At 47.0% G+C, this 241,179-nt stretch overlaps 1 protein-coding gene across 5 annotated transcripts; it reads left to right on the forward strand.

The window, feature by feature from the left end:
• The first annotated feature begins 27,866 nt into the window (after positions 1–27,866).
• On the forward strand, positions 27,867–193,731 carry znf512b (zinc finger protein 512B). 5 transcript variants are annotated; one of them, XM_038803292.1, is made up of 17 exons: positions 27,867–28,191; positions 57,430–57,555; positions 110,007–110,086; positions 112,302–112,430; positions 123,414–123,586; positions 126,080–126,294; positions 146,285–146,356; positions 147,117–147,245; positions 154,775–154,899; positions 162,153–162,245; positions 162,504–162,602; positions 162,986–163,153; positions 165,139–165,333; positions 173,523–173,624; positions 177,134–177,196; positions 184,943–185,041; positions 186,159–193,731. In XM_038803292.1, the coding sequence occupies exons 2-17, from the start codon at positions 57,432–57,434 to the stop codon at positions 186,426–186,428; spliced, it is 2,136 nt and encodes a 711-aa protein (XP_038659220.1). In that variant the 5' UTR covers positions 27,867–28,191; positions 57,430–57,431; the 3' UTR covers positions 186,429–193,731. The 5 variants fall into 5 exon arrangements, with proteins under 5 accessions (XP_038659220.1, XP_038659223.1, XP_038659225.1 ...); XM_038803295.1 differs by having other exon boundaries at positions 28,011–28,191; positions 185,162–186,369; XM_038803297.1 differs by having other exon boundaries at positions 28,011–28,191; positions 186,076–186,369.
• The last annotated feature ends 47,448 nt before the right edge of the window (positions 193,732–241,179 follow it).

Consider the following 241,179-nt stretch of genomic DNA (forward strand, 5'->3'; position numbering starts at 1 on the left):
TACTTTATCTTCTCTAACCGCAGGAAGTCATACAGGTCACCCAACCATGCTGCTACCCCCGGTGGCGATGCCGACCGCCACTCCAGCAAAATCCGTTGCCGTGAAATCAGAGAGGCTGAGGTCAAGACATCGGCCTTCCTCCTCTCCATGAGCTCCGGCTTCTCTGAAACCCCAAATATTGCCACCAAATGGTCCGAGTCCACTCCCTCCTCCACTATCCTGGCTAAGACCGCGAACACTCCCGCCCAGAATCTTCCCAATTATTCACAACCGCAAAACATGTGCGCATGATTCGCTGGCCCCCACCCACACCTCTCACACTCATCTGCTATCCCCTGAAATAACCCATTCATTCTCGCCCGAGTCATATGCACCCTGTGCACCACCTTAAACTATATCAGGCTCATCCTTGCACAAGAGGAGGTCCCCTTTACCCTTCGCAGAGCCTCACTCCATACTCCCCAATTGATCTCCATTCCCGACTCCGCTTCCCATTTCTCCTTGATCTTCACCACCCACTCGCCTCCTTGCTCCTCCAGCCACTTATATATATATATATATATATATATCCCCAATTCATCCCTCCCCTGCCACATCCGGAAGCAGCAGTCGCTCCAGTAGGGTGTATCCCGGCAATCTAGGGAACCCCTTCCAGACCTTTCGTGCAAAGTCCCTAACCTGTAGATAGCTGAATTTACTACCCCTCGGCAGCTCTACCCTCTCCCTTAGCTCCTCCAGACTGGCGAACCCTTCCTCCAAATACAAATCCCTCACGTTGACCAACCCCACTTCCCTCCACTTCCTGTATACACTATCCATCCCCCCCCCGGCTCAAACCCATGAATCTCGCACAGTGGTGTTAGCACCGCCATCCCTTCCACCCTAAAATGCCTCTTCAGCTGATTCCATATCTTCACCGTGAACTGCACCACTTGGCTCCCTGAATACCTACTCGGAGCCATTGGCAATGCTGCTGTCACCATAGCCCTCAAACTAGACCCATTACAAGATTCCTCCTCCATCCTAACCCAGTCTACCCTTTCTCCTTCCCACCACTGCTGCACCTTGTCCACATTCACCGCCCAATAATAATGAAGCAAGTTTGGCAACACCAACCCCCCCTGCTGCCTCTGCCTCTGTAGCAGGGTCCTCCCCACCCTCGGCACCTTCCCCGCCTATACAAAGTCAAAGTGATTGTGTCCACTTTCTGAGAAAAGGCCTTTGGTATAAAGATTGGGAGAGCCTGGAAGATAAACAAGAACCACGGCAGAATATTCATTTTCACCACTTCCCGCTAACGTTAACTGCAGTGTATCGCACCTCTTAAGATCCTCCCTGGCCTCCTCCACCAGCTTCGTTAAGTTCCACTTATGGAACCCCATCCATTACCTCACTACCTGAATCCCCAAGTACCTAAACCTATCCCTCGGTACCGTAAATAGCATCCCCTAAATTAGCCAGCTGTGCCAGCTCATTCACCGGGAATAACTCGCTTTTCCCTACATTCAGCTTGTATCCCGAGAACCCTCCAAACTTCCCCAACAGGCCCATAATCCTTCCCATACTCTCCAATGGATCCGAAATATACAGCAAGAGGTCATCGGCATAGAGAGACACCCGATGCTCCCTCTGTCCCCTCATTATCCCCTACCACTCTGCCGACCCCCTGAGAGCCATCATTAATGGCTCTATGGCCAGCGCAAACAGCAGTGGCAACAGTGGGCACCACTGCCTCGTACCCCTGTGTAACTCAAAGCTTCGTGAGCTCATATCATTCGTCCTCGCCCTCGCTCTTAGCGCCACATACAGCAACCGCACACATGCCATAAATCGCGGCCCAAACCCAAACCTTCCCAAAACTTTGAACAAGTACGGCCACTCCATCCGATCAAATGTTTTCTCCGCGTTCATGGACACCACCATCTCCGGTACCAGAGCTCTCGACAGATTCATCACCACATTCAACAGCCATCTTATATTACTCGTGGGCTGCCTGTCCTTCACGACGCCTGTCCCCGGCACACAACCAACAGATGTGGTGCCAGGTCCAACGCAAATTCCTTATAAAATTCTGCCGGGCACCCATCAGGCCCAGGGGCCTTCCCTGACTTCATACCCCTGATACTATCCAGCACTTCCCTCAGCCCCAGGGGCTCCTCCAACGCCTGCCTCTTTGCTTCCTCCACCTGGAGAAATTCCAGCTCGTCCAGAAACCGCCCCATGTCCCCCTCCTTTCCTCCTGGGTCTGCCTCATAAAGTCCCTGGTAATACTCTCTAAATGCCTCATTTATCTTCCCTGGCTCTGACAACACATCCCCAGCCCCAGAACGGATCTTCAATATTTCCCTGGACGCAGCCTGCCTCCGCAGCTGGTGCGCCAGCATGCGGCTCGCCTTCTCCCCACACTCGTATTGCACCCCTCTTGCCCTACGGAGTTGCCCTACCCCCGTCCCCGTTGTCAGCCTGTCAAATTGCCCCTGCAACTTTTTCCTCCTCGCCAATCCCTCCACGGTGGGCACCCTCAAATATTCCGTGTCCACCTCCACTATCTCGCTCACTAGACGGTCATGTTCCGCCCTCCTTTCCTTATTCGCACGAACCGTAAATGAGAATTTCTCCCCGGACCACTGCCTTCAGTGCCTCCCAAAAAATGCCCGCCGGCACCTCCCCATTCTGATTGAACTCCACATAATCCCTACATTATCACAAAAACCTCCCTCCAACAACCCCGAGTCAAACCTCCACCCCGTCCTCTGCTCTCGTCCCGTACTGAACCGAATATCCAGCCAATGGGGTGCATGGTCTGAGATAACTATTCCCGCATACTCTGTTCCCTCCACCCCAACCAAAATCTCCCGACTCACTACAAAGTAATCAATCCTCAAATACACCTTATAGACATGTGAAAAGAAGGAATACTCCCTTCCCCCTGGGTTCTGAAAGCGCTATGGATCCACCATACCCATCCTGTCCATAAACCCTTCCAGCACTCTTGCATTCGTACCCGACCCATCGACCTGGGGCTCGATCTATCCACCCTCGGCTCCAGGACACATCCTCCCATGATCAACTGGTACCTGGCCAAATCCGGGATTGCTGCCAGCAAACCCCTCATAAAACCCACATCATTCCAATTTGGGGCATACACATTTACCAATACGACTGTTGCCCCTTCCAATACCCCACTCACAATCACATATCTCCCACCTGGATCCCTCACCTCCTTCGCACTCATGAAGACCATTTTTTTGCTCATTAAAATCGCCACACCCCTCGACTTCGAATCAAACCCCGAATGAAAAACCTGCCCAACCCACCCCTTCCTTAACCTAACCTGGTCCTTCACATGGAGGTGTGTCTCCTGCAAAATGACCACCCCCGCTTTCAAGCACCTGAGGTGCACAAACACCCGCAACCTTTTAACCGGCCCATTCAGTCCCCAGATGTTCCACCCTTACCGGAGGCATGCGCCTCTAATCCCCTCTACCATCCGTCATCTTCCCCACTTAACTCCTGCCCCTTTAATTCCACTCTGTACCTAGCCCATTCCAGATGGCCCCTTTCTTCGTCCGTGACCATGTCATCTTTCACCCCCGTCGCATCGCAGAAACCACCCCCCCCCGCTTTTCCCCTTCCCCTTCTTCCCCTCCCACTTCCCCAGCCACCCCTCTCGGCCTTCTCCCCCACCACCTCACTTCCGTTCACCAGCATAACCTGCTAGCACGGCTGCCCCTGCCCAAAGGCACATCCTAATGACCTCCTCCTCCCTCTCTCTCTCCCTCTCTCTCTCTCTCTCTCTCTCCAACCCCCCCCCCCCCCCCCCACTCGTCGGCTCAAAGAAGGCGGCCTTACCCTCCCCCACCCAAACAAGGACTTCTCCTGAACTCCAGGTAGCCTTCTCCAAAAGCAAACAAACAGATGTTAAACACAAACACTCCCATAAAACAGGAGGGGGGATGGGAACATCCATCCCCACATAAACTTTTCACCCCTACAACTCCTTACAAATCTCAACATTGAACAGAAACCCCCCTCCAAAAAAAGGTGAAAATCCTCCAATCTCTATACGCTCTTCAAACATGCTCCCCGACCATTACATAATGCCAGAACCCTGGTTCCCAAGCATTGTCCACTCAGTTCTCTCCCAGCTTATGCTCCTTAATGAAATCTTCGGCCGCTTCTAGGGTCTCAAAATAATACTCCCGGCCTCCGAACGTCACCCATAATTTTGTCATGTAGAGCACCCAAAACCTGATCTGCCGCCGGTACAGCACCGCCTTGGCCTTGTTGAAACCTGCGAGTTTTGCCAACTCGGCTCTGATGTCCTGATAAATCCAGACGTTATTTTCCTCCCAGTCGCAGCTACGCTTCTCCCTGACCCACCATAGAATTTTCTCTTTCTCCACAAATTTATGGAGTCTCACGATCACCGCCCGCGGCGACTCCCCAGCTCTAGGCTTTTGCCTCAGAGACCTATGCGCTTGGCCCACTGCAGGTGCCTTATCTAGCACCCCTTCTGCCACCAGCCCTGCCAGCATCCTCGAGACGTACCTCGTGGCACTCACACCTTCCACTCCTTCAGGCAGGCCCACTATTCGCTGGTTCTGTCTTCTCGAGGTATTTTCCTGCTCCTCAACCTTTGCCCTCAACATCATACAAACGTCTCCCAGGAGTCCCACCTCCGCCTCCAGGGCCACCACATGATCGCTGTGGTCCGAGATCACTCCTTCAATCTCCCGAATCTGTGACCCCTGCACCTCCAAACACCTCTCCATCCACTCCAAACTACTCTTCAGGGGTGCCACAGCTTCTGTGATGGCCTCTGCATGATCCTCATGTATTTCTTTCCTCTGTTTATGGAATTCCTCCTTGATAAAAGTCATCAGTTTCTGTATCTGGGGCCTTACAGCTTGCCCCTCCCCCGCCTGCATGCTGGAAGAGACTGTCTGTGAAGCACAAGACTGTTTCACTTTCCAGCCAAACCTCTCACTGTTTTCTGCCGCGCCCGGTGATCAGAAGACATACCATTCCAGGGGTAAACTACTCCTCTAACATTCACCTACACCTTTTCATTAAAATTCCACCCGGATCTGGGTAAAAAGAGCCCTTTTCTGTGACTTTGGACAGGAACAGCCCTTTATGTGACCAATCATCACAAGTGGAAGTCCCTGTTCCGATTGTTAGTAATATACTCATTAATGGCCTGTGATGTTTTCTTGCAGAAGACCTTTGGCCAGGATCATTAATATATAATGTGAACAGTTGGGTCCTCGCACAGGGCCCTGCACTACCCTACAAGTCACTGTTTGCTAATCAGAAAAAGACCCATTTATTCCAACTCTTTGTTTCCTGTCTGCTAACCAGCTTTCGATTTATCTCACAATGCTAACCACAATCCCATGTGCGTTAACTTTACCTAATAATCTGCTATGTGAGACCATGTCTAAATGGACCACATTCATTGGTCCCTGGTCAACTCTACTAGTTACATCTTCAAAGAATCCTCGTCGATTTATCAAACATGATTTCCCTTTCATAAATCCATGCTGACTTTGCCTGATTTTGCCACGGCTTTCCAAATGCTACGCTCTGAAATCCTTGATAATGGACTCTAGAAGCCTCCCTATTGCCAACATTAGGCTCACTGGTCTATAGTTCCCTGCGTTCTCTCCACCTCTCTTTTTGAATTTCAGGGTTATATTTGCTACTCCCCAATCTGTAGGAACAATTCCAGAGTCCAAAGCAGTTTGGAAAATGACGATCAATGGATCTACTATTTCTATGTCTACTCTGAGATGAAGGTTATCAGGCCTTGGAGACTTATCTGCCTTCAATTCCATTAATTTCCCTCAAAACATTTCTTTGCTAATACTAACTTCCTTCAGCTCCTCACTTAAACTTGTGTTTCTCAGAACTTCCCGTGCAGTATTCATGTCTTCCTTTGTGAAAACAGAAGCAAAGTATGAATTTAGTTCCTGAGACATTGCTTTGTTCCCCATTAAGAATTCCCCATTTCTTACTGTAAGTGACTGACATTCATTTTTATCCATCTTTTTCTCTTTACATACCTATGGAAACTTTTACAGTCAGTTTTTATGTTCCCCACTAGCTTACTTTCATATTTTATTTTTCCCTTCTTAATCAATCCTTTGGTCCACTTTTGTTGAATTTTAACCTGCCCCCAATTCTCAGGTTAATTGCTTTTTCTTGCTAATTTGTATTCCTCTTTTTTGAATCTAATACTATTTTTAATTTTCCTCATAAGCCATGGTTTGGCCACAGTTTCCTTTCTTCACTTGTGGCAAATAGGAATAAATAACTTTTGGAGTTTGTCTATTCGTTCCTTGAATGCCGGCCATTGCCTGTCCGCTGTCCTTCCTTTCAGTAATATTTCCCAGTCCAACATGGCCACTCATGCCTCATACCATCATAGTTACCTTTATTGAGTTTCAGAACCCGGGTCTCAGAATCAACTACCTCACTATCCACTTTGATATGAATTCTATAATACTATGGTCACTCATCCCCAAATGTTCTCTCAAAACGAGACTGCCAACTAATCCTTGCTCATTACGCAAACCCAGTCCAAGATGTCCTGTTCATTTGTAGTTTCCTCAACATACTGGTTCAGAAATCCATCTCGTATACACTCCAGAAATTCCTCCTCTATTGTCCTGTGATTCACCCAATCGATATGAAAATTAATGTCACCCATAATCACAGATGTTCCTTTGTCACGTGCATCGCCAATTTCTTGTCTAATCCTCCAATTTCTTGTTTAATGCTATTCCCAACATTATTAGCTCCCATTGCCTCCACAGGAGAAGGCAGTTTGTTTCTGTATGGCTTTCATTATTTTGATGTATCCTTGTCGCTCTCTGAGTAGCGCCCACCAACAATTTGGTCAGTGACTGAATTTACATCCTCAACCACCTTTGGCTTTTATGTTTATTTCTGAAATTACAGGTCTTACTTAAAAGTTTTGGATGCCCATGCATAATTCAGGGTTTTTCCTCCATCATCATGATGTTGTATACAGCAAATACACAGGACATTCATCAAGAGGATACACTGAGAAGAGAATGTTAGACGTACATCAATGATTTACTTGTGAATCATAAGTTGCCAAAACTATAATTATCCAAGTGTCCATATATCTTCTTTGAAGAAGAGTCATATTGGTCTCAAAACATTGGGCACAATTCAGCGGCCTCGTCGCACCTGACTTGGTGTCCAATGTCACACAGGATCAATCAGAATCTCTTGAGATGCCGCGATCTGTATCTCACCCTCACTGGGTGTGACCCACATCATTATATGTAAATGAGCCATATGGCTCATTTAAACAGACATCCTCTGGATTCGCCCGGTGCCCGGGACTCAACGGCCATGCCTGAGAGAATTTGCCAGGGTGGCGTTTAGTACTGATGCACACAAAGGCACCTGGGAGGTCTCCCAGCCCACTCGCAGTGCCAGGCTGGCTGGGGAACTGCCAGGGTGTCAGCCTGGTGACATCAGCATGCCTGAGTGCCAGGTTGGCACTGCCAGAGATCGGGCCTGGGAGGTCTTCCAAGGTGGGGGGATGAGTTGAAAATGGGGGGGGGGGGGAGATGATCGGGACATCCTTCCAAAATGGCGCCCCAATCATGAGGAGCCTTTGCTGCTGGTGAGAGAATCTCCTTGAGGCCAAAAAACCCCAGAAAGTGCCATTGAAGAGTGAGACGTTTTTTGGGGCTGTAGCCACCAAGAAACACCCTGCAAAACGTACCCAAAACCGGACATAGAAATTTTCGGGTGAATCGTACCCATCAACTCTTGTTTCTCTCTCTACAGATGCTGCCACACCTGCTGAGTTTTTCCAGCTTTTCCTGTCTTTATTTCAGATCTCCAGCATTCACAGTATAGAATCGTAAAATCCCAACAGTGCAGAAGGAGACCATTCGGCCCATCGGATCTACACCAAACCTCCGAGAGAACACCCTACCTGGGCCCCACCCCGAGTTCTATCCCTGTAATCTCACCTAACCTGCACATCTTTGGACTGTGGGTGGAAACCGCCGCACCGGGGGGGAAACGCATGCAGACATGAGGAGAACATACAAGCTCCACACAGACAAGCCTGGAATTGGACTTCTGGTGGAGGCTATATGCTGAAATGTTGCACATGAGGTGGCTCCCACCTTGGTACTTTGATTTTGGCCCTTTTTGCTCAGTTTATTGATGATTCTTTGCCAGTTTAGATGAGTTTTTAGAGACGCTCCAGCTTCCAAGAGTGAACATATTCAGGTATTTTCAGGTTTGTGACTTTCTACGTACTTTCTGCACACCGAGAAGTTTGAACACTGATGTGGTTTTTCTACAGGAGACCCATTTGAGAAGCAAGGTTTAAACAAGATTGTGGAAGGGCTGGATGGGGCAGGTATATCATTCTGGTTTTGATTGTAGGGCGTGGGGGGGGGGGCGTGGGGAACCACTTAGTTGATTAATAAGAGGGTGTTGATTGTCGTAAAACCCATCTGGTTCACTAATGTTCTTTAGTGACTTTCATTTCCTCGGTACCGTCGCCCTCGCTCTTGAACAGGGTCTTGTCCTTGGCCAAGTTAGGAAACGGTAAGATTTTGGATATTTATGAGCAGATGTTGTCGTCGGAGCAGGCTTTGTCGGAAAAAGAAAAGGGTAAACCGGAGGGTGAGCTGGGTTTGATTTTTGAGGAGCGGGGTGTGGAGTGAGTCTCTTTGCAGGGTCAACACCACCTCTTCATGTGCTAGGTTAAGCCCGATCCAGTTCAAGGTGGTGCATAGGACGCACTTGGCCAGAGTGCGTATGAGTGGGTTCTTCTCGGGGGTGGAGGATAGATGTGAGCGGTGCTCTATGGGGCTGGCAAATCATTCGCACATGTTTTGTCCATGCCCCAAGCTTGTTATCTTCTGGGTCTCCTTTCTTGACACTTTGTCAGGGATTCTGCATGTTCAGCCATGCCCTTTGGTGGCCATGTTGGGAGTTTAAGACTCGCCGGTGCTGCAGATGAGGACAAAGATAGGTGTCCTAACCTTTGCCTTCTTAATAGCCTGGAAGCGAGTTCTGCTTGGGTGGAGGTCCCCGGTGCCACCTAGGGCCACAGCCTGGTTGGGGGACCTGATGGAAGTTTTGTACCTTGAAATGATCAAGTATACCACGAGGGGGGTGGTGGAAGGGTTATACTCGAGGTGGCAACCTTTTATCATCTTTTTCATAGAACTGGTTACTGTCAGCTGTTGGGGGGGAGGGCGGTGGGGTGTGCCTTTTTGTTAAGGTTCTGCTCTCTGTATAGGTGGCTGGCGAGAGGTGGGGTCAAATGAACTGTGTTCAAGTGCATGTAGTTGTGTTGGGGTTTGCTGTATTATTGTTATTTTGTTATATTGAAAATCATTTTTGAATATAAATATATTTTTTTAAAGGCCAGAATTGAACCCGGGTCCCTGACACTGTTAGGCAGCCATGCGAACCACTGTGCCACCGAGTACTTTGCTTTTATTTTGGTGTTCATTCACGTGTTGACAAAACGTTATGCTGTTAAATCATTTTGTTTTGTGATGCCATATAAAATTTATTGATCAGCACCACTTTCACATCCTCACCATTGTTACATCCCAAGGGCCAGCTTGCACTTGTTTCATGATGAATGTCAATACATGATGGTACTCAGATGGACGTGGAATGGATGGATGAACAACTAGTTAGTGCTAAGGATGTGACATGGGGCAAGGTGGTGGGGGGGCTCTAGCAGGGTTAGTACTTGTGATCGAATCTGTGATGGGATTTCATTTGTTCTGTTTTACACTATATTAAGGCGGTCGGTCTGGTGATGGATCGCCATATTTGTCCTCCTCCTCCACCTCTATGTTCTCCTCATCACATAATTGTTACAGTGCAGACGGAGGTTATTTAGCCCGTTCTTTCTGCACCGCCTCTTCAAATGAGCACCATGACTTAATGCCATTCGACTACCTTTTCCCCCCTACCCCTGCATATTGTTTCTGTTCAAATAATCATCTAATGCCCTCTTGAATGTCTCGACTGAACGAGCCTCCATCACACTTCCAGGAAGCATATTCCAGATCCGAACCACTCATTGTGTGAAAAAGATTTTTCTCACATAGCGCATGCTTTTTCGAAAATCACTTTAAATCTGTACCCTCTCACTCTCAATCCTTTACGGGGCGTGGGGGGGGGGGGGGGGGGGGGGGGGAGGAGACAGATTCTCTCTCCCTACTCTGTCCAGCCCCCTCGTGGTTTTGAACATCTCTATTAAATATCCTCGCGACCTTCGAATCTCCAAGGAGAACAGTCATCTGCGGATGAGCCCCCTTCGACCTCCTCCCGTTACAAACCTCACAAACTGATTCCATCACAGCATGTTGTCTCTGCCACGGATGGTGATGTCTTCATTTTCTGATGCGCTGTCATATGCATCCTAGGTGCCTCTCATCCTGAACCTGTCAAATTGACATCCTCAAAGGTTGGAAAAAGCTCTATCCAGACAAGTCCTCTCTGCCGGAGGGAACTGAGACAGCATCCGTAATGTGGGTTTTATTCCGCTGAGGCTATGACAAGTTTAAAGTCCAAGCTGATATTCAAATACACCTGTTTCCCTGGCCATTTTCCTGAACCCGGTGAACCCCTATGTTGCTCAAGCCAAATTTGGAGCCAAGCTAAAAACAATTGAAAAATACCTCCTTAATGTCTCCTCAGAACTTTAATTACAGCCAAAAGTACTTTCCACCATCCAGTTTGGAAATCCCTGACTTTGGCAAGTAGGATTCTTGCTGACATCCTTATGCTGACATCTAATTTTTTTAAATTCATTCACGGGATGTGGATGTTGCTGGCTGGGCCAGTATTTATTGCCCATCCCTAATTGCCCTTGAACTGAGTGACTTGCTCAGCCATTTCAGAGGGAAATAAAAAGTAAATCACATTGCTCTGGAACTGGAGTCACGTGTATGCCACATCGGGTAAGAAGAGCAGATTTCCTTCCCTAAAGGGCATTAGTGAATCAGATGGGTTTTATACGACAATGGTTTAATGGTCAGCATTGGACTTTTAGTTCCCGATTTCACCATCTGCCGTGGGTTTCAAACCCGGGTTCGCAGCGCATCACCCTGGGTCCCTTATTACTAGTCCAGTGATAATACCACTATGCCATCAACTCCCCAGAAGTGAATCCAAGTTATGCTACTGCTCAAAAAACAAATTCTGAGTTGTTTACCCTCACCCACTGCGAGCTCATCTGTTTTTCGGGGTTAAAATCCACCTGCAGCTCCACCAAGCATGCGGCAGTTTTTCTCCAAATCGCCCATCAACCTCACCCAGTACTTCAGTCCCTTCCCACACTCTCTTAGTTTGACTTTTTCAAATAACCACATATTTCTCTTTTAAAATTATTCATAATTTATCAACTCTGCTTGAATAATAACTTGTGACAGAGAACATGGATCATATTAAAAATGTCTAGAAATGGGTGTTGGTAGGCTGGAAATTGGAGATGGTTCAGTACACCTGAGTAAATGAATCATGAAGCTATTTTATGCCATGACACAAGAATGGCAGCACCTGAGGCTGGCACAGTGTGCTTGTAATCCAGAGAGCGGGCAATTAATCTGACAGTGGTTGTTGCGATTCTCAAACTCTGGGTGAATTCTTCACATTATGAGTTATTTATGTTTGGTGTACAATTGTGCATCAGCAGTTTTAATGCTATTATGATAACTGATATGTAAACCTTTCAATTGTCTCTAAAAGATGATTTCTAGTCAAATGTACAGTAAATATATTGAAACTATTATCAAGGAGAAGGTTAATTTTGGCTCTAAAAGTAAATTAGCAAAATAATAGTTCTGATGTGAGGTCACAAACCTGAAACATTGGGTAGGATTTTCCATGCCCCCCTCCTCAACCCCCACCGCAGTGTATTTTCCAGTGGTGGAAGCACCACCATCGCGCCCTTCCACACCACCCCCTCCCCCTCCCCCGGGCTGGTGGCAGGATCTCCGGTCCCGTTGATGTTTGTGGGGTTTTGCGTGCTCTGCACTCTGCCACCAGGGAACATGCTGTGGGAAGGGATTGGCCGGGTTTCACCATTGGAAGGACCAATAGATCCCTCCGTGGGGGGGAGAAGAGATGGAAAGTTTAGACCATTGACTCTGCTTCTTTCTCCACAAATGCTGTCAGACCTGCTGAATACTTCCATAATTATCTCTTTTTATGCCAGTACATCTTGTGGTTTACCATTAAATAGTTAGTTGCTGCTGGCCTTAAATTCATGTGGATAAGTACTTACAGATCAACGAGTTAGACATCTTGCATTTACACTCAATATTTTGAAAAATGCTTTCCAAGTAATAGTCAAAGGTGGACATTATTGCTAAACCATGCTTTGAATTTGGGAGCGCACTGCCTGTTAAAGTGGTCCATAGAATTAATGACCAAATATAGCATAACAGAAAAGACAACCACAATTTTCAACTTCAAGTCAAATAGTAGCAGTTGGGAAATTTCCTGCTTGGTGTGCCTGCCTCTGGGGGAAGTGGCTACAAAATGTGATTTTCATTCCGAGGGTCATGAGATAATTGGAGTTGTACATGCCGCCCCTAAGAAGAGTTTGCAGATAACTACTGGGGTTCTCGGGTGCCAAGGTGAGCTACTTAAATGGCCTGCCTCAGTGCTCTGGAACTTGCCCAGTTACAATAAAATTTAAAAATGCTCTCTAACCTTCCTCGCTCTCCCCCCAGCCCCCAACATTCTACTTGCCGCATCCATGTCCATACAGCCAAGAATGCATATTGAGATTTAGTTGAGAGCCCAGACATCCATTACTCTCTTGAGACAGTTGCGTCCATGGGAAAACATTGCTTGAATAACAGCTCCTTTTCTCTGGTCTATTCTGCCAATTGCACACTGTTTATTGACACAAGGTACAGAGGTTTCAAATGCGTGCTGTTTCTGATAATGACACTTTAAAGGTCTGGATGATTGACACATTTATAAGGCTGTAGTAAAGGCATTTTTCACTTGCTATTGTTCAGCTGTAGGGTTCAGTTGTTCTGTACAGAGTGTATATTGGTTGATTGGCATGGTATATAATGATCCATGGGGATGAATGGAGGGACATCTAGTAGCAGGGAGGGTAAGATATACCAGGGGGAGTGTGTGGGGCATAGGTTGGCAAGAGAGCATGGATAAGATATTTTGAAATTGCCTTTCAAAAGTGCCCTCATCCAAACTATGCTTCATGCCACCTTTGAAGGGCTATTAACCACGAGCCTTAGAAAAGCTGGTCTGACTCGTCAAAATTATAGAGCACTGGGAGATGACTATTTCCACAATGGAGCCAGCCAGGTCAGGAGTGCAGGATGTGGGTTCATGACCCAGAGGTGCCGGCACCCTGATCCTGTATTGGTTAAAATCGGAGGTGCCAAGAATCTTGGAATCAGGTACCAGGCACCATTTGTAAAGGTCTGTGGAGTCAGGAGATTGCTAATTTGGACTTGTGTTCTGTTTTTTTTCTTGATTTACCATGGCTGGTGCTCAGAAGTTGGTGGTAGAAATCTATCACTGGGATTTATTTTTCAACTTGCTGAATAAGTAACCTGCTTAGTTGCATTCTTGTAAAGTGTTTCCTTATATATAAGGGATGACGTTTTTGTTACATACCAGCCTCAGTTTATTGGGGTCAAAAAGCAAACAGGTTGACCATTTTAGGGACGGTACATTTTCAATTCGGAAGAGTGAGTAAGCCGGGTGGGAGGGGTCTTTGATTATGCTGCCTGCTTACTCAAGGCAGCAGGGGGTGTAGATGGAGTCAACGGATGGGAGACAGGTTTGTGTGATGGACTGGGCTGTGTTCATGACTATCTGAAGTTTCTTGCGGTCTTGGGCCGAGTAGTTGCCATACCAGGCTGTGATGCAGCCAGATAAGATGCTTTCTATGGTGCATCTGTGAATGTTGCTAAGAGTTAATGTGGACATGCCGAATTTCCTTAGTTTCCTGAGGATGTATAGGCACTGTTGTGCTTTCATGGTGGTAGTGTCATAGACATAGACATAGAACAGTACAGCACAGAACAGGCCCTTCGGCCCTCAATGTTGTGCCGAGCCATGATCACCCTACACAAACCCACGTATCCACCCTATACCCGTAACCCAACAACCCCCCCTTAACCTTACTTTTTATTAGGACACTACGGGCAATTTAGCATGGCCAATCCACCTAACCCGCACATCTTTGGACTGTGGGAGGAAACCGGAGCACCCGGAGGAAACCCACGCACACAGGGGGAGGACTTGCAGACTCCACACAGACAGTGACCCAGCCGGGAATTGAACCTGGGACCCTGGAGCTGTGAAGCATTTATGCTAACCACCATGCTACCCTGCTGCCCCGGCTGCCTGGGCTGTCGACGTGGGTGGACCAGGCCAGATTTTTGGCAATGTGCACCCCGAGGAATTTGAAGCTGTCAACCATCTCCACCTCGGCCCCTTTGATGCTGACAGGGATGTGCACAGTACTTTGCTTCCTGAAGTCAATGACCAGCTCTTTAGTTCTGCTGGCATTGAGGGTTAGATTGTTGTCATTGCACCACTTCACTACGTTCTCTATCTCCCTCCTGTATTCTGACTCGTCGTTCTTCGAGATCCGGCCCACTATGGTTGCATTGCCAGTAAACTTGCAGATGGAGTTGGAACCAAATTTTGCCATGCATTCGTGTGTGTACAGGAAGTATTGTAGGGGGCTAAGTACGCAGCCTTGTGGGGCCCCAGTATTGAGGACTATTGTCGAGGAAGCGTTGTTGTTTATTCTTACTGATTGTGGTCTGTGGGTTAGAAAGTCGAGGATCCAGTTGCAGAGTAAGGAGGCAAGTCCTAGGTTTTGGAACTTTGGTATGAGCTTGGCTGGGGTTGTGGTTCTGAAGGTGGAGCTGTAGTCAGTAAATAGGAATTGTGATATTTCTCCTCCACTGCTTTGTTTTGCTCCTCCACAACACAGGACAGCATTCAGATAGCTGCCTGGGCTAATTTTAAACCCTCTTCTGGGTAACCATTGCACCAGGTGCTGCCAGGCTCCCAGTCCCACTGGCAGCACCATTCCAGTGTTCTGCTGTGTTTCACACTGGCCAGACCTTACTTGACCAATCAGGATGAAATCGGGTGGTTCCTTCGTTCACTGGCCAGAAGAAGACACCACGGCTGCTTCGAGGTCTGCCGATCACAGTTGTACGACAAGCGCAAAATTCATCCTTGTTCTTCCAGGTGGTAAAGGTTGATGATTTGGAAGGTGCTGTTGAAGGAGCCTTGGTGAGTTGCTGCAGTGCATCTGCCACTGTGTGACAGAGGGACTGCGTGTTTAAGGTGCTGATCATTTTGGCTCCTTTTCTGTTATATGCTGTTGAGCCTCCTGAGTGTTACTATAGCTGCAGTTATCCAGACAAGTAGAGAGTATTCCATCACACTCCTGGCGTGTGCCTTGTGAATGGTGCAAAGGCTTTGAGTGTTGTGGTGAACGTATTGTATTAACCATTCACCATGTATTTCATTGTATCATGCTGTTGCCCATGTGGGCTCCACCTATGGACCATTGTACGATATTACATGGAATGTATCATGTTGGTGCCCTTGTGGGCTCCGCCCCTGGCTCCTCCCCTTGAGGGGAGGTATAAAGAGCAGCAGCCCTGTAGGCGACTCTCACCAGCAGAGCAGTCACAGGCAGGCACTGTTCTAGTCGGTTAAAGCCACAGTTTACATTCACTCTCTTTTTGCATGAATTGATGGTCACATCAATTTAATCGACTACAATGCCACAATGGAATCGGCCCTCAAACCTGACCGACAGGAACTCAACCCACAGACAGCGGAGGCCAAAGGAATTTTTTTCGCACTGGCTCCGCTGTTTTGAGGCCAACCTAGCCGCCTCCTCCTCGCCTTCCATCTCCGACGATCAGAAGCTGAGCGTCCTCCACGCCCGGGTGAGCCATCGAATCTCTGTACAACTCGAGGAAGCCTCCACATACACAGACCCTCTCGCTATGCTGAAGCACCTATACGTAAGGCCAGTGAATGAAGCGTACGCGCGGCATCTCCTCACCACTCGCTGCCAACGCCCCAGAGAATCGCTGGAGGAGTACCTACGCAACCTCAAAGTCCTCGCGCGAAGTTGCAACTATCAGGTCATTACGGCCTCTCAACATATGGACCTCGCCGTCCGGGACGTCTACGTGGTTGGAGTCAGGTCCAACTACGTGGGACAGCGCCTACTCGAGAAAGGGCCCTCGACTTGGAAGAGACGGTAAAGCTAGCCTCCTCCCTAGAAGTAGCGCTCCAAAGCCTCAAAGCATTCCCGTCTGATCACACGACCCCCTCATGGACCCCTGACCTGAGAGTACCCCAGGCCTGTGCCGCGTGGCTGCCCGCCCAACCCGGGGGGGCTACCCTGCTATTTCTGCGGCCAGCATCAGCATCCCAGGCAGCGATGCCCGGCCCGGAATGCGAACTGCAGCGACTGCGGCACAAAGTGACACTTCGCTGAAGTTTGCCTGCAAAGGTCCAAATCCTCAAAATCACAGGCCTGACTCTCAGACTCACAGGCCCGCAGACCCAGCAGTGTGGCTGCGTGCCTGCCGGCTCCGCCCCCCCCCCTCCCCGGACGCGTCATCTGCCTCGTGTTGTCCGTGGGGGGAGCCATCTGCAAGCCCACACAACATGTGCAACTCACGGGGACCGCCATCTTGGCCATCATCTCCCACGCGGCCCGCCACATGCGACTCATGGGGGGCCGCCATCTTGGACGCCACCTTCCTCACCACCCGACACGTGTGACCGACGGGGGCTGCCATCTTGCCCGCCATTTGCAACGCCATCCGACACATACAATCGACGGGGTCAGCCATCTTGGGACCACCCCAGCACCTCCGACCACGATGGCTACCCGCAACTCAACGCGGTCACCCTCGACCAGTCGTGACCAAAACACCTCCGGAGCTCCGTCAATGGACATGAAACGCCTTGTCTGTTCGACTCCGGGAGCACGGAGTGCTTCATTCACCTAGACATGGTAAGGCGCTGCTCGCTCCCAATCTTCCCTGCACGTCAAACCATCTCCCTCTCTTCTGGGTCGCATTCAGTGCAGATCCGGGGGTGCACTACCGCAACCCTAGTAATACAGGGCGTCGAGTATGCCAATTTCAAACTATATGTTCTCCCTGACCTCTGCGTTCCTCTCCTGTTGGGACTGGACTTCCAGTGCAACCTCAGGAGCCTTACCCTGAAGTTCAGCGGGTCCCTACCCCCACTCACCGTATGTAGCCTCGCGACCCTGAAGATCGACCCTCCCCAGCTCTTCGCAAATCTCACCGCCGACTGTAAGCCAGTCGCCACCAGAATCAGGCGGTACAGCATTCAGGACAGGACTTTTATCAGGTCCGAGGTACAGCGACTCTTGTGGGAGGGGATCATAGAGGCCAGCAATATCCCCTGGAGAGCTCAGGTGGTGGTTGTCAGGACTGGGGAAAAGAACCGGATGGTTGTAGACTACAGCCAAACCATAAACCGGTACACGCACCTCGATGCATACCCCCTTCCCCAGATCGCAGACATGGTTAACCAGATCGCACACTACCAGGTGTTCTCCATGGTGGATCTGAAGTCTGCATACCACCAGCTCCCAATCCGCCCGGAGGACCGCCACTACACGGCCTTTGAGGCAGACGGCCGCCTCTTCCACTTCCTCCGGGTCTCCTTCGGCATCACAAACGGGGTCTCGGTCTTCCAAAGAACGATGGACCAAATGGTGGACCAGTACAGGCTGCGGGCCACATTTCCGTACTTGGACAATGTCACCATTTGTGGCCACGACCAGCAGGACCATGACGCCAACCTCCAGAAATTTCTCCAAACCGCCCAACCCTCAACCTCACTTATAACAAGGAGAAATGCGTTTTCTGCACAACCAGACTAGCCATCCTCGGCTATGTCGTGGGAAAACGAAGTTCTAGGACCCGACCCCGACTGTATGCGTCCTTTCCTGCAACTCCCCCTCCCCCACTGCCCCAAGACCCTGAAAAGGTGCCTCAGGTTCTTTTCCTATTAAGCCCAGTGGGTTCCCAATTATGTGGACAAAGCCTACCCACTGATCAAGGCCACCATCTTCCCACTGGCCCCTGAGACCCATCAGGCCTTCAGCCACATCAAGGCAGATATTGCCAAAGCTGCGATGCACGCGGTGGACGAGTCCGTCCCCTTCCAGGTGGAGAGCGACGTGTCAGAAGACGCCCTTGCCGCTACGCTTAACCAGGCGGGCAGGCCAGTAGCATTTTTTTCCCGTACCCTCAACGCCTCCGAAATTCGGCACTCTTCGGTCGAAAAAGAAGCCCAAGCCATCGTGGAAGCTGTGCGGCACTGGAGGCACTACCTCGCTGGTAGGAGGTTTACCCTCGTCACCGACCAACGGTCGGAAGCCTTCATTTTTGACAATACACAGCGGGGCAAGATGAAGAATGATAAGATCTTGAGGTGGTGGATCGAACTTTCCACCTATAATTACGATATAGTGTATCGCCCTGGGAAACTCAATGAGCCCCCAGATGCCCTGTCCCGCGGCACGTGTGCCAGCTCGCAAGATGACCGACTCCGGGCTATCCACGATGACTTCTGCCACCCGGGTGTCACCCGGCTTCTCCACTACATCAAGGCCCCAACCTGCCCTACTCCACCGAGGTCAGGGCCATGACCAGGGACTGCCAAATCTGCGTGGAGTGCAAGCCGCCCTTCTATCGACCGGATAAGGCCCACCTGGTGAAGGCATCCCGGCCCTTTGAGCGCCTCAGTATCGACTTCAAAGGGCCCCTCCCCTCTACCAACCGCAACACGTATTTCCTCAACGTTGTTGACGAGTTCTCCCGCTTCCCCTTTGCAATCCCCTGCCCCAACATGACCGCGGCCACTGTCATTAAGGCCCTACATAGTGCCATCACCCTGTTTAGTTTCCCCACGTACGTCCACAGTGACCGGGGCTCGTCGTTTATGAGCGACGAACTGCGTCAGTACCTGCTCGGTAAGGGCATCGCCTCGAGCAGGACTACCAGTTATTACCACTGGGGAAACGGGCAGGTGGAGAGGGAGAACGCGACGGACTGGAAGGCCGTCCTCCTGGCCCTACGCTCCAGGAATCTCCCAGTTTCCCACTGGCAGGTGGTCCTCCCCGACACGCTACACTCCATTAGGTCCCTCCTTTGCACGGCCACGAATGAGACCCCTCACGGTCGCCTGTTTGTTTCCCCCCGGAAATCCACCTCCGGAGTCTCGCTTCCATCCTGGCTGAAGACACCGGGGCCCGTCTTACTCCGCAAACATGTCAGGAGCCTCAAGTCTGACCCCCTGATTGAGAAGGTCCAGCTCCTTCACACCAACCCCCAGTACGCATACATCGAACACCCCGACGGCCGACAGGATATGGTTTCCCTCCGAGACCTGGCACCCACAGGTTCCACTACTACTGCCACCCCAAATTACCCCCCCCAACCTACGCTGACCAGCGCCCCCGCCCCTACATGGCACCCGCACCCCCTCCTGCCCCCCTCCCCCCTTCACCGACCCACAGGAACGAAGCTCCAGGAGACACGCTCCCGGAGTCCACGCCTGTGCCCGCACCAGTGACTTCACTACCCATGCCTGCACGGATTAATTCGACACCCAGGCCAGCTGTGATACCAGAGCTTCGGTGATTACAGCGCACGATCAGGGCGTCGGACAGGCTGAACCTGTGAACCCTTCACCCCTGCCGTACTTCAATTTTTTAACAGGGGATGAATGTGGTGAACGTATTGTATTAACCATTCACCATGTATTTCACTGTATCATGCTGTTGCCCATGTGGGCTCCACCTATGGATCATTGTACGATATTACATGGAATGTATCATGTCGGTGCCCTTGAGGGCTCCGCCTCTGGCTCCGTCCCTTGAGGGGAGGTATAAAGAGCAGCAGCCCTGTAGGCGACTCTCACCAGCAGAGCAGTCACAGGCAGGCACTGTTCTAGTCGATTAAAGCCACAGTTTACATCTACTCTCTGTTTTGCGTGAATTGATGGTCGCATCAAGTGTTAAATGCAAAATTAAGTGTAAGGACTTTCATTGTTTGAGCACAGAAAAGGGACATTTATTGACATTGAGTAGGGTTAGTTTCCATACACTTGCCCTGTTTCACATTGTAAATGAAACTAAATTAAGTAAAGGTTGACTTCTGGTCTCCTCCTTCAACAACTGGCTGTTTAACGTGGTAACAGAGAATGGTTGCTTAAAAGTGAAGATTGGAAACTTATATTAAGAAAAACTTAAGCAGAAGATTACAATCTGAGAAACCTTTGTCAAAAATGACTGAAAGCAAGTGTAAATTGTCAGGGTATGATTACCTAGCAACGTTCTCAGAGTCTGATCCGCAATGACCAATGGCAGACTGAAGTGGATATCCGGATGCGGGTCACATCCCTAAGAGGAAACAAGTTATGGCCTTGGCATTGTTGCTTCCTCCAAAAAAAGTAAGATCAGAAACAAAGTATAACGTGAGCTGATTGCCCGTCAGTTGGATATTGAGGAAGGCTCAGCTTTTCTATTAGATTTCATGGATGAAACTTACCTGAGAGATGCTCTATAGAATGCTGAGGAGGCATGGTCAGGCCAATAGATTTCAAAAGATAGATAGTCATTCTATTAAGGAATGGAACTTTAACAGATTGTATTTCAAAATATGAACTTCAGTTTGGAGATTCTTTGTTCAATGCTTACATTTATATTGCTAGACGGTGGTAATTTCCCGAGGCACCCTTAATGCCACACTTGGTCAATTTTGCTTTGATGTGAAGGGCAGTGACTTTCACCTCACTTCTTTAGTTGAACCCTTTTGACATGTTTAGGACCAAGGCTGTAATGAGATCTAGAGCTGAGTGGCCCTGGTGGAACCCAAACTCAAGCATCAGTAAGCCAGTTATTGCTGAGAGGCAGATATGAAGTAGATGAAATGGGAGGAGATTCATGTGGAGTGTAAACACCAAGACAAACTATTTGGTCCAAATAACCACTGGGAGGGATTCTCCGGCGTCCCAGCCATGTGTTCCTAGGCAGCGGGGTATGGTGCGCCGTTCGCTGGCAGCGGGATTCTCTGCCACACCACTGAAGTCACCCTACACCACCAGGAAACCCGTGAGAGGGGATGTGCTGCCGGCAGGACCAGAGACACCTATTAGCACAAACAACCAGAGAATTCCGGCATTTATCTTTTTCTTACTGCTGTTTTTCTATCTGAAAGTACATAGTCGTGTTTTTTACCAAGTCACTACACATTGATGGCACTGATTGCTTACCCGGTGTCCTATAAAATGTGGCAAGCAACAGATATCAAGCAAGGTACCCATATAGGATACTTTCTTTTTGTTCATTAACAGGATGTTGGCGTCACTGGCATCTATTGCCCATCCCTAATTCCAATTGAGTAGGTGGTGGTTACCTGTCTTCTTAAACCACTGTAGTTCAAGTACACGTAGTGTTGTTAGGAATGGAGTATACCTTCATATACTCGAATAATTTACAACATGATTGGTTGAGCTTCAATTGGCCATTACTCATTCAGAGTTTCTGACTTTCATGTTTGCGATTCTTTTGCTACTTGCAGATCAAAAGCTACCTTCACGTTTAATATAATATGTTCTTGTTCTGACATTTTGACCAATTTGTTGAATGAGTGTCTCAAAATTTGTATTTAGAAAGAGTAATAGAGAAAATGTCTGTAACTGCAGTTTTTACATCTGGCTAAAAGGTTAGATTTAATGGACCGAATTTAGAGGGCCTGTTCACTGCGGTGCAAATCCCGTTATGGCCACTAAATCTCGTGAGAGGGCCATAATGAGATTTGCGCTGACGAGATCTTGGTTTGAGATCTTCCGCCAGTGATATGATCAGGTTCACAACCAGAAAGGGTGTGAACTTGATTTCCAAAAATTTAAATAAATTTAAATATACTTAATGGCTTTATGCCGCAGCATCTGGATCCTCCCACATGGTGTCATGGCGTCATACTGGTGCGAATCACTACTGGCTTTCAGAAGTGAAAACCAGCCATGATGCCCACACTGTGGGCACAGAGGTAAGTATGGTCTCTGGGTGGTGAGGGTCATGGCTGGATAGTGCCCTGGCACAGCACTCCGACACTGCAGGGTTCAGTGTCAGGATGCCAGGGGGCAGGCCCTTTGGGGACAGGGAGTTGATGGTTATTTGGGGGGATGGGGTTACGCATACATTGGGGTGGGGGGAGTGGAGGTGCCCTGATGCCAGCAGTGTGTGAGGTGTGGGGTGTGGGGTTTGGATCACGCTGATGCTTGCATGATGTGCGGGGGAGGGGGCTGCCCTGATCTTTGCGTGATGTGGGGTGAGGTGGTTGCCCTTCTGTGTGTGGGGTTGGGGGAATGTTCCTTTTGTCTGCTGGGGTTTCTGATCTCCTTGAGGAGGGGGTAGTCCCAATCTCCTGTGGCGAGGGGGGGGGTGAGTGTGCCAATGCCAGGCGCCCCAATGTCAGAATCCCGGCATTGCCAGCGTGTTTAGGCCCCCCCACAAACTGGCTGTGTGATCCTTGCCAGTGCGTTGAAATTGCACAAAGTGCTGTTAAATCAGGCAAGAAAAGGCATCTGTGAAGCCAATGGGTTTCACACAGCTATTCTCGCCTGATCCAGCACTCTGTGCAATTTTGGGAAAATTCCACCTGATATCTTTTGGATAGAAGAGGGAACTACTAATAATGGCTTTGTTTTTACAAAAGGTAATACTGTCCATGTTGCCAACACATGCCAGTGTTCGCACTGAATGATTATCACTGCATTACAACCATTGGTAAATTTATCAAGCGGCAGTTAATTACTAGAAAATATTATGGCTGGCATAATACTGAAATTCAGTGAAAAATTGAAAGGCTGCCAAAAGCTGCTTTAAAATGCAGTGTTGTCTCAAAATTATCTGTAAAGCTGACAATACTGATGATTTGAAACAAAAAATAAAGATACTTGGCACATAGCAGCACAGAGCTTTACAGTAAAGACAGAGGTTCAGATAGGTGTTTTCTACAAGGTGGGAGAGAAAATGGGAACAAAGGAAAAGCCATCGTGAACCTTACATTTTATAGCACTTTGCGGTAACAACCAGATGTTTCAAAGCACTTTATGGTACTTTTGAAGCGTATTTATTTACTGTTGTAATGTTGGAAACGTAACAGTCATTGTGTGCACAGCAAACTTCCGCAAACAGCAATGATAATGACCAGAGAATCTGTTTTGGTGATGTTGATTTAGAGGGATAAATATTGGATACAGGTGATAACTCCTCTGCTGTCCTTCAAATCTGTGGTCAAGGAATCTTTGACATCCATCTGAGCAGAGAGAATGGATAAGAGAGCTCCACTTTTTTTTTGGAATATGCCTTTACAAAGAATATTTGGAAAGAGATGAGGTGTTTTTTGACAATGTTCACCCCAAGCAGCTCTGTAATGCTGTGCTCTATGGGATGTTCACAGCGATGCACGTCAAAATGAACATTCACTATTAATGGAGGGTTATCAACTTCAGTCTGCCTGGATATTGTTGGTCTTTCAGTGCAAAGAGCTGTCCAAGACAGAGTGTTGCAGACTGGCACATTCCATGTTTCAGGACTATGTGCTGAAGGACACATGAAAGCTTGGGCTTCAGCAAAGGTTCAGTAAGGAAAGGCCTCAATCTAGGCCCTCCCACCATAGTACTCCCAGGGACTGGAAACTGCAAAACCCGTGGAACTGTCTGCACCAGAAAATGTTTGAATGAGTTATAAATTGTTAATGACCTGTAATTATAAGTGTAACAAGGCACCTCAGAGTGCCAGGTGCTGTACTGAAAGAAATTGAACCACATTGTATTATATGAAACAATTTAAATGTGGCATTACATCATGTTCTTTTGCAAATTTTATTAATAAGGTGTTTTTTAAACATAAAATACAGGAATTACGGAGCTGAATTTTCCTGTTTACATTTTGACTGGTGTGAACTTGCCTCTCATAATGGTCAGTACAGTATAATTTTCAAGTCAAATCTCCCCAAAGTGATAAAAGCAAATTACTGCGAATGCTGGAATCTGAAACAAAAACAGAAAATGCTGGCCAATCTGAGCAGGTCTGACAGCATCTGTGGAGAGAAGGGAGCTAATGTTTCGAGTCTGGATGAGGAAGGGAACATTCCCCAACCCTACACACAGAAGGGCAACCACCTGCCAACACGCAAAGATCGGCGCAGCCCCCCCCCCCCACATACCATGCAAGCATCAGGGTGACCCGACCCCCACAGTGCATCGGATGCCACTTTCATTGGCAGCGCCCCCTCCAGTCTCCATCCCCCACCTCAATGCATGCATAACACCTCACCCCCCAACAATCATCACCACCGCTTCCCCAGGGGACCTGCCCTCTGGCATCATGACACCTAACCTGGCAGTGCCAGAGAGCTGTGCCAGGGCACTGCCTGGCCATATCCCTCACCAACCGGAGGCTATACTTACCTCCACACCCCCGGTGTGGTCATCATGACTGATTTTCACTTTTGAAAGCTAGTAGTGATTCAGGTCACCGTGACATCATGCTGCTGGGGGATTGGAATCCAGCGTGGGCAGACACTTAAAGCCGTTTAAGTGTATTTATATTCATTAAAATTTCTGGAAATCAGGTTCGTGCCCTTTCTGGGTGTGAACCTGATCATGCCACTGGTGGGGTATGGAGAGGATCTCAAATCAAGATCTCGTCGGCGCAAATCCCGTAATGGCCCTCTCACGAGATTTAGTGGCCATAACGGGATTTGCACCTGTGGCTTAGACAAAGGGTCATCCAGACTCAAAACGTCAGCCCACTTCTCACTCCACAGATACTGTCAGACCTGCTGAGATAGTTCAGTATTTTCTGTTTTTCTTCCGCAGCGTGAACATGATTCACAGTGTCATCAAAATGCATATCCCTCAGGAAACTAAAAAATTTTCATAAATTATTGTTTAATGGGATTCTAAAAAATATTTTTGCTCATCATGCTAAAGGATATTATGATGGGCAATGGAAATTTTTTAATTTTGCATGTCTTTACAGTCGAACACATACAGTAAAGTTAGATGTAGAACAAAGTTCCCAATATTCTGTTGCAATGACGTGCCACACTCCCAACCTGGACTGAGCATCCAGCAGAGTAACAATATTATATTTTTTCTGTCCCATACAAGCATCCATCACAAGATTATTAATTTAGCGCCAAGTTGTGGGCCATTGCTAATATGAACTGGATTATTCTGAGATTTATCATGATTAATTTTCAGACCAGTCACCTGATGTTTGCATTTGGCTTGCAGCCAGCTGCCTGGAGTAGCTTGGCTTCAGACTCCTGATGTGCATGGGAGAGTTGATTGAATTTTAATTGGTTGTTTTGACATTACTACTCTATAAGGCAGGTTTGGTCAGCACCTGGTAACTGTAGCGGTCCAAGCTAACTGGACTGATTGACAGGCCACACAAGTGAGAAGGAGATAAGCCAATTGCAGAGCAGCTGGCTATGTTCCTTGGCTTTGAGCTCCTTGCACGACTGGGTCTCTCACTGCCAAAGTCAGGTGGATCTCACATTTGGTAACAAAAAAGAAAAAAATCTGCTTGATTGGAGGAATGGGTTTCACTATGAAAGTGAAGTTAACCTCAGGTGAGCGGAAAGGTGACTCAATAAAGGGGCCAATTTGAGATCAGCAGTTTTCATGCTAGGTGAGAATAGATAATCCTGTTTTGTAGAGACCATTGACAGTTATGAGTGTCACTCATAGGGAAAATGGAATAATAATCATTATTGGACCATTGGTGGAGTCAGGCTTTGATGGTGTAAGTATAGTGTGAATCAGTCATGCTCGACCAATTTTGCAAGATGGCACCCATGTGTAAATTCATTCCCATCTGTATTTGATATATGGTGTTAAAATATTGAGTTTATTTGCATTTCATATTAATCTCACCCTTCATAAAGTTCTATGATCACACTTATAATACAATCTATGCCTTATACGTTTGTATTGCATATACATATTTCGTCCAGTGGTCAGGCTACAGAACCACTAACCGGAAAAGGGTATAGTTATAACATGAAAGTTTGCAGTTTCAATCATAAATTGGACCCAAGAATTAATTATAGAAAGAACAAAATATCAGGACTTAGTGTGTGACTTTAAAATTAGAGATGGGATAGATTGGTGCATTCTTGCTTAAATACCCCCATGGCTCCAAGCTCACTTCATCTGAATACTACACTTGTTTTTGATTCCATGTGTACAATGCCACAATAACTTGTACAGAGATGCTAACACCCATGATTTTCTTTCATTCTCTTATTTTTATTATTTCACTTTGTGTTGGGTGTCATATAGGTGATGAACGAATTGTACTCGTTCTCAGCAGGGACCAAAGGCCATCAGTCTGAAACGTTAACTCCCCCCCCCCCACCTCTCCCTCTCCACAGGTGCTGGCAGACTTGTTGAATCGTCCCAGCATGTTCTAGTCTTTATTTCCGATTTCTAGCATCTATATTACTCTTTTTGTTTGCATTAGTGTTTAGCAGTGACTTGCTTATCTGCCCACTTTCGGTCCTTGGTCATTTTTAAACACCCGTTTTACAGATTTTAAAAAAATCGTATTGCCAGGAACAGTCACCACATCTACTACATTCCCGGACAGCTCGTACAAGTCTCAGCGAGTGCTGAGTTTGCCAACACCCGTTATCTTGGAAAGATGGCCAAGAGAAGTAATTTGTACTTGTCCAACGCATGCGCTACAAGTGTCCAACTGTGCTTTGAAAGTACCGTGAGCAGACAATTTCTTCAGCGACTGAAATCACTGTCACTTTCACCTCACCAGCCTGAGCTCAAGTGATGCTTAACTTAATGCCTTCAGATTTTGCTCTTTTCTTCCCCGTGTTTTTGTTTTATACCAACTGTTCCTTCTATTATCGTCCCGATTGCCCTTCTGCCACTTCAGAACTCTCCATTCAGTTTATTCGCCTATTGCTTGTTTCCTTTTCTATGCATCTTATCCTTGAAAATTACTTTGGGTATATTATTTTCCACGTGAATTCGGCCTCAATTGAGCTGTTTTGCTGTGTTGAAGGTCTTTTATTATTGCAAGTTGTTGTTTTCCACTGACTGGGTTGTTGGTGATGCGTCGTATCCACCTTTGCGGACCAATTCTCAGTAATTCCAAGTCGGCAGCAACACTGTTTTCGACAGGCCACAAAAATAAACCACAAGTTAGTTAAAGGACAGTCATCTCCTTCAGTACACAGGTCCCAAAGTCTAAATATAATTGTAATATTTGACTAGATGGAAAGCACGGTCTTCAGGCAGGGGTTACAATTTATGGCTTACATCACCTGGAGTGTAATACAATTGTCATATTTTGTATAAAGTTGATGCCACTTTAAATTTCAAATTACTGACAAGTCTTTTGTCATTATTTTCTCTTTCAGAACAAAACATGCCTTTTAAAGTCTTCCCTCAGACCTGCTGCATCAAGCAAGCAAACACGAAGCCACACAGAACTTTTTATTGCCTGAACAGATTTCCCCCACCCCACATTTTACTTTTGTACACAAATTGGGCCGTCCTAGCTAATAAAATAGGCGTTGACAAATCTTGGCATATGTTTTACTGGGAAACGTGAAACATGTAGAGATACTTGGGGCCGTGATCTCCAAGCAATTTTGGAAAGAAAGTAAGTTTCAGCCGAGTGAGTGAAATATTTAAAATAAAAACAGCTGCGGGTAAGCCTCGCATAAACGTGAAGATAAATATTTTTGAAGTGTGGAGTTTTACTTGAGCGTTCCCGCAATAATGCCGAGGTGAAACTCTGTAATCTGTTGTCTATTTCGGCGAGGCGACAAGAAGCCCAGACATCGGCGGCGTTGCAAATGCAGATTTGCTGCTTGTGCTGGAACTTGAAATTCGTGCAGCATTAAATAGTAACGCGAGAGTTGAAACTTACCTCCTCACTGTACAACTGTCAAAGGACAAGTGGAATCGCGCATGACCCAGGAATAGAGTCTACTGTAAAGGCCCTGAAGATAATAATCTAAACAGAAATTTAAGGTAAGACGCCCGTCTCGTCGGCGGCGGGGCCGGGCAGCTTTCCCCCCCACTCCCCACTCCTTTTCCCTCTCCTCCCGGGCGCCGCCTCGCCTTTCCCCTCATTTTCTTGGCTTTTACTCTTGCGATTGTCGATCGGCAGGGGCAACTTGAGGCGGCGCAAAGTGCCCCTCTGCCTCTTTTCCCCCCTCTCCAGCCGCTTGCGAGCTTTTAGTTCGCCTGATTCTTTAAAATGTCGCCATTTTGCCTGAGCGCTGTTGCAAGCTCATCCTGCTGCCCCGGGGGTGGGGGAAGCTGGAGAAACAATGTATCCGCAGTGGGATTGTTACATTGTGTCTGCCAGCCAGGCGGGGGAGGAAGTTGGCGCTTTGTATGTTAATGAAGGAAGGTGAGAGGTTCGAGCCCGGGGGAGAATGTCGGAACTTCTTGGGCTTTTTCTCTTTTGCCGGGAGCGCGCGCTTTTGCTGGCCGGGCGCGCGGATTCCATGTTGAGGGGCCCGTGCGCGCGCGCCTGCCTGCGAGTTGGGCGCGCGTGCCCAGTCTTTCCATCTTCCCACGCACAGTGTGTGAGGGCAATGCACCGCCCAGTGTGTGAGGGCAATAGGCATCGAGCTCGCTTCAGTTCGAGTGACGGGCCACCCCGAGGTTTTCCTCCTCGTGTCTCCACGGCGCCTGAAGTGTTGGATTTTGTTTTGACAGGCTGTGTGGTGTCGGGCTGGAGGAGGGAGAAGCCCACCACTTTTTTCTTGGTTGTGTGTGTTGACTTTGTGGTTTTGTTTTATTGGCCTGGTCAGCATGGCACACCTGTGGACTTGGAGTGTGTCACTTGTATGGTCGCAGCCAAGCGTGGCTGTGTTTATTTTGAAAAGATGGGATTCTGGTCACTCAGGCTAAGGGGAGATTTCATTGAGGTGTTCAAAAGCAATGGATGGTTTTGATGGAGCACAGGCGGAGATACTGGGCCGGATTCTCTGCCCCCCCTCCCCCCCTGGGGTTCTCGGCGCCGCACCGTTTGCTGACGGCGGGATTTAATCTTCCCGCCGCTTGTCAATGGGATTTCTCATTGTAACCACCCCCCCCCCCCCCCCCCGTTGCCGGGAAACCCGCGTGCAAGGGTGTGCGGCCGGCGGGAAAAGTGAATCGCAACGACCGGAGAATTCTGGCCACTGTTTCCTCTCCACAAAAGAACTAAAGGGAAGGTTAGGAGACTTTTTCACACGGAGGATCATTAAGATTTGGAATGCACTAAAGAAAGGGTGGGGGAAGCAGAGTCAGTAGAAATGTTTAGAAGCAATTAGACATGTCCTTGAAGAGGACTAATTTGCAGCGTTCTGGAAAAAAAGCTGGGACGTGGGATTACATTGGACAACTCTTTCAAATAGCTGGCACAGGCATTACAGAATCAATGACCTATGATGTAAGGTTACATGTGGATTTGCCATGGCAGTAAATTACAGGATACATTATTTTAAAAGGCAGGAGCATATTAGAGTGGATAAAGTGTAGAGCTGGTGGGAAGTTTTAAAAAATAACGGAGGGTGGGCTGCAAAGGTACATTGAAGTGAAGGTCTCAAAGCAGGTCGGTAAATGACAAGGTTAAAGGTGTTGAGATGGGAGTTCCACAAAGTTGAGCATATTGGATCAAGGAGCTAGAGGTACTTGGGTGTTTGTGAGAACATAAGTGGATTATGTAAATTTTGTTAAAGAGGTTGTGGCTCAGCATCACACATGAGGTTGGAGAAAGTGGCAACAGCTTTGAGTTGATGAGTGAAGCTTGGAAACAACTAGTTTGTTGGAGTAAGAATGAAAAACAGAACTTGCATTTATTTAGTGCCTTTCACAGCAGGACAGGGGGAGGCAAAAGTGTATTGTCACAGTCTTGTAATCCAGACACCCCTAATAATGGCCTGGAGGCTAGCGCTCAAATCCCACTGTGGCAGATGATAGAATTTGAATTCAATAAAAAATCTGCAATTAGAATGTCTTTTTTCAATAAATTGAGAGTACCCAATTATTTTTTTTCCAATTAAGGGGCAATTTAGTGTAGCCAATCCACCGACCCTGTACATCTTTGGGTTGTGGGGGCGAAACCCACGCAGACACGGGGAGAATGTGCAAACTCCACACGGACAGTGACCCAGTTGCGATTCAAACCTGGGTCCTCAGCGCTGTAGATAGCAATGCTAACCACTACGCCCCTGTGCCACCCCAATTAGAATGTCTTTAATGATATTATGAAACATTGTCGATTGTTGTAGAAACTCATCTGGTTCACCAAATATAGAAGGGAAGGAAATCTGGTGTCCTCACCTGATCTAGCCATGGCAATGTGCTTGACTCTTAACTGCCCACTGAAACGTTGTATCATACTGCTACAAATTCAATAAAAAGGAATTAAACCAGACAGACCACCCGGCATCAACCTAGGCACCAGAAACAATGGCAAAGGCAGCCCTGTGACCCTACAAAGTCCTCCTTACTAAAATCTGGGGGGGGGGGGCTTGTGCCAAAATTGTCTCACGGACAAATCAAGCACCAGCCTGCAATAGTCATACTCATGGAAGCATAGAACATAGAACAGTACAGCACAGAACAGGCCCTTTGGCCCTCGATGTTGTGCCGAGCAATGATCACCCTACTCAAACCCACGTATCCACCCTATACCCGTAACCCAACAACCTCCCCCCCTTAACCTTACTTTTTTTTAGGACACTACGGGCAATTTAGCATGGCCAATCCACCTAACCCACACATCTTTGGACTGTGGGAGGAAACCGGAGCACCCGGAGGAAACCCACGCACACACGGGGAGGATGTGCAGACTCCACACAGACAGTGACCCAGCCGGGAATCGAACCTGGGACCCTGGAGCTGTGAAGCATTTATGCTAACCACCATGCTACCATGCATACCTTGCAGATAATGTCCCAGACACCACCATCACCATCTCGGGGTGTGGCGCACCAGCAGCACAGACCCAGCAGAGGTGGCTGCACAGGGGTATACAGTCAGGAGGGGGTGACCTGGGACCGCACAAAGTATATGGCATCAGATCCAACATGGTTAAGGAGATCAGCTGATTACCACATACTGCCAGCTTCCACCGAACTCCACACTCAGCTGATAAATCAGTGCTCCTCCATACTGTACACCACTCGGAGGAAGCACCGTGGGTGACAAGAGCGCAAAATATACTCTGGGTGGGGATCTGCAATGTTTCTCACCAAGAGTGGTTTGGTAGAATCACCACAGACCAAGCTGGCTGAGCCCTAAAGGACATAGCTGTTAGACTGAATCTGCAGCAATCAACAAGAGGGAAAAACATACTTGACCTCATCCTCACCACCCTGTCTGCCACAGTGCATCTGTCCAGACAGTATTGGTAGGAATGACAACCACGCAGTCCTGGTGGAGATGAAGTCCTGACTTCACTTTGAGGATGCTTTTCATTGTGTTGTGTGGGAATACCACTGTACTAAATGGAATCGACTTTTAATAGTTCTAACAACTCAAGTTGAGGTGCTGTGGGCCATCAACAGAAGCAGAAATGTACTCAACCACAATCTGTAACCTTGTGGTCTGGCATATCCCCAACCCTGCCATTACCACCAAGCCAAGGAATCAATCCTGGTTCACTGAAGGGCGCAGGAGCCATGCCAGGAGCAAAACCAGGCATACATAAAAATGAGATGTCAACCTGGTGAAGTTACAATACAGGACTACTTGCATGCCAAACAGCATAATCAGCAAGTAATAGACAGATCTAAGCAATTCCACTGGATTAGATCTAAACTCTAGTCCTGCCACATCCCACATGAAAGGTGGTGGAGAATTCAATCAACTCACTGGAGGAAGAGGCTGCACAAATACCTCCATTCTTAATGACGGAGGAGCCCGGCACATTGGTGTCAGGGATGAGGCTGAAGCATTCGCAGTCTTCAGCTAATTCGATTCACTCCATGTGATATCAAAAAACAGCAAATTGCACTAAATACTGCAAAGGCTGTGGGCCCTGACAACATTCCAGCAGTAGTCCTGAAGACTTTTGTTCCAGAACTTGCTGCGCCCCTAGCTAAGCTGTTCCAGTACAGCTACAACACTGGCATCTTACCCGGCTATGTGGAAAATTGCCCAGGTGTCCTGAACATAAACAGCAGGCCAAATTCAACCTGGCCAATCATTGCCACATTAGTCTACTCTAAATCATCAGTATGGTGATTGAAGGGCAACCAACTGTGCAGTCAAGCGACATTTGCTTAACAATAACCAGTTCACTGATGCTCCATTTGGAATCTGCAAAGGTCACTCTGCTCCTGACCTCATTGCAACCTTGCTTCCAACGTGGACAAAAAAGCTGAATTCCAAAGGGTGAGGTGAAAGTGACTGTGCTTGAAATCAAAGCAGCATTTGACCTACTGTCAAAGGCAGCCCACAGGATAAGCACCCCTTCCGCAAACATTCACTCCACCACCGTGGCAGTAGTGTTTTTAAAACAATATTTTTTATTCATTTACAGGCTGTGGGTTTCGCTGGTAGGCAAGTATTTAATGCCCAACCCTAGTTGCCCTCCAGAAGGTGGTGGTGAGTTGCTTTCTTGAACCACTGCAGTCCTTGAGGTGTAGGTACCCCCACTGTGCTGTTAGGGTCAGATTTCTAGGATTTTGCCCCAGCGACAGTGAAGGAATGGTGATATATTTGCAAGTCAGGATGGTGAGTGACTTGGAAGGGAACCTCCAGGTGGTGGAGTTCCCAGCTATCTGCTGCTCTTGTCGTTCTAGATGGGTTTGGACGGTGCTGTCAAGGAACCTTAGTGAGTTACTGCAGTGCATTTTGTTCGTCAGTGGAGGGTGTGGATGTTTGTGGAAGAAGGAGCAATCAAGCGGGGCTGTTTTATTCTGGATGGTGCCCAGCTTATTGAGTATTGTTGGAGCCGCACTCATCTAGGCAAGTGGAGAGTATTCCATTACACTCCTGACTTGTGCCTTGTAGTCAGCGGACATGCTTTGAGGGGTCTGCATGTAAGTTACTCACCAGAGGATTCCCAGCCTGTGACCTGCCCTGGTAGCCACATTATTAATATGGCTAGCCAGGTTCAGTTTATGATCAATGTTAAACCGCAGGATGTTGATTGTGGGGGATTCAGCAATGGCAATGCCATTGAATGTCAAGAGGCGATGGTTAAATCTTCTCTTTTAGGAGATGGTCGTTACCTGGCACTTGTGTGGCGCAAATGAAACTTGCCACTTGTCAGCCCAAGCCTGGATTGGATTGGATTTGTTTATTGTCACGTGTACTGAGGTACAGTGAAAAGTATTTTTCTGCGAGCAGCTCAACAGATCATTAAGTACATGGGAAGAAAAGGGAATAAAAGAAAATACATAATAGGGCAACACAAGATATACAATGTAACCACATAAGCACTGGCTTCGGATGAAGCATACAGGATGTAGTGTTAATGAGGTCAGTCAATAAGAGGATCATTTAGGAGTCTGGTGACAGTGGGGAAGAAGCTGTTTTTGAGTCTGTTCGTGCGTGTTCTCAGACTTCTGTATCTCCTGCCCGATGGAAGAGTGAGTAAGCCGGGTGGGAGGGATCTTTGATTATGCTGCCCGCTTTCCCCAGGCAGCGGGAGGTGTAGATGGAATATTGTCCAGGAAATTGTCCAGGTCTTGCTGCATTTGGACATGGACTGCTTCATTATCTGAGGAATCGCAAATGGTGCTGAACATTGTGCATTCATCCACAAGATCCCCACTTCTGACCTTATGATGGAAGGGAGGTCATTGTTCAAGCATCTAAAGATAATTGGGCCAGGGCAGCACGGTGGCGCAGTGGTTAGCATTGCTGCCTCACGGCACTGAGGTCCCAGGTTCGATCCCGGCTCTGGGTCACTGTCCATGTGGAGTTTGCACATTCTCCCCGTGTTTGCGTGGGTTTTGCCCCCATAACCCAAAGATGTGCAGGCTAGGTGGATTAGCCACGCTAAATTGCCCCTTAATTGGAAAAAATGAATTGGGTACTCTAAATGTATTTTAAAAAAAGATAGTTGGGCCTAGGACACTACCCCGAGGAACTCCTGCAGTGATGTCCTGGAGCTGAGATGATTGCCCTCCAACCACCACAACCATTTTCCTTTGTGCCAGGTAGGACTCCAACCAGGGGAGAGATTTCCCCCTGATTCCCATTGACTTCAGTTTAGCTCGGGCTCCTTAATGCCATACTTGGTCAAATGCTGCCTTGATGACACGCTCACCTCATCTCTGGCATTCAACTTTTTTGTCCATGTTTTTTTTTTAATTTAGTGTATCGAATTAATTTTTTTTCCAATTAAGGGGCAATTTAGCATGGCCAATCTACCTACCCTGCACACCTTTGGGTTGTGGGGGCGAAACCCACGCAAACACGGGGAGAATGTGCAAACTCCACACGGACAGTGACTCAGAGCCGGGATCGAACCTGGGATCTCGGCGCCGTGAGGCAACAGGGCTAACCCACTGCACCACCGTGCTGCCCCTTTGTCCATGTTTGAATGAGATCAGGAGCTGAGTGACCCTGGCAGAACCCAAACTGAGCATTCGTGAGCAGGTTATTGCTGAATAAGTGCTGCTTGATAGCACTGTTGATGACTCCTTCAAACACTTTGCTGATGATGGAGAGTAGACTGATAGGGTGATAATTGGCTGGGTTGAATTTGTCCTGTTTCTTGTGTACAGGATATACCTAGGCAATTTTCCACATTGCCGGGTAGATGCCAGTGTTGTAGCTGTACTGGAACAGCTTGGCTGGTGGTCGGCAATTCTGGAGCACAAGTCTTCAGTACTATTGCCGGACGATTGTCAGGGCACATAGCCATTGCAGTATCCAGTAGCTTTAGCCATTTCTTGACATCACGTGGAGTGACACATATTGGCTGAAGACTGACATCTGTGATGCTGGGACCTCCAGAGGAGACCGAGATGCAGTATCCACTCGGCCTTTTTGGCTGAAGATCGTTGCGAATGCCTCAGCCTGGTCTTTTGCACATATAGATCATAGATCATAGAATTTACAGTGCTGAAGGAGGCCATTTGGCCCATCGAGTCTGCACCAGCCCTTATAGAGAGCACCCTACTCAGCCCACGTATCAACCCTATCTCCATAACCCCCACTTAACATTTTTGGATACGAAGGGCAATTCATCATGGCCAATCCACCTAGCCCGCACATCTTTGGATTGTGGGAGGAAACCGGAGCAACTGGAGGAAACCCAGGCAGACACGGGGAGAACGTGCCGACTCCGCACAGTGACCCAGCTGGGAATCGAACCTGGGACCCTGGAGCTGTGAAACAACTGTGCTAACCACTGTGCAGGGCTCCTCCAGCCTTGAGGTTAGGGATATTTGTGGAGCCTCCTCCTCCAGTGAGTTGTTTAATTGTCCACCACCATTCACGGCTGGATGTGGCAGGACTGCAGAGTTTAGATCTGATGCGTGTGTTGCGGGATTGCTTAGCTCTGTCTAATACTTGCTACTTGTGTTGTTTGACACACGAGAAGTCCTGTGCTGTAACTTCGCCAGGTTGACACCTCATTTTTCGGTATGCCTAATGATGCTGCACCTGGCATGTTCTCCTGCACTCTTCATTGAACTAGGGTTGATCCCCTGGCTTGGTAGTAATGGTAGAGTGGGGGAATATGCCATGCCATGAGGTTGCAGATTGTGATTGAATACAATTCTGCTGCTGCTGATGGCCCACAATGCCTCGTGGACGCCCAGACTTGAGATACTAGACCTGTTTAAAGTCGATCCCATTTAGCATGGTGGTAGTACCACACAACACGATGGAGGGTATCCTCAGTATAAAGAGGAGAATTAATCTCCACAAGGATTGTGCGGTGGTCACTTCTGCCGATACTGTCATGGACAGATGCATTTGCAGCAGGCAGATTGGTGAGGATGAGGTCAGGTATGGTTTTCCCTCTTGTTGGTTCCCTCACACCCTGTTGCAGTCCCAGTCTAGCAGCTATGTCCTTCAGGACCCGGCCAGCTCGGTCTGTGGTGGTACTACTGAGCCACTCTTGGTGATGGACATTGAAGTCCTCCACCCAGAGCCTATTCTGCGCCTTTGCCACCCGCAGTGTTTCTTCTAAATGGTGTTCAACATGGAGGGGTACTAATTCATGAACTGATGGTGGCCGGTACGTGGTAACTAGCAGGAGGTTTCCTTACCCATGTTTAACCAAAACCAAGGGCAGCACGGTGGCACAGTGGTTAGCACTGCTGCCTTATGGCGCTGATGACCCAGGTTCGTCCCAGGCTTGGGTCACTGTCCATGTGGAGTTGCACATTCTCCCCGTGTCTGCGTGGGTCTCACCCCCACAAACCAAAAGATGTGCAGGGTAGGTGGATTGGCCACACTAAATTACCCCTTAATTGCAAAAAAATTATTGGATACCCTAAATTTATAAAAGAAAACCTGAAGCAATGAGACTTCATGGGGTCTTGAGTTAATGTTGAGGACTCCCTACCGACTGTATACCACTGTGCCGCCACCTCTGCTGGGTCTGCCCTACTGGTGACAAAGGATATACCCAGGAATGGTGATAGTGGTGTCTGGGACGTTATATGTAAGGTATGATTCTGTGAGCATGACTGTGAGGCTGTTGCTTAACTAGTCGGTTTATCCTCTCCCAACTTTGGCACAATCCCCCAGATGTTAGTACGGAATACTTTGCAGGGCTGACAGGGCTGGGTTTGCTGTTGGCGTTTCCAGTGCTGGGTGTTCTGCCTGGTTTAATTCCTTTTTTGTGTCTTTGTAACGATTGAATACAACTGAGTGGCTTGCTAGGCCTATTCAGAGGGCATTTAAGAGTCAACTACATTGCTGTGCGTCTGGTATACCAGGAATTCAACAAGGTTCCTTCTGCGCACTTTCCAAATCCACAACTGCTACCATGTAGAAGGACAAGTGAAGCAGACACATGGAAACACCACCACCTGGAGGTTCCCCTCCAAGTCACTCATCCTGAGTTTGAAATATATTGCCTTTCCTTCACTGTCACTGGGTTAAAATCCTAACAGCACTGTTGATGTACCTACACCACAGGGACAGCAGGAGTTCAAGAAAGCAGCTTACCATCACCTTCTCGAGGGCAATTAGTGATGGACAATAAATGCTAACCTGGCCAGTGATGCCCACACCCTGGTATACATAATTGAATAAAGTTATTATTTATTTGAGCAAACAGAAGCATTGTTTGGAGTCTCTGTGTATTCCAATTTCTCTTTATGCATTTACATTCTTCAAATCTTCGCCACCCCTTCTAATATCCAATGCTTCACTCTACCCCACTATATATTCTCAGTCCTCCTCTCCTTCAGCTAACTTTCTCAACTCTGCCACAACCGAAATGCTATTCCCAGCCAATTATAATTTCTGCCTACCATCTTCACTGTAAAAGATAGCAGGGAAAGAACAGGGTACGTTAAAAGGACTAGCCTTAAGGCATTGTACCTGAATGCGTGGAGCATTCAAAATAAAATGGATGAATTAGCTGCACAGATAGATGGCAAGGGATACGATATAGTTGGGATCATGGAGACATGGCTCCAAGGTGACCAAGGATGGGAACTAAACATTGGGGGCTGTTCAGTTTTTAGGAAGGACAGACAGAAAGGAAAAGGTGGTGGAGTTGCATTGTTGATTAAAGAAGATATTGATACAATATTGAGGAAAAATATTGGTACAGATGATGTGGAATCTGTCTGGGTAGAGTTAAGAAACATCAAGGGGCAAAAAATGTTTGTAGGGATGGTATACAGACCAAACTGCACTGGTAATGTTGGGAATAGCATTAAACAGGAAATCAGAGATGCATGTGATAAAGGAACATCTGTGATTACGGGTGACTTTAATCTGCATGTAGATTGGGTGAGTCAAATTAGACACAGTACAATATAGGAGCAATGTCTGGAATGTATACGGGGTTATTTTCTGAACCAGTATGTTGAGGAACCAACAAGGGAACAGGCCATCTTGGGCTGGGTGTTGTGCAATCAGAAAGGATGAGTTGGCATGTTAAGGAATGAGTAAAGAAACATTCCAATTAGATGTCTCATTGATCCAATAATTGGCACTGACATGTAAAGAGGCTTTGTAAAGGTGGCCTTGGGGGAATGTGATGTGATGATGGAATTTGGTGCTGAGTATGTTCAAAGTAAAATAAAGGTGTTTGGGAAAAGGAGCAGAACTCTTGACTCTTTACTCAACAGCAGCCGGAAGCTAACATTGGTAGCAGAGAATGGTTACAATCCATTGACCTCTGGGTTATGGGCCCAGCATGCCTCCCGTGCGCAACTCTACTATGTGTGGAATTGACTGGTTAAAATTTTACCTGGACTCTTTGAATGCTGAAAATTGTAAGAAGGTTAAGGAATTTGAAAGTTCCACAAGTTTCAGGTTTGGGGATGATAATACTCTAAAGTCGCTGAAAAGAGTGGTGATCCCTTGAAATATTGCCGGAGTGAATCATTTCATTAGAACAGATCTTGTATCTAGCAAGATACCTTTGCTTCTGAGCATACCGTCGATGAAGAAAGCACACATGAACTGGATTTGGAACAGGATAAGGCAACAGGCGGGATAGGGGACGTAGTTTGTCAAGGTCTCAGAAAGCAGATCCAGCAATGTTTTACTGGCACCATAAGGAAAATCTTTCTGCCACCTTTATGATGCATATCGATGATTTTTGTGGGGTGGGACTTGTGATTTCGAAGCTACTGTAATCTCTGGGTTGAGGAAAGAATTCAGGGTTGAAAGTCAGGCTTCTATGCATTTAAATATATTGGACTGGAAATCGGACAGACTAAGTTCGGGTCAACTTTACGTCAACAATCTTATTTGGAGAGCATCAGTGAGTCGTAGTCAGGTTTCACAAAAGGACGCACTGGTTTCAAAGATGGAAAAAGAGCAACTGCGAAGTTTAATTGGGCAACTGAATTGGTTAGGTAATTTTTTTTTAATAAATGTTTTTTATTGGGTTTTTGAACAAAGTATATTTGCCGTTATGTACACAGGATATGATATATATATATATATATATATATATATAAGAGAAGGGCACACACACAAATCACAAAGGGGGGAAAAAAAATAAGAAAAAAAAATAACAACACGAGAGAAATACAAAATCAAATAAAGTAGGGCATTATGCACCCGCTCAGCAGCAGCAACTCTGCACACTTGGCAACATTATTTACACAAATAAGTAGGCATTTGTTTGTGGGGGCGCAGGGAGGGGGCGGAGACTAGGGGGGTAGATTTACATTTGGGTGCCGGAGAGACAATTACGGAGGGCAATACTCAAATGGGTCTGGTGCTGGTGTTGTCCCTTGCTTCTCCCGGACGGATTTCGCTGCCGTTGTCGTCTCGTGCTCACTTCCGCTTCAGCCGGCCCTCCGGTCTTCTGCCTGTATTCTCCTTTTCCTCTGTTCCTGTGGATGCCAAGTTTGTTAACGTTTCCCTGCCTCGCCTCGCTCGCCCCCCCCCCCCCTCCCCCAACCTCTCTGGCACTCCTCTATTGTTCCCTGTCTCTTCCCTCTTCCCCCCACATTCATTGATCCAATAATTGGCACTGACTTGTAAAGAGGCTACAGGTGGCCTTGGGGGAATGTGATGTGATGATAGAGTTTGGTGCTGAGTGTGTTCAAAGAAAAATAAAGGTGTTTGGGAAAAGGAGCAGAACCCTTGACTCTTTACTCAACAGCAGCCGGAAGCTAACATGGCAATCTAGTTGTGAGAGAACTCTTGGGGATGAGTGACCATAATATGGTAGAATTCTTTGTCAAGGTGAATAGTGAGGTAGTTGATTCTGAAACCAAGGTCCTGAACCTCAATAAAGGTAACTATGATGGTATGAGGCATGTGTTGACTATGACGGACTGGGAAACCGTCAGTAATACTGAAAGGTGGGACAGGCAATGGCAGGCATTCAAGGAATGAGTAAGTGAACTCCAAAAGTTATTTATTCCCATTTGGCGCAAGGGTAGAAAGGGAACTGTGGCCAAACCGTGGCTTACAATGGAAATTATTGATAGTATTAAATTCAAAGAAGTGGCATACCCCCCAAATTAGCAAGAAAAAGCAATAGACCTGAGGATTGGGAACAGTTTAAAATTCAGCAAAGGCAGACCAAGGCATTTGAAAGTAAATTAGCGGGGAACATAAAAAATGACTGTAAAAGTTTCTATAGGTATGTAAAGAGAAAAAGATTGATAAAAACTAATGTAGGCCCCTTACAGTCAGAAAAGGGGGAATTTATAACAGGGAACAAAAAAATGGCACTAAATTAATACTTTGCTTCTGTTTTCACAAAGGAAGACATTAATGTACCAGATGTGCTGAGAAGCACAAGTTTTAATGAAGAGCTGAAGGAAATTAGTATTTGTAAAGAAATGGTTTTGGGGAAATTAATGGGGTTGAAGGCAGACGCATCTTCAGAATCTGATAATCTGCATCCCAAAGTATTTAAGGAAATGGCCCTAGAAATAGTAGAAATAGGTGGTCATTTTCCAAAATACTTTGGACACTGGAATGGTTCCTACAGTTTGGAGGATAGCGAATGTAACCACACTATTTAAAAAGGGAGGTAGAGAGAAAACAGGGAATTATAGACCAGTGAGCCTAACGGCGATAGTAGGGAAGTTGTTGGAGTCTCTTATCAAGGACTTCATAGCACAGCATTTGAAAAGCAGTGATGTAATCAGACAAAGTCAGCATGGAATTATAGAACATTGCAGCGCAGTACAGGCCCTTCGGCCCTCGATGTTGCGCCGACCTGTGAAACCCCTCTAAAGCCCATCTACATTATTCCCTTATCGTCCATATGCCTATCCAATGACCATTTGAATGCGTTTAGTGTTAGCGAGTCTACTACTGTTGCAGGCAGGGCATTCCACGCCCTTACTACTCTCTGAGTAAAGAATCTACCTCTGACATCTGTTCTATATCTATTTCCCCTCAATTTAAAGCTATGCCCCCTCGTGCTGGACATCACCATCCGAGGAAAAAGGCTCTCAATGTCCACCCTATCTAATCCTCTGATCATCCTGTATGCCTCAATTAAATCATACTTGACAAATCTACTAGAATTCTTTGAAGATGTAACTAGTAGAGTTGACCAGGGAGAACCAGTGGAGGTGGTCTATTTAGACTTTCAAAGGTTTTTACAAGGTCTTACATAGCAGATTTATATGTAAAGTTAAAGAGCATTGGATTACGGGTAGTGGCTTGAGATGGATCAAAAGCTGGTAAGCAGACGGGAGCAGAAATTTGGAATAAATGGGTCTTTTTCTGATTGGCAGGCAGTGACTACTGGGGTATCACAGGGATCTGTGCGGGTACCCCAACTGTTCACATTATATATTAATGATTTTGTCGTGGGAACTAAATGTATTATCTCCAAATTTGCAGATGATACAAGGTTGGGTGGGACGGTGAGCTGTGAAGAGCATGCAGAGATGCTTCAGCGGGATTTGGACAGGCTGAGTGAGTGGGCACATGCATGGCTGATGCAGTATAATGTGGATAAATGTGAAGTTATCCAGTTCGGTAGCAAAAATAGGAAGGCTGATTATTATTTGATTGAATGTAAATTGAGAGAGGTGGATACTCATCGACACCTTGACGTCCTCGTGCAGTAGTCGCTGAAAGTAAGCACACAGTTACAGCAGGCAGTAAAGAAGGTAAATGGTATGGTGGCCTTCAAAGCAAAAGGATTTGAGTATAGGAATAGAGATGCTTTACTACAATTGTATAGGGCATTGGTGAGGCCTCAACTACAGTTTTGGTGTCCTTATCTGAGGAATGATGTTCTCGCTATGGAGGGAGTGCAGCGGAGATTTACCAGGCTGATTCCTGCGATGGCAGAACTGTCAGATGAGGAGAGAATCAATCGGTTGGGGATTATATTCATTGGAGTTTACAAGAGTGAGAGGGGATCTCACAGAAACTTATAAAATTCTGACAGAATTAGACAGGGTAGATTCATAAAGAATGTTCCTGATGATGGGGGAGTCCAGAACCCGGGGTCATAGTTTGAGGATAAAGGGTAAACCTTTTAATTCTGAGGTGAGCAGAATTTTTTTCACCCAGAGAGACTGGTGAATCTGTGAAATTCACTACCATAGAAAGTAGTTGTGGCCAAAACGTTACATAATTTCAAGAAGGAATTAATAATAATAATAATAATCACTTATTGTCACAAGTAGGCTTCAATGAAGTTATGTGAAAAGCCCCTTGTCCCCTACATACCGGCGCCTGTTCGGGTAGGCTAGTCTGGGAATTGAACCTGTGCTGCTGCCTTGCTCTGCATTACAAGCCAGCTATTTAGCCAACTGTGCTAAACCAGCCCCTCAATTAGATATAGCTCTTGATGCTAAAGGGATCAAGGTATATGGGGGAAAGGCGTGATCAAGGTATTGAACTTGATGATCAGCCATGATCGTAATGAATGGTGGAACAGGCTCGAAGGGTCGAATGGTCTCCTCCTGCTTCTGTTTTCTATATTTCAGAGCCTCCCCACTTACCTATCATTCGATGTGTTACAGCTGAAGCCTAACCAGCGTTTTATAACAGTGCTATAATGGCCATTTGGATCAAAGAGCTGAATGCCAGAGATTTGTTTTCAATAAATTTAGAGTACCCAATTCATTTTTTCCAATTAAGGGGCAATTTAGTGTGCCCAATCTACCTAGCCTGCACATCTTTTGGGTTGTGGGGGCGAGACCCACGCAAACACGGGGAGAATGTGCAAGCTCCTCACGGACAGTGACCCAGAACCGGGATTGAACCTGGGACCTCGGCGCTGTGAGGCAGCAGGGCTAATCCACTGCGCCACCGTGCTGCCCCTTGAATGCCAGAGATGAGGTGAGAGTGCCTACTCTTTATTTTATAAACAATTTTAATGAAGTATTTTTTGGCATTGTAAACAATAGAATTACAGAACGAGAAAACAAAAGGACTGTACAATAAACAAAGTCCACAGTGTAATTGCCGTAACTCGTCCGACCCAGCTCTGCCTAATTGACCACCTATACTACATTCCCCTAACCCTCCCTGCCCCCGCTGACGATTAATTCTCGGCAAAGAAGTCAATGATTGGTTGCCACCTCCGGGCGAACCCTAACGACGACCCTCTCAAAGCGAACTTGATTTTCTCCAAGCCAAGGAAACTTGCCATGTCTGAGAGCCAGGCTTCCGACTTCGGGGGCTTTGACTCCCTCCAAGCAAGAAGTATCCATCTCCGGGCTGCCAGGGAAGCAAAGGCCAAAACGTTGGCCTCTTTCTCCCCCCCCCAGACTTCCGGGGCTTCTGAAACCCCAAAAATCGCCACCTCCGGACCCATTGCCACCCTTATGTTCAATACTCTAGACATGACGTCCTCGAACCCCTGCCAGTTTCTCCTAAGTTTTGGACACGCCCAAAACATATGGACATGGTCTGCCGGTCTTCTCAGACACTGGGACACTGTCATCCGGGACACTGTCATGTGGGCCCAGTGGACGACCTTAAACTGAATCAGGCTGCGCCTGGCACATGTTGCAGTCCCATTAACCCTGCTCAGCACATCCGGCCACAGGCCTTCCTCAATCTCCCCTCTCAACTCCTCCTCCCATTTATGCCTCAGCTCCTGTCTGCGTCTCCTCTGCCCCCATGAGCTCCTTGTAAATATCCGAGACACTTCCCTCCCCCAACCATCCTCTAGACACTACCCTATCTTAGATCCCCCTTAGTGGCAAAAGTGGAAAAGATGGCACCTGCCTGCGCAAAACATCCCGCACCTGAATATACCGGAATTCATTCCCCCTCGTCAACCCAAACATGGCCTCCAGCGCCCTCAAGCTAGGAAAGCTCCCTTCCAAGAACAAGTCTCCCATCCTCTCAATCCCCGCCCTCCGCCATACCCGCTACCCCCCCGTCCAACCTCCCCGGGGCAAACCATTGGTTGTCACATATTGGGGACCAGACCGATGCTTCCGTTGCTCCCACGTGCCTCCTCCACTGTCCCCAGATCTGAAGAGCCGCCACCACTACAGGACTGGTGGAGAAGCCGCCGGCGGGAACGGCAGAGGCGCCATCACCAAAGCCCCCAGACTGGGTACTCCTACATGAGGCTGCCTCCACCCCCTCCCAAGTCGACCCCCAACCCCCCAACCCCCCACTTCCTTATCATGGCTATGTTAGCCGCCCAATAATAGGTGCTGAAATTCGGCAGTGCAAGCCCCCCTCCCCCCCCGGTTCCGCTCGAGCATCACCCTCTTTACCCGCGGGGACTTGCCTGCCCATACAAAGCCCCAAATGGTCTTGCTTACCCTCTTAAAAAAGGAACGTGGAATGAAAATGGGGAGACACTGGAACACGAATAAGAACCTCGGGAGGACCGTCATTTTAACTGTCTGTACTCCCCCAGCTAACGACAGCGGGAGTGCATCCCACCTCCGAAACTCCCCTCGCATTTGATCTACCAGCCGGGACAGGTTCAGCTTGTGCAGTCGACCCCAATCCCGCACCACTTGTATTCCCAGGTACCTGAAACTGTCCCCAACTAACCGGAATGGCAGCTCCCTCAGCCGGTCCCCTTGGCCCCTCTCCTGAACTACAAACATTTCACATTTTGGCATATTCAGTTTGTACCCTGAAAACTGGCCGAATTCCATCCATCCCCTCAATCGGGTCCGAAACGTACAAAACAATGAAACCATATGCTCCACCCCCCCCCCCCCCCCCCCCGAACCAGCCCCTTCCAACCCCCTGAAGCCCTTGGAGCAATTGCCAACGGCTCTATAGCTAGCGCAAACAGCAGTAGGGAGAGGGGGACCCCTGTCTCACCCGCGATGCAGTCTAAAATAGTCGGAAGTTGTCCTGTTTGTCCTCACACTCGCCTCCGGGGCCTGATATAGCAGCCTGACCCAGTGGATGAAACCCACCCCAAATCCAAACCATCCCAGCACTTCCCATAAGTAGTCCCACGCTACCCGGTCAAATGCCTTTTCCGCGTCCATAGCCACCACTACCTCCACCTCCTTTCCCTCTGGGGGCATCATGATCGCATTGAGCAATTTTCTTATATTCGGCCCCAGTTGCCTACCTTTAACGAACCCTGTTTGGTCCTCCCTAATAACACTCGGCACACAATCCTCAATCCTAGTGGCCAAAAGCTTTGCCAGTAGTGTGGCACCCACATTAAGAAGGGAGATCGGCCTATAAGACCCACACGACTCCGGCATTTGACGAAGTATCAGCATCAAGAAGCCCAAACAAAACTGGAGTTCAAGGAAATCAAGGGAAAAACTCTCTGCTGGTTGGATCATACCTGGCACAAAGGAGATGGTTGTGGTGATTGAACGTCAATAATTGAGCTCCACTCCAGGACATCATTGCAGGGGTTCCAGGAGATCCACTAGGCAGGAGGGCTCAGTGTCCTAGGCCCAGCCATCTTCAGCTTCTTCATCAATGAACTTCCTTCCATCATCAGGTCAGAGGTAGGGATGCTCGCAGGTGACTGTGCAATATTCAGCACCATTCGGGACTCCTCAGATACTGAAGCAGTACATGTCCAATTTCAACAAGACTTGGACAACATCCAGGCTTTGGCTGGCAAGTAACATTTGTACCACACAAGTGCTAGGCAATGACCATCTCCAACAATAGAGGATCTAACCATCACTCATGACATTCAATGAATGGCATTACCATCACTGAGTCCCCCACTATCAACATCCTGGGGGTTACCATTGACAGGAAACTGAGCTGGACTAGCCATGTAAACATTGTGGGTACCAGAGCAGGTCAAAGGCTAGGCATCCTGTGGTGAATATCTCACCTCATGACTGCCCAGCGTCAATCCACCATATACAAGGCACAAATCAGGCGTGTAATAGAATACATTCCACTTGCCTGGATTAGTGCAGCTCCAACAACACTCAAGAAGCTCGACACCATCCAGGACAAAGCAGCCCGCCTGATTGCTCCCCTTCTACAAACCTCCAATCCCTCTACCACTGATAAACCAAAGTCTGGTCTCATGCCAGCAATGAGACCATTGGTAAGGTTGGTTGAGAGAAGAACATTTCTTTTCATCAAGTAGTGCTATCGAATTATTAATATGCACATGAACATTTCATCTGAAGGACGGCACTTCCAACCATAGAGAATTTTATCATTGCTGTACTATAGTGTCAGCTTAAATTATGTGATCAAATCTTGGAATGGTGTTTGAACCACAATCCTCTGGCTAATCATATACATGTAAAAGCTTTCCTAATGCTTACAGACGATGCTGCCAAGGAGCTGGCATATGAATAATAGTGGGTGGAACCCTGAGGTACAGAAAAGGTGTGTACAATGCCGGAAAAAACAATGAAGGTGATGTAGCATCCATGATATGACAGGAAGGATTGTAACCATGGGAGAGCAGAGCCACAGTGATGCACTGTGGAGTAAAAAGCATTTGTGGAAGATGAAATCACTGATGTTTACAGAAAGTAACAGAATTCTGGGAGGACGAGGGAAGATAGAAATCCATAGCCGTCTTTACCGCCTGCTGCATCTGCATGCTTACCTTCAGCGACTGATGCACAAGGACACCCAGGTCCCGCTGCACACTCCCCTCTCCTAATTTACAACCATTCAGGTAGTAATCTGCATTCCTGTTTTTGCTTCCAAAGTGAATAACCTCACACTTATCTAAATGTTACTGCATTTACCATTGATTTGCCCACTCGCCCAACCTTTCTAGATCATGCTGTAGGATGTCTGCATCCTTGTCACAGTTCACCCTCCCACCGAACTTAGTATTATCTGCAAACTTTGAGATGTTACATTTTGTTTCCTCATCCAAATCATTAATATATATTGTGAACAACTGGGGTCCCAGCAACAATCTCAGTGGCACCCCACTAGTTACTGCTTGTCAATTTGAAAAGGATCCATTAATTCCTACTCTTTGTTTCCTCTCTGCCAACCAGTTTTCTATCCACCTCGATATACTTCCCCCAGTCCCATGCGCTTTAATCTTGCACAATAATCTCTTATGCGGGACTTTGTCAAACGCCTTCTGAAAGACCAAATATACCACATTGACTGCTCACCCTTGTCAACTGTACTAGTCACATCTTCAAAGAATTCCAACAGATTTGTCAATCATGATTTATAAATCCATGCTGACTCTGACTGATCCGGCCACTGCTTTCTAAATGTTCCGCTATAAAGTCCTTGAAAATGGATTCAAGAAATTTCCCCACTACCCATGTTAGGCTTACTGGTATATAATTCCATGTTTTCCCTCTACCTCCCTTTTTGAATATTGGAGTGACAGTAGCTGCCCTCCAATCTGCAGGGACTGTTCCAGAGTCTATAGAATCCCGGAAGATGACCACCAATGCATCCACTATTTCCAGAGCCACCTCCGGAAGCACTGGGATACAGATTATCAGGCCCTGAGGATTTATCCACCTTCAATCCCATCAATTTTCCCAGCACCATTTCTCTACTAATATTGATCTCCCTCAGTTCTTCCCTCGCATTGAACCTTTCATTCTCCAACATTTCTGGTATCTGATTTATGTCCTCTTTTGTGAAGACAAAACCAAAGTACGTATTCAATTGCTCAGCCATGTCTTTGTCCCTTATTATACATTCCCTGTTTCTGTCTGTAGGGGGCATAATTTGTCTTTACCAATCTCTTTCTCTTCACATATCTATAGAAACTCCTAGGGCGCGATTCTCCGGACTCACGACGCGTCGGAGAATAGCGGGCGGCGCAAATTTTTACGGCCACGCTGGTCCGACGCCTTCCCGCTATTCTACCCAACCCGCCCCCCCCCCCCACGGCCGCCCCCCAACACGAATTGCTGCTCGCCGTTTTTTTACGGTGAGCAGCGATTCTCCCCTGGCCGATGGGCCGATTTCCAAGGCCTTTACGGCCGTTTTTACGAACTAAAAACACACCTGCTCTCACCGTTCGTAAAAACGTCCGTAAAGTGCCGTTCTGGGGAACCATGGCACCGATTGGCACGGCCGCACCACGGCCGTGCCAAGGGTGCCATGGGCCCGCGATCGGTGGGCACCGATTGCGGGCAGCGGGTACTTACCCCGCGCACTCTTTCTTACTCCGCCGCCCCGATGGATCCGTCCGCGCGGCTTCTGAGGGGCATAACGGCCCGCGCATGCGCGGGTTTCACGCATATGTGTGATGACATCATCCGCGCATGCGCGGGTTGGAGTCGTCCAATCCGCGCATGCGCGGCTGACGTCATCATACGCATCAGCCGTCGCTAACTTTGGCGCGCGGGCTTAGCGAAATTCGTTAAGCCCGCGATGCCGGAGTTTATGGCCGCGTGATGCTAGCCCCGACCGGGGAGCATAATCGGTTCCCGGTCGGGGGCGCGGAGGCTGCCGTCAAACACGGCCGGTTTCACGGCAGCCTTCACGACTCTCCGCATTTGCGGAGAATCGCGCCCCTAGTGTCAGTCTTTATGTTCCCTGCAAGTTTACGTTTATGCAGTATTTTCCCCTTCTTAATCAATCCCTTGGTCCCTCTTTGCTGAATTCTAAACTGCTCCCAATCCTCAGACTTTTTCTTGGCCAATCTGTATGCTTCTTGCTTGGATCGGATACTATTTCTAATTTCCTTTGTATGCCATGGATTGCCCCTCTTGCCCATTTTGCTTTTCTGCCAGACCGGAATGAACAGTTGCTGTGGTTGCCCCAAGCGTTCCTTGAATGTTTGCCATTGCATATCCACTGTCATCCTTTTAAGTAACTCTCCCCAATCTATCATGGCCAACTCATGGCTCATATCTTCATGGTTTCCTTTATTAAAATTCACCACCCTCATCTCCGAATCAACTACTTCACTCTCCATCTTGATATAACATTCTATCATGTTATGGTCGCTCATCCCCAAGGGGTCTCGCACAGCCAGTTTGGCAATGGTTCCCTTCTCATTACACAATACCCAGTCTAAGATGGCCTGTTCTCTAGATGGTACCTCCACATATTGGTCAAGAAAACCATCCCAAATGCATTCCAGGAATTCCTCCTCTACGGCATTGTGGCTAATTTGATTTGTCCAATCTATGTGCAGATTAAGATCACCCATGATCACTGATAATCCCGTATTACATGCATCTGTAATTTTGTGTTTAATGCCATTCCCAACATCACCACTGCAGTTTGGGAGTCTATATATGGCAGCCACTAATGTTTTTTCCCCCTTGGTATTTCTCAACTCTACCCATACAGACTCCGCATTGTCATAGCTAATATCCTTTCTAACTATTGTGTTAATTTCCTCTTTAACCAGCAGTGCCACACCACCACCTTTTCTTTTATGTCTGTCCTTCCTAAATACTGAATACCCTGGGACATTCAGTTCCCATCCCTGGTCACCCTGCAGCCATGTCTCCGTAATCCCAATTATATAGTACCCATTTATATCTATCTGCACGATTAGTTCTTACACTTTATTGCAAATGCTCCGTGCATTAGGGCACAGAGCCTTTAAGTTTGTCATTTTCACATTGTTTGTCTTGCTCCCATTATTTGTCTCTTTTGCCCTGTTTGAATTTTGCCCTTGGTTTCCCCGCCTATCACTTTTATTAGGGGCTGGTTTAGCACAGAACTAAATAGCTGGCTTTTAAAAGAAGACCAAGGCAGGCCAGCAGCACGGTTCAATTCCCGTACCAGCCTCCCCTAACAGGTGCCGGAATGTGGCGACTAGGGGCTTTTCACAGTAACTTCATTTGAAGCCTACTTGTGACAATAAGCGATTTTCATTTTCATTTCTTATTCCCTTTTCTACCTTTTGTTTTTGTCCTTGCTCCCTCTTTCTCTGACTCCTTATATAGGTTCATACTTCCCTGGCATTTTAGTTTAAACCCTCCTGCTTTGTATACAGGATATACCTGGAAAAGTTTTCACATTGCTGAGTAGATGCCAGTGTTGTAGCAGTACCAGAACAGTTTGGCTAGGGGCGTGACCAGTTCTGGAGAACAAGTCTTCAGTACCATTGTCGAAATATTGTCAGGGCCCACAACTTTTGCTGTAGGGATGAGAAAATTAGGGAAGTAAACATGTGGCGACAGGAATGGTGTGGGAAGGAGGGGTTCCATTTAATGGGGCACTGGCATCAGTATTGGGACAGGAGGGATCTGTACCGTTGCGATGGTTTCCACCTGAACCAATCTGGTGGAAAGCACAAATAGGGTGGTCACCAGGACTTTAAACTAGAAAAATGGGGGGATTGGAAGGTTAAAACTACAAGAAGTATAATGGTTAATAGGTCAGCATGTGAGGAGAGGGTAGAGGTTAATATGACTTAAGGACAGAGCCAGCCTAATGACTACGGAGGGGAAAGGAAACAAAAATCAAAATGTAAGGAGCCTGTGAGAGTGTAAGTTGGGGATCAGTGTTATCAGAGATTAATAAAGGAGGTCAGAATGTCTGAAAAGCATAGTGCACAAGAAAATCCTGCAAGAGAAAGGCAAATCAGTGGGACATATTTAAAAACCTTGTACCTAAATGCACACAGTAATCAGAATAAGTTCCATGAGCTGAGAGCACAAATAGAGACAAATGGGTATGATTTGGTGGGGATTATTGAAGCATGGTTGTAGGAGGACCAGGGCTGGGAGTAGAATGTCCAAGAATATTCAGTATTCTGAAAGGATAGACAGGATGGAACAGGAGGTGGAGTTACTTTATTGGTTAAAAATGGCATCAAAAGTTGGATTAAGAGATGATATCGGCACGAAGGGCCAAAATGTTGAATCGATCTGGTGGACATAAAAAACAAGGGAAAAACTCCTTTGTCGGAGTAATTTACAGCCCCCCAACAGATATGTCCAAAGTGGAGCATAGTATAAACTAAGAAATAATGAGAGTTTGTGAGAAGGGCACAAAAGTAATTATGGGTGATTTTAATATGCATATTGACTGGATTGATCAAATTGGCAAGAGTAGCCTCGAGGGTGATTTCATAGAGTGATAAGGGATTGTTTCTTAGAGCAATAGCTTATGGAGCCAACCAGGGACCAGGCTATTTTAGACTTAGTATTATGCAACAAAGAAGGTTCGATAAATAGTCTTGTTGTTAAGGACCCTCTTGGAAGGAGTGATCACAGCATGCTAGAATTTCAAATTCAGATTGAGCGAGAGAAGACGCAGTGCCATACTGGAGTTTTAGCGTTGGGCAAAGATAATTATACGGGCCTGGGAAAAGAGTTGACTCAATAGATTGGGGACAGATAATTGAAGGTAGGACAGTTGAGGAACAATGGCGGATGTTCAGGGAGATATTAAATGCTACTCAATTAAAGTACATTCCTGAGAGGAAGCAAAATTGTAAAAGAGCGCAAAATATTCTGTGGCTAACAAGGAAAGCATAACATCAAAAACTATGGGAATACCATACTGCAAAAGCGAGTGGTAAGCTCAAAGATTGGGTGAACTTTAAGGTTCAGCAAAAGGTAACTAAAAATAAAATCAAAAGAACTAAGATGAACTATGAAAGGAAAGTAGCAGAAAACATAAACACTGATACCAAAAGCTTCTATAAGTATATAAAGAGGAAGAGAATAGTTAAAGTAAATGTTGGCCCTTTAGAGGATGATATTAGTCAGGTAATATGGGGAACACAGAGATGGCAGAGGCACTGAACCAATATTTTACCTGTGTCTTCACGGTAAAAGATAATGGGCTGGACTCTCCGTTCCTGAGGCTAAGTGCCGATGCCAAAGGAGGATCCATGGTGTTTCACGATGGGAAGATCGCCACAAAACCCTCACTGATTCCGGTACGGGTGAGGGGCTAGGACCAGTGCCATGTGAAACACCCACGGAACGCGTGGAAAACGGTCAGGGAATTGCCGGGTCCCGTGCTGCACATGTTTAGGGCTGACGAGCTGCAGCTGCGTACGCCGGCACCCTCCGCACATGCACTGGTCACGCTGGAGAAAATGGCGCCAGCCGTGCTGACCTGCATACCCGCCGTCCCGAACCCACAACCCAGCTCCTGGCCACCCCAACCACTCCCTCAGCCCTAGCAGAAACCCCCTGACCAGCGGCACGGATCTTGTCTGAGTGTGTCGGCGCTGGACACTGTCTGCACGCGTTCTTCTCTCCCCACAACTGGCACGCCAGGCTCCTGACTGCTGAGACCACACGTGGCCCGCACTGTCGGGAACTCGACCCATTGGAGGTGGCGAATCGCAGGTTGGCCCGATATTTATATGCAGTTGGGGTTGTGACTGTGCATCCTGATGATACTGATTTGGAGTTGGTGGGGCATCGTAACACGGCGTCAAACTGGTGTCTGCCCCAATTCCGGAGTCAGGAGCCATTCTCCACCTGATTGCCATTCCTGATTTTGGCATCTGTCTACGGAGAATCCCGTCCTATAAAACTTTTCCAAAAACTACAGTTAATGCCGAGGAAGCTGGTGCAATAACCATCACAAGGGAAATGGTATTGAATAAACTGATGGGATTAAGGGCAGATAAATCTCTGGGACCTGATGGCTTGCACCCTAGGGTATTGAGGGAAGTGGCAGTGCAGATAGTGGATGCATTGATTATGATATTTAAGAATTCCTGGATTCTGGAAGGGTCCTGGTGGATTTGAAACACACTAATGTGATGCCCCTATTCAAAAAGTGAGAGAGGCAAAAGATAGGAAACTATGGACTGGTTAGCTTGACCTCTGTGGTGGGGAAGTTGCTGGAATCAATCATTAATGAGGAGATGACTGAACATTTGGAAAGACAAAGCTCAATCCACCATTGTCAGCATGGTTTTATGAGGAATAAGTCATGCTTGACAAACTTGCTTGAGTTCTTGGAGGACAAAACCAACAAAGTGGATAATAGGGAATCTGTGGATATGGTATATCTAGACTTCCAGAAGGCATTTGATAAGGTGCTGCATAAAAGACTGACCTAGAAGGTGAGATCACAGGGGACTGGGGGTAGAGCAGTAGCTTGGATTGACGATTGGCTGACTGACAGAAAGCAGAGGGTTGGGATAAATGGACCCTTCTCTGGCTGACAAACTATAACTAGCGGGGTGCCACAGGGGTCAGTCCTCAACTGTTTACAATTTATAGAAATGATCTGCAAGTAGGGACAGTGTGTAACATAGCACAATGTGTGAATGATACTAAAAAATGTGAGAAAGTAGGCAGTGAAGAGGAGATAAAGGTTTTACAGACGGATATAGATAGGCTTGGGGATTGGGCCAAAATTTGGCAGACGGAGTTTAATGTGGATAAGTATGAGGTTATCCATTTTGGCAGAAAAAATAGAAAGGCAAATTATTATCTAAATGGAAAGCAGATTCAAAATGGATCTGGGCAGAGGGATCTGGGTGTCTTTGTTCATGAATCGCAGAAAGTCTGTGTGCAGGTACAGCATGTAATAAAAAAGGCAAATGGAATGTTAGCGTTTATTGCAAAAGGACTGGAGTATAAAAGTAGAGAAGTATTGTTGCAATTGTTTAGGGTGTTGGTGAGACCACATCTGGAGTATTGTGTCCAGTTTTGGTCTCCTTATTTGAGGAAGGATGTGGTGACATTGGAGACAGTTCAGAAGAAGTTCACCAAATTGATTCCAGGGATGAAAGGGTTGACGTATGAGGAGAGATGAAACAGTTTGGGCTTATACTCACTGGGGTTAGAAGGATGAAAGGGGATCTAATCGAGATCTATAAAATACTCAATGGGATTGGTAAAGTAAATGTCGACCAAATGTTCCCCCTTATGGGGCAATCTAGAATGAGTAGTCACAAATATAGGTTGAGAGATGGTAGATTTAGAACTGGGATGAGTAGGAACTACTTCTCGCAGAGGGTGGTGAATTTCTGGAACTCGCTGCCCCAGAGTGCGGTGATATCAGAGCCATTAAATGGTTTCAAGAAAGAGATAGATATATTTTTGATTTTTAAAAAAACGGATTAAAGGGATAGGGGCAACAGGTGGGGAGGTGGATTTGAGCCCAGGAAGAGGTCAGCCATGATCTGATTGAATGGGCTGAATTGCCTACTTCTGCTCCTAATTCTTATCTTCCTATATTCCTATCCTGTGTCTTCAGCTGTTTTTTGATATCACTTGGAGTGAATTGAATTGGCAGAAGACTGGCATCTGTGATATGGGAACCTCTGGAGGAGGCAGAGATGGATCTTTAACTTGGCACCTCTGGCTGAAGATTGTACCAATTGCTTCAGTCTTGCTTTTTGCACTGATCTGCTGGGCTCCTCCATCATTGAGGATGGGGATACTTGTGGAGCCTCTCTCCAGTAAGTTATTTAATTGTCCACCACCATTCACGGCTGGATGTGGCAACATTGCAGAGCTTAGATCTGATCCATTAGTTGTGAAATTGTTTAGCTCTGTCTATGACTTGCTGCTCATACTGTTTGGCTTGCAAGTTGTCCTGTGCTGTAGCTTTACCAGGTTGACACTTAATTTTTACATATGCATGGTGCTGCTGTTAGCATGCCCTCCTGTACCCTTCATTGAACCAGGGTTGCTCTCCTGGCTTGGTGGTAATGGTAGTGTGGGGGATGTGCTGGACCATGAGGTTACAGATTGTGTTGTGTACAATTCTACTGCTGCTCATGGCCCACAGCACCTCATGGTTCTCCAGTCATGAGTTGCTGGATTTGATCGAAATCCATCCTACTTATCACAGTGGTAGTGCCACACACCACAACGGAGGGTATCCTCACTGTGGAGACGGGACTTTGTCTCCACAGGATTGTGCGATGGTCATTGCTACCAATACTGTCATGGACAGATGCATCTGCGGCAGGTTGGTTGGTGAGAATGAGGTCAAGTATGTTTTTCCCTCTTGTTGGTTACTTCGCCACCTGCTGGGGATCCAGTATCGCAGTTATGTCCTCTAAATTCAGCCAGCTTGGTCACCATTGGTGCTACTGGGCCACTCTTGTGATGTGCATTGAAGTCCCCCACTCAAGAGTACATTTTGTGCCCTTGCCGCCCTCAGTGCTTCATCCAAGTGGTGCTCAACATGGAGGAGTACTGTAGCGACAAATGGGAGGAGGTCCGAGTACTTCAGGCTCCACTGTGGGACGAGGCAGGGGTGCCCCCTGTCCCCCTTGCTTTTTGCGTTGGCAATTGAGCCTCTTGCCATGGCTCTCAGGGAGTCGGGGACGTGGAGGGGTCTGGTGCGGGGTGGGGAGGAGCACCGAGTGTCACTGTATGCAGATGACTTGCTGCTGTATGTAGCAGACCCGGTGGGGGGAATGCCGGAGGTGATGGAGATTCTTGCTGAGTTTGGGAGTTTCTCGGGCTATAAATTGAACCTGGGCAAGAGTGAGCTGTTGTACACCCGGGAGATCAGGAGGAGGGCATTGGTAGGCTCCCGCTAAAGAGGGCAGTCAGGAGTTTTAGGTACCTGGGGGTTCAGATGGCTGGGAGTTGGGGGACTCTGCACAAGCTTAATTTTACTAGGTTGGTGGAGCAGATGGAGGAGGAGTTTAAAAGTTGGGACATGCTGCCGTTGTCGTTGGCGGGTAGAGTACAGTCCATTAAAATAACGGTGCTTCTGAGGTTTTTGTTTTTGTTTCAGTGCCTCCCCATTTTCATTCCGAGGGCCTTTTTTAGGAGGGTGAACAGCAGCATTCTGGGATTTGTTTGGGCGCACGGGACTCCGAGGGTAAGGAGGGTCTTTTTGGAGCGGGGCAGGGATAGAGGGGGGCTGGCGCTGCCCAACCTCTCTGGGTACTATTGGGCGGCTAACGTCTCGATGGTACGTAAGTGGGTAATGGATGGGGAGGGGGCAGCATGGAAACGGATGGAGAGGGCGTCCTGTGGAGGCACGAGCCTGAAGGCACTGGTAACGGCGCCGTTGCCGCTCCCTCCAACGAGATACACTACGAGCCCGGTGGTGGCGGCTACCCTCAAACTTTGGGGGCAGTGGAGGCGGCACAGGGGGGAAGTGGGGGGCTCGGTGGAGGCCCCGCTGCGGGGGAACCACCGGTTTGTCCCAGGCAACATTGATGGCGGGTTCCTGGGGTGGCAGAGGGCAGGCATTAGGAAGTTGGGAGACCTGTTCATTGACGGGAGGTTTGCGAGCCTGGGTGAAATGGAGGAGAAGTTTGAGCTCCCCCCCGGGGAATATGTTCAGGTACCTTCAGGTCAAGGCGTTTGCTAGGCGGCAGGTGGAGGTGTTCCCTTCGCTGCCCCCGCGGGGGGTAAGGGATAGGGTGCTTTCGGGGGTGTGGGTCGCGGATGGGAAGGGGTCTGACATCGTGAACCAGATGGTAATTTTTACAACAATCGACAATGGTTTCATGGTCTTCATTAGACTTTTATTTCAAAATGTGTTTATTGAATTCAAATTCCATCACCATCCTTAATGATATGGTGAGTGTGCTCTCTGTCCATTAATTGGCCACCCGAAAATCCTCCTCCCATCACAGACAACCATGGAATCTTTTTGCCAATGCTGGATCCAAGGAATTATATATAGAGCAAGCCAAGTTCTTGAAAAAAAAAGGCTGAGGATGAAAATACTGAAAAGGGGACTTGTTTTATGTAGGACTTTTCCAGTCCTCTCAGAAATATCTAAAAATCAGTAAACACAGTGAAATATTGTGCAGTGATTGTCGACAAGACCTCCTAAATAGCAATAGTAATTACATAAACAACCGGCTAATCTGTTTTTGATAGTGTTGAAGAAATGAGCGTAAGGCCTTGAGGAAATCTCTTGCCCTTCAACTGGTGCCACGAGATTTCTGATGTCCCACTGTAACATTGGAACAGGCATACAATGAGATCTTGGTTTAATGTCTCATTCAAAATTGAAGCACTTTCTATGTGTTGCATTGAAATGTTAATCCAGTTTATATAGTGTGGTGCAGCTTGAACCAGCAACTTCTGATTTAGGAGGAAGTGTGCGACCAACAGAGTTAAATTGACACATTGAGTTATTGGAATTAAGTGTAAATTCACAAAGTAGTTTGTAAAGTACTTGATAAAGAAACTGATGTAGGTCTATAAGAGGTATTGCGGTGTATGCTATTTCGAAGATACGATGACTGCCGAGATGGACTGCAGGCTTTTTTCCTGTACATTTCTATGTTTGTAAGGTGAACATGTAATAAAAATTCAGTGCTCACACTGTTATCAGAGCTCCAGCGCAACTTCAATGAGTGGTATAACCTGACAGAGTATTGTTGTCTTACAGAAATGGCAGATTGTAGTGCTGCTGGGAAGGTTCGTGGAAGTAAAGGACGGAACGAAAGGAGAGTTGGTAATCGGAGTAAAGCAAGAGGGACGAAGGTTAAAGCATCCGCAGACACCGTTACAATTGGTACGAACTGTGTCTTTTTTTTCATTTTGTATTCACTTTCTGGGCGGCGTGGTGGCACAGTGGTTATCACTGTTGCCTCACAGCTCCAGGGACCCGGGTTCAATTCCGGCCTCGAATGACTGTGTGGGGTTTGCACTTTCTCACCGAGTCTGCGTGGGTTTCCTCCCACAGTCCAAAGATGTGCAGGTTAGTGGATTGGCCATGCTAAATTGCCCTTGGTGTCCAAAATTGCCCTTAATGTTGGGTGGGGTTACTGGGTTATGGGGATAGGGTGGAGGTGTTGACCTTGGGTAGGGTGCTCTTTCCAGGAGCCGGTGCAGACTCGATGGGCCGAATGGCCTCCTTCTGCGCTGTAAATTCTATGAAATTCTATGAATGAAAAGTCATTCATGCACTAAAACTACAGGTATGCAGAAGATTTACGTGTGCTGTTTAGGAGTTTAATAGATTTTGAGCAATTTAGTGTGGCCAGTTCACCTACCCTGCACATTGTTGAGTTGTGGGGGTGAGACCCACACTGACACGAGGTGAATGTGCAAACTCCACACGGATAGAGACCTGGGGCCAGGATCGAACCCGGGTCCTCGGCGCCGTGAGGCAGCAGTGCTCACTACTGAGCCACTGTGCTGCCCCAATAGATGTTCTCTTTTTAAATAAACATTTTATTGAGTTATCAAATATAGACAATAATATACAGACAGAGAAAAATATACACCAGACATGAAGTGAAATTCACCCTGTAGAGGGCTACTCCCCAAACCTCTTCAGTAAAACAGAGCTTAGTTCCTCCATCCATTCATCATATACTCTATTCAAAGGGGCTGGATCCGAAGATAGAATGAGACTGTGCAGATTTGAAACTGACCCTCTCCCCTGATGTGCCAAGGCCAATACCTTTTCCAGCAGGACCAGACAGAATGTACCTGTCTGAGAGTTGTTCAAGACTGGCAAAGCTTCCACCTATGAATAAATCGCCAAAGTGCACCAGACCTCTCGTTCGCCAGGACCTGAATGATGGATCCAAGCTCAAAGCCATGAAGAGGTGGTTGTCACATATCGGGACAAGTGAGGACAGTGAGAGGAGTTTGAAGTGCGTCCAAATCCTGAGGGATGAAGTCACCGCAGTGTTCGAGGAAAGACCTACCGGGGAGGAGGGCAATAGGGGGGTAATTATGGGTTGTAGGGAGGAGGTTGTGGCACAAGACCGTGCCTCTAATCTACTCCAGTTTGATTTCAGGTCAGACAGCCATTGTAGCATTTTCTGCATGTTGATAGCCCAGTAATAAAACAGGGGATTCGGGAGGACCACGCCTCCAGATCCTCTGTCTGTCTGAAGCAGAGCGTTGCGGTCACTGGGACTCTTACCTGCCCAGAATGCCGATATTAATTAGTTGACTGTAATAAAAAATGCTTTGGGTAAAAAAATGGTGATGCTTTGCAATAAGAACAAAAACCGAAGTAACACATTCATCTTCACAGTTTGGATCCTGCCCACCAGAGTCAGTCAGGGGGAGGGTATTCCACCTCTGTGAGCTCAACTTGATCTTGCTGATGAGGCTTGAAAAGTTCAGTTTGTGGAGTAAGTCCCAATTATGGGTCACGCGGATCCCCAGATATTGAAAATTAGAGGGCGAGCGGTGAAACAACTGCAAATGACAGGAGGGCAGCATAGTAGCATCATGGTTAGCACAATTGCTTCACAGCTCCAGGGTCCCAGGTTCGATTTCCGGCTTGGGTCACTGTCTGTGCGGAGTCTGCACGTTCTCCCCGTGTGCGTGGGTTTTCGCCGGATGCTCCGGTTTCCTCCAAAGATGTGCGGGTTAGGTGGATTGGCCATGCTGAATTGCCCTTAGTGTCCAAAATTGCCCTTAGTGTTGAGTGGGGTTACTGGGTTATGGGGATAGGGTGGAGGTGTGGTCTTGGGTAGGTTGCTCTTTCCAAGAGCCGGTGTAGACTTGATGGGCCGAATGGCCTCCTGCACTGTAAATTCTATATCTATATCTATATCTAAACCAAGCTGAGCCCCTCTGGCCATTGAGTTCATGGGAAACACTCACTTTTACTGATGTTTAATTTATAGCCTGAGAATGTGCCAAATCTTGTGAGTAGCTTCATGATGTTTTCTATTGTGGAGACCGGATCCATATATATAAATGTAGGTCCTCTGCGTATAGTGAGATCCGGTGCTCCTCTCCCTCCCCTCGGTGTGTTGCCCTCCATCCCTCCGACGACCTAAACGCTATTGCCAGAGGTTCAATGGCCAATGCAAAGAGCAATGGAGAAAGGGGACAGCCCTCTCTGTTGCCTCTACTTAACGGAAAGTATTGGGAGGAGGTCGTATTTGTACGGATGTTGGTTCTAGGAGAATTGTACATCAAGTGAACCCAGGAGGAGAATTTGGGGCCAAAACCGAATCTATCCAAGATCTCAAAAAGGTGGTTCCACTCCACCCTATCAAATGCCTTTTCTGCAACAAAGATACAATAACTTCAGGTTTCTGAGCAGATGAGAGGGAAAGACAATGTTCAAGGGACGTCGGACATCGGCCGATAACTCTCTATCTTCGATAAAGCCTGTCTGATCCTCCAAAATTAAATCAGGAGGTCATGATTCCATCCGGGTTTCCAGGACCCATGCCAGTATCCACATCCGTGTTAAAGAGTGAAATGGGTTGGTATGACCCACATTCCACTGGGTCCTTACGCTCTTTCAGGAGAACTGAGATTGTGGCTTGGGGCAAGGAGGGGCATAATGATCCCCCCGACAGTGAATCATTGAGCATATCCAAAATAAAGGTATAAAGTTGCGCTGAGCACCTCTTATGAAATTTGTGTGGGAAGCCATCAGGACCGGGGGCGTTGCCAAATTGCAGCCTACCGATACATTTCTGTATTTCTCCAGTCCTCTGTTACCTCCCTGAGTCTAGGGAAGACTGAAAGATAATGGTCAGACCCCCCTGCAATTTTCACTCAAACGTCCATCGATATCCTTGGATACATCTCATCTGGTCCTGGTGTCTTGTCAACTTTTAAATATCAATAATTAATTCTTATCACCTCATCACTTTTGAACATTTCTAGTTTCCTTCTCTGTCACCATGGCCTGGGTAGCATCTGTTTCCTTGGTAAGAACAGATGCAAAGTATTCATTTAACATCTCAGCTACGCCTTCAACTCCTTGTGTAAATCCTCTTTTTGGTCCCTAATCGGCCCTACTCCTCTTTTTACTACCCCTTTACTATTTACATACCAATAGAAGACTTTATGTTGGCTGCTAGTCTTTTCATATAATCCCTCTTTGCTTCTCTTATTTGCTTTTTCACCTCCCTTCTGAACCTTCTGTATTCAGCCTGGTTCTCAATGTATTTTCTACCTGACACCTGTCACAACCACACTTTTTCTTTATCTTCATTTCTATCGCCTTTTTCATCCCAGGAATGCAGGATTTGTTTGCTCTACCTTTTCCTTTCGAGGGAATATACCTTGACTGTTCTCAAACCATTTATTTTTTGAAGGTAGCCCATTGTTACAGTACAGCTACAATTTCTCCTGACAATCTTTGGTTCAACTCTTTCTGGCCCAGCTCCGTTCTTGCCCCTTGAAGTTGCCATCCTCCAGTTAATTATTCTTATCTGGACTGCCCATTGTCCTTTCCTACTGTCACGTACAATCATCATTGTCTCTTAAATATTCCCCCGCTGACACCTGAGCTACTTGGCCCATCTCATTTCCAAGACCGAGGTCTTGTTGGACTGGACACATACTACTGTAGAAAATTCTCCTGAGCACAATCTAGGAACACTTGCCCTTCTCTGCACTTCACATTACCTTTATACCAGTGTATATTTAGGTATTTAAAGTCCCCTATTATAACCACTCAATAACGTTTGCACCTCTCTGTAATTCCTTGAAGATTTGTTCCATTACATCCTTCCCACTAGTTGGGGTCTATAGACTACACCGAGAAATGTGATTGCACTCTTTTTGTTCCTTACCTCAAGCAAATTGCTTCTGTCCTTAAACCCCTTAGACTATAAGACATAGGAGCAGAATTAGGCCACTCGGCCCATCAAGTCTGGCTCCACCATTCAATCATAGCTGATATTTTCTCATCCCCATTCTGCTGCCTTCTCCCCATAACCCCTGATCCCCTTATTAATCATGAACCTATCTATCTCTGTCCTAAAGACACTCAGTGAATTGGCCTCCACAGCCTTCTCAGGCAAAGAGTTCCACAGATTCACCACCCTCTGGCTGAAGAAATTCCTCCTCATCCCTGTTTTAAAGGATCATCCTTTTAGTCTGAGATGGTGTCCTCTGGTTCTAGTTTTTCCTATAAGTGGAAACATTCTCTCCACGTCCACTCTATCCAGGCCTCACATTATCTTGTAAGTTTCAATAAGATCCCTTTCATCCTTCTAAACTCCAACGAGTACAGACCCAAAGTCCTCAAACGTTCCTCATACGACAAGTTGTTCATTCCAGGGATCATTCTTCTGGACCTCCTCTGGACCCTTTCTAAGGCCAGCACATCCTTCCTTAGATACCCTGCCCAAAACTGCTCACAATACTCCAAATGGGGTCTGACCAGAGACTTATACAGCCTCAGAAGTACATCCCTGGTCTTGTATTCTATTCCTCTTGACATGAATGCAAACATTGCATTTGCTTTCTTAACTGAACCTGCACATTTACCTTAAGAGAATCATGAACAAGGACTCCCAAGTCCCTTTGTGCTTCTGATTTCCGAAGCATTTCCCCATTTAGAAAATAGTCTATGCCTGAATACCTCCTTCCAAAGTGCATAACCCTCTGGACATCCTCTTTCATCAACACTGCAATGCTCTCCTTAACCAATACTGCCTTTCTTCATAGAATCCACAGAATCCCTACAGTGCAGAAGGAGGCCATTTGGCCCACCGAGTCTATACTAACCCTCTGAAAGAGCACCCAAGCGAGGCCTACTCCCCTTTCCTATCCCCGTAACCCCACGTAACCTGCTCGCCTTTGGACTGAGAGAGGAAACCGGAACACCTGGAAGAAACCCACGCAGACACCGGGTGAAAACTTCACACAGTCACCCAAGGTGGCAGCACGGTAGCACAAGTGGTTCGCACTTTGGCTTCACAGCGCCAGGATCCCAGGTTCGATTCCCCGCTGGGTCACTGTGCGGAGTCTGCACGTTCTCCCCGTGTCTGTGTGGGTTTCCTCCAGGTGCTCCGGTTTCTTCCCACAGTCCAAAGACGTGCAGGTTAGGTGGATTGGCCAAGTTAAATTGCCCTTAGTGTCCAAAAAAGGTTATGAGGGGTTATTGGGTTATGGGGATAGGGTGGAAGTGAGGGCTTAAGTGGGTCAGTGCAGTCTCAATGGGCCGAATGGCCTCCTTCTGCACTGTATGTTCTATGTAAGGTTCGAAATGAACCTGGGTCCCTGGGGCTGTGAGGCAGCAGTGCTAACCATAAGATATAGGAGCAGAATTAGGTGATTTGGCCCATTGAATCTACTCCGCCATTCAATCATGGCTCATCCCCACTCTCCTTTTTCTCCATAACCCCTGATCTGCTTATTAATGAAGAACCTACCAATCTCTGTCTTAATGATACATAGTGACTTGGCCTCCACAGCCTTCTGTAGCAACGAGTTCCACAGATTCACCTCCCTCTGGCTGAAGAAATTGTATTTTCGCCCTCTCGACATGAATGCTAACAGTGTATTTGCTTTCCTAACTGCCAATTGAACCTACATGTTAACCTTAAGAGAATCCTGAACTAGGACTCCTAAGTCCCCTTATGCTTCTGATTTCCGAAGACGTTTCCCATTTAGACAATAGTCTGTGTCTCTACTCTTCCCACCAAAGTGCATAACTCCCACTTTTCCACATTATGTTACATCTGCCACTTCTGTGCCCACTCTCCTAGCCTGTCCACATCTTTCAGAAGCTTCCCTGCTTTCTCAATACTACCTGCACCTCTAATTATCTTTGTATCATCTGTAAACTAAGTAACAGTGCCCTCAGTTCCTTCTTCCAGATCGTTAGAGTATATCATGAATAGTTGTGGTCCCAACACTGACCCGTGTGGCACACGACTAGTCACTGGCAGCCATCCTGAAAAGGACCCCTTTATCCCCATTCTCTGCCCTCTGCCAGTCAGCCAATCTTCTATCCATGCCAGTACATTGCCCCTAACACTATGGACTCTTACCTTTTTAGCAGCCTCCTTTATGGCACCTTGTCAAGGCCTTCTGAAAATTCAAATAGATTATGTCCACTGGTTCTCCTTTGTCAACCTTCCTTGTCATCTCCTCAAAGAAATCTAACAGATTTGTCAGGCATGGCCCCCCTTGACGAAGCTGTGCCGAATCAGCCCTATTTTACCATGCATTGCCAAGTACTCCGCAATCTCATCTTTAATAATAGACTCTAAAATCTTACCAATGACCGAAGTCAGGATAACCAACCTATAATTTCCCATCTTCTACCTCCCTCCGTTCTTAAATAGGAGTATTACATTATCCATTTTCCAATCCTGTGGGACCCTCCCTGCCTCCTTTGATTCCTGAAAGTTAAGCACCAATGCCTCCACAGTCTCCTCAGCTTTCTCCTTCAGGACCCTGGGGGTTAGTCCATCTGGTCCGGATGATTTATCCACCTTCAGATCTTTCAGTTCCCCAAGCACCTTCTTCTCAGTGATGTCCACTACACTTACCTCTGCACCCTGATTCTCTTTAAAAAAAAATTAATTTAGTGTACCCAATTCTTTTTTTCCAATTAAGGGGCAATTTAGCGTGGTCAATCCACCTAACCTGCACATCTTTGGGATGTGGGGGCAAAACCTACACAAACATGGGGAGAATGCGCAAGCTCCACACGGACAGTGACCCAGAGCCGGGATCAAACCTGGGACCTTGGTGCCATGAGGCTGCAGGGCTAACCCACTGCGCCACCGCATTCTCTTGATGTTCTGGTGTCCCACTGGTGTCTTCCACTCTGAAGACTGATGCAAAGTACCTATTCAGTTCCTTGGCCATTGCTTTGTTCCCTATTACTACTTCTCCAGCCTCATTTTCCAGTGGTTCAGTGTCCATTCTTGCCTCTCTCTTACTGTTTACATCTATTTAAAAACCCTGCAATCTTCTTTAATATTACTCATTACTCATGTACTCATATTTGATCATTTCCCCCCCCCCCAAATTTATTTTCTTGGATTTGCTACCAGCCTAAATTTCCCAGTCGATCTGCATATTGAAGTCCCCCATGATTATTGTAATCTTGCCTTTCTTATTTTCTATCTCCTGATTTATTTTCTGTTCCATCCTGACTATTGCCTGTGCATAACTGCCAGGATCATTTTCCTTTTGTGATTTCTCAACTCTACCTACACAGATTCTACACCTTCATATCCTATATCGCTGCTTGCTATCGCTTTAATTTCATTCCTTACTGACAATGCAACCCCACCCCCTCTGCCCATCTGCCTGTCCTTTTGACAGGAAACATCTCCTTGGATATTTAGAACTAGTTAAAAGTCCTCATCGTTAACCTGCACTCCTGCCTTCTCCTTTAACTTAGATTCTTCTAATTTTCCATACATCTGAACTCTCTCCCCAACTATTTAGTTTAAAGCCCTATCTGCAGCCCCAGTTATGTGGTTCCAGCATGATTCAGGTGAAGACCGTCCCATCGGAACAGCTCCCTACTGACCCAATTCTGGTACCATTGTCCTATGAATTGAAACCCATTTCTCCCACACATGGAACATTTGTGGACCCAACTGTGATGCAGTTTCTGAAGCCAATATCTCAGCTTACTTTTCAGCACAAGCAGAAGCTACTCAATGCCTCAGTGCTGTGGTGGAAGCTCTTACTGAGGACATGAAGTTTTGCCATGCAAGCGCAGCTTAGTGCCTCGGAGCAGGCTCAAGCTGCTGCCACCATGACAGCAAGTAACAGTGTTTAAAGGGGCTTGCCGCGTCTCATTTCAGTCCAGCAGTCTGTGCGATAGCAAGTCACAAGGATTGCTGAGGCAGCACCTTAGATGAGTGGTATTGCTCATCAGCCAGCCCAGACCTTATAATCTATGATGAGGTGATGCAGTCTCAAGTCAGGCCTTCAATGCCCTGAGCTGCCTGAGGACCATCTGCAGTCTACCCCATTGAAGGTCAGCAGTCTTCCGCCGAACTACTGGGGTAGAACATTGGAACAGGTGAAGACACCCACATATTTGGCAATAAGTGTGATACATTGACAAGTATCTGGAGTATTGGATGTGTTGACGATGCCGTTGTTATGGAATGTTTGCTCTGTGATAGCTTTTATTTCAGGATTGTGGTCAAGTGAACACTGTGACAGTCCATCACAGAGGGATGGTAAGGTGGAGAAATGATGAATGTGGGGGATCTTCGGTTTAATTCAGGGGAACTGGAGTCTGATGAAAACCTCATGGACAGCTCATCCAGAATGTGTCAGCTGCATCATCTTTACTTGCTCCTCCTCCACCTGAAGTGCTTGCCAAACTATTGGTGGCAAGGGCTGTGTCCTCGTAATAACCAGGTTGTGGAGCATGCAACGCGCCAGTGGTCAGGACACCTACTCTCCCAAACCATTGCTTTAGCACTCCCATGCTCTGCTTGATGACTTCCTTGTTGCATCATTAGCTTTCACTATAGTAGTGCAGGCCATCTGGAGTAAAGTTCTTGGGGAGTCATTAGCCAGGCACAGACAGGATAGTCCTCGTTGCCAAGCAGCCACACTCTGGTCCGACCTGGTGGTTGTAAGTTTGCTGAAACGGTGGACTTGTGCAAGATAATGAATCATGCCAGGGAAGCAGCATTCATTACAGTTTTACCATTGAGATCCAATGCCTACAAAAGCAAGTGTATGCACTAAACGGCATCTTGTCACAAGGTGAAGCCCATTATCCTTGAAAAGCTACTAGTGTGTTCCTCCTGATTCTCTTATGTTTAGAGAGAAGACAATGAAGTGCCAGGCGTACAGAGTTTCGTCACTTCCCGGATGCTATGAAGGGTGGCAAACTGCCGGGTGTTTCCTATGTCGCCTATTCCAGACTGGATGGATTCACTGGAGAAAAAACTGAGGGCCACTTGACAGCGTGTCGAGGCTGCAGGTCTGGTTCCAAGAAATGGCACAGTTCTGTGACCACCTCCTTAAGGAATCTCACTCACCAAGCACAGTACTCCTGACTTAGTGCAAATAGAATCCGTGCTCCCTGAAGACCCGAGATGAGTAAGGTCTCCTGCTGAGAGCTGCCTTCCTCCTAACTCTGTGATCAGTGTTTCGAGTCTGGACGACTCTTTGTCGAAGCTGAAGCTTTGAGTTATTCAAAACACTAAACGTTAGCTCCCTTCTCTCACCACAGATGCTATCAGACTTGCTGAGATCGTCCAGCATTTTCTGTTTTTATTTGTGATGAATTCAGAGGCCTTTTAGTAGCAACCACGCCCTCTCAACATCCAGCATCTGCAAACCGTACCAGCTTTTCACAACTCCTTTCAAACACACTGATGGAGACCAGTAAGAAGGGATACGCAACTAGCCTGCAAGTTGTGTGCTGCTGTGTTTAATTAGTACCGGCAAAGTGGGAGGTTACTTCACGCTACTCAACACATGTTGAGGTGTGTGAGTTTTAAGAGAGGGCAAGGCTGAAAACAATAGATTGGGCATTAGATTGGCATTACATGCGACTAGCGTGAGGATCTTGCTACTCACCACTCTTCTGCTGAACGCTTGTGCCAGCGCCCTCAACATTTAGCAGGGGCTGGGCCAAAAGAACACCATTTCCTCCCAAACCAGTACCCACTGCCCGCACGCATACGCCTGCAGAAACAACTAACATTACCTGAGTGAATTTTGTGGTCTGTCATTTCCATGAGAAAAGAGTTTAAAACCATGTTTTTCAACATTGTTGCAGCTGGTAAGATAACGGTCAGCCGATCCCTGAAATTGTGCAGACACTGGAGATTTTGAACCTAGTCATCCGGTGGAAACGGGGATGATAACACTCTGAAAATGATTTGGGAAAACCTTATCCACTTGGTTCCCCTCCCCGGGTCATTACGGCGGTCTTCATTTTATTTGGGCAGCCGTTGAATATGGAGCACAACTAATTTTAGATCATTAAAATGGGGTTCTGTGAAGTCCATAGTAACCTCCCTGGTTCCACAAAAGGCAGCCTGAGCCATTGCTGCTCTGGGCTTTCTCATCCCCAACCTCTGTGGGCTGAATATTATACTTCAACAGATTTTTATTTCCTCTGCTGTTGATGGCTGGACTTCCAGCCTTAGCTCCGGAACTCCCTTCACAAATCTCTCCATCTTCTCTTTGCTACCTTAAGACACGACTTCAGACACTACTTAAAACCTATCTGTTTGACCAATCTTTCGAACATCTGCTCTAAAAGGAGCCTAAGAAAGGAATACGAGTGATCTAGAGTCCAAGGACCGATCCCACCTCCCCGAAACACCTGCTTAGTATGTGATCAAAGATGCAGCTCTAGACTGGGCTCATCAGCCATGCAAAAACCCACAGAACCCATGGCCAGTAACATTGAGTTTCTTAGGTGGACTATCATACTCGCTAGTGAGTGATCGCTGAGAGATTTTGCTTTATAACGCTCAAGGCGATGTATTAATAGATATTGTTTGGATTGCCAAAACTAGCAGGAACAAAGCAGGAATAATCCACCATCGATCAGAGTTAGAGTTGGATACTTCAGACAGTTCTACGGTACTTACCTGGATAGTTACCCAGGAAATGTTGGACGGGAAAATCCTAGTTCTACTCTTGAATAATTACAGAACTGAACCCCCAATCGCTCAAGCTGACCCCCTTGAGTACCTCCCTGAACTGAACTACACCCTAATCAACTGCCTACCTCTCTGATTTAACCCAAATACTCCCCCTGAGGCCTGACTGCCACCTCGCCCACACTGCACACTTACTCAACGTACCTAACACTCTACCACCCTGCCCATTCACTAACATTCAAACTGGATGCTTAAACAGCATACGGCAACTGGTGCCATAAAAAAAGGGGCCTGCAATGTCCTGTCTTCTCTATGACTACACTCTTGTTTAGACAGAGCTTTCCGGAGGACGCTGCTGGAAAAGCCAAATTCAGGAGATCCCGGAAGAAATACAGAACAGCGGGGGAGCAGTGTCCTGGTTTTGATTGCCGCTCCTTGGAAGGTCCTGCCAATTAGCTTTAACTGTGAGGTAGCAATGAGGGCAGGCCACTCAAAGGAATAATATGGCTACGTGCAACAAAATTAAACATTTTGATCCATGGTGGGTTATCTACTGGTTTTGTTCTTGCTGGTCACAGCATATACAAGATTAAATAAAACTGGTTACTACTAACTGTTGATGGCAGGCAATATACGCATCCCAGGGGCAGCATGGTGGCACAGTGGTTAGCATTGCTGCCTATGGCACTGAGGATCTGGGTTCGAATCCTGGCCCTGGGTCACTGTCCATATGGAGTTTGCACGTTCTCTCCATGTCTGCGTGGGTTTCACCCCCCCAATCCAAAGATGTGCAGGATAGACGGATTGGCCACGCTAAATTGCCCCTTATTTGGAAAAAATAATTGGGTACTCTAAGTTTATAAAAAAAACATATGCCTCCCAGACTGACTGATATACATATCTCAAAGTCATGATGCAGCATAATTGAGGATACCTAATGTAGATTAATGACTGTTTTTGTTCCTGGATGGGGACATATCTAACAAGCCACTTTAAAGTGATGGGAACCGATCAGCGATGCAAGGCTTTCATCTCAAATAGAAGCATCCTGTGGGGCTACTTGCAAAAAAAATTTGGCAGCTGTTTTCAACTGGGAAAATGCCTTTTTAAATCCTCTAAATGGTTGACTGCATAATCTAGTTATGGATGAAATAATTTTTAATGTCCATTTGTTTTGGGATGTTTTCAAAGGAAATGGGAGCTACATGTTTGCAAGCATTGCAGGATATTAGCAGGGCAGTCTGGGTCCATCAAGGTGATAAGGCAAGTAGATAGCCATTTAAATAGGAGACCACATTTCAAGCCCATGTTTAATGTTGAATATCATGTTGGGAAGAATGTCTGTTACTTTGACAGTTCAAGAAGTTCAGTAAAGTTTATAATTACTGTAAAGGTACTGATTATGCTATGTAATGTACATTTACCTGTTTGATGTTCTGTAGATTTGTCAGATGACTTACCATCTCAGTCACTGTGATTGAGCATATATTCAATTTGAAGATAAGGAACCCATGTGTCTGTATGTGATATATTCCAGGAAGTTGGTGACAAGAGTTCTGCTTAGTTTCTGGATCTCGCCAATTGTTTAGGCAATCCAAAGATGTAATACAGGGTTTTTAAAAATTCTGCAGTAGAGAGAATATTAATTCTTCAGATTGGGTTAAAGTTTGATTGCATTTTTAATCATATTTGTAAATATTTTTCTATTATGCACCGTTATGAAATCAAGTGACAAAGAATACAAATATTACAAACATATTTTACAGAAGGGCTCAACCACAATCCCAATGAAAGCAAATTACTGCGGATGCTGGAATCTGAAACCAAAGAGAAAATGCTGGAAAATTTCAGCAGGTCTGGCAGCATCTATAGGGAGAGGAAAGAGCTAACATTTTGAGTCCAGATGACCCTTTGTCAAAGCTTTGACAAAAGGTCATCTGGATTTGAAATGTTAGCTCTTTTCTCTCCCTACAGATGCTGCCAGACCTGCTGAGATTTACCAACACAATCCTGATGGTTGCCCTGCAGCAATTTTATGCTGGGAGCAGTTTTCATTGCTTTGAGGTGAGACTTCTGCCTCTTTCCTGGGAGGAAGTCCCACCTCAGAGAACTCAGTCAGATTGGCCAGCAACTCTAGTCCCAGCAGCGTCAGCCAGGAGTGCTAGTTACTGATGATACTATGAGCGGTCGCACCATGTGCAGGTCGGTCCTGCAGCTGGAAGTCACAGTGAGATGTCTGAGGAATATAGGAGCATGGTTCATGAGGCCTGGGGGATAACAGTGGGTTGCCTCCAAAGGTCTTAGGTGGCCTGCAAAGCAGCCTCACCAACACCCACCATTGCTCGGTAGCTAAACCTGCCGGATTTCCCACTTAGTGTGGGCGTTCCCCCACTGCTAGGTAATATAGTGGTCGAGGTGGGATGAGGCCCCTATGTGGCCATTAATAGGTCAAATAAGGTCATCAATAGGCCCAAGAGCGTAATATTTTGGGTGACAGGTCGCAGGAAGACCCACCCATTATATTTCACATGCCTCCCTGCCTTGAAACCCATCGATGGGGGAAGTGTAATATCCAACCCATAACTTTAAAAAAAAAAATTTGCAACATTAATTTCCTTGAGAGGAAAGATTAGCTACATGTACAAATTAAATTTGAGTCCAGAAGCGTTGGTCTACAGTAATGATCACATATTACAACATCTTAAAACTCTCTTATTCCTCAACACAATAGCCTTAACTTTTTTAGCCATTGTTATTCTGGAACTAGTGGATAAGCTCCCTAAGCTCGTGCCATATGTAGATTGTGGTGCCGTGACTATTGGTGAAGAATGCAGCAGTGAACCCCAAAGAGGAGGAGAGTATTACTGACAGTAACTGCTTGCCTTCCGCCTTTAACTGTACATGTATTGGACTCCAGAGGTTGCTGTCAGATATACCTTGCCACAGTGGGGAGAGTGGATAGCATCGCTGTTATTATGACATCAAAATCCAGGGCATTATTTTTGTTATTTGTAACCTGACATTATAAATTCTGAAGTTTTCTGCAATGCATTTCACAAATCTATGTTGCCGTATCAATAATTAGCTTGTAAAAGGAAAGTAATGAAATGAAATGAAAATCGCTTATTGTCACAAGTTGGCTTCAAATGAAGTTACTGTGAAAAGCCCCCAGTCACCACATTCCGGCATCTGTTCAGGGAGGCTAGTACGGGAATTGAACCGTGTTGCTGGCCTGCCTTGGTCTGCTTTCAAAGCCAGCTCTTTAGCCCTGTGCTAAACCTTATTTCTTTTCACCAATGACCATTAACTTTAACTTTTCATGGTGTTATGGACCAGGGTTTCAAGAACCCTAAAGTGTATCATGGAGTTCACAACTTTTCATAGATTGTGGTATGGGGAGCACACGGCCCACTCTACAGGTGTGGTAGAGCAGAAATGGAAAAGTATTTTTTAAAACAAAACAATGTTTATTCTATGAACTCAAGTTAACCTTTTTAAAACATACAGTGAACATCTTAGCAACCATTAATTCAAATACAACCCCCAAAGAATACAACAGTATGTAATCCTTAATAACTTCCCAAACAACATCCAGAAGACCCAAGAAACACCTTTTAACAGAAGCACATTAGGGTTACATTCACTACTGAGAACATTTATAATTCTGAATCCACCAAATGATCAAGAGGTAGTCTTTTCCTGGCAGAGAGATCAACAGTCCACCTGCTCTGCCTGGCTTCAGCTCCAACACTGAAAACGAAACTAAAACACACCCTGCAGCAAACAGCCTAAAACAAAAGTAAAACACCGTCAGACAGCCCAGCTCCACCCACTCTCTTACATCACTGCAGTAGTAAACACCCATTTCTTAAAGGTACTCTCACTACTGATATTTATATGCACACCCATTTATAAACACCCATTTATTAAAGGTACTCTCACATGACAATGGACACAAGTTGTGAGTTACAACAATATCATGAAGGTTGACATCGGAGTCTACAAACTTCCAACAGAAGCGGTCAAAGCAGCTCAATGTTCAGTGCATACAATTATAGCACACTACAATACTGAACAACTGTGTACTGGCACAATTGCAAATTCAAAGCACTAAACAGCAACTATTTCCTGTATTTCCTTCAGTCATAATCATTTCAACCTTCAAATGCACAGGGCTGTTTTTGGTCTTGAATTTCCGTGTCTTTCTTCTGTACAATCATGGCATGATCAAAGCAGGTCAGACTGTTTTGTAAGTGTTGGCAGGGCAGTTAGTAAAATGCTGCATCTATAAAATTATTTACAATGCTGTTAGCATGTTACTGAATTACATAATACCAGTTTAACTGATGGGCTTAACAATTGTAGTACATTTCCGAGGCACCTGCATAGTGATTGTGGCGTAGATCAATCTTTGCATTGGTGTCTGTTATCCTACAGTCCCACCTTCCACATCGTAATCATAATAATCGCTTATTGTCACAAGTAGGCTTCAATGAAGTTACTGTGAAAAGCCCCTCGTCGCCACATTCCGGTGCCTGTTCGGGGAGACTGGTACGGGAATAGAACCTGCATTGCTGGTCTTTTTCTGCGTTACAAGCCAGCTATTTAGTCCACTGTGCTAAACCAGTCCCAGAGCAGATATTCCTGCTCTGACTGCTGATCTAAAAATTTGTAGGAGCAATTTTGGCTTCCTTTTTTATTTACTCACCTACAGGACGTGAGTGTTGCTAAGCTGCCTCCTTCAACCACTGCAGTTTGTGTGTGAAAGGTTCTCCTATATTGTCATTAGAGAGGGAGTTACAGGATTTTGACTCCGTGATAACGAAGGAACAAGGCAAAATTGTGCATGTGTTCGAGGGAAACTTTACATCATGCATGCCCCATGCCCCTGCTACTCTTGTCCTTCTAGGTGGTAGAGGCCATAGGATTGGGAGATCCTGATGAAGAAGCCTTTGTGAGTTGCTGTAGTGCACCTTGCACACATTGTAGCCACATTGTATTGATGGTGGAGGTAGTGAATGTTTAAGCTGGTGGTAGGGGTGCCGACCAAGCAGGCTGTTTTGGATGGTGCTGTGCTTCTTGAATGCTGTTGGAACTGTACTCGTCCAGGAAAGTGGAGAGCACTCCATCACCCTTCTGACTTGTCTCTAGCAGATAGTGAAAAAGCTTTGAGCAGTTGTTGCAGGATGCCCGTAATCCGCATTTCTAGCCTGGTAGATTTCTGATCAGTGAAAACCTCCAGAATGTTGATGATGGGAAAATTAGAGATGTTACTGCCAAAGTGAGCTAGTTAAGTTGTTTGTTGTTGGACATGGTTGTTGCCTGGCACTTTTGTGGAGTGAATGTTATTTGCCATTTATCAGCCTATGCTTGGAAAATGTCCAGAATCTGCTGCTTTCAGTCATAGATTGCTTCATTATCTGAGGATTTGTGAATGGAAATGAACACTGTGCAATCATCAGTGAACATCCCCACTTCTGACCTTATGATGGAGAAAAGGCCACTGATTCAGCAACTGAAGATGGTTGGGTCTGGAACACTATCCTGAGGATCTTCTGCAGCAATAGAGCTGAGATGATTGGCTTCCAGCAAACATAATCATTATCCTTTCTGCGAGCGAGGACTCCCAAGTGGGGACTGATGATTTATAGTACTGATCTCCATTCAGTTTTCTATACCCACATGTAAGATTTGCTTAATATATTTTCTCACTTTGAATAAAGTATTCATTATTGCATCTTGTTGTTTGCTAAATAGTAATAAATGTCAAATACCAGAAGTGTTCAGGACAAAGAAACGTATACCAAATATTCACAGCACAAGAACCAAAGATCAACATTTTTATGTTGAGGTCCTGATATCAGGATTATAGCGTACGAGTTGTTCTAATCTAGAAAGCTAGACTGAAGGATAGAACTGGAGCCAATCTTAATATGCACTCATCAGCTTTTATTCACCAAGATGTACATTACAAACATACACCCCTGGCCTAACAATCACCGTGTCAGTCAGTTTCTATTTATAGGAGCTCAAATGAATCCCCAGTTAATGCCCACCACCTGCATATAATTAAGCACAATTACTATACAATTAAGATTTTCTTCTCTCTCTAACTAAAAATTAGACTTTATATGTACAACTGGTATGTCAAAACATATTAACTCAGTCTTCTATATTCTGTACAAAGCATACATTGCAAGACACACTTCCTGTAGGACTCCTAACAATTTATTTATGTGTACATTTCTTTTTGCAAAACATTCTGACAGTTGATGACTTGCATCCGCCCATTTAATTTTAGAGGTTTTCTTTCGCCCCAACACTTGCTTCAAGCCAGCAAGGTCAATTTGTAACCTTTTCTCATTCACTCATTTTCTAGGGATACATAAACCTACAATAAACAATTATCAACATGACATTCAATGGGTAGATTATCTTCGGTATGCCGGCTGCATTTCTGTCGTTCAATATTAGTAACATCATTCTAATGCATCTGCATCTCATTGTTGGTCCCAAATGCCGGAATCATGCACCCATGTCAAAAAATCCGTCCTTGACGGTGTGACTGGCTTCAAAAGGCGTGCACACGTCGGAAGTGAGCTTGCAGGTGAGCTCAGTGCTCGAGGAGCGGCTCCACATATTAAGAGTGTTAACGCAGGGGTACCGGCTTTGACTTGGGGGTCACCAGGCTTTGACCCAGGGATCACCGTGGTCTCACTCGGGAGGAACCCAGTCTCACCCAGGGGCAACTGGGGTCTCATTCGGGGATGCTGGGGTCTCACCCGAGGGCAATTGAGGTCTCACCCGTGGGTAAATGCGGTCTCAGTTGGGGGCAAATGGGGTCTCAGTTGGGGGCAAATAGCGTCTCACCCAGGGGCAACTGGGATCTCACCCGGGGGCAACTGGGGCCTCAGCCGAGGTAGATGTTAACATTCGAGGGTGACCAGGGTAACTAACACAAGGGGAAGACTCCAGGGTACCGGGGAGCTGGAAAATTCCAGGATACTGGGGGCCTTTTCGGATAGACCTGGGGAAGACGCCAGGGTACCAGAGGTCTAGTTTGGTGAGACCAGAGGGAATATTCTGGGTACCAAGGGCCTAGTCGAGGAGACCGGGGGTAAAATTGACAGAGACCAGGAGTGAGAGGCTGACTTTGGAAAGACCGGGTGCTTGACTCAGGGCATACTGAGGGTTGACTTGGGTGCTACCTGGGGGGGGGGGGGGGGGGGTGGTACCAGGGGAAGATTGTCAAGCACTGTTCCTGAGGATGTCTTCTGCTGTGGTACAAAGGCCTCACAGTGGGAAGGAAAGCCTGGTCAGTTTGGTGGATGGGTGGGGAGTCATCACAGACTAACCGCTCCACTCAATTTTTTTAAATTACTTTATCAGGGTTACAAAGCTAGAGTGTGGACAGGGGCAAACCCCTAATCCAGCTCCTTGTCTGCTCAAACTATCAATTCAAATTGAATCCAATTCATGGTCCCCGCAAGAGAGGCATACTGATCTACTCAATTTTGATGGAGGGAGTGCTTCTAGATGTTGACAAGTGCAAGACTAATGAAAAGGCATGTCAGTGATCAGTACCCCATTGCAGCTGAAACCGTTCAGCTGTAATTGAATTGACATGCCTGGAGTCAAACTAGTCATGCAATTATGCTTGCTCAAGCAGCAATTATGTGTGTGAGTGTCATTGATTGCTGCTCAGCATTTAACCCTTGGTGCACTGACTTCCAAAATCACTGACTGCTATCCTGTGCCTGTATCATTGGCCGACTGGGCAAGTAACTATATTCCCTTAGGGATGGCACATTGCCCAAGGATAGCATTCCTAATCCATGGCTGTGTGCTGAAGTGCGTATTGACCAGTGCCCTCCATGGGCCAGGTTGAGTGCAAGGCCTTCGAGTGAAGCTTTGGGTGATGCATGGGATGAGAGCTTAGGATGTACTAGAGTGGCCAAAGCTGTGGCCAACCTGCAAGCGCAATGGGCTTTGCACAAATCTCTGACTTTCCACAGGGTGCACTCAGGGTTCACGTGGCACTCAGATCTCCGGGACATCAAGCAATGAACTATGTGAATTGCAAGGGCTTCAACTTATTGAATGTTCAGCTGGTCTGTGACCATGCAAACACATCCTGCAGGTGTACTTGATTCCCAGGGAGTGTGCATGACAAGGGCTACCCACTGAGGAGGTGGCAGATGATGCTTGTGCAGAGACCACAGAGTGCAGCTGACACAAAGTACAATGAGGCCCATGCTATAACTCGCATTTTGGTGGAGCAGACCATAGGGTGCTGAAGATGAGGTTGGGGTGGCTGGACTGGTTTGGTGGAGTCCTGCAATAAAATTCACAGAGGGTGTCACACATCGTGGCCGCCTGCTGCGTCCTAGAGTAGCCTGATGCTACAACTGGAGGAGGAACTGCCTGAGGGGAAGATTGAGGAGTGGCATGTTTCCTTGAGAATGAAGATGTCAGCCAACAGGCAATGGTGATGTCCAGACGAGGCAGGCAAGCTTGGAATGCGCTCATTGCCACTAGATTCATGCTGGGTGATAAGGTGATCGAGTGAGGACATCCCATTATCTTCACATGGCTTCTGTTAACATTGATCTCCTGTCGGACTGATGGCAGCGCGCACTCTCTGTGATAAGACACTCTCTGTGATGTGTCATAGGGATCGAACACTTGCCCATAATCCCTACATTCCAGAAGGATGATGACGACTTCAGTGGGGACAGTACATATCCTCACAGAGCTTCTGTGAATGTCTGACTCCTGTCTGGCTGGTGGCATGTCGCTTATCCTCAATGACTGTGTTGGAATGTTTCAGCATCCTCCGTGAGCTATACCCTTGAGGTTCAATGTCCATGGAGGCTGAAGCAGATGGGATGAGGGCCAGTCCCCTCAAAGGCAGAGAGCACACATTGACAATGACTAGAATGAGTGACGCTAGCCCTGTATATTGTGGGAGACATCCTCATTCCCTACAATATACAGACATGGCTCAATCACCGAAGGGACACCACCAATGTGCTGGGAACTTTGCATAGAGCACATGGCGGAAGCCCTGGACAGAGCACGACAGGAACACAGCTCATCAAAACAAAGAGCCATAGAAAGTGTGCAATTAGTGGGAGTTTATTTACAGAGGTGAACGTTATATACAAGTACTTAACACCCATGCCCACGCTGTGCAAAGGGAGCTTCTTAACCTTTCTAACGCCTTGGTGTAGTCCCAACATTCAGAGCGGAGGCAGCCCGCTGTCCGTCGCACCCTGTTGTTTGTGATGATCTTGGCGGGTGTCCTCTGGAGAACACCCGGCCTGTTTTCAGGGTTCTGCTGTGTGGCAGTGAACTCTTTTAGACCCATGGGGCTGGAGCAGAAGCAGTTACAGGAAGAGTGGATTCAGATCGGCACAATACTTCTCAAGCACCTGGGTGGTTGGCCCTGAGTGAGCATCAACTGATCCTCCTTATTACAGGTTCCCGAGGGCCCCTGGCCTCTTCCATCGGATAGAGGAGCAGTTGGAGTAAGCTCAAAAAGTCCCGCCTTCCTCTGGAGTTCACACTAATTGATCCCAGAAAGTGTCCGCACTGTGGAGTGCACGTCCTGCAACAGTGTCCCTCCCATTTCAAAATGCTCTTCCCCTGCCCAACATATTCACCATTGCCTCCTGTGTTTAGGCCTCAGGCTGAATGAAGCACACTGTTCACTGCTCCCCCAATCACAGACTATTTCTCTCCTGCATTTGCTGCTGATTGGCTCACTAGTGATTTGAGGAGCAGCTCCTTACTGAATCTTCCACTTCACTTACCTGTATTTTGAACACTGGCTCTGCAGGCCAGATAGAGTCATGAAGGGCCAGATAGCGGTCTGTGGAGCGTGGGTTGGACAAGCTTGTTATAGTTTATAAAGGCTTGCATAATAAACTCTGTTCCTCTTTCTATTTCCTCCAAAGAGTTCCCTTACCTTTCAAAATCTTTAGGTTTATTCACTTTTCCGGGACCAACCCTAAAAGGTATATTGCAACTTTCCAGGTTTCACTCTGATTTCCCTTCAGTGTTCCATTCTCTCAGATACAAGATTTCATGGGGATCTACCCATTAGCTTTTGGCGAAGTGACACTTACTGGACGAGAACCTCAAAACAATTTTTTTTAACGGTATAGAACAGTGAAGAACGGGTACTTCACCCCAGAAGTGATGACTCTGACCAATAGGTATATTTTATGGTCGAACAAACTTTAATTTAAACACATAATTAATCACATTGGCATCAAATAAATTGCTTTACAATTATCAGTTAAACAGTTCTTAAACAAAAGGAAAAACTTGAACTTGCTACTATACCTGCTGCTAACTCCAATTAAGCAACCCAATACAGTTCAAATGCCACTTATAAATAAAGTTGACAAATAGAACAGTACAGCACAGAACAGGCCCTTCGGCCCTCGATGTTGTGCCAAGCCATGATCACCCTACTCAAACCCACGTATCCACCCTATACCCGTAACCCAATAACCCCCCCTTAACCTTACTTTTTAGGACACTACGGGCAATTTAGCATGGCCAATCCACCTAACCCGCACATTCTTGGACTGTGGGAGGAAACCAGAGCACCCGGAGGAAACCCACGCACACACGGGGAGGACGTGCAGACTCCGCACAGACAGTGACCCAGCCGGGAATCGAACCTGGGACCCTGGAGCTGTGAAGCATTTATGCTAACCACCATGCTACTGTGCTGCCCCTCTGTGATTCTCGTGACATTTAGAACCAGGCAATTGCAACAAGTCTCAATGAGACTGGAGGCAACGTCGTGAGACCAGCCAGTCCAGTAGAAAGAAACCGTCTGATCGTCCCCATTGATCAACTGTCAGAATGAACAAAATGCAGTCCTGGGTGTAATTGAGAGCAGAAACAATAACATAATCCAACTCCTGTAATCAATTGTGAACTTGTTGGTGTCTCAGCAGGTGCAATGATTACTTGCTTAGCTGTGTACAGATTACTTGCTTAGCTGTGTACAGTCTTGGAGAGAGAGAGACACCCTTTCAGGAGCAGAACCAGTACACTTCTGCTCAAACTAGCAGTATTTGGCAAAACTGCTGTTCAACTTAAAATTCTTCTGTCTTGTCAGAATCAAATCCGATGGCAAACTGCAAAACTACAGGCAGACCGCGCACCTCTTATTTATTAAATGATCTGGATCTCACTAAGATGTTTCATGACCTGCTTAGCTAGGACTAAATATAACCCCTCACAAATTATCTACACTCCAGGGAATCTCTAGCAACCAAAGCACAATGCCATGAGTCCTCTATATGTACACAAGTAAATGGTTAGAAATCATGGTTACCTATCTTTTTATGGCTTCCCAATTACAGCATTAGCAGACACGCAATCTGGATATCTTAACCGTGGTTCTTTAATAACATCACAAATATATACCTTAACCCAGGCTTTTAAAAACCTGATTGCAACAGATATAAAAACAATATACATTCTTACATTCATCACATCCTCCATCTCGCTTTACCAACCACTCAACTCTGGATTCCACCTCTCAAGCACAGGCCTCCCTGCGACACCAGTGCAGTGGCTTAAAACATAGGGAAACACCCTTGGTTTCCAATAGTCTGCTGCTATTGTTCAAAACTGCAAGCAAGCAGATTACCTGCAGAACTCCATCTGCAACAGGGATAACTGCATTTCGCTGTGGGGGTTACTCTAGATTCCTTCGTTTAGCTTCCTTTCATTTTTCCCCTTACCAATTTTGTCTTATATCGAAAACCAGGTCCCAATCGCAGGATAGATTTGTGGACACGAAAGGCAGCAAGGGATATCGGGAGAATGTCATTGAGATAGAGGATCAGCCATGATCATTTTGAATGGCAGAGAAGGCTTAAAGGGGTGGATGGCCTACTCCTGCTCCTATTTTCTATGTTTCTATGTCTGTGCCATGGATGATAGATTTAGCATTTACTGTACTTCAGGTGTAGGCCTGGCTTTATCTTTTGACTTCAATGGAGCTACAAACTACATAAGACCCAAAGCTAACATAGTCTCTTAGATGCTATTCTAAAAATTAGCCAGTGTGGCCTGCTGGCCATGCCCGAACTGAATTCACAGAGACAAACTAAAAAAAACAAAGAACCTCACGAGGCTGCACCCATCACTATGGCAATGTGACACATACTTGGCTTGTTCTCAAGTAGAAATGCAAATGAACTACCTTTCAATTGCAAAGTTTTCCTAGATTCTGGAAAATGTTATGAATAATTTCTATCCCGAATGGATTTTTATGACCCTCTTTCTCCGAATTGATAGCTTTTAGCTTCTTATATGGAGATAACTAAATACACTCTGGCTCTACCCAAAGGTCCAGAAATGGGTCATCTATTGTTTGGTGTTTATATTTCTAACTCTAACCTAGAAGATAAACATAAGTTGGTGTTTAACTACAATTAGCTCCCAGATTGTTTGAATTGCATTTGCATCAGAGTTATTTTCAACCAGTTTCTCAACCAAATACCCCTATTTCCATAGTTAAAACTTTAATTCGTATAACTAGAAATTATATTCTGAACCATATGAATTATGAACTAGATATTTGCACCCTTGATAGGAGGGAGTTCCATAATTTTGACCCCACAACAGTGAAGGAACAGTGATATAATTCCAATTCAGAATGGTGTGTGACTTGGAGGAGAACTTCCAGGTGATGGTGTTTCAATGCATCTGCCGCCCTTGTCCGTCTAGATCAGGGGTGGGCAAACTACGGCCCGCGGGCCGCATGCGGCCCGCCAAAGGTATTTCTGCGGCCCACCAAGTCATTAAAAAAAAAAAAAAAAAAAATTTTTTTAAAAAAAATTTTTTTTTTTTTTTTAAAAATTTTTTTTTTAAGGTTAATGGGGGGGGGGCTGTTGGGTTACTTACTGGTATAGGGTGGATACGTTGACTTGAGTAGGGTGATCATTGCTCGGCACAACGTCGAGGGCCGAAGGGCCTGTTCTGTGCTGTACTGTTCTATATGAGGCGCCCAGAATCATAACCGGGTGAAGTAATTATTTTACTTAATATACTATGCGGCCCTTTGTGAATTGTGAATTTCTGAATGTGGCCCTTGCACGGAAAAGTTTGCCCACCCCTGGTCTAGATGGTAGAGATTACGGGTTTGGATGGTGCTGTTGAAGGAGCCTAGGTGCCTTGCTGGTGGAAAGAATGAATGTTTAAATTGATGGATAGGGTGCCAATCAAGTGGGCTGTTTTGTCCTGGGTGGCATTGAGCTTCTTGAGTGTTGTTGGAACCAGACTCATCCAGTTTATTAGAGAGTATTCCATTACTCTCCTAACCTGTGCCAAATGATGGGCCGGTCTTGGGGAGTCAATAGATGATTATTCACCTCAGAATTGACAGCCTGTGACCTGATTTTAGAGCTACGGTATTTATATGGCTGTTTCAGTTCAGTCTCTGGTCAATTGAATCCCTTAGAATGTTGACAGTGGGACATTCAGTGAAGGTAATATCATTGGATGACAAGTGGAGATGGTTAGATTCTTTCTTGTTACATTTGGTCATTACCTTGATCCTGTGTGATCTGAATGTTACTTGCCACTTAACAGCCCAAGCCCGAATGTCGTCCAGGCCTTGTTGCACATTGGCACGGACTGCTTTAGCATCTGAGGAGTTGCAAATGGTACTGAACATTGTGCAATCATCAGTGCCCCCCCCTCTACATTTTAATAGGCTTGCTGTTTGTTTTTCAGATGAGAAATAGGAGTCAATCATGTTAATTGTGTCAATTAAGGTTAAGTACATACAGAAGGAGACATTGATTAGATGGTTACTTGAGCACATATAAAGAGACACTTACTGACACAAGAGTGAAATGGAGTTAGGAGATATATATCTATAATTGTTCAATCTGTGAATAAATCTTTTCCAAGTAAAGACTAGCTCTGATTTCTTCCCTCACAAACTGGCTACCAGGATTATAAAAAGTACACAAAATTTATCCCCAATATCTTTAATAATTTGTCTTTGTTAATTAAAAACAATTTAAAGTATATGTACTGATTTCGATTGACATCTTTTAAAATGGCTATTGAAGTGTATATTTTAAGGCGCGTTTACCTTATATCTTCATATTCTCAGAGATGGTTCTTAAAATAAAGGTGCACAATCTCCATGCTGTTATTAGTTTATGTAATAATTTATTGCGTTTTTAAAAAATGTCCGTTGGTAAAGTTTTCAGCATAGCTCCGAGACTTGTTGCCATCATAATGTGCACGGCAAATATCGCCCAGCAATTAAAAAATACGCTGCATCTGAGAAATAAACTGGCTTCAGCACAGTCAAATAGATTAAGCTGCTCTATGGATCATTTTTCACATTGACAATTCAGTTTAATTTTGTGTAGCTTCATAAAAGCAATGCAATGTCAGTATGAGTGAATTAAGATTAAACAGGTTCTGGATAAACTCATGCTTGGGTCATGACATCAGCTCACAGCTGAGTATAACCGTCTTCACATTTAGCTGGCCACAGCTGAGCAAATATTGGACCCAGATTTCTGTTGCAACGGATCCTGAAATTCTTAAACCCCGGCCCCGAACACCATGCTTCCCATTTTCGTAGGCGAGAATGCAGGTAGGGCGGATTTTGGGCATGCCCGCCTTACAGATGCAACTGGCAAATTATATCATCAGCTGTCTCCACTCAAGTTGGTATTTGGTAGCCTCGCAGTGTGGAACCTAGTGTGCAGAGTGGACCTGAATAGCAGGTCTGAACTTGGTGTATTTGTTTGCATGGCCTGGGGAGAGGTACAACTGGTACCCCTGTGGAATTTGCTTTAAACCTTTATTTGCAGCCACAGATGTGGCATAAAATCAACTCAAACTGTCGCCCTTTAACCCAAGGAAGTAGAAAGGTGGGGCTGTCTTGCAGAGCAATTATTTTTTCTCCCACTGACTCGAGCACCCAGGTACCAAGAAGAACTTTGTGTGTGAGAAGGCTGCATTGCGTTTTGTGAGAAAGGAGATAGAGGCACTCTCGCACACAAAATCTGTGGAAGCCAGTCACTGTGAGCACAACTAGGCACAACTGGCCCACCTCTGACCCCTCACTGCTTCCAGGGTCACCTGCCCTGACTTCTGATCTAGCCCACCCGCAGTACTGAAAATTGGAACTGGCAATTCTTCTGATTCTACACACGTGACGCGCGGACAATAATCCGGGTCTTGGTCTCTGGTATAGTTGGGGCTTAGTGTTACCTTCTTTACATTGAAGTAGAAAAGAATATAATATCTGCTAAATCACACCCAAGAACAGACATGTGTTGCCATCATCCATACTGCCTTCCTTCAGTTTAGCATTATGGTTCTTGGCCTTATTTCACTCTAAATATCAATATTAAAACCAAGTTCAAAATATATATTTTTTAAAAAGTAATAATTCGCTTCCAAACCAACTGTGGGCACAGATGAAGAAGTTGAAATAACTGAAATGTTAATTAAGCTGAATGGCTGGGCCCAGTCAAGCCAGGTCGAACCTGGTAATCTATCAGCAACCCTTGTTGGATGTGTCAGTTGTTGAAGGCTACTCTATTTTGATTATTTTTTTAAATGGCCACGAGGAATGCAGTGCAAGATCAATTGGCATTAATTTACTTTATTACTGTAATGCATTCCACTTTTTCATGTTCAGCAACTGATTCATTGATCTCACAGAGGGGAATGTATTTTACAGTTCAGTAAAAGGCCGCAACTGTGAACTGCTGAGGACCAAGCACACTTCTCCTGGATTGTTGATCTACACTGATTAGCAGTGTTCAGGTTAATGTGGTCTGCTGAAATATTATTGACAATAGCATAATTAATCAGTTCCAACTTCTCCACTCCTTGCCCAGCGTACTCTGCAAGGGCAAATTGGACAGCTGTATGACTTGATTACTAGGAAACTCCATCAGCGGATTGATTATTTATAATTTTTTTCATATTCTTTCATGGGGCGTGGATATAGCTGACTAGGCCAGCATTTATTGCCCATTTTTAATTGCCCTTCAGAAGGTGGTGGTGAGCTGTTTTATTCGAAACACTGAAATCATGTGCGTAGGCACACTGCCAGTAATGTTAGGGAAGGAGAAGAATTTTGACTCAGCAACAGTGGAGGAGGAACAATGACTGGGATTCTCTGTTTGGGAGACTGCGGGTGGGTTTCTCCGTCCTGCTGCACCAGATTCCTGGTTCAGCACGCTGTCGAGATTCTCCGGTTCGCCAGCTGGTCAATAGGGTTTCCCATTGTGGGGCAGCCCCACGCCGTCGGGAAACCCCCGGGTGGCCGGCCAAATGGAGAATCCCAACGGCGGAGAATTCAGCCCATGTTCTCCTGCCGGAGGAGAATTGCTACGGATTTGTGCTACCACTGGGAGTGCAAATCACAAAGCAATTCTATTTCCCCCGCTCTGCAAATGTATGAATGCCGAGGAATACGAGGGATTCCTAAAAGAATCCCGCTCTCTGGCCACAATTTTGAGTGGGCGGCCCAATACTGTAGTGAAGTCCTGCGGCCACCTCCCCTCCCCCCTTGCACCCCAAATGAGCCCCCACCCCTGACTTTTCTGGGTGCCCCCCTGCTGGGTGCCCAAGGATGGGGGTGACCTGACCCTGCCCCCTCCCCAAGGACTCCCTAAGTAGGGTGACCTCCAGGGAGCCCTAATTTGGAGCGATCCTCCAGAGATCCCGTAGATATGGAGACCGTCCACAGGGACCCTCTAAACAGGGGAAAAAACCAAGGGACCCCCTAACTAAAGGAACCTCTCACAGAACCCCTAAATAGGAAGAATCCCAGGGACCTCTTAAGTAAAGGAACCCGCACCGAGACCCCCTAACTAGGGCGACCCCCCACAGATATCCCTTAACTAAAGCCCCCCCCCCACACACACACAGGGACACCTTAACTAAAGGGTCCCCCACTGAGACGCCCTAACCAAAGGGACTCCCCAAAGACCCCCTAACTAAGGGGAACCCCCACAGTGACACCCTAACTAAAGGGACCCGCCCACAGATGCCCCCCAGAAAAAAAACCCTGTCTGGAAGCTGGAGAGCAATCCAGACAGGGGCAGTGAAAAAACTTACAGTTGTAACACTCACCTGGAAGCACCACATGTCCATTCCTGGAAAGACAACAGCTGTGACCTGTCTTTAAATCCCTCAGACCCTTTTGCTGCAAGCCATTCATTCATTTCTGGTAGTGGATGGTGATTGACAGCTTCCACAAAACAATGGTGAGCCTTGATTCATTCATATTTTTTGTGGATAAGTAACAAAAGCCATCACCACAATGTTTACAAACATCAACATCATCAAGGAGAGTTAAGTGCTGTTAAATTCTAGCTCGGCAGTTCAAAATCACTCAAGCATGAAGAGGCATGTTTGGAATGTGCTTAACTCTCTTTGGTGTGGTTAATGTTTGTAAACCTCGATTTCGACCTGACGCCCGATTGCTGATGTGTGTGTGGGCAGGGGGGGGGGGGTCGGGGGGTCCAGCCCAATATTGTTTCAAGCCAGGATGGTGTGTGGCTTTCACAATTCATTTGGATTTTGTTGAATACTGAGCTATATATGCTAGGATTGCTTTCTCAGTTCATGCATTGTCACTGATTTTTAAAAAAATGTTAAAGCCTCAGAGAACCAAGCTCAAATATAATTTTTAATTAGATCATTCGTCACGCCCCAGCAGACATTGGCTACCTGCAATTTTAAAATTGTTCACCCGTCATAGGTGCAATATCCTTTGCTGTAAGTGCAGCACTGAGGGAGTGTTAAAAGTGCTGTCTTTCAGAAGACATTAAAGTGGGACCCATCTGCCCCTTCAGATTTATGTATAAAATCCCATGGCATTATTTGAAGAAGAGTTGGATAGTTCTCGTCAGAATCTATCCATCAAGCAACGTACTATAACAGGTTATTGATATATCTGTCATTGTGTTTCGACTCTGCTGTGTACAATTTTATTGCATATTTAGCTACAATACAACAATATGTACAGTTTTTCTTAGTTGTGAAATACTTTAAGATCATCTAAGGACATAAAAAATGCTCTATATATTCAAATACTTTCTTCCCTTCACAGCTTCCAACCCTATAGTTCTCCAAACACACATGGGCTGCTTCTACCTCCTTCCCAAAATCTACAAACAGGACTTTGGTAGACCCATCCTTTTAGCCTGTTCCTGCCCGATTGAACTAATTTCTTCCTATCTTGATTAAATTCTCTGCCCCCTTGTCCAGCCTCTTGCCACCGACATTTGCAATTCCTCTGATGCCCTCTGTCAGTGTTTTTTTCAAATGTTTTCCCGGGAGCACTTTTGCCAACCAGTCAACCTTTGGGACCATGCTGGCTGACTTTGCAACCCGCGGTGGCTGACCTTCATGACACACACCACGCTCGCTTAGCTTTAATGCGAAAGGGGAGCCTTTTCACAACCTCACTTGAATCAGGTTCAAATGAGGAAAGGGCAGTGTGCATATCAGGTGCATACTTCAGTCAGTTCCTTTCTGCCATCTTCATCTTTACGAAAATGGAAAATTCAACCTTGACACATATAAGTTGTTGTGAAGGTGTGTTTTTAATGTGGTATCATAGGTCAGCTACAGCAGCATAGTCTTTTCATTTGGAGTCAGCTGTAAATTAATAACTGACTCTGGAGTCTCAACCGCAAAAGTAATTTTTCACCCACCGCTTCTCTTTTAAAATCTAAAACTTCTCTCGTTTGTCAGTATTTCCTTGCATATAACACGCATGGGCGTGGAATCCTTATTTGCATTGGCACTATTGACAAAGCCATATCTCAAGAAATTATCTTTATACTGTTTTGTTCCTGAGTTAAGTTTCTTCTCTCTAGACTGTTTTTAAAACATTGTTCCAATTAAGGGGGAATGTAGCATATCCAATCCACCTACCCTGCACATCTTTTGGTTGTGGGGGTGAGGCCCATGCAGACATGGGGAGAATGCGCAACCTCCACAAGGACAGTGACCCGGGGCCGGCATCCAACCCAGGTCCTCGGCGCCGTGAGGCAGAAGGGCTAACAACTACGCCACCGTGTCGCCCTTCTCTGTCGGCTGTTTACCAGAGGCCCTGGAACTCTGGACAGAGGTAACACTAGCACTGCTCTGTCCAACCCTGGACTTTTCTGATCGGCTCTCTCCAGGAGATTTAGTTGTGAGATCACTGTAGAACACTGCCTACATGAGTCTCTGGCCATCTCTCATTTATGAGAAAACAATCCATCTTCACAGTTCTCTTGCCAGTAACTGGAAAATGGAAGCAACTCTGCTGCGTAATTTGATGCCAAAAGCACGTATATGGAGGGGTGCTTGACGTCAGGTGTACATGCAGACTGTGCGGCCTGCTCACTGCTGCTGCTTCTGGCTGGAAGATTCCGCACAGCCTAATTTATTTTCATTTAAGAGGTGGCAGCGGCTGCCATTCCAATTTAAAAGCTGGTAGTGGCTGTTGGGTGCTTCTCCCGCGATTGGGACCAACTTGGGAACAGCGCGACCGAACGCTCTGCGACCCATCCACTGGTCGGGACCTCCACGTTGGAAAGACCCTGCCCTCCGTCATATCAACAATTTCCAGTTTCCTGGCTTTTGTAAGGGCAATGAAAAGCCCATGCCAAGTTGGTCGAGAAACAAAAACTACTTTATTTTACACTTAACAATTATGTACCACTCCAGTAGTTTTTGTCTGAGTCTTCTTTCCAGCCAGTTCCTAAACTGACCGGCTTTATATATGGACAACTATATATTGTTAAGAGGTTGCCACCCCCTTAACAGTGGAACTCGTATTTTGCAAGGGCCATGGGAAGTTAATTGTTCCCCATAGGCTATTTGTGGGCAAACCGACTCCTTTTCACTTTGAATGTCCAATCCCTCTACACCTCCATCCCACACCAGGAGTGTCGGCGAATGCTCTGCTTCCTCTGCTCGAACAATCTCCCATCCACTACCACCCTCCTCCACTTGGCTGAGCTTATTCTCTCACTGAATTTCTCCTTTAATTTGTCTCACTTCCACAGTTAAGCCTGTCTTTTTGTGGGGTATTGGGAAGATTCCTTGTTCCAGTCCTACTCAGGTTCCCACCCACAATTCTTTTTCTATTACATCAATGACTGTATTGGTGCCACTTCATGCTCCCGCCTGACCTGGAGAGATTTATTGATTTTGCTTCCAATTTCCACACCTCTCTCGCCTTCACATGGTCCATCTCTGACATGCCACCTCTTTTCCTTGACTGTTTGCCAATATTCATTACAAACCCACCGGCTCCCACAGCTACCTTGACTACAGCTCCTCACGCCTTGGTAAAGACTCCATTCCACTCTCCCAGTTCCTTCTCCTTTATCGCATATGTTCCGATGATGCTACCTTACAAAATAGTGCTTCTGACATATCTTCCTTCTTCCTGGGCTGAGATTTCCCTCCCATTATGGGTGGCAGGGCCCTCAACCCTCTCTGGCCCATCTCCCACACCTCTGTTGTCCCACTTCCCCTCCTTCCCAGAACCATGACAGGGTCCCCCTTGTCCTCACTTTTCACTCCACCAGCCTCTGCATTCAAAGGATCTTTCCCTCCATTTCTGCCAATCCCAGTATGATGTCACCACCAAATGCGTCTTCCCCTCACTCACTTGTTATCATCCCATGGGGATCATTCCCTCCATGACATCCTGGTCCACTCTTCCATCATCCTCAACTCCACGGCCCTTCCCGCGGCACCCTCCCAGAAAGTGGAACCCTGCCCGTTTACCTCCTTCCTCCTCACTGTCCAAAACTCCAAACACTTTTAAGGTTAAGCAATATTTCACTTGCTGCTCCCAATGCGATCTCCTATCCGTATGTAAAACTAAACGCAGACTGGGTGATTGCTTTGCGGAAAGCCCTTCGTCAGTCCACAAGCATGCCCTGACCTTCCTGTCACTTGCCATTTCAACTCAGCATCTTCCTCCCAAGCCCACATTTCCATCCTTGGGCTGCTACAATGTTCCAGTGAAGCCCAACAGAAACTGGAGGAACAGCACTTTATCTTCCGATCGGGCACTTTACAGTCTTCTACAGTCATTGAGTTCAACAACTTCAACCATGAACTCTCTCCTCCATTACAATTTTATAAAAATAGTTTTTTCCCCCAATACCCTCCCTCCACAGGGCCATCTGAAACTTGCTCTTATGTTTTGCTTTCACAGAATGCTGATCCTTGTTCTGCTATTAATATATTCTGCTACCTTATCTTTATGCTCCATCTTTAGTCTTTAACTCAACCATTAACGCTCCCTTTGTCATGTGTCACTGATAACTTTGTATTCTGAGCTCCCACCTGTTCCTGACCTTCCATTTTGCTCCACTTCTCCACCCCCACTTCAACAGTATAAAATGTATCAAATTTCTATCTCTCTTCAGCTCTGAAAATGAATCATATGAGTTCAAAATGTGAACTGTTTCTCTCTCCGCAGATGCTGCCAGACCTGCTGAATTTTTCCAGCATTTTTAATTTTTATTTCAAATTATTTTTTCTTTTGCTTGACTGCTCGGCTTCCAGATTGGATTTGTTTATTGTCATGTGTACTGAGGTACAGCGAAGAGTATTTTTCTGCGAGCAGCTCAACAGATCATTAAGTACATGGAAAGAAAAAGGAATAAAAGAAAATACATAATAGGGCAACACATGGTATACAATGTAATTACATAAGCACCGGCATCGGATGAAGCATGCAGGGGTATAGTGTTAATGAGGTCAGTCCATAAGAGAGTCATTTAGGAGTCTGGTAACAGCGGGGAAGGAGCTGTTTTTGAGTCTGTTCGTGCGTGTTTTCAGACTTCTGTATCTCCTGCCCGATGGAAGAAATTGGAAGAGTGAGTAAGCCGGGTGGGAGGGGTCTTTGATTATGCTTCCCGCTTTCCCCAGGCAGCTGGAGGTGTAGATGGAGTCAATGGATGGGAGGCAGGTTGTGTGAAAAACTGGGCTGTGTTCACGACTCTCTGAAGTTTCTTGCGGTCCTGGACTGAGCAGTTGCCATACCAGGCTGTGATGCAGCCAGATAAGATGCTTTCTCTTGATCTTGTACAAAAACAATCTAAAAGCCAACTTGCTTTTGTTAAATGCAATTTTTTAATAAAGTGGATCACTCATTTTATTAAGCTCTGTTTATTTTATTAATTTCTGTTTTATTATGGGCGGCATGGTTAGTACAGTTGCTTCGCAGCACAAGGGTCCCAGGTTCGATTCCCGGTTTGGGTCACTGTGCGGAGTCTGCACGTTCTCCCTGTGTCTTCGTGGGCTTCCTCCGGGTGCTCTGGTTTCGTCCCACAAGTCCCAAAAGACGTGCTGTTCGGTAATCTGTTAGGTAATCTGGACTTTCTGAATTCTCCCTCTGTGTACCCGAACTATTATACATTTGAGATTGGTTCTTCTGTTTATTTCATTTCTCTTTTTGTTTTAGTTGGTATTAATCTCAATAGATTTATCCTTGGAGTAGTGTTAATGAATATTTAATGAAGTGGTTCATCTGAGAACTGTAATAATGTTATAACCATCATATCACCTTTTTTTCTATCACATCATTATCTTCGTAACAGCCCCAGTACAATTCTATTCTTCTTCCATTGTTCCTTGAATGGCATATCATCGTTCTCTTCACAGCTGAGACTGATTTTGTATCCAATCTTTTTGTTGCCAACCAATCTACATTACACTCACTTTCCTCTGATTATGCTAAGTGGCTACAATCATTACTAAACTAATATAGTATAGAAAATGCCTCTAAGGAGAAGCTCGCTAAGTATTTGAGGGAGAAAGGAATAGAGAATTTGCAGATAGGGTTAGATGTGGTAAAGTGGGAAGAGGTTCATATGGAGCATAAGTACTGACACAGAGCAGTTAGGCTGAATGGCCTATTTCTGTATTTTATATTCTTTATAATTCTATGTCATTTTGTACAAACGATCTTGTAGAATAATGCAAAATGTTAACCTTGAGTTTCGTAAAACTTAGATATCCCAGCTCAGCTGCATTCAAATTAGGCCTCAGTATACTTTTTTATTAGACTCCCTAATGATGTTCTTTGCAACCTTTGTTTGGTGAATGAGGTTATTCATGAAGACCCCGCCTTCTCAACCTTGCTCCTGGCTTGAGGTGCGTTGATCCTCAGGTAAAACCACCACGAGTCAGCTCTCCTCCTTCAAAGGGAAAAGCAGCTTATGGTCATCTGGGAATATGGCGACTTTACCTTTACCTTGGTGAATGTACTTGAGTCCTGCTTCACCTGGATATTTTGTCAAACTATTTACCAGTTCTGTATACGTTAAATTTGATTCATCCTGTGCTTCTCCTTTGGTACTGGATTGTCGTGAGCAGATCTAACATTTGTTTTAATACTTTCTGCGCCAAGTTTGGAGATTATTTTCCTTAACATTTCCAAAAATTCTTGTATTCATCACCTACCGGTGCTTATACATTTTAGAAGTGATCTATTTGTAACAGTTAAGTGAATTTTCCCCGGTTCTTACCATTTCTTAACCATGTTGTTTATCTGATTACCAATGCATTATTTTCCTTAATAACATCAGGAAATGCTGGAAAGACTGAGCAAGTCTAGCTGCATCTGCGGAGGGAGAAACAGGGTTAACGTATCAAGTCCATGTGACCCTTCTTCAGAGCTTCTTTTATTTGATCACATTTGCTTCCTCAAGTTTATGTGCTGTATTTATGCCATATTTTTGACTTGTGAAATCATATGTATAATGTCATCAGTATTTGTGTTCTCTTCTGAATATCACCTTGTTTCTTCATTGTGGCAGTCTTGTTGAGACTTGCCTGTAGTTGAACCTGGATGGTTTAAAGTACTACAATTTAGGCACTTGGGCCAGGATTCTCCCCTACCCAGCGGGGCGGGGGGTCCCAGTGTGTTGGAGTGGCGTGAACCACTCCAGCGTCGGGCCTCCGCACCTTTAGGGGCCAAGCCCTCACATTGAGTGGCTAGGCCCGCGCCAGAGTGGTTCCCACTCCGCCGGCTGGCGTGAACGGCCTTTGGCGCCATGCCAAGCGGGGCCGAAAGGACTTCGCCGGCCAGCGTAGGTCCGCGCATGCGCCATACCAGCGCATGCGCAGGGGATGGGGTCTCTTCCGCCTCCGCCATGGTGAAGACCATGGCGAAGCTGGAAGAAAAAGACTGCCCCCACGGCACAGGCCCAACCGCCGATCGGTGGGCCCCGATCGCGGGCCAGGCTGCCGTGGGGGCACCCCCCGGGGTCAGATCTCCCCGTGCCCCCCCCCCCCCCCCAGGACCCCGGCGCCCGCCAATCCGCCGGTCAGGTAGGTGGTTTAATCCACGCCGGTGGGTGACGCCTGACAGCGGCGGGACTTCGGCCGATCGCGGGTCGGAGAATCGCCGCGGGGGGCCTGCCGACCGGCGCGGTGCGATTCCCGCCCCCGCCGAAACTCGAGGGGGGGGCGGAGAATTCGGGACACGGCGGGGGCGGGATTGAAAAAAATGAGAAAATGAAAATCGCTTATTGTCACGAGTAGGCTTCAAATGAAGTTACTGTGAAAAGCCCCTAGTCGCCACATTCCGGTGCCTGTCCGGGGAGGCTGGTACGGGAATCGAACCGTGCTGCTGGTCTGCCTTGGTCTGCTTTCAAAGCCAGCGATTTAGCCGAGTGAGCTAAACCAGCCCCTTGACGCCAGCCCCGGGCGATTCATCGACCCGCCGGGGGTCGGAGAATCCCGCCCTTGTTTGCAGTATCTGCTTGCATTTTACGTATTGTGTCAATGTATTAAAAATTTGATCCCTCAATTTTCTGTTATCAGTGTCAGTGGTAGAACGTTTATGTTCACAACGCAATTCCTTTTGTGAATACATTTCTCCTGCATTTGTTTTAAAAAATATTAATGAAACATGTATGTCCTTTTGTTCTGGGCTTTAAACCACACATCATAGCCATCATCAAGATCAATCATTTTTATTTCTGCAACATTGTTTTCTAGTTCCAGCTGCATCTCTCTACCACTGACAATCTTAGCCACATTTTTATCTACAATTTAAAGTTGCTGTTCCTTAATAGTTCCTGGGCGGGATTCTCCACTGGCGGGATTCTCCGTTTTGCCGGCACCTGGGGGTTTCCCGACGGCCTGGGGCTGCCCCACAATGGGAAACCCCATTGACTGGCCGGCGTAACGGAGAATCCTGCCGGTGGGTCGGGGCAGAAATGTGGCACGAAGGGGCGGAGAATTCAGCACCCTATCTTTTATCCTGCGTGAACTTAAAGCTATCTAAAATGATCGAGCCATTCGATTAAATCATGGTCACTCTGTACCTCAATAACATTCTCTTTTCTTTCCTCCATATTCTTTGATACCCTTACCTTACAAAGTCTTGAAAATTTATGTTGATTCAGCATCCACAGCTTTTTCGAGGAAGGGTAGCATGGTGGTTAGCATAAATGCTTCACAGCTCCAGGGTCCCAGGTTCGATTCCCGGCTGGGTCACTGTCTGTGTGGAGTCTGCACGTCCTCCCCCTGTGTGCGTGGGTTTCCTCCGGGTGCTCCGGTTTCCTCCCACAGTCCAAAGATGTGCGGGTTAGGTGGATTGGCCATGCTAAATTGCCCGTAGTGTCCTAATAAAAGTAAGGTTGGGGGGGGTTGTTGGGTTACGGGTTATAGGGTGGATATGTGGGTTTGAGTAGGGTGATCATGGCTCGGCACAACATTGAGGGCCGAAGGGCCTGTTCTGTGCTGTACTGTTCTATGTTCTATGAAAGACGTTCTCTAGAAACTCAGGGCAATGCCGTGACCAGTGAGAGTCAAGTTGCCTGGTTTCAATTTTCAAACAATGCTTGGCAGTTAACTGTCAGTCACTATTAACTGATGTATTCTCCATGGCAATGCCTCTACCAATCAGTACTACCTTCTCATACAGTATAATGGTATTCTTTGAATGTCCTGATGAGTACAAGATTAAAAACTTTGACAAAATATCTTTTTACAGCAATATTCTAAACAACTTGAACAAATCACCCATTAACATCTTAATCTGTAGAAATATCAAACCTAATTGTATCCTTTGATCATCGTTATATTGTATCCTCTCAGGCATTATCCCATTGCATTAATGTGACACTACGTCCAAAGCTTATATATTCTCCCTTGGGGAATGTCTTGAACTATAAAAGAGTATCCAGAATGAGGTGTGACCAGTGCTCTGTGTAACTGAAGTAACTCTTGCTTTTTTAGTTTTGCATTAACAATGCTACAATAATACATGTTGTACTTGTTTTAGCTTTTGCTGCTGCTGCTTGTGTAAGGAAAGTGCTATTTTTCATAAACCATGAAAAGACTTGCTTCAACATATGTGAGGAAACATGTAAAAAAATCCCTTCTGGATTCCGTCCTTAAAGATGTGGGGCTGAATCTTACCATATTATTTCAAAGTGTCGGTTCCCGTGAGAAAACTGTTGGCGGGGAATCTCACAGAATGCTGAGCCATTTTAACAACATTTTTTTCAACCACGTGAATCGTTCTCATGGTGACCTGCTGATGATTCACTCGCCCCGGGACAATTTCACCTCTGCAATCAGTGGGACGCTCCTTATAAACGCCTCCCCGACTCTTGTTTCAGATCCATTCGGGGGAACGGCTGCCAGAAGCCAGCACCAAGATTCTCCGAGAGAGCCATTACCAAACTCCTGGATGGTGTGGGACAGAGGTGGGAAGTCCTATATCCACATTACCACAGACGTCCGTCCACCAAGGTCACCACACCCGCCTGGGAGGCAGTGGCAGCATTAGTGTGTGCCAACTTGCTGCAGAGACAGGGCAACAGTGCCGAAGGAAGATGAATGACCACCTTTGCGAAGCCAGGCTAAGTCTGTCTCCCACGACACCCCTTCACATCGCCATGGTGATCTCTCATCCAGCCACCTCATGGGTTCCTCACATCTATCATCCGGCCCTTTCCCCACATCCCCACACTCCTCAGGCTCACCTCAGTAGCTAATTTGCTCTTCACGCTCCCACTCAAGTCCCACGCATGCCAGACTTCATCACCATCTGAAATGGCAGGACTCCCACCTACACTCTGCCCATCAGTCTCTTTGCAAGATAAATGGCGAGCATAACTTCCGTGAGCCAGGACCTCACGGGTACAGAGGACAAAGTAGGGGGAGCAGACAAAAACGAGAAACCTCAAGACACGCTATTATGTTCCAAGCCTCACATCATTTATCCCCCCTGATGCACAAATGCCATCTCCCTTCCCTTGCAGGGCAATCAGTCGACCAACCAGCACCATCCTCGAGCCCTATGAACACCGCCGAGAAGCTCCAAGGGAGACTTCTTGGAGACCAACATAGAAGAGGCATCACATATGTTACCCCCCCCCCCCCCCAACCCTCCACCAGTACAGGTACTCACACCTTGGTGGGATTAACTAGTAGGCAGGCTTCTGGATCACTCACTGGTGACCAGCTCACAACAGAAGATCCACAGCAGGTGGAGGAAGGAATGACCCAGGGATACGGTACTTGGAGGGATGTTGGAGACCAGAGCTTTGCTGAGCCTCTGGCCGATGATGTGTCCCTGGATCTGATCATCCAAGAGCAGCAGGAACTGCAAAAGTAGAGTCCCAAGCATCAGAAAGGGATGTTAGCCATCCTCCTCGGCTGACAGCAGGAGTTCCATGGTGCAGAGTTTCAACTGCATGATGTTTGCACATGGTGGGAATCCATGAGTGTCAGCCCCAGAGGATGCTGAGGCTTCTGAGTCTCACTCCAGTTGTCCCAAGTCCCATGAGGAGCATAGGGGCCCCCAGCACCCCAAGGGAAGATCATCAGGGAACTCGGGGCCTTCCACCCAGGAAACCCATGGGCTGTCCAGCCTATCTGACAACTCCTGCCCTGTGAGCGAAACACCTCCAGCCCCACACACCAAGGAGGGCAGCACGGAAACAGCCTGAAAGTTGATCTGAAACCTCAAGATGCTGACCTCCATGGGGTCACCAGCCAAGGTCATGTTAGGCAACAGAGTGTGGAAGGCAGCAGGCCGCTTCAACCTCAGCTGTGGATCCTCGGGTGGATCCTGGGGATACACCTAAAGATGTGTCACCATTGTGATCGAGCTGTTATAGCTGTTGCATTAAACATCACTTTGTTCACCTACAGATTCTCCACTCTGTCATTTCATGGCGCCAAGTTGTGCAAACCCCACGCACACTCGGTGCTTGATCCTTGTGGAGTGTGAGAATCACAGCGCTATGTCTCTCCCATCTCCCACACTGATGACTCAATAAAGATGCGCACTACTGCTGGCGTCCCCCCCCCCCCCCGCCCCCCGGAATGCCCCATCCATGGAGGATGGAGGATCTTCAGCATCAACGCTCCGGCCTCTCATGTCTGCCACTCTTTTCCAGTTATGAGGAGGCCCTGGACTGACAAAGTGTTGAGAGGCTTCCCACCTTGGATGTAAGTTGGAGGAAAACACCAAGATCACTGACCTTGGAGGGAGCTTCAGTAGCTGAGATAAGTCATTCAGCACCTCTGAACCCAATGATAAGCCCGTTCATTGGCAGGACGCATTCAGCTCTCTGTCAGGCATATGGCTGAGGATGAGAGAAGCTTCGCTCTGTCCCCAATGCAAGTCATCATCATTCATCTGCGGAGATTGACCAATGGCTTTAGCGCTCTGCCCATGAATGTCGGCACCATCATGAGGATCTTCTAGCGCCACATTAGTGACTTGATGTTAGATCCCATGGTGGGAGAGCTCTTCACTCCCTAGTCCTGGTTGTCCCCAAAACGAGAAGCTATGTGTGTATCCCAGAAGAGCAACAGTTCCAGCCTCCCCCTCCTCTGTCGGGCATTGTTCCTGACTGCGTGCAGCAGTACATCGATGTCGCTGCTGCTGGTCGATAACAATCAATCGAATTGCAAACTTGACTGGCTCCATGATTCTCCAGAATCAGAATCATGAAAGGAAGATGATGGGGGTTCATGACAGCGCCCTGACCCTCGGCTCTCTTTTCCTTCTGGGACATCAACCCATTCGCTTCCCCTTCAACAAGGACCTCCCCACTAAGCGTCTCTCCCCTCCCATTCACTTAATAGCCACATCACCACAGTTGTCCGTCTCAACTCCATCTGGATTGAGCGTTTCCACGTAGCACAGCAGGGTAGCACAGTGGGTAGCACTGTTACTTCACAGCTCCAGGGTCCCAGGTTCGATTCCCAGCTTGCGTCACTGTCTGTGCAGAGTCTGCATGTTCTCCCTGTGTCTGCGTGGGTTTCCTCCGGGTGCTCCGGTTTCCTCCCATAAGTCCCAGAAGACGTGCTGTTAGGTAATTTGGACATTCTGAATTCTCCCTCGGTGTACCCAAACCGGCGCCGGAATGTGGCGATGAGGGGCTTTTCACAGTAACTTCATTGCAGTGCAATGTATGCCTACTTGTGACAATAAAAGATTATTATTATTATTATTGGAGAGTCTCAGTGATACCTAACCCCCAATCACCCCTCGTGACATCACGTCGTGCCCGCTGAATATTCAGTGAGGGAATGGGGGGTTGACTGGAAGTCTTAGGGCGAGTGCTTGTTAATGACATGCTAATGTATTAAAATGAAGTTCCTGGGCTCCCACAACATTTTTCACATTAATCCGTTGGCGAGATGGGTTGAAAATCAGAAATTGTGATTTCGCCGGAGAGAATCACGTTTTTCAATTCTCACTGAATTTTCTGCCTGCGTCGCTATTCTCACTGGTGGCCAACGCGAGATCAAAATCACCCTCGTGTAGTTCTTTCCTTGTGGCATAACCCAGGGAACTAAGCAGAGTAATGCATTTTGTGCTACACAGTACTCCAGTCCTCACAAAGCAGTTGCTTTGTGCAATACCGTGAGAGATCCATCGGTTTGTATATATTGGATTGTTTTGTCACTCATGCTTCAGCTGTCACATTTTCTTTGTCATACTTCATATGAAAACTATGCATAACGCTTGGATCTGATAATGAAATTAAATGTTCATAAAACAGCATCAAACCATTACAGAAGATGTAGGAAATGCATGAGTTTGACATGAAGAAAATGGAGAGATCAATTTCTAATGAGAAGCTACTAACGTTAAAATACCAAATCCAACATATGTGATCAGTAGAATAAATAGGAAAGAAAGCAAAATAAATTCGTCCAAATCTTAACTGATAATGTTTTAGTTACCATCTTGTTAACTTTATTAAGCAGAACAATTACACCTGGAAATAAGAGTTAGAACTTACAAAATATACAAGAAAATGTTTAAACTCGGGTGTGAAATATCACTTTCTGTAATCTTATTTTAATAATAATAATCTTTATTCGTGTCACAAGCATGCTTACATCAACACTACAATATCCCCTTGCTTTGTAAGTTTCCTTGTAAAAAAAACATTTCCACTGGAAACATTTGTCTGTTGTGAGGACCCTGAGCCTCAAATTCACTTGGGTTAGCAGATATTTTCACTTTAGTTGAAGAGACTCAAGAGAATAGCAGGCATCAACCTCTCATATGCACCAATGCCTACAACATTCATTCATATGATTAAGAACAAAACTGGCCATCCGTGGGAGTTATAACCCTCACGAGACCCATGGGGATGATCCGATTAATCTCCCCCAGCCTCGTGGAGTATGAGATCCCCCGCTGAGGAGCCTCCACCCGTCAGTGCGGTAGGAAACTATGGACATTAAAAGCTGGCCCAGGTAGGAGTGGAGCTGCAGAGTAGTCCTGGCTGGGACTGGGACTGCCACTTGTATATACATTATTTTGGTAATAAGCCATTCGCTTTAATTCTCCTTTTCGGACTCCTCTGTGACTACTAAACAGGTTATAACAGTACTATCTGTTATAAGCCTGGCTACTTCAATAGAAAATTACTGAAATGGAAACCTCCAAAAAGCAATTTAAAGTAATTGGAATTTGGGTTATTTTCTAAGGTAACTTGTGTAACACGAACATAATGAGCTTGATTTTACAGCCAGCAGTAAAGCCACAACTTTCTCAAGTAGTATACTTGATCCAAAATAGCCTGTTCCCTAGTTAATTCCTTGACATTCTGTTCTAGGAATCTATCTTGTATATATTCCATGAATTCATTCTCCAAACTATTACTGCAAACTTGGTTTTCCAGTCTATATTTCCCATGATGGCAGTGTTACCTTATGACACTGTTACGACACCCTGGGCGAGTGTGCAGTCAATTCCAGCCCCATAGACCCTGGAGTCCCAACATAAGTGAATTAACCAATAATTTGTGTATTTTCCTGAGACTGTTAACCGTTGACTGCTCCAATGAGTTACAGGCACCAGACTTATAAGTGAAACATGAGAAAAAAATGTTTGTTTATAACAAGAGTAAAAGATGAACATATAACTGAACAATGCTCTACTCCTAATTCCTAAACACCGTCCCACCCTCCACCCAGACACACAAGACAGACAGACACATGGTGGTGGGGCAGGAAAGGCTAAAAAAAAACCAGGGATTAAAAGGTATGAGAGATTTGAGGAGCTTCGCTGCGGGAGGTTGAAGTCTTTGTAGGCGGTGATTTCTTCAGAATGCGAGATATTGCACCATCGGATCTTCAAGCAGGGCAATTCAGGCTGGATTCTCACCTGTGAAATCCCCTCTAGGAATACACTTTAACTTGTGTCGGGTTGAACCTTACCCTTGGAAGATGCACTTCAGGTCTGCTCAGTTTTTGATATGTGATCAGCTTCAGCAGACTCACCAACAGTTTGTCTCAGTTAAATAGAATATCAGAGCAGGAGTTCTCGCGAGGCCTTCGAGTGGTCTGGTAATTTTAATGGGAGCGGAATCCATAAAATTCCCCTTCCCCAGCTCTATCTTCAGACTTTGAATGCTCACTAATTGCTCTGTTTACCTGAAGAGAACTTCCAGCTAAAATTTGAGAGAGAATTTCACGTCTCTGGGAGAGAAACTCAAAAAGATTCTGCATAGTTCTGCAGCGCCAACAAAACTGAAACCAAACACACAGAGAATAACCCAGCAGGGCATTCCAGAAACAAACACCAATCTGCATCGAGGGTCGGCTCAGCCTGGGATTGCAATGGAGTTGATTGGTTGCTAGCCAAGTCCATCAAAATGATATCACAGGCTATGCCACAGAGCAAACTGAATCAAAGGGGTCTGCTGGATCAGTCCAAGTAGCAATTTGCAGCGGGGGGGGGGGGTTTCAGTTGAAAGCCAAAAGTCTGTAATATTGCGTGGGACAGGAATTTTAAAAGAGAAACACGGAACAGACAAGGATTTAACAAGTTTCTTACAACCCACACACCTCTACGTTGCACGCAAAGTTTTTTGCCACTTTCTGCTCTTAGCTCCACCCAAAATGATTCCACATTTTTAAGACTCTTTCTCTTTAGTGTCATTATTTAGGTAACCTTCCAGGGTTACCCCTCCTCCTTTTTCATTTTACCTAACTCTTCTAAACATTAAGTATCCAGGAATATTTAGTTCCTGAACTTGATCACTTTGCCACGATGGGCTGGATTTTACGTAGTCCTATCAGCGGGTTTTGTAGGTGGGTAGGGGCAGATAAAGCCCACTGGGTGGTCTTCATGTACCTGCCTGTCCTCAATTTTCTGAAGTTTTATGAAAGGAATGGGGGTGGTGTAAAGTGGCCGGCCCACCCTTGGTCTATTTTCTTTACAATAACCTTGCAGATGGTGCGGTACATGTTTCACCAGGATTTAGTTAATTCAGGCATAATTTCATCAACGTTTTATTGGTTGCTCAATAAATAAATCACATGCCAAGAGCAGATAGACTGGGAGTTTGTAGTTCACAGTCACAGTGTGCTGCAGTGGTTGGGCACAGTCACACCCTCTTCCATTGAAGGAGGCAGTAATTATGGAATGAATCTGGTCAAACAAATCCTGTCTCATCCAGGCAACACATCCTTGCCTATGAGTATTTCCCTTGTCCAGGGTCTTCCTGGAATAATGGGGATCCATGACTAGGTAATAGTGGCTTGAGGCCATTAAGTGGCCAATTGAATTTTGGAATCAGAGAATCCTACAGTACAGAAGGAGGCCATGTGGTCCATTGAGTCTGCACCGACACTCAAAAACAGCACTCTACCCAGGTCCAGTCCGTCATTCACCCCACCCCACCCCCGTAACCTAACCTGCACATTGCTGGACTATAAGGGCCAATTTAGCATGGCCAATCCACCTAACCTGCACACCTTTGGACAATGGAAGGAAACCGGGACATCTGGATGAAACACACGCAGACACTGGGAGAACGTGCAAACTGTACACAGAGAATCACCCAAGGCTGGAATCGAACCCGGTTCCCTGTCACTGTGAGGCAGCAGTGCTAACCACAGCGCCACCCTACCGCCCATCAATTAATTTAATGGCTGGACTTATTATCTTAGTTGTTGTCACTGTCTGTTCCCAACACACTCTGCTTATTTTCATCCAAAACTGCACTGGAACCATAACAATTCCTTCGCTGTTTTTAATTTTGGAACATGTAAGGTCAGAGATGCTGGAAGCCATCACAAGCAAATTTGAAAGTGGTTTTAACAAAAAACTGAACTAAATTATTATTTTTTAATCTTCTAAAGCATAATGTCATGGGAGTGTTCCTTTAAGAAATGTTTTTGTCTTATCACATGGCTTCAGTGATGTCATTGTGAGGGTGGAGCTGGGCTGTGGCTCTGTGAGTTTTTCTTTCGCTTTGAGTTTGGACTGGTTTGAACTGCACAGATTGAAAGAAGTGTTTCTCTATCTTCATTTTAAAAGCTGTTCCAGACTACTTGGTAACTTAAAAGAGATAATTGCTTTCTGGAAGGAATTCAAATCTGCTGTTTGAAAAGGGGAACAGAGTATCAGTAACAACAGTCTTATACCAGTGAGAGTGCCGTGTGCTGTGCCACGTCTTTGAAAAGGGGTTTCTGGTTTTACTCGGATTTTATTATCAAATTGGAACAAGGGGGAATTCATGAAGGGTTAGACATAGATTACTGTAGCTGTGTGGGGTTTTTATGTTTGTAATTGATAAAAATTCATGCCGTGTGTCTTTATACAAATGTTAACTACGTTCTTAGAATAACACTTGTTTTTTTTGATTAAAAGCGCCTAAGAAGTCTGCTCATCCTAGCCAAATTCAACAAAAGTTACAGGTCAGGTGAACTCCACGATATACTTTGGAGTTTTTTTAAACCCTGGGCCATAACAATAAGCATTTTTTATTTCACAAAAACAGTTTTAGTAACTACATGCAAATGAAGCACCACTGCTTTTGTTCGTTGGTTTATACTTGCATCTGCTGACGAGCTGATTTTAAAAAGGCTGATTTGTAGTAACTTCCAATACATTGCATCATCGTCACTTTCATTCAGCCTTACTGCAGTGTAGCTACTTTTCTCCCTGTGGTCATTGTTAGGTCAGGCTTCAAAAAATCCAAAAGATTTCGTATTATGTGTAATTATGTCTTTAATTAGCAACACTTTGGTGAGGCTTGTGACACAGCAAATTAAGTTAGAAAGCTTGTTTATCCAGAGAGCAAGAATTTGCTTCAAAGAAACCATGTGATACTTGTACAGTACAAAGGGTTTTCTTTTTGTGTAGAGTCACATTTGTTCAAGAGAAGCTGCATATCATACAAAAGATATATATCTTTCTCCTTTTTAGTAACAGTACATATTATTTGCAGCAGCCCCTATATGAAGAGGGGAAGGGACAATATTAAACTGACACCAGATAAATAACACCTTTGGACTGTGGGAGGAAACCGGAGCACCCGGAGGAAACCCACGCAGACACAGGGAGAATGTGCAGACTCTGCACAGACAGTGACCCAAGCCGGGAATCGAACCTGGGACCCTGGATCTGTGAAGCCATAATGCTAACCACTATGCTACCGTACTGCCCACTATGTTATTCTAGTTTAGCTTATGTATTTACATCATTATTACCACCCCATCTCTCTCTTCAAATCTCTGAGTTTATAGATTCAGGTGGTCTGGACATCTTGTAACTCTTCGACTACTGTTGGAGGAATAGTAGGGGCTGTCGTCGCAGATAAGTTCTGTTAATTTGAAGGTTGTTCAGGCATCTGGATATATTTATATACTGTTTTTCCATTCCTTGGTATTGAACCACTCTCTGTAGATTCGGAGTTGTGGTGATAGGTGGTTGTTGTTCTATCTCCTTTCTTGCAGAGTGGTCGAACGTTGTGCTCACCTCCATGACACTTCTTCCTCTTCTTACTTCATCGTGTTGATTGTTGTGATGTCCTTTCCTATTATGAGGATGTGTTTTTTTAGTAAGTTCGCCGTTGCATTTGACTGTGGTAGAGTGTAGAATCTGGGAGGTTGACCAGGAGTATATTAGAAGAACCAAGTCTAGCTGCCCAATGGGAACGGATTCCGTTATTTGCAGGTACGGGACTATGTGAGGAAGCAGGTGACGTCTTTTCCTGATCTGCCGCCCTCGGGACTACAGGACAAGGTGGTGTCGAATGAGGCTGTTGGGGAGGTTAAGGTGTCCGAGATTTACAAGGAGTTAATGGTCTGGGAGGGAGCCCTGATAGGAGAAGTGAAGAGGAAATGAGAGGAGGAGCTGGGGAAAGAAATGGAGACCAGGTTTTGGGAAGAGTCTCTGAGGAGGATGAATGCATGAATGCAGGGGCAGCAGGGTAGCATGGTGGTTAGCATAAATGCTTCACAGCTCCAGGGTCCCAGGTTCGATTCCCGGCTGGGTCACTGTCTGTGTGGAGTCTGCACGTCCTCCCCCTGTGTGCGTGGGTTTCCTCCGGGTGCTCCGGTTTCCTCCCACAGTCCAAAGATGTGCGGGTTAGGTGGATTGGCCATGCTAAATTGCCTGTAGTGTCCTAATAAAAGTAAGGTTAAGGGGGGGGTTGTTGGGTTACGGGTATAGGGTGGATACGTGGGTTTGAGTAGGGTGATCATGGCTCGGCACAACATTGAGGGCCGAAGGGCCTGTTCTGTGCTGTACTGTTCTATGTTCTATGTTCTATGTTCGTCGTGCGCAAGGTAGTTATCCAATTTAAGGTAGTTCATAGGGTGCATATGACGGTAGGCAGGATGAGTAGGTTCTTGGTTCTTTGAGGGGGTGGAAGACAGGTGTGGGCGGTGCGCAGGGAGGCCCACAAACCATGTCCACATATTTTGGGCTTGTCCGAAGCTGAAGGGGTTCCAGCAGGGGTTTCCGGACATAACGTCTGAGGTGCTGAAGTTGTCGGAAGACATGGGAGTCCAGAGGGCGAAAGAGGCCGACGTTTTGGCCTTTGCTTTCCTGGTAGTTCGGAGATGGATTTTGCTGGAGTGAAGGGATTCGGGGCCACCGAAGCCAGGGGTGTGGGTGAGCGACCTGGCAGAGTTCCTGAAGGTGGACAAAATCAACTTCGCCTTAAGAGGAACAATTGAAGGCTTTGCCTGGAGATGGAAGCCATTCGTCAACTTTGTCAAGGAAAATTGAGGTGTCGGGTAGGGGGGAATGGATGGAGGGTTAATGGTATTAAAATGGGGAAGGTAGGCCGGGAGGAGGGGGATGGCAGGCAGGTGGGATATTCAGGTACTTATTTATTTTGTATGAGATTTCTGCGTGTTCTTACTCTTGTGATGGTTTGTGTTTAATGTTTACATAAATGCCTTAATAAAAGTATTACAAAAAAAGAACAACCAAGGCTAAATATAACAAAAGCATGGTTGCTGGTTTCAGCCGCAGATGTGCTGAAAGAGTGGCGGACTCAGGCAATGTTAAGGAGGGCCCTAGGCAGTCTGAGTGAAGCTTCAGATATGTGGTTGGCATTTCATCTCATAGTTAAAAAAAGACATTAAGGTTGTGCACATTCTGGTTCAGTCTCACATTCCTGGCAGGGAGAGGGATGGAGTCAGTAGCTGGGAAGCAGTCCTTGTGGTGGAGACCAAAGGTAATGGTTTTCGTCTTCCCAATAATTAATTGGAGGAAATTTCTGTTCATCTTTAGGACTCTTGCGTGAAATATTGTAATAAGTCTTAATCCTGCTTTTGTTGTCTGCGCTGGCTATCCATTTCAAAGACTACTTGAAAATCGAGTTGAATAAAGCAATGGGCAGATGAAAATTGTGCCATTAAGTTTTACAGAATATAGGACAGTAGTTTTGTTCATACTGCTGTGATGGCTTTCTCAAGGAGCTGACCACTTAGCCCCATACTGCTCTGCATTTTTATCCTCCTTTATAATTTATTCTTCAAGTACTTATCTTCTAAAAGCTGTTATGAATTCCTCACTGGTTGTTTCTTATAGGCCAACCAAGAGCATCTCATAGGGTGGGTGGTGTCGTGGTATATGAATCATAAAATGTTAGTATGCAGATACAGCAAGTGATTAGGAAGGCAAATGTAAAGTTGTTGTTTATTGCAAGGGGAATAGAGTATAAAAGTAGAGAAGTTTTGCTACAGTTGTACAGGGTGCTGGTGAGACCACATCTGGAATACTGTGTAGAGTTTTGATCTTATATACGGAAGATGTGAAATGCATTGATGCAGTTCAGCGATACAAGAGATACATGGGAAGTGGTGAGTTATCATAAGAGGAATAGTTGAACAGACTGAGCCTGTATGCATTGGCGTTTAGCAGAATGAAAGGTGATCTTATTGAAATATATATAGGTTCCTGAGGGGATTTAACAGGGTGGATGCTGATAGGATATTTCTTTGTGGGAGAGACGAGAGCAAGGTTACACAGTTTAAAAATAAGGGGTCTCCCATTTAAGACAAACATGGGAAGAATTTATTCTCTCTGAGGGTCGCGAGTCTTTGGAATTCTATTCACCTGAGGTACATGGGGGCAGAGTCATTCAATTTCTAAAGGCAGAAATAACTAACGAGGCGGTTAAAGGTTATGGGGGTAGACTGAAAGTGGAGTTGAGACCATAATCAGATTAGTCCTAATTTTACTGAATGGTAGAACAGGCTAGAGGACCTGAATGGCCTACTCCTGTTCTTAATTTGTATGCTCGTGTGTATATTCTCTCATTAATATGTGGCCTTCTGTAAGCCACTAAATGAAAAACGATTTTTTGAAATCTTTATTTGTTGTATGCGGAGATGTAGTAGCAGGTAACCCTGTAGGCCTGGTTGAAATGAACATCACTGTTAGTCTTTGGACAGGTACAGTATATTTGATGGTGGAAGAACTAGAGATATATCAGACTTGACTGTCAATATAGGGTGCAGGAATTGTTCAGTTGAAGTTACAAGAAGCACTGGCTGCTTGGCCCAATTATTCAAACTAAGCAAAACGCCCAATTTTAATCAGGCCTTTCTCATACCTATTTGGGTGCAGGGATCATTCTGTGCCCCCATTTTGTGCTACCCAGCAGCATAAATTAATTTCTATCCACGTCCCTTCAATTACCTTGACCATTTCCATCTCAGTCTGCTTTCAAAAGTAGAATTGCATCTTCATCCAATGTTGACACTACATGATTGGATTTATTTAGAGTATAAGAAATACTTTAACATAACCCTATGTGATAATGTTTAATTGTGTGATTGGAGTCTAGACAGAGGTTTTGGAAATTGTCTATTCTCCCAGATTATGCTGCTCGAGTTGCAAGGTTATGACTATTTATAGCAACTTTGCACCGTTGGACCTTGACACAAGTTTGGAGCTTCTCCTCCTTCCAGATCACTTTCACTTCTCAGTCATGCGATCGGACATCATTATTACATCAGCATCATGTAGCTTCTGATGTTTACCCTTTACTTCATAGATAATTGTAAGAAATGCATCATATAGTATTTTAGCAAAAGAACGAAGTAGTTAAAATAAATGCTTTTGTGAAAGAGAAGTTTTATTCAATTATGGTTATTACTAATGTTTCACAATGTACCGATAGACATTTAACAAAGGATTAAATTATATTTATTTTATTTATATTTAATTATATTTATTCGTGCAGAATTTTAATGAAAATAAGTAAAATTATAACACGAAAAGTATTATTTCCTAAATTGCAATGAAAATGTTGGCTTTGGTCAGAGTGTAGGCAAAATTGTTGATAACAATTCAATGCAACAAAGCCTTTGTTGCTATTTTTCCAATCGAGAGCAATTGATGCAGTGTTCACACCCTGCAAAATATGAAATTGGACCCAATAGTCATGTGGAAATTATAGTCCTTCAAGAGAACAGATTGGAGTCCAGGACTAATCTTTGATGTCAGCAATACTCCCTCTGTTTGTACAGATAGCAATTGCCCTCCTGAGATTTCCCTACTTTGCGGATAAGATAGGTATATTACTTGTGACTGGTTAGAACTGATTAATTATAGCTATGCATGAAATGAACTTAGCAGTAATTTAATCATATTCTTAAATACTTGTCCCTCGAGGGGAATTCAATCCCAACAACCAGTAATATAGAATGTACAATATTATAAGTCACTGTCTCCTGTCACTTAATCTGAGCAAGCTTAGCATGTTTAATTGTCAGACTTAATTAAAAAATCATTACACAATTGACTTTTTCTAATGACCTTGAGAGACTCATTGGCCTGTTTTCACACTTCGCACTGCGTAGATATTCTACCAAAAGTAGTTATTTTGTTTATGGATAGTTATGGCCTCAAATGTTTTTTGGAAGATGCATAGGTAATAAACATACATTTCTGCATCTCCAAATTTTTTTTGCACTTTTCAGTACTAAGTGTATTCCTGCTCTTGTGATTTCTTCTATTTTCAAACCTTTTTTTGACTTCATATATTAAAGGGATAGGGAATTACTTATCAGCTTACAGCATTGTAGATCTGAATAACAGTGGCTGGAACATTACTTGGCTCAGTTTAGATAAGATCCAATTTGTTATACATGGATAATAATGAATTTTAATGGCCAACGTCCCTTATTAAATGTAAGAAGTGTGATAGGATGAGACAAATATTGAATGAACCCATGTATAAAATTGGAAACTACACTAAAAAAAATCTCAATTTGAAATTTGGACATCGATTCAAATTCCAGCCTGAGGCTCAAGTCTCCTGAGGCGCTATGATGTAATTGGCTTGATATAGCTCGCCATTTTTTTGCAGCAAATAAAAGTAAAAGACCTATTGTGATTTGGGTTGAATGCATTTTTGGGACAGAGAGGGTTCGAGTTCAGCATCTGTGTTGTGCCTTATTGGGGAGTAACACAAGTGGGATTCATTTTCAATTTGGGCATGGGTGGAAAACTGGTGGTTATGGATCAGTCAGTTGGGAAAAATTGGAGCAAGGGGTATAACAGGTATAATCTGTAACTTCCAGTTTTCTTCCAAAATGAAAATTACCCCCCAGGGCGTCAAATGTGGAACACTGTTCATTGCCTCAATATTGATATTCATCACATTGTAAGACAGAACTCTTTATTGAAAAGAGAATTACCATTACTTTCAATATTTTTTGAATGAACTAATTTCATGATAAGCTGATTAACGCAAGTGCTGATGGCATTGAGAGGATGATTCGAAAGGATTTATGGAACCCATTAGTATGGGGAGCTGTTGTAGTACTTGTAAAGAAGCTGAAATTCAGTTTGAACAGTGTTGTAATATGTATCTATTGTGTATTAAAGCTGCAACTTTAATGTTATGTCACCCACTAACTTGAGTGGGATTCCACCCAGCAATATACAGTTAGTTACATATGGTCTACCTCTCCTGGCCAGCACTTAAAATTGCAATTTGTTGATAGAAGATTGTGTATTACTGGTATGGTGGTAATAGACTATTTAAATTTGAGAGTTATATCCCTTGCACTTGGATTTTCTCCCAATATATCTCAAAAATCCCAGTCGGTTTGCCAATTTGTTTTAAGTTGCAACTGATGCATCCTGAATATAAATATTTCCACTTTTAAAATCTCTTCCTAATGCAAAATATTTTGGTTGGAGTAAAAAGTCTCTTCCTCTGCTATAACACTCTCAGATGCCAGTGTCAGCAAACTGCTCTGTCACAAATCTGATTTTGTTTCTATCCAATATACACACATATGCACTTTCCCACATGAGTCACTAGACAGTAATCACAAGCAGCTGTGGTTATTTTCCCCTCATTCACTTAAATGTTGCACTAGGGTCAGTTGTGCCATTCTTCGAACTGCCCATCTCAGCTGAGATCAATGAACGCAGCACAGGCCAAAATCAAATCTGGAATCTTCTCGCTTTGTGTGGGTGTGTTCCACACAGGGAAGTGCGTTCACCAATTGGATTATTGTCTCAATGTTATTGAACGTTCCAGAAACTAGTCACATGGAACAATTATATAAAAGTTTCAAGATTCTTACTTATCCTGTCAGAGTGGCTTACAGTTCTTTCATTATCAGCAAACTGACCCTATTAATGTATATTTTAGTTTTGCAGAAAACATAGAATCACCTTGTCATATTTTCATTCTAATTAAGTCAGAAAATGAACAAAAGTCTCAAGGTCCAATAATGTGAAAGGATCAGTGGCTGCATCACTAAATCAGCCGACTGAATCTGCCAGTAAATGTCCCCTGGGATGCCAATAAATGTTTCTTGTGCAATGTTTGAAATTAATGAAAAAACTGTTGTCTGAAGATTTTTTTTAATTATCTAGGACATGCTGAAAGTAATAAAGTACAAAGCAGACAGAAAGGAAAACACGAAGCAGAGGACCACGGACTTAAGGAAATTCCAGTAGGTAGTTTGAGCTACATTTGTATTGTAAACCGAAGGAGACACATAAATATTTTGCTCTTTGAGGTTGTTATACTGTAGATATTATACATTAAATTGTATTATTAATGATAATAACGTTTGTATGATGTACGTTTGTATCTATCTTAACTTTACATGTTTTTGCTGAATAATAATTTGTGGTTATAACTTTCAATCAACCAAGATTATGTTTAAACATTGAACATGCTTGCATTGCACCCAGGTGTGCATTATTTTAACACAGGTAGTAATTTAGTTTAAATAAGCGGGCATCTAAAATAAATGGGTTCATATCTGCATAAAAATATAATTGGCAAGCATGTCATAAGGGCATCCCAAAATGTTTGCAAATAGCTTTTGTCTATCATATGTTTTATCCCTTAGTTTGGTCAGATTGATCTTTTAAACCGAGAACACAAATATATGTGTTCTTTAGTTTTAAAGGGCCAATTCATCTGAATTCACGGTCTAGCTGTCAACTGTGCTACAATGTACCATCTACTTTTATTTTGTCCCTAAACGTGATGGAACTATTTCTACATCTTTAATTTATGAAGAGCGCAATCCTCCTCACCCGTGAGTAAGTGATCCCGCCAGCGGGAAAACCAGAGTAGTTCTCGCTGGCGCTAGCCGCGACCCCTTTGTGCCATGCTATAGCAATTCAGCAGAACAGCTTTAAAATAAAAAAGGGAAACACTGCTTTTCTCTTCTGCTGTCCAAAGCAACAAACCAAAACTGAAACCCAAAAACCTAAACCCCCTCTCACCTGACAGCCACAGCCCAGCTCCACCCACAAATGACATCACTGAAGCTGTGCGACAAGTCATGTGGTGAGATAAAACCTTTCTTAACGGGACAGTCACATGACTCCTCTCATTCTCGATCCTGCATTGTTGCCTGAAATAAGCTTGGTGTAATGAGAACAGTGCTCTTCTTCATAGACACAGAAAAGGCAGTGTGGGCAGATGGCTAGACCTGCATATCTTCTTGCAGTAGCCAGTAGAGCTCCCCATTACACTTTTGGTGAAGTGCACTATTCTAATATACATTGCCTTGATTAATTTTCATAGGACCCTGCGAGAATTCTTTTGGAGGAGGATATATCTGATGCACTTTAATATTTCCTCACTTTCCTTTTCTTTATCCAACATCTGCTCCTCCTTCTCCATGGTAATGACACATAAAAGATGCCCATGGGAAATGCCCGCTCCTGCCAAGCTCTCACACTGCATGGTGAATAGGGGGTCAAAACCTCCTGATCTGCGACCACTCCGCAGGAAGTCAGAAGCAAGTCCAACCCCAAAAGAAGAAATACCAAAAGGTTGTTCCCAGCTGGAGAAATTACAGCACAAACCTAAGGAGCATGGGACATAGGAGCAGAAGTAAACTATTCGGCCCATCGAATCTGCTCCGCCATTCAATCAGATCATGACTGACCTGATTTGATAATCCTCAACTCCACATTCCTATTTTATCCCCATAACCCTTGATTTCCTTACTGATTAAAAATCTGTCTATGCACCAGGACCCTCAAGTCCCACTCTGCCGCAGCTGCAGTCTTTCTCCATTGAGATAACATACAGCTTCTTTATTCTTCCTACCAAAGTGAATATCCTACCTGATATTCCATCTGCCAAATTTTTGCCCACTGACTTAAACGGTCCCCAGGTTTAAACTATTAGCTTCCTTCATTCTTAGCCGATCTTGCCAATAGTATCTGAATATTGTTCATTCTAATTCACCCGAATGCATTGTGAACATAAAATCGGAAATGTAAAGTTACAGTGTCACTGGCCCTTATTATAATATGTGATACTTAGGTGTATGGGGAGTATACAACTTGCCAACGGATTGTGGCCAGAGCCAAATTGTACTCAGACATGAAGTGGGGGAATAATTTTGGTTTGGAGAACTGTTAGAAAAGGCTTTTTCACAATTTGCTGTCTATAAAAAACACTTACCCTGATAACATTGCAGCATTGCAGATGTGCCAAAAAATGCTATTGAAATTCAGAACTAATGCAATTAAAGTTACACAATGGGCATAGACTGCATAAAAAAAAGAATAGTGAAGCTACCCAGTGTTTTGCCATTGCTCAGCTTATCTTCATCAAGTTTGAAATACTTCCATTCAGAGGGACTCTGATTATTTTGCACAAAGCTACATTTACTATCAGAACATTTCTGCTTCTAGGCAGGCGTGATGGCGAAATGGAAGGAAGAGTTCAAGGTACATTCTCGAGTTAAATGTCCCAGCTCTGGGTGCTGGCTGGAGTTTCCCAGTATTTACGGATTGAAGTGCCATTACCAGCGTTGTCAGAGCGTAAGTAAGAACTACTTTCTTGTGGTAGAGAATTTGTATAAATAAATTTACTCAGTGTTTAAACAATAATGAATCGGCGATGTGCTAACTTGAATTACATATGGGCTGGATTACAGAAGCTGAAGAGCTAAGGATGAGGTGGCCTTTGAATCTTCACTCTTGAGCATAGATTTTACTGCTGCTGATATTAGCCATCAGATACTTAATGCATTTATGTTACAATCCTTTCATTTATAGTTTGAGACAGCCATTAGCCAATTTCATTTCAAATAGGTTAGCACTTCCATATAATAGAACATAGAGCATAGAACATACAGTGCAGAAGGAGGCCATTCGGCCCATCGAGAGTGCACCGACCCACTTAAGCCCTCACTTCCACCCTATCCCCATAACCCAATAACCTCATCTAACCCTTTTGGTCACTAAGGGAAATTTATCATGGCCAATCCACCTAACCTGCACATCTTTGGACTGTGGGAGGAAACCGGAGCACCCGGAGGAAACCCACGCAGACATGGGGAGAACGTGCAGACTCCGCACAGACAGTGACCCAGCGGGGAATCGAACCTGGGACCCTGTCGCTGTGAAGCCACAATGCTATCGACTTGTGCTGCCCTATTAATATTTGACAGAGGCTGGACTTTCTGCTTCCCCACACCCCGGGGGTTTTTCAGATGCGGCGAGTCATTGGCCGCCGGCAGGACCTTCTGGTCTTGCCGCAGTCCAAGGGTTTTGCATGGCTTGCCCACCAGGGAAACCGCTATGACGTGCTGACTTTAGCGGACAGAAGATCCCGCGGGTTGGAGGGGCCGGATAATCCCACTCAGGGAATTGGTTACAGTATGCCATCAGCATATTTTCTTTTTATTCCCTCCTGCCTGTTCTCTATTGATGCAAACCCTGGTGCATATCTGGTGCATATCTCTATGGGACTCTAGTGAGTCTATGGCTAGGACAAAAAAGGGCATCCTCGACTGGGTTTCCCAGTCTGGTGGAAATGCTGGAGAGCTGAGGCAATTGGTGTCTACTGTGGATACAAAGTATGAAAATAAGATTGAAATTTATCTCATTAATGATTTGCCAAAGCCTAGTCTCTTGACTAGCCAGGAAGAATTTCAACTCAACTCAGATGCCTTTTCTGCATCCAGGAGAGTGCGTTGGTGCTACCTGAAGAGACAATCCGCCAGCTGCATTTTCTGGCGCGGCATGCCCCTGCCGGCAGCGGGATTCTCTGTTCCTGCAGCCAGGGAATGGGATTTCCCATTATGGCCACACCATGCCATCTGGAAACCCGCGGGCATGGTGTGCATACGGCAGACTGGAGGATCCCGCCGACGGAGAATTCTGCTGCCCATATTTTCCTCAGGGCATCCCCATGACGTATGTTTAGTCAGCGCCGACTGGCCCAAAGATGATTGGATTGGATTGGATTGGATTGGATTTGTTTATTGTCACGTGTACCGAGGTACAGTGAAAAGTATTTTTCTGCAAGCAGCTCAACAGATCATTCAGTACATGGAAGAAAACAAAATTCAAGAAAATACATGAGAATACATAATAGGGCAACACAAGATATACAATGTAACTACATAAGCATTGGCATCGGTTGAAGCATACAGGGTGTAGTGTTAATGAGGTCAGTCAATAAGAGGGTCATTTAGGAGTCTGGTGACAGTGGGGAAGAAGCTGTTTTTGAGTCTGTTCGTGCGTGTTCTCAGATTTCTGAATCTCCTGCCCGATGGAAGAAGTTGGAAAAGTGAGTAAGCCGGGTGGGAGGCATCCTTGATTATGCTGCCCGCTTACATCTGCTCTGGAGGCTAATGTTTTAGCAACAGTTTATAGTTGGCATTGAGAAGGAATGTAGATCTATATTATGAGTTTTCAGCGTCATACTTACCTGTCTTATGTACCAGTGCCATTGACCTGGAAAGTAACAGGACCAGGTTATGTAGATGGAGTAGGAGAGGTGGAGTTTCAACAGGAACATTGCGTGCAGCTTTCACCTTGACGGGTTCCAAATCTGGAAGTCAGCCTGAATGAAGCACTTGGCTTCCAGTCAGGAAGAGAAGTCTCTGGTACATGCTGCAGGACCAGGTAGGTCCGATTCCTGGACCTGTGTCCAAACTCTGAGCGGGGCCTGTTACCCAATGCTAGTAGGGGAGTGGAGTGTCTGATCCCCGGGTAGGGAGGGTGGTATCTGGATAACGGTGAGGGGGATGTCTAATTCATGGCCCGAGATTTGTGGCCAATTGAAATGAAAATCGCTTTATTGTCACGAGTAGGCTTCAATGAAGTTACTGTGAAAAGCCCCTAGTCGCCACATTCCGGCGCCTGTCCAGGGAAGCTGGTACGGGAATCGAACCATGCTGCTGGCCTGCTTGGTCTGCTTTAAAAGCCAGCTCTTTAGCCCAGTGAGCTAAACCAGCCCCAATTCAGGTAGTGTATGTGGCGGGGGGGGGGTCACTGATCCTATCTCTGATGCAGAAGTGGATCGAGATTTCGGTATGGGGGAGGGGATGGTTCTTTGTATGGAGTGAGACGATGATGGAGGGAAGGTGCATGGCTGAAAGGACATCACATCTGCTCCTCCTGAGTCACAGGGTGTGCTGCAGTGACAATTATCTTCTTCTCAAACTTGCCCTCATCTCGCTTCAGCAGCTGGGTTTCCTGAAGCTGAGAAACTTGGCATAGAACTTTAAAACGGGCGAAATCAGAGACAGCCAACCGAATTAAAATTTCTTCTGGAAGTGATTTGCTGACCTGCTCTTTGTCCTCCTTCTGTTAAACCCATAAGCGAGTAGGTTGGAAAGAGTTTGGGTGGGATTTGAGTTTTTTTTAGCTTTGAATATCTGTCCCAATCCCAATTCACCTGTTTTTGGATGTTAAAAGCCAATTTCATTGTGGCTGCCTTGACAGTATTCTGTATCCCAGAATGTTGGACAGGTGTAATGTCTTGAACTTAGCAGGATAGGCATCCGGCCATTTGGCTTATTACTGAATGGAGGATATTTACTGCCAGTTGGAGCTCACTGTCTGAACTCAAGCATTCTCCTGACAGAGTTGGGGGAATAGGAGATTGCATAAGTATTTGGACATTGTTTTTGCAGCATGGCATGGTTGAGACAAATAAATGTCCTGTGGCAACTTTTGCCGCTTGCTTTAAATAAAATAGTTTTTATTGTCACAAGTAGGCTTACATTAATACCACAATGAAGTTACCATGAAAATCCCCTAGTCACCACACTCCGGCGCCTGTTCGGGTACACTGAGGGAGAATTCAGAATGTCCAGTTCACCTAACAAGCACAACTTTCGGGACTTGTGGGAGGAGACTGGAGCACCCGAAGGAAACCCGTGCAGACACGGAGAGAGCGTGCAGACTCCGCAAAGACGCTGACCCAAGGGGGAATCGAACCCTGACCCTGGCACTGTGAAGCAACAGTGCTAACCACTGTGCTAATCACACACCTGAGTTGATTTGTGAATTTTGGTCTTTCCGACGATCCATCCAGCAAGTCCTGAGTGTCCCCATTTACGTATATCCATCAGGAGAGGATGAACAGGATGGGCCTCTTGACTCTCGGAAAGAGAAAGCTGAGGGGTAACATAATAGAGATCTTTAGACTTGTGAAGGGTGTTGATAAAGCAAACATGGAGAGAACACAATTCCCAGTTGTGGGGAAGGACAAAACTAGCAAGATAAGATTGACCAAGACATCAAAGAGAAATCAGAAGAAACTCTTTAACCGAAGACAGGTGAGAATATAGAATTCACTACCACAGAGAATGGTTGAAGTGAATAGTGTTGGTGCATTTAAGGGGAAGGTGAGTAAACACATGAAGGTGAAGGGAAAATAAAGTCATGCTGTTAATTATATGAGGCAGGATTGGAAGAAGTTTGATTGGAGCATAAATGCAGCATGGACTGGTGGGGCTGAATCGTCCCCCCCCACCCCCGAAACCCCATTCTGCTTGCACAGACTTGGATTTGCTTTTTAAGGAGACAAACCCTTGGCAGACATTCAGCCCTTACCCCTCAATCACAGTCAGGTTATCTCAGAAACAGGAATGAGATGCCTTTGGGCATACCTTTTTGTGGCGTTGTCACGGATGAGAATGATGAACAGCGCAGGATAAAGCAAAGAGGAGTTGGACTCATTTCAGCCTACTGTACGCAATCAGCCATGTTGCAGTGTAGACATGTATTCATCAGGTGACTGGTGCATTCACAGAAAAGCTGGGGAATTGGCCTTCGGCACTGCAGCAAGGTAGGACCATCTAGTTTACAGGCCAGTTCGAGGTCCAGGGTGTGACTGACGGCACCCACTTTACTTTGCGCGCTCCCACAAAACTTCCCCTCCGCCTTCACTCACGCATTGCATAGAAGATACTACAGAGCAGCCTCGATTTTAACCTGGTCATGAATTGCTGATGTGGGACGGAAGGTGGAGACAGCCCAACTGGCCCTTGGAGCATGAGACCTAGACAATTTTAGCTCACAGCCTCATTTTAATCCAACGTCACAGACACCTGCCGAACCCAGGGGCTGACACAGAAGCCAGCTGGTAGGAGTGGGAAATCTGTCTGCAGAAAAGCAAATAATGGTGTGGAGGTAGATGGGAGGATCGGGGACGACCTATCATTCTCCTTTGTAGCCACAAGGAAACATACCAGGATTTAAAAAAAAACCAATGTGGACCTCTGCTGATCCTATCTAGCTTGCCGGCAGTTTCTGTTGCATAATCTGTGCTTTTCCAGATTCTAATGGAAGGCCTCCATACTGAAATCCTGAGAGTTAAAATTGCAGCTTGAAATAGTAAAACCTATGCCCAGATCATCTTCATCAGCCTGGCAGAACTAAAATTGTACTTAATGTATCAGCACCAAATATACTGGAAGTTTTCATAATGCATTACCCTCACCGTGCACTTAAGGGCATGTGTAAAAGACACAATAACCCAGATGTTGCTCTGTTAGACACAGAAAAAGCTTTCGCTGTTCACCTCATGTGCAGTTACCCAGAGACCTTTTGTGAGCATGTAAGAGAAACAGGGCCCGATGTAACAGAAATGTGTTTTTGTGTGGTAGCAAGCGGAGGATGCCGGGTGTTTCCCGACAGCTGACCCGGCAAGCCCATCACTGGTATCAAACGTCGATTCCCGGCTTGGGTCACTGTCTGTGCAGAGTTTGCACTTTCTCCCCGTGTCTGCGTGGGTTTCCTCCGGGTGCTCCGGTTTCCTCCCACAGTCCAAAGATGTGCAGGTTTGGTGGATTGGTCATGTTAAATTGCCCTTAGTGTTCAAAAAAAGCTGGGTGGGGTTACGGGGTTAGGTAGGGTGCTCTTTGCAAGGGCCGGTGCAGTCTCGATGGGCCGAATGGCCTCCTTCGGCGCTGTAAATTCTATGATTCAGGCACTTAGCGATGCCCCACAGACTTTATGCCACAAATATCTGTCCCGCCAGCTGATTCGCTGGGACCGTGCATGGCAACTCCCCGCAGAAGTGGGTGTGATTTCGGTATGGGGGAGGGGATGGTTCTTTGTATGGGGTGAGACGATGATGGAGGGAAGGTTGCACGGCTAAAAGGACATCATGGGGGCGATTCTCCGAGCCCCGCGCCGGGCCGGAGAATCGGACCAACCGCGCCACGAAGCCCCGATTCCAGTGCCCGATTCTCCGAGGTGCGGAGAATCGGCACCGTTTGCGCCAGCGCGTTTGGCGCGGCGCCGGCTGCTTCGGGGCCGCTGATTCTCCAGCCCGAATCGGCCGAGCGGCCACTCCTGGGGGAAGGAGTCCCGCCGGCTTCGTTCACCCCTGGTTGCTGCCGGCAGGAACTCTGCGGGAATGCTCGGGGGGGTGGCCTGTGGGTGCTATGTCTTTTCGTCCGACGTCATTTCGTCCAACGACACTTCGTCCACGTCTTTTGGTCCAACGTCTTTTTGTCCGCCCGTCTTTTGGTCCAACGTCACTTCGTCCAATTATCCAATTACAAATAGTTTAATTTAGTTTTTCAATGTTACTGCTCAAGGATCCTCTCCACCTATTTCGCCTCTTGAGGTTGAGTTCTGCATTTGTGCTGCTTGATCTCCAGACATTATTAAGATAAGCTGCAGGATATTCACCCATGTATGCTCCAGCGTGATGAGAGCCATTGTATCTGATGGAATATTTGATCATTCGGGAATTTACAATTTACATCAATTTTAAGTAATTTCGGGAATTTTAAGTAATTAGTAAACTTTTAGATTTTTTAACTGCATTTTTAGATTTTTTAACTTTTTAACTGCATTTTTCAACTTGCATTTTATCAATTACTTGCATTTTAGCAATTAAATTCACTTGCTGTATTGTACTTGCATTTTATCAATTAAATGGTTTTATACGGAGTTAATTTGTAATTGGATAATTGGACGAAGTGACGTTGGACCAAAAGACGGGCGGACAAAAAGACGTTGGACCAAAAGACGTGGACGAAGTGTCGTTGGACGAAGTGACGTCGGACGAAATGACGCGACACGGGCCTGTGTGGGGGGGGGGGGGGGGGGGCTCCTTCACCGGGGGGGGGCCTTTCGAGGGGGTCTGGCCCGCGATCGGGGCCCACCAATCGGCCGGCCGGCCTCTCAACCCCCCCCCCAGGACTACTTACCGCCGCGGCCGGCCCCTGAACACCGACCCCATGTTGGGTCAGGGCCGGCGCGCGTAAGAAGTCCCCGCGCATGTGCAGGATGGCGCGGCCCAACTGTGCATGTGCAGGATTGAGCTGCCCCAACTGCGTTTGCGCAGGTCCCAAGGTGCTGCGTCTTTTACGCAGTGCCGGGTCTCTGATGCCGTGCCGAGGCCCCGCCCCCGCAAATTGCGTCACTCCCCTGCCAGCCCCACGGAGGCTCCAGAATAGGGGTCTGGGTACGGGCGCCGACACCGGAGTAAAACACTCCGGTTTTTACTATGCCGTTGGCACTTAGACTCCCGTTGGGAGAATCCCGCCCCACATCTGCTCCTCCTGGGTCGCAGGGTGTGCTGCAATGACAATGATCTTTTCTCACTTCAGCAGCTGGGTCTCCTGAAGCTGAGAAACTTGGCATAGAACTTTAAAACGGGTTAAATCAGAGACTGCCATCCTAATTAAAATATCTTATGGAAGTGATTTGCCGACCTGCTCTTAGTCTTCCTCCAGTTAAACCCATAAGCGAGTAGGTTGGAGGCAATTTGGGGTGGTATTTGAGGTTTTTTAGCTTTGAATATCTGTCCCAAACCTAATTCACCTGTTCTTGGATATTAAAAGCCAATTTCATTGTGGCGGTCCTGACAGTATTCTATATCCCAGAATCCCCCGCTAACGAGGGGGAGCAGCAATTAAACCGACCCTGCAGTGCACCCCAGACAGCACGCAGCCATGCCATCGCACAGTCCAGCTCGACGATTCGGTGATGCCGAACTGGCCAGACTGATGGATACGGTCAAGTCCAGGCGGGATATTCTGTTCCCCTGAAGGGCTGAGAGAGTCAGCCACAGTGCAGCCAGTGCCGCCTGGGAGGCAATGGCAGCAGCAGCCAGCATGGGGAGTGTGACAAGGAGAACCGCCACCCAGTGCCGTAAGAAGCTCCACGACTTCCTCCGGGCCGCATGACTGAGTTGGCAATGGCCCCCTGGCACCGGTCCTGCCTGCTACCCCGGAATTCCCCCCGCCCCCCCCCCCCCCCCCTCCCACACACGATGACCATCCACCACCCCAGCACAATACTGCGACGTGCCCCAGCACCTTTACAGACACCTGGCATCCCCCCATGCCCAGCAAAGGTGCATCTACCTGTCCCACCTTGCATCTCCCCCCCCCCCCCCCCCCCCCCCCTCCCCCCCAGCCCTGTCACCCGCTGGAACCGTGACCTGGACTAGGCACTGGTTCCCTCCTCGGTCCACACCCATTCTGTGGTGGCCAGGATGGCCCCAGTCCAGGAGCCCAGCTCTTGGTATTCTAATGTTGACTGCTGCCTCTGTGGTGTTGATGCCTCCGCATTTCAGGACAAGTGTCACAACCTGATTGGGATGCCAGGCAGTAACAACTGCATCATGGAACATGTACCCACGGGGATCCACTTGGGAGCTTTGAGGTGCACACATTACTAGAATTGCAAATTCCCCATTTGAATAGCTTTCAACTGTGCACCAGATCCACCACGGTCAGCAGGGGTTAAAGTGACCGTCAGTATATTACCACAGAATGGGGCTCTGTCATGGGGGCGTTCGGTCGGACAGACAGGCAGTAGCTGTACCTGCCCCATTATGGGTATACACAATCTGGGGGGGTGGCATGGTGGACTTGTGGGCACTGAGTCCCCCCGTTCCACCAGCCCTGGGGCTCTCTAACCCCCCCCCCCCCCCCCCCCCCCCCCCCAGCAGCCTTGGCCAGCAGCCCTGGTGCCCCCGGACTGACTGCTCAATTTTAAAGATGGCTACTCAACTTGGATCCCCACAGCAGTCATTGTTCTAGCTTCACGTTTTTATATAGCCGGCACCCATGTGACTGCTCGCTGGGGAGGGGGTTAGATCATGGAAGGCCGTTCGATAGGGGGTCCTTCCCGTAAATGGGATGGAGATCGGTCTTATTTGGTGATTATAGATTTCTTGCCACACCGTGGCGGTATCCAAATCTCGCCAACAGTTGTGGCTGGTTAGATCGGAAACCGATTGGCACCCGCCGTGGTTCCCGATTTCAGCCTGTCCGTTATCTAACCGGCGCGCTCGTATTCGGGCCTGGCGCAATGCAGCTGATAGATTGTGCCCATATTCTACCAGTGCAATATCTGATTCAGTGAGGCACCCTCGACACAATATCTGTGCTGTCTCTGGGGAGACAGAGAGATGCAGACTGCAAACTGGAAGTGAAAAAAGCAGAAATATAAATTGTGTTTCAATCATTCTTGAGAAAGAAAAGGAGGCAGCACGGTGGCCTAGTGGTTAGCACAACCGCCTCACGGCGCTGAGGTCCCAGGTTCGATCCCGGCTCTGGGTCACTGTCTGTGTGGAGTTTGCACATTCTCCCCGTGTCTGCGTGGGTTTCGCCCCCACAACCCAAAAATGTGCAGAGTAGGTGGATTGGCCACACTAAATTGCCCCTTAATTGGAAAAAATAATTGGGCACTCTAAATTTAAAAAAAAAAGAAAAGTAAAGATTGGGACATACACATGGGATTAAAGGAGAGAGATAAAAAGAGAAAACAAGAAACAAGAAAAACTGTAATTTTCATTTTTTAATTCGCACCATTAATTTCCTAACAAAGAAATGAGACTTCACACTTGTCAAATGACATTTTCGGGGCCGGTGATATCGTTCGTTAGTCATTATCACTTATTTCAGTGTTACAATTTCAGTTGTGAATTCACTATCCCTATCTTTCTCATCTGTCTTTCATGCAAGACTAGTGGAATTATCCTAAAGCACACTGCTATAGGGATTTCAGGGCCAAGTCTATCAGCAAACAGCACATCTTATGGAGGAGCAGAGTATCTCTGACAGAAAGCTCTGGATTTCTATGCTTATGTATGGACAATAGAAGTTGCTATCAGATTTACCCTGTAACACCAGCAAGCACCATATAGCCTTGCTGTACCTAATACAGGAAAGTCCAGGCCTATATTCAAATGAAGCGCATTATGCCAGTACATTCCTGGGGTACAGTATCATTGTTAGTTTAGGCAGTATGGATATCCTCAGCCTAAATGAGAGCATGACCGGAATATTTAGGCAGACCCACAACGTATTCCTATTCAAGGGTTCTTGGATTTTCCAGTGGAGTCGAGAGCTACTACTGTAAGCAATAGCTTTTTTTCTCCAGACCGACGACTGGATGCCTAGCCTAACGCAGTGTTAAGGTTCTTGATTATTTAAAATGAATGAATCAAAGAACAAAGAAAATCACAGCACAGGAACAGGCCCTTCGGCCCTCCCAGCCTGCGCCGATCCAGATCCTTTATCTAAACCTGTCGCCTATTTTCCAAGGATCTACTTCCCTCTGTTCCCCACCCGTTCATATATCTGTCTAGATGCATCTTAAATGATGCTATCGTGCCCGCCTCTACCACCTCCGCTGGCAAAGCATTCCAGGCACCCACCACCCTCTGCGTAAAAAACTTTCCACGCACATCTCCCAAATCGCAACAGCTTTGTTTATTGACAGCGTTTTCCTGCGTGACGTTATACAGAGCATTGCTGAAAAATGGAGCTTAAGGGTCAAACATTTTCTGTTCAGATGATTTATTGGATTCGAGAAGAGTGCATGTGTGGAGACATATACCATGTCAATAACTCGCTGCATCTGTGGAATTCTTTCATTCTGTAAAGTTGCAACAGTTTTGGCTGCGGAAGCTGAAATGATCCTGTTGAAAGTAAATTGAGTGCCGCCATCATTTTCACCGGCAACGGCATATCTTAGATTGATGCAGGCATCAGGAATGGTGCTTCTCCAGTTACTTATCCTAACTTAGTTTCATGGAAGTAAATTCAGAGGGAACAGATTTTCACATTGCTGAAATAGTGTGAGAAATTCAAAAGCATAGTGTTTACCTACAGAGACTGACATTTCCACAACCATTCACCATTTTATTTTCACGTTCAGTATCATTTTCATTTTTTTAAAATTTAGAATACCCAATTCATTTTTTCCAATTAAGGGGCAATTTAGCGTGGCCAATCCACCTACCCTGCACACCTTTGGGTTGTGGGGGCGAAACCCACGCAAACACGGGGAGAATGTGCAAACTCCACACGGACGGTGACCGAGAGCCGGGATCGAACCTGGGACCTCGGCGCAGTGAGGCAACAGTTCTAACCACTGCGCCACCATGCTGCCCTCTCATTTTCATTTATAACGGTGCAACTGCTCTATTTGAGAATTGTCCCCATTTACACCACTTAACTGCAGTTATCGGTTTGTTGAGCGATTTATAATAATGGCTGAACTTGTTGTAACCAGACTGTTTTACTGTAGGGCATTGATTCAAAGAAATATAATCACCAGTGTCTTCTATGTGAAGCTTCATTTGTTTCTAAATCCCAACTGGAGAAGCATAAACAATGGAAGCATGAAGATAAAAGAACACCGGAAACAGTAGTGGATGGGAAAGTTACAAAAGCGGTTGCCCGAGGTCGAGGAAGAAAAAGGTTTGTTCGTTTTGGGGAGAATTTAGTATCAGATTAATCCTTTGTATGGTTTAGAGTGGGTTGGAAATGGCTTTATTGGCTTTAATATTTATCCTTTTTTCTACTTTTGAGGCATAACATAATAGTAGCCTAACGCCCCATTGTGCTTAATATATATTTATGGGACTTTTCATATTATCAAAACCGTTTAACGTAAAGGGGGTAAAAATGTGTGAATGTTCAAAATTTAAAATTTTGGCTTGAACCCCTTTTAACTGAAATTCTCTGTTTTAATTTAATATGCAAGTAATGCATTTCACAAAAAGTATTCTTAACATTTTATTCAGATGGTATTGTATATCTATTGCATTAAAGCTGCTAAATTGGGACGCACATTCCATTTCAAAATGTATTGAAAAATCTTGCAATAAAACAGTTAATTGCAATAGAACATAGAACATACAGTGCCGAAGGGGGCCATAGAGTCTGCACCGACCCACTTAAGCACTCACTTCCACCCTATCCCCGTAATCCAATAACCCCTCCTAACCTTTTTTTTTGGTGACTAAGGGCAATTTATCATGGCTAATTCACCTAACCTGCACGTCTTTGGACTGTGGGAGGAAACCGGAGCACCTGGAGGAAACCCACGCAGAGACGGGGAGAACATGCAGAATCCGCACAAACAGCAACCGAGCGGGGAATTGAACCTGGGACCCTGGCGCTGGCCTTGGCGCTATCCACTTGTGCTACCGTGCTGCCCCATAACCAATACTGGTTATAGAGTTTTTTAATGCTAAATGCACATAATTGTAACAGCAAAACAATGGTGAGGGTGTAAAACAGGCGACCCTGGATGAATTTCCATTGAATTTCCATTGAATTTCCAATGAAAAGTGACAGTGCGTAGGGTGTATAATGGGCGGCCTATTGCTATTGGCAGTTTTACGCCATCACCAAACGTTAACTTTACCCCATGGATCCAAAGATCATGCATCAAGAGTTAAGACCAAAAACGGTGAGTCCACATATAGCTTTGATAGTCTTAACCAGCAGCTATATTGGTAAAGTAATTAATGAAGCCTGCCTAATTCCTCAGAGCAACAATTGGTCCACCACTGCATTTACCTAATAAAAAAACCCCATTAGCTCATTTTATGACCTGGCCTTCTAGCCCACTCATCTGCTGGCTATTTAATCAGATTAATATATGCATTGCAATCTGTTAACCTTATCAGATGTCCTTCAGACACTTGTAGGTTCCCTTGGCTAGAAGTGCTAAGATCCTGGTGCCTACCCTCACTCACCAATCAGCTTTTTGAGCCCTGAAACCATCCACACTGTAGCACATCAAACCCCTCCCCCCACCCCCACTTCCATTGAGCAAAATTTTGGCCCCAAACCCTCAACCTGCCACCATAGATCAGCAATTTGGTTCATTCCCACCACTCAGTGAGCAAGTACTGAGAAAGATATCAGCCCATCCACAATACAGCATTCCAGTTGTTGCTTGCCACTACTGATTGACCTCTCAGCTCTTAACACTACTTTCGCCCACCAACATTTTGGACCTTGCCAATCCCCATGCCCTGTGGGCAATGTTTTGGCTGCAGCACCTAATTTCCCTCCTCCATGCCTTTCCCCCTCTGATCCCTCTTGTGCCACCTCCCCACTCCATCCTACTCCTCCCTTTCCCTTTCGCCTGTCAATTCTCCTCAACTACCTTCTCTCCCATTCCTCTTCCCTTTCCTCCCTCTCCAATCCATTCCCTTATGCTCCCCTCTGTCTCTCACCCATCCAAAAATATAGTGTATTCATAAAGAGTTGTAAAAGTACATTCTATATTTAAATTTGACATTACCTGAAATGCAGTACAGATCACCTTTCAATATAGTGTATGAGGTGCCTCGATATACTTACCTTTGCAAGTTATATTCACAATGCACATCTGCATTTAATGTCAGACAGCCTGTAGTCCACACGGCCTAAGGTATTTTACATGGTTCCTAGCCCTTCGGTAGACTGTGACAGGAGATCCTTAGACAATGGACCTTTCCCATTGTTCCTCAGCCGCAGCTTAAGTGCATCCCTCAGCACTTGGTCCTGGACCTTGGAATGCGTCAGTGTGACACACTCGGTTGCCGACAGCTCTTTTGCACTGGAAAACCAGCAACCTTTGAGCAGATCAAAGCGTGTCTTTCACTGGTTGATGGTTCTCCAGCAGTTCTCCACTACTGTCCTATCACCATTTCCATCCCATCAGATCTTGTTCTCCATCCTTTTTTCCTCCTACCTGCCTTCTTCTTTTCCCTGCCTAGGTCGAGTTATCCTCCGGCCAACAACTGAATACTTCACTTGGTCTTAGGATTTTGTGCAATAATAAGGAAGATTATTTTTGTGAAGCATTTGAGAATAAACTTTGATCTCATGAGCACCGGGGGCAGAAGCACCGTTTTTGAGTGGTCGCCAATTGCATAAGTGACCTAATAAGTAAAGAGTTTATTTACGTTTCAGGGCTACTGAAAATGCAGAAACCTCACCTAAAAAGTCCAAACAACAGAAGAGAGAATTAAGCAAGCGCTCTGAGAATGGGGAATGTGCAACACGGAACAGAGACAGCAAATTAACAAACACTACTGAAGCTCAAGAAACTCAGACATCTAATGACCTAAGCAAAGGCAAGGCACAGATATCATTTCCTGAGGAAGATCCTGAGCGAACAAAACACAGTAAGCCTACAACAGTTAAAATTAGTAGTGTGATATTTAATTTCACTACTGTTGTCTGGGATAATATATTTTTTTCTAAATTAGGATCTATTTAATGCCCCACTTATGTAACAAAAATAGGAAAGTAACAAAAGTTAATTTTAATATATCAAAAATAATTTCTAGTTGTCTGCTTTTGGGTCTCAGGTGCCGCCTACTTGTCTCCACCCACTCCGTATGCTTTGACTGGTGTGATTGTGCTAGCTTCGAACGTACCTCAGTCCTTACACCCCCTTCCCATAGTGCGAACCATCACCTGTTATTCCTGTGACACACAACATTCCCAACCTTCACTTGCCTTCACCCACCTTTACCCAATGAACTTTCCTTCTGTTGACTAAGCTACCACTGAATTCTTTAATAAGCTGAATGTTTTTCATTTGTTTGTCGATCACAGTACCATCACATTCAATTCAGTGATTGGTAAATTATTACCAGGATTATTATTGTTGACATTGCAAGTGAAGTAAACTTGTATTATACAAATAACTGTGGAGTCATGAAAAGTAGAATATAATTTGTTGCCAGGCTAAGAGAGTTGGGCGGCACAGTAGTTAGCATTGTTGCCTCACAGCTCCAGAGATCCGGATTCATTTCCAGCCTCGGGTGACTGTGTGGAGTTTGCACTTTCTCCCCGTGTCTGCGTGGGTTTTCTCCGGATGCTCTGGCTTCCTCCCACAGTCCAAAGATGTGCAGGTTAGGTGGATTGGCCATGTTCAATTGCCCCTTAGTGTCCAGAAGGTTAGAGGTTAAGTTAGGCGGGGTTACTGGTTTAAGGGGATAGTGTGGGGGTCTGACCCTAGGAAGGGTACCTTTCAGAGGGGTGATGCAGACTAGATGGGCTGAATGGCCTCCTTTCGCACTGTAGAGATTCTACGATTCTATGATAGAGTCAGATTTGTGTTGATACATTAACTCTTGCCACCTTTTTAAAAAATAAATTTAGAGTACCCAATTATTTTTTCCAATTAAGGGGTAATTTTAGCGTGGCCAATCCACCTACCCTGAACATCTTTGGGTTGTGGGGGTGAAACCCACGCAGACACGGGGAGAATGTGCAAACTCCACATGGACAGTGACCCAGGGCCGGGATTCGAACCCGGGTCCTCAGCGCCATAGGCAGCAATGCTAACCACTGTGCCACTGTGCTGCCCAACTCTTGCCACCTTTGATCCAATCTAAGCAACCTGCAGTGCAAAATAGGCTAAAATATTGCTTCTCTTTGAAGCAATTCTTTGTAATCCAATGTTATTGTTTGGGACAACCAAATAACGATGACCTCAATATTAAATGGCTCGTGCTTATCTGGTAAAATCTGCCTTACTTGATATCTATGTTGAGATTACCCAGGGCCCCTACTGAAAAAAAAAATGTTGAAGTGTGAAAATGATCTAAAACTCACTTAATAATGAGGTAACAAAAATATTAATCAGTTTTTCAAACATTTTGAAGTCGTGGGTTTTTAAAAAAAATCACTGGTGGGAATGATAGCCTTGGATTTGATAATATGATTTGGCGTGTTTTTTGTGAATTTGTTCTTGTCTCTGTTCTTAACTACTCATACTTGTGCACAATATTTGTTATCATGGAGATTTATGTATTGTTTACTTAAAATATTTGACACAAAACGGTTTCTTAGCAATTTTTTTGCTGATTCACAGTACCATCGCATTCAGTTCAGTGATTGGTGAATTATTATTAGGATTATTATAGTTGACACTGCAGCTGACTTTGGGAGTATGTCCTATCTAATGATAGTGAATTTTCTAGATTCCCTTAATGCCATTTAGGGTTGGCCACAACGCAAATGATGTTTATGATCTCTTAAGCACATTTGAGATGCATTGAACTGAACAAGTGGGCAGACTTTAGGTTTGTCCAGTGGTTTCAGTGTACACAGTGTAAGTTAGCATTACTGAAAGCTTTATGACAATAGAATGGCCAGCTAAGAATGATTCTGGGCAACTATTCCAATGGTTTGTAGCAGCCCATATTCAAAACACAGAATGAGTCCTTTGACTGTTTCTATGAACAAGGAAGTTGTCAGCGTCTATCAACACATTATTTCATGGCAATAACAGACCAAAATTTATATAGATTACTGATTTAATCTGGTTCATGATGTTGCCCCAATTCTTCTAGGATAGAATAGAATCCCTACAGTGCAGAACAAAGCCATTCGGCCCATCGAGCTTGCACTGATCCTCTGAAAGAGCACCCTACCTATGCTCACTCCCACGCCCTGTCCTGTAATGCCATCTAACCCACACATATTTGGACACGAAGGGGCAATTTAGAATGGTCAATCCACCTAACCTTCACATCTTGACAGTGGCGCAGTGGTTAGCACTGCTGCATCGCAGCTTCAGTTCCAGTTCAATTCTGGCCTTGGGTGATTGTCTGTATGGAGTTTGCAGTTTCTCCCCGTGTCTGCGTGGGTTTCTTCCGGGTGCTCCGATTTCCTCCCACAGTCCAAAGATATGCAGGTCAGGTGGATTGGCCATACTAAATTGCCCCTTAGTGTCCAAAAGGTGAGATAGGGTTACTGGGTCCTGGGGATAGGGTGAAGGCGTGGGCCTAGGTAGGGTGCGCTTTCTAAGGGCCAGTGCAGACTCGATGGGCTGAATGTCCTCCTTCTGCAAAGTAAATTCTATGATTCTATGTTCTTTGGACTGTGGGTGGAAACCGGAAACCCAACCAGACACTGGAAAAACGTTCAAACTCCACACAGTCGCCCAAGGCCAGTATTGAACCAGAGTTCCTGGCCCTGTGAGGCAGCAGGGCTAACCATTGTAAAACCGTGCAGTATTATGACAATTGACAATTTAATTGCCAAAATAGCTCCCTATTATCCCGGAGATGGCTAGATCTTTCATTAAGCTTAATTAAATATAATGGGCGGGATTATCTGAGCCCCCCCCCCCCCCTCCCCACCGGCCAGGTCGGAGAATCGCCGGGGGGCGGCGTGAATCCCGCCCCGCCAGCCCGACGCCAGCTGCCGATTTGTCCGGCACCGGGGTTTTGGCGGGGACAGGAATCACGCTGCGCCAGTCAGCTGCCGCTGGCAGCGGCCCCCCCTTGGCGAAAACCCGCCCCGCGATGGGCCGAGTGGCCGCCCGTTTTCGGCCAGACCCGCCGGCGTAAATCAAACCAGGTCCGTACCAGTGGGACCTGGACAGTGGGCGGCCTGCAGAGTCCTCGGGGGAGCACGGGAGGATCTGGCCCCGGGGGGTGCCCCCACGGTGGCCTGCCGCGCGATCAGGACCCACCGATCCACGGTTGGGCCTGTGCCTTGGGGGCACTCTTTCCCTCCGCGGCGGCTGCTGTAATGGTCTACCATGGCCGGTGCAGAGAAGAACCCCCCTGCGCAGGCGCCAAACACTCCGGCGCCGGCCTAGCCCCTGAAGGTACGGAGGATTCCGCACCTTTTGGGCGGCCCGACGCCATAGTGGTTCACGCCACTCCTCAGTGCCGGTGTACCCACCCCGTCGGTTTGGGGAGAATCCCAACCGATACCTATGATTGATCCATCCATTGCACTTGGAAGGTTTGTCATTCCATGAATTTAAGCCACAGAATTCAGATCCATATTACCTACATTTTCAGTGCTAAGCTGTTTCATGTCCAAAATGGCAACCGTGCCAAATGGGAGGTGCCAACTGCTATTTTGGGTAGGTCAGTTGTGCTAACTTAAGGATCATGTGCTTGAAATATGCAGAGTAGGCAAATTGTAACACTGATTTTATGCTAGTTTTCAATTTACAACCTCAGTGCAGAGGCTATTGCATTCTCTTAACATTGAATAGCTGTGCATGCATTCAGCAGCAATAAGGAACCCCCAACTCCAGTGCTATTTAAAGGGATCATCAATCACTTCAGGTTAGATGCTGATGTTTATATCATAGAAAGCCAGTTGGTGATCACCTCCTAACTCACCAATCAATCTATTCCATGTTTATTTACACCTCTTTTGCAAAGCATTACCAATTAAGTGCTGTACTTGAAAGCTGCACAACAGGCCCACTGTTACAGAAACCTAGACACAAGTAATTCCCCAGTTTATGCCCACCACCAGCATACAACTGAATGCAATTAACATGCAATTAACATCTGAATGATTTATATTAGCAGCTGTTGAATTAGAAGTGTTTGGTGGTTTGTATTTCCATTTTAAAATTGGTACAGACCAAAGAGATTGATGTGGTACATGGTGAAGACCCTGGTTCTAACTTCACTGTTTCTGCTCAGACTACTTACTCCAGATACTCGTGGTGTAGTTTCTATTCCTCGTCGCCTCTAGCATGACAGGAAAGATGAGTGACACAGAAGAGGACAAGTTTTTCAAAGTGGTTGAGGAGGAGGGAGGAGAAGGGCTCTCGGCATGAGACCTTATAGATCTGGGACTTCAAATAGCCCAATCGGTCCTCATATCTTCCATGCCACCCATGCCCTTCTACTTTCCCCCCATGGCAGTTCATATTCTCTATGTCATTTAATGTCCCAAAACCACCGCCCCATGGTCCCTCAAACTCTCCAAGCCAATCTATGCCCTCAGTCCACTCCTTTATAGCCCCAATTTCAACACATGCCAGAATATGTTCCTCCATCCACCACCTTTTCCCCTTACACTTACCATGTAAACTCACATGGGGAGACCTCAGGACCCATGCTGAAGTTAAGTAATGTAAAGTTCCAAATTTCTATTGCAGACTTATTTAATATTTAAAAAGTCATTCATAAAAACCATTCGCTACACTTACATTCATTCAGTTATATGATCCTTTCTAAGGACAAACATTTCATTCAAGTGACTAATTCCTTATTTTAAAAAAGCATTGCAATTCATAGTCCCACTTCAAAGAGTATATAACCATTTGGATCTGTCAATCAAACTGTGAAATGGCAGGTTCCCTACTGTGATAATGAAAGTTGTGAAATCAGTCATGCAGCACCACTCAGTAATGGTAACTCTCAGGCTTATGCCAGTCAGGGTGAAATTGCAAGCAGTGAGTTTTTAAAAAACACTTCAGAGTTTTTTAAGATTTAAAGGGCAGGTGTTTAAATGCCTTAGCAGTTGCCTTTACAGTTTATTTGGACACTAATGCCAACCTTTAACCATTCCAAGGGGTACCTAACCTCATCAAAACGGCATCTGGCCACCCCCAAAGGGTACATGGGGCGGGATTCTCTGATAATGGGGCTAAGTGTTGATGCCGTTGCAAACGCCGGAGCATTTTACGATGTTGTTACCTGGCCGCTAGGAGCAGTGATCCCTCCCCCAACCCACAAGGGGGCAGCATGGCACTGGGGCGCTTCACGCAGCCCCAGCTGCCGATACGGCCCCCGCACAGGTGGCGCGGGTCCACGCATACGCATCACGGCTGGCGCGGGTCCGCACATGAGTGCCACGGCCGACGTTAGCGCATGCACTTCGGTCGCCGTCTCCGCGCCGGCCTCCACGCAGCATGGTGGAGTCCTACAGGGGCCTGGCGCGGAGGAACATAGACCGCCCCCCCCCCCCCCCCCCCGGAATTAGCCCGCCCACCGATCAGTAGTCCCCAATCGCGGGCCTGGCAACCGCGGAGGCCTTCCCCGAGTCGGATCCCACCTCAACCACCCCACCCACCAGGACGTCCCCCGCAGCCAGAATGCCGAGGTCCCACCGGGTAGGACCACACGCGAACGACACCGGTGGGACTCGGTCCGTCGCATGCGGAGAATCTCCAGGGCCAAGGCGGAGAATCGTGCAGCAGCCCCCGACCAGCACCACAGCGTCCGTGGATCCGCCATTGGCACTGATTCCCTGGTCACCGGAGAATCAGCAGCCCGGCATCGGAGCGGCGTCGCGGGATTCACGCCCCCCCCCCCCCCCCCCCCCCCCCCCGGGCGATTCTCCAACCCAGTGCAGGATCGGAGAATTCCGCCCATGATCTCTCAAAAGTGTGCAGGACCATAGCTAAAGGGATACTCTACCTCTCCAAAAGGACCCTCTACCAAAGACTCCACAAAGTTTAGACCTGTTCCCACCAGGCCTGGCACTGCCCATTGTGTTTTACATACCTGGCTCACCAAAGTTAGGCATGAGTGGAGGCAGCTGCTGTTTTATATGGGAAGCTGTCTCCACAAAATGCGCATGTGCATGTGACCTGAGCCCATTCCCACCCAGTGAAAATGGTGGCTGTCAGTGCCATGTCCAGTGGTGGGACTTTGGACGACCGGCCTCCTCTTTCTGCCATTCTCGCAACAATGGAGAGTCTCACTGTCATTGTGGAAAACCAGGCCAAAATATAAATTTCTAAGTACAACCCAAACTCTAAAGTTTTGTTGCTTGGATATTCTGGACTTCAAATAGTAGGAAAGATTAGCGTACTTTGTTAAATGTTAACATCATATTTTAAGATCAGAAAACTGCAAAGCCTTAAGTTGCACTTCAGACTGGGCACTGAACAATGGAGAATTGATCAATCATTTGCTTGTTAAAAAAAACCATGGCCAGATTAGTTGCCTGTATTCAATGCTTTACTGCAACAATAACAGCAACATGTCTTTATATGGCATCTTTGTTGTAGCTAAACATTCCAAGCTGTTCCACAGAAACAGTGTCAAACAACCAAGCAGCATAAGGAGAAATTGGAGGACATAACCAAAAGCCCAGTCAAAAAACGACTCTAAGGAGTGTATTTAAGGAAGAAAGGGAGATTGGGAGGTCCAGAGATATAGAGAGGAAATTCCACAACCTCGGACTTGGTCAGCTGAAGGCATGGTCAATAATGGTAGAACAAGTAAAATCCATGGCTGCGAGAATTAGGGGAGCACAGATATCTCAAAAGATTGTGAGGTGATTACAGAGATAGCAGGATAGGAATTTTAAACTTGAGGTGTTGCTTAACCGAGAGGAAGTGTAAGACAGTGAGTACAAGGGTGATAGATGAATGAGTTTTTTATTACCTCAAATTTATGGAGGATATAACGTGGGAGGCCATCCAGGCGTGTGTTGGAATAGTCAAGTCTAGACGTTACAAAGCATGAATGGTGGCTTCAACAGTAGATCATCTGCTGCAGGGATGCAGTTGGGCTATGTTGCAGCGGTGGAGATAGGTGACATTACAGTGCAGCTCAGTTTGTTTTAATTAGACATTTTGCTGGACTGTCTTGCATTCCTTCACATTTGCTCTGCAGCAAAGTATTTCAAAATAAAAAGCCACTTTCCGAATGCTCTAGCTATCTCTGTAGCCTAGCAGACTGCCTATAATTTCAGAAATCTAAGCGGTATGAGATGGGGTTAATCCATCTGAAGGAGTTATTTTTCGACAATGGATTTGGAACTGATTATAACTTTATTATCTTCCTGACAGTTTTTCCCCCTCAAACTTTCATCTCACATTCTAAGGAAATTTCAAGGTCAGATATGGTTGTGCAGCAGTGACCCCTAGTTGCAACATTTTAGGTTACCCGATGGCACCTATTTCCATGATGGCAGCCTAATGGAGTTTTAGAAATGCAATTGCTTCTGTTGTTTCTCAGTTGGGGTAGGATTTTCCTGAACTAAATGCATTTTTGATTTAGTTCAACTTTTTCCGTGGTTTGATTCAAATTGTAGATAAATTTGTCTGTGGACCTTGCGAACATCAATAACTTCTTAAAATCTGTGCTGGGGCGGCACGATGGCGCAGTGGTTAGCACTGCTGCCTCACCACGCCGAGGATCCGGGTTCGAACCTGGGTTACTGTCAGTGTGGAGTTTGCACATTCTCCCTGTGCTGGGTGGGTCTCACCCCCACAATCCAACAGATATGCAGGGTAGGCCACGCTGAATTGCCCCTTAATTAGAAAAGAATATTGGGTATTCTACTTAAAAAAAAACTGTGCTGATATTTCTAATGGTTGCTTGGATTCATAGGACTGTTACAATCTTACTTGCAAATATTTATGTGACGTACTATCACAGTAATTAAATTCAATGAATTTGAGTAGTTATAACTTGCATTTGACAAACCGAGAATGCACCAGTGGACCGTGTACTACGATCAAGCATAGTAAATGTTGGTAGTTTTTACTTTTATAGTGAAATTTAAGACTGACTTTACTGGCTTATGGTTGATATTTGGCTAACTGAGTCAGTACTTACAGTTTTTTTAGGGTTGAACATAAGGAAGTCTACATTTTTTTTAAAATCGCACTGGCTACATTTACAGTGCAGTGTTGGTATTGCTGCAACATTTGAAACACTAAAGAATAAACTTGCATTTACATAATGCCTCTGATAGCCTCAAGATGTCCCAAAGTCCTTCACAATCAATGGATCGTAATTTTGAAGTGCAATCGCTATTATTATGCAGGCAAACATTGCAGCCAGTTTGCGCACAGTAAGAGACCACTAACAGCAAATGAATAATTCGATAGGCTTATTTTATTTGGTGGAGTTGGTTGATGAAGAAATTCTGGTCGGGGGCATTGAGAAAACTACTTGCTTATCTTTGAAGATAATGGTATGTGACCTTTCGCATTCGCCTGAGTGGAGATATAAGGCCTTGATTTAATGCCACAGTACTGCTGACAAAGCAGTGCTTGTTCAGAATTATGAAGAAGTGTCAGCCTAGATTCTATACTTAAATTATTTTGTGGCTTATGTGCGAAAAACTCTGACTCAAAGGAAAGAGTGCCATTAACTCAGACAAGGTAACACTAAGTTATTAGTTGCTGTTGGAGCAAGAAGACTATAGAGATGAGCAGTATGAAAGTCCTTGAAGGGGTTAATTTGCATAACTTGAGTTTGACATTATATGTACTATGTGACAAATATCTGGTTCATAATTCACAAGGTTTAGAATATAACATTTTAGGTTGGAAATTAAAGTGATTTCGATAAATGGAAAAAGCTTGGTTACAAAATTGATAAACAACCCAAATGTAAAAATCAAACAAGCCTGGGTTTAATTTCTTAAAATGTCAAGAGTTGATAGTGAAAATTAAAACTTAAACAATAGGTAACCCATTTCTGGACCTCTTGGTAGAGAACCAGGATATGTATTATTATCTCCCTAAGCCAAGCTATAGGTTGCAATTCTGAGAAAGAGAATCAAAAAACTATAAGAGATAGAAATTATTCACATGAGTTACAGAATCAAAGAATTGTGTTGAAGGTAAAATTGACTGTTTGCATTTCTGTTTGAACCATCCAACGCATGCCATGTTGCCATTGAGATAGTCATTCAAGGGGGGATTTGTTTCATTTATCTGTGTGTTTGCTGACAGAAGCAAGACGTTCAGTTTGGAGAAGAAAGCGGCAGTTGCAGCTTTGCCATGCAGTGAACTATGTCTTACCAGATTGACAGAGCCAACAAGTGATTGTCAGTTAGACCTGCAATTCAAGCAGAGAAAATAGTTACTTAATTGTTCAATGCATGCAATGTGGATGGGGCTTAATCTCAGTTTGGATTTTATGAGGAAAAAACAGCTCATGGGAGAAAGCTACAGAGATCTATGCAGACCATTGCGGCAGAAAGCAGCCAGCAGAGTTAAAGAGCTTAAAGAGCTGTGAATAGGAAATTGGGTATCTGCTAGCAAGCTGAAGAAAGATCCATGGCAACCATAGTTAAGTTTTAGCTTTAGATTTACTGTCACGTGTACCGAGGTACAGTGAAAAGTGTTGTTCCGTGTACTGTCCAGGCAGGTCGCTACGTGCATGAAAACATAGAACTTGTGATAAATACATGATGTAAATACATAAACATAGACATCAGGTGAAGCATAAAGAATATAGTGCTACAACAGTAGAGAGGATGCGTAGAAATATCAGTTCAGTCCATAAGAGGGGCATTCTGGGAACAGTGGGAAAGAAACTGTTTTTAATCTATTGGTGTGTATTCTCAAGCTTTTGTATCTTCTGCCCAAAGAGAGAGGTTGGAAGAGAGAATACCCCTGCTGGGAGGGTCTTTCATTCTACTGCCTACTTTCCCAAGGCAGCAGGAGGTGTAGACAGGGCCAATGGATGGGAGGCAGGCTCCCTTGATGGACTTGGCTGTGTTCTTTGTAGTTTCTTACAGTTTTTGGGTCAAGCAGTTGCCAGACCAAGATGTGATGTAGCCTGATAGGATGCGTCTGTAGTACATCTATAAAAATTGGTAAGCGTCAATGTATACATGCAGAATTTACTTAAATTTCTGAGGAAGTATAAACATTGTTGTGCTTTCTTGGTCGTAGCATTGATGTGGGAGGACCAGGACAGATTGTTAGTGATATTTACTCCTAAGAACTTGAAACTGTCAACCATCTCCACCTCGGTACCATTGATACAGACAGGGGTATATCACTTCCTGAAGTTGATGACCAGCTCCATAGTTTCATTGAAATTGAGGGAGAGATTATTGTCATTGTGCCATGCCACTATGTTCTTTATCTCCCTCCTGTGCTCTGACATGTCGTTGATTGAGATCTGACCCACTACGGTTGTGTCATCGGAAAACGTGTAGATGAAGTTGGAGCCTAATTTTGCCACATAGTTATGTGTGTAAGGAGTATAGTAGGGGGCTAAGTACATAGCCTTGCAGGGCCCTGGTATTGAGGACTATTATGGAGGAGGTTTATGAAGAAAAGGTGGAGGATCACCACACCAGAAAAAGCTGATTTGAGGATCCCCATAGAATTTTACTGTGGAGGATGGCTGGAAAACTAAGCAGAATTAAAGTTAATTCCAGAGGGCTGTGGCTCACCTTTGGGTTGGTCCCAGGAAGGGTGAATGAACCTTCAGGTTTTCGTGAAATAAAGGAACTCTTGGTTGGGACGTGGGAGGTGGGGGTAGAACTGAGTGGTACTCAATTTATTTGATTTCTCCCATGCCCCCATCATACTTTGCATGCTAACATGTCCCTCCAACCACTGCCCTTTATTGCTCCTTTACCATCCAACCCCCCCTCCCAACTACTCCGCTTTGCTCTTCATGCTAACTCACCCAGACCTCAATGCCTATGTTGAGATTAAATAAAGTTATGAAGCGTGTATTGATTAATTCATTATTTGGAAAGAAACACTCAAATTCACAACATTTATATTCCTTTAGTCCGTCATGAAATCAAGCAGTTATATTCATAGTCCCACTTCAAAGAGTTTGTAACCAATGTGAGCTGTCAATAGTGTGAGCCATTGGTACGATCCCAGCTAATGTTACTAAAGGACAGCTAAGGTCCCAGAGTGGAACCCTGGATCAATAGACCATGGGTGTGATTCTCCACTCTCACGCCGGTTCGGAGAATAGCGGGCCGCGCCGATTTTCACGGCGACGCCGGTCTGACGCCCTCCCGCTATTCTCCGAACCCCGCACAAACTACACGTCGGCATTCCCGGCAAAGGCCTTGACAGACCCCCCGACACGACCAGAAGCCCGACTTTTTGGCCCCCCGCTATTCTCCGGCCCAGATGGGCTGAAGTCCCGACGTCATCACACAATGTTTTCACGCCGGCCAACACACCTGCTTTTCAAGTTCGTGCTGGCTGACGAGAGCTTCGAGGAGGTGAGCGCACCGTTCAGCGCACAGCTCAGCGCACTGCTGGAGTCTGGCCACAACGGGGAAGGCATCCCCAAGAACGGGAGAGGGGTCCAGAGCGGGGTGGGGGGGGGGTGTGGGAGACGGAGGGGGGGAGTGTGGGAGGCTGAGGGGGGAGTGTGGGAGACTGAGGGGGGGAGTGTGGGAGACTGAGGGGGGAAGTGGGAGACAGAGGGGGGAAGTGGGAGACGGAGGGGGGGAGTGTGGGAGACGGAGGGGGGAGTGTGGGAGGCGGAGGGGGGAAGTGGGAGACTGAGGGGGGGAGTGTGGGAGACGGAGGGGGGGAGTGTGGGAGACGGAGGGGGGGGTGTGGGAGACTGAGGGGGGAAGTGGGAGACTGAGGGGGGGAGTGTGGGAGACGGAGGGGGGAGTGTGGGAGGCGGAGGGGGGAAGTGGGAGACTGAGGGGGGAAGTGGGAGACGGAGGGGGGGAGTGTGAGAGGCGGAGGGGGGAAGTGGGAGACTGAGGGGGGGAGTGTGGGAGACGGAGGGGGGGAGTGTGGGAGACGGAGGGGGGGGGGTGTGGGAGACTGAGGGGGAAGTGGGAGACTGAGGGGGGAGTGTGGGAGACTGAGGGGGGAAGCGGGAGATGGAGGGGGGAAGTGGGAGACGGAGGGGGGAGTGTGGGAGACGGAGGGGGGGGAGTGTGGGAGACCTAGGGGGGAGTGTGGGAGACTGAGTGTGGGAGACTGAGGGGGGAAGTGGGAGACTGAGGGGGGGAGTGGGAGAGACAGAGGGGGGAGTGTGGGAGACTGAGGGGGGAAGTGGGAGACTGAGGGGGGAAGTGGGAGACGGAGGGGGGAGTGTGGGAGACGGAGGGGGGGGAGTGTGGGAGACTGAGTGTGGGAGACTGAGGGGGGAAGTGGGAGACAGAGGGGGGGGAGTGTGGGAGACGGAGGGGGCGAGTGTGGGAGACGGAGGGGGGGAGTGTGGGAGACGGAGTGTGGGAGACTGAGGGGGGAAGTGGGAGACAGAGGGGGGGGAGTGTGGGAGACGGAGGAGGGGTAGTGTGGGATGACGGACATCACCTGCAGGAGGAGACTCCGGCTGCGTAGGCGGACGGTGATACATATCTGTCACCTCGTGGCGCACCTCGCCCCACGTGGAACGGGGCGAGGACACGCGATCCCGGTTGCCATCAAGGTCACGGTTGCTCTTAACTTCTATGCGACCAGCTCCTTCCAGTCTCCGTGCGGGGACCTCTCCGGGATCTCCCAGTTATCCGTGCACAGGTGCACCCGGGATGTGACCGACGCCCTCTCTGCCATCGCCGATCGCTACGTCACCTTTCCCGAGGACGAGCAAGTCAAGATTCACGAGTTCGTGGATTTGCCAGCGTGGCCGGGATACCGATGGTGCAGGGTGCAATCGATTGTGTTCACGTCCCCATGCGCCTGCCTGCAGGAGACAGGGAGGTCTTCACAAACAGGAGGGGGTCATACTCCATGAATATCCAAGTGGTATGCGACCCCCACATGAGGTTCATGAACGTCTGTGCAAGGTTCCCAGGCAGTGTGCATGACTCCTACATACTGGCACAGTCGTACATCCCTGCGCTGTTTGAGGGACGTTTTCCCCCCCCCCCGGCTGAGGGGCTGGTTGCTGGGCGACAGGGGTTATCCGCTGAGGTCTTGGCTGATGACGTCTATACGGAGGCCTCAGACCAATGCGGAAACCCGATACAACGAGGCCTATGCAGCAACCAGGGGTGTGGTGGAGCGCTGCCTTGGCCTCCTGAAGATGAGATTCAGGTGCCTGGACTGCTCCGGAGGGGCCCTGCAGTACCAGCCAGACAAGGTTGCTCGCATTGTTGTGGTCTGCTGTGCGCTGCACAACATCGCGATGCAGAGGGGAGATGCCCTGCTGCAGGAGGCGGAGGGAGAAGCCAGTGGCAGTGGTGCCAGCACAGAGGAGGAGGAGGAGAGGGAGGAGGAGGAGGAGGAGGCTGGCGGAGTGGCAGGCGTAGCACGCAGACACGACCCAGGTGCTGGTGATGCCCAGGAGGCGGCACGACAGACCCGGCGAGGACGGCGGGCACACGACGCCTTGGTGGCAGCACGGTTCACGCGTCGCATGCGACGTCCCCGCTGAACACCAAACCACCACCTGCATCGCCAGTCGTGCAGAGGGTCAACACACAACTGCCACCACCACAGCCCCCCCCCCCCCCCCCCACCCCCTCTCCGTGTACACTGCTCCAATTCGACATCACCCTTACCACTGGGTCCAGACAGTATGGCACAACATTGATGGCTGTATCAGCGGGTGTGATCAGTGCCATGTGGAATGATGGCAGCCCGCTCTGCGATGAGCTGTGAGCTCAGAATCGTTAGAGAGAGTCTGACCCATGGCAATAGCTGAACCATCCACCTTGGTGGCCGCTGAGTTCGTCACGGACACTCCATCACGTGCCCGCGTGGGGTAGCTGTGGGAGGGGGTGGGGGGGAGAGGAAGGGACTGCACACCCGGCACGAAGTTTCACCGCTCGTCAATCACAGCGACACTCGGTCACCATCCCTGTGGCTGTGGAACAATCACACGGTATTGCAAGTAAGGTGGAACAGTGCGTTTAATGTTAACAATAATTTACAGATGCCCTAGCCCCTACAACTAAACTGTGCCCTTTAGCCGTGCCAACTTACTCTGTGTCTCTCTTTGTTGCCTTACGGGCCCTACCACTACGTCTCAGTGATTCCCCAGATGATACAGCAGGAGTGGAGGAGGACTGCTGCGAATCGCCCCCTTCGACTTGTTTCTCCTTCGGCAAGCGTTGCCTGGGGCGACCCGGCCTTGGTGGGCCAGGCTGCTCTGCGGGCGTCTCGGGTGACGTTGTGCCACCCTGCTCTGCCCGCTGCCCACCCGATGCACCAGGGATGGGATGGGGGGAGGCCGAGAATTCCGGGACGTCCCGTGATGGAGTTAATGGGACGGGCCCCGAAACCTCCTCCTCCCTCGGGGAGCCCGGTGGCCCACGGGCCTCACTGTGGGACAGAGATGCGAGCGTGGAGGTGCCCCGTTGCGCCACTGACACCTGGCGCTGCCAGTCCTGGAGGTCTGCAACGGTATCCACCAGGATCCGAAGGTTTGCAGAGACGGAGTCCAGGATGTTAGACATTCCCGCCAGGGACTGTGCGATCTCAACCTGTGAGTGCACGACGCCATCCAGCACGTGTGTCAGGCGGTTGATGCTCTCCGCGACTGACTGCTGGGACTGTGCCATCGACTGCTGTGACTGTGCCATGGCGTGCTGGGACTCGGCCATGACCTGCTGAGACTCGGCCAAGGCCCGCAGCACGCCGGCAATGTCGTTTTGGCTCTGGCGCATTGCTGCCTGTGAGAGGGCAACCCTGTCCAGGGCCGAGGATGACGCGTGCTCATTAAGCCCAACGCCTTGCATAACCTGACCCATTGCCTCCACCGCGGATGCCACCCATGCGGTGTAGGCCTGGGTTGCTGCCATGAGCGGTACCACTCCCTGCTCCTGGACGCGGTTCGACTCCTCTAACTGCGTCTGCAGATGCTGGAAGACAGCCCTCATCCTGTCATTGTGTCCCTGGGTTTCTTGATGCATCGGCTGTGTGGGTAGGTTGAGAAACTCCAGGAACTCGGAAAACGTCTGGGAGCCAGCTGGATGCTGGGCCTGGCCTGCCCTCCGCCAGTCCGGGCCCTCGGCTGCTCCGACCTCCACCTGCTGTACCTGCTCAGCTGTGATGTGTGACCCAGACTGTGACCCAGGAGCCTCATCACTTAATAGCCCAACCGGGGTGAGTGTCTCTGGGATGGTGGATGGTGTGGGAGATAGCTGTGCCGCAAGCTCGAGGTCGTCTTGGGTTGACGCCTCCTCTATGTCATCGACCCACTGAGAGGCCGCAGGGTGTTCGCGGGCCATTTCTCTCTCTCCCTCTATCGCCGCCCTCTGGGCGTCCTGCTCCACAGATTCAATGGGGGAGGATGGGACTCCCCGCTGATCGGGCACCCTCTGTCGTGTGGCCCTGGGTGCGGTGGGGGCAGATGCCTGTCTCCGCCTGGAGGCAGATGGCCCTGGTCATTCGTCATCAAGTCCTAGGGAAGAGAATGAAACGGGTTATTTAGAGACGCTCGGCCGGGCGCTGGACGGTCCCAGTGGGCAGTGTGAAGGGACAGAGGATGGGGGAGGTGTCCCAGTGGGCAGAGTGTGAAGGGACAGAGGATGGGGGAGGTGTCCAAGTGGGCAGGGTGTGTGAAGGGACAGAGGATGGGGGAGGTGTCCCAGTGGGCAGAGTGTGAAGGGACAGAGGATGGGGGAGGTGTCCCAGTGGGCAGAGTGTGAAGGGACAGAGGATGGGGGAGGTGTCCCAGTGGGCAGAGTGTGAACGGACAGAGGATGGGGGAGGTGTCCCAGTGGGCAGAGTGTGAACGGACAGAGGATGGGGGAGGTGTCCCAGTGGACAGGGTGTGAAGGGACAGAGGATGGGGGAGGTGTCCCAGTGGGCAGGGTGTGTGAAGGGACAGAGGATGGGGGAGGTGTCCCAGTGAGCAGAGTGTGAAGGGACAGAGGATGGGGGAGGTGTCCCAGTGGGCAGGGTGTGTGAAGGGACAGAGGATGGGGGAGGTGTGCCAGTGGGCAGGGTGTGTGAAGGGACAGAGGATGGGGGAGGTGTCCCAGTGAGCAGAGTGTGAAGGGACAGAGGATGGGGGAGGTGTCCCAGTGGGCAGGGTGTGTGAAGGGACAGAGGATGGGGGAGGTGTCCCAGTGAGCAGAGTGTGAAGGGACAGAGGATGGGGGAGGTGTCCCAGTGGGCAGGGTGTGTGAAGGGACAGAGGATGGGGGAGGTGTGCCAGTGGGCAGGGTGTGTGAAGGGACAGAGGATGGGGGAGGTGTCCCAGTAGGCAGGGTGTGTGAAGGGACAGAGGATGGGGGAGGTGTCCCAGTGAGCAGAGTGTGAAGGGACAGAGGATGGGGGAGGTGTCCCAGTGGGCAGGGTGTGTGAAGGGACAGAGGATGGGGGAGGTGTGCCAGTGGGCAGGGTGTGTGAAGGGACAGAGGATGGGGGAGGTGTCCCAGTGGGCAGGGTGTGTGAAGGGACAGAGGATGGGGGAGGTGTCCCAGTGGGCAGGGTTTGTGAAGGGACAGAGGATGGGGGAGGTGTCCCAGTGGGCAGGGTGTGTGAAGGGACAGAGGATGGGGGAGGTGTCCCAGTGGGCAGGGTGTGTGAAGGGACAGAGGATGGGGGAGGTGTCCCAGTGGGCAGGGTGTGTGAAGGGACAGAGGATGGGGGAGGTATCCCAGTGGGCAGGGTGTGTGATGGGACAGAGGATGGGGGATGGGCGGTGTTTGTCATGCAGGGTTGTCTCACTTGTTGCAGCTCTGCCAACCTCGCATTGCGCGATCTCCCGGGTGGCAGATCCCCCAACAAGGTCCAGTGCCCTCTGCTCAAACGTGGTGAGGGGGTGCAGAACGGGCAAACCCCCTCTAGTCTTGTTCCGCTCACAAGTGTTGTGAGCGGTCTTGTCCTGTTGGGGGAGGGGGCATAGGTAGATCATTACAATACGGCAGGTATCAGCAGGCCGTTCAGATACTGGCACAGGTTGGGGGTCAAGTTGTAACAAGACCTTTGCATCTCTCCAGGGGGGCCAGAGCGCTGGGTCTGTGACTACTTAGTGAACCACCCTCCACCCACTCTGCCCCAATCCCCCTCCACCCCCCCGTGCCGGGGGGGGAGGTGGGTGATTAAGTAAAGGGGGGGGAGGGATGGTTGTGACCCGGGGGCACCCTCTTGGCACTTACCCTGGCAGCGCTAGTGAGGTTGTGCAGATTTTTACGGCACTGCTCCCCAGAGCGAAGGGTCTGCCCCACAGCACTCACGGCAGCAGCCACCTCTCGCCAGGCCTGGCGCACCACGCTTGCAGGGTGGCGATGCCCTCTTATCGGGCAGATGATGCCCCTCCTCTGCTCCACCTCATCGAGGAGCGTTTCTATGTCGGCCTCAGCAAACCTCGGCGCTGCCCTCCGTGGCTCCGACATGTTTCCCGTCCCGTTCCTGTGCTCGCCCGCGCCTTTTTACGACGTTGGGCGGCGTCACGCGGCCGTGTTCGAGGCGTCGCCGCGTTCCGATGTCATCTGGAACGTAATTGCCGTGGCCCCGTTCCTAGCCCATTTCCCGTGCGTAAATACCTCGGGAACGGGGCCGTGTCGGACTGTCGGCAAATTCGGCCGTTTTCACGGGTGAACTTCGCGATTTTCCGCGAGTTCGGAGAATCGCGCCCCATAACCTTTATCGATTTCCTACGAAACATGCATGATTAGAGTCACAGGACTGCCAATTAACTTTTAACAAAAGAATAAAGCATTTATTAAACATGAAAAGATTGACTACAATACAATACTCCTTCACCTCATGAACATCTTCAGGAATACGCACAGATTTTCAAGGGAAACACAAGTTCCAAAATGTATCTTGTACTGTAATGATCTCAGTAAGTATGTAGTCCAACAGGCCAACTGTGATCAGATACATTACACCCTGAAACCAAGAGACAGGTGCCACTCAATAGAACTTCTATTGATTTCTCATCAAATCCACTCCAGACACTTAGCACATTTTGAACTAACTGGTCTCACTGGAACTCTTAACTTCCACACAATTGTTTCTAAATTACTCTCAGAAAAAAAGATGCTTTAGAATCTTCTCCCAAACAATGCTTTCTCTTAGATGCCTTCATTTTGATTTCAATTTGTCCTTTCAGTGGGGGCGATTCTCCAAAACGGAGCCCAAGTGTTCGCGCCGTCGTGAAACGCGACGGCGCGAAATGGGCACGGGGATGACGGATTCTGGCCCCCACACGGGGCAAGCACGGCGCTGGAGCAGTTCACGCCGTTCCAGCTTCCCTTCCCAGCACCAAATGGGCACCGGGCCAACCCGCGCATGCGCAGTTGGGCTGCGCCAACCTGCGCATGCACGGGGGACTTCTTTAGCGCACCGGCCCCTCCTCAACATGGCGTCGGTGTTCAGGGACCGCCCGCGCAGGAAAGTAGGCCCGGGAGGGGAGAGGCCGGCCTGCCAATCGGTGGGCCCCGATCGCGGGCCAGACCCCATTGGAGCCCCACCCCCACAGGCTACCCACGACCTTTTGCGCAGTGTTCCCGCCGGCAGCAACTGGCGGTGGTGGAACTCTGTCATATCCGCGCAGCCGCTCGGCCCATCCAGGCGATCCCGCCGATTCCAGCTGCCCGAGGCCGGCACCACGCCAAACACGCCAGTCCTGTCCCGCATTCGGGACCTATCGATCAGCAGGCTGGCTTCTCTGCACCCCGGCCTCTTTTCCTACGCGCCGTCCCCTGTAGCCCTGAGCCATGTTGCGTCGGGGCCGGCGCGTTGAAGGAGACCACCGCGCATGCGCAGATCCCGCGGCGCCCAGTTCATGCCGAGATTGGCAGCTGGAGTGGTGTGAACTGCTCCAGCGCCGTGCTGGCCCCCTGTAGGGGCCAGAATTACTCCTGGCAGCGGTCCGTTCACGCCGTCATAAAACGTGACTGCGTTTACGGCGGAGTGGACATTCTGCCGTGGGATGGGAGAGACCCGCCCCATGTGTCTTGGGTCAGATAATGAATTCATCTTGCTGTGTGAACTGGCCACTGTAATCTCGCAAGTCTCCTACATGTGCTTCTCTCGTCTCCCAAATGGTGGACTTATTAACATTTTAGAAAGACGTCGGTCAATGAAAATCAATAAACAAGTTTATTTCGCAAATGTTAAGTCAGCAAGCATTGTAAGATTAATAGATTTCTTTGCTGTGTTTTTATTTAATTCGATCAGACTCCTTGTAATGAAGAAAATAATAAGTATGCCACAATGTTCCTGTTAGTGCATTCAATATCACTTTTCTGGCCCATAAATCTTGTCAATCGACATTAAATTTTCTGGTCCCACCAGCAGCAGGCATCGTCATGTGGGAGGGGAACAGAAAAATTTGGAGAGAGGTCAAAAGTGAGTTGTCTTTTAGCCCCTCTCCAAGATTTCGGGAAATGATAGCCCGCTCTTCTTGAATCACAGGAAATGCAATTGACTTGTCTGAAACCAAAATGTTAGGTGAGAAATATTGTTCCACAAAATCAATCCCAAAGAAACCAAAAATCACAGTCAACATTGATGATGTTGGTGGAAAAATCTTCAACGCATTCATTTGACTTTTCTATGTTATTTCAAGATGGTTTGTTTTAAATAACGTGACTCATCTAGTAAGATAGACAAAGGAATGTCATGCTGACAAGTTTTTGTTAACCAAATACCAGAAGCTCTAATTTTTTATGTTAAAATATTTTGACCATCAATTCCCAAATCATACTTGAGTACTCCTTAGGTAAAAAGCAGATTGCTTCCAAAAATTAAGTTATTGAGTCTGATATTTTGCAATAATCTCTTTGAGCCAGGAAGGAAACAGAAGACACCTAAGAAATTTACAGGGGAGCAGCCATCTATATCCGGAACCTTTGGATTAAAAGGTAATTAAAAACCAGTTTGGATAATCTAGTTGAACTGCGTCACATTTGAGAAACATTATGAAATTATACAGTAATAACACCAAAGCAAAATGCTGCGGATGCTGGAAATCTGAAATAAAAACAGAAAAAGCTGTAAACGCTCAGCAAGTCTGGCAGCATCTGTGGAGAGAACAAATAGTGTTAATGTTTCGAGTCTGCATGACTTTTCTTCAGAGCTGGAACATGTTGGTGAATTTATCACCCGAGCTCCCCCTCCAACTTTAGGAAATCCCATTTTAAATGGATAGGGTAAACTTTCTCAGGAAGTTGTTTTGTATTTAAATATTTTTCATCATTTTAAAAAAATTAAATTTTCTTTTTACGCATTCACCACCAAGTTTGAGTTCATTTATGCCTCCTTGATTTCTGTGTTGCTGTGGGATTTTTCATTGACTCGTGGCAAGGGGAGTTTAATAGTTTTCTTTTGACCCCTCGTCCCCTACTTGTTGGTGGGTAAAGAGTCAACTTTGAACTGAAGTTTGTAAGTAAAAAGCTCTGAAATGAACAACTTAAATGTTATATCATTACATGACGCAGCAAGATGAATCCGAAGAAGATTAACAAATAGGTCTGATAAAAATGATATCTGGTCATGGAGGCTAAAAAAAGCCCTTAACATAGCAAAGGGACTAATTCATTGTTGTTGTGTTGGATGAAGGACAGTGATTTTCCTGTGGTGGTTCTATTATGCTCCCTGAATTAATTACTTTGTTAATTAAAGGCCTGTCAAAACCAGATGACAAGGGAAGGGGCAGAGGCAAGAAGAAAAATAACAACGCAAGCACCGAAGAATTGCAAAGGAAGCCTTTGGGAGTTCACGTTAAAAAAGAAGCTGTCACGTATTTACCAGGTAAAACAAGACATTTAAAAGTTCAGTCTTTAATCCCTTCCAAAATGATTCAGCAACATTGTGGAACTAAAGTATTAAAGTTATTTATTGATGAAAAGAGAGTCATGTTGCTGAAGCTTTTTATCTTGCCCACGTCAGGATCGATGCAAGAATGCTAAAGAGTTGACAGAATCATGCCTGAGTCCCAATATTGCGAATGAAATGTTCACTTTGAGAGGGCCTAACTGTCTGGTGGTGTAGCGGTTCACTGATGCACCGGGTGTCCCGATGGGGAGAAGCGCCACGCCGTTGGGAGGTGGTTTAAACATTCAGAGGCATTAAAGTGCTGAGCAAATTATGACAACTGTGTTGGTTTCCTCCGGGTGCTTGGGTTTCCTCCCACAGTCCAAAGATGTGCAGGTTCGGTGGATTGGCTATGCTAAATTGCCCTTAGTGTCCAAAAAACGTAAGGTGGGGTTACGGGGATAGGATAGAGGTGTAGGGATAGGGTGGAGGTGTGGGCTTAGGTAGGGTGCTCTTTCCAAGGGCCGTTGCAAATGCGATGGGTTGAATGGCCTCCTTCTGCACTGTAAATTCTATGATTCTACAAGTGACAATGTCCCCCAACTACTAATGCTTCACTTCCCCTGTGCCATGCTGTGCCCCTACAATCTCTTCCCCTGTGCCATGCTGTGCCCCTACAATCTCTTATCTTGTGCCATGCTGTGCCCCTACAATCTCTTATCCTGTGCCATGCTGTGCCCCTACAATCTCTTAGCCTTGCTCACCATCACACCACATCGAGGTGTGTCTCCAGGATGCACATCAAAGGTGGAGGCAGCCTGCTGTCTTCCAAGCCCTGTTACCGGAGATGTCCGTGGTATGTATACTTTGGAGGGCCGAGTCGGAGAGGGCCCCGGCCTACTTTCAGGTGGCACTGCCGTTATGCCGCCCTGTCCAGCCTGCTGTGCCTGAGTCGCGCCAGTCTCAGGAAGGCGGATGCAGATTGGCTGGGCACTCTCACGGTCTCCTGGTGGAAGTTCTCCAGGAAGCGTTCCAGTGGATTCTCCACCTCATGTGTGCTCATGGGCCCCTGAGTTATTCCATGGGATGGAGTGGCAGCTGGAGTGAGCTCCAGAAGCCTCAATGTCATCTGGCACTGCCAATCCAGGAGACCCACCATTGTCTGAACCATGCAGTTGAAGCCCTCAGCCATGACCCTCAGGGACTAAGCCATGCTTCTGAGTTCTCCTGCCATGGGTTTGACCTTAAGCTCCAGGCTTTCCACTGCAGACACTGCCCTCGCAGTGTTGGCCTGGGTGCCATGCATTGCCAGAATAACCTCCTGTGACAGAAGACTTTGGAACTCCTCCATTTGGCCTTGCAGTTGGAGGAACTCTACTAACACATACGTCCTCCTGGTATTTCTGGCTGTGCTTTTGCATTTCAAGCAGCTGAGGGACAAATGTGGCCAGAGGCACAGACCTGGCTGGGGCTTAGCTGAGTCCTGGAATCTAGCAGACCTCCAACTGTCCAATTGTAGGGTCATTTCTGCCTCCACCTGATGTACATCAGAAGCAGCGTGGTGCTCACCAGATAGTGACCCAGATACCTATCTGCTAAGATCATCCGCTGAGGTGTGTGTCTCTGCGCTGGCGGGTGATAGCTATGACGCATCTTTGATATCTTCCTCCGACATCTCCTCCCGGTCACGTTGACGGTGGCGGGCGGACCCTGCTGGTGGATGAGCCACGCTGATTGGGTAATGTTGCTGCAAGGAAAGAAATGGTATTCGTACATAGCGAAAGCAATTATCTGGGATGTACAGAACTCATTTGAGTTTGGTCATCTGGATGAACATGAGGTGACTTCTCACTTTTCTCTCACAGGACCGCCTCGCTCTCAGCACAGGCCCGCCTGCCAGCTCCAGGCTCTGTCCTCAAAAGGATACAGAATCCTCAGCTCTGACATCCCACCTCCTGTCTTCTGTCACTTGAGGCAGTTGTGAGCAAGCTTATCCTGCAGGAACACAACGGGGATGATGTTAGCTGGCTGCCTGGCGGGTCAGATGTCGATGAAACCCAGCATGTGTCGGCACAGCGAGTGAGCAAGGGAGGGTTGTGAGGCGAGGTGTCCGGGGAGTGTAAAGAAGCTTGTGGGAAATCAGGTGCTTAGGCCCTCCTAGGTGGCAGCACGTGGGGTCGAAGTTACATTCCGAGGAGTGACGGCGAGTTTGAGTGCAGAGAGGATACATGGAGCTTCCCCATGGCAGAACAAAGTTGGTAGTCATGTTCTTGCAGCATTGCACCCTCCTCAGCTTTTGGAGGGTGCTGCCACTGACCAGCACTGCCACCATCTCCCTGGTGGGTTTCTTGATCTTGCTGGTGGGGTTCCTGCCAGCCTGAGGGTCGATTGCTCCCATTCACTCCTCTTCAGCATCAAGCAGATGGGTGGAGGCCTCCTCCGTGGAGCTTCTTCGCTGAGATCCTCCTGGGTTGGCTGTGAGCAAATTCTGTGGAGCTGCTTAAATGCAGTGGCCCCTTGAGAGAACTGCTCATTTAAACCTGGGGTGGGCGAATCAAATGCTTCGCACCACAGGCACAGCATTTTTACTTTCCAAAGTGCCGAGAAATTGCGGTCCGAATCGTGCCATTTTATGCCCCATCAGTTTTTTTACCAACATCAGAGGGGGGCCATAGCCAGCTGGAGACTCCCGCGTAAATCTTGGTGGATTCCTGGGTTGCTGGACGTAAGGTTGGCCCCTCAGCGGCAATGACTTGTCCCGGCAGCCATACCACAGCCAATGGAACAATGATTGCCCTCAATCGCCAGGGCCTGGCTGCCTGGTCCTGGCAAGATTAAAGGAAAAACCTATCTTGTCTTTGAGTGTGCCTCAGTATTGAGGCGCCCTCTCCTACACACTCCAGCTGCAGCAGTGGTCATCTCTACTGCTAGCTCTGCCAAGTTACTGACGCTATGATTGGGCCGACAACTCTGGGAGGAAGGCTGCCATCGGCAATGGGACAGTCGTCAGACCTCCACTGGTAAAATGCAACCTGCTGGAGAGGGGTCAAGTTCGGGTTTTGGTTCTGGACTGGCTGGATTTCTTAGCTACTGATAAAATTCAGCCCAATATTCCATAGATTTCTACAGAGGAACCAGCCTGTATTTTTGTTGTTTTGCTGGAGCTCACAGCTGAAAACACTAATATAACAGTATCACAATTACAAACGTGGAGTTGAATTCAGGACTGCCGCCAAAAGCAGGCTTGGGTTATTTTAATCTGATTTACTGGCACACCAGAAACCCACCCACTTCTGGAGTGTAATTTCCAGGGGATCAGCCTGAGGCATAGTTAAAGCATTCCCTTCTGAGTTCACTGTTGCAGTGCTGTAACAAGAGCCTGAGCAGGCCCCAGGTTCTCTCTGGAGGCCCTGCTGTAAGAGCTCAGGGAAAGCAGGAAAGTTCTATTTCCCAGCTAGTGGCAAGAAACAAAAGAGAATTTTTTTAATAACTAACCGTGCCTGCAGCTCACAGGCTCCTTGAGCTGCTTGCCACCAGGTTAACCTGGCTGAGAGGCCATGATGAGTACCTTGCAGAGATGTCAGAATTGCAGACGGACTTCAGGCCGTGGCCATGGTGTGAGTGGTCGCACATTTGGTGGTTCCCGCTCATGGTGGTATTTTTGGACCTTTACCCCAGCTAACGGGTGGATGTATTGATCAAAAAAGTGTGCAGGAGTGGGGGGAAGGAGAGAATGTCCCACCGGTCGATCGATTTGTGGACCAGAAGTGGTCTTCAAAGAAAGGAGCACGTTGGAGTTGCACCTGTGACACAGGAGAAGATGGCAGAGGGTCAGGAATCGGCCCTCCCCTCTCAATGGTCGATGGGGCAGCTGGTGGGATTCCTGAACGAGAAGTTCACCAACAGAGGAAGGAGAATCTGGAATACCTGGCGAGGGTGGTGGACCCGATAGAGGCGAGGATCAACCACCTGGAAACGAGGCTGGAGGCCCAGAGCCAGGCGATCCAGAAGGTGGAGAAGATTTTGGGGTAGCACGAGGAACAGTTTGCCTCAATGGCGGCCGAGTTAGGGATGATGCGGGATAATCAGAGGCGGCTGCAGGAGAAGGTGGAGGACTTGGAGAACCAGTCCCGAAGGCAGAATTTGAGGATCGTGGGACTGCCGAAGGACAGCAAGGGAGCAGACGCTGGCTTGTATGTGGGTCAGATGTTCGAGAAGTTGGTGGTTGAGGGGGCATTTGGACGACCGTTGGAAGGGGACCAGACGCACAAGGCACGGGTGAGGAAGCCATAGGGGAACGAGTCGACGAGGGCAATGGTGGTGCGCCTGCACCGGTTCCTTGACAAGGAGCGGATCCTGAGGTGGGCCAGGCAGGTGATGCGTTGTACCCGGAAGGGCAGCGAGCTGCATGTGTACCAGGACCTGGATGCGGAGCCGGCCAAGAGGACGCGTGCTGGAGACTGGCCCAGGAGGGGTTATGGCTGATCGGCAGGTGGTGGTGGGGTGGGGGGGGGGCAGGGTGGTCTCCAACCAGGCTGCCCACCATGCTGTTCACATGGAATGTGAGAGGGTTGAATGGGCCGGTCTAGAGGGCTCGTGTAAGGGGCGGCACATGGCACAGTGGTTAGCACTGCTGCCTATGGGGCTGAGGACCCGGGTTCGAATCGCGGCCCTGGGTTACTGTCCGTGAGGGGTTTGCACATTCTCCCCATGTCAGCGTAGGTTTCACCCCCACAACCCAAAGATGTGCAGGTTAGGTGGATGGGCACGCTAAATTGCCCCTTAATTGGCAAAAAACATAATTGGGTACACTTTTTTTAAAAAAGCGCTCATGTGTTCACACATTTAAAGAGATTAAAGGCGGATCTAGCTCTTTGGTGTAGGCGGTGTGCAGGTAGTCCCGCGAATCATGTCCATATATTTTGGGCCTGTCCGATGCTTGGGGAATTCTGGCAGGGGTTTGGCGACGTCATTGCTAGAGGGATGGAGTTTAAGACTAGGGAGGTTATGCTGCAATTATTATTTTAAAAAAAAATACTTTTCACTGTACCTCGGTACACGTGACAAACAAATCCAATCCAGGTGTTAGTGAGGCCACACCTGGAGTATTGTGTTCAGTTTTGGTCTCCTTACTTGAGAAAGGACGTACTGGCACTGGAGGGTGTGCAGAGATTCACTAGGTTAATCCCAGAGCTGAAGGGGTTGGATTACGAGGAGAGGTTGAGTAGACTGGGACTGTACTCATTGGAATTTAGAAGGATGAGGGGGAGATCTTATAGAAACATTTAAAATTAAGAAGGGAATAGATAGGATAGATGCGGGCAGGTTGTTTCCACTGGCGGATAAAAGCAGAAATAGGGGGCATAGACTCAAAATAAGGGGAAGTAGATTTAGGACTGAGTTTAGGAGGAACTTCTTCACCCAAAGGGTTGTAAATCTATGGAATTCCTTGCCCAGTGAAGCAGTTGAGGCTCCTTCATTACATGTTTTTAAGGTAAAGATAGATAGTTTTTTGAAGAATAAAGGGATTAAGGGTTATGGTGTTTGGGCCGGAAAGTGGAGCTGAGTCCACAAAGGATCAGCCATGATCTCATCAAATGGTGGAGCAGGCTTGAGGGGCCAGATGGCCTACTCCTGCTCCTAGTTCTTATGTTCTTATGTCGGAGGTACTGAAGGTAAGGGTGGTTCCGAGTCCAGAGGTGCCGATTTTTGGTGTGTCAGAAGACCCGGGAGTACAGGAGGCGAAAGAGGTTGATGTCTTGGCCTTTGCCTCCCTGGTAGCCTGGAGACAAATCTTGCTAGCATGGAGGGACTCAGAACCCCCGAAGCCAGGGGTGTGGGCGATGACATGGCTGGGTTTCTCAGGCTTGAGAAAATTATGTTCGCCCTGAGGGGCTCGATGGAAGGGTTTATCGACCCTGAAGGGTTTATTGACTTGGAAGGAACTGAGCTGTCAAGAGGGGGGTGGTGGATGGTGTTAAAAAGCGGTGGCAGGAGGAGGCGGACAAGGTTGGGGCGGGTTGGTGGTGAATTTATTTTGTGGTGTTATTTATGTGAGCCATGTTGGCTGGTTTTGGGGTGTGCGGTTGTCCATTGTGTTAAAATTTATAATATAAATGCCTCAATAAAATATTTTTCAAAAAAAAGAATTGCAATCAAGGCCCGATCGTGCCAAGGGAAGAAGGCAGTCATATTTAAGGAAGGATTTAATTCTCTTTTGCTCCATTTCCCACCGTTTGCCTCGTCAAAAGAACAGGATAAAATTGTGGCCCATGGGAAGTCAGCCATTTTAACTGCTTTCCTGAATTCCACTGAGCTGACAGAGGTAAAATCATCCCCCACAGCTATTAAAAAAGGGCTGCTTTGATTTAATGGATTTATCAGTCTGGAAAAAGAATTTTCGGGCTTCTAAGATGCGTTTTCACTCGGCTGAATGCGACTGCTTCCCAATGCTTTGATCTCTAGCAGCCAGTGCAGTGGCAGCATTAAGCATTGCAAAATCTGACTGCTGCAAAGAGCTGTATTTTAGTGGCATCTTACAGTATGAATACCTATAGAGGCCAGTAAAATTAATAGCTTTAAACAGTTGTAATAGAGATTGTAAACTGTGGTTGAGGTAAAAGCTCTCTTATGCTAGAATGGAATTGAAAATGTCCACTGTTTTGATTAGCATTAGACTCCTAATGTTCGGAGATTCCAAACAACGTTACATTGTATGAATAGTATGAGAGCGGCTCTGTAGCACAATGGTTATCACTGTTGCGTCACAGGGCGAGGGACCCTGGTTCGATTCCCGGCTTGTGTCACTGTCTGTGCGGAGACTACGTTCTCCCCGCATCTGCGTGGGTTTCGTCCGGGTGCTCCGGTTTCCTTCCACAAGTCTCAAAAGACATAGAACATAGAACAGTACAGCACAGAACAGGCCCTTCGGCCCTCGATGTTGTGCCGAGCATTGTCCGAAACCAAGATCAAGCTATCCCACTCCCTGTCATTCTGGTGTGCTTCATATGCCTATCCAATAACCGCTTGAAAGTTCCTAAAGTGTCCGACTCCACTATCACAGCAGGCAGTCCATTCCACACCCTAACCACTCTCTGAGTAAAGAACCTACCTCGGACATCCCTCCTATATCTCCCACCCTGAATCTTATAGTTATGCCCCCTTGTAACAGCTTCACCCACCCGAGGAAATAGTCTCTGAACGTCCACTCTATCTATCCCCCTCATCATCTTATAAGCCTCTATTAAGTCGCCTCTCATCCTCCTCCGCTCCAAAGAGAAAATACGTGCTTGTTAGGTGAATTCGACATTCTGAATTCTCCCTCAGTGTGCCCGAACAGGTGCCATAGTGTGGCGACAAGGGGATTTTCACAATAACTTAATTGCAGTGTTAATGTAAGCCTACTTGTGACAATAATAAAAAAATATTATTATTATTACAGGAAATGTGTTATATGCAGTAAATATTCTACGGGTAGATCTTTCATTTTTTTGCATCTAATTTTATACTGGTACTATTGATAACAGGAAGCCAGGAAGATAAGTGGCATCAGGAGATTACAGAGAAAGGAGAGGTTGTCTGTCCAAACTGTATGACTGTGCACAGAAAGACTGTAGCAGGTTTGAAGAAACACTTGGAAATCTGCAAAGAGGTATGGAAGATTTGATTATGCATATGATCAATAATTCCGCTATTTTTACGGGGTTGTAGAGGATCCAGGGCAGAAACCGAGTAGTTCTGTCATTTGAGGTACATATAAATGCAGCAGAGTTAACATCAATTCTAAGAGGCACACAACATTCCAGTAGAATTTTGTGTCAGCAGAGGATGAGCCTGTCCCCATGGTGCATGTCTGCAAATGACAGGATAATGAAGGCACCGAGGTAGGGGGAGAGATAGAGGCAGGTATGTGGGCGGATGCCCTAAGCAGGGTTAACACATCCTAATCATGTGCCAGGCTTAGCCTGATAAAATTCAAGGTAGTCCACCGGGCACACATGCTGGTGGCCCGAATGTCCAAGTTTTTTGGTGCGAGGTGCATGGGAAGCCCAGCAAATCATGTCCACATGTTTTGGGCATGCCCGAAGCTCAGAGGGTTTTGGCAGGGTTTCGCTAAGGCAATGTCCACGGTACTCAAAACACGGGTGGTGCCGAGTCCGGAGGTGGCGATCTTTGGAGTGTCCAGGGGGCGAAAGAGGCCGTCGTCTTGGCTTTTGCCTCCCTGGTAGCCCGGAGACGAATCTTATTAATGTGGAGGGACTCGAAGCCCCCAAGTGTAGAGACCTGGGTGAGTGACATGGCTGGGTTTCTCAGTCTCGAGAAAATAAAATTCGCCTTAAGAGGGTCACTGTTAGAGTTCACCCGGAGGTGGCAGCCGTTCGTCATCTTTCTCAGGCAAAATTTAAATGTCAGCAGAAGCAGAATGCCAAACGAGAGGGGGGGGGGGGGGGGGGGTCAGCCTGTTGTTTTATGGTTGGGGTGTGTGAAGATTGTGATGGGGTGGAAATGTTTATTGTACCATGTTTACGTCGCTGTTATTGTTTTTATTATAAAAATTGCAAATACCCTAATAAAATATTTAAAACAAAAGATAATGAAGGTAAAATCTACTGGCTCGGAAATTCACCCATTTATGGAGGAATAGCACCTAATTTAAGAGCTAAGTTACCCACAGGCCTTGTCAAACCAGGAAGTGGTTGAGCTCACAGGCTATGACTGTCGATAAACTTCATCTGGAACATCAGCTTTGACTGGAGTAATTGCAAACTGACTTCAATCAGCCGTACAACTAAGAAGTGAACCAATAAGCTGCATTCCGCAGTGACATCAGGGAAATCTTTGTTTTCCATCTTGCTATCATGAAGCCCTTACCATTATGGTAATTCACATACACAGAACAAGAGAAGAAATAGAGTCACAGAGCTGCAAGAGAAAAGAGCTAAGTCTATATACCATGCAGCTCCCTTGGTGAAATCTTCTCAAAGAGGCAATTGTCCTTTTGAATATTTGTCTCATTGCAAACATCCTCTCAAATATAAAAAAAAGCAAAGAACAGGCATACCTCAGATCAGTGGACTTCATTTCACAAAGTGACTTTCATATAGTTACAAGAAGTGCTTCTTTCTATCACCATCTCTACTCCAGTGTTTCTTTGTGCTTTTTTAAGCCTTTTGTGGTGCTACGCCGTGTGTTACCTGAAGGCTAAGAATGTCTGTCCTGCTTGTCTCTGCTTATGGTATCATGAACCTCTTAGAACTAAGGTGGCCCTTGTCTGGCCCTTGGCTTCTGAATTCCAGAAGGACACTTCAAGCAAAGTCCGATGTCATTGAAGATGTGTGGGCAATGGCACCAATGAAAGTATAAGATGTTGACCTAAATTAATAAATTACGTGAGCCATCATCAGGAAAGAGGACAGCATCAAAAAGGCATATTTAGCTGTACCACTTGTGCTAGATCTTAGACCTCTGTAACAAAGTAACTTCCAAGCTCCCAGCATCATATTGGGATGTGGGGGGAGCCCAAAGATGTGCTGGGGTATCCCCTTCAGACATTCAAAGCTAAGGGTCTGCACTGTAATTATGCCAGAAGTGCAAACTTCCCTTGGGCAATTGGCCTGCACTGGGAACCATCTGAAAATGTGACTTAAATTGCAAATCATAGCTAGTTCCAAGTGGGTTACACCAGTAGTTACCCAGAAAAAGTTAGAAGGAGGGCAGCACGGTGGCCTAGTGGTTAGCACAATCGCCTCACGACGCTGAGGTCCCAGGTTCGATCCCGGCTCTGGGTCACTGTCCGTGTGGAGTTTGCACATTCTCTCCGTGTCTGCATGGGTTTCACCCCCACAACCCAAAAATGTGCAGAGTAGGTGGATTGGCCACGCTAAATTGCCCCTTAATTGGAAAAAATAATTGGGTAATCTAAATTTATAAAAAAAAAGAAAACGTTAGAAGGATTAAAACCACTTCTAACTTCTGGGTAACTATTGTACAGACCCATTCTGAGCTCCCAATACCCTCGACCCCCCCAAGGGAATCCCCACACCCCCCAACTCAAGCCACCCCACGAGACTCCACCAGCCTGCTGACATCTCAGGGGTCTCCTCCCACCCCCTGACTTCCTCCGCATAGGATTCCTCCCCACCTCCATGAGGTGACTTCCACCCAATCCCACCAAACCTGACTCTCACCCCCACCTGTCCCCTCCTGCTGAGGCCCAAAATGAGCTGACCCAGGGCCCGCATATCCCACCTCCCCCACTTCCGATGCCTGGCTTCCCCCCACTCCAAGGCCACAACTCCAATTTCCAGACCTCCAACCTCCTGACCTCTGAACAACCAGCCCTCCCACCTTCAATCTCCCCATCCCCCAATTTGTATCCACTTACCTTAGACACATAACTTCTCCCTGGCCTGTCAAGGACCCTTAAATTTCAATGGACCATTAAACATACCTGGGTAAGAGCAGGTGAGTATCAGGAAAAAAAGGGGGCATGCCCTCCTTCCTTTCGACTCAGCTGCACTTCAACTCTCGGTCCTGAGGACACACTGCACTCGCCTGAGTCAGGAGGCTGAGTGAGACAGGCTGGGAAAATTAAGGAAAGAAAATGGGAGCAGAGCAGAAATACAATGCTGATTGCGACTCCAAGAAAGTTCAGGTCCTTTATCTTTGAAATAAACAACATGGTCAGTTCCATGGGGCCACATCTTACCATATTTTTTCAAAGTGTCAGGCTCAGACTGGAAACAGGTGTGTAGCTCTCCTGCTACACAAACCACTTTTCACTACAGATCTGAATCATCTCTGAAGAAAAAAAGAATGATTGGGCGGGGTTTTCGCTGCCAGTCTGCTGGTCTCCCCCTCCTACAATCTTCGGGCTCTCTTCACCCCCTCGCATTCATTGGGTTCTCTCTCCTCACCTCCCACTCCACAATCATCAGGTTCTCTCTCTCACCCAACCCTCCAACAATCATTGAGCTATCGCTCACTCTCTCTCTCCCCACCTAACAATTATCAGCTCTAACCCCTCCCCCCTCCCCAAGCCACAGACATGAAATAAAAAATGAAATGAAAATCGCTTATTGTCACGAGTAGGCTTCAAATGAAGTTACTGTGAAAAGCCCCTAGTCGCCACATTCCGGCGCCTGTTCGGGTAGGCTGTTACGGGAATCAAACTGTGCTGCTGGCCTGCTTGGTCTGCTTTCAAAGCCAGCGATTTAGCCCTGTGCTAAACAGCCCCTAAACATAACGCTGGTCTCTCCCTCCCCACCTCATTGCTAAGGGCAGTCACTCTCCCCTCATATCTGGAGTTCAGCTCTTTTGTCCATGTTTGAACCAAGGCTGCAATGAGGTTAGGAGCTGAGTGACCCTGCCAGTATTCAAACTGAGCACCAGTGAGCAAGTTATTTCTCAACAAGTTCCACTTGATAGTACTGTTGATGACCCCTTCAATCACTTTACCAATGCTGACGAGTAGACTGAGTAGGAATGGGTTGTGAAAGGTAGCATTAATCCTACAATTATAACCTGCAAGCTTATTTCAATAGATGAATTTTTGTTAACACTGCAGAGTTTTTTTCAAATATTTAAAAGGCAGGAGATTTATAATCCTTCATAGCTTGACAGCTCACTTGTCAATTCCAGTGAGCTTGACAGTTCCAATGAGTTTATCTACCTTTTACCCACCTTCATGTCTACCTTTAACAATCCCAAAGAGCACTTAATCTTTACTACAGGGCACTTTACCTCTTCCAAAGATGTATCAAAAAGGGTACCCTGCATCTTCAAAGATGTAGCTTACCTCTCCAACGAACTGTGCTAACTTTAGATTTCCTCCTGATATGTTTAAATTACACAAGATGTGTTGTGGACATCCCACTAATGAAAATTGGATCTGATAATGGCAGTTGCACTCTTACATGTGCAGTTGCATCCATGAACTACAGATGTGAAGTACAAGCCGCCCCCGTTCTCTCCATGACAAACATGGTTGAGGGCAGGACTTCCAGAATTGGGCCTCCACCACCATATTGACTACGCTAGGGACCCTCTCCCCCTGTGCAAAAATGCAGGCATTTGAATAGTTATATGGAATCTTATACATTAACCAGTATAATCAGTTGGGGCTACAGTTTAACATATCATCTGAAGAACCGCATTTCTGATAATGCAGCACTCCCTCAGCTCTTCACTGAAGTGCCAGTTGAGATTATATGCTGATATTCTGAATTAAGGCCTGAACCCAAAACCTATGACTCGAGACACAGGGCACGATTCAGCGACTCTGTTGTGCCTGGCGTGGATCCGGGTATAATGGGTGAGCCGCCCGTGTGCCCCAAATCGGGCTTTGCACCGGGCCGATCGCGAGCCACCCTACTCGCTCCGCACTAGTGCGAGATCCAGATCTGCATATTTAAATTAGCCTTGCGGCTCACCCGGGACTCAACGGTCATGCTTGGGAGACTTCGCAGGTGCCATTTAGTACCAGTCCATACAAAATGTGGAACAGGCATAACATCACCTGGAGCGGTCTCCCAGGCTATTGGAGACCTCTGGGGAATCGGGGTCAGGACAGAGTGGCAGCTTGGCATGCCAACTGGCACCTGGGCACCTTAGCACTGGCGCCCTGGTGCGGACCATGCCAGGTAGAAGGTTCCCGGGGGCCTCCCAAAGGTTGGAATGGGGGGGAGGGAGGGTGGTCAAAAGAGCATGGGGCCTGAAAGGGGGTGGGGAGAAGATTGAGACTACCGGACAAAATGGTGCCCCGATGAAGCTCGGCGGGGAGAAACTCCCCGATGCCAAAATAAAACAGCAAAGTGCCATTGGATAGTGGGATGTTTCTTGGTCCTGCAGCCGCTAAGCAACACCCCCGCTAAACGCACCGTTCAGTGGACTTTAAATTGAGTCCGCTGAATCGCGCCCATAATCTGTTAACTCAGCTAATACTTGAAGTACTTCTGTTCAGAATTATTGCCAAATAGCCCCTCGGAGTACAATCTACTGATTAATTGTGAGCTATTTTTGGCACCACTATATAATAATTCTCTCAGATTTTAAAGAGGGAGCAAATGTTTACAGATAATTTAATATAAGTTTAATTCTTTATTTTTTGTTTGATTGTTTAACAGGACATTTTGAATATCATACATCATTAACATTCATGTTTTGATTTTCTGGCAGTTATTAAACTTACACACCTAAGTGATCGCCTTCAAGGGAAGATTTTCAATCATCTGAGCTGTTTTTGAAACCGTTTTTGAATGTTTTTCAGCCGTTATATATTTCTCTCATGTAACATGTTGCTCAACAAATATTTCTTATCTCCTTGTTCCCAAAAATCTTTCACTCTTCGCATAGAGAGGTGTTTGCCACCCTCTGGTCCCATATTCAAGTACATGTGTAAGCCTTGACAATGCAAGTCTGTATGCTGTTCAACACCAGAGGATGTATTTACCTTGCTGAAGTGCTGTTCCTGTTGCATCAGTCTGGACATTTAGCAGTGTTGCCCGTTTCAGCTGTTTCCTCTCATCTCCTCACCCGTCGTCCATTTTTGCGCACGTTATGCTTGGATTATAAATGTGTGAGAATGGACTTCAAGTGAGGAAATCAAGGGGAACAGCTGACATAACTTTTCACTCATAGAAGGTAGCCTTGTACCGTTCTGATCTGTGCAGGTATACATTTCCCAATCCAATCCTGTCTCCTTTAACATTTCTTTTTTTTGAGCAGCTGTCCGATGTGTAGTTAATAAAAGGGCTCTCCAGAAAATTCCAACTGCCGTCTGTACGAGGAAATTTTTTTCTCAGCTCCTTTTGGGATTATGTGGGATTATGCGCAGTCCTTTTTCTATTTTGCTGACCACAGAAAACAATTACTGTGTATGGGGCCTCATGGTAGCATGGTGGTTAGCATCAATGCTTCACAGCTCCAGGGTCCCAGGTTCGATTCCCGGCTGGGTCACTGTCTGTGTGGAGTCTGCACGTCCTCCCCGTGTGTGCGTGGGTTTCCTCCGGGTGCTCCGGTTTCCTCCCACAGTCCAAAGATGTGCGGGTTAGGTGGATTGGCCATGCTAAATTGCCCATAGTGTAAGGTTAATGGGGGGATTGTTGGGTTACGGGTATACGGGTTACGTGGGTTTAAGTAGGGTGATCATTGCTCGGCACAACATCGAGGGCCGAAGGGCCTGTTCTGTGCTGTACTGTTCTATGTTCTATGTTCTATCTCGGGTGATTCTACGATCTGAATATCCACCTCCTTAATGAAAGCTGAGCAGGATCAAACGCACTGGTGTAATCCAGTGAAGACATCGGGGAATCTCACTTACATGGTGTTTTCATAGAATCATAGAATTTATAGTGCAGAAGGAGGCCATTCAGCCCATCGAGTCTGCACCAGCCCTTGGAAAGGGCACCCTACTTCAGCCCACGCCTTCACACTATCCCCTTTATCCCGGTAACCTAGTAACCCCACCTAACCATTTTGGACACTAAGGGGAATTTATCATGGCCAATCCACCTAACCTGTGCATCTTTGGACTGTAGGAGGAAACCGGAGCACCCGAAGGAAACCCACGCAGACACTGGGAGAACGTGCAGACTCCACACAGACAGTGACCCAAGCTGGGAATGGAGCCTGGGACCCTGGAACTGTGAAGCAACTGGGCTAACCACTATGCTACTGTGCTGCCCCGTGTTACATCAGACTTTCACAACTTTTAAAATGTGATATATAATATATATATTTTCACATTAACCAGGTGTTTTAGAAACCATTTATTTTAGGCAGTGCTTTTTTTCTGAAGGTTTCTTCATATAAAAGTTAATTTTCTAAGATGACTGACTAAGATTATATGGTATCGAGCAGTGTTTTATCAATTGAGAAAGATTGACCCCTCTCTACTGTTTGCAGCTGCAGGATGCTTTGAAGTGTCAACATTGTGCGAAGCAGTTCAAATCGAAAGCTGGGCTGAAGTATCACACAATGGCAGAGCACAACAATAAGGTGAGTAAACGACCTCAATTCTTGATTGCACTAATTAAAGCTGTTATCCCAGTTTAACAGCCAAGGTTTTATTTCACAAACATTGGAACCCAATGAGGAATATTCCCGGCTGGGCATGCATATTAGGAAATCGAAGGTGTGCAGAATTTCCGAACATGAGCTTTCAGCACATGAGGCTCTTTGCTATGCAGCGATATAAGGGACCTGATGACATTTCTGAACTAATAAAACAGCATTTTCTTGTCTCATATCTTACAGCCTGTGATGAATGCAGAGAAGCTGCTAGACGAACAGCAGGAGCGTGAAAGGCTCCGGAGAGTACTTAAGCAAATGGGAAAATTGAAGTGTCCTAATGAGGTTAAATACATTCTAAATATTAATATCGGAAGGTTAAAGCTTTATTCCCAAAGTTTTTTTTGTATGGTTATTTGGATCAATTTTACAACTAAGCATCCCTGGTATAGAGTCTTCTTTGTTGGAAGCACATAATGGAAAACTATAAAAACTCACGCGTGACTTTCTTTTTATGTGTGCATGCAGTGGGAGAAATTCTGTGCTAAGCACATAGATTGGTCAAATTTACCCTTTGGAGATTTATGCTCTTTCAGCATTTGGCAGTTCTTAATTGGATACTATTATGGAAATATATGTAACAGCTCTATGCCAGAGTAATTTGAGAAGTTGGATATGCCCCTGCTGCTTGATTTAGCACATGATATTTGTAATTAATGTTTACCTAGGGCTGCACGGCTACATTTGCCAGCCTAATGGGCTACCAGTACCATCTAAAAAGATGTGGGAAAGAACCAGCAGATATCGAAAAAGCTGTTTTCATTTGTGAGCATTGTGAAAAGGAGTATAAATCGAAGGCTGGTCATGACTATCATGTAAAGTCAGAGCATACAATGGTAAGATTTCATGATTTATAAACAAAACTTACTCCTTTCTCAGAGTTACAATGAGCAGCTAATCCATCTCCATGCTTGCTCCAAAAACGAATTCAAATTCAATCCAATTCATGGCTCCCTCGAAAGGATAGATCCAAGCTGTCAAGAACAGGCATTACACCTGATCTCATGCTTGATCCTACGTTTGATCTTAGCCAATTCATGATTCTCAAATAATATATCATTTTAAATCTTTTCATTTCTCTTATGCTTTTTATGGGCACTGTGCATACATTATGATGCAAACATTTCTTTAAATTTGTCCTCTGTACACCTAAGCATTTATCTGGTGTTTTTTATGAATGTCTTTGTCGATGATTAAGGCTACTATTAGGAGTTAATCGCCTAAAGAAAGAACTTGCATTTATACAGTATTCAGGATGTTCTCATGGGCTTCACAGTTAATTAAGTACATTTGAAGTATTGTATTGTAGAGAATTATATTAGTCAATTTGATCGCAGTACAGAATCACAAAAAGGCATGAAATAAATGACTGGTTAATCTAGTTTATTGATGTTGATTGAGTAGTGAATGCCAGTTAGGGAATTGTGAGAACTTCCCTGCTTCGCTTTGAATGATGCCTCGCAATCTTTAATGCAAGGCATCAGCTTAAAAATCTCTACTATTCCCAACAGTGCTGCACTCCTTCAGTGCTGCAGTCGAGTGTCAGCCTAGGTGATGTGCTTAAGTGTGGCTTGAACCTGCAACATTTTTCCTTTAGGACATGGGGACTGTCACTGAACAAATACTGATTCTGTGAACAGTATAGGAAGCTTTTGCTTTTGGCAGCACTGAGTTTACATTGCTAAAGTGTTATAACCCGCATAAGACCTACGGGATAGAAGTAATTAGCCTCCCCGTGAGCCTCGTTAAATACGAGCTGGCCAGCTGAGGGGCGGGGAGCCCTTGGACACTCTAGTAGTCTGTAATATAAAGGTCGGCCGGTTTTGGTACCGATGCCTCAGACTCGGCTGGGATCTGGAGAGTATCGTAAACTTTGTAATAAAACTAGTTTCTGTTATCCACTCATCTCGGACTCGTCTGTGGTCACTAAATAAACCTTTGTCCTTACAACAGAAACATAAATAAGTGTCACCTTGACTGAATTGGCAATAGTCTTTTGAGTGAGGAATGTATTGATTTAAGCCATACTCCAGGACAAGAGTGCATCATTTAGGTTAACACTCCAGTGTTGACTGCGGCAATTAATTTGAACATCTAACTTTACATTGATTTATGACTAAAATTTCTTGACAAGTATATTTTTCTCAATAATCAATGAATATTTCTATCAAATATACATTCCCAAAATTTAAGCAAGGATGGGATCTCTTTAAGTTGCAACAAGCTATGTATACAGATTAATAAAATGTACAAAAATCAATTTATCAAGTACAATTTGTACCATGGATAAAAGCAAATTACCGCGGATGCTGGAATCTGAAACCAAAGAGAAAAAATGCTGGAAAAAGAGCTAATGTTTTGAGTCCAGATGACCCTTTGTCAAAGCTGACAAAGCTTTGACAAAGGGTCACCTGGACTCGAAACGTTAGCTCTTTTCTCTCCTTACAGATGCTGCCAGACCTGCTGAGAATTTCCAGCATTTTTACAATTTGTACCAAGATCTGCACAGTTAATTCCACTTCTTTCATGTATTTTCTTTATAAATTCTTTCCCACCTTAGCCCCTGATGACACAACTATGTGTGCCTGTTTAAAAGAACAGGACATTTTCTAAACTCATTATTCTTGTCATCATTCTTTATTCTCAACTGCATAATTCAAGGAAGATTCATGCTTGCATAAGTTACATTCCTTCTTCTTTGCAGTCATTAACCTCTGTTGTCATGTATCAATTCATTTGATTGTAAAAAGGGAGGGAAGGACGCGTTGCTTCTTTTTAACCGCTATGCTGATAATAACAATTCCAACAAAATATCGTATAGGCAACTGAAGATTCTGATCAGAAATCAGTTGAGGAAGACTTTGAGAATTTGTTTGAGAAAACACCAAGTGGGCGCATCCGCCGAAGATCTGCACAAGTAGCTGTGTTTCATCTCCAGGAAATTGCAGAGGATGAACTATCCAAACTTTGGACCAGAAGGAGAAATAAAGATGATTTAGTCCCTGATATTAAGAGGGTAAGGGAAAATTAATTTCAATGAAAGTGACTTTAGAGGAAAATTGAAGATCTTTTACTGAAATTGAGTTGACGTCTTCATTTATTTTTGTAATTTTACAGTGTGAAACAGAGTGTGGGATCTCTCAGTCATTACGCACATTATTTCCTGTAGAAGTCTTTAATTCTGTCCGAAAGTTACCATGCAATAAAAACATTGAAAGAAACGATAGATCTTACACAGAGGGCTATGTGATTATATTCGGTTTAATGCAAAATCTCGATGCAGCAGATGGAGTTGTGATATTAGGCTTTGAAAATGTTAATATACCTCGATGGGGTGCTGTTGTGTCTTGAGATGTACCAGAGTGACAGCCGACGGTTGCTATCAAAGGACCTCTTAAAATCAATGAAGCTTATAAAAGAAGGTGGCCTCTGATACCCTATGCTTTGCTCTATGATGCTCCTGAGCCCAAAGTTCTGCTTTTTAGCATGGTGTGCCACCCTGGAAACTTGCCTGTTCTTCACAAAGAGTGCCATCTATGTCTTCTTTCAATCTATTGGGTAGTACTGCGCTGAAGGCCTTGCCAGACATGGACAATAGTGTTACGTCCTTCCAGTTGTTGCCATCGCTGAGAGGTTCCCTGGGCGCGATTCCCCGACCACAACGCCGGGTGGGAGAATCGCGGGAGTGCCGGGTGAATCACGCCACGCCACCCTGGCACCCGCATGCGATTCTCCCACCCCAGCCCCCCCCCGAGCGGTGATTCCCCGGCCCGGATGGCCCGAGCGGCCTGCCTAATACGACCGGTTCACACCGGCGCCAACCACACCTGGTCGCTGCCAGCATGAACAGCGCATGACCGCTACATGTGGGGCCTGTGGGGGGCGGAGGGAGAATCGAGTACCAGGGGGGTGCTCAGGAGGGGTCTGGCCCGCGATCGGTGCCCACCGATCGTCGGGCCGGCATCTCTGAAAGACGCACTCTTTTCCCTCCGCCGCCCCGCAAGATCAATCCTCCATGTCTTGCGGGGCAGCGGAGGGGAAGACGTCAATTGCGCATGCATGGGTTGGTGCCGGCCAACCCGCGCATGCGCAGGTGACGTCATTTAGGCGCCGCCAGCCGCATCATTCAGGCGGCGCCGCTTTGACGCAAGCGTCAAGGCCCGGCGCGCAAGATTGACACGCCGCCGCTCCTAGCTCCCTGGAGGTGGGAGAATACGGGGCGAGGAGCGGCCTCCGACGCCGGAGTGAAACACTCCGGTTTTCACTCCGGCGTCGGCACTTTGTCTCCCTTTGGGAGAATCGCGGCCCCTATCTTTGACAGATTCATGGTTATTCCTCGTCTCTTGTCACCTGGGACATCCCCTGCCGTCAAGTTCATATTGAACAGGTCTGTGAGCTCTGTTGTGACAGTATCATTGCCTTAATTCTGGTATCTCGTTGATCTCAGGTGGCTTGTTTTCCTTCAGGGTCTTGATAGCTCTTTTGAAGTCTGATTTGGAAATTTTAGCTGCTGCACCAAGACCAGCACAGGCACCGAGGACTCTTTCAACATCATCACAGGATGGTGGCAAATTGGGATAGTCTCCCAATTCCTTTTCCTCTTGCTCCTTGAATTAATGATGCGGAATCAATGGTGGGTGCATATTTTGGCATCTCATGCCATAACCACCGGTTGACGAACCTGAATTTTACAGGCAACATCGCTGGCCGAAGAATCACGTGTGCTCCAAGACACGACTACTCTTCTTGAGAGTAGAGGCACCAAGGTTGGTCTATGCATCAGCTTTGAAAAGACCAAGGGTGGGATTTTCCCATTTTGAGATTAAGTGCGGTGATGGTCAGCTCTGGTGATGCCCGTCCCGCCGACCAGAATAGCGGGAACCCACACCAGATTCAGCATTTGGAAGTTTATTAATTATGCACAAGTGAGTTTGTATCCGACTCTCCTGGGGGGCCGGCAGTTGATTCGGCCACCTCCCCCCCCGACCCCCTCAGCCGAGGTCCCGGCGATATTTAAATACCAATCCAGCAGACATGCCTGTCACTCTCTCCAGCCTACCTGCCTTCACCAGACCCTGCATAATTTCAGCAATCCAGAAGAAAAAGCCTCAGGCAGAAATCTGTTCTTTGATTCAACTCTCTCCCACCACTTCTGGAGTCTTCATCCACCCACTTCCAGTAAATTATGTAGTGTCCCTTTCCCCCCTCCCCATTGTTTGTGAGGTTTTCATGCAACCTCACTGGGGTCCAGGTTCCTTGCCTTTGGTCTTCCCTCTGCCTCCCATTGTTCATAGAATTTTACAGCACAGAAAGAGGCCCTTCGGCCCATCGTGTCTGCACCGGCCATCAAGCACCTATGTATTCTAATCCCATTTTCCAACATTTTATCTGTAGCCTTGTATGCTGTGGCATTTCAAATGCTCATCTAAATGCCTCCTAGATGTTGTGAGGGTTGCCCCCTCAACCACGGGCATACGTGCCGCAGAAATCTAATTGGCCTCCTTCACACGACCAAAGTAAGTCTACCACTTCCAGTCTTTCACTGCACCCCCTCACACACCAAGGTGTACCACCCAGCCTCCTCGCGGGTTGCCAACACCAGTCACAAGAGACACCCACTACCCATGATCTCCCTCAGTATCCATTCTGCTCCTCACATTCCCTCTCCCACTCAAGTCCCACGCATGCCACACCTCATCACCATCTGAACTTGCAGGATTCCCAGCTGCACTCTTCCCATTTGTCTCATTGTAGGACAAACTCGAGCATAACAGGTGTGAGCGGGCACAGCCTGCCAGAGTCCCGCATGAGGTCACAAGCCTCACTCCATTTGTGTACCGAGCCCTTGAGCTGGCCTGGGAGGAGCAAGACCGTGCCCGTGAAGAGGGTGAAGTGAGGGCTGCAGATAAAAGTGAGAGCCCTCGGTACACACAGTCATTCTTCAAGCCTCAAGTGAGTAAACATTGTCCCATCATTTATTCCCCCTTGATGCCATCTCCCTTCCCCTGCAGGACAATCAGTTGACAAGCCCGGATCATCCTTGCGTTCTCAGGGCCAAGGACACAAGCAGCTCTACGGGAGACTTCTTGGACACCACCACTGAAGAAGGGTCACATCTGTCACCGGCGCCCTCGACCGGCACAGATACTTACACTTCGGTGGGATTAAGTAGTAGGCAGGCTTCAGGGTCACTCATTGCTGAGCACCTCACAATTGTAGATCCACAGCAGGCGGAGGCAGAAACGTCCCAGGGAACTGGCACTCGGTGGGATGCCAGAGTCCAGGACTCTGATGAGCCCATGTCCCTGGGTCCAGTCATCCCAGAACTGCTGGACTGCAAAAGCAGATGCCGCGAGCATGAGGAAGAGATTTCCTCATGCAACTTTCCTCAGATGCAAGGCCGACTGGAAGAGTCTCATCACCTTCTGTCCAAGGAGATGGTGCCATCACTCCGATGCAATGAGGCTAACACTGTGAGGGTGGTGTCTACATGCGGACCTTGGTGCAGGAGGTGCACTCCATGGCAAGTGATGTCTGCTCCATAGGTCAGCTCCATGGCTGAGGGCATGAGCTCCATGGTGCAGGGCTTCAACTGCATGGTGCAGGCACTGGTGGGAATCCATAAGAGTCTGCGCCAGAGGATGGCAGGGATTCTGAATCTCTCTCCTACTGTCTCTCTGCTCAGTGGTGGAGTACAAAGGTCCCTGAGCAACCAAAGGGAAAAGGATCGGCAGGAGCGCAGTCCAAGGCCCTCCACTCAGGTAACCCTGGAGGTGTCAGCCCATCTGAAACCCCTCTCCCTGTGAGCGACACACCACCACCTCAGCACACCAAGGAGGGCCTGAAGGTAGGCCCAGACCCTCAAGGTCTAGGCCCCTCAAGGGGCACCCACCAAGGTCATGTCAGGAAACAGGGCGTGGAAGTCAGCAGGTCGCCTCAACATCAGCTGCGGATCCTGGGGATATATCTCGACATAGTGGGAGGGATAGGAAGAGTGAGAAATTGTAGGCACCTAGTGGGCACGGCTGAGCCTAGGCACTTGTTGAGATAGGTCACCATTATAATATAGCTCTTGTATTATACATCACTGTGTTCACCAGCAGATCCTCCACCCTGTCACTTCATGGCACCATGCTCCGCAAACCTCCGCGCAGTCAGTGTTTCATTCTTGTACAGTGTGAGAATAGCAGCACTATGTCTCTCCCACCTTCAAAACCAATGACTAAGTAAAGCTGCACTGCAGCTGACATCAACGCTGTGGAATCTCATGTCTGCCACTCTTCTCCAGTGATGAGGAGGCCCTGGGCTGCTCACCTCAGATGTTAGTTGAAGGAAAATACCAGGATCCCTGACCTCGGAGGGGGCTGCAGCAGATGAGAGGTCATCCAGCGATTCTGAACCCCATGATAAGCCCATTCATTGGCAGGATGCGTTCAGCCCTCTATCAGGCGAGATCCGACAACACTGAGGGTGTGAGGAGTCTCTATGCTCAATTCAAATCATCATTATTTTCCTGCAAAGTCTGACCAATGGCTTTACCGCTCTGCCCATGAACCTGGGCACCATCGCGAGCAAATAACTTTGGCACCACATTACTGATGAGATGTCATATCCCACAGTGGTAGACCTCTAACTCCCTGGTCCTTCGCATCATGAAACTGAGAAGCAATTAGGGGGACCCTACCCCTGCACCCATGCAGGCCTTGGCCATAGCCTGAGGTCCTTCCTCCTCTTCCTCCGCGCGTTGCACCTCGCCACCCTCCTCGACCTCTTCCTCATCTGAGGAGATGTGTTGCTCCCCCATGTCCTCCTGGTCCAGCTGGTCTCCCCTCTGCAGCGCCAAGTTGTGGAGAGCGCAGCGGACCAGAATTATGCAGGACACCCTCTGGGGGCTTTATTGGAGAGCTCCTCCTGACCAGTCCAGGTACCAAAACTGTATCTTGAGCAGTCCAATCGCCTTCTTGACTAGCACACGTGTAAATGCATGAGTCTCTGTAGGTGTTTGTGGTCTCCGCATTGGCATCATCGCCTATCTCCTGAGTGGGTACCTCTGAACCCGTAGAGCCATCCCTCCAGACGCTGCTCTCCCTCAAAAACATCAAGGATCTACGAGCAGCAGAAGATGTGACTGTCATGCATGCACCCCGGGAACCGGTCACATCGTGTGGTGACAAACAAGTTGGACATTGAGGGAGTGGAAACCCTTGCGGTTCATAAATGGCTCCGCATGAGAGACCGCAGGGCCACATGGGTGCAGTCTATCACGCCCGTACTTGGGGCATGCCTACTAAACTGGCGAAGTCCATGGCCCTGGCATCCTGGCTAGCCTGGTCCTGGTCCAATTTTATCTATGTGTGGGCCCTCGCATAAAGGCCATCTGTTACGTACCTTCTGCATTTTTGTGAGGCTGATGGGAAATGCCACACATGTCACGGTGCTGCGGGGCATGAACAGTGGGTATCCTCCCATTCCATATGATGCCAACTCTTGCTGGAACCGTCACAGGTCGTCCAGTGTCCCCAGGACAGACACAGTCTTCTGCGGCACTGCAGCTCCGACATCTGCAGGTAGAATGTCTGACTCCAGAAGACCTGTTGCTGGTATTGCCTCCACCATCTGTGGTGCTGCTCCCGGAACAGCTCCAGGCCCAGCCTCCCCGCCTCTGCAGCGGCACATCCATGTCTCTATTGCTGCCACTAGGAGTAGAATAGCCAACTCAGCTGGCTCCATGAATCTTCAGAATCACGCACTGAAAAGAAGAGAACACCAAAGTGAACATTGAGGATTCCTGGCAGAGCCCTAACCCTCAGCCCTCTGAGCCGCTGGGATATCCACCTATACGCTTTCCACTTAGTGAGTGCCTCTTGCCTAAGCCTCACACCCTCCCCTCTCACACTATGGAACTTCCCCACACTTGTCCCTCTCAAATCCACCTGAATGAGGTGCATGGACCCTCGAGAGTCTCAGTGGCACCTAATCTCAGACCATTCCCTTATCACTCCCCCAACCCTGGCATTAGGTGAAAGGTCAGTTGAGTGGATGCATGAGACTAGTACCTGCATCCTCACAGGGGACCGCAAAAGATGCCACTCCCCCATCGTGACCTTGAATGGGGTGAATGATAATAGACATCACCGTCACACCTTTCATGAGGGGGCACATCAGTGTCATCTTTGTAATGGTAACACTTGTATGAGCATCGAATTCAATGCTTAAGGCCAATGCTTTCAAAGGGTTAAGAACTTGGCTCCAGTCATTGGCACTGATGTTTAACTCTGCAGGTTTCATTGGCACAATTGACTAGTCAGGAAGGGTGAGATAGCATTTCATGGGGGAATCATAGAATTTACAGTGCAGAAGGAGGCCATTCAGCCCATCGAGTCTGCACCAGCCCTTGGAAAGAGCAACCTACTTAAGCCCACACCTCCACCCTATCCCCGTAACCCAGTAACCCCACCTAAGCTTTTTGGACACTAAGGGCAATTTAGCATGGCCAATCCACCTAACCTGCACATCTTTGGGCTGTGGGAGGAAACCGGAGCACCCGGAGGAAACCCACTCAGACACGGGAGAAAGTGCAAACTCCACACAGACAGTGACCCAAGCTGGGAATCGAACCTGGGACCCTGGAGCTCTGAAGCAACTGTGGTAACCACTGTACTACCGTGCCCTCCATGAGGCATTTCAGGCATTAGTGGCATTTGAGACACAGCTGGTTTGAGTGAAGCCTGCAAGTAGCACGACAAGCACATACGTAGAGGGTACCCTCAGTCCCCCAGGTCACAAGGCATGCAGACTCAACCAGCCTTCCTTCAGCCACTGCCATCCACTCCAACACTAATTCCTGACAATCAAACTTCCATTACAAGTGGATTGGAACCTCTGTACATCTTAACTCCTTTGTCCTCACAGTGCTGCCTGAGTGTGGGGTTCAACTCACACTGCAATCGTTTCCCACCAGAGAGAGGGTCTTCGTGGCTCATGATGCAGGGATGAAACCCATTTCTGAGTCCCCAACTCTGCTCTTACAGCCTGATTTTTCATGGAACCCCAGTCAGGTACCTCACAGTCTCCCCCAGTGCTGACCCTCCTCCCACCAACTTATCAGCTCCCACTGAGGAGAGCACAAGCCCTGTAAGGAGCACACGGGAAGCAATGCCTGCATGCCAACCTTCAGACCCCTTAAAGCACAGGGTGTCCCGACATGAAGGGAAGGTATAGCCTGTGAGATTGAGAGACTGGAACCCACCCCTGGCCCCGATTTGAACTTATCAGTGTTCCCTGCGTCCTCTCCATTGCGCCCTGAGCATGTAACACCCTGGAGGGTGATGGCTAACTGAGAGGTCACCTCCGAAATCCCCCTCCGAGATGAGGCCACCAGGCTCACATTTTTATAAACCTGTTGTACGCCAGTGCCCGCTGAATATTCAATGAAGGGGGAGAGGTTCTGGAGTGAAAACTCGCGATTAACACACTAATTTATTGAAAATGTGGTTCCCGTATTTTCCGATTCTCACCGAATTCTCCGCCAGCGTCGCTATTCTCACCGACAGCTAACACGGGCTCACAATCGACCGCAGTATGTTTTCTGAGTCTTTGGGGTCCACTTCATTGGCCTTGACATCTTTGATGGGAGCCACATATGTCCTTGTGGGGGATAGATGGAAGTTTCTTCTCTTACAAGGCATTGAAGAAGATTCTAGAAACTGCCGGTTTCCTTGGGTTCTGCTAGTCTCTTACTGGAGTTACTTCCTGCTAAATTTCAGTGCCGTGAATTAATTGAAAATGTGTACTTGAGGTATCGGAACTTGGGAGTTCAGTGAACCGGTCACAAAAACCATCAGCGTAATGTTCCCATGCTGCTAACAAAAAACAAACAGAATGTTGAGATATACAGCAAGGAGCATAACATCTGAATTCGGTCAAGCCATGTTTGGCTCTGGTAAGATGACATCTGGAGTATTCTGTACAAGTTTGATTTCCCAAGAAGTAACACCAAAAGTTTTGACATAAAGAATTATTGCCAAGCTTTCCAAGAAATGTAACTGAAATGATTGTAGCAGCTGGCGTGATATTAACCTCAATAGAATTGGTGCAGCCCTAATCACATAATGTTACAATTTACTGCATGACTCACTGGCTAGATATTGTTTGTTTGAGAATCTAGTTATGTAGGCTTACCCACCTCTTTCTGTATTGATTTAGCTTAAATATACTCGTCCTGGGCTACCATCATTCAACCCCAAACAGCTGGAAATCTGGAAAAATGAGGTCAAAGAAAATGGTCAGATCTGCTGTCCTAATAATGTAAGTTAAGAAGCCATGAATTATGTTAGATATTTTCCTACAGCACTAGCCTTGTATGGTACGTCTTGCAAAGGCTTAAATGTCTCTCCTAAGTCTTCTCATATTGTTTCCAAGCTCATCTTGTACATAGGCCCCACATCCTGCTCCTTTGATCCTTTGCCACTAAACTGCTGACCACCCAATTTATTTTCCTAGTTGGCATTGTAAATAGTTTCCTTTTTCCAAGCACGGACCTCTTCCCTTTGAAGACTGCTGACATGTGCCTCCCCCTGTTCAAATCACACCATGTACACCAATGACATTAGCTGGGGGCATGAGTGGTTAGCACTGCTGTCTCACAGCGCCAGGGACCATGGTTCGATTCTGGCCTTGGGTGACTGTCTCTGTGGAGTTTACACATTCTCTCCGTGTCTACGTGGGTCTCCTCTGGGTTCTCCATTTTCCTCCCATAGTCCAAAGATGTGCAGATGAGGTGGATTGGCCATGATCAAAGCACTGGGTTACAGGGATAGAGCGGGAGAGTGGACATAGATGGAGTGCTGAGGGTCGGTGCTGTCTTGATGGACTGAATGGCCTCCTTCAGCACTGGAGGGATTCTATAAACGCTCCATCATCTCTCTTGATTCTTCTACTGATGTGTCCTGTCATATAACATGCTGCCTTGGATAACCATCAATTTCTTGATAACCATCAGTTAAATATTGGGAAGACTGAAGTTACTTTTTTTGGGCGCTGCCACAAACCCTGTACCTTGTCATCATCTAAATCTCTCTCCCTGGCACTGTCTGAGGCTTTTACAGACTGTCTTCAGTCTCATCGTACGCAACACTGAGCTGAGATACTAACTCCAAATCTTCTCGGTTACAAAGAATGTTGGATTGAAATTGGTCTCAGATGGTGGCACAAAAATGGATGTATCAGATAGCCACCCAACATACCAACGCCTGATGTTTAATTCCATTGACTGCAATGAATATCAGGTGCTGTATTTAACACTCTGTGCCACTACCCAAGACAAATTTCTATGGGCCATTTTCTTCCATGTCCATAACATTTGTCCCCATTCCTGCCTCAGTCTAACTGCCACTAAACACTCACCCCATGGTTGTGCCACCTCTAACTAATAAATTGTTCTCCTGGCTGACCATTCATTTTCCACCCTCTTCCAAACATCTGCTCTCTGTATCCTGACCTGCTCCAACTCTTTCTTTCTCATCATCCCTGTCCTTGTATGTATTTCCAGATTTTCCATCCATAATTCTTGTCCCACTCTCCGAACAGACAGCAGGGTAAGTATCAGGGCCCACTTTTTTTTTGCAATTTCTGTAACAGAGGATCCACAACCATGGTGCATGTACACATGACAAATTCACAATGAAATTAGAAATTGCCATTGAAACAAGAGCTGATACCACAAGGAATGGTAAAATTGGACGAGTACATGGTTTAGGATGTAAGGGAGGCAAAGGTATTCTTCTGAGGCCAGGCCAGGAACACTCTTGCCTCCTGTGGTCAGGAATCTGACTGGTTCCAGCTTTTGCTGGTGGGTCTGAGGCTATACAACTCTTAGTTGACCAGCAGTTAAAATGGCTCATGTATTTTGATTACACAATTGGGCCCCCACCCAATTTACACATTTAAATTAAGCCCCTGTTCTCTGTGTCATGTGGCCTTTCCCTGCCTGATTGGGGACCTTGGATATTTGGGGCAAACTCCTCACCTGCCACTTTAACCTCACCCCTGCCAGACCTATATCAATCAATCTACGAGAGGGTAAAAATGCCCCCGAAAGCGTAGGTCAGACACATGTGATATTTTCTAATGAACCTTTGTGTGAAAAATACTTTATAACTTCAATTTTAATTCTTGCCCTGATAATCTTGAGCCTGTACTCTTGGGGTGCTTTCTATCGGCCTTGTTGCACCCAACTCGTGGCGCGCAAGGCCAGTAAACCGCGCAAGAGGCCTCACGAAATTTACCTGCCGTGTCACGCTTCGTGAGATCTAACGAGATCTTGCGAAGTGTCTCGATTTGGATCCCGCCCATTGAGTAGGGATCCAGATTTGCATATTCAAGTGAGTGGTTAGTCTTGCTTGAATGCGTCTGCCCCGGAGTTTCCCAAGGCGCAGGATCTCACGGTCTCGCCTCACAGACCCCGAGCAGATGCCGTTTAGCACCGGTTTTAACAAACATGGGCCAGACATAAGAGCACTTGGAGGGGTCTCCCAGGTGATCAGGGGCTGCTATGTGGGTTGGACACTGGGCAGGGTGACACCCTGGCAACCCCAATACCAAAAAGGCACTGTGACACAGTCAGCCTGGCACCCTGATGGTGCCACCTGGGCAGTATGGCAGTGCCACCCAGGTGCCACCATGGTAATGACAGGTTGCCCAGGTGGTACTTCAAGGCTGGCAGAGGCACTGCCAGGGTGCCCAAGGGTGCCCTGCTTTTATGAGGTGGGTTGAGGGGTGGGGGCTCGATGACCCCCTAATTGGTGAATTGGGACCTGGGGGGGGGGGGGGTGCGGTGTCCGGCGTCCGGCGGCTGCGGTGGGGAGGTCCAGAGATTAGGGTGCCATTTTTAAATGGCTGAGCTCGTTAGTGCAGGAAATAATTCTAAGTGTGGCCTCAGCCGAGGCCCTGAAATGAAGCAGATCCCCTTTAATAGCGGGGTCGTTCTGGGCGCCGCAAGCGTCGGGAAACACCTGGCTAAACGCGCCCAAAGCGGGATTCTGCTTCATTTCCATGGAACCGTGCCCTTGGTTTACTGATGTTCTCACCACTAAAAACAATCTTTTAGTACTTACCCTCCAAACACCTTTCAGAATTCTGAAAATATTAGTTCCTTTCAGTTCTGTTTCTTTCAAGCTATTCTTTAACAATAACCTCCCATTCCTGATTATCTGTTTGTGATAACTCAGAGTGAGTGCAGGTGAATATTATCTGTCCTGCCGGGTTATGGACAGCAAAATTAAAATGTTGGCAAAAAGAATCCATGATTGGCTGCCTATCAGAAAAATGACGGCTGAAATATTCAGACTACGTTTCAGAGAAAAAATTTTTTATTTGAAAGCAACAGAAATGACTACTAATATGAAACATATGTATGACGGATCAGCCACCAGGTTAAATGTCATATTACAATATTATCATTGCAATTCTACTTTTCTTACACAGATAAAGGAAACTTTTGAAAGGCAAGCTCACATTCCAAAATCTTGGAAGCACAAATGTTCAAAATATTTTGTTATTTATAACCTCTAACTAATACAATTGATAATCTGGTCAGTTATGGGCAGCAGATTTAATGACACGTTAGAGCCCATGGTCTGGTACCATCGCTGTGCTGCTCCCTTGGATATAGTGAATGGCTTTAGAGTCAGAAAGTAGAGGAAAGTGTCTCTCACCTCATCTACTTACTGCTTCACCAGGCCATGCTGTGATTTTCCTCTACTTATTGTGGTTGCTGCGAAGAGACAGGTCTTTCACTTCCATATTCTGTTTTACAGCGTTGTGAAGCAATTTACTCAAGCTTTTCTGGACTAAAAGCTCATCTAGCAACATGTACTAAGGTCAGTTGGAAAAACACACCAAATGGCTAATGTGCAATTGAGTTGTTTAAAAGTGTTCGCTTGCTTCAGCTGCATTCGTTCCAACCTAGAAAAGAACAAAATCTGAGTAACAGCGGCCAAAATAATTGAACAGCCTCCAAAAGGCTGTCAGCTCAAGAACAGCCAGTTAAAACCTAAGGTTTGTGAAACTAAGTGGTAACATGGAATTTGCAAGTTGAATTTTAGGTATACTGTTAAGTCCCTGTTATCCATTTTAAGTCATTCTGCTTTAATGTCAGTCAGTTAATGGACCAGTAGGGTCAGGGGTTTGTTTCATGTTGCGTCTGATACCGCACCACAAGAACTGATCAGTTCCATTGTGGAGCAACCTCCTCTGCTTCCTTACCCTCCCCATCACTGCCGACCTTCTCTCTCACTGACCTTCATCCTCACCGACACTTGTGGTTTGCGTCTGACCTTTCACTCATCGCCCTCCTGGTCAATGCTGACCTTCCCTCTCACTACCACTTCCGGTCACTGCCGAATCCCCCTTTCATCCGCTTTCCCTCTTGCTGATCCTCCCGGATGCTGCCAACTTTCCCTTTCACCCCCGTTTGAGAGAGGGGTGGGGGATAAAGGAGTGTGGGAGAGGGAGGCAGAGAATGGGCTGGGGGTGGGAGGTGAGAGAGAGGTAGGCTGTGGCAGGAGAGAGGGGGAAAAGAGAGCGAGGGGGTGAGGAGAGAGAGGTGGAAACGGCAGTGGGAGAGGGTGGGAGAGTAAGGTTGGGAGAAAGAGAGGTGGGGGCAGGGGAGTGAGAGAATGAGTGCTGGAATTTAAGGAGGATCGGGGGTTCATGAACATTGCTCAGGAGAGCGATGGGGGAGAAAACTGCTGTTTTACAGCGTTGTGATGCAATTTACTCATGGCTGGCAATGTTGTGCAACACTATAAGTTACAAAGAAAAACACAAATCTAGCTTATTAAAACTTATGTTAGAACTGATTCTGCAGGTGCAGTATGTGGAGCAGTGATTAGCACTGGGACTACACGCTGAGGACCCAGGTTCGACTCCCGGCCCTGGGTCACTGTCCGTGTGGAGTTTACACATTCTCCCCATGTCAGCGTGGATTTCACCCCCACAACCCAAAGATGTGCAGGTTAGGTGGATTGGCCACGCTAAATTGCCCCTTAATTGGAAAAAAGAAATCGGGTATTCTAAATTTATTTTCAAAAAAGAACTGATTCTGCGTTTTCTAAACTTACCTCAGTTTTCGGATGTTTGAAGCGATGGAAATACCGAGATATGGAAAATAAACTCTGATCATTTTTGTTTTCCAAATTTTTAAGTGATGTTGCTAATTGTAAATGTTTGGACTGCTGCAGTTTGGGGCAATTGATGACATTGATGTCAGTTATATTATTTACAATGTTAAATGATTGCTTTTGAGCATAATTGTTGTCAAAGAATGGCTAAACAATTCCTTTGAGTGTAATTGGTGGCAAATTATGGGTGGGATTTACTGGCTGTTCACGCCGACAGGAAATTCCTGGACGGGTTTTCTGGAGACCAGGGATGATGTCAACAGGAAATCCCATTGACAACGGCAGGACCAGTGGACCCCGCTGGCGGGCTGCACCCGGCACCAAATAACACACGGCGGGGTGATCGGTAAATCCTGCCCTATATTCTTTGAGGACAATTGGTGTAAAATGAGTGTAAATTAATGCTGTTAAACACAAATGATGTCAGAATATGTGGGAGGGGCTGTTTTGTGGAGGGTAAATCCCTGTGACCCTCTGACAATTGGCTGCAGGAGTGCTGAAATTTAATGAGGTATCACTGAATTCCTGTCCTGCTCTGGCCTCCTGCTGCTGGGAAGCCACCTGCCACCTTCATCTACCAACCCAGGTTTGGCCTCAGCAAAACTTCCAGACTATGTTGTTGCATGCCCTTAGTAGGCATATTGATTGACTATCCGCCTCTAGCAGGTAGAAGCCATCGTCCCCTCCATGAAAATACACCAGAGAGGGCACATGTCAACAGATCAACACACAGCTGGTAGCATGTGTCAGTACACCTGTCTCTGTGCCTATGTGAAAATTCAACCCAACCAAACTACTTGCTTTCTCATTTCCAAGTAAAACTTTGAATTCTTAGATTGACAATGCACATTCTGCTTGATTTTATCAAATTTATCCCCCTGCCCCAATCAACACACTTACAACATCCCCCCCCCCCCCCCCCCCTCCCCCCACTCCCTCTGACCAACCCGACCTACCAGCACCCCGGTTCAGAGGCACTTGCCAGGCTCCTGAGTCAGTTCGTGGCGGAGAATGCTCAGGTGCAGAGGGACTGATGTGAGATAAACCACTGATGATGCTCAAAACCTGAACAAAAACCCTGAAAATGCTGGAAATACTCAGCAGTTCTGTCAGAATATGGTGTTCTGGGTCAGACGTGATCAGCTCTGGCACAGGGTCACCAACCTGAAACATTAACTCTGGGTGGGATTTACCAGCTGTCGGGAAATTCTGGTCCCGCGCTGGTGCACAGGTTTCCCGGCAACGAGAGGTGCAGACAACGTGAAATCCCGTTGACAATGGTGGGACCGGTAGATCTATAAATTTATAAATATTTACTTTACTAGTGGGCAGCACGGTAGCATGGTGGTTAGCATAAATGCTTCACAGCTCCAGGGTCCCAGGTTCGATTCCCGGCTGGGTCACTGTCTGTGCGGAGTCTGCACGTCCTCCCCGTGTGTGTGTGGGTTTCCTCCGGGTGCTCCGGTTTCCTCCCACAGTCCAAAGATGTGCGGGTTAGGTGGATTGGCCATGCTAAATTGCCCGTAGTGTCCTAAAAAGTAAGGTTAAGGGGGGGGTTGTTGGGTTACGGGTATAGGGTGGATACATGGGTTTGAGTAGGGTGATCATGGCTCGGCACAACATCGAGGGCCGAAGGGCCTGTTCTGTGCTGTACTGTTCTATGTAACTGCTGATTTATAAATGTTTACTTTTTGATTTCTTAGACTGAAGTCAGTTGAAAATTCCAATTAAAACTTAAATAAATAAACAACATGAAAGGCCATTTTCAAATTGCAATCTATCCACTCCTCCTTGCAGACGTGGGTACAATTTGTATTAACATAATCCACTTAACATTGTGAAGGGAATCCTATGTAATTTCTGCATGACCCCCACCAATTAATCAAAAAAGATTACAGGCTACTAATCTAACCTCACAATCTAAAGGACCTAACGATCTGAAGTTATTTTCCATTGATGATCATTTTCAGCAGCAGAGCGATCACATTGCTCCAATTCATCATTCAGCCAGACCATTTCCAATTCTGAAGTGCCACCCACTTTCATCCTTGCCTCACCGCCGCCTCTGTGATACCCTCTGGCTCGCGTAACGGACCCCTGGGCAATCTCCTCAGCTCCACCCTGTACAAACTCCACCCCATTTTTATCGCGGAAGCTCAATCAAGCACAACGTCTCTTTCACCAATCATCCAGCCCTCACTACTTGCTCTGAATACGAAATGCTTCATATTGTCCACCCTCTTTCTGTCTCTGTCTCCAGACATATCATCCCTGCAAGCAAACTCAGGACTCTACCTCTACGCTCTACCATTGGTGGTAGGACCTTTGATCATCATAGCTCTGAGATCTGCAATCCCTTTTAATCGTTCATCTTGGTCCACCTTGCTTCACCTTCAAACATCTCCTCAGAAACCTACTCCTCTAACCTTGGTTTCAGTCACCTTTATGCTTATGAAGCACTTTGGGACCTTTTTCTGTTTCAGGGGCGTCATAAAGGTGTAAATTGATGTTCCATAACAAAGATTTGGATAGCCTTTAAATTGTATATTCTATTCATAACTAGGAATTTTAATGGAACGGTCACAATATTAGACATAAGGGGACCCATTCCACATCCACTAAATCCATGAGAAAAAAAGAATTACCTGCTGTTTGGTTTAATTTGAAGCTCATTAATTATATCTTCGTGTTCTCTTGCTCTATGATCAGTTAAGAATCTTGCTGACATCCAAATTATTCCTGTTTAAATAAAAACCTGTTCGATGCATCAGTAGTCCATTTGAGGCAAGTGTGTCTAACTCTACATGTCATATGACCTTACCAATGTGTTATAAATAATTTATTACTTATTGAAATCTTTCAGCCCTTTACCATAACCCATTATTTTCCCTATTTCCCTCCATCATATACTTCCTCAATTCACATGGTGGGCAGCAGCTGATTGTACAGGTGGATGACCACTGACACGTCTGTTGAATCTGCCCATGTACTGCAGACAACCAGTAGGTGGCACTGACGTGCAACCCTTGTGGAGCCTTCAACTTCAATGTGAGCGTCCTATTCTATTCAGCTCTTAGCCCTACTGACCAGCTTGCTTTGCATTTTTTGAGCAAGTTTGTTTTTAATTGATTCATCATTAAGAAACACTGGCAGTTTGTGGGTGAGATGCACACATAAAGTGTTGTGCTTCATTTCTAAGAGAATCCAAAGTTTGCCATTTTAAGTGATCCATTCAAATCAAATGCAACATTGGGGATTTCCTCAGTGTGTTTTGTGCTCTCCAGCTGTGACTCTGGCAGCTGGAGAGCATGTATGTCAACTGGCAAACTTTGTATTCCCCCCATGAGGGCGAGTATTGGGCTCTGCTCAATTCTACATTGCAATGTCTTCCTGTTGAGCGATTAATATAAATATCTTAAGATATATTTATACTGAAATTTTCAAGTGATTTTTGACCACTGCCAGGGTAGCTCTGCGAATGTCTATGAGGATGTTTATGTAGAACACGATCCCTGTTGGACAAGTACAATTGGAATAGACAGTATAAATCACCTGGAATTTATTCTGCAGCTATTGGATCAAACTGGGGTATAAGTTCACTATTGGACACACTTCTGCTGGGGGTTTGCTGTGGCATTCTGCTGTCCCACTGCTGTACGGTTGTAGTGGGAGAATTTCTGCCAGAGTCACAGCTGGAGAGCACAAAACACACTGAGGAAATCCCCAATGTTGCATTTGATTTGAATGGATCACTTAAAATGGCAAACTTTGGATTCTCTTAGAAATGAAGCACAGCACTTTATGTGTGCATTTACCAAGTACCTTTGGGAAGTTAGGAGTGGGCAGTAGCCCGTGGACCTAGCCAGGGACGCCCACAGAATGAAAAATAGTTCCTAACATTTATAAATGGAGGAACACTCCTGTGATAGCGGGTGTATTTACAATTGGCAAACACTGGCACTGTTCAAATAGTTGTTGGCCTTTTAGGTTTAAGGTCGGCTGGTGCCCCTAAGGTATCATACCACCCACAGAATTGTTAGACATCGCACTACATAAACAGGCTATTTAGTCCAAGAAATCTGTCCCAGTAATTTTCTGTTATTTGGCCCGAATCTTCTGATTTCCAGATCAATCCTGTTCCACGTGCTTGTTAGGTGAATTGGACATTCTGTATTCTCCTTCAGTGTACCCGAACAGGCACCAGAGTGTGGCGACAAGGGGATTTTCACAGTAACGTCATTGCAGTGTTAATGTAAGCCTACTTGTGACACTAATAAAGATTACTAATTGCCCAGGAAACTTGAACTTCTGATGAACAATTCCCATGCCCCACAGGACCCTCCACTAATGCTTCAGACTCTAAGCGAGAGTTAGAGGCTGTGATCAAACGGCCTTGTTGCGCCCGGCTCGGTGGCATGACGAGGCTGTTAAATCTCGCGTGAGGCCTCTTGCGAGATTTACTATGCTCAGACACTCAGGGGGTTGAGAGGGGAGTGAGGAGGGTGGGGTCAGTGAGATCTCACGAGACATAACAATGTGGACCACGCCTTCACTGGGCGAGATCTAGATTTACATATTTAAATAAGCCATTAGCCTCATTTAAATATGTCGCCGTCTGATTTTCCCGCGGCCCGGGAATGAATGCCCATGTCTGGGAGAGCTCGCCAAGGTGCCACTTAGCACTGGTTCGCACAAACATAGACCAGGCTGTGGTTGGGCTCTGGGTCGGGTGGTACTATAGCACTCCCATTGCCATCTGGACACCTTGGCACTGCCACTGTGACACTGCTAGGGTGCCCGAGTGGCAGAGCCAGGATGGCTGGGGCACTGCCAGGGTACCAGGCTGGCAGTGCCAAGGTTCCTGGGTGCCAGGGTCCGCATGCCAGGGATCGGACCTGGGGATGCCCTGTTCTTGTGAGGGGGGAGCTTGAGGACCTCCTAATGGTAGGTTAGGGCATTTGGCAAGGTCTGGAGGCTGTGGTGGGGAAGCCAAGCGGATTTCAGAGATTGGGCGGCATTTAAAAATGCCGCTGCAAGCTCTTCCTACATTGAGGAGGTCAGCTCGTCAGTGCAAGAAATGAGGTAAGTGGGGCCTCAGCTGGGCATTCCCCGTGGAGGACAATAAAAACAAAAGTCCTCTTTGATAGCGGGGTCATTCGCGGCGTGAGTAAGACCCCGCTATATGTGCCCAAAACAGGACTCTGTTTTTTGCCGTTAAATCGCTCCCAAAGACTTCAGACAGTTCCATGGGACTTACAGTTGAAATGTTAGACAGAAAATTCCTAGACTAATTCCTGAGTAATTACAGAACTGACTCCCCAATCACTCACACTATCTTCACTCCCCTCTCAACTCCTTGACTATCTCCCAAGCCACCAACCAACTACCCCCGCTGACCCATCCCAACTGCACCTAACTACCCCTAACCAGACCTGACTATGCCCTGAACTGACTACCCCTCCCAACCCAACTCATCAACCTTCCTGATCCACTTCATCCACCTGCCCGCCTCCCTAATTATCCTTTTCGCTCACACACCTACCTGCCCCACCCTTTCACTGATATTCAACCGGTTCACTAATATTCGCACAGGACATTTACACTTACCACATGGCAGCTGGTGTTCCCCGACAATACAGCGCTGCGGTGGAGTTCTCTGATGGACGCTGCACTCTGTATTTCTGGAGAAGCCGGGATTGGAAGACCCGGCAAGAAATGCAGATCAGCTCCTAGGCATGGAAAAGTTCCAGCAGAGAGGCAATCTAATGAAGATTGCTGCTTCGTGGACGATTAGGACCACTGAGCCACACTCGGTCTAATCCTACCATGCCCCATATTTCTGAACATTCCTCTTTTCCAAGCAATGGTATAATTCTCTTTTAAAGAATGCATAGTTTATGGCAGATAATTCCACATTTGAATTATCCTGTGTAAAGAAATGTATAAGAAGTGTCCCTTCCACCAGCTCACTGGGAGGCACGTGACAATGGTGGCCTGGTTATGAACTCACCCAGCTTCTATTGTGCCCAGACAACGAATTCTGCACCTACTATGGCTCGGAGACTGAATTTGTGTGCAGTGCTGAACGCACTCCCGCTCCTTGTTATGGATATGTTTGTACCTCTGTGAAACACTTTGGAACATGTCCTTTGTAAATATGATTATATAAATACAGTTTGTAGCTGAACTGCTCAAAAATGCACTGTAAATGACTGCGGTTTTGTATCTGAATTGCACAAAAGAGGTAATTTTTGACTTCACGCTGCTCGTGGTGCATCTTGCCAACAGAGATAACATTTTGGAAACCTGAATGCACAATCCTTTCCAACAATGCAAAGTTTGGAAATTGCCCCTTAAATGCAGCCTCTCCTGAGAAATTAAGTCTTGCCGTTTTCTTTTCACTGTGCGCCCTTTGAGATTTCATGACATGATGTTTTATGACAGGGAGAGCATCTCGTTGGAAAATACAGATGTTTGATTTGTCAGAAGGAGTTTAGCTCGGAAAGTGGAGTTAAGTACCACATCAACAACTCTCATTCTGAGGTAAGCTAACGCCATTTTGCAAAGTCTTAAAACAAGAAAATCATCAAAAGGAATTGCTATTTTCACTATTAATGTAACAATTGTCCCTGCTTTTGTTGTATCCTTTTCAACATATCAAAGTCACCATCACAGGAAAAGGAGTTTGAGTTGAAGGACTACATTTATGACTGCTAATAAAAACAACTGCACATGTTCCATATATATTTGCTGTTAAACCACAACACACATTTTCTTGGTGTACTACTAAGTGCAGCCACCGTACATGGGCGAAAAGGGGAAAGTGTTGCCTCGTAGTGTAGGTTAATTAGACCAGCCTAATTCAGCTTCCTTCAAATATTCTGACAATGTGGGCCTGAAGTTGACTATACAGATGGTATCAGGAAGGTGAATGTCAAAACTCACAGATGTGCTGCTATATAATTTTATCATTCAGTTAAAGTTCAGACATGCAGGGCTGGTTCATTTGGCACAACTGTAGACTTGAAATGTTACCCTCTGGCTGATAGGATTCACCAAAATGATCTTTCAGTTTAATTTCCTTTATTAAATATTTTGAGAGGAACAAATATTACTTCAGTCTTTCCCATTTGTTGAAGTTCAATTTGGCATAGTCTCTGAGCTGTGCGTTTTTTTACTATTTGTTCTTACTGGAAAATGGCTCATTGTTATACGAGACCCAGTAGTACAAGCTAAATTGTGTGTAGATGTTACCCAGTCTGTGTGATCACAGCGATCGAGAGGCCCCGAATGATAAGCTGAGCATTTCCTATCAAAAGGGAAGGGAGCTGGGGAAAATGTTGTGCCCAGGCAAGTATCAGATGTTTTCTTTTGCCAAGATCAAAGGAGTTTGGTGAATGCTTGAGAAACAATTGTCTTCCCACCTGCACCTAGCTGTAGTTAGTGTGAGTCACAGTGAGACTGGAAATATTGGCAAAAAATTAGAGGAATTTGGTGTGCCTTAAAAAAAAGAACAAAAGCATGTAATAGAAATGCTACACACTGCGCTAATCCGTCGTGTTTTATCCTGAAAATAGTTGGAGTGACAATTAAGCTATGCAGTTTTCCCCAAACTTCAAAACACAATCAACACTTAAAAGGTTAAAATGTCCTTTGACAGAACTGGTTTAGGGCCTCTGCAGAAAAGCCTGCAAGAAACAAAAGAGAACTGAAGGTTACAAACTCAGAAAGGAAGACGAGCACAACTGGGAAGAAGAGAGGAAGAAAACCCAAGGAAAGAACTACAGAGCTTTCTATAAAAGACAAGGAGCCGGCAGGAACAAAGACTCCTGATCAAATAACCACACCATGTCCTGCAGATTTGAAGAGAAATAGCAAAATAAAGAGGAAGAACACATTATCAACGAGCAAAAAAGGAGGTTCTGGCTAGATGCCTTGAATTGCAAAGTAAAATCCAAGTTGGAAGTGAAGCTTCAATTATCTGGAGGAGTATTACATCAGCCTTCGTGTATCGTAAGTGGTGAATGGTGGATTAACGTAAGATACCACTACCTACCAGTTGCTCTTAAATTTGTTATATTACCTAATATATATGGGTCCAAAAACTGGCCCAGGGAATAAAGCTGTGTATGTGCAGATAAAAGCCAATCCTTGTAACGGGGTAAAATTGAACACAAGCAAGACACAATCATTTAGCACAAGGGATTATATGGCTATTTAATACCGCTTTGTTACTATATACTGCTCTGTTTGACTTTACTGTTTATGTTTTTTTATAAAGTAGACTAACATGGGGTGCAAGGTGTCAAATGAAAAGATTTATTATGCTTTTTGACTAGATTAAAAATGTTGGTAGTATTGGATTGCACCTTGATTAATCAAATTGGTTATTTATTTATATGGTTCAAATTCCTTTGTTATTTAATAAACAATACTGCAATCCGTATCTATTAGTTTATATTTATAATTACTTATCAATATAAACTAATGTTTATATATAATAGTCTGGGCTATGTATATATTTCCAAAATAACTATTGCAATCCATATATTATATCTATATATATATATATATATATATGAAATGATTTGGTGCTTAAGACAGTAGGGGTAATTTTATAGGTCGACACAGCTGATCCACGATGTTTGTACCAATAATTGGGGGTAGCACACATCCAAATTTCCTTGATGGTGATGTGGACTTGTGATATGACCTCTTTAGGTGGTAAATGTAGGTTTCTCCATATTCCTTTCTTCGGTGCATTGAAATACTTGCAGAACGTTTTGACTCATAAGCATAATTTTTTCCCAAAGAATTTATTGACCATTTTTAGGGAATTCTGGTCAACAGGAAATGAGACAGAGAGCCAGCCTGAGACCCAAGTCTCCACTAACATCTTAGCATTTGGGCAGACACTTCCAAATGCGAGGTTAATGCCAGAAATGCATCGTAGAACATTCTCTTTCATTAACCTGGTGCATTGCAGAGCAGTCAAGTTAACAACACAGTGCAGGAGAGTTAAACAAAAATGGGAGGGAAGCTTTTTATTCGCCACTCATCACCTGCCTGCAGTAATTTTTCTCCTGCCATCTTCATCCCAATCAAACACACTGCTGGGAGTCCACCACCAAGATTTAATTAAACCACGACTTGGAACATCCACCAAGACCAGAGCACAGGAAATTGGATGGTTGCAGTGGCTGCAGATGAGAAAATGTAGGCCATGGTCCCAACTTTAATTAGCTTGGAACTGAATTTTATTAGTGCTGCTTGATTTAGTTCCATTTGGAGCAAAAAGTAGACATGAGAAATGGGTGTTGTATGTGTGTAATCTTGATATCTGTTGTAAAACTCCTGTGGGTGACTAGATTCCTCCATCAAGAAAATAACAATTAGTAATTTGCTGCAATTCCACAATGAAATTATATATTAATGTAATGAATCAGAATGGTAAGCTTTGTCGGAGACAAATGTGTGAATCGTTGTAGGCCAAGGTCAGGAGGACACATGGGGGCACCAGGCAAACTGGTCCTTAAAGCCCTGGAAACATAGTCGCATTTGCATCACATTTCTTAGTCACTGGTTTGTCATCTTTGAATTCTGTTGGTGTGGAGGTTTGCAAACAGCAGTTTCTAATGCTCATTGCTGTTTAATTCTAAATCATAGAACCGAGATCCGATGGTATTAGTAATTTGAGATACGAGCAACATAACAAGAACGTGGATTATAACTTTATGGCCTGGAGTTTCCTCTGGATTTGCAGATTTGCATGACCTGAGCACAATAAAATTATAGGGCTTAAAATATTGCAGAATCTTGGGCCTAAGTGAGTTTACCATGTAGTATGCCCTAGACCCACTGAGCTTTTAAGTCATCCATCGAGCTCTCTATTTTGATGAATCTCCACCCCCAAAATGGCCGCATTCCCAACCCCTAAGATGTGAGTTTTCTCCAGTTGCAATAGTTTGCGAGTGATGGGGATGGCTGCGAGGGGTGGTGTACATTTGACAACGTTCTGACCAGAGTGTCAGCTGTAACAGGAAACAGTCATTTTTCCGGTCTTTCTACTTAGAATTTTTTATTTTAAAAAAAATTCAGCCCCCTCCCTCAGATCTGCTCTGTTATTTTGGTTCTCAATGCATTTTTACGGCATAAGCCACATTAAAAATTGCAAACTTACCAAAAATGATGTACCTAATGTGCATGAATGATAGCCAATAAGTTCAAAGTTAAATCTTAAGATGTAATGAAGAAATATACTGGTGTGGATTTGGTGTTTCTTTGAGATCTGATTGTTTATGCTGATTTATGCTCACTTGCATCCATTTTAAGCCTGAGTGTATTGTAATGAGAATGGGAATTTTTGTAACTTCTCATCGAAATGGATGCAATGGGTGTAATGTTTGGGTGTAACTTCCTGATTGTGCCCAAGTTGGAAACTTGAGGCCTTATGTGGCCCCCTATATTCCATGGTCGTCATCTAAGCAGGTCACAAAGACTAAAGGCATAGGCACCCTGGATGTCGGCACTGTATTGGTCATTACTGTTGAAACCAGCCAGCAGCTGAGGAAGACGTACAGTGAGTTGGAACATATGGAAGAACATCTACAAGCACTGAAAATAGGAATAAGGCAAGCGTTCAGTGCGTTTGCATATGTATTATTAAATTACTGCTTTAATAAATAAATTCCAAGAATCAATTTAAGAAATTATCCAACATTGTAACAGTTAAAGAAAAATATATTTAATGCAGCTAAATAGCATGAGAAAACACTTTGGTTTCCAATACACTTGACACCCCATACCGCTTCACTCAAATAAAGTTTCAAAACAACGCAGCATCTTAACTCATATTAGCATGTATTTCTTTGGACTGATGTCTTTATGTTTTGTGAAGTCCTCAAAGCTCCATGATTCAATAATTGAATTGTACATACTATTATGCGATTTATTAAACATTTTTAGAAAAACTATTTTACAGGTAAAATCATAGACAGCAGCACCTTCGAGTACAACCTTACAGCACTTGTAACAATGTTGTATTGAGAACCACAGTTGGGGCGAGTCAGTGAAAGCGTAAAATTAGAATGATAAATGTAGTTTTATATATGGTGTGAAGCTGGAATACGAATGTATATATTAAGTTTGGGGTTATGCACATCCCAGTCCAAATGGGTACATAGCATAAGCACTTTAAGGTACATTCTTCTGATTAGATTTATTGCTGGGTAGAAGTACACACTGCTGCCAAATCAGTAGGTTTCCATCTGTGTCTATTGTAAACTTACTAAAATTCTAAGTAAATTGCCAAGAATTTAAATAAAGCTTTTGTTTGTTAAATATATTATCCTACCTAATTGTAGCCTAAGAGGCTTTAGCGTAAACTAAAATTGAAATCTCACCTATAAGTTTCAATTAATGCACTTTCTATTAAATAAGGTATAATAAATGTTTGATTCTAAAGATGAGATTGAAATAAGGTGAGGCATTGGTATAGTGCCTTCATCTCCAAAGATTAATAGTTGGAATCGCTCCTGTGACTCTTCAGTGTCAAGGGCATAGCATAGGATTGAGTGAAATTCAGGCCATTCCTTGCAGAGGACAGCGAATAGCCAAGGATCACTGGAGTCAATTAAGCAGGTTCTGAAATCTGATTTTGCTGAGAAAAATAACCTGCCAATTAACATATGGAAAGACACCTACAATTTACTTCTTTGCAGAATTGCCTTTTTTCAGGGTTTACAAGTTTTACATCACTGAAGTGTAAGGCAATGCTTAACAGCAAAATTATTTCTTTTTGAGAACCTACATATAAAAGCTGAAAATTTACTATACTACGAGCACTCGAGACAATATTGTTTGTATCAGTTTTGGTTTTTTTGAACACAGCATTCAGGACCCAGAAACCTAGCTATTGCTGAGTGACTGTAAATTCATTACTAAAACAAAAAGAATAGGGATTTTTTGCAGCCTCATCACACTATCTCATTCACATGAAATTTTTAAAAAAGAGTCTTAACAAAAGAAGCACCTAAAATGCAGGAAAAAGGTTTTCATGATAGGAATAGAAAATTTTAAAGAAAATTTAAACCGTCTTTTCATTCAAATTATGTTTACCAGCTCTTTCAATCTACCATCAGTCATTGGTAATGGGTGTGCTATTGAGATCCTTTATTGATCCTCTTGACATTTGTAAGCTACTGTTACATTCAAAGGTCTAACTGAGCGGATCCAGAACCCTTTTTAGTTTGAGGATACACTGTTGTCTCATTTTGCTATGCCTGCACTCTGATCTTCAAAGGCCATGTTCATTCTGCATTGATTGTAGCACTGCTGCTCTGGCTTTATCACCAGGAAGAGGATGAGAAGGCCCATAATGGATCTCTCATTCTTGAACCCTCCCAATAGGATGTATTTGGATTCTGCCCAGCAATTTTCAGCAACAAAATAGCTTAAACTAAGAACATTTAAATACTTCTAACTCCTACATAGGATCGTCAGCTGCTTCCACCATAAAACCATCTTTTTAGTCTCTCCTCCATTTCTCGCTTACTTTCTGTCTCTTTCTCCACTATTTTACATCTTCTCTGTCCTGCTTATTTTCACTTTCTTAATTTTCCGTTTTATCTGTCTCCCATTTGTTTCTGCAGCTATGAGTAGGGCGAAGCAGCATCGCTGAGGTAGTGACATCAACAACTTGTGTGGGCAAGCTAGAGGCTATCATTTGCCAGGTTTGATGTGAAAGGATGTTGGCATCTCTGCCATGTTCTGCTGCTCGTCTGGTCTGAGAGAGTGGATGGCTTTCTGTGAGGGTGCATGATGTCTAAGGGTACAACTATGCTCAAGAAAGGATTCATTAATGGAATGGGGGAACAAGTAAAGCAAACAGACTAGAAGAGATTTTTATAATTGCACTTGTTGGGGAGTTAGATGAACATATGTTGGCAAAGGGAATGGATGATTATGACAATAGGTTCAACTGAGGAAAGTGGGAGGTGGTTCAAGTAAAGCAGTAACATGGGCATCGACTGGGTGGGCCAAGTGGCCCACAATGTAAAGTCATTACCTTAAGGTGAGCCTTTTCCAAGGCTGCTTTTCTCAGTTTGCTGCTTTCCCAGGGAGCTTTCCTTCTTGCTTCCAGCAAAGTGCCACAGAGATATAAGAATGAGCACTATAGATGAAAAGCACTCAGCTTCATAAGGGCCCACAGGCAATAAGGCAGCCTCCTCAGTGGGCCAAAAAAGCCCAGGAACTGCTTTCTGAAAAGCGACCCTTCGCCTCCACTTTGGACCTGCAGTATAATGGATTACTAAAACTCCTCCCCCTCTGGAGTAGATGGAGGAAAGAGGCGATTGTTGGGGTTCTCATTGAGATACTTACCAGGATAGTCCATTAGAGCCTCTTTAAAAGCAAATCCTCAGCTATCCTACCTGGTTGGGAAACTCTCAGCATCGTCTTCACCAAACATTCTTTTTCTGTACAATGTTAAGGAACCAATCTGACCACCTAACAAAGGCCAATGTGCCTGGGATTTTGTCATGAATCAGTTCCTGCTGTGTTTTCCATACTCCACTATCCTGTTGTGCACTTACTGCTTGTGCCCATTGCACACTCTCATCCACATAACACTCTGCCATCAGAACTCTCAGTTTTCCCACAGTTAACAATCTTTGTGAAAAGGGGTAGGAATGAATTAGTTGAATCAAAACGTAAGGAACACTATATTGTACAAATTAGAGAGCAGCAAAAAATTTGGCTGCGGATTATTTTATAAACTGCGATATCCTTGGACATCTTTATTGCACATTATTGTAATACGCACTTTCTTCTCCAAGCATTGTTGCAATACGCCTTCAGTTGTGATATACAGTAATATAGATCCCTCACGCAAATTGAGGAGCAGAGGCATGCTGCAGGGAGCAGAAAGGTCTGCCAGCCTGGTGCCCTCTTGCTGGGAGAAGCTACAATGCTGTCTGTCTGATTGATTATCTTATTTCTCAATAGCAGACCAATTGTTTCTGATTATGGTTTTTACACAAGTGAGTCATTCACGAATGATATTCCCTTCACTCAAATACACAATTGCTCGTTGGTCCTGTCGACATTGACATGACTGATAAAATTCTGGTGGCAGGCCACAGGATGGGCACAATTTCTCGACATTATGATTCAGTTGACACCATCAAACATTCCTAGGGTAGTTACTTCATATTTAACATTTAAAATCCACACTATATCCATAATGCACATCAAACTTAAGTCAACCTCTTAGAGCATCAGGTTTTGTTACCTCTGTCATCAGCTTATGTTTTACTGTCCATGAATTTGTCTCATTGTGTTTACCCAGTTACTGCCAAACTGAGATGTGTGTATTGTATTGTGAACTTGTATTCGGATTTTTTTTTAATGACCTAACTCTGATTTCTGAGTTATAGATATTTTCTAATTGCATAATTCCAACTGTGAAAAGAGTACTGGATCCACTCCCACATATAATTTAGTTTATAGTACTGCTTAATGATATATAACGCTATACAACTTTGTTTTTGAATGAAATTTTATAAGACATGGGAAACCTTTTTTTTACATCTAAATCTAAAAGAGCAAGTACCGTAGTGTACAATACAACAAAACATGCTATTGGAATACCCAAATATATAGGGAAGTCAGAGTTTCATAAAGAGGATACAGATCAAAATCTTTAAGTTTGAAGAAAAAGTGATTTGAGTTTAAAGATTTTCTGTTAAATGAAATGGGTGTTCATCTTTAGCGTCAGAGAATGTCAAAGGATATTGACAGCACTGGCTAAAATCATCAACAGTGTCTGTGCTATGTTAGCGCTATTAGACAGTATTTCATTTGAGTGAGCTCTGTGTTCCCATAGTTTGCTTTGATAGTCTGCATTGCTTTTTAACCACAATTTTGTACCCTGTTTAAAAAAAATGTATGTTTATTTATATGCAACAAAACAAGTGCACACAAAAGATTTTACTTCATAACAATTTATACTGATGTTACTGTGTCATGTATGTTTCTAAAGCGTAGCTAGAAAATTAAAAGATAATTGTGATAGTGCTAGGTTACAGGGTGGCATACAAATTGTGACCAATATACTGTTAATTTTCTTTTAAATACATTTAAATCATAATTTCAAGACTGTTCAAAAATCATATAGTTTTCTGTTACATTATGAGACACAATCTCCATAATAAAGTGATGTTAAGTACTGAGAATGTTTCTTCACTTTTATATTGCACTCAATCGTCAGTTATTACAACTGTTGAACATGTTTTGAAAATATTATAAACCTTTCCTGCATTCAGTATTGTACAACGTTTTCTTTGGGTGATTCTACCTTGACTTTGCAATAAATTTCATGGAGAACTGAATACCAAAAGAAGTGCCATGTAGTGAGCTATTCACCACAGCCACCCGAGGTTCCTACAGATGCAAAATCAATCATGAAGAGGGGGAAAAACCCTGGACAGGTTGGAAGAATGATCTGTGTGAGGTTGGAAGGCTAACAAATCTGAGTCTGAGGTAGAAGGTTGATATGGAAAGTGATCATTGATAGTGAGAAGCAGGACCAGGAGGAGAAATCATGGGGCCCTGGTGCTTCTCCTGTTTCCAGGCCCATCATTCCCCACCTCTCTCCCTTCAACAGTTCCCCCTCAGTCATGCATGATATTGTTTCCCCTTTCATGATTCACCAATTAATTCCCCAAACCATCAGAGAAAGGACCTAGTAAAATGATAACACCAACTGTTGCCATCTGACTATAAATATTGTCCTGAATTCTTCGGTCATTGTGATTCACTTTCCCCGCTGGCAGCCCATCCCCGCCAGCGGGTTTTGCGGCAGCGGCAGGTGGATACAATGGGAAATTCCATTCACAAGTGGCGAGAAGATAGAATCCTGCTGCCAGCGAACAGCGTGCCACCAAGGAACACATGGCTGAGGGAACAGCGAAATCGCGCCCATTTTCCAACATATATACAACGTGAGTCATTAATATTAAGAACGTCAGTGATGTAATGCAGAGTTAGTTTGTGTATGCTGCATTGGAGATCCCACTGTGACTAGTAAGCAAACCAGAGAGTACAAATATTACTTTAACAGCATTGTGCAATATTGTTAATTTCACAGGAAAATATCCCATTAGTGATTTGTACCAGTATGCAGACAATAAGACTGAGTTCAGTGACTTCATCTGCCCTCATTAACATGCTCTGCAAATTTCACAGGGACAACAAATTTACATTTGAGGGAAAATTTCAATGCTTACAACCCAACTAAACTGCACGAGACCTTTTCCATTCCAAGAAGTAGAGATCCTTCTACTGCCTGGTATTATTCAAAATGCTTATTTCACGATGGGTGTATATTGGATACTATTTTTTATAATTTCACAAGGTAGAAAGATCAGGTGACTCCTGGGCAACAAAGTGGAATGATTGGACAACATAGGTCTTTATTGGCAGTGAAAATCATTGGAGCCCTCATGTCTCTGTGCGACACAGCTTTCAAGATACCAGAGAAGAAAGACTGAATGGTTCACAACTACATTTCCTTAATTAGCAAGTTGGAAGACTACTGATTTCTGCTTCTCGCTCCAATATGTTTTCTAATGTCTACTATGCAATGCAACTTCATCACAGTATTTAAATACCTCGCAAAAAATCCCATAAAGGCACCAAATAGAGTGAGATAATAGGTACTTACACAAAATGACAAGATTGAAGTCAATGGAAAAGACTTGAGAATCATGTGTAGTGTTCAACAGATAACTATTGTGCCACTATGAGCCCATTACGCACTCCTGTCCTGGCAACTTCACCTCACAAAGCCTGCTCAGTAAACTTTCATTCACAACAAAATAAACAGAACTGCAGCCATGATTTCACCGCCTGTTCACAAGATATTGTAGAGGGCAAAAGCCATCTAGTCCATCTTCTCCATCCAAATGACATACAAGTATTAGGAGTAGGCCATTCAGCTCCCCAAGCCTGCTCCGCCATTCGATAACATTGCTTACATTATACCTATGCTTTGGCTGTGATCTGCTGACCGTGTTGCGCCCAAACAGTAGCGTAACATGGCTGGTAGATGCCAGGAGAGGCCTCCCAAAAGCCAGGCCACCTCATGAGATCTACCCTGATCAGGATCCTACCCACAATGGGCAGGATCAAGCCTCACACGCCTAAGTAGGTTTAAAACCCGCTTAGGCATGCTGAACCGGGATCTATTGAGCTCCCAGCATCTACCCTCCTCTCAGGGAGACCCCAGCTGGGTGCCGTTCAGTACTGGTCCATGCAACATAGACCAGGTGAAATGGCACCCTGGGGGGTCTCCTAGGCTATTGGAGGCTCCTGGATGGTCAGGGACTGGGCAGGGTGGAATGCAACCACCTTTGCACTTCCATCCTGGCACTGTCAAAGTGCCTGGTGGCACTGCAAAGCTGACAGGATGGCAGTGCCAGGGTGACACTGCCATGGGTCAGGGCCTAAGGGGGCACATGCCCATGAAAGGAGGGTGCAGAGTGGGTATGAAGGTGCCTCTGGAAGGTTGGGGTGCTGAAGGGGGGGGGGGCAAATGAGTGCTTAGGAAGGCCTGACAAGGGCTGCCCTCAGTGACACCATAGTGGGGGGGTTGTAGGGTAATGCCCATGTGTGTGGAGAGTGACAATGTCCATGGGTGGGAGCTGTGGGTGACCCACAAACCTACTTAGAGATCAGAGCACCCTTTCAAAATGCTGGTCTGATCTCAGAGGAGCCGGTCTGGACAGCAAGTTCAGCTCCCCAATGTTGATTAGAATTTGAAGTGTGGGCTTGATTGGGGAAATACTCCCAGGGCCCAGAAAAGTGACTAATGTGGTTAGATAGAGGTGGGGAGCTCGCCAACAGAGCAAGGAAGAAATTCTCAGCAAAACCTGCCACAAATGACACTTAGAAACTTTTCCATTAGATCGTGCCCCATAACTCAAGTTGACAGTAAAGTAATTTGATACATCATGAAAGGTGATGTATAAATGGAGGTTTTGTCTTTCTTTCAATGTACCTGAATTTATTAAAAGTGACTGTAGCAATGGCGAAATCGGAGGTCCAATGCTGATCTGCGAAGGATAATTAATCATTTTTAAAAAAAATTATTGTTATTCAAATTTTTGCATAATATCAACAACAAAAAGACAGATTTTTTTTTACAAAGAACAGAAAGAACAGTCCCCCCCACCCCGCGCATACACAGCGGAAGAGATAAACTAACACCCATCATTCCCCCAAAACATCAGCCCGTCCCTTCAATAGACAGGACAGAAACCCCCCCCCCCATGTATACACAGAAGAGGAAATTAATTAATGCCCGACATTGGCACAGAACAACTATGCCGGTCCCTTTAGTACAAAACAACAAAGAACCGGCTCATCCTTGTCCCGGTCATGTGAGCACTGTGCAGCACCTTAAATTGTATGAGGCCAAGCCTCGCACAAGAAGAGGAGGAGTTCACCCTCCCCAGGGTGTCCGCCCACGTCCCCTCCTCAATCTCCCCACCCAGCTCCTCCTCCCATTTACCCTTCAACTCCTCAACCAAGGCTTCGTCCATCTCCTGCATCACTTAGTACGCCGCCGAGATCCTCCCCTCCCCAACCCACACCCCTGAGAGCACCCTGTCCTGGACCCCACGCGGGGCAGCAGAGGGAACCCTGCCACCTGCCGCCTGACAAACGCCCTCACCTGCATGTACGGAAAGGCATTCCTTGGGGGGAGCCTGAACTTCCTCTCCAGCTCACCCAGGCTCGCAAATTGCCCATCTATAAACAGGTCCCCCAACCTCCTGATACCTGCCCTGTGCCAAATCAGGAACCCGCCATCAATTCTCCCCGGAACAAACCGGTGGTTCCCCCGTATCGGGGATCCCATTGAGGCCCCCACCTTCACCCTGTGCTGCCTCCATTGCCCCCAAATTTTGAGGGTAGCCACCACCACCGGGCTCGTGGTAAACCTCGTTGGAGGGAACGGCAATGGCGCCGTCACCAGTGCCTCCAGGCTCGTGCCCACAGAGGACGCCATCTCCATCCTCTTCCATGCTGCCCCCTCCCCCTCCATCACCCACTTACGCACCATCGCTGCATTGGCAGCCCAATAGTACGCACAGAGGTTGGGCAGCGCCAGCACCCCCCCCCCCCCCCCCCATCCCTGCCCCGCTCCAAGAACACCCTCCTCACCCTCGGGGTCCCATGTGCCCACACAAACCCCGTAATGCTCCTGTTAACCCGTCTGAAAAAAGCCTTCGGGATAAGGATGGGGAGGCACTGAAACAGGAACAGAAATCTCGGAAGCACCGTCATCTTGACTGACTGCACCCTACCCGCCAGAGACAGCGGCAACATGTCCCATCTCTTAAACTCCTCCTCCATTTGCTCCATCAGCTTTGTAAGGTTAAGCTTATGCAGGGCCCCCCAGCTCCTGGCCACCTGCACCCCCAAGTACCTAAAGCTCCTCTCTGCCCTTTTCAATGGGAGCCTACCAATCCCCCCTCCTGGTCCCCCGGGTGTACCACAAACAGCTCGCTCTTCCCAAAGTTGAGCTTGTACCCCGAAAAGTCCCCAAATTCCCAGAGAATCCTCCGGCATTCCCCCCACCGTGTCCGCCACATACAACAATAGGTCACCCGCATAGAGCAACACTCGGTGCTTCTCCCCACCCCGCACCAGCCTCCTCCAGTTCCTCGACTCCCTCAGCGCCATAGCCAGGGGTTCAATTGCCAGCGCAAAAAGTAGGGGGGACAAGGGACACCCCTGCCTCGTCCCTCAGTGTAACCGAAAATACTCCGACCTCCTCCTATTCATGGCTACGCTCGCCATCGGGGCCTCATATAACAGCCTCACCCAACTGACAAACCCCTCCCCAAACCCGAACCTTTCCAGCACCTCCCACAAGTACCCCCACTCAACCCTATCAAAGGCCTTCTCCGCGTCCAGTGCCACCACTATCTGCGCCTCCCCTTCTACCGCCAGCATCATTATAACATTCAAGAGCCTCCGTATGTTAGTGTTCAGCTGTCTCCCCTCACAAACCCCGTTTGATCCTCATGGATAACCTGCGGCACACAGTCCTCTATCCTCGTGGCTAAGATCTTTGGCAACAGCTTGGCATCCACATTCAAGAGTGAGATCGGCCTGTACGACCCACACTGCTGGGGATCCTTGTCCCGCTTAAGAATCAGGGAGATCAGCGATGAGACATCATCGGGGGAAACACCCCCCCCCCCCCCCCCCCCCGCCTCGTTAAAGGTCCTAACCAACAGGGGGCCCAACAGGTCTGCACAATCTAATAAAATTCAACCGGGAACCCATCGGCCCCGGCGCCTTCCCCGACTGCATGTTCCCTATCCCTTTAACCAGCTCCTCCAGCTCAACTGGCGCCCCCAGCCCCTCCACCTGTCCCTCCTCCACCCTCGGGAATCTCAGCCGATCCAAAAAGCGCCCCATCCCCCCCTCCTTCACCGGGGGTTCGGACCGATACAGTTTCTCGTAGAAGTCCCTGAAGACCCCATTGATGTCTACCCCCCTTCGCACCACATTTCCTCCCCGATCCTTAACTCCACCAATCTCCCTAGCCGCATCCCGCTTACGGAGCTGGTGTGCCAGCATCCTGCTCGCCTTCTCCCCATATTCATACACCACACCCTGTGCCTTCCTCCACTGAGCTTCCGCCTTTCTGGTGGTCAACAAGTCAAACTCAGCCTGAAGGCTGCGCCGCTCCCGCAACAATCCCTCCTCCGGGGCCTCCGCATATCTCCTGTCCACCCTCACCATCTCCCCCACCAATCTCTCCCTCTCTCTCCGCTCCCTTCTCTCCCGGTACGCTCGAATGGAGATCAACTCCCCCTGAACCACCGCCTTCAGCACCTCCCAGGCCGTCCCCACTCGGACCTCCCCATTGTCGTTGGCAAGGATAATTAATCATAGAGCAACCAACTGGTGTTAGGAAAGTGGTTACAAAGAAATAATTACATTTACAAAACAATTCAATGATTCTTACCATTCTGATTTTCTGGCACCAACCCACAAGATAACATAAATGACATCTGCTCCTTTTGTGCAAAAGGCACCATTCCCAGGCCGTCTATCAGGAGATCGGAAAAAACATAGGTTGAATTTTTGTTCTGAATTTTTCAGAGAAAAGTAATTCCTATTCTCTTCCCGCCCCTAGTAGTGTACTAAGGCAGACTTTCGACTGTTTCCATAGCTAGTTATTCCCGGAACAGGTCACTAGTCTGTCATCAGGGGCTTATAGCCTGAGGGACATCATTCAAATAAAGCATGGTAGACCAGGAGTCTCTCCCCCTCTTACCACCAGACTTGCAGGTTTGATACATTCAACCTGTTTGGCCGGTATATGAACACACCTTCCTTGGCCATCAAATCCTGGGGTTGGACACGAGCCCAGAGCTTCTGGCTCAGAGGTAGGAATGCTACCCACTGCGCCACAAGACCTCCGGGAAGAAGCATGGTACATGGTATATAAATTCAGTACAACCTTAACTCAAGAACTGGATTGTTTCCTCTTCCCCCAGAAACTGTCACACAAATTGTGTTGGACAGTGTGAATTTTCAGACTATCTGGCGTGAACCTAGGATGGAGTAGAGTTTGTAAAGTCTTTCTCTAAAGCAATCTCTTAGTGACATATCTGGATTTCACTCCAAGACTCCGCAACAATGGAGCATCCACAGCCCTCTGGAATAGAACATTCCAACGGTTCACAACCATTTGAGTAAGAAATGTCCTCTCTCAGTCCTAAATGGTTGTTTCCTAATCCTGAGACCATAAACCACCAAGTTTTAGATTCCCCAGCCAACGGGAGTATGCACCCTATTAAACTCATTCAAGTTCAATGAAACCGTCTCTCATTCTTCTGAACTCCAGAAAAAATAGATCCAATGGGCGGGATTCTCCTAACGGGAGTCTAAGTGCCGACGCCGGAGTAAAAACCAGAGTGTTTTACTCCGATGTCGGCGCCCGTACCCAGACCCCTATTCTCCCCCCTCCGTGGGGCTAGTAGGGGCGTCACGCGGTTTACGGCGGCGGGCCTCGGTGTGGCATCAGGGACCCGGCGTCGCATAAAAGACGGGGAGCCTTGGGTCCCGTGCATGCGCGGTTACCTCGCGGAGCGCTCCGGCCCCTCACCAACATGGCGCCGGGGTTCTGGGGCCGGCCGTGGAAGAAAGTAGGCCTGGGGGGGGGGGGGAGGGGGGGAGAGGCCGGCCTGCCGATCGGTGAGCCCGGATCATGGGCCAGACCCCATTGGAGCCCCCCCCCGGGCGGGAACGGAGCCCCCCTCCCCCCCCACAGGCCGCCCCCCAAGCCTTTGCGACGAGTACCCGCCGGCAGCTACCAGGTGTGGACGGCGCCGGCGGGACTCGGCCATTTACGCTCGGCCCATCCGGCCCGGAGAATCGCCGCTCACCGTTTGCGGCGATTCTCCGAGCGGCCCGGCGTGATTCGTGCGCCGTTGGTTTCGGGGGGTGGGAGAATCGCATGCGGGTGTCGGGGTGGCGTGGTGGGGGGGGGGGGGGGGGGGGGGGGGAGAATACCGCCCAATGTACATTCATAGGAATATCCTCCCATCTGAGGAACTATTCTGTGGGCTGTCCTTGGAGGACCAAAGCTGCACATGGTAGTCCAATGTAGCCTCACCAATTGTGAGGTAACTGATGTGTGGGATGTACAATTGTAGCAAGGTTTCTTTATTCCTGTACACCAATCCCCTTTCAACATGCCATTTGCCTTCCTAAATGCTTCCTGTACCTGCGTGCTACCTTTGTGTGTTGCTTGTATGAGCACAGCCAAGTCTCTCTGAACATTAAGATTTACAAGTTCCGCACCATTTAAAAAATATTCTATTTTACTATTCTTCTGACAAAACTGAATAACTTCACTACAAGGTTTTCGGTTCAGAAGCCACAGATACCCAATTAGGCAATCAAATATGTGTAAGCAATTTTAAGGTATTTTATGAAGAAGCAAAAGCTTAGATATGATGCATTCACCAGTGGACAAAAATAGTATACAAGCCATGATAGTTGAGAGTGGATCACTGATCCCAGAGGACGAATGGATGGTTGACATAAAGTGTTTTGATCTCAGTAGTTTTCAATGGCAGCATTCTGCTCCCTAGCCAGAGTGTTTGGGAACTCTTCCCTGACTTTGTCCTTCTTTCCTGGCCCATCTTCCATCTGAAGAAGGCGGCTCCCTGCCTGGAGCTCATTAATATATGTCTAGAAGCTGAGTATTTACCCCAAGATGATCACCTCCCCCCATGTCCATTAGTCAATTCCTGGTCACTTTGTCTAACTCATGCTAAGGGTCATTCGTTAGATAAATGACGATGCAGTGCGCCAGAAAGTTTCCTGCTGTCAGTTCAGGAATGTTTGTAACTTGAATGCGAAGAGTGCAGTCTTTGTGACCTTTGAGACAACTTTGTCTTGGTCCCAGACTCCTCAGAAATGTTGAGAGAATTAATGTTGCTCCAGTTAATTCCATTCGAGTTCGATATAATTCTAAATAATGCAATTTCTGAAGGCTCCTTTTTCACCTGTTAGCCCTTTGAGAAGGAAATATGCTGATAGACTTCTCACAACTAATTTTAACCAACATTTGGGGCCTCACGGTAGCATGGTGGTTAGCATCAATGCTTCACAGCTCCAGGGTCCCAGGTTCGATTCCCGGCTGGGTCACTGTCTGTGTGGAGTCTGCACGTCCTCCCTGTGTGTGTGTGGGTTTCCTCTGGGTGCTCCGGTTTCCTCCCACAGTCCAAAGATGTGCGGGTTAGGTGGATTGGCCATGCTAAATTGCCCATAGTGTAAGGTTAATGGGGGGATTGTTGGGTTACGGGTATACGGGTTACGTGGGTTTAAGTAGGGTGATCATTGCTCGGCACGAGGGCCGAAGGGCCTGTTCTGTGCTGTACTGTTCTATGTTCTATGATTATTTCTAAAATACAGGCTGTCTATTTCCCTAATATCTTGGTCATCTATTATAGGTAACATGCTAAAGCTAGTAGAATTATCTGATCGCCCTTCCTGCAGATCACCTTTACTTAATGATATTCCTTAGTTATTTCTAAAGCACAAGCTAATTTTCCTAACTTATTTCAGGAGTGCTGTTAATTCCTAGGCTGTTAGTAATATAAGTACAAAAAATTAAAACGATGAGTAGTGCATGGACTTGAAAGATTCTCCAGATCTCCATTTGCCTATACCCATCTTGTGGATCATTCACATCAAATATTATTTCCCCTGAGCCTTCAATTGTCCCATCCCAAAATTCCTTTTATTTTAATAGTACTCCTTCTGACCATTACCATCTTAATTGTGTTAAAAATCAGTTTCTCAATGGAGTATGTGTTCGTGCCTTGATCACTTAAAAATGTTTTCTTGATCTTTAAAGCCATTTAACTATTTCATGTCTAGCTGTCAGGCAGCTGAGCATGTCAGGTACATATTCTTCAGTGCAGCTTCACCATGCACTCTCACACATCAGTTACCTCACACTTACCAAATCGCTTTTGCGTTTACATTTGTAAGTCATCGTCTTATGTTTCCCTATCTGTTGGATGTGGGGTGGGATTCTCTGTCGGCTGACGTCGGAATTGGGAACCGCGATTGGGTGGAGAATCAGGTTTGACGCCGAAATCACGCAGGCCGCCGGTTTCACGCCAAATCACAATTGTCCGGTGCCTCGACAGTGGTATCAATGTGTCCCACTCCACATGTACAGTAAACACCGTTTACATCTCATTAACAGGACTGTCCCAATATTTTCCTGGGCCTCCGCTATTCTCCCCCTCGACTGGGGGAATTCCCGGCGGCGAGATTCACTTGTGCTTTTAAAAATTGAGAAATAGGCACCGTGGCTAATGCGGGAGGGAGACAGGAGGTGGGACATTGAGAAGCACGATAGTGAGCTGCCAGTCATGACACTGGCTGGGGGGGGGGGGGGGGGGGGGAGGGGTGTCAGTGGGGCATGTGGAGATGGGCAACAGGCTATGGGGCTGGGGTGACCCCCCTATGGGCTAGGTGGTGGTGTTCAGGCACGGACTGCCATTGCCGTGGCCTGCAAGGCAGCCATCTTGCTACGCACCCCACTGACCACCCACCCTGGTTCTACAAAGTGACACTGGTCATATGGGTGCTCTCACCCCTGCACCCCAGCCCCGATCCGCCACCCCACCAACCCGCAACCCACCCTCTACTGTACCACCCCCCCAACCGGCCACCACCCACCGGCGGGACAATGCCCACAGTAGCCCCTACAGTGGAGTGCCAGAAGGGGCTGCGAAGCATAACACTGGCATGGGCAGTACCAACCAATGGTACCCCAGGCAGCAGGGATGGGTGCCAGGGCCAGAGGCCCCCAAGGTGCAGAGAAGAGTGGGGGAGGGGGAACATGCGGGGTCAGAATCCGCAGTGCCAACCGGGGGCACCGTGTAGCCTGTTGAAACCGGTTGGGCACGGATGTATGCACCGTGCTAACATGTCTGCCTTCCACTGTCTGCAGACAATGGATATTGGAATTCAACCAGCAATGGTGGGCTTCCTCCGAGATGCTGCCGCCCTGGGAGATGCACTGCGACTGTACGAGCTGGAGTTGCTCGGAGAGGAGGAAGCTGCAGCAGTGGAATGTGGCCCAGGGGAACAGGAGGTAGCCATTGAGGGTTGAGAGCTGGCCACCCAACACACCGAGGAGGAGGAGATGCAAAGAAGGCTCCGCATGAGGCCTCGTGTGTGCCAGCTGCGCCTGTCATTCGACGACCCACTGGACCGGGCATGCCCTCGAAGACTCTGGTTGAGCTGGGGACAATGCAGCATATCTGCCAGATCATGGCACACCTGGCACCGTGGGGGGTATGGGGGAGGACACCCGCCCCCAGTGGCCATCATGGTGGCGGTCGACCTGAATTTCTACGCTATGGGGTCCTTCCAGACACCGAGTGGGGACCTGTCCGGGATCTCACAGAGCTCAGTGCACAGCTGTATCCGCACCGTCACGGAGGCCCTATATGCCCAATCAGCACAATACATTCATTTCAATGTGGACTGAGCCACCAGGACGCCCTGGCAACGGGGTTCGCCACCATCCCCGACATGCCTAGGTCCAGGGGGTGGTCGGCGGTATGCATGTCGCCCTATGAGCACCGGCGGATAGGGCATGTTACATAAACCGAAAGGGGTTCCACTCAATGAATGTGCAGCTGGTATGTGACCATCAGATGCGCAGCATACATGTCTGCGCCCGATACCCGGGCAGTGTGCACAAAACCTTCATCCTGGCACACTCGATGGTTCCTGATCTCTTCAAGACACACCCCCGGCTGAGGGGTTGGTTCCTGGGTGACAGGAGTTCTCTGCTGCGGACGTGGTTGATTGCGCCTATCCAGAAGTCACAGACCGATGTGGAGACCCACTACAATGATGCTCATGTTGCAACCAGGGGCATGATTGAGCGGTGCTTTGGCCTCCTGAAGATGCGGTGCAAGTGCCTGGACTGTTCTCGAGGGGCCCTCCAGTATGACACCAGGAGGGTCGCCCGCATCGTGGGGGCCTGCTGTGTCCTCCAACCATCACGCAGCAGAGGGGTAATGTGCTGGAGGAGGAGGATGAACGGCAGTCCTCGTCCAACAAGGAGGATTTGGGGAAGGGCGAACATTGGAAGGACATAGGACCCGGGAAGGCACGGGAGACCGCACAACATGTACACCAGGGTCAACGCTCTGATCACCTCCAGGTTCACTGACTGGAGTGGTGACTGGGCAGGGGCATGGACAACGCATCCCACGCCCACCCCCTCCTTCCCCCGGCCTGCAAACCCCCTGTGATACGTAGCTGCCGCACTACGGTGTGTGAGCATGTGAGCCCTAGGTTGACAGTAACAGTGGGTCAGGTCCATTGGATGGACGATGATGACAGCCTGTTCTGCGATGAGCTCTGATGCTCTGCAACGTTTGACAACGTCTGACTCCTGCCCACGATCGCACTTTCCACCGTTCACCTGGGTGATCTCTACATGCGAGTTGGCCATTCCATCACACAGTCCCATCAAATCCCTGGGATGGCCAAGGTGAGGAGGCTGGGGACAGTGGACCCCTGGCTACTCCGTGGGATTGGGGGTGTGAGCAGAACTATACCCTGAGGCTTCCCTGCCACCTGGCACTGCCAGTCCTGGAGGCTCACTGTTGTCTCGACTAGGTTCTGCATTCTAGCGGCCATGGAGCACAGGAAGTAGACCACCTCCATCTGGGACTGCGCCACATCGTGCTGTGTCTGTGGCACCAACTTCTGGGTCTGTGGCACATCAGCCAGTAACTGCGCCATCCCCCTCTGGGACTGGACCACCTCCCTCTGCGTCTGTGCCATGTCGGCCAGCGCCTTGGCAATGCCATCGACGCTTTCCCATGGCCCACTGTGACTGGGCCATGCTCAGGTGTGTCGCTGCATTGTCAAGGTGGCTCTCGCACATGGCTGCCTGTGAGTGGGCCTCGTCCACCGTCTTTACAGAGTTCCCCAGGCCTTAGACATGCTGATCTATACCGAAAGCCTCGCTCCCAGGCCTCAGCTGCGGACGCCACCAGTTCATTGTTGGCCTGGTTGGCATACATGGTCGTCACCACCTCCTTCTCCTGCACCCAGAATGAGCAGGAACCGTGGTGCCCTCTGCCTATATAGTGTGTGTATTCTAAATGGTGATTGGCTGCGGTATTTGTACATGTTGATTGGTCCCTGTGTGTGTCCCATCAGTGTGTGTCTGCACCATGATATATTGGTATATATTATGACACCCCCCTTTTAGACTTCTCTACAAGCGTCTGCAGGTACTGGATGCTCGCCGACAACCCTTCATGCAGTCCCTAGCTCTGCAACTGCATCTCCACGATCGATGGGACTGTCCATTCTAGAAGCCCGAAACCTGTCAGGACGGTAGCTAGTCTCTGGGATCGGCCCATCCTCCGGCCATTTGTCCACTCGGGAGTTCCTACCTCCACCTGAGCATTTGCGTGGTGAGCACCAGAGAGTGTCCCAAGAGCCTCTTCACCTGCCCAACGGAGGTGAGTGTCTCTGGTGTCATCCCCGGCCCCGAGCTCCAGGGTGGCCTGTGTCTTGGGTTGATGGCTCCCGTCCGTGTCGCTATCACCCTCATTGCTGCTCGGCATCCGGGGCTCTGGCTGGGGGCGGGGGACACTAGAAGGACCCGCCCCATCACCAGCAGGTCCTGCAAGGCACAAGGCAGGACGCATGACTAGACTGCAGGTCGGGGGTGAGTGGGCTGGGTGAAGCAGGGGCGAGGGGGTGGTGTGGTGGTGGCGTGAGGGTGGTGTGAGGGTGCAGGGTGGTGTGAGGATGCTGAGGGGTGATGGTGGTGTGGAGGTGAGAGTGCTGTGAGTGTGAGGGTGGTGTCGGGGGGAGTGGCTCAGGTGTCATGGGGAACAGCAACTCAGTGGGGTCTCACTTCCTCACCCGAGGCAGATCTCCACCCAGCGACTGCCCTTTCCTCGGGCCCCCCAAACATGTCCAGGCCTTTTGCTCTACTGTGGTAAGGGGGTCACAGGTTCGGTGCCCTCCAGTCTTCTCCCACACCCGCGATAATGGGCGGCCTTCTCCTAGAGGGGGGGGGGGAGGGGGGAACAGAAAACGCACAGTGTTAGTCCATCGCATGCAGCCCAGGGGGTGGGTAGCTGGTGGCTTCAGTGGCCAGGGCACCTGGCCATGGCTGTCATTGTGGGTGCCGGCATGCGGTGCAGGGTGCGGGTTTGGCCGTGGGGTTACGGGTATGTGGCACACGGGTTACTGCTGATGTGTTGGCTTCTGTAGGCGTGAGAGATGAACAGACACTTCCAACACAGATGAAGGTTCAACTCAATTTTATTAACTACTTCTAACTAACTAATACACAATGACTGTGGGTCTAAATAATGCTAACTTAAGCTAGAGACCTAAGCCTTGTCCAAACCAGTTGATTCTCTCAGCACGTGTTGTGAGTCCGTGCTGGGCTGAATGAGTTCCTGTTACACTCAGAGGCAGCACCCAGAATGAGCAGGAACCGTGATGCCCTCTGCCTTTATAGTGTGTATATTCTAACTGGTGATTGGCTGCGGTATTTGTACATGTTGATTGGTCCCTGTGTGTGTCCATCAGTGTGTGTCTGCACCATGATATATTGGTATATATTATGACATCCCCCCTTTTATTAAAAAATGTTGATCTAGGCATGTGCTAATAAATAGTGTGGGTATGTGGAGAATGTACCTAGCTACGTGTGAGGTGCAAAGACAAATGTACAAGGCTATATATAGGGAACAAGACTATTTACAGAGGAAGGTGCCTGGTGCAGATGACTACCATGAACTGGAACAACCAACGAATCTATTTACAAATCACTGGATAACGAATGCAACAACAAAGAATATGGGAAAAAGAACATTTCAAAAAGTCCACATGTGTGCAGAGTTCATAAGTTCAGTCTCTGAGATGGGCGACGAACTCTGGTTGACCAGACGATAACATCGTCGACATATACCCGGACGCCGTCGATCACCTCCATCATCTGTTCCATGATCCGGTGGAAAACTTTGGACGCAGAGATGATGCCGAATGGCATCCGGTTGTAGCAGAACCTGCCAAAGGGTGTGTTGAACGTACACAGCTTCCTGCTTGACTCATCTAGTTGGATCTGCCAGAAGCCCTTCGAGGCATCCAGTTTTAAGAATAGCTTGGCGTGGGCCATCTCGGACATGAGCTCCTCCCCTTTCAGAATCGGGTAGTGCTCCCGCATGATATTCTGATTTCAATCTTTAGGATCAATACAGATCCGCAGCTCGCCAGACGGCTTCTTGACACAGATCATGGAGCTTACCCAGTCTGTGGGTTCCGTGACCCTAGAGATGACTCCTTGGTCCTGGAGGTCCTGGAGCTGTTGCTTGAGGCGGTCCTTGAGGGGCGCTGGGACTCTGCGAGGTGTGTGAACGACAGGCATGGCATTGGGCTTGAGTAAGATTTTGTACGTGTAAGGGAGAGTGCCCACGCCTTCGAAAACATCATGGTATTGTTGGATGATGGAGTCGGGCTGCGCCCTGAAGTCTGTGTTAGAGGATGCAGGTATATCGCTTGAAGAGAGAGAGTGTACTCTCTGCACTAAGTGGAGCAGCTTGCATGCCTGCGCATCAAGCAAGGAGGCTTTTGAGGCAGCAACAATCTCGAATGGGAGAATGACTGTGTGAGCACGATGTGTCACCTCAAGGCGGCAGGAGCCGCTGGCGGCGATGGCATTGCCATTGTAGTCCAGCAATTTACAGGCAGATGGCAGGACAGCAGGCTGTACGCAGAGCTTGCGGAAATCAGATGACGCGATGAGATTGGCAGAAACGCCAGTGTCCAGGCGGAATCTGACAGGGGGCCGGTTGACCGTAAGGGTGGCACACCACTCATCATCCTGGCTGACGCTGTGGACGTGGTCGGGTTCAGTGCCACAGTTGGGGGACATCCTGTTGGTAGTAATGACGCCGATTTGTAACGGGACCTGTGGGTCATTGCAGGCATAGTCAGAATCAAGGTGTAGAGTAGGTTCATTGATGGCAGGCTGGATAGCCCTGACGTCTCTGTGGGGCTGGGTGCACCTTCGAAAATGAGCAGGCAGGGAAGATCTGCACATTCCAGCGTAGTGACCTCGCTTGCCACACTGCAGGCAGCGTCGGGACTTCGCGGGACATTGACGCTTTAAGTGGGCGGAGCCGCAGTTGCCGCACGGCGGAGCGTCGGGACGTTCGTCGCACCACCGCGCATGCGCGGGGCGGTCCAGCGTAGTGCGCACCTGCGCGAAGCGGTCCATGACATCAGCACGCTCGCTGCATGTGGGCGCGGGAGTCCGTGAAAAACGCGCGAAATGGCCGCCATCATTCAGGTCCAGAGCCTGAAGAGATTTCATCATCTGGACCTGTTCTGCCTCGCAGGGGGCTTGCCATACCGTTTCAGCAGCCTGGATGCAGGAGTAACGCGTGGAGCATGTTCATGGAGCACACAGATCTCAATAGCTGTGGAGAGAGTGAGCTGCTTTACCTTTAGTAGCTGCTGGCGCAGGAGCTCAGATTGAACACCAAAAACACTCTGGTCACGGAGCATGGAGTCGGAGGTGGACCCGTAGTTGCAGGACTGCGCAAGGACGCGGAAGTGGGTGATAAAGGACTGGAAAGGCTCGTCCTTACCCTGAATTCGCTGCTGAAACATGTATCTCTCAAAGCTCTCATTGACCTTGACCGCGCAGTGGCTGTCGAACTTCAGAATTATGGTCTTGAACTTCGATTTATCCTCCCCCTCATCGAAGGTGAGTGAGTTGTAAATGTGCAGAGCATGGTCACCGGCTGTGAAGAGGAAGAGAGCAATCTTACATGCGTCCGAGGCAGCTTCCAGGTCCCTGGCTTCGAGGTACAGCTGGAAGCGCTGCTTGAAAAGTTTCCAGTTGGAGCCCAGATACCCTGCAATGCGGAGAGGGGGCGGCGGGCGAATGGAGTCCATTCTGTAGGATGGCTGGAGACTGGTGGAAGGCAGATCACTGAAGGGTAGGTCTCAGAAGTGCGAGCATTCCTCAACTCCTGGTATCATGATGTGTTGGCTCGTGTAGGCTTGAGAGATGAACAGACACTTCCAACACAGATGAAGGTTCAACTCAATTTTATTAACTACTTCTAACTAACTAACACACGATGACTGTAGGTCTAAATAATGCTAACTTGAACTAGAGACCTACGCCTTGTCCAAACCAGTTGATTCTCTCAGCATGTGTTGTGAGTTTGTGCTGGGCTGAATGAGTTCCTGTTACACTCAGAGGCAGCACCCAGAATGAGCGGGAACCGTGGTGCCCTCTGCCTTTATAGTGTGTATATTCTAACTGGTGATTGGCTGCGGTGTTTGTACATGTTGATTGGTCCCTGTGTGTGTCCATCAGTGTGTGTCTGCACCATGATACACTGGTGTATATTATGACAACTGCCAGGGGCACAGTGCTGTCTACTCACCCTTGGCCGCCCTGAGGAGGCCATACAGTTTCATATGGTGTTGCTAATGGTGCTAATGGCCTCTGCCACCTGCACCCAGGCACGGTAAACGGTGATTGCTGACTGTCTCCTTCCCAGGCCGGGGTACAGGTTCACCTGCCTCTTCTCCACAGTATCTATCAGGTTCTCAAGCTCGGCGTCCATTAAACGCTGTGCCGCTCACCTCGCTGCCACTTTGTTGGCTGGGATGGTGTGTGTGGGAAGTGCAGTGTGTATATGCGGCTATAGCTTATCTGCCTCCTGAGTGTCAATTGCGAATCCGGCAAATTCGGCACCGTTTCTCATTGGAATCGATTGTGTTACAGTGCTAGCCCCTAGCGGTCGCTGAATCGGTCCAGGTGTGGCACCAGTTTTGCTGTCGTAAAAGTCCAGGAATCCTGCCCCACCGGTGGTCTTTAGCGGGTTCTTTTCCAAAGCTTCGAATGAGCAGATTCTTTTCACTCGTGATGCTTGGTAGTAACCTCCTTGCCCCCAAATCCTCGCTTTCCATTTTCCCAATCCTTATCCGGTCCAAAGGGATTGTGTCGTGTATCCTGCCAATCAACTTGATCATCCAATTAATTTTCTTCTGGGCCAAAGTTGTGTATATCCAAGCACACATGTTCCATCCAATGAGCCTTCCTGAGTTTGAGATTACCTTCTGAAAAGATCAAAGGAGGTCTCTGTCTCAAGATCTTTGCTTATCATCCCCGACGCAGTCCCATTATCTCAGGTGGCGGCCAGACTTTCAAATTCTGTTCTCTTAAAGATTCATATGGGCAAAGACACACATATCTTCAGGTGAAAGCTGTCAACTTATTGGTCTCATCTACATTCTCCATTCACAAGAACGTACATCAATACCAATTTTTAAAAAAATATAAATTTAGAGTACCCAATTCATTTATTTCCAATTTAGGGGCAATTTAGCATGGCCAATCCACCTACCCTGCACATCTTTGGGTTGTGGGAGTGAAACCCACCCGAACACGGGGAAAATGTGCAAACTCCGCACGGACGGTGGCCCAGTGCCGGGATTCAAACCTGGGACCTCGGCGCCGTGAGACAGCAATGCTAACCACTGTGCCACCGTACTGCTCACATCAATACCCAATTGATATATTCCCATTAAGTAATGACATTTTCACCAACTCTGGATCGCCTCCCTATTAATAACTTCCTCACACGTATGCAATAGTTACCACCTTTTCTCATTCATGAGCCCCGGAGAAACTTTTCAGTACAAAGAACAAAGAAAAGCACAGCTCAGGAACAGGCCCTTTGGCCCTCCAAGCCTGCGCCGTCAATGCTGCCCATCTTGAACACAGTTTTGTAGATGGGTCATTTGGACTCAAAATGTTGGGCGGGATCTAGGGGGCTGATTAGCTGCGGGCGTAAGTCTTGTTGTGCCTGAAAAATATCACAAGAGACCAAAAATGGGATTTGTTCTGGTGTGTTTTCCAATTGCGATGTTCCCTGGGTCATCCCCGATGACATGATTAAGTTCACACCGAGGAAGGGCCCGAATCTGATTTGCATCAATTTGAATGCATTATAATGTACTTAGCAAGGTTAAAGTCGAATCTTCAGCCCTCATCAAATCTCCCACCCAACAGGCGTGATGTCACGTGGGCACAAATTTACTAATATTTTTTTAAAGTTGGAACCAGGCTCCATGACCTCTGAAGGGGAGGAAGGAGGTGAGCATCTCTCTCCACATCGTACCAGCGATTCCAAGGGCACAGAACCCATTGCCCAGCTCCAGAGAAGGTGGGGTTCAAGTGTGCTGGTGGGGCATGGGGGTGAGGGGCTTAGGATGGGGGAGGGTCTGGGCCTCTGGGGTGGGGGTCATAGTTGGTGTGTGTTGCCCTGAAGACTGCTGTGTGCGACCTATGTGGTTTAAACATTTTTTCGAGCACTGTGTCAGTTAGCAGCCTGCATTGTTATTAAAGTTTAATGAGCGCTTAGCTAGTCGGCTGTTAGCAGCATGGGGGTATGAGGTGCTTGTGGGTGAGGGGCTCACGAGGTGGGGGAAGTAGGCAGACCTAAGGGGCTGGGTGGATAACACCTTGAAAGAGAGAGCAACACAGTACCCAGCATCAGGAGAGGGTGAAGCGAGGGGGGGGGGGGGGGGGGGCACGCAATTGTTAAAAATTAATAGAGCGGTTGTCTAGAAGTCTTTTGTCGAAAGGCCTGGCAGCAGTGAGATTTTTGGATACTGCAACCTGAGTAAGAAGGGTGCCTATCAGGCTTGCCTATTCCTGATGCAGAAAGTAATTGTATCCTTCTGAGACTCATGCGCGTCAAACTAATTGGACTTCATGAGTTAACCCTTAACAATGTAATTTACCCACATTCTCAAAATCAAGGAGGAGGGTAACTGCTCATGGTTCAAGGATAAACACTTGAGTTTACGGAATCGAGTAAACCCGCACAATGCTGGAGGTTTACTACAGGCCTCCCAAAAGCCAGTTGGAGATAGAGGAGCAGATATGTAGACAGATTGTGGTTTGTGATTTTAACTTCCCCGATATTGACTGGACTTATTTAGTGCTAGAGGCTTGGATGAGGCAGATTTGAAAGAAGCATCCAGGAGGGTTTCTTGAAACTATATATAAATAGTCCAATTAGGGAAGGGGCCATACTGTTCCTTATATTAAGAAGTCTTACAACACCAGGTTAAAGTCCAACAGGTTTGTTTCAAACACGAGCTTTCGGAGCACGGCTCCTTCTTCAGGTGAATGGAAAGGCTTGTTCCAGAAATGTTTATGTTTCCTTATATTGGGGAAGGAGCCTGGCCAGGTGATTAAAGTTTCCGTAGCGGAGCATTTCAAGAATAGTGACCATAATTCCATAAGTTTTAAGGTAATCATGGATAAGGATAAGAGTAGTCCTTGGGTGAAGGTGCTAAATTAGGGAAGGCTAATTGTATTAGGCTAATATTAGACAGGAACAGAAGAATTTAGATTGTGGGCAGCTGTTTGAGGGTAAATCAAGATCTGACATGTGGGTGTCCTTCAAATGTCAGTTGATTAGAATTCAGGACCAGCATGTTCCTGTGAATATGAAGAATAAGTATGGCAAGTTTTGGGGACCTTGGATAACAAGGGATATTGTGAGCCTAGTCAAGAAGAAAAAGGAAACATTCATGTGACTGTGACAATCAAGGCAGGCCTCAACTTCTAAGCACCTGATTTGTTTCAGAACTCCACGAGTGACCTGTGGGGCATTTCTGAGTCATCCACCCATTAATGCATCGATGAGGCCACAGATGTACTCTATTTGAGGGCCTCGGACGTCATCCATTTTGATCTGGACTAGGCCCAGCAGGACGAGAGGGCTGCGGGATTCATCTCCATAACTGATGTGCCACAGGTGCAGGGGCGATCGAATGCACTCGTGTTGCTCTATGCGCTCCATGGCATCAGGGAGTCCCATTCATCAACAGGAAATGGTTCCACTCCCTTAATCTCCAGCTGGTGTGTGACCATCAGATGAAGTTCATGCACATGTGTGCACATTTTCCAGGGAGCAATCATGATAACTAAATCCGTGGACAATCACAAATCCTTAGAAAATTCATGGGTCAACCGAGGTTGTAGGGATGGCTTGTTGGGAACAAGGGATACCCGCTGAGGTCTAAGCTGATAACGGCAGTGCAAAGGCCTGAGACCAAATCCGAGGCCCTCCAAGTGAGGCTCACGGTGCCACCCCTTTTGTGATTCAGCGGCACATCAGGGTCGGGATCCTACCTTCTGGGGACTAAGTCCCTACGCCGGCAGGAAAACCGTGCCAATGACTCCAGCATCAACGGCCCCGCAAGGTGAGGAATTCTCAGCTTTCTAGGGGGCTAGGTTAATGCCAGAGGGGGTTGGCGCCACTCCAGCTGGTGCTGAAGGGACGGCATGAGTTTGCACATGCGCGGACCGGCCGACGTATTCTCGCGTATGCACGGGGGGGGTTCTCTTCTCCGCGCCGGCCGCCAGGGCAATATGGCGAAGCCCTACAGGGGCCCGGCGCGGAAGGAAGAAGTGCCCCATGGAACAAGCACATCCTCAGATCGGTGGGCCCTGACCACAGGCCAGGCCATCGTGGCCCCCATCAACCCCCCCCCCCGGGTCGGATCACCCCCCCCCCCCCCCCCCCCCCCCCCCCCCCCCCGAGGACCTCCACGCATACTTACCTGCCAGGTCCCGCTGGTACGTGAGTTGAGTGATTCACAGCAGCGGGACTGGCCAAAAATGGACGGCCGCTCGGCACATCGGGGCCCGGAGAATCGCCGGGGGGGGGGCCGCTGTCAATGGCCCCTGACCGGCATGGCGGGAATCCCGCCGCCGCCCGAAAAACGGTGCTGCAGAATAGGGCAGCTGGCGTCGGGGCAGAAGGGCAGGTTTGTGCCTCCCACCGGAGATTCTCCAACCCGGTGGGGCGTCGGAGAATCCTGCCCCAGGCAACTAAAGATGTGCTTCCGGTACCTCGACAGGCCTGGTGAGGTTCTTCAGTACAGTCCCCAGGGGATCTCCGGTATCGTAGTGGTCTGTCGTTCCCTACATAACTTGACACAACAGTGGGGAGATCACCTTCCCGGTGAAGACTTGGAGAAACACAACATCTGCTCGGGTGGGGAAGAATACCATGAATAATCAACAATAATCTTTATATTCTTGATGTCGCGAGGAATTAAGGGCTACGGGGAGAATGCTGGTATGTGGAGTTGAAATGTCCATCAGCCATGATTGAATGGCGGAGTGGACTCGATGGGCCGAATGGCCTTACTTCCACTCCTATGTCTTATGGTCTTATGGTCTTATTAGTGTCATAAATAGGCTTACATTAACGCCGCAATGAAGTTACTGTGAAAAGTCCCTAGTCGCCACGTTCTGGCACCTGTCCGGGTACACTGAGGGAGAATTCAGAATGTACAATTCACCTAACAAGCATGTTTTTCAGGACTTGTGGGAGGAAACCGGAGCACCCGGAGAAAACCCACGCAGACACGGGGAGAACATGCAGACTCCGCACAGACAGTGACCCAAACTGGGAATCGAACCCGGGTCCCTGGCGCTGCTGTGAAGCAACAGTGCTAATAAATGTGCTGCTGTGCCACCCTGTGGATTGGAGGAGAAAGCTGGACAGATGCTGAAGGATGGATTACAGGGGAGTGCAAGGGCAGTAGGAGCAGGATTAGGCTGACTGATGGTCATTTAACCCGAGGATCACCACACCTCAGGCGAGAGGCAAGGTTGAGAAGGTGGGACCCTCATGAGTAACCTCAGCCAGTACGGGAAATTAACCCACGCTCTTGACCTCGCTCTCCATCACGAACCAGCTGTCGAGCCAAGTCAGCTGAACCAGCCCCAGCCACTATAGGAACACCATGGTGTCTGGCAGTTCAAGAAGTCCCCCCACTGCACAGCAAGACCGTGCTAATCCCTCCACAACCACAGAATTGTCATAGAGTCATAGAATCATACAGTACAGAAAAGGTCCTTCAGCCCATCACATGTGCACTGGTCAAAAACAACCCAACTAACCATTCCAATCCTATTTTCTAGCACTTGGCCCATAGCCTTGAATGCCCTGGGACCGCAAGTGCACATCGAAATACTTCTTAAATGTTATCATAGAATCATAGAATTTACAATACCGATGGAAGCCATTCGGCCCATTGAGCCTGTTGAGTCTGCACCGGCCCTTAGAAAGAGCACCCTACTTAAGAGGATCTCTGCCTTCACCACCATTTCGAGCAGTGACTTCTAAACTCCCACCACCCTCTGGGAAAAAAGTACTTCCTCACATCCATTCTAAACCTCCTGCCCCTTACCTTACATCCATGCCTCCTGGTCATTGACCCATCCATCAAGGGGAAAAGTTTCTTCCTGTCTAATCTATTTGTCCCTCATAATTTTATGCATCTCAATCATGCCCCCCTTAGTCTCCTCTGCTCCAAAGAAAACAACCTCAGTCTATCCAATCTCTCTTCAAGAGTCAAACTCCCCAACCCAGGCAACATTCTGGTAAATCTCCTCTGCACCCTTTCCCGTGCTGTCACATCCCTCCTACAATGTGGATTCCAGAACTACACATAATGCTCTGGCTGTGACCTAACCAACGTTTTATGCAGTTCCAGCAATAACCTCGCTGCTCTAAAATTCTATGTCTCGGCTAATAAAGGCAAGTATATCACAAGTGGGCAGCACGGTAGCATTGTGGATAGCACAATCGCTTCACAGCTCCAGGGTCCCAGGTTCGATTCCGGCTTGGGTGACTGTCTGTGCGGAGTCTGCACATCTTCCCCATGTGTGCGTGGGTTTCCTCCGGGTGCTCCGGTTTCCTCCCACAGTCCAAAGATGTGCAGGTTAGGTGGATTGGACATGATAAATTGCCCTTAGTGTCCAAAATTGCCCTTAGTGTTGGGTGGGGTTACTGGGTTATGGGCATAGGGTGGAGGTGTTAACCTTGGGTAGGGTGCTCTTTCCAAGAGCCGGTGCAGACTCCTTCTACACTGTAAATTCTATGAAATATGCCTTCTTAACCACTGTATCCACCTGCTCTGCTATATTAAGGGGCCAGTGTACATGCACACCAAGACGCCTCTGATCCTCAGTGCTTCGCAGGATCCTGCCATTTATCACGTATTCCCTTTCATTATTTGTTTTGCCCAAGTGCATCACCTCACACTTATCCAGATTGAATTCCATTTGCCACTGATTAGTCCATCTGACCAGCCCGTCCATATCCTCCTGCAATCGAAGGCTATCCTCCTCAATAGTTACCACCCCACCAATTTTTGTATCATCCGCAAACCTACTGATCAACCCTCCTACATTAATATCTAAATCATTTATATAAACCACAAACTGCAAGGGCCCTAACACTGATCCCTGCGGGATCCCGCTGGACACAGTCTTCCAGTCAGAAAAACACTCCTCAACCATTACCCCCTGCTTCCTGCCACTCAGCCAATTTTGGATCCAATTTGCAAAGTTTCCTTGGATGCCGTGGGCTCTTACCTTCGCTATCAGTCTCCCATGTGGGACCTTATCAAAAGCCTTGCTGATGTCCAAGCAGACCACGTCAAATGCAATTCCCTCAACTACACACCTGCTCACCTCTTCGAAAAATTCAATCACGTTGGTCAGACATCGGGCAGCATGGTGGCACAGAGGGTTATCCCTGCAGCCTCACTGCGCCGAGGTCCCAGGTTCAATCCCGGCTCTGGGTCACTGTCCGTGTGGAGTTTGCACATACTCCCCATGTCTGCATGGGTTTCGCCCCCACAACCCAAAGATGTGCAGGGTAGGTGGATTGGCCACGCTAAATTGCCCCTTAATTGGAAAAAATGAATTGGGTACTCTACATTTATTAAAAAATATATAAAAAAGGTTGGTCAGACATGGCCTGCCCTTAACAAAACCATGCTGACTGTTTTTGATTAATCCCTGTCTCTCCAAATGCAGATTAGTTCTGTCTCTCAGAATTGCTTCCAATAGTTTCCCCACCACTGAGGTTCAACTGACTGTCTTGTAGTTTCCTGGTTTATCCCTTCCTCCCTTCTTGAATAATTTTTAAAAAATTTTTAGAGTACCCTATCAATTTTTTCCAATTAAGGGGCAATTTAGCGTAGCCAATCCACCTAGCCTGCACATCTTTGGATTGTGGGGTTGAAACCCACGTAAACACGGGGAGAATGTGCAAACTCCACACAGACAGTGACCCAGAGCCGGGATCGAACCTGGGACCTCGGCTCCGTGAGGCAACAGGGCTAACCCACTGCACCACCGTGCTGCCCCTCCCTTCTTGAATAATGGTACCACACTGGCTTTCTTCTAGTCGCCAGCACCTCTCCTGTGGTCAGAGAGGAATTGAAAAGTATTGCCAGCGCTCCTGCTATTCCCTCCATTGCCTCACTCAGCAGCCTGGGATACATTTCATCTGCCCCTAGATATTTATCTACTTTTAAGTTTCTCAGGCTGAAGTCATTACCTTGCCGGACGGCCCGCTGACAGTTTACGGGTAGGTAGTTGGCCTTCTCTCCTCTGCGGTATCCAACATTCTTGTGAGGATCCCCTCAGTGAACCATGGAGCTAGCTTCTTGGCTGCCAGCTTCCTGGCTTGATTGTGAGCAACTGCTGTGGAGCCGCTTAAATAATAATAATCTTTATTGGTGTCACAAGTCGGCTTACATTGACACTACAATGAAGTTAAATGCAGTGCCTCCTTGATTGACATGTTCAGATGACCCCTGGGTGGGCGAATCAGACACTTCATGCCTCAGGCACCCCGTTTTTCACGTGGGGAATATAAAAATTCAGAGTACCTGAAGATTGCGATCCGGATCGCACTGAGGAGGCACTTTGCGCCAAAGAGCCTGCCAGGAATCACACCAATTTTCTCACTGAAAATGACACTCATTTTTTCCATTAACTTTTTGAGTGGCACTTAATTGAAAGTCTTTTAGAAATCCAAATATACTACATCTACTGGTTCCCCTTTATCAATCATACTAGTTACGTCTTAAAAATACTCTAATAGTTTTTTAAAATGTGATTTCCCTTTAATAAAACCATGTTGATTTTGTTTGCTCTTACTATGATTTTCTAAGCACGATGTTAAGATTTCCACAATAACAGATTACAGCATTTTCCCGACTAACTGTTCTATAGTTCCCTGTTTTCTCTCTCTTTCCTTTCTTGAATAACAGTGTTACATAGAACATAGAACAGTACAGCACAGAACAGGCCCTTCGGCCCTCAATGTTGTGCCGAGCCATGATCACCCTACTCAAACCCACGTATTTACCCTATACCCGTAACCCAACAAACCCCCCTACTTTAATTAGGACACTACGGGCAATTTAGCATGGCCAATCCACCTAACCCGCACATCTTTGGACTGTGGGAGGAAACCGGAGCACCCGGAGGAAACCCACGCACACAGGGGGAGGACGTGCAGACTCCACACAGACAGTGACCCAGCCGGGAATCGAACCTGGGACCCTGGAGCTGTGAAGCATTTATGCTAACCACCATGCTACCCTGCTGCCCCTTACGTTTACTAACTTTCAATCTGCTAGCACTATACCAGAATCTAAGCTATTTTGAAAAGTCAGAGCCAGTGCATATCTTTTTTAGAATACGATGATGTAAGGCTTCGGGCTGTGGAAATTTGTCCTGGATAACAGCCCTGTAAGTTTCTCCAGTACTTTTTATCTGCTGAAATTAATTATCTTAACTTCCTCAATCTGTTTAGCACCCTAGGTCACCCTCTATTATTGTTATGTAACTTGCATCTTCTACGATGAAGGCAGACAAAAATATTTTTTCAATGTCTCTGCCTACATCTCCACAATCATTTCTCCAGGTTCTACTTGGAAGGAAACAATGTTTACTTCAAGTAAATGCTTGCGTTCTTTTTTTAAATATTCCTGTAGAAGATCTTACAATCTGTTTTTGGAGTATGAAAGTAGTGAAGTGTTGTTGCAATTGTATAGGGTTTTGGTGAGGCCACATCTGAAGTTCAGTTGGAGACAGTTCAGAGGAGATTCACCAGATTGATTCTGGGGATGAAAGGGTTGACATGAAGAGAGATTAAACAGTTTGGGCTTATACTCACTGTAACTTAGAAGGATGAGAGGGGATCAGATCAAGGTGTATAAATTACTAAAAGGGATTGAAAAAATAAACATAGACCAAATGTTCCCCCTTGTAGGGAAACCTCGAACAAGAGGTCACAGATGTAGGTTGAGAGGTGGTAGATTTAGAACTGAGATGAGGAGGGACTACTTCTCGCAGAGGGTGGTGAATTTGTGGAATTTGCTGCCCCATATTGCGGTGGAAATTGAATCATTAAATGGTTTCAAGAAGGAGATAGATATATTTCTGATTTTAAAACAGGTTAAAGGGATATGGGGAATAGGTAGGGAGGTGAATATGAGACCAGGAAGAGGTCAACCATGATTTGACTGAATGGCGAAGCAGGCTCGAAGCGCTGAATTGCCTACGTCTGCTTCTAATTCCTATTTTCCAATATTTGTAAATTCCTGGATGGTTTACTCTCATATTCCATATTTTCCTTTTTATCAACAGTTCGGTGACTCTTTGCTGGTTTCTAAAACAGTTCACTAAAACATACCACTACTCTTTGCAATGTTATAAGTCTCTTCTTTTAATTTAATATTATCCTTAACTTTCTGAGTAAGCCATAGGTGGGTTTTTCTCACTAAGTTTCTGTTTTCCAATGGAATGTATTTTTGTTGAACATTCTGAATTGTTTCTTCAAATATTTCCCACTGTTTTTTCATGGCCTTACCTTTAGGTCTATTTACCCAGTCAACTTTAGCCAATTTTTCCCTTCATATCCATGAAATTAGCGTTGTTTACTGTTAATTTTTAAAAAATTTATTTTTAAATTAAGGGGCAATTTAGCGTGGCCAATCCACCTACCCTGCACATCTTTGGGTTGTGGGCGTGAGACCCATGGAGACACAGGGAGAATGTGCAAAGTCCACATGAACAATGACACTGAGCCGAGATCGTATCCGGGTCCTTGGCACCATGAGGCAGCACTACTAACCAGTGCGCCACCATGCCACTCCAGCTTTGTTTACTGTTACGACACCCTGGGCTAGTGTGTAGTCAATTCGAGCCTTGGAGTTGCAACACAATTGAATTGACAAATAATTCTTAGAAAAATACCCCAAGTCTTTGGCCCTTGGCTGTCCAATAATTACAGTTACCAGGTTTGTAAATTTAAACACAATTACTTTTTATTTATGACAAGAACTATAATGAAATATTCAGCAAATACAGCAGGTTAACTATTATTTGATTCCTTATCCCCCCACTTTAACTTTCCCCTACCCTCTACACACATGTACAAGACAAACAAACACAGAGGGGAGGAGAGGGGTGTACAAAATGATAAGTAAAAGTAAAAGGAAAAGTCTTTGTTTCACATGGTTGCTTCTCGCACACTGTCTTGTAAACCAATTTTTCAGGTTGAGATTTCTGCTTTCCAGTCTGTAATAATTTGCACTTCGGATTCATAGAAAAACAAATACCCACAGCTTTTCTCGAGAGAGAGACACACAGAGACGGAGAGACACAGAGACCGAGCAAGAGACCTAGCACTTGATTCTCCGCACCCTGATGGCAAAATTGTGTTCGGCAACGGGGCGGAGAATCCGTTTTTGCATACAAAATTGCGTCCGGCACTGGTTTCGCAATTCTCTGCCCCCTGAAAATTGATGTACTCATGGAGTACGCTGTGCCGATTATCCACCACTTCAGGCCATTGCCTGAGGCCCGCTCCATGATTCTCCGCCCCCGACCAGACAAATTCCCGACAGCGTGGTTCTAACACGGTCCTGCCATCGGTGGCAGAATGTGGGGCTGGATTCTCCGTTTTTGGCACCAACTCCCCACGCTGTTGGGAAAACTGTGGTCTTTTATGCCAGGAAAAGGCCACAGATTCCCGTTTTGCTGGGGGCTAGCAGGCATCCGCCGTAGAGCTCGCAGCTCTACCTGCCGATATGGCCCTCAGCATTTCTGGGTCAGGAGCTGCGCACGCGCAGGGTGGCAGCCTGCAGCGGCCGTGCTGTGCTCCATGGCGGACTCAGCCCGTGGACCTGGACCGGCAAAATAGTGCCCTGCATCGGCCGCTCGCGCGCCCTGACCGCCCGCTCACATTGCCCCCCAGCTCCAAATGAAGCCCCACTTGCCCGCCGATTGGCCCTCCCCTGACTGTGGCGGGCCTGGACTGAGTCAGCAGCCGCCACGCGAGGATCCTGGACGATGGGACCATGTGAGTCCCACGCCATCGGGAATTCAGCTGGTCGACAATGGAGCACCGTGGGGCGGGCCTCAGGCAATGGCCTGAGGCGGTGGATACTCGGCACGGAGTATGCCGATTTTGGGGGGGGGGCGGGTAGAGGATTTAAAAACTGGCGCCGCTCCCGCTTTCGGCCCCAAAATGGATTCTCCGCCCCGTTGCCAAACACGATCTCGGCGTCGGGGAGCGGAGAATCCAGCCCGTGGCCTTTCCAATTCATTGCCCACCAGCCAATCAATCAAATAGAATCCCACCTCATCTCTCAGGTGCCACAAAGTATGGGTTGTCCTGTTCGAAAAACCAGCACGGGCTGGATTCTCCGCAGCCCCGCGCCGAAATCGGGTTTGACGCGGGGGCAGAGAATCCACTTTTACACCCGAATCGGGTCCAGCGCTGCTCCCGCGATTCTGTGGTCCCCTGAGCACGGACTCAGAACCGGAAGTGCGGGGGCCCGTCCGTGCAGCGAAAGCTGTGGGAAGCACTCCGGGGCCCTGCGAGCCCCCTGCAGGTAGGTGAATAGGTCTTAATTTTTTAAGGAAAGTCTGGCGTGAAACACCAGCGTTTGTACGCTGGTGTGGGGGCATAACCCCATTTTTGGAGAATCCAGCCCCATATACTCTGTTGCAACTTCTTGAATTTCTCATTCTCTCTGCTGTTTGGCTTAAAGATCCATTTCCATTAGGCATCCAGCAAAATTAAAGAAAGGGTAAATAAGGGAATCATCGGGAAGGACCCTTACATTACGTTTAATATTCTTGTTTGCGATTGCAGTATGCCACTTTCAAACTTAACATGAAATTCAACTGTATCATGCTCACCAGTTCCCAACACATCCTTTACTATGAGATTATTAATAAGCACTCCTTTATTGCACTGTGCAAGATTTAAAATAACTTCATCCCTAATTGGTTCGACAATCTATTGCTCCATGAAACTGTCACAAAAACATTGTACAAGCTCATCTTCTAGACAACCCTTCCCAATTTGATTGATCCAGTCTATATGAAGGTTAAAGTCCCCTCCAATTATTACAATGCGTTTGTTACAAACTTCAATAATTTCCTGTTTAATGCTCTATCCAGCTGTATAACTACTGAAACACTTCTGAGTCACTATGTTCCCTGATGTAATTCAGTATAAATATGTATAAAAGTGGCAGGTGGAAGGCTAAAAACAGAAATTACATATCCATCATCACAATTTTGTCAAATACTGCTATATGGAACCAGTATGACTGGAATAAATGTTTACACAGATTTAACCCAATTTGTGGGGGATCATGTTGAAAGCAGAACCAGAGGGGGGTAAAGATGTCAAAAAGCACGCACATTACAGCACACACCTGTAATACAAGGCTGCAGTAAAATCATCAGAAACTTGTATGCTTATGATTTATATTCATTTATTTTGGAAGCATTATCATGATTACATAGTAACCGTTAATTAGAGCATTAATGTTGTATTTTGAAGTGATAGCTGATTATAGCAGCCATGGATTTCATTATTATCCACAAATGCCATTATGATTATCTGAATATAAAAGCAGTCACCGTTTTCTGATATATTTTAAATATAGTAATTTAGGAAAATATTACTGCAGTGAGTCATAAAATATAACTGTTATAATAACTTGGTAAATAATTTCCATAGCAGAGTCAGATTACTGAGCTATTCATATGATGCAACACCATTAAGTTTGCTAATTTTATGTATTCACAATAATGTAGAAAAATCACTCTTCAGCCCTCAGATTGAAGTAACAATTACTGATGATCTGATACTGGTGCATTGGCAATACAGCTATATTGAAGTGGCCTTTACTTATATGAAATAAAATATGTTAAAAAGGTCCTTTATTTTGTAAAGGATTTACGGAAAAGGGTTGATGGAAAGTCATTGACATGTAATTTTAACTCTTCTTTCTTTCTCTTCAGGTGCTGGGCTGGATTCTCCAATTCTGGGGCTATGTCCCCACGCCAACGTGGGAATGGTGACGCTATTCGCCAGGAAAGCTGGCGCAAAACAGCCACCAATTCCCCATTTTGCTAGGGTCTAGCAGGACGGCAGTGTAGAGCACTCGGTTCTAGCTGCTGATACGCCCCGGAGAATTACCGGGTCCGTGGCCGCGTATGCGCACGACGATGGCCTGTAGCGGCTGCGCCGTGCTTCATGTCGGAGGCCGCTCGCGGACGCAGCCTACAAAATAGTCTCCCCCTTCGGCCGGCAAGCGCGCCCCCGACACTGCGGCCAGCCCCGAATAATGTCCCTCCCCTGCCCACGGATCGGCCCTCCCCCGACTGTGGCGGCACAGGTGGAACTCGGCCAGTCAGGGGCGGAGCCTCGGGGGGGGGTGGGGGGGGGGGGGGGGGGGAGGTGGTGGTGGGCCTCAGGCAATTTATTCAGCTCGGCAAAAGGGACAGTCGGGAATTTGGATTCTCTGGCCATTCGCCGAACACGACTTCAATGTCGGCGACCGGAGAATCTAGCCTCTGTATTTCTAGTGTTTTCTGTTTCTTTTTCAGATTTCCAACATCTACAGTAGTTTGCATTTGTGGTGCTGTAGAATAAAAACAACTTTTACATTATAATGCATCTTGCTGATGAACTTTATATCGCCAGTTGACACTGCAAAAGTCACTTCTGCAATGCAGCAGCTGCCTCTAAACTTAGCAGGAAGAAAAACACACCCTTCAAAAAGCATCATAGTTCTCTGTATCCAATTTTGAAAGTGTATATCATGTTATCAGTAGGTATGTCTTTCCCACTCTCTTTGGTACATTATACCTCAAATGATGCAGCAGACATATTTGTCACGAACAGCACCCAAGACTGGCAATGTTACAATACGCTGACCCACATTGAGGTGGTTGTAATATTAGATGGAAATGATGGAAATCCATTTTCCAAAGAGAAGTAACTTCACTTGCATCTTTGCAATGGTCACTGCGAAGGACCCGTGTAAATTCCTAGTGTTCAACATTGTTTTGTTTTTTAAATAATTTTTATTCAAATTTTCACAAAATATCAATAACAAAATACAAAAAGAAGAGAACAACCCCCCCCCCCCCCCCCCCCCCCATATATAGAAAAAAGAAATAAATTAGCACCCATCATCAACATTGAACAAATATACACGCCCCTTCAAAACAAGACGAAGAGATGAATGCTGGGCTCCCTGAGCATCTAACACACCTGTCCTCACTCCCAAAAAACCAGCTCATCCTTGTCCCGGTCATGTGTGTCCTATGCAGCACCTTAAATTATATGAGGCTGAGCCTCGCGCAAGAAGAGGAGGAGTTCACCCTCCCTAGGGCGTCCGCCCACGTCCCCTCATCGATCTCCTCACCCATCTCCTCCTCCCACTTCCCCTTCAGCTCCCTCACCGAGGCCTCCTCCTCCACCTGCATCACCTTGTACGTTGCTGAGATCCTCCACTCTCCAACCCACACCCCCGAGAGCACCCAGTCCTGGACTCTGCGCGGCGGCAACAGTGGGAACTCCACCACTTGCCGCCTGACAAATGCCCTTACCTGCATGTACCTGAAGGTGTTCCCCGGGGGGGAGCCCGAGCTTCTCCTCCAGCTCACCCAGGCTTGCGAACTTCCCATCCACAAACAGGTGCCCATCCTCCTAATACCTGCCCTGTGCCAACTCAGGAACCCACCGCCTATTCTCCCCGGGACAAACCGGTGGTTCCCCCGTATCGGGGACCACACCGAGGCCCCCAGCTCCCCCCTGTGTCGTCTCCATTGCCCCCAAATTTTGAGGGTAGCCGCCACCACCGGGCTCGTGGTATACCTCATTGGAGGAAGCGGCAGCGGCGCCGTCACCAGCGCCTCCAGGCTCGTGCCCACAGAGGACGCCATCTCCATCCTCTTCCATGCTGCCCCTTCCCCCTCCATCACCCACTTGCGCACCATTGCCACATTGGTGGCCCAGTAATACCCACAGAGGTTGGGCAGCGCCAGCCCCCCCCCCCCCCCCACCATCCCTACTTCACTCCAGGAACACCCTTCTCACCCTCGGGGTCCCCTGCACCCACACAAACCCTGTAATGCTCCTATTAACCCGCCTGAAGAAGGCCTTCGGGATAAGGATGGGGAGGCACTGGAACAGGAACTGAAATCTTGGGAGCACCGTCATCTTGACTGACTGCACCCTACCCGCCAAGGACAGCGGCAGCGCATCCAACCTCTTAAACTCCTCCTCCATTTGCTCCACCAGCTCGTAAAGTTAAGCCTATGCAAGGCCCCCCAGCTCCTAGCCACCTGGACCCCCAAGTACCTAAAATTCCTCTCTGCCTTTTTCAGCGGGACCTCCACAATCCCCCTCTCCTGGTCCCCTGTGTGAACAACGAACAACCCGCTCTTCCCCACGTTGAGCTTGTACCCTGAGAAATCCCCAAACTCCCTGTGAATCCTCATCACCTCCGGCATCCCCCCCACCGGGTCCGCCACATACAACAACGAGTCATCCGCATAGAGCGACACCTGGTGTTCCTCCCCACCTCGCACCAGCCCCCTCCAATTCCTAGACTCCCTCAACGACATGGCAAGGGGTTCAATCGCCAGCGCAAAGAGCAGGGGGGACGGGGACACCCCTGCCTCGTCCCTCGGTGTAGCCGAAAATACTCCGACCTCCTCCTATTCATGGCCACACTCGCCACCAGGGCCTCATATAGCAACCTCACCCACCTGACGAACCCTCCCCAAACCCGAACCTTTTCAGCACCTCCCACAAGTACCCCTATTTCACCCTATCAAAGGCCTTCTCCGCTTACATCGCCGCCACTATCTCCGCCTCCCCTTCTACCGCCGGCATCATTATGACATCCAAGAGCCTCCGTACATTAGTATTCAACTGCCTCCCTTTCATGAACCCTGTCTGATCCTTGTGAATAACCTGCGGCACACACTCCTCTATCCTCGTGGCTGAAATCTTTGCCAACAACTTGGGGTCTCACGGTAGCATGGTGGTTAGCATCAATGCTTCACAGCTCCAGGGTCCCAGGTTCGATTCCTGGCTGGGTCACTGTCTGTGTGGAGTCTGCACGTCCTCCCCGTGTGTGCGTGGGTTTCCTCCGGGTGCTCCGGTTTCCTCCCACAGTCCAAAGATGTGCGGGTTAGGTGGATTGTACATGCTAAAATTGCCCGTAGTGTAAGGTTAATGGGGGGATTGTTGGGATACGGGTTACGTGGGTTTAAGTAGGGTGATCATTGCTCGGCACAACATCGAGGGCCGAAGGGCCTGTTCTGTGCTGTACTGTTCAAACTTGGCGTCTACATTTAAGAGTGAGATCGACCTGTATGACCCACACTGCAGGGGATCCTTGCCCCGCTTCAGGATCAAGGAAATCAGCGCGCGAGACATCGTCGGGGGCAAAGCCCCTCCTTCCCTTGCCTCGTTGAAGGTCCTAACCAACAGAGGGCGCAGCAGGTCCGCATACTTCTTATAGAATTCGACCGGGAACCCATCCGGCCCCGGTGCCTTCCCCGGCTGCATGCTCTCTATCCCTTTGACCAACTCCTCCAACCGGCGCCGCCAATCCCACCACCTGCTCCTCCTTCACCCTCGGGAATCTCAGCCGGTCCAGAAAACGACCCATCCCTCCCTCCTCCAGTGGGGGCTCGGACTGATACAGTTCCTCGTAGAAGTCCCTGAAGATCCCATTGATGCCTACCCCACTTCGCACCTCATTCCCTCCCCTATCCTTAACTCCCCCGATCTCCCTGGCTGCATCTCGCTTCCGAAGCTGGTGCGCCAGCATCCAGCTCGCCTTTTCCCCATATTCATACACCGCCCCCTGTGCCTTCCTCCACTGCACCTCCGCCTTCCTGGTAGTCAACAGGTCAAACTCAACCTGGAGGCTGCGCCGCTCCCTAAGCAGTCCCTCCTCCGGGACCTCCGTGTACCTCCTGTCCACCCTCACCATCTCCCCCACCAACCTCTGCTTCTCTCTCTGCTCTCTCCTCTCCCTGTGGGCCCGAATGAATATCAACTTTCCCCTAACCACCACCTTCAGCGCCTCCCAGACCATCCCCACTCGGACCTCCCCATTGTCGTTGGACTCCAAGTACCTCTCAATACATTCTCGGACCCACCCGCTCACCTCCTCGTCCTCCAGCAACCCCACCTCTAAGCGCCAAAGCGGGCGCTGGTCCCTTTCTTCCCCCAGCTCTAGGTCTACCCAATGTGGAGCATGATCGGAAATGGCTATCGCCGAGTACTCAGTATCTTCCACTCTCGCTATCAGCGCCCTACTCATAACAAAGAAATCAATCCGGGAATAGGCCTTATGAACGTGGGAGAAGAATGAAAATTCCCTGGCCCCTGGCCTCGCAAACCTCCATGGGTCCACACCTCCTATCTGGTCCATAAACCCCCTCAGCACCTTAGACGCCGCCGGCCTCCTACCCGTCCTAGATCTAGAGCGATCCAGTGCCGGATCCAGCACCGTGTTAAATTCCCCCCCCCCCCCATTATCAGGCCCCCTGTCTCCAAGTCTGGGATCCGGCTCAGCATGCGCCGCATGAAACCCGCATCGTCCTAGTTCGGGGCGTATACATTGACCAGCACCACCCGCTCCCCCTACAGCTTGCCACTTACCATCACATACCTGTGTTCAACATTGTTATGGAGGGAAGGGAGGGCTGGTCAGTTTTATTTGCTGCCGAATGTTGTGTAAACACTCACCGAGGGATCCATTGTATGAGAGGCAGCAAGTGGAGAACAATTCTAATAGAGGTACCAGTGGATAACAATAAGTCCAGCTACAATATGGAAATAACTCTGAGCGTTGGACGGGGGCCAAGGTCGGTGGTGAATCTTTAAGACAGCCATAAGTCCTGCTATGCTGGAGATGCATCCCAATACAGCTATTACAGAAGGCCTAGGTGACAATATAGAGTGGCTGCAATTAAATGTTTTTGTATATATTGGCTTTTATCTATACAATTACCACAAATTTGTAGGATAGCATTTTCTCGTCAAATGGATTTGATTTTTTTCAGTAACACTTGAACATCACGAGTGCAGTAATTTTGTCTGATAGGAACAATTCAGTCTCTATATAAAATGCTGATCATTTTCACATGTCTGATGAGCTGCTTCAGCATCATTTCACATGAATGACTTATAAGTACAGCAAAGAAATTAAAATGTGTAAACAGTAGCAGCTTGCTGTGCTCCAAACTCTGGTTTTCCAAGACCTGACTCTCTCTTTTGCCGAGCTGAATAAAGTGTATATACTAGCAGGTGGGACCTAATTAAAGCTGTGCCTACCTTTCCCTGAACCACATGTTTGAATTTTTCTAATCGAGTCTCTGCCCCTGCCACAGAGCCAATCTGCCCTTATCAAAGAGAGAAATGACATCCTATGCGATTGTGATAAAAGTAAACTGTTCTTCTTTTACATCATCATCCTCCAACACCTTTCCATTGTCAATCAACTGGGTGGGACTGCTCTCAGCTGGTTCCACTCTTATCCATCTAGTCATTGCCTATGCTGAGATGGTGCAGTCCATCGACAGGCCTTCTAGAGCCAGAGTTGTTCGAGGCCATCTCGTGTCCATAGAATCCCTACACTGCAGAAGGTGGCCAAACAGCTCATCAATTCTGCACCGACCCTCTGAAAGAGGACCCTACCTAGGCCCAGCCCTATCCCCGCTCCAACTTAACCTACACATCTTTAGACACTGATAGGCAATTTTAGCATGACCAATCCGCCTAACCTGCATCTCTGTGGGAGGAAACCGAAGCACCCAGAGGACACCCACGCAGAAACATGGAGAACACGCAAACTCCACACAGTCACCCAAGGCTGGAATTGAACTCCGGTCCCTGGCGCTGTGAAGCTGCAGTGTTACCCACTGCGCCACTGTGCCACCTTCTTCATTGAAAGTCAACAGACGTCCACTATTTATGTTTCAGCCACTGAAGTAGCACTACATGGGATTGCCGGAGCAGGCAAAGCCACATGGAAGACAGGAACTAGGGAATGCACAAACGTGATTATTGATTTTTAGATGAAATATGGCCCGATTGATAAATTATTACCTATAGTCTGTGCTTGCATTCATGTTTGTGTCCAGATTTTGCACATGGATAGACTTCTGATACTAATGGCCGTCCAATTTCATGGAGAAGACTCTCACTTAGAGAAAATGGCTGCTGCCTTAAAAATATTTGTGAAGTATTCATCTTCAGCTACTTTAAGATCCAATGCCAGCAACTCTCCAGTGATTCAAAGAATGGGGGACTCCATAATTGTTGAATTTTGAGATTAGCTGAATACCAGGACTATTGCTCGTTCTGGGTGAGTGTGCTTTACATTCAATTGGCTCTGTTTTATTCCTTAGCTCTAGAGTCGCCAGGTATCCTTATGATACCGCCACAAGATTCAAGTTCAAGTTCAGATCAATGACTCAATACACCAGTTAGTAAGTTCAAACAAGACACGTTTATTATTACAGTTATTTGCTACTCATGCATATAATACTAAGACTAAACTGTTCCTACCACTACTAGGCCAATACTTATCTGAAATAAGGGAACTGCCGGATCAGGGAACAATGGCCTCTTGCTTTGTCCTGGATCCGCAGGCTTCCAGTTGGTGTTGACTAAAGGGGTCAGGAGTGTCTACTCTCGTAGCGTGCATTTTATGACACTTACTTGTCGGTGTAGCAATTGGCCAGGCCTCTCCTTCTCACGTTCATGGTCCTGGAGAGCTACTGCAAAAGTGTTCTGCTGGGAGGGCCGGCTAAGAGAGAGAGCTGGGGTCGGGGGTCTCTGTCTTCTAATGTTTTGGGTTTCGCGCCCGTCTGGGCGGACCCTCTATAAACTTGCAATCGATTGGGTCTCTTCCCAATCGATTGATTTGAATTTCCCCAATAACGGGGCTGTTCCTCGATCACTGGGCGGTTCTTTCTACCTTGTTTGTGTCCTTTTGTTTCAGACTCCACTGGCGCCGGGATGTCTGACCTGCTATAGAATGTTTCAATCTCTTCTAATTGTTGTGTCCATTGTGCCTGGGAATCACCGGGAATCGCTCAATTAATATGCGCAGCTTGTTAGTTCCTATGCTGTCTGGTTTCTTCACAGACAGAATCCACAGAGAGGATCTGCAACCTGCTTGCCTCTCTGTCATTGTCCAATTTTCCCTGCATGCAACTCAATGTTCCATTCGGGAAGTGGCCAGCTTCGGTGGCTACAGTACAAAGATAGGATTGCTGATAGGCAGTATGAAGCGGGTCACACTTTTAGCCAATTTGAGAATCAAGACAAAAAAATGGGTCCAGGATGACGACCGTAGGCACTTGAACCCTGGAAATGCATAGGGAATAATTAACACATGTTATCATTGTGATTCCAAATATCATTAAACAACAAATTTCCCAAAGTGCAAACATTGGGTGGAAGACTAAAGGCTCACCTGCATCTGTTACACCAGATATCAAAGCAACAGTAGGAAGGAGTCAAGAAAAGCAGGAGATACATAATTATCATGCTAAAGACAGAGGTTTTAACCCAAATGTTTGTGTTAATATCAGGAATTTTGGCAGTAACCAATGTTGGCTATCTGGAGTCATTCTTAATTGAAGTGGTCCAGAATCTTTGGTAGTGAAATTAAACAATGGAAGAATTGTTCGCAGGCACCAAGATCATATTAGTCTATGACATGACTCGAAGATAGCAAAAGTTCCAGATAATACAAGAAAAGGAAATGCGGCTGTGGAAATTCAATAAGAAGTGGATCCTGCTGTACCAGGACTTCCAGTGGACTTGACTGCAGGAGGGGAACACTCATGAACAGATACCCAACCTATTCCTGCGCCCACAAGTTTAGTTGAACTCATCACCAGAGTTGACGGAGTCACTAGTGGTACGGCGAAGATCACAGCATATAATTAAGGCATTTGTTTCATTGTATTTCTCTTTTTAAAGGGGATTACAATTTAAGGGGGTGAGTGATATAGAGTGTTATTATTATGTATCTTCTTATTTAGATCCATTGCTCATGTCATCAGTACATACTGTGATGCCATTAGTTGTTACCTGTGTATATTCGGATTTAACTGCCGTTAGTTCTAATTCTATTCTGTCACTTTTATTTTGATGTTTAACTAGCTGCTCCTTGTTTTGAGTCCATACATTATTTTAAACTTTTGTTATTTTTATATATTAAAGAAGATTAATTTACATCACATTTCAACAACCTTTTTGTGGTCAAGTTACCAAGGTTGAAAATAAGGCAGTGTGGGTCTGATATTTACTTTACATCAACAATGGAAAGTGTTAACCCTAATGCAGTCAATCATGCCAGGTCTTCACAAAAGATTCAGATGCTCCCAAAGCTGACAAGGAGCAGCTGCAAAGTCTAATTGGACAATTGAATTGGCTCAGTGCATAGACAAGGCCGGATGCAAGTAATGAAACATCCAGAGATCGAAGACATTTTACGGGCAAACAAAATATTTAATATAATAATCTTTATTGTCACAAGTAGGCTTACATTAACACTGCAATGAAGTTACTGTGAAAAGCCCCTAGTCGCCACATTCTGGCAACTGTACACAAAGGGAGAATTCAGAATATCCAATTCACCTAACAGCAGGTCTTTTGGATCTTTCTGGGATGGGTCCCAGTAGGGTCTTCTTTCAGGCCATGTGGGATGAAACCCGAGCACCCGGAGGAAACCCACACAGTCACAGGGAGAACTTGCAGACTCCACACAGACAGTGACCCAAGCCGGGAATCGGACCTGGGACCCTGGAGCTGTGAAGCAACAGTGCTACCCACTGTGCTACCCACTGTGCTATCATGCTGCCCACGGTAGATGATGGAGAAATGTGTGCTGAAATTTCCATCTTTGGTGACCCTCGGGATATAAAATTGATTTTAGTGATGCACCATGACTCATGCAAACCTTTTGTAGCCATCTGAGGTGGCCACCTGCAAAGGACCATGGGAATTATGGCCAACCCAGGACTCAGACAGATACAGAGCTTCTGTGTATTTGAAACTCAGGTAGCTAGACCTGATTGAAACCCCCGCTCGTTTGCATTCTAATGGCCCATTTCCCCAGAACAATAGGACTGCACTCAAGAAACCGATACAGACACAGACTGATCGGCGCCACTCCCTTTTACTCAGAGAGCCCAACTGCCAAGGTCAATGACCGCTAAGGACCCGCCCAGCCACCAAGGCACCTGCCCCTTTATTGGCCAAAATCGAAGGCAGTGACCGAGCCTGTCGAATGATTGGGTCCAAGATTAAGGACCGCCTTAATGAGCACAGAACCCTAGAGGGATAAAAGGGGACACAACCATGTATTCGATCTCTTTTGGACCCGGCCTGTGCCAGCCCAACTGCAGCATAACGACCATAACAGCCAAGTTCAAGACCAACGATCGCTACCTGACGGATGAGCCCAGAAGAGACAGAGCCACTTCTTCAAACCAGCCACGTGAGATCAAAATAAAGGCCTTATTAATCTGCACAGCGCCGGTCGCCCTGAAGTTAAGTATAGGTTGTTGTGGCTGATAGGTGTAGTTTAACTCGTAGTAGGTATTGTGTTTGCATGTCGAAGTAACCCTTGTGTGTGTAAATAAACCATGGGCGGAATTCTCCGCAATGGCCGACGGTGTCGGAGGCCGCTTCTCGCCCCCTATTCTCCCCCCCAGGAGCGGCGTTCCGTAAATCTCGGCCGCCGGGCCTTGACGCTGGCCCGATTCTCCGAGCGGCGTGTCGCAAAACGCGACACGCCATTTTGGGGGGGGGTGGGAGAATCGTGGGGGGTGCCAGGGCGGCCCTCCCGCGATTCTCCCACCCGGCCTGGGCAGCGGAGAATCGCGCCCCATCTTTTGAACTGACTAATTGGTTGTGTAGTCATTTGACTGATATATGGGAAAGACCTGTGGTTCACCGAGATAAATAGAAATACCCACAGTATTGGTAGCGCTGTTGGGACATAACATCATATTATAAATAGAGCCTCATTATCATAAAGAGCAACATTATTGGTCGACTCTGGTGGGATAATATTCCGATTGGTAACTCGTGGAAATGGGTTTTCAGGCGCAGCCATTTTTATAATATTTCTTATGGGAGAAAGTGGGACATGTTGGCCATTAGCTTAGGAAACCAAGACAATAAGAAGAATAGTTTTTTAAAAATATTTTTATTGAACTTTTATTATTTCATACCCCAAAAATACTGAAAGTGCAAGAATTACAAACAACAACAATAAACTTAATAATAAGAATAATACCAAGTAACCCCCACCCAACAGCTAACAGTGACCAATTCCTTAAAGTACAGTATGAATGGTTGACATCTACGGTAGAACCTTTCAATTAACCCCATCACGGTATATTTTACCTTGTCGACATGCAAAAACTCCATTAGGTTACCTAGCCACGCTGAGGCGCTAGGTGGTGTTACCAGTCTTCAATTCAGAAGGATTCGCCACCGAGCATCCAGTGAGGCGAATGCCAGGGCATCAGCACCATCTGCAGCTCCGGCAGGTTCAATGCCCCGAATATAGCCACTAAAGGGCAGATCTCTAGCTCAATATTCAGGATTGTCAATATGATGCTGAAAAAAGAGACCCAGAAACCCACAGGCTTGGGACAGGACCAGAACATGTGCTTGTGGTTTGCAGGCCCTCTCGGACATGCTCAGACCTATCCTCAATCCCCACAAAGGAACAACTCTTTCTGGCCTTGGTGTGGTGCGCCCTAAACACTACCTTGAACTGGATCAGACTCAGCCTTGCACAGGATGACGTGGCGTTCACCCTGCTGAAGGATTCATTCTCCACATCCTCCTCCAACATGGATCCCAGCTCCCATTTGGCCTTCACATCCTCCACCGAGACCAACTCCTCCCCCAAAATCTGTCCACATATTTCAGACGAACTACCCTCTTCCAACTCTGAGCAGGAAAGAATCCTATCCAATAAGGTTGATGGTGGGCCACCGAGAATGTCAGGAACGCCCGGCAAACAAAATTTAGAACTGGAGGAACCTAAACACATCCGAGCTCACAAACCCAACTTTCCCTTTCACCTCCTCCAGGTGGCAAACAACCTCTACAAAAATAAATCACCCACTCCCTCCAGCCCCTTCCCCTTCCACCCTCGAAACATGGCATCCAACTTTGTTGGTTCGAACAAGTGGCACATACAAATTAGGGCCCACCTTGACACTGACCCCAGTTTGAAATGCTGACAGAGTTGCCTCCATATTTTTAAAGTGAAGACAAACACTAGGTTTGGAGAGTACTTTGTCAGAATAAAAGGCAGAGACACCATCACCAGCGCCCCCCTAACTGGGCCCTTTGCACGACCCAGACTCTATCCGCACCCAGGTAGACCCCAGGTTTCCACACCACCCAACACCTTCTCCGTGTTGGCAGTCCAGTAGCAAAACATTAAATTTAGCAGCGCGTGCCCCCACCCCCTGACTGTCTACCCCTCTGTAGGATCCCCTTCCCAATCCTCGAGGTTTTCCTCACTCATATAAACGCCGATATAAGTCGGTCAATCCCCTGAAAAAATGACTTGGGTAAAAACACAGAAGACACTGAAATAAGAACAAGAACTTTGGTAAGATGTTACATAGAACATAGAACATTACAGCGCAGAACAGGCCCTTCGGCCCTTGATGTTGTGCCGAGCAATGATCACCCACACTCAAACCCACGTATCCACCCTATACCCGTAACCCAACAACCCCCCCCCCCCCCCCCCCCCCCACATTAACCTTACTTTTTAGGACACTACGGGCAATTTAGCATGGTCAATCCACCTAACCCCGCCTAGCAGAAAGGTAGCCCCCCCCCCCCCCCCCCTCCAGATCAGCTCCCCTCCCCTAGGAAATAACGAGAATGTTAAAAAGCACCCTGGCTGCTGAAACTCTTATGCATGTCGAGGAAGTTAGCATGGCATTTATTTTCTCAAATATATCATGGGAAATTCTGCATTATGGAGAAGGCAAAGAAACTGTTCCAATTGAATGTTATATAGGCAATTGTTTCCTTTAGGATAATGTGCACCACAAAATGTGTGAATGAGAATAACAATCAACATCCTGGGCAGGATTGAACTAAATGGGTAGAAAGTCCCATAGTGGGCGCGTTTAGCTGCATGTTTCCCTGACAACACGCAATAAAATGGCAGCTAGAGCCTCAGCGGGGAGTACGCCGGAACTCCTCAGTGTAGTGCGAGATCGATCTCTGAAGCCCCCGAAGCAACCCCCGATCCCCTCCCAAAATCCCAACACACAAATGCGAGGACCCCCTGGACCCCCCCCCCCAGTACCACCCCCAACATCCACGCAAAAGACACTGGCCTGGTCACCACCACGCAGAAATTGCCACTTTGGCATCTTGGCAGTGTCAACTTGGCACTCTGGCAGTGCCCATGTGGAGATGTTCAGCAAGGTGATGGTGGAGGAGGTGGACCCCTTCCTCTACGAGCTGGACAAGGCTCACCGGTCGCTTCGGCTGAAACCAAAGGCGAACGAGCCACCCAGAGCTGTGAAGGAAAAGGTGCTGAGATGGGTGAAGTTGAATGGAGAGGTGATGTGGGATGGAGATGGTATTCGTGTATATCAGGATCTCACGGCGGAGTTGGCGAGTGGCTTTTGGTCGGGCGAAGGCAGTGTTGTACACATTTTTTTTCCACGCATCGACTTTTGTTTATTTTGTCTTTCACCCTAAGTTGGTGTTCTCTAGTTTCTTGACGTTTCTGCCAATGGGAACAATTTTCTCTCGTTCTGCTCTGTCCAGGTGTTTCATGATTTTAAACAACCCTATCAAACCTCTCTCAACTTTGCTTCAAAGAGAATAACCACAGTTTCTTCAGTCTATCCATGTAACTGATGTCATTCTTCCCAGGAATCAGCCTCCCAAATCTTTTCTGCACCCTCTCTTAATGTCTTCACATTTTCCCTAAAGTGTGTTGCTGAGAATTGAACATAATACTAAGAATAAGAATAAGAATAAGAGACGACTTGATGGAAACACTGAAGATCCTGAGGGGATTTGACAAGGTGGACGTGGAGAGGATGTTTCCTCTTAAGACCATAAGAAATAAGAACAGGAGTAGGCTGTTCGGCCCCTTGAGCCTGCCTCACCATTTGGCCGATCCGACATTCCTCAACTCCACTTTCCTGCCCTTTACCCATAACTCTTGATTCCCGGGTGCCCTCGAGGAGACAGGTCACAGGTCGGATCGCTCCCCCCGCGATGGGCAAACAGACCTTTTTTAACGGACCTGGCAGCCTGAATCGGTGGAGGAGACGATACGGAAGAGGCTTCCTTACCTGGGTATGGGCAGCTGGACTAGAAGTGGTTGAGTGGCGTGGCAAGGATCGAAGCAGGAGCAGCCCAGACCGGGTGGCCAAGCATGGCGGACGGCGGGGACCGGGGAGTGAAGGCTCACTGGCCAAGGGAGGAACAGATAGAGTTCTTCAAGAACTGCTTCGCCGAGCTGAGAAGGGACACGCTGGACCTGATGAGAGCGGTGATGGACCGAATGGCCGAGACACAGGCGGTCCAAGGGAAGGCGCTCAGGGAGGTTGAGGCGAAGCGCTCCAGCCAGGCGGGCACGGTAACGGAGCTGGAGCACGAGGTGGAGGAGCTGAATGCCCGTCAGAGAAGGATGCAGGAGCAGCTTGAAGAGCTGGGGAACAGAGCCAGGAGGCAGAATTTAAGGATCATTGGCCTCCCCGAGGGCTGCGAGGGGCTGGATGTGGGCGCATACGTGACGGGTATGCTTGAGGCGCTGATGGGACTGGAGGCCTTCCCTCAACCCCTGGAGTTGGATGGGGCACATAGAGCCCCCGCAAGGAAGCCCAGGACGGGCGACCGACCGAGGGCCTTGGTGGTCCGCTTTCACTGGCTTGCTGACAGGGAACGTGTGCTGCGATGGGCCAAGGCGGAGAGGAGCAGCAGATGGGAGAACTGCGAGGTGCGCATTTACCAGGACTTGGGAACGGAGCTGGCCAAGAGGCGTGCAGGATTCATCAAGGTAAAGGCAGCCCCCTACAAAAAGGAGGTGAGGTTTGGAATGCTGTATCCTGCAAAGCTCTGGGTTACGTTTGAGGAACTCCACTACTATTTTGAGACACCAGAACAGGTTTGGACCTTTATTAAAGATAAGAAACTGGACTTGAACTAATGGGCACTTGGTTCTTTCAGTGCTGTACAGTGACGATGGTCTGTTAACCTAATTTGCTCTGATTAGGTGTGGACTTTTATTAAAAGAAGAAGCTGGACTTGAACTAAAGGACTTTGGGCTCTCAGAGCTTTTGTGTGGCAGCGGTTTGTTAAACTATCCTATTCTGTAATGTTTTATCCAAGATCGTTTGCAGCCTGGACAGAGAGTGGGGGCTGGAGGGCGCACTGTTATGGTGTTTTGGGGGGATTGCAACAAGGGGGGGTGGGGGGGGGGGGGGGAAGAGAGGGGCCCTGCAAAGGGGGCCCTGCACTTGGTACCTTTGGCGGGAGATCGGGGCCTCTGATAGGGGGATGGTCTAGGGGCTGGTTACGGGACTTGAAAGGGCACGGTGGGATACAATTAGGTTAATGGGTCCCTGGCGTGTGGGGGGGAGGGCCTGAGCGCTGAGATGGGAGACAGGCAGGCGCCAAGGGCAGGGGTCAGCGTAGCTAGCATAGGTCAGGGGGCACCAGGGAGAGTTGGAGGTGGGCGGGGCGGGCTAGGGCCAAGCGCAGGGCTGACCTGGCAGGTCAGGCCTCGGGGGGCAGGGGAGGCCCTGGGGGGGGGGGGGGGGGGGGGGGGGGGCAGAGGGTTAGGGCCACGTTAGTTTAGTTGAACACGTGTGGTATGGGCAAACAGAGCTGGCAGGGAAGTGCCTTATTAACATGTTTACTCTTTCCCACTGTTCATTTTCACTATGTTAAGGCTCCTTGCACAGGGCCATTTTTCTCTCTGTAACTGTTACAAATTTGTGTTAAATTCAAAATTAAATTAAAAGAAAAAAAACTCTTGATTCCCTTACAGATCAAGAAGCTACCTACTTTAGCCTTAAATATACAAAGGGACCCTGCCCCCACAGCTCTCTGTGGCAAGGGGTGCCAAAGACTCAAAACCCTCTGAGAGAAGAAATTCCTCCTCGTTTCAATCTTAAATTGGCACCCCTTTATTCTGAAGCTATCCCCTCTGGTCCTAGACTCTCCCATGAGGGACAATATCCTCTCAGTATTTACCCTGTCAAGCCCCTTAAGAATTCTATATGTTTCAATTACATCGCCTCTCATTCTTCTAAATTCCAATAAGAGTCCCAACTTGTATAATCTTTGCTCATAAGACAATACCTCTATAATGTGGATCATCCTCGGAACCTTCTCTGAACCAAAATAATATAGTTCCTTAAATAAGGGGACCAGAACTGCTCACAATACTCTAGACGTGATCTCACCAGTACCTTGTACAGTTGCAGCACGACTTCCCTACTCTTACATTCCAATCCGCTTGAAATAAGGGCCAACATTCCATTAGCCTTCCTGATTACTTGCTGCACCTGTGTGCTAGCTTTGTGTTTCATGTGAAAGTAGCCCCAAGTCCCTTTGAGTTGCAGTATTTGCAGGTTTTCTTCATTTAAATAGCACTCTTCTTTTGTTCTCCCTTCCTACATTATACTCCATTTGCCACCTTTTTTGCCTACTTACTTAGCCTATTAATTTCTCTTTGCAAACTGTTTGTATCCCTCTCGCAACTTGCCCTTCACCTATTTTTGTGTCGTCTGCAAATTTGGCTACAATACATTTGCTTCCTTCCTCCAAATCTTTCATATATATTGTAAACAGTTGTGGGCCCAGCACTGACCCCTGTGGAACCCCACAGGTTACAAGTTGCCACCCTGAAAAATAACCCTTATCCCCACTCGCTGTTTTCTGCCCATTAGCCAATTCCCTATCCATGCCAGTATAACACCTCCAATACCATGGGTTCTTATCTTATGACTTAACATTGAGGTACCTTGTCAAACCCCTTCTGGAAGTCCAAATACAACGGGCTGAATTCTCCGCCGTTGGGATTCTCCGTTTTGCCGGCAGCCCGGGGGTTTCCCGATGGCGTGGGGCTGCTGCAGAATGGGAAACCCCATTGACCAGTTGATGAAACGGAGTATCCCGACGGCGTGCGGGACGGAGAAACCCGCCCAACATATCTACTGGTTCCCCTCTATCTACTCTGGTTGAGACTTTGTCGAAAAACTCTAATAAATTAGTCAATGATTTCCCTTTCAAAGCACAAAGAACAAAGAAAAGTACAGCACAGGAACAGGCCTTTCAGGCCTCCAAGCCGATGCTGATCATGGTGCCCTCTCTATAAAAAAAGCTTCTGCCCTTACTCAATCTATATCCCTCTATTTCCTCCCTATTCATGTATCCATCCAGATGCCTCTTAAATGTTGCTAAAGCGCCTGCTTCCACCATATACTCTGGCAGCCCATTCCAGACACCTACCACGCTCTGCATGAAAAACGTACCCCGCTCATCTCCCTTAAATGTTCCCCCTCTCACCTTGAACTGATGCCCCCTTGTAATTGACACTTCCACCCTTGGAAAAAGCCTCTGACTAGCCACCCTATCCATACCTCGCATAATCTTGTAGATCTCTATCAGGTCTCCCCTCAGCCTCCATCTTTCCAGTGAAAACAATCCTAGTTTATTCAACCTCTCCTCATAGCCAACACCCCCAAGACGAGGCAACATCCTGGCCAACCTTCTTTGCACTCT

The sequence above is a fragment of the Scyliorhinus canicula genome, chromosome 7, assembly GCF_902713615.1.
Source record: "Scyliorhinus canicula chromosome 7, sScyCan1.1, whole genome shotgun sequence".
In the NCBI taxonomy this organism is placed as follows: domain Eukaryota; kingdom Metazoa; phylum Chordata; class Chondrichthyes; order Carcharhiniformes; family Scyliorhinidae; genus Scyliorhinus; species Scyliorhinus canicula.

Excerpts from the sequence above, each read along its gene's own strand:
- znf512b (XM_038803292.1), top strand. The coding sequence starts at position 57,432 with ATGGCAGATTGTAGTGCTGCTGGGAAGGTTCGTGGAAGTAAAGGACGG. Across the intron at positions 123,587-126,079 it reads CGAGGTCGAGGAAGAAAAAG|GGCTACTGAAAATGCAGAAA; the intron begins GTTTGTTCGTTT and ends TTTACGTTTCAG. Across the intron at positions 147,246-154,774 it reads AGCTGTCACGTATTTACCAG|GAAGCCAGGAAGATAAGTGG; the intron begins GTAAAACAAGAC and ends TATTGATAACAG.